This window comes from Nycticebus coucang, chromosome 16 (assembly GCF_027406575.1).
Source record: "Nycticebus coucang isolate mNycCou1 chromosome 16, mNycCou1.pri, whole genome shotgun sequence".
NCBI classification, from domain to species: domain Eukaryota; kingdom Metazoa; phylum Chordata; class Mammalia; order Primates; family Lorisidae; genus Nycticebus; species Nycticebus coucang.
In genome coordinates, this window is record NC_069795.1 from 40850081 (window position 1) to 41138438 (window position 288358).

Below are 288358 nucleotides of genomic sequence, written 5' to 3' on the forward strand. Positions count from 1 at the left end.
TCCCTGCTACTTGGGAGGCTGAGTCAAGAGGATGTCTTGAGCCCAAGAATTTGAGGTTGCTGTGAGCTATGACACCATTGCACTCTACCAAGGCAACAGAGTGAGAACTGTCGCAAAATATATATATATATAGAATTCCAACTAGATAAATAAACTATCAGATTCTGTCCTTCGTATCTCTTTTGTATTTTTCTACTTCTTTGTGTCTCTGAAATTTAATTATAGACAATTTTATGTAAAATTATTCATTGAGTTTCAAATTTCTATTACATTTTTCACTTCTAGAACTGTTGGCTTTTACATATCTATTTACTCTTTACTCATGATTCTATGCATTTTTATTTTTTTAAAACACTTTAAATATATATATATATTTTTTTAGCCCTTTCAATTCCTGTATCTGAAAATCTTTTTTTTTTTTTAGAGACAGAGTCTCGCTTTGTCACCCTTGGTAGAGTGCCATGGCGTCACAGCTCACAACAACCTCCAGCTCTTGGGGCTTAAGCAATTCTCTTGCCTCAGCCTCCCAAGCAGCTAGGACTACAGGCTCCCGCCACAACTCCCGGCTATTATTTGTTGCAGTTTGGCCGGGGCTGGGTTTGAACCCACCACCCTCGGTATCTACTCACTGAACCACAGGCGCCGCCCTTATCTGAAAATCTTTGAGCCTTAACAATGTTTATATTTGTTGTCATTCTGGGTGCCTTTTCCCTATGTGTTTACTCTTCACTTTGAGCTTCTCATTTTCTTTCTTTCTTTTTTTTTTTAACATTGGGCTAATGAATATGAGCTTTTCATTTTCATTTGAACTTTATCTGTGGAAATTCTTTGAGGCCTGGAATGCAGGTGAATTCCTTCATGGAAGGAGTATCTATGGGCATTAGCAATGCTGTATCAATTTAAGGTAGATCACCGACTGAAGGTTTTTTGCTTTTGTGTGCATTTCATCCACTACATGGTGTGAATTCTGGACACAAACTTGAATGGAAGCCAGGTTGTAGTTATGAATCTTCAGGAGAAATTCTTTCCACTTTCAATCAGAATCGAGGTTAAATAATCAAGTTTCAAGACAGGAAATTTTCTTTTTTACAGTTCTAGGTTAGTGTCAGGGTTTATTCTTAACTAAGAGTCTAACTCTTGGGAGTTCCAATTTTATTTAGAAGGTATCTCCTAATATAGTCTTGAACTTGAATGGGTCATGGGCTTTGTCTCCTATCCATGAAACCTGAAAAACTAATCATATGGGCTCAGCAAATATCATCAAGGCAAAAATTAAATGTCAGCGCTTTATGATCTCTCAGTGTTCCTGCCTTTAACTTTTTTTTGGCTTGGGTAATATTTACTTATTTTTGCTAACGTTTGCACGTGCTGAGGATTTTTTTTTTTTTTTTTGAGACAGAGCCTCAAGCTGTCACCCTGGGTAGAGTGCTGTGACATCACAGCTCACAGCAACCTCCAACTCCTGGGCTCAAGAGATTCTCCTGCCTCCGCCTCCCAAGTAGCTGGGACTACAGGCGCCTGCCACAATGCCCGGCTATTTTTTGGTTGCAGCTGTTATTGTTGTTTGGCGGCCCAGGCTGGATTCAAACCTGCCAGCTCAGGTGTATGTGGCTGGTGCCTTAGCCACTTGAGCCACAGGTGCCGAGCCTTTACTGAGGATTTTAAAAATATTTTATTCAATCATTTTGGTTGTTTTCTGCAATTGGATCTTTTGAGGTATTTAGTTAACCATGTTACCAATATGAAAATAAAATCACTTAAATTTGTTTTGTCTTTTGCACTAATTTCAATTATCTCAAACCTTTACTCCATTTTTTTATAATTTATTTTATCACTTGCTATTACATTTATTTATTAGATTTAAAAATATGGGTTGGATCTCAGATTATTTCTTCTTTCTAAAATTTCCTTTTAAACTCTTAATTCTAAACATCTTGTTTTTTTAGCTCTTTTATTGAACTATTTATTTTGTTACGTTATTTCATAGCATAAAACATTCATGGGGGATCTGCCTCTGCAATTTGCTTTATGCTGATTTCCAGACTTTCCCGTGTTATGAACCTTAACTCTCTTCTTTATTCTTCCTTCCTTTCTTCTTTCCGTTCTTCTTTTCTATCTTGATTCTTTCTTTTCATCCCTCTTTCTTTTCTTCTTTCATTCCTCCTTTTCCTCCTCTGTTTTCCCTTTTCTACTTTATTATAATTTCATAATTGCCATGTTATTCACTTATACAGTGATTACATTTATTAGGTATTACTGACCAGTTCAAAACAGCATAGGTAAATTTTCCTTGAATAACTTCCCATCCTACCTGTAACCAGTTGGTTTTTCCTTCACCAGTGCTGCAGCGTTCAGGGGCGGCAGGGCTGGAGCACTGTTGTGGAAGAGTGGTCCCATTGCTGGAGACCATGCATCTGGGTTCTTTGCAGAGATCCAGTCATAAGTGGATTCATGGATTAGTTGTTCTTCCAACATTAAAGGGTTCCATGGTCTTTCTTATCTCTTATGAATCTTCAAGGTTACCATTATTTTTGTGGGCATCTTTTTCATTTTCCTCAGGACTACCTACTTAACACCTCAGCAAACATATTTCCAAGTTAGATGACATTAGTGAGAATTTTCAGGGTACTCTAGACTCGTTTTTCCCCCCCCATTTATTCTTCTAGGAGGTAAACACTATTTTCTCTTCTTGCTTTACCCCATTTCCTTTCATTTATGGTATTAGTTTCTGACCTCTTATTTGTTTTGTTTCTGCTGCTAAGTTTTACCCTCCTCCCTACTTTTTAATGTTTTTGTAATTATTTATTTGATCATTTACTAAGGTTTTTGTAGATTCCTGCTTCAAGCTCCTGTCTTTACTCAAAGAAAACTTACTTTTAAAATAGCATCCTTTTATTTATTTATTTATTTATTTATTTATTTTGAGAAAGAGCCTCAAGCTGTCGCCCTGGGTAGAGTGCCATGGCATCACAGCTCCTAGTGACCTCCAACTCCTGGGCTTAAGCGAGTCTCCTGCCTCTGCCTCTCAAGTAGCTGGGACTATAGGCGCCTGCCACACCACCTGGCTATTTTTTGGTTGCAGCCGTCATTGTTGTTTGGCGGGCCCAGGCTGGATTCCAACCTGCCAGCTCAGGTTTATGTGGCTGGCACCTTAGCCACTTGAGCCACAGGTGCTGAGCCTAAAAATAGCATCTTATTGGGTGGCACCTTTGGCTCAAAAGACTAGGGCACCACACCTTATACCAGAGGTGGGGGTTCAAACCTGGCCCTGGCCAAAAAACTGCAAAAAAAAAAAAATAGCATCTTGTAGGGAACCAACCTAAGTGCTCTTCACCTGATTAGCAGATAAAGAAAATGTCACACACAAACACACACAGAGGAATAGTACTGAGCCACTAAAAAGAATGAAATAATGTCTTTTGCAGCAACTTGGATGGAGCTGAAAGTCATTATCTTAAGCGAAGTAACCTGGGAACAAAAAAACAAATACCACGTATTTTCACTTAAAAGTGGAAATTAAGCCATGGGTATGCCTGCTCATTCAGAGGGACATAATGGACATTAGAGACTCAGAAGCAAGAGGGTAAGAAGGGGATGAAAAATTACCTAATAGGTGCAAAGGGCACATTCAGGATTTGAATACCCTAAAAAGCCTAGACTTCTCCACTATACAACTCATCCATGTAACAGAAAATCATTTATACCCCCTAAATCTATTAAAATAAACATGTTAAAAGGAAATGCATTAAGTAAAAAATCATATCATCTTGCAACAATTATTCTTTTATGGATAGTTTAATTTTAGATAGGTAGGTTTCAAAAATATATATCTATGGAAGATAATGTGCCTATAACAAAAATTATTACTGTTTACCTTAACAGTATGGAGAAAAGAACACACAAATAGAAATGAAAGACAAGATAATTATTTTTGTCAAAGGGGATGTTTCTGGGAATTGGACTAATGTTATACACCACAGGGAGAGCCAGAGTGCCCAGTGTCCAGAGATAGTGAGCTGATCCTCATTACCTAGAAGAATGTTCTTAAATACCAGAGGAATAAAGAGCCACCGAAAATAAATTTCACTACTTGTTCACTAACAGGCTAGCACTTATTTTCATTTTAAAAGGTCACAGAAATCTTTCTTATGTCAGACAGACTTTCAGTGTTGATTTTAAATAATGTGAGCAAGCATTCATGCTTTATTCATAATCAATTGTGGCTGGCAAATCTGAACTCAAATAGTTAAAGGACAGGAAACGGCGCTAGTACTTGCTGCCCTCTGCAGGTGAATCTGAAATTCACACACAATATTGGAATTGTGGAAAAAACAAAAGCTATGGTATTCATTCCAACTCAGCTGTACCTTAGCGAACTTGAAACAAGAATGCTTATGAAATAGGAGAGTGTTTCTATTTCTACTGTATAAATGCTATATGACTTGGAACTATTGCATGTTGGATCACTGAAAAATGAAGACTTCTGAGTTTAGCAGTAAAAGAAAAAAAATAAATGTGCTTAACATAGAAGTTATTTGTTGATTTGGGTTTGACTCTTCTTTCTTTTCTTTTCTTTTTTTTTTTTTCTTGAGACAGTGTCTCACTTTGTTTCCCTGGGTAGAGTGCTGTGGTGTCATAGCTCGCAGCAACCTCAAACTCTTGGGCTCAAGCAATTCTCTTGCCTCAGACTCCCAAGCAGTTGAGACTACAGGCACCTGCCGCAATGTCCAGCTATTTTTTTTAGAGATGGGGTCTTGCTCTTGCTCAGGCTGGTATTGAACCTATGAGCTCAAGCAATCCACCCACCATGGCATCCCAGAGTGCTAGGATTATAGGCCTGAGCCACCACACCCAGTTGGTTTTGACTCTTAACAGCATAGATGAATGTATAGATTACTATATGAAGCATTACTTGATACATTTTTCCCCTAAATTTCCTTTTCATCAGTTGACCCTTCCTCATTCAAAAATTCATTTCTGGAATAAATGCAGATATTGGGTTTGCAGCAACTACAACATACAAAGATTTAAAAAATTATTTGTTATGCTCAATCCCTCCAAAGATTAAGTTGCAAAGTATGGGATAGATGATAGAAAATCCAGGAATGTATTAAGGACTGTGAAAGTGAAGGGTTTCTGAACTTGTTTTCCTTCTGAGACAACGGAGATTTTTTATTCCACATATTTTTTCCCACAGAATTTTCTATTTTGGAAAAGTGCAGTAGCAATCTCTTAAATATAGCTGCACATGGCTCAGTACCTGTAGCTCAAGCAGCTAAGGCGCCAGCCACATATACCAGAGCTGGTGGGTTCGAATCTAGCCCAGGCCCACCAAACAGTAATGACAACTACAACCAAAAATGGTGGGTGGCACATATAGCTCAAGCGGCTAAGGCTCCAGCCACATATACCAGAGCTGATGGATTCGAATCCAGCCTAGGGCTGCCAAACAATGACAACTACAACCAAAAAATAGCAAAGTGTTGTGGTGGGTGCCTGTAGTCCCACTACTTGGGAGGCAGAGGCAAGAGAATTGCTTAAGCCCAGGAATTTGAGGTTGCTGTGAGTTGTGACGCCACAGCACTCTACCCAGGGCTATAGCTTGAGGCTCTGTCTCAGAAAAAAGAAAAAGAAATCCTCTATCTCAGGATATAGGGGCAGAACAATATCTGATGCAGCTCCAGAGAGCATCCTACGGCCTATAGTGAAAGGGAGCTTTCCCAAAAGATCCCAGAGAGGATGTAAAACTCACACAGAGAGAGAATTCACACCAGCTGCTTTGCAGGGACCTTTTGGGGTACAAGAAAAAACCACAACCACAGATTACGTCTTGGTTGCAATCACTGATATCATCATGGAAAGAGAACCCATGAGCACCATATACACTGAGTTATGTTTCAAAGATTACAATGGTGTGACAAATCAAACAACAACTTGTTTCCCAAACCTAGGATGAAGGAGTGTTTTGAGAGCAGACCCTGAATTTGACTGAAGCATGAAATACTTTAGAAACTCCTGGAGTGATCAAGATTACTTGAAAGTAATTAAGCTTTATCCTTCACACAGAAAAGGAACTTGAGATAGAGATTCATCCAGATAAAAGAAACATTTTCACACCAGTATTTGTGATTGGGAAAAACTGGTGAAAGGTTCAAAAGACATTTCTAAAGAAATCTTGCTAGTGCTAGAACTTTGCCTTTGTCTATCCCTTCACTAGATCTTTCTCTCTTGTTCATACTTAATGTTCATAATGTCTTCTGTTCTATTCTGCCCCTCCCTTAGTTTGGATTACTTTGCCCTCCTAAAAGGAAAGCACCATGAGGACAGGTATTGTATTTTGTTTATATTTGTCTATTTTAGATAAACAATATCTATTTTGTTTATCATTTGTCTCCAGTACCTAGAATGGCCCCTGGCTTATGGTACATGTTTGATCAATATTCATTAAAATGAAATAATGTTTTAAAACGGGTGGCTAAAGCTCAAGTAAGAAACCAGTCTTCTGAGAGAAATGTGGGATTAAGGCAAGATAGTACTTCTATCCTCTCCTTCTCATTAATGGATTGTAAATAACTATTGTGGATACTTGATAGATGGCAGCTAGTAGAACTCAACTTGGAAATTTTAAGAATTTCACCACTTGTCAGCACAAAGGACTGGCAGATTTTACCTTTTCTTAGTATTGCATTTTCAATGTTAGAATTTACTCTTTTCCTCAGTGTATCCTGGCTTATTGTACCCTCAATGAATCCCCAACAATAAAAAAAAAAAAAAAAGAAGAAGTTCAAAACCACAGTAAGTACAAAAAAAAAAAAAAGAATTTACTCTTTTCCTTTTAGAATGTCCCTCTCTTATCCTTCATCTCTCTGGCTTTAGCATTGCTAGAAGTGTGAGAAAGGATCAGAGATATATGCATTAAATAAAAGAAAAGAAGGGAATAAGCTTAGAATTTTTTTTTTTTATAAGCTTAGAATTTTAAACAAACATTGTTATTTGCTGCCCCTTACTGGTAAGAGAATAAAATTGCTGTTCATTTTAAAACGTGTTCTTGGTGCTAAAATCCTATTTTACAGGAAATAGCTCTTTTACCACAACAAGAATTACACAAGTTGATTGAGTCAAATAACTGAAAAATGAAAAGAAAATTCATTTAATAAAGGCAGCTTTTTGGCTTACAACTAGGATAATTGTAGAGAAATTTTTAATTAAAAAAAAAATTAAAATAAGCCCCATAGGTAAGACATTCTCCTTTGCTTGAAAACCTGATATTTATCAGTGACAACAAATACTGTCAGTTGCTCTCCTTGAAGTGACAAGTTTATTTCATTCACTTTGAGAAATTTTTTTCCAAATGCCCCTATCTGAATAACTATGCTTTCTTGGCCAGTCACTCTTTCAGATAAAAATGGCATTCCACAGAAGGAAGCAGCTAATACAGTTGCAATTCAAACTAAAGCCTGAGTGATTTTCTCAAGATAATGACCATAATACCTTAGCAGATGCCTTAGAGTAAACCAAGTGTTGTCAGGGTTTCCAGAACTTTGGGGATTGGGCCTTGGACAGAAGTTCTGCCCTAGTCTCTGCTACTGTTTCATGAGCCTGGGGATCCAGGTTATAAACGCTAAGTATTTCTACCTGTCATGCCAGGTTAGCTAGCAATGGAAAAATAATTGGGACATGAAATGGCCACGGCTTTATAAAGAAGGCAATCGAGAACTATAGCATAACAACTTAAATCCAAGAGCACAAACCAATAATATAAGAGAAAAATTATAGAGAGAAATCAATGAAACCAAAAATTGGTTCTTTCAGAAGATCAATAAACTTGATAAACCTCTAGCCAGTCTAATCAGGAAAGAGAGGTGACAACAACAGAGGTAACCTCACAACAAAATCTACAGTTATTAAAGAATAATAGGAAATATGAATAACATTACGTCTATAAATTTACAACTCAGATGAAAGGAAAACAAAAACATTAAAAGACAGAAACTCCCAAGGTTCACTGAAGAAGCAATAGACAACGTGATAACGCTTTATCTATTAATAAATTTGAATCTGTAGTTAAACTTTCCATAGGGGAAACTCCAGGGCACTCTGCTTCACCGGTCAATTCTATCAAACCCTAAAGGGAGAAATAATATCAATGCCTGACAGGCTTTTCTGGAGCATTGAAATGGAGCAATGCTTTGGTCCTTTCCTGTTCACCCTGTTGGTGAAGGGCTCCCCATCCTACATGGTACACGATGGCCAAACACATAACACTGATCACTGTACAGAAGATGGTAAGAGCAAAACTGCACACACACAATACTCACAGCGCCAGGGACAATGAGACTCCAAATCACAGAGGGCGACCTGGATCCTGCCCAGCAGAATATTGCCTGCAGAAGGGACTGTGGGAGACAGGGTTTTTTTGCAGTTTTTTTGTTTGTTTGCTTGTTTTTGCTGGGACTGGGTTTGAACCCGCCACCTCCGGTATATGGGGCTGGCGCCCAACTCCTTGGAGCCACAGGCACAACCCAGGAGTCAGGTTTTGTAGTGGAAACAGGATTCCTATGGGATGATGTGACCGGCTTGTTTTTGCAGGCCGATGAGGAGATGAAACCTGTTAGGTTAAGGACTAGGCAGCATGCTATTGTTCCAGCTAATAGGGAAACTAGCTGAGCAGAGAACTTTTCACCTTGGTGGGCATACTTGGTAAGAGCAGGGGAACTCACAGCTAGACTTTGAGACCTTTTGAAACTCAAAAGATGTCACAGCAGCACATACATCAGTGGCTTTGCAGACCTTTCCACAAGCTCCCATTTAGCCTCTGGTAAATAAACTGAAAGCTTCTCAAATTCATCTCAAATTCTTATTTGTTTGTTTATTTATTTATTTATTGAGACACAGAGTCTCACTTTGTTGTCCTTGGTAGAATGCCGTGGGCATGCTATCACAGCTCACAGCAACCTCAAACTCTTGAACTCAAGTGATTCTCTTGCCTCAGCCTCCTGTGTAGCTAGGACTACAGGCACCTGCCACAACGCCTGACTACTTTGAGAAATGGGGTATCACTCGTGCTCAGGCTGGTCTTAAACTCCTGAGCTAAAGTGATCCACCCGCCTTGGTCTCAAAGTGCTAGAATTACAGGGGTGAGCCACCATAACTGGCTCAAAGTCTTGCCTTGCAAATCACTTCAAGCTTCAGGCTGAGGACATTAGTGATGTGATCCTGACTTCTTTCCCAGGTTTTCCACATTCTTGTAATTCAAATCCTCATAAGAAACCCCTTTATTCCCATAGTAGTTATCATGGTGCTACTCCATCTGAATGCAGGCTGATATTTTCCTCAAATCGGCTCCTGAGTTCTTTTGATACACACAACATTATAGTCTTTGCTAATTCACTTGCTTTCTGGGATAAGAGTATCTGGGATACTCTAAGGTTATCTTGTACTATTCTTGTTCCAGATCTAGAAGCAGCTGTTTCTTCAGGGACCTCCTATTTTTTAAGTCTGTCCTTCGGAATAGTTCATCTTTATCTGGCTACATGATTTATTAATAATACTCGTATTCCTATCTGACATCAAGTTATATATTTATTTTTTCATTGTCTGTCTCTTCCATTAGAATACAGGCCCAATGACAGCGAGCACCTTGCTTTGCTCACCATTGTACCCCTCGTCCCTAGAGAAGTACCTGGCACATCATAGGCACTCGAAACTATTAAAGAATAAATCTTTGTTCTCAATTCATATCTTTTTCTACAATTTTAGAACAATAACATGGACACCACTTACAGTTGTACTGTTGCAGGAAGACGAGGCCCAATGGAGAGAAAGAGCACCCAAACACCATGTTTATAAGAGGAAGGGCTTTATTTCACCCAGTGAGGCAAACCGCATAGAGAAATTTAAAATGGCCACAATACCTTAATGGCTTGGTCTTTCCCTTTTTATCTCTAGTCAAAAATTTCCAACCCACAAGTACCTTTCTCATTGGTCAGTTTGAATCAAGCCGGAGTTGTTCCAGCGCCCACAGAACTACAGGATTTCACAGAAGTGAAAATTTCCAGGAGTGGAAATTTCCAAGAAGTTAAGTCTATAAATTCCTAAGAGCTGAGTCACCATGGAGAGGACCCTGTAGGGGTCTTCTTGAGAAGACTGCTGTTTTCCTAGACCTCACCCTTCCCAGGTATCCTCTCTCAGTACAAGTTGTACTCTGTTCAAACTAGGGGACAACATTCACATTGCAGTGAATGAAAATAGCACCCTAGAATGTGCACAATCTCAGTGACAATTCATAGCAGCCCTGTAGCCCATTCAATGGATATCTCTGACTGAAAGCCCCATAAGCATTTCAAACTCAACATATAAAAATCTGATTTCATGGCCAGGCCTGGTGGCTCACATCTGTAATCCCAGCACTTTGGGAGGTCGAGGCAGGTGGATTGCTTGAGCTAAGGAGGAGACCAGCTCGAGCAAGAATGAGATCCCATCTCTAAGTACAGCTGAGCATTGTGGCTGGAGCCAGTAGTCCCAGCTACTCAGGAGGCTGAGGCAAGAGAATCACTTGAGCTCAAGAGTTTGAGGTTGCTGCAAATTGAGAGCCACAGCACTCTACCCAGGGTGACAAAGTGAGACTCTATCTCAAACAAACAAACAAACAAAAAAAAATCTGATCTGATTGCTATTGCTCTATTCCCTTCTTCTGAGGTTCCCTATTGCAGTTTTAGTAGCTTCAGTATACTCCCCAAAAAACAACTAAACCAGAAAATTGAGAGGATTTTTCAATCTCTCCTTTCCCTTCATGAGCACATCAAGTTGGTGTTTATTCTGATAGGTCTCTTTGCCATCCCTTTGTCTCCATTTCCTTTTTTCTTTTTATTTTTTTGGCTGGGGCTGGGTTTGAACCCACCACCTCTGGTATATGGGGCCGGCACCCTACTCCTTGAGCCACAGGTGCCACGCTTTGTCTCCATTTCTTATTACTGTATCTCAAGTTTAAGACCCTATCACCTCTCACTGTCTCTCTACATCCAGTTTTTTTGTTTTTGTTTTTTTTTTGGTTTTTGTTTCTTGTTTTTGAAACAGGGTCTTACTCTGTCACCCTGGGTAGAGTGCCCTGGCATCATTGGAGCTCACAGCAACCTCATACTCTTGGGCTCAAGAGATTGTAGGGATCATGGCAAAATGCACCTTTTTTTCCTCGAAAGTTCACTGAAAGATCAACTCATAGCTAAAGTAGATTAATAAGAGAAATGTTTATTTCCAAATACTGTGCACACAGTGGGAACTACAACAATGATTTCCTTATGTTTCAATGATGGTCAGATACTTTTACAAATGCCTTTTTGAAGGGAGGAGGGAGAATGTGAAATACAGGTGACCAAGTGCTTGTTAGAGAGGATAAATAGGCGGGGAAACTGATTGTAAATTAACCTGAGAGACAGGTATTGTGTTTTAAATGATGCCCCCCTTTAATCCCCTGCTCAAGTCATTCTGGTTTTATGCAGATAGAGGGAACACCCCTTCCAATGTTTTCACAATGGATTGTGAATGTCCATTTTTCTTTCTTTTTTTTGAGACAGTCTCACTATATCGCCCTCAGTAGAGTGCTTTGACATCACAGCTCACAGCAACTTCTTACTCCTGGGCTCAAGCAATTTTCTTGCCTCAGCCTCCCAAGTAGCTGGGACTACAGGCACCTGCCACAACACCTGGCAATTTTTTGTTGTAGTTGTCCTTGTTTAGCAGGCCTGGGCTGGGTTTGAGCCTGCCAGCCCCAGTGTATGTGGCCAGTGCCATAACAACTGAGCTATGGGCACTGAGCCCTTCATTATCCCCTTACCTCAGCGTCCCAACTAGCTAGGACTTCAAGCATGCACCACCACACCCGGCTACTTTTTTCTATTTTTGGTAGAGACAAGGTCTCACTCTTGTTCAGGCTGGTCTCAAACTTCTGAGCTCAAGCACTCCATCCACCTTGGCCTCCTAGAATACTAGTGTTACCAGATGAAGAGGGTCTGGCTGGCTGGCTGTCACTGTCAGCCAATATGCAGAGATGGGCATAGATAGGTCCACCAAGCCTTACTTGTCAGAAGACCGGAGATTCTGGAGAATAGAAGAGCAGCCTCTTCAAAACTGTTTTGTTCTTCCATTTCCAAAATTACAGCTTTTTTTTTTTTTTTTATGAGACAGCACCTCAAGCTGTCACCCCAGGTAGAGTGCTGTGGCATCACAGCTCACAGCAACCTCCAACTCCTGGGCTTAAGCGATTCTCCTGTCTCAGCCTCACAAATAGCTGGGACTATAGGTGCCCGCCACAACGCCCGGCTAGTTTTTGGTTGCAGACGTCATTGTTGTTTGGTGGGCCTGGGCTGGATTCAAAACCACCAGCTCATTTGTATGTGTCTGGCACCTTAGTGCTTGAGCCACAGGCGCTGAGCCAAAATTATAGCTTTTTAAATCAAAATTCAAAGCAAAGACCACATCAACCCCTATTTTAAATAATAATCAGCATAACTCAGTGACCTACTACAACATTCCAATTCAAAAGTTAATCTCCTGGGTGGCACCTCTGGCTCAGTGGGTAGGGTACCAGCCCCACATATGGAGGGTGGCGGGTTCAAACCTGACCCTAGCCAAATCATAACAAAAAAATAGCCCGGTATTGGGGTGGGTGCCTGTAGTCCCAGCTACTCAAGAGGCTGAAGCAAGAGAATCGCCCCAGCCCAGAAGTTGGAGGTTGCTGTGAGCTGTGTGACGCCACGGCACTCTACCAAGGGTGACAAAGTGAGACTGTCACTACAAAAAAAAAAAACAAATGTTAATGTCCTAAATCAATCTAGCTAAACTACTCAAGATAGGCTTCTTTAGGGTGGGTGCTAAATTTACAAAACAATAAGAATGGGAGACAGGAGGTAAAGGTCACTTAGAACCTAAACCCACAGGACCAGCTGTGTCATGATGGCCCTCACCTTCCTGACTCCATCTTATTCTCATTTTCTGTGCTGTCACTAAAGTTACAGGCCTGTGCCACCACCCCAGCCCACATCCAGTTTCATCCAAGTATACTCTAATTTTATAAACACTGCTGAAGTCACCTCTTAAAACTCAAAGCTGAGGCCAGGTGTGGTGGCTCACACCTGTAATTCTAGCACTTGGGAAGGCCGAGACAGATAGATTGCCTGAGCTCACTAGTTCGAGACCAACCTGAGCCAGAGCAAGATCCCCCCCTTAAAATAGCCAGGTGTTGTGGTGGGCACCTGTAGTCCCAGCTACTTGGGAAGCTGAGGCAAGAGAATTGCATAAGCCAAACAGTTTGAGGTTGCTGTGAGCTGTGACACCACAGCACTGTATCACTCTGACAAAGTGAGACTGTCTCAAAAAAAAAATAAAATAAAAATAAAATAAAATAAAACAAAACTCAAAGCTGGTCCAGATTTTCTCTTGTTTATATCCTGTAGTGGTTCCCTGTTTGAATTGACTAACACACTAAAGTTTCTGATCTTATTTTATTTTATTTTATTTTGTATTTTATGTATTTATTTATTTATTTATTGAGACAGTTTCACTATGTCACCCTTGGTAGAGTGCTGTGGTGTCACAGCTCACAGCAACCTCAAACTCTTGGGCTTAAGCAATTCTCTTGCCTCAGCCTCCCCAGTAGCTGGGACTACAGGCGCCCACCACAACACCCGGCTATTTTTGTTGTTGTTGGTTCAGTTGTCATTGTGTTTAGCAGGCCCAGGCTGGGTTTGGAACTGCCAGCCTTGGTGTATGTGGCCAGCGCTACAACCACTGTGCTACAGGCACCAAACCACCCTTATTCATTATTTTAAATGTGGCTTGGGTGACACCTCTTTCACAAAACCTTTTAGTTTCCACCTCAGATTAACCTTCAGTTTATTCTTCTTCTGTATCTGCGTTTACCTGGAATACAACACCTATTTTCTCTGTGGTTTATTTCCATCTTCTCCAAACCTCATAATTCTTTGAGATTAAAAACTATATCATATTTTCTTCTCTCTCCTTAGCTTATAGCCTACAAAAGTTCTGGAATACATCTGAAAACTTGCTCAGCGCCTGTAGCACAGTAGTAGAGTGCTATAGCCTCACAGCTCACAGCAACCTCCAACACCTGAGCTCAAGCGATTCTCCTGCCTCCACCTCCCAAGTAACTGGGACTACAGGCACCCGCCACAACACCCAGTTATGTTTTTTTGGTTGCAGCCGTCATTGTAGTTTGGTGGGCCCCAGCTGGATTTGAACCTGCAAGCTCAGGTCTATGTGGCTGGCACCTTAGCTGCTTGAACCGCAGGCACCGAGCTGCACACGTTTTTTTTTTTTTTTTTTTTTTTTTGAGACAGAGCCTCAAGCTGTCACCCTGGGTAGAGTGCTGTGGCATCACAGCTCACAGCAACCTCCAACTCCTGGGCTAAAGTGATTCTCCTGCCTCTGCCCAAGTAGCTGGGACTACAGGCGCCCACCACAAGACCTGGCTATTTTTTGGTTGCAGCCGTCATTGTTGTTTGGTGGGCCCAGGCTGGATTCGAACCACCAGGTCGAGTGTATGTGGCTGGTGCCTTAGTGGTTTGAGCCACAGGTGCCAAGCCATCAAGTCTTTATAAAAAAGCCCACGAACACTCTAACACCTCCTCCCAATGTCTTAATAATGAGCTTGAAAAAGACAGGTCATGTGCCAATATCTTTCCCCAGGATATACCTATATGGCTGATATGACCTTTGGATTTTCACTGTGTATTTGGTGGGGAAAGAGACTGAAGAAAGTTAGTGATATAGCATATGGATGGAAACAGAAGGGAAAGCCAAAGTTAGAGACACTTCTTCATACTGGAGTAAGATTACCAAGTTCAGACAAATTTCACTATGACTAAAAATGATCATTGTGGAAAGATTAGAAGATCTGGATTGAACATACTGATAACTCCTAGATAGAAAGGCACTTTTTTTTTTTTTTAGAAATATTGTCTCACTTTGTCGCCCTTGGTAGAGTGCCATGGTGTCACAGCTCACAGCAACCTCCAGCTCTTGGGCTTAGGCGGTTCTCTTGCCTCAGCCTCCTGAGTAGCTGGGACTACTAGGTGCCCGCCACAAGGCCCAGCTATTTTTTGTTGCAGTTTGGCTGGGGTCAGGTTCAAACTCGCTCCCTCAGTATATGTGACTGGTGCCCTACCCACTGAGCCACAGGCACCACCAAGAAAGGGATTTTTAATTAACACCTATATTTAGTGTATGAAAGTAAGATTAACAGCAAAAGTATTTCAAAGGAAGAAGAGGAAGGAGGATGAAGAGAAGAAGAAGAAAATTAGGCTGCAGGTATAGAGGGAAATAATTTACATAGCACCAAGAGATTAAATCATTAGTAAAAGCTAAAAAAATTGTTTTTTTACTGCTTAAAATGCATTCTTTTCAATTTCTATTTTCAACTTCTGGCAACTTTGCTTATAACCCGTGTCTTATTTAACCACAAAGCATTATGGAAAATTAAAGGCAAATTAAAAAACAAAGGTATCAGACATTGCATTCAAGGTACTTCCAAATGAATCTAAGAGGACTTGAAAGCCACACACATATACAACAGGAGGATAAGATAATACAAAATATTCTTCTTCAAGAAAAAGCCTTGAGGGAAGAGCTGCGCTGGGACCAGTGATTAGCACCCTCCTGGACCCCGGTAAGAGCTGTGCCAGGACTCTCCTGGATCTCCAGAAGAACTGCGCCCTCCCGGACCCTGGTAAGAGCTGCACAGAGACCCGCTACCCCACGTGCTGGGCCGCCCCACGCCCTGACCAGGAATTCCAGGAGCCACGTAACCCTATGTCCTCCCTCCTGTACACTCCCTGCCTCCACACTGCCTGCTCGTCTGGCCAGGGACTCTGGTAGCGCGTGCCCTCTGGAGCCTTCCCTGCCTCTGCGCAGAGCCCTTCTCCTGGCCAGAGACTGCTGGAGCCTTAGACCCTCTGTGCCAAACTCACTGGGTGCCACGCACTCCCAGAACAGTGTGCACCGCCCCCCCCCCCACCATGTTGCTGGATCCGGGAGTGTCACATTCTGGAGCTACTCCCACAACCAGAACTCCCTGGCTAGGGCAGCCCCAGAAAAGCTACACAGGGTCACTTGCTACAAAGATCAAGCAACAATAGAGTGATCCCCCCAGGTCTAATCTTGGAGAGAAACCACCCCAATGCTGAGGAGAGAAACCACCCCAATGCTGAGGATGGCCAGAGGCAACAGTGAAAAACAATCATGAGATGAAATCAAAGGAAATACTCTGGCAATATGAATAAACAGAGTAGATCAACTCCCCCAAGGATCAATGGGGCAGACACAGCACAAGATCCCATGTGCAAACAAATAGCTGAGATGTCAGAAATCAAATTCAGAATCTGGATAGCAAATAAGATCGAATTAGAATTCCAAGAAGTAACCCAAAAGATGGCTCAAGAATTCAATGAATTCAAAGACCAAATGACCAAACATTTTGGCACATTGAGACAAGAAGTTGCAGCCCTCAAAGATCTGAGAAACACAGTAGAATCCCTCAGTAACAGAATGGAGCAAGCAGAAGAAGGTTTCTGACATTGAAGACAAAGCTTTTGAACATTCCCAAACTCTCAGAGAAGAAGAGAAATGGAGGGCAAAAACAGATCACTCTCTCAGAGAGCTCTGGGATAATTTGAAGAAAACTAATATTCATCTTATAGGGATCCCCAAAAGCGAAGAAGTGGCTTCACAAGGCACAAAGTCTGTTCTCCATGAGATTATGAAGGAGAACTTTCCAGATATGCCAAGAGATTCTGAAATTCAGATAGCAGACAGTTTCAGAACTCCAGCACAACTCAACCCGAATAAGACATCTCCCAGACACAACATAATCAATTTCACTTAAGTTAATATGAAGGAGAAAATTCTGAAAACAGCCACACAAAAGAAAACCATCACCTACAAGGGCAAGAATATTAGAATAACTGCGGATCTCTCTGCTGAAACCTTTCAAGCTAGAAGATGATGGTCATTGACTTTTAATCTCCTAAAACAAAATAACTTTCAACCCAGGATCCTGTACCCAGCTAAACTGAGTTTCATTTATGACGAAGAAATTAAATACTTCAATAACATTCACATGTTGAAGAAATTTGCCACAACTAAACCAGCTCTCCAGGATATTCTCAGACCTATTCTCCATAAAGACCACCATAATCATCCACCACAAAAGTAAACCCACCCAGAAAATTTTGATCAAATTCCAACTTCCACAGTCGCAAAAGGATTAAAAATGTCCACTGGACTCCTGAAAGGCTTATCAATATTCTCAATTAATGCAAATGGTTTAAATTGTTCTCTAAAGAGGCAAAGGTTGGCTGACTGGATACAAAAAATCAAGCCAGATATCTGCTGCATACAAGAATCGCATCTTACATTAAAAGACAAATATAGACAATAATCCCATATATCCATGGGCAAGAGACATGAATATAACTTTCTCTAAAGATGACAGATGAATGACTAATAAACACATGAAAAAATGTTCATCATCTCTATATATTAGAGAAATGCAAATCAAAACAACCCTGAGATATCATCTAATCCCAGTGAGAATGGTCCACATCACAAAATCTCAAAACTGCAGATGCTGGCGTGAATGTGGAGAGAAGGGAACACTTTTACACTGCTGGTGGGACTGCAAACTAGTACAACCTTTCTGGAAGGAAGTATGGAGAAACCTCAAAGCACTCAAGCTAGACCTCCCATTTGATCCTGCAATCCCATTACTGGGCATCTACCCAGAAGGAAAGAAATCCTTTTATCATAAGGACACTTGTACTAGACTGTTTATTGCAGCTCAATTTACAATCGCCAAAATGTGGAAACAGCCTAAATGCCCACCAACCCAGGAATGGATTAACAAGCTGTGATATATGTATACCATGGAATACTATTCAGCCATTAAAAAAATGGAGACTTTACATCCTTCGTATTAACCTGGATGGAAGTGGAAGACATTATTCTTAGTAAAGCATCACAAGAGTGGAGAAGCATGAATCCTATGTACTCAATTTTGATATGAGGACAATTAATGACAATTAAGGTTATGGGGGGAAGCAGAAAGAGGGACGGAGAGAGGGGGTGGGGCCTTGGTGTGTGTCACACTTTATGGGGGCAAGACATGATTGCAAGAGGGACTTTACCTAACAATTGCAATCAGTGTAACCTGGCTTATTGTACCCTCAATGAATCCCCAACAATAAAAAAAAAAAAAAATGAAAAAAAAAAAAACGGAGACTTCACATCCCTCGTATTAACCTGGATGGAAGTGGCAGACATTATTCTTAGTAAAGCATCACAAGAATGGAGAAGCATGAATCCTATGTACTCAATTTTGATATGAGGACAATTAATGACAATTAAGGTTATGGGGGGGAGAAAAAGCAGAAAGAGGGATGGAGGGAGGGGGTGGGGCCTTGGTGCATGTCACACTTTATGGGAGCAAGACATGATTGAAAGAGGGACTTTGCCTAACAATTGCAATCAATGTAACCTGGCTTATTGTACCCTCAATGAATCCTCAACAATTAAAAAAAAAAAAAAAAAGACAAATATAGACTCAAGGTGAAGGGAGAGTCATCTATACTCCAGGCAAATGGAAAGCAGAAAAAAGCAGGTGTTGCAATCCTATTTGCAGATGCAATAAGCTTTAAACCAACCAAAATAAGGAAGGATATGGATGGACACTTCATATTTCTTAAAGGTAATACTCAATATGATGAGATTTCAATTATTAATATTTATGCACCCAACCAGAATGCACCTCAATTTATAAGAGAAGCTCTAACAGACATGAGCAACTTGATTTCCTCCAGTTCCATAGTAGTTGGAGATTTTAACACCCCTTTAGCAGTGCTGGATGGATCCTCCAAAAAGAAGCTAACCAAAGAAATTTTAGATTTAAACTTAACCATTCAACATCTGGATGTAACAGACATCTGCAGAACATTTCATCCCAACAAAACTGAATACACATTCTTCTCATCAGCCCACAGAACATACTCCAAAATCAACCACATCCTGGGCCACAAATCTAACCTTAGCAAATTTTAAAAAATAGAAATTATCCCTTGCATCTTCTTAGACCATCATGGAATAAAAGTTTAATTCAATAACAACAGGAATCTGTATACCCATACAAGAACATGGAAGCTAAATAACCTTATGCTGAATGATAGATGGGTTATAGACGAGATTAAGAACAAAATCACCAAATTTTTGGGACAAAACAACAATGAAGAAAAGAATTATCAGAATCTCTGGGATACTGCAAGGGCAGTCCTAAGAGGGAAATTTATAGCACTGCAAGCCTTCCTCAAGAAAACGGAAAGAGAGGAAGTTAACTTAATGGGACATCTCAAGCAAGGGGAGAAGGAAGAACATTCCAACCCCAAACCGAGCAGAAGAAAAGAAATAACCAAAATCAGAGCAGAAGTAAATGAAATTGAAAACAAAAGAATTATACAACAGATCAATAAAACCAACAGTTGGTTTTTTGAAAAGATCAATAAAATAGATAAACGTTTGGCCAAACTAACCAGGAAAATCTCTAATTTCATCAATCAGAAATGGTAAAGATGAAATAACAACAGACCCCTCAGAAATTAAAAAAATCTTTAACGAATATTGCAAGAAACTTTACTCTCAGAAATATGAAAATCTTAAAGAAATAGACCAATACTTGGAAGCAGGCCACCTACCAAGACTTAGCCAGAACGAACTGGAAATGTTGAACAGGCCTATACCAAGTTCTGAAATAGCATCAACTACACAAAATCTCCCTAAAAAGAAAAGCCCAGGACCAGATGGCTTTACGTCACAATTCTACCAAACCTTTAAAGAAGAACTAGTACCTATATTACTAAACCTCTTCCAAAATATAGAAAAAGAAGGAATACTACCCAACACATTCTATGAAGCAAATATCACCTTGATCCCTAAACCAGGGAAAGACCCAAAAAGAAAAGAAAATTATAGACCAATATCACTAATGAATATTGATGCAAAAATACTCAATAAGATCCTAACAAACAGAATCCAACAACACATCAAAATAAATATACACCATGACCAAGTGGGATTTATCTCAGGCTCTCAAGGCTGGTTCAATATACGTAAATCTATAAATGTAATTCAGCACATAAACACTAAAAAATAAAGACCATATTATTCTCTCAATTGATGCAGAAAAAGCTTTTGATAATATCCAGCATCCCTTCATGATCAGAACACTTAAGAAAATTGGTATAGAAGGGACATTTCTTAAACTAATAGAGGCCATCTACAGCAAACCCACAGCCAATATCGTATTGAATGGAGTTAAATTGAAATCATTTCCACTTAGATCAGGAACCAGACAAGGTTGCCCATTGGCTCCATTGCTCTTTAACATTGTAATAGAAGTTTTAGCCATTGCAATTAGGGAAGAAAAGGTGATCAAGGGTATCCACTTAGGGTCAGAAGAGATCAGACTTTCACTTTTCGCAGATGACATGATCGTATATCTGGAAAACACTAGGGATTCTACTACAAAATTTTTAGAAGTGATCAAGGAATACAGCAATGTCTCAGGCTACAAAATCAACACCCATAAATCTGTAGCCTTTATATATACCAACAATAGCCAAGCTAAATAAGCAGTCAAGGACTCTATTCCTTTCACAGTAGTGCCAAAGAAGATGAAATATTTGGGAGTTTATCTAACAAAGGACGTGAAAGATCTCTGTAAAGAGAACTACGAAACTTTAAGAAAAGAAATAGCTGAAGATGTTAACAAATGAAAAAACATACCATGCTCATGGCTGGGAAGAATCAACATTGTTAAAATGTCTATAGTACCCAAAGCAATATATAATTTTAATGCAATTCCTATAAAACTCCATTGTCATATTTTAAAGATCTTGAAAAAATACTTCATTTTATACAGAATCAGAAAATACCTTGAATAGCCAAAACATTACTCAGAAATAAAAACAAAGCAGGAGGAATCATGCTACCAGACCTGAGACTGTACTATAAATTGATAGTGATCAAAACAGCATGGTACTGGCACAAAAACAGAGAAGTAGATGTCTGGAACAGAATAGAGAACCAAGAGATGAATCCAGCTACTTACTGTTATTTGATCTTTGACAAACCAATTAAAAACATTCAGAGGGGAAAAGATTCCATATTTAACAAATGATGCTGGGTGAGCTGGCTGGCAACCTGTAGAAGACTGAAACTGGACCCACATCTTTCACCATTAACTAAGATAGACTCTCACTGGATTAAAGATTTAAACTTAAGACATGAAACTATAAAAATACTTGAAGAAAGTGCAGGGAAAACTCTTGAAGGAATAAGTCTGGGTGAATATTTTATGAGGAGGACTCCCCAGGCAATTGAAGCAGTATCAAAAATACATTACTGGGACCTGATCAAACTAAAAAGCTTCTGCACAGCCAACAACATAGTATGTAAAGCAAGCAGACAGCCCTCAGAATGGGAGAAAATATTTGCAGGTTATACCTCTGATAAAGGTTTAATAACCAGAATCCACAGAGAACTCAAACATATTAGCAAGAAAAGAACAAGTGATCCCATCTCAGGGTGGGCAAAGGACTTGAAGAGAAACTTCTCTAAAGAAGACAGACGCACAATCTACAGACACATGAAAAAAAGCTCATCATCCTTAATCATCAGAGAAACACAAATCAAAACTACTTTGAGATATCACCTAACCCCAGTAAGAGTAGCCCACATAACAAAATCCCAAAACCAGAGATGTTGGCATGGATGTGGAAAAAAGGGCACACTTCTACACTGCTGGTGGGAATGCACACTAATTCGTTCCTTCTGGAAGGATGTTTGGAGAATACTTAGAGACCTAAAAATAGACCTGCCATTCGATCCTATAATTCCTTTACTAGGTTTATACCCAGAAGACCAAAAATCACAATATAACAAAGACATCTATACCAGAATGTTTATTGCAGCCCAATTCATAATTGCTAAGTCATGGAAGAAGCCCAAGTGCCCATCGACCCACGAATGCACTAGCAAATTGTGGTACATGTGTACCATGGAATATTACGCAGCCTTAAAGAAAGATGGAGACTTTACCTCTTTCACGTTTACATGGATGGAGCTGGCACATATTCTTCTTAGCAAAGTATCTCAGGAATGGAAGAAAAAGTATCCAATGTACTCAGCCCTACCATGAAGCTAATTTGTAGCTTTCATATGAAGGCTTTAACTCAATTACAGCACAAGAATATGGGGAAAAGGCCAAGGGACGGGAAGGGAGGGGGGAAGTCAGGGTGAAGGAAGGGTAATGGGTGGGGCCACACCTATGGTGCATCTTAGAATGGGTACAGGTGAAACATAGTAAACGCAGAATACAAATGTCTTCATACAATAACTAAGAAAATGCCATGAAGGCTACATTGAACAGTTTGATGAGAATATTTCAGATTGTATGTGAAACCAGCACATTGTACCCCTTGATTGCACAAATGTACACAGCTATGATTTAACAATAAAAATAAATAAATAAATAAATAAATAAGTTAATTAATGCCCTAGTTAAAAAAAAAAAAGAAAGCAAGAAAAAGCCTTGAAAAACTTCAGCACACATATAGTAAAGATGCCTATGTTGGGGCAAAAGTAAGTGTGGTTTTGAGCAAAAGCGTTCAGCAACACAGCTGTTATTTGACATCTGGTAGTTCTGTGGTTTTGTGGACATAAAAAATAAACAGTGAACTCAGAAAAGTATTCCCACAGTAGTCTATTTTACATAAGTACACTAGTGGCAAACATTTAGTACTCACCACACAGTGAAAAAGTCATTATGTTTATAAATATATAATTAAAAATAAGATGTAAATCATCATAACCACACCACCACAAACCACATGTTTTTCATAAATGTCTCCAATTTTCGTATTGGCAGGTTGAGTTTTTGTAATTGGAGAAAGTCTTCAGACTAAAAAAATACAGTCTTTCCGCTATAAACTTCAATGATGTACATTGATTGTAATAGTGGAGTCCCTATAAATTATTTGATGTTTTATCAAATCCAAACTACCACAGTTAAACTTAAAGAGTTTCCCTGGGAAAGTCCTTTATGTTTGCTTAATCAATATACTTTTATATAAAATAAACATATTAGATGAAAGTGGAGGACACAATGCTAAGTGAAATAAGCCAAGAGCATAAAGACAGCTCACTTTTTTTTTTTTTTTTTTTTTTTTTTTTTCCAGCCGGGGCTGGGTTTGAACCCACCACCTCCGGCATATGGGACCGGCGCCCTACTCCTTGAGCCACAGGTGCCGCCCAAGACAGCTCACTTTTATGTGGACTCTAAGAAAGTTGATCTCATAGAAACAGAGTAGAAAGGTATTTGTTAGAGGCAAGAGGGAAGAAAGGGATGGGGAAATGGGAAAATATTGATCAAAGGATACAAAGTTTCAGTTAGACTACAGAAGTTTTAGAGAACCATTGCACTACATGGTAAACACAGTTAATAATACATTATATATTTCAAAATTGCTAAAAGAATAGATTTTTAACATAAAACATAAAATTATATTAAATTAGTTTGGTTGCATCTTTCTATAAAGTATAGATAGATCAAAATAGTACATTGTATTCCATAAATATATACACAATTATTTTCAATAAAAATAAGCTTAAAAAGTAGAAGTTAAAAAATTAAAAAATAAATATTGGGGAAAAAAGATAAAGAGTAAGCATTGAGATTATATTTGCAAAGAGTGCTTCCAAAATTATCAAGTTTTAAAACACAATCCTTTTTATGACAAAAATGCTCAACAAATTGTGTATAGAAGGAACTTACCTCAACATAGTTAAAGCTATATATGACATATTTATTCATACTTCATGTTAAATTCCCTCTGTCTAATCACTGTTCCTCATTGTAGTGGCTAGTCACAATTTAAAAATAAAATGGCCGGGCCCAATGGTTCACACGTGTAATTCTAGCACACTGGGAGGCCAAGGCTGGTAGATTGCTTGAGCTCGGGAATTGGAGACCGGCCTGAGCAAGAGCAAGACCCCGTCTCTAAAATTAGCCAGGTGTGTGTGCACCTGTAGTCCCAGCTACTCGGGAGTCTGAGGCAAGGGAATTACTTGAGCCCAAGAGTTTGCTGTGGGCCGTGACACCACTGCAATAGCACTCTACTGAGGAGGACAAGGTGAGACTCTGTCTCAAAAAAATAAAAAATAAATTATAAAAATAAAATGAAATTAAATGCAAGCATTCCCTTATTACAAACGTCACAGTTTCTGTAGGTTTGCTCTTAAGTTGAATGTGTATGTAACTTGGAATGGTTCACATTTACCTATTACCTGTAATAGATTCTGTTCGTAAGTGTGATCAGTCCCATTGTGCCGATCAGTCCGATGTTTGTAACTTGGGGACTGCCTGTGTTAACAATAGGAAGTGAATAGGAAAAACTGCAGTTGGTCCTAAGGCTTTGGCTACTATCCACCGTCTTACTTCCTTGGCAGCTGTTTTATGTTTCCTTCATATTCCGCCAGCAATTTTCATAGTCTGGATTGCTTCACCTAAGTGAAACTCAGATTCTCATCCCTGAGAGGTCTGATTCTTTTTTTAGTGTTGTCTAACAAGTCCGTGGTTGCTACAATTCTCTTTTACTGTTACAATTAAACACAGAAGCACCAAGAAGAATCCAGGGAATCCTCTAAATTCCATACCTTGGCTTTACTAAGTAATATTATAGTAACTTTATCTCTTCATGACAACAAAGGTCAATTACAATTTTCCGCGTATTAACTCTTTTCCTTGCTTGCAGGCCTGAAGAGCCAAAAATGACCAGTGGCAGCCACAGTTTCAGATTTAGTAGAACCATACTGATCCCCTACAGTTTACCATAACACAAGTTTTCCAGATGAAAGCAGTTCATGGTGCAATAAATAAAAATTTATCTTTTGATTCCTGAAGCAAAATATTCTAGCTGTCACAATTATAGTGCATACAATAACCATTGGTTCAAAGTGTATGTCACAAGGTGAAGAGCAGCACTTTAAACCTGTGGTGTGAGCCAGGTGCTGTAACCCAGTGGTTAGGACACTGGGCACACACTCAGTGGCTGGCGGGTTCGAATCTGACCCAGGCCTGCTAAACAACAATGACAACTACAAAAAAAAAAAAAAAAAATAGCCAGGCATTGTGATGGGCACCTGTAGTCCCAGCTACTTGGGAGGCTGAGGCAAGAGAATCACTTAAGCCCAAGAGTTTGAGGTTGCGGTGAGACGTGAAGCTACAGCACACTACCGAGGGAGACCAAAATAAAAAGAAGCTGTGGTGTCATCCACAAGCCTCATCTGTTGTTATTTTTTTTTTAGACTTTATTATTTATTTATTTATTTTTGCAGTTTCTGGCTGAGGCTGGGTTTGAACCCACCACTTCCAGCATATGGGGCCAGTGCCCTATTCCTTTGAGCCACAGGTGCCACCCACAAGTCTCATCTGTTATGAGGCGATGGCAACATTCCCCGACACTCACAGATTCGGGCAATGCAGTGCATGATGGAACCAGCAGATCCTGGTCGCCCACATGTTGTCATGCCTCCTTTCTGTAAGGCAGTCCATTGTAACCAATGCCAGAACCAACTTGGTTGATCTCCCTTTGAGGGCTTAGCATCAGTCTGTTGCTGGCAGATCTGATGATATTCAATAACACCAATAGTTAAATTATCGTGGGTAAGAGAAAGTTGTGTAGTTGAGGCCATGAATAGCCTCCGTCTCTATGTCCTGACAATTTACGAGTTTATTATGAGCACTGAGATGGCCATGGCCAAAGCCTAGCTAACCATCCTAGATGAGTTAGACTGTACACCTGCTTGTTCAGATCCTCCTCTTTATTTTATCCTCATTTCAAAGAATTATCTACATGCCTCTTCCTCAGTTTCCCCTGAATATGATCTTTAAATCTTTTTCTTTTCTTTTCTTTTTTTTTTTTTTTGTAGAGACAGAGTCTCACTGTACCGCCCTCGGGTAGAGTGCCGTGCAGCTCACAGCAACTTCTAACTCTTGGGCTTACGCGATTCTCTTGCCTCAGTCTCCCGAGTAGCTGGGACTACAGGCGCCCGCCACAACGCCGGACTATTTTTTTGTTGCAGTTTGGCCGGGGCTGGGTTTGAACCCGCCACCCTCCGCATATGGGGCCGGCGCCCTACTCACTGAGCCACAGGCGCCGCCCTGATCTTTAAATCTGAATAGTTCTAGTCTCCTGACCTAACAGCCAAGCTGCATGATATGTTTCAAGGTCTTATGTACAGTCTTCTTTCAGACCACTTCTCTATCTACACAGTGGTGGTAACTTAATGTACTTCTTGAAGCCTTGCCATCTGGGAGGATTTCCCCTCATTGTGTCTTCAGGATAAACCTGAGTAGGTCATACAGCAGCAGTTCATTTTTAGCTCACTACAACATATTGAGCTAACTCATCTACAGAATCAGGCATAAAAGAATGCCTTTAAAAATCTTGTTGGCTGGGGTCAGTGGCTCATGCCTGTAATCCTAGCACTCTGGGAGGCCAAGGTGGGTGGATAGCTTGAGTTCATGGGCAAAAAGCCTGAGCAAAAAGCGAGTCCCACCCACCCCACCCCACCCCCATCTCCACTAAAAATAGAAAAACTGAGGCAAGAGGGTTGCTCGAGCCCAAGAGTTGGAGGTTGCTGTGAGCTAGGACACCACAGCACTCTATCCAGGGTGACAGCTTGAGACTCTGTCTCAAATAAATAAATAAATAAATACAAATAAAAATCTTATGTTTGGAGATTTTAAATAGCATACTACTAAATGGTCCTTTGGTTAAACAAAAAAAAAAAAGAGAGAGAGAGAGAGAGAGAGGGCAATTAGTTAAATACTTAGTACTATATATCAAGTCTATGAATAATTTGTTTTTGTTTTCTTTTTTTCCTTTCTTTTTTTTTTTTGAGACTATGTTGTCCTTGCTAGAGTGCTGTGATGTCACAGCTCACAGCAACCTCAAACTCTTTGGGCTTAAGTGATGCTCTTGCCTCAGCCTCCAGAGTAGCTAGGACTACAGGCACCCGCCACAATGCCCGGCTATTTTTTGGTTGTAGTTGTTGTTTAGCAGGCCCAGGCGCGAGCCCTGGTGTATGTGGCAGGCACCCTAGCCACTGAGCTACAGGCGCCGAGCCTATGGATGATTTCTAAAGCAATGCTTTATGGAAATATCATAGTTTAGAATATATTCATGAGAAAACTGGAACAGTTAAAAATGAATGAGGGGGCTCAGCGCCTATGGCTCAAGCGCTAAGGCGCCAGCCACATGCACCTGAGCTGGAGGGTTTGAATCCAGCCTGGGGTTGCCAAACAATGATGGCTGCAACCAAAAAAATAGCCGGGCAATGTGGTGGGCGCCTGTAATCCCAACTACTTGGGAGGCGGAGGCAGGAGAATCGCTTGAGCCCAGGAGTTTGAGGTGGCTGTGAGCTGTGATGCCACAGTACTCTACCCAGGGCGACAGCTTGAGGCTCTGTCTCAAAAAAAAAAAAAAAAAAAAAGAATGAGCTTAGAGTTCAAGAAGCTAGAGAAGGGATAAATAGAGCAAACCTGGTGAAAAGAAAAAAAGAAGGAAAAAAATAATAAAGATAGAGGCTAAATAAATAAAATAGAGAACAACAACAACAAAACATAAATGAAAGTAAAGTAAAAAGGAGAGATTGATAAAACCAAAAGCTGGTTCTTTGGGAAGATAAATGAGCTAGACATGTAAGTATGCATGCTTCGGAACCAGATTTGCATTCTCATTCAGGTTTCCTTTGGTCTTTCTTGGGCTTTCTCTGTGAGCAAAATTTGGGCATGATATTCTCAATCTCTAAGGAGTTCAAGTATTTATCTAATTTAAAATTTCATAGAACAGTATTATTCCAAGTAGTTAATTAAATAATGAATAACATAAAATGAAAAAGTCCATAGAATGATTCATAAATAGAAGATATAGAAATTATCTTATATTTAAAGATAGATCAACAAAATGCATTTCTTATTCATGAATTCTCAGTATTTATTCATATAATCCAATAAGAAACTTTTTTTTTAAACAGAGCCTCACTTTAGTCGCCATTTATAGAGGTCTGAGGAATCATAGTTCACAGCAGCTTCAAATTCCTGGGCTCAAGCTATTCTCTTGCCTCAGCCTCCCAAGCAGCTGGGACTACAAGTGCCAGCCACAATGGGCTATTTTTAGAGGTGGGGTCTTGCTCTGGCTAAGGCTGCACTTGATCTCATGAGTTCTGGCATTTAACCCACCTCTGCCTCCCAGAGTGCTAGGATTACAGTCATAAGACACTGAGCCCAGCTTTGAATCATTTATTTATTAAATAGCAAAATAAAACCTAAAAATAGGCTGGACACGATGGCTGATACCTGGAATCCTAGCCTTTGGGGAGCCCAAGGGAGGTAGATCCAGAGTCCAGCCTGAGCAAGAGGAAAGCCTCATCTCTACTAAAAATAGGAAAAACAGCCAAGTATTGTGGCAGGCATCTGTAGTCCCATCTGCTTGGGAGACTGAGGCAAAAGGATCACTTGAGCCCAAAAGATTGAAGTTGCTGTGAGCTATGATGCCATAGTATTATACCTAGGGCTACAGAGTGAGACTCTGTCTCAGAATACATACATTCATAAATAAAATTAAAACCTAAAAATAGTTACTCTGAAGAATAAACATTCCTTAATTGTAGAAGAATCTATTTTATGATTATAAGTCATAAAAACTGAGGCAAGAGAATCGCTTAAGACCAAGAGTTTGAGGTTGTTGTGAGCTGTATCGCACTCTACTGAGGATGACATAGTGAAACTCTGTCTCAAGAAAAAAAAAGAAAGAAAGAAAGGAAAAGCTGTATTAAATTGGAATAGTCAATATATACCAATAACAAAAGATGAACATAGGTCATGTTTGACTTCTGTAATTACAAGGTGATGTGAACATCACACAGCACATTGCGATGGTAATTCAATTCAACTTCAAAATTTGTAATACTGGTAATAGCTTTATTCTAAGCCAAACATAGTTTTGCACTAAAACAGACATATATAAATTTGGTGATCAATTTTGGAGTGGAGATAGAAGAAAATATTATTTTAGGCAAAAATAATTGTCCCAGAGAAATCTTAGCTCCAGAAACACAAGTTATCAAGGCTATCAGATTTCTTTAGATAATTCATAGAAACAGTTTGCTGAAAGAAATCTTTGTATTCAGAAATATATTATAGTTCACATGATTTAGTATACTGGCAATATAGATGATACTCAATATTTTTGAATGAATGAAGAGCCAACATTATAGTATATCATTTTCTTTTAAATAGCCTTCATTGAACTCTTTGTCTGGAAAAGTAACAGTAAAGTTTAGGAGGCAGGAGGTTAGTACCTGGAAATGGTGCATATGGGTCTGAGTGGGAGTCTTACCTGTGCCTTTTTTTTGCAGTTTTTGGTCAGGGCTGGGTTTGAACCCACCACCTCCAGCATATGGGGCCGGCACCCTACTCCTCTGAGCCACAGGGGCCACCATTATCTGTGCTTTTTTAGTTTCATTTGTAATGTTCCTCAAGGTACCTGTAAAAGGCCTCTAGCTGAGAATGTGTTGAGAGGTGCTGTGTGTCTTTCCAGGAGACTAGCTGACTTTTGGAATTATTGTAGCTCAGATGTAAATATACATGTGTATGCATGCCTGTTGGTTGGTGGGCTACTGATATTTTATTCCAATTAGTTTCACTTTCAGTTTCTCACGGTATGATGGTCCAGTCTGGCAATATGTGCTGCAATGCTGGCACCAACTGCTCCATTCCACCTCCCTTTAAATCTCTTTAACAAAGGACTACACTAAGCCTTTGACAACATGCCTATCAAAGGCTAATGCTAATTCTGCATGTTTAATTCACTTGGGTTTTTGTTGCCCAGGTTTTATTTAACAATATTTTTCTTGTTCTCAACATCTCCTCTTACTGTGATTTTCAGAACATGATTTGTCTCCTGTCACCTTCTACGCTTGTGGGGAATCTCTCCTGCTGAGTTCCACATCGATCACTTTTGTATCTTAATAACCTCCCTGGATTTTCTGTTTGTTCTTATAGTTGCCACGATATGTAAATGAGCCCTTGCAATGACTCAGGTGCAGAGCTATATGGTTGTACATATCTGATTTAATTTCTAAATTTTTCTTTGATCTATAAGCTCCTCATGGGCAGAAGCTGTGACTAACCCCATCTTTATATCTTAAAAATCCAGATTAGAGATGAAACATGGCAGGCATTCAATAATTGTTGAAGTGAACAGAAAGAGAAGACTGGGACCTGAACCTGAGAAACATTAATTCTAATAGCCAAATTCTTTCTTTCTTTTTCTTTTTTTTTTTTTTTGAGACAGAGCCTCAAGCTGTTGCCCTGGCTAGAGTGCTGTAGTGTCACAGCTCACAGGAACCTCCAACTCCTGGGCTTCAGCGATTCTCTTGCCTCAGCCTCCCAAGTAGCTGAGACTACAGGTGCCTGCCACAATGCTTGGCTATTTTTTGACTATAGTTGTCATTGTTGTTTGGCAGGCCCGGGCTAGATTCGAACCCGCCAGCTCTGGTGTATGTGGCTGGCAACTTAGCCACTTGAGCTACAGGCGCCGAGTCAAATTCTTTCTTTATATCCTATTTGTTGCCAAGTATTTTGTGGTACATACCTCTTATGTACTTACTTGTGACCAAGCTCACTCAATAAAGTAGAAATTATTATCCTAATTTTATTAAAATCTAAATAACAGCAAATACAGCACTCAGTTGGAGTAACTGCCTGTGGTGAAATAAAAATTAGTTTAAATAGGGAGGTGGAGCAAGATGGCAGCCGAGTAACAGCTTCCTTACATCTGGGCACTGTGAGTCTGAGGAGATAGGAATCCAGGCATCTCTGGCTGGTGGGATCTGCCTATCATCAACCCTGAGAGGATATAGGGAGTCAGCGAGACACTTCTGGACCCCAAGAGGAGGACTAAAACAGTGGAAAACCAGCAAGTGGTCGCGTGTGTTCAATCCGTCTAAACCCGCTCGCAACTGTAAGTTCAGTAGCAGCGAGACTGCAAACCAGAAAGGCCTTCCCTGTGAACTGTTTTGGTGTCTTTGGACTTGGCACTCAGCTGAACTGCCTTGGGGAGAGCCTGAGCGGGAGTGTGGAGAACTTTGACCTTTGTCTGGGGCCGCAGTCTGAGCCGCTGAGCCAGACGGAGCTAATGTTGTTTGGCTCTGGATTACAGGCAGCCATTGGAGGCGATCTGCCCCAGCAAGCTCCGCCCTCAGGGTCGCAGAGCTGGAATTGGGTGGGAGCTGGTAACCCAGCACCAAGTAGCCTAAGGGCGGGATCTGAGCTGCCTTGCAGCCCTAACCCTCAGGGGCAGAGGGAGACCAGTTTTGGCACACAGGGTAAGTGGATAGCCACTTCAGCAGTGATTCCAGTGACAAGCACTTCCCTGGGAAAGCTTCTGCTCAGCAAGTGAAAAAGCGCAAAGTGCCTTTTAAGTGGGTTGAAGAGAGATTTAGGGTGTCTACCTGCTGGGGTTTGAGAAACTAGCAGCCGCCAGTCGTATCAGAACTGTGATTAACATCTCACACCCCAGAAGACCACGTGTTGCCCAGACAATATTCAATAACATATACATACTGCTTTGTTTTTGGTTGTGTTTTGTTTTTTTTGGGGGGGGGAGTTTGGTTGTTTTTTTTGTTTAATTTGATGTTGTTGATTGTTGTTTTGTTTTTTAAGTTCAACCTTTTCCATACAGATCCTTTTCCTTTCTCAATTTTTCTAGTTTAATTATAATTTCCCATTGCTGCCTATTTCAATAATTAGAACTGCATTTTTGTTAGTGTTTCTACGCTATTATTTGGTTTTTCCAGCCAATTTTATCCCATAAAGTTTTTCTGTTTGCTTGTTTTGGTTTGATTTATAGCATTTTTGTCTTTCCTCTCTACTTGGTGGAGGTGGGGTACTGTGTCTGATCAGGTTAGCGAAGAGCTGCTGACCTCAAGGGAACGACCCAACTGGGCACCTGGTGGGATCTGCCTATCATCAACCCTGAGAGGATATAGGGAGTCAGCGAGACACTTCTGGACCCCAAGAGGAGGACTAAAACAGTGGAAAACCAGCAAGTGGTCGCGTGTGTTCAATCCGTCTAAACCCGCTCGCAACTGTAAGTTCAGTAGCAGCGAGACTGCAAACCAGAAAGGTGGTTTTTTTTCTTTAAGGTTGTATCAAAGTACCCTACTGTACACCTATATTGCTCTGTCTCCCTCTTTCTGTGCCTCTCTTCTTTTTGTCAATATTCCTGTTACCCACCCCCTCTCCTTTCTCTATTTTTCTTTTCTTTTTTTTTTTTCTTATCACTCGGTCCTCCTTTCTTTCATCCCTTTTTTGCTCTTCAACCTTCTCACCCTTCTGGTCCTGTAACCCTTAGTCCACAGGCACGAGAACTTAAAGAGCAAGAGGAAGTGAAAGGAAAATTAGGGCAAGGAAACAGATAAAAGAAATCACCCATGAGGAAGAATCAGCAGAAAACTCCAGGCAACATGAAGAACCAGTCCAGAACAACCCCGCCAAGGGACGATGAGGTAGCTTCTGCAGAGGATTCCACCTATACAGAAATCTTATGAATGACAGAAAGGGAATTTAGAATACACATGTTGAAAACAATGAAAGAAATGATGGAAACAATGAAGGAAACTGCTAATAAAGTGGAAAATAACCAAAAGGAAATTCAAAAACAGAATTAAATAAGAGATGAACGATATGAAGAATATAAAAAGGATATAGCAGAGCTGAAGGAAATGAAACAGTCAATCAGAGAACTTAAAGATGCAATGGAAAGTATCAGCAACAGGTTAGACCATGCAGAAGAAAGAATTTCAGAGGTAGAAGACAAAGTTTTTGAGATAACTCAGATAGTAAAAGAGGCAGAAAAGAAGAGAGAGAAAGCAGAACGTTCGCTGTCAGAATTATGGGACTTTATGAAGCATTCCAACATACGAGTTATAGGAATTCCAGAAGGGGAAGAAGAATGCCCCAGAGGAATGGAAGCCATACTAGAGAATATTATAAAAGAAAATTTCCCAAATACCACCAAAGAGTCTGACACACTGCTTTCAGAGGGCTATCGGACCCCAGGTCGCCTCAACTCTAACCGAGCTTCTCCAAGACACATTGTGATGAACCTGTCCAAAGTCAAGACAAAAGAAAAGATTCTGCAAGCTGCCAGGAGTAAGCGCCAGTTGACCTACAGGGGCAAATCCATCAGAGTGACCGCAGACTTCTCTAATGAAACTTTCCAAGCAAGAAGACAATGGTCATCTACCTTTAATCTACTTAAACAGCACAATTTCCAGCCCAGAATTCTGTACCCTGCTAAGCTAAGCTTCAAAATTGACGGAGAAATCAAATCATTTACGGATATACAAACATTGAGGAAATTCACCACAACAAGACCAGCTCTACAGGAAATACTTCAACCTGTTCTGCACACTGACCACCACAATGGATCAGCAGCAAAGTAAGAACTCAGAAATTAAATGACATAACCTAACCTCCACACTGATGCAAAAGATGAAACTAAGCAATGGACTCTCACAAAATAAGATGAATAGAATACTACCACACTTATCAATTATCTCAATAAATATTAATGGCTTGAATTCCCCACTGAAGAGACATAGATTGGTTGACTGGACTAAAAAACACAAGCCATCCATTTGCTGTCTGCAAGAAACACACCTGGCTTCAAAAGACAAATTAAAGCTCCGAGTCAAGGGTTGGAAGACAATTTTTCAGGCAAATGCAATTCAGAAGAAAAGAGGAGTTGCAATCTGATTTTCAGATACATGTGGATTTAAAGCAACTAAAGTCAAAAAAGACAAAGATGGTCACTTTATATTGGTCAAGGGAAAAATACAACAAGAAGACATTTCAATTCTAAATATCTATGCACCCAATTTAAATGCTCCCAGATTCTTGAAACAGACCTTACTCAGTCTGAGCAATATGATATCTGATAATACCATAATAACAGGGGACCTTAACACTCCTCTTACAGAGCTGGACAGATCCTCTAAACAGAAATTAAACAAGGATGTAAGAGATTTAAATGAGACCCTAGAACAACTGTGCTTGATAGACGTATATAGAACACTCCATCCCAAAGATAAAGAATATACATTCTTCTCATCACCCCATGGAACATTCTCCAAAATTGATCATATCCTGGGACACAAAACAAATATCAACAGAATCAAAAGAATTGAAATTTTACCTTGTATCTTCTCAGACCATAAGGCACTAAAGGTGGAACTCAACTCTAACAAAAATGCTCAACCCCACACAAAGGCATGGAAATTAAACCATCTTCTGTTGAATAACAGATGGGTGCGGGAAGAAATAAAACAGGAAATCATTAACTTCCTTGAGCATAACAACAATGAAGACACAAGCTACCAAAACCTGTGGGATACTGCAAAAGCAGTTTTGAGAGGAAAATTCATCGCTTTAGATGCCTACATTCGAAAAACAGAAAGAGAGCACATCAACAATCTCACAAGAGATTTTATGGAACTGGAAAAAGAAGAAAAATCTAAGCCTAAACTCAGTAGAAGAAAAGAAATATCCAAAATCAAATCAGAGATCAATGAAATTGAAAACAAAAGAATCATTCAGAAAATGAATGAAACAAGGAGTTGGTTTTTTGAAAAAATAAATAAAATAGATAAACCATTGGCCAGACTAATGAGGAATAGAAAAGTAAAATCTCTAGTAACCTCAATCAGAAATGATAAAGGGGAAATAACAACTGATCCCACAGAGATACAAGAGATCATCTCTGAATACTACCAGAAACTCTATGCCCAGAAATTTGACAATGTGAAGGAAATGGATCAATATTTGGAATCACACCCTCTCCATAGACTCAGCCAGGAAGAAATAGAGCTCCTGAACAGACCAATTTCAAGCACTAGATCAAAGAAACAATAAAAAATCTTCCAACCAAAAAATGCCCTGGTCCAGATGGCTTCACTCCAGAATTCTATCAAACCTTCAAGGAAGAGCTTATTCCTGTACTGCAGAAATTATTCCAAAAAATTGAGGAAGAAGGAATCTTCCCCAACACATTCTATGAAGTAAACATCACCCTGATACCAAAACCAGGAAAAGACCCAAACAAAAAGGAGAATTTCAGACCAGTCTCACTCATGAATATAGATGCAAAAATTCTCAACAAAATCCTAGCCAATAGATTACAGCTTATCAACAAAAAAGTAATTCATCATGATCAAGTAGGCTTCATCCCAGGGATGCAAAGCTGGTTTAACATACGCAAGTCTATAAACGTTATCCACCATATTAACAGAGGCAAAAATAAAGATCACATGATCCTCTCAATAGATGCAGAAAAAGCATTTGATAAAATCCAGCATCCTTTTCTAACTAGAACACTGAAGAGTATAGGCATAGGTGGCACATTTCTAAAACTGATTGAAGCTATCTATGACAAACCCACAGCCAATATTTTACTGAATGGAGTAAAACTCAAAGCTTTTCCTCTTAGAACTGGAACCAGACAAGGTTGTCCTCTGTCACCTTTACTATTCAACATAGTGCTGGAAGTTCTAGCCAATAAAATTAGGCAAGACAAGGAAATCAAGGGAATCCAAATGGGAGCAGAGGAGGTCAAACTCTCCCTCTTTGCTGACGACATGATCTCATACTTAGAGAACCCCAAAGACTCAACCACAAGACTCCTAGAAGTCATCAAAAAATACAGTAATGTTTCAGAATATAAAATCAATGTCCACAAGTCAGTAGCCTTTGTGTACACCAATAACAGTCAAGATGAGAAGCTAATTAAGGACACAACTCCCTTCACCATAGTTTCAAAGAAAATTAAATACCTAGGAGTATACCTAACGAAGGAGGTGAAGGACCTCTATAAAGAAAACTATGAAATCCTCAGAAAGGAAATAGCAGAGGATATTAACAAATGGAAGAACATACCATGCTCATGGATGGGAAGAATCAACATTGTTAAAATGTCTATACTTCCCAAAGCAATCTACCTATTCAATGCCATTCCTATCAAAATGCCAACATCGTACTTTCAAGATTTGGAAAAAATGATTCTGGATTTTGTATGGAACCGGAAAAAACCCCATATAGCTAAGGGAGTTCTCTGTAACAAAAATAAAGCTGGGGGCATCAGCATACCAGATTGTAGTCTGTACTACAAAGCCATAGTGCTCAAGACAGCATGGTACTGGCACAAAAACAGAGACATAGACACTTGGAATCGAATTGAAAACCAAGAAATGAAACTAACATTTTACAACCACCTAATCTTTGATAAACCAAACAAGAACATACCTTGGGGGAAAGACTCCCTATTCAATAAATGGTGTTGGGAGAACTGGATGTGTACATGTAAAAGACTGAAACTGGACCCACGCCTTTCCCCACTCACAAAAATTGATTCAAGATGGATAAAGGACTTAAATTTAAGGCATTAAACAATAAAAATCCTCCAAGAAGGCATAGGAAAAACACTGGAAGATATTGGCCTGGGGAAAGACTTCATGAAGAAGACTGCCATGGCAATTGCAACATCAACAAAAATAAACAAATGGGACTTCATTAAACTGAAAAGCTTCTGTACAGCTAAGGAGACAATTACCAAAGCAAAGAGACAACCTACACAATGGGAAAGCATATTTGCATATTTTCAATCAGACAAAAGCTTGATAACTAGGATCTATAGAGAACTCAAATGAATCCACATGAAAAAAGCCAACAATCCCTTATATCAATGGGCAAGAGACATGAATAGAACTTTCTCTAAAGATGACAGACGAATGGCTAACAAACACATGAAAAAATGTTCATCATCTCTATATATTAGAGAAATGCAAATCAAAACAACCCTGAGATATCATCTAACCCCAGTGAGAATGGCCCACATCACAAAATCTCAAAACTGCAGATGCTGGCGTGGATGTGGAGAGAAGGGAACACTTTTACACTGCTGGTGGGACTGCAAACTAGTACAACCTTTCTGGAAGGACGTATGGAGAAACCTCAAAGCACTCAAGCTAGACCTCCCATTTGATCCTGCAATCCCATTACTGGGCATCTACCCAGAAGGAAAGAAATCCTTTTATCATAAGGACACTTGTACTAGACTGTTTATTGCAGCTCAATTTACAATCGCCAAAATGTGGAAAGAGCCTAAATGCCCACCAACCCAGGAATGGATTAACAAGCTGTGGTATATGTATACCATGGAATACTATTCAGCCATTAAAAAAAATGGAGACTTTACATCCTTCGTATTAACCTGGATGGACGTGGAAGACATTATTCTTAGTAAAGCATCACAAGAATGGAGAAGCATGAATCCTATGTACTCAATTTTGATATGAGGACAATTAATGACAATTATGTTTATGGGGGGGGGAAACAGAAAGAGGGAAGGAGGGAGGTGGGTGGGGCCTTGGTGTGTGTTACACTTTATGGGGGCAAGACATGATTGCAAGAGGGACTTTACCTAACAATTGCAATCAGTGTAACCTGGCTTATTGTACCCTCAATGAATCCCCCAACAATAAAAAAAAAAAAAAATTAGTTTATATAGTAAAAGTTAATTCTATTTCAAAAGTCTGAGCTCTTTTTTGTTTTTTTTTTTTTGAGACAGAGTCTCAAGCTGTCACCCTGGATAGAGTGCTGTGGCATCACAGCTCAGAGCAACCTTCAACTCCTGGGCTTAAGTGATTCTCTTGCCTCAGCCTCCCAAGTAGCTGGGACTACAGGTGCCCACCTCAATGCCCAGCTATTTTGGGGGGGGTTGTAGTTATCATCATTGTTGTTTGGTGGGCCCGGGCTAGATTCGATCCTGCCAGCTCCAGTGTATGTGGCTGGTGCCTTAGCTGCTTGAATTATAGGCACCAAGCCGGTCTGAGCTCTTTTATCTAAATCCAGCTGATAGAAAATAGATACGGAATTTCTCTCAGTCCCAATGTAAGAAGCAGGAACATTGGGGAGCAAATTTCCTGCTTAAAATGAAAGATTTGGGAGTATTCCTCATTGGGGCATAGATTACCATTTGCCAGACCTAAAGGAAATGTAGTCCTCAAACTGGCATCCAGTGACGTGAAAATAGAAAGGAGAAGGATCAAAAAGGAATATAGGAAAAATGCTATTCTGTCTTGATTCACAACCCAAGATTAAATAGTCTGATTTTATAAACTGTCTCCCCAGTACACCACAAACCAAGTAAAACTTTAAGGATAAAAGACCTACTACTTCTAAGAATCTTTTATCATTTTGTCTCGGTTGTCTATTGCTGCATAACAAATTATCCCAAGATTTACCATTGTCATACAACAATTTCATTATATTACATCTCATAATTTTGTGGGTATAAAAGTTGAACGAATCTGAACTAAGGACTCTACCGCTCCATGTGGTACTGAGTGAGATCCATGGATTGTGAAACTGGTGGGTGGAATAGTCTGGGTTCTGAAAGGTCCAAGACCTCCCACTCAAATCCTGGTACCTTCGTGGAAGAATTTTTTTTTTTTTTTTTTGAGACAGTCTCACTCTGTTGCTCCAGTCTAGAGTTTCCTGGCATCACAGCTCACAGCAACCTCAAACTCACGGGCTTGAGCAATATTTTTGCCTCAGCCTCCTGAGTAGCTGGGACTATAGGGACCCACCACAATGCCTGGCTAGTTTTTCTATTTTTAGTAGAAATGAATTTAGCTCAACTCCCATGCTCAAGGAATCCACCAGCCTTGGCCTCCCAGAGTGCTGGATTACAGGCATGAGCCATTGTGCCTGGTCCCTTCGTGGGGAATCTTAAAGGATGCCTTTAGCTGCAACTGTTGAACAGAACACCAACATGTGACCTTTGTAGCATGGCAATTGCAAGATATTTGAATTTTTTACCTGACAACCCTGGGTTCCCAGAAAGTTTTTCAAGAAAAAGAAAGTAGAAGTTGCCAGTTTCTTAAGGCTTGGTCCTAGAGATAGGCACAACATTGTTTCTGCTGTCATCTATTGGTCAAAACAGTCATTGAACCCACTACAATGTCAAGTGAGATGACAGAGATCGTCACCTTGGGATGGGAGAAATGTCAAGGAATTTGAGATCATTTTTAACCCACCGCAGTCCAATTAACTTTCAGCAGTTCTTGCCTATAGATGATATTTTTCAATATTTTTGTTCGAAGCCCCATAAGAAAAACTTTATTTTCCCCTCTAATCACAGATCAGTACCCTTACAGCTGTGTCACATTTGACCTCACATTATGGCTACCATATACATCTTTCACTGCTTCCAAGGTTCATATTAAGATATTTTTACATTTATGCCCAAGTTGTTTATACACCAATATGAATGAATATTTTAGGCAGAAATTTCATAATACCTATAGCTGACCTTGTTCTGTTCTTCTTGGTTTCTGACTTTAAATACTTACAGAATCCTCGCACTTCCATGGGCAGGTTGAATGGGCTGCCATTTGCAACATCTCAGCATGCAACAGCATTTTTCTCATTATTATTAAGCCACAAAGTTTGCCTATGCAGGGACTATATCAACCAAACTTGCCATTTCACAGAACCAAAACCTGAGATTCATGGAACTCATTGATATCATGCAAATAATTTATAAGCAAGAATTATTACAACATCGAGGCTCATGGAGCTTCTTCCATTGTACTGACAGCATTAGTATTTTGTGTTGGTATTTTTTTCAAAAGGACTTTTATGAAGAAACTAAGAAGAAACTATGAAAAAAATTCCAAATTAACCAAATTCAGGACACTAAACCATAGAAGCTATTGAATTTCCTATAAGCACACAGCATCCCTGTTGTTGACATCTCAAGCACCATTAAATCCACTGGATCATATGGCCCAAGTGCAGAGAAGCCTGCACAGCAGTTTGGACCTTTGGCAAAGCCTTCTCTTGTTCTAGGCATCACTGAAAGCTAGCGATTTTTCTAAATTACACAGTGCATTGGCTGGAGTAACTCTCCTAAATGGGGAATATGTTGCCTTCAGAATCCAAAGAAGTCCACTAATCATTATGACTATTTTTTATTTGTACAAGAGAACAGATGAAGCAAATTATCCTTTGTCTTAGAAGGAATATTTCTCAACATGCCCAAACCACTAGACCCTGAGAAATTTTAGTGGCAGGAGGCTTTTGAGTTTTTTTGTTTGTTTGTTTTGTCATTTGTTTTCTTTTTTTTAATAAGCCCTTGAATTTTTGTCATGCTTATTTACCATCTCCTGACATACAAATGTCTTACCAGTAATTCTAGGGTAGTGGCTACTTCTTGCTCACTAGATCCAATCAGTATAATATCAGTATAATGTAATGGACAACTACTATATCTTATGGAAGAGAAAGACAATCAAATCTCTGTGAACAAAATTATGACATATGGCTAAAGAGTCGACAGACCCCTGAGGTAGGACCATGAGGGTATATTGCTGGCCTTGCTAGCTGAAAGCAAACTGCTTCAAGTGGTCTTTATTGATAGTATGGAGAAAAAAAGCTTTTGCACATCAATACCTCCATACTAAGAATCAGAAGATGTTTTAATTTTCTCAAGCAATTAAACCATGTCTGGTATAGCACTTACAATTGGAGTCACCATCTAGTTAGCTTATAATAATCCATTGTCATTCTTAAAGATCCATCTGTCTTCCTCATAGGCCCAAAGATCCATCTGTCTTCTGCATAGGCCCAATAGATGTAAATCACCATCTCTGCATCTCTTAACTGTTTGAATGGGGATACTAATCTCTACAATCCCTTCAGCAATGTGGCATTGCTTTGGGTATACTATTTTCCTAGGTAGAAGTAATTCTACTGGGCCTTTGCCACCATAATAGCCCTCATTCCATAGGTCAGGGCATCAATGTGGGCATTTTGTCAGCTGCTGAGTATGTTTATGCCAATTTTGCATTCTGGAACAGGGAAAAAAATAAACAAACATAGGATGGACTCAGGGACCGATGAGATCCACTGCAAGATAGACCTGAACTCCACTGATAGATAGCCTGATCTCCATAGGTCTCAATTTTGAACTGCAACATTAAATGCAAAGGATCTGATTGGTGGGCCCACACTAATAAATTTTGCCTGATCTAACTTTATATTTCTTCCACTATTACTTCACACCCTTAGTATCCATTTCACATGTGTTCCCCACATCCCTGCTTATATAAATTAGACAACTCAAGTAGTTCTTTTGGAGTATAGCATACCAACTCATGAATTACACTTTGTACTTCACCTGTGGGAGTATGATTGGTTTTGAGTCTAGTTATATAGGTCTAAAAGCAAACAAGAATGGTGAGGGTGAGTCCTGAGGAGACTCATGATTATCTTTCATGGTAACTGCCTCAATGGAGGCCATCAAAATTTCTTCAAGAAATGCAGTTAAACTCCACATGTGGCAGTGCCTGCCTCTCAGGTGGAGAAGCTTCTACTCCCATCAACAAAGGAGATCAGTAGAAATTAGAGGTTCAATGCCCCTGGCTGTATCAGAGTCTTCCCACACATCAACTTTCAGGATCCCATTCCTTCCCAATCAACATCCTCGCTTTATTTATTTATTTATTTATTTATTTATTTATTTATTTATTTATTTTGAGACAGAGTCTCAAGCTGTCGCCCTGGGTAGAGTGCCGTAGCATCACAGCTCACAGCAAGCTCCAACTCCTGGGCTCAAGTGATTCTCCTGCCTCTACCACCCAAGTAGCTAGGATTATAGGCACCTGCCACAATGCCTGGCTGTTTCTCGGTTGCAGCTGTCAGTGTTGTTTAGCCGGGCCTGGGCTGGATTTGAACCTGCCAGCTCAGGTATATGCAGCTGGCACATTAGCTGCTTGAACCAACATCCTCACTTTAATAGTCCATATGTTACAAAGGCTGGGAGTTCAATTTGCATTGTAATTCAGTAACATCAACTGTTGATTCTTGGTTGGATTCTCAGCAATGTCAGCTCTGTGGCTGTAAGAGGGTCTTCATCAGGGCACACATTAAAGCTTTCTGGTCATTTATGCAGCACTTGAGCTAGAAATTCAAATGCCTGAATTCAGTCTTTTCTTTCCTCATTTTATCTAGTGACATTTGAAGCAATTATCCCATCTCATTATAAGTGTTATTTTGCTAAAAATTTTCAAAAGCATCTTCTACACAGTTTATTAAGTCCTTATTTCTTATAAGTGATTGAGTGTCTTTGTGTACCTCCATTGCTAGATCATGGCATGGACTATTAAGGAACATTAATATCTATAAACCTGATCAGCTTAGAGAGCTAATTTCAGAGTTATTAAAATTCTGTTCCTCTAGAACCACTCTCACTGCCAACATTTGTATTTGTTATAGTTTTCCGGAGAAACAGAACCCATATTGCGTATATGTGTGTGTGTATGTATATATATATATAGAGAGAGAGAGAGAGACATAGATTTATTATAAGGAATTGCCTCACGCAATTGCAGAGGATGACAAGTTCCAAGATCTATAATCAGCAAGCGAGAGACCCAGGAGGGTCAATGGAATAGTTTCAGTATGAGTCTGAAGGCCTGAAAATCAGCAGAGCCAATAGTGTGGTTTCATTTCAAATACTGGCAGGCTTGAGACCCAGGAAGAGCTGATGTTTTGGTTTGCTTTTGAAAGCAGGAAGAAATTAATGTCCCGGGTCAAGCTAATAAGGCAGGAGAAAACTCACCCTCACTCTCAGGTTTGTCAATTTTTTTTGTTCTATTCAGGCTTTCAGCTGAATGAATGCTCCCATCCACATTAGGAAGGGCAATCAGTTTTTTCTGTGTGTTTTTATTTTTATTTTTATTTTTTTTTGAGAGAGATTCACTTTGTCACCCTTGGCAGAGTGCTGTGGCGTCACAGCTCACAACAACCTCAAACTCATGGGCTTAAGCGATTCTCTTGCCTCAGCCTGTAAGTAGCTGTGTCTACAGGCACCCACCACAATGACCGGCTAACAATGTTGTTGTTGTCATTGTTATTTAGCAGGCCTGGGCTAGGTTTGAACCCACCCGCCCTGGTGCATGTGGCTGGTGCCCTAACCACTGAGCTACAGGCACCTACCCAGGGCAATCAGTTTAACTCAATCTACTGATTCAAATGTTAATATCATTCAAAACAGCCACATAGGCAAAAGCCAAATAATATTTGACCATCTCTCTGGACATCTAGGAAAGTTGGTACATAAAATTAACCATCACAGGTCGTAAAGCTGTTTGCTGCATTTAGGATCTGAGCAGATACACCACGTATTTGCCTCTTAATGACTGCATCTAGACTTATCATAGTTTCTTCCTTGGAATAATTTTAGGCCTTTTTACATTATAATAGAAGCCATACTACTAATAATAAACAGTTCATTTTATTACAGCAGAGTCTATTGGTTTTATGTTCAAATCAAAAAACAGTCAATAGTGCTATCTTCTGAGTACTATATGTAGGAGGTACATGGCAAGACGCTGGTTTGCCTGAATAGCCATTTACATTACTTGAAGGCACCATCTCCTGTTTTTCATATTTGCTCACTTTTGGCTTGTCATTTTTTTTTTTTTAGAAGCCACAGCAGGGCCTTTTTTTTGTTTTGTTTTTTGTAGAGACAGAGTCTCACTTTATGGCCCTCGGTAGAGTGCTGTGGCCTCACACAGCTCACAGCAACCTCCAACTCCTGGGCTTAAGCGATTCTCTTGCCTCAGCCTCCTGAGTAGCTGGGACTACAGGCGCCCGCCACAACGCCCGGCTATTTTTTGGTTGCAGTTTGGCCGGGGCCGGGCTTGAACCCGCCACCCTCGGTATATGGGGCCGGCGCCTTACCGACTGAGCCACAGGCGCCGCCCATGGCTTGTCATTTTTTATGAATCTTCTCTGAATTTGGAATTGGTTTCTTCAGGAAGTGGTTTTCTTCAAAGCATTTGCATTTTCTGTTCCCTTACTTCCCAATCTAATAAAATATTATTTTTAATGCTACTATGAATATCTTCTCATACTTCAAGGCCTTCCGGGTGCCTAGAGGCTGAGGCAGGAGGATCACTTGAGCCTAGGAGTTTAAGGTTGCAGTGAGCTATGATGGCAACATGTGGGGCAACACGATAAGACTCTGCCTAAAAAAAAAAAGACTTTTAGGGTTACTCAAAATTGTGTTTCCAAGCCCCGTGTATACAGGGATTCCACTCAGTTATTAGTTTATTAAATATGAAATGTCTGATTTCAAATCAAAAGATTAACTAATTTATTATAGAAGCAGTACAATGAATCATAGTAATGAGCCTTCACACCGTTTTGCCATCTTAGTGGTAGCTTGCGTATGCCAGCAGCAAAGAAGCCTGGAGAATGAGTGGTAATGGAATTGCAAAAGGCATTTTTTAGAGCTTGTTGAGAATTGAATATTTTTCCTTGCAAGAAGTCACAGAGAGATAAAATATTACAATCATAAACTTAAAACAAGACACTATTAGAAATAAATGTTCAGAAACAATCTTATAAATTTTTTTTTTTTTTTTTTTTTTGTAGAGACAGGGTTTCACTTTACTGCCCTGGGTAGAGTGCCGTGGCATCACACAGTTCACAGCAACCTCCAACTCCTGGGCTTAAGCGATTCTCCTGCCTCAACCTCCCGAGCAGCTGGGACTACAGGCGCCCGCCACAACGCCCGGCTATTTTTTGGTTGCAGTTTGGCCGGGGCCGGGTTTGAACCCGCCACTCTCGGTATGTGGGGCCGGCGCCCTGCTCACTGAGCCACAGGCGCCGCCCCACAATCTTATAAATTAAAAGCAATATAAAATTAGTGGAGAGTAGGTTATGAAAGCAGTAATATAAAATAATATATATTACATTTATTTTTCTAGAGGTCTCTCTTCCCAGTCCTCTTTCCTCTTCCTCTGATCTGAACTTATTTTTTTGTAAGTCCAATACAACAGTCACCCTAAGATGTCTCTTTGCTTTACTGCTTTTGAGGCAGTATTTATATATAAATACAATGAAAAATAATATACGATGGGATCTCACCTAATGTGCACAATGCAAGGGTACATTTCAAAATAACTAAGAGTATATTATAAACGTCTTAGCATAAAAAATATGCAAATGAGGTGGTTATATAAATCAGTTTGATTTAAGCATTCCACACTGTATATCAAGCATTCCACACTGTATTGTACCCCATAAATGTATACTTATGATTTAACAAAATTACATTAAGAAAAGAAAAATAATATAAAGCCACATTATATATTAAGGAACAAGAGTGAGAAAAAAACCACACTTCTTAATACAACTCTAGATTCTGAAAGACAAAATAGTGCAGTGTGATTTATATTTATGGAATAATGTCTTCAAAATTATCAGAAAAAATTATTTTCAACCTGTAAACCCAAACATTCAATTTATCATGAGAGAACAATGAAGTTATTTTCTTTTTTCTCTGCAGAGACGGAGTCTCACTTTATGGCCCTCAGTAGAGTGCCGTGGCCTCACACAGCTCACAGCACCTCCAACTCCTGGGCTTAAGCGATTCTCTTACCTCAGCCTCCCGAGCAGCTGGGACTACAGGCGCCTGCCACAACGCCCGGCTATTTTTTGGTTGCAGTTCGGCCAGGTCCGGGTTTGAACTCGCCACCCTCGGTATATGGGGCCGGCGCCTTACCGACTGAGCCACAGGCACCGCCCCAATGAAGTTATTTTCAATCATGCAAGATTTAAAAAATATCACTTCCATGCCTTCTTCCTTAGGAAGCTGTTGGAGGATGTGGTTAAGCCAAGCAATGGATTAGCAAGGCATTGGATATAGGGTGAAAGGAATCATCTAGTCAGAAAAGCAGCAAAACAAAGGATATCCCAGGATAACCACTGTATTGAACTAGAGAAAAACAAGTTCAGATTTTACCAGGAGAAAAGAAGGCTGGTAAAGGTCTCCTGGAAAATAAAAAAAATTGATAGCTTGAAATACATAAGCCCTAGGGAAGATTATTTGTAGGTATTTGCAAATCCCTTCATGCATTTGGAGAAAAGTACAACACAAAGCAGAGGAAAAAGAGATAAAAATTATTAACTTAGGAAAGACTGAAAAATTGCATAAGAGGGGAAGTAATCACAACACATTATTTGGTTCAATGATAACGTCATTTACGTGGCCATAAAAATAGAAACATTGTATACTAATGTTAACTACATAAAAATTTTATAGTGAGGAAGTATGGGATGATGATGAAAAGAACAAAATCTTCATTTTAAGCATCATGTATAAAACTGGTAAATAAAAAATGGCAAATAAGCTTATTGTTTATTAACATAAAGTAAGTTTCAGAAGAACAGCTCAGAGTTTAAAATAGTTGATTTTGATCAGGAGGTGGAATGGAACAGAGAAGGGTGAAAGTGAGGCAGGGATTATTGATTATAAATCATGTTGTATTACCTGATTTTTAAAACTACGTGCACATATTGTTTTGACAAAAATAACAAATTTAAAAATACAGAAGGAAATAAAATACCAAAATATGGTGAATATGATTTTAAAACATCAAATGTTATTTTCTAAAAGTAGCATGACATTGATACGCTGTATCAGTGGTTCTCAACCTGTGGGTCGTGACCCCTCTGGGGGGGTCTCCTGCACATCAGATATTTGCATTACGATTCATAACAGTAGCAAAATTATAGTTATGAAGTAGCAATGAAAATAATTTTGTGGTTGGGGGTCACCACAATATGCCGAACTGTATTAAAGGGTCACAGCCATTAGGAAGGTTGAGAACCACTGCTGTCTATATAGTTTTAAGAATACAATGAAGTCAATCTGGTACTTACAGCATTAGCCTCATTGTTATCACCAGTTAACATACACAAAAGTCAGTTAACAGACATTTAATATTCACCTAGTAAGTTTAATTGCCCAACAACAGTGCCAGAATATTTTATTTTAAAAGGTTATTTCTATAGAAACGTAGAACCCAGAGTCATGGGCATGTATGAAGTGGTGAAGATACTAGATGTAGCATTCTGGCAATATTTGAAGACTAAATTACACAAATCTGATTCATTTTGTGGGTACCCCTAAAAAAAATGATACAAAAGAGAGATACAACTAGTTGAAAAATAAAACTCAATTAGTAAAATTCTGTTGCATCTTTTGAAATTATTAATTTATCATTGACTCACAAAATAATAAAATGTGCTTCCAAAAACTTCTGAAACAATTGTTTTTTTGAAATTTATTTCTAAAAGTCACAGAGACAAAACTTTAGAAGCTACACATTTATACTAAGGATACATGCATGAGCAAAAAAAAAAAAGCGTGGGGATACAAAAATGAACATAGTAAAATTTTAATTAATACAGTATTCAGATACAAGTAGAAGACCACTAGATAAGAATTTTATCTCAGAAATCTATGATAGTATGGATTGAGATAAACCAAGGTTGAAGATAGCCACTTCACTATTCACATTTTAATCAGTGCTGATCAGAAGCTGTTTATTTTAGGCTAAGATTTCCAGTGACATTATAGAACGAATCTTCTATGTCATAAATCAAATTAACATGTTTTAAGGTGATCTGTCTTCATTTAATGGCAATTGGGGCAAGTCAAACCATGAAAAGCCCTTACAAAAACTAAGCACCAAATAATGAATTGTTTGTGGCTATTGTTTGGGCCACCTTAAATTTTATTTTGCTTACATATGCTTCCATTAACATTCATGCGCAAATTCTTTCAGGCAAGTTTTAACAAGGAATTTTCAGCCTGGAGATCTTGTCAACTGTACTTATAGTTTTCAAGCAATTAATACTTTCAGAACAATCACAAACTGATACTTAAGTGGTTAAAATTTTAAGATGCAGAAAATTTTCTCTGAAGTTTTCTGGTCCCTAAAAATTCAGCAGGACCAAATGTATTACTGGAAGTAGCTTTTTTTTTTGAAAAAAGTCTTAAAGGTGGTAATGGATAAAACAACTATATAGGCTCTCATACACAATCTTTCTAAATTTTCACCCTGTAAGAAATGATTACAATGTCCTTCAGGCTTGCTATATGCCCCATATTCAAAAAGAAAGCCAACAAAGAATTCAACATCTCAACAAGCTACGGACTATTTACTGAAAGCATATTGTGAAATTCTGGAAGACTTACTACCATACTGAGAAAATACTATAAACAGGTAAGTATGTGTTGAAGAAGGCAGTTTATAAATGAAACATTACAAACCTTATGATTATGATACAACTTATAAAACAGAAAGAAGTTGCTATTTTTCCAATAATATAGCATCACACTAACACTATATAGTTAAAATTGAAAGCTTCTGTACACATGTTCAATACACCTCCAAAGCAGCATATGCCTCTTAGACATTCTCATTTGCTATCTAACATATGCCAATCATGGTTTCAGGGATTTGTACCAACCAGTTTGAGCAAACTAAAACAATCATTCTGCCTTATTTAACTATGAGACAAAGTTAACCAGTTTAAGGGAACTAAAGTTTCATAATCAGTAAAGAAACATTAATATCAAATACCCACAACAGAATGGAAAATGCTTCTAAGGACATGATATAATTCTAACAGAATGGACTATGCCCCTAGATACAGTGAATGTGGGGATAATTGGGAGCCTGAAAAAAATACATCAAGATACATGTGACCTAAATGATTACCAAATCAGTAATAACTACTAGAAAATTAAATATGAATTACTGATGTTTTTTTAATGCAACATCATCCAGTTTACTGCTTAGGACTATTCAAAGCTGTTCTGCCACTATATTTTGCTACCAGTGCAAATTAATATCCAAATAGGGATCAATCTGAATCACATGGAATTTCAAAAACAGAATGATTGTATATTTAAATTACTGTATTCTGAAAATAGGGCTGTAAAACTCAATTATCTTCTTAGACTTTCTACCATCCTAGATAATTCAAATTCAACATGGTTGCCTGCAAATACTTTTGTAGAGGAAGTAAAAGCAAAACATTTTGGTTATGTTTTGCTGCTGGTCTCCTCATATGTGTATGTCATCAACAAGAGCACTGCTCTAGGCATTTATTGTTCTACTTTAATATAACTGAACATGAGAAAAATTGACGGTTCAAATTTTAACAAGTGATTTTTTTTTTTGGTGGCAGGCTTATTTTTCAATCAAAATAAAAAAATCAAAGGGTCAGTTTGACAACATGAATTAGGAACTTAAGTCTAAACAAAGTTAAGACACGTAAAGTTGTTTCTGAAAAATACAAAATCTAACTTTTTCTCATTCACTTTGGCTTTTTCTTTTAAATGAAAATTTGTAGTAAAATTCAAAGATAACTCTGTCTAAGTCACATATGGCATCACGTGTCAGTGCTCTATAATAGAAATATCTCTTATAAATATTTTTAACTTGAATTTCAAACAATTTAAAATTTTTTTAAATTAAAGCTCTAGTCCAAGTTTTCAGCTGTTATGTTTTTTAAAAAATATAATTTGGGGCTCTAATAGAGAGGACTTAGCTGAGTTAAACTACTTTGATCCCCGTAAAGGACAGCAAGGTTCAGGTAAGAAATCATTTCCTGAACTCCGCTGACCTTTAACAAAATTATTTCCTCACCCAGTTATGCAGGATACTGCCAGATATTCACTACAAAAATTCTGTCAGAATTTCTAGACAATTGTTTATCATCTATGTTTAAAAACTTTGTACTACCAGAGGCAAAGCAGATAAAAGTGAAAGTAAACTGGTTTCTAGTCTACTCTATTTACCTAAATAAACTCTTATAAAATCATAAGGAAAAATTAATGTATAGAAAGTAATTTGCCAAAAGTCATTACTAATTCTCTATGAAAAGAGAAAACTCAACCATAAATTTTCTACTTGTTTAAAAAGAAATGCCAATTTTCAAGTCTTTTAACAGTAACACATAAAAAAAGTTTGCAAACTCAAGATGATATTTAAATTCAACACTATGGTTCAAAAATCTGAGTTCCTAGTAAGAGACTAAAATCTTGTCACTGCAAAATTCTCTATGGCTCTTGGCACTGACATTAAATGAAAGATTTTAGTCTTTTGGTCACTTGAAACTGCTATAAATACAATAAGCCTTTAAAAAGGGGGACAAAGTGAAAACCTGAAGTATAGTTAAGGTTAACTGCATAATATACAAGTAAAACATAGTTTGAAATAAAGTCATTTCTGCTAGGAATCTGAATTTGAAGATATAAGAACAGTTTCCCACTGCCCCTTCCTTTTTGAAGAGAATCTTCTGATCAGGAATAATTTCTCTAAGTTACTGTGAGTGGTGTTGCCTGGCAGCAGCTTCAATTTCCTAGGCTAGTCTTCGAGAAATTAAGCAATCTCACAAGGAATAATCATACATGGCAACAGGGTAAAAAAGCAGGGCAGTTCTTCCATGCACAAACATTTCAGGAGAAAAACCATCAATTTTAAAGATAACCATCAGGTTTCAAGCATCCTAGCACAATCTAAACCTAACTTTTGCTTTATACCATTGGTGACTAAAATTAACAATAAGTTTTGCAGTGAAGATTTTTTTTTTTTGCCTGCAACTATATACACATTGCAAAACTATTCTGCATCACATGATTTTAAATGAAATAAATATAAAAATGAACCACACAATCAACACGTAACTTTAATACTCCACATTATTTATCTTGATCACAATGGTGGTAACCTCCTTGTCAACAATCTTGTGAGTTGAGGAGCTGATTTTCATTCTCATATCCATCAGGAAGATAGGCTCTCCGCAGCTGGTCTGATTTAGGTATGGAGCCTCCATTCTTCACATGGCGAGACAGGAAAGCACGGACTGCTGGGTGATCAGCCTTCTCAAGTGGGATGTTGGCTTCCAGACACATTTTCACAAAGTCCTGGATAACACTGACTTTCTCTGTTTGTGCAGTACTGTTGCACTGAAGAGAGGCAGTTAGGGGCCTCTGTTTCTTTCTCACATTCTGCTCTTCAAATTCTGCCTTCCTCTTGGTATGAGTCTTTGACTTGAGATGGTCACTAATGGCAGACTTGCGAACATGATTCAGAACCACATTGCAAGAAGTGCAGAAGAGTTTTCCTCCATCTTCATGAAGCTCACCTCCAAACTCAGAGACTCTATCCAGGGGAGTCACATACAATGCAGTCTTAGAACGGTTTCTAGCAGGTGGTGCTGTTACCACAAATCGTTCCATTCTGACTTTGAGTAAGATTCTTTTAAGAGGAAAAAAAGATACATGTTAAATCAACAGCTCATTCTGCAAGTAATTAACAATAAAAACAGGTTATAAGCACTCTAGGATATAAATACTTCAAAAAACTTAATTCAAATGTGTAGACCTGTGTCCAGTAAGTTTTAACTTATCCAAAATATATAAGGAAAAACAATACTAGGGCAAGTTACTAATTACGACTAGGTACATTCCTTGATTTTTATGAAAATTCAAATAAATTAAAGTTATGAAGAAAGAATTCAAACTATCCCAGATGTAATTATCTTTTAGGAAAACCTAGTAACGGGTTAACATTTATAGTGTTAATTACATTAATCTTATCCACTTCAAGTACATATTCAAGTTTAAAAGAGCTTTTTTCCTGTCACAATTTTGGGGCAACTGATTTTTAGGAACACAACTGTAGAGAGTTTATTCAAACAGGTGGGCCTGAACTGGCCTAATTCTATATGAAGATGGACATAACTTCCAAGATTGTTCTGAGGAGTAAAAGAATAAGTAAAAACTAAAGAAAGAACACAGACCAAATGCCATTAACAGCAACAATAACATTAAATTTTTAGACCAAAATATAGTTAAAGTATATTTCTCTTAAGTTTTCCGTAGGATGGTAAGCTATGCACAGTGCTGTTTCTCAATAAAGTGCCTTTTTCATTAAAGATTAATAATTACATTGTTAATATTTGTTTCACTTACAGTAATTTAGAACAGAATCAAGAACATAATGTCTAGTATATGACAGAAGCTCAATCAAAACTTGAGCAAGGGCCGGGTGTGGTGGCTCACGCCTGTAGTCCCAGCGCTGTGGGAGGCCGAGGGTGGATTGTCTGAGCTCAGAGGTTCAAGACCAGTATGAGCAGCAGTGAGCCAGAGGAAAACCCCATCTCTACTAACAACATCAAAAACAGCCAGCACCGCAGGAGAAAGAAGAAAATCAACAAAAAAGGAGTACTTCAAACAAAGAAGAATGAACAAGCACACTGAAATTAAAAAAAAAAAAAAAAAAAAAAACTTGAGCAAGGAGAAGGAAAAAAATAAGCATCTTTACTAAGTGTCCAAATATTTCAGAAGCAGCTTAATAATTTCTCAATTTATGTTAATAACAAGCTTTTAAGATGACTGGAACTTTACCAGCAGCCTTGAGATAATGAACATATTTCAGTAGGTGACAAAAGGTCTTTCAGTCTTAATTGTTCCCTGGGGCTGTGGCTTTGGGGTAAGCTCTTGTAATTAAAATGTGAGAAATGAAAAGTAATTCCATAGAATTCAAGCTGGAATTCTGTTCTATATATGTATGTTAGCAAAAGATTGGTAAGTGTACTCTGAAGGACTATGCTTCATGTAATCAGAAACAATGGAGTATTCCATTAATCCATAAGAGAGAATAACTACAGAGCATGAAATCTCCTTTGAAAGAATTTTTAAATTGTCAATGTGATTAAGACTCATGAATCCAACCCAGAAAATGTAACATTTCACAGAAATTCTGCAAAGTATAATGAAGCCTAGGTTTTATTTTATTTTTTTTTCATTAAAAAATTTTTTTTTTTTTTTTAGTGAATAGCTCTCATTTGCCAAATACAGTGTCAGGCTTTAGGTTTGCAATGGCAGAGAAAACAGATACTACTTAGTGAATTACTATTACACATATTTGTACTTTAAGTTAGTGGTATGTGTTCCACACTCTCATAACATAATCAGTCCCTATGATAAATGCTTCTAACCTACTTATAGAAAACATTAAATATTTGGACCTACTAATGCCTAATCTCACTTTCTAAAAGTCTTCTATCGTTGAATATTTGGATTTTAAATTTTAAAACAATAAGTACACAATTCTTTCTAGCATAAAATGCTCAATCTACTCGTGTTAATTTGAAAGGCGTGCTTTCCAATGTCTGGCAACTTTCAAAAACTGTTTGCGTTACTGCAGAGGCAAATATCTACCCAGTAGAGGATGCTCGAGTTTACATTCCTGAAGAACAAAAGTGTTTTCAATAAGAGATAGGGATATTTTAAACAAACGAGAAAGTTAACAAGAGTAGGAGTTAGCCAACAAAAGAGAAGCAGCAAGACATCTACCAGATTAAAATAAAACTCAGAAGTTTTCAAGTTTAAACGTTTACCGGATTAGTTTCCAGTTTTTTCGTCTTGATATTTAGTAGTGAAAGGTCTCCAGTGCAAAACCAGAGATGCATCAAATCCTGGCACTTTCTGTTTGTTCAAACCGGAGATGCCTTCGAATCAGTTTTTCAACAAGTGGTGGTGGGTAAATAGTTTCTGGGCTTGCACCCTATTTTCCCTGCCGTACTGGGAAGTCATGCCTTCACTGTAAAACGCGGAAAACAAATGGAAAGAAAAAATGGGGGAGGGGGAAAGAAAAAAGGGCGGATGAAAAGACGAACAAGCACGTCAACAACAGCCACCACGCAGGTGACTCTAAAATCGCTCTTGAAGTAACTCCACACCACAAACCCGATCTCAACGTTAACCCAATACTTCCCTTCCAGTTCCTTCTTGGTTGTCGGCCCCGCTTTGCACCTCCTCGCGCTCCCCAGGCCCCGGGGTTCGGCGAGGGTGGGAGAGAGGCCCAGCGCGGGACGTTCCTGGCGTCTAGACTCCCTCCTCCCGCGCTAAACCTAGCACGGCGGCCGCCCACCGCTCTAACCCCGCTAGCCGAGCAGGGCCGAAACCCAGCTGCCAGCAGTGGGCCCAGGAACTCAACAGCCGAGTTGGCGGCAGTCTCAGGGGAGGAGGCGGCAGAAGCCTGGTGAAGGCGGCCGCTGTCAGGCTTCCCGTCTCCTCCCTCTTCCTCCCCCAGACAACAGCACCCCAGCCCCGCCCCCGAGTCCCGCTTCGGGACGGAAGGCCCCGGGCCCAGAGTCCTCAGCAACGGCCGGGCCCACCCTTGGCCTCCCTAGCTCCTCGGTACCGTAGGATCGAGGCTGCCGTTAAGGGAAGCAGATGAGAACCGGTCGGAAAGGAAAAGAGGAAGAAAAGGAAAAGCAAGAGGACGAGTGAGGAGGAGAACTCGTCGCTGCCGCCGCCGCCGCCGTTACCCGATCGAGCCCCGCGGCGGCCGCTGTGTCCCCCGCCGCGCCCCGTCCTCCTGCACCGCCTGTGGTAGATTCCGTAGGCGGTCCCCAGCAACCGCCGAGCAGCATTGACCAACAGACCGCTGATCTATCAAACAGACGGCTGAGTTGACCAATAACAATGGAAGGGCGGGCATAATAATAATAGGCGGCCAGAGTTATCCAATCAAAATTGTGGGCGTGGGTGGGCGGAGCCGGAAATAGAGGCCAGCAGAGAGGCCCCTGTCCGGCTAGGGCGGAGGGAAGGGGGAGGGAACTAAAGGAGGAGGAGGTTAGCCGAGGCAGCTACAGCGGCGGCGGCGCAGGGGCTGGTACGCGCTGGGCGGCGAGAGCCTCATGGCGGAGGAAGAGAGCGACCAAGAGGCCGAACGCCTCGGAGAAGAGCTCGTGGCCATTGTGGAGTCCCCGCTAAGCCCTGTGGGGCTTAGATCCGCGGGCGACACCAGCGGCTGCAGTGGCGGTGGCGGCGGCGGCGGCGGCGGTAGTGGTGGCGGCGGCGGCGTTGGGATCAGCAGTCGGGATTACTGCCGACGTTTCTGTCAGGTGGGGCGACCAACGGGCGCCGACTTGTCACCCGGGTCCTGGGCCTCTCTGCGTCTTCTGGCCTTCTTGTACACACACTAATTTGGGCCGTGTCCAGTACTTGCTTCCACAACCCAACAAGGAGGGTGAGAGTGAAGCTCCCCCCTCCACGGCTTGGGGTTGGGGGCGGGGAGCAGGACTGGGGTGACCCGCAGGTTTAGGGTTGTTAAGAAAGTGAGAGTTGGTCGTGGGTGGAGGGGCTGGAGAGAAGGAGGTTCAACTGGCTAGAAAGCTCTGTCCTGACATGTCTCTCCTACCCCAAACAGACCCTTTCCTGCTTGAGAGTCCCTCCTTTTTTACGTTTCCTACCTTGGTCCTTCTCACCTCGTTTGGAACCTCTGGTAACAATTTCTGCTTCTTCTCCTGTGTCCCTTGCCCCCTGCAATTTTGTCTTTTTGCGGATAGGAGGTATGCCATCTCTCTACAACCTCATCTCCTGTCATCGTCACCCTTCCCCCTCTGCTAGGGTCTCCTGTCATCCCTTCACAAGATCCCGCTGGGGCAGTTCTCCAGTTGGCTTAAGCGCTGACCCACGGTGATTCAGTTACTTTTTTGGGTGGGGGGAGTTGGTGTTAAGGCAGAGTAATTGTCATATTTTCTTTCTTTCTTTTTTTTTTTTTTTTACTTTCTTCCCTTGACACACTCTTTTCTAATTAACTGCTTCGCGGAGAAAGTCATTTTCCTGAAAGTCTTGTTTTGGTTACATCATCTAATCTCCCTTATCCTTTAAATTACAATGTATTTTATTTAGTCTGTAAAATACAGTGTCTGAGCAATGACAGTAGATTATTTACTCAGTTCACTGACACCAGAATTTGATGGTGTTTAAAGTGTTTGTAATTAGATATTATAGATCTAAAGTACTTGTTTGAGGGTAAAGTTTGTGTAGTCCGCGTTCTCATCTCTGTACATTTATAATTTACACGTTTTGTTGTCATACATAACACTCTTTGTTTATCATTTTGAAAAAAATATTTACACCTTTTTCCATTGCATTCCTTTTAGAATTTATTATCTTGGCTGTATTAGGGTTCAAATCCTGGTTCCACCACTTTCTCGCTGTGTTACCTGGGACAGGTTACTGAACCGCTCTGTGCCTCAGTTTCCTCTTCTGCCATATAGGGATAATAGTTAAATGAGTAAATTTCTAAAGAGTTTGGATCAGTTAGCTATTGATTTCATTATGGCAACAGGAAAGAAAGTTAATGAGAAGTGAGCATCATGTTTGTTAACATTTGATTTTATGCCATTCCAAGCATTGAAAGAAAAATAATGGACTTGACATTTTCAGGTTAAGTTTTCAGTGTTTTAGTTCAAATTGTGTTTTGGCTTCATTTTTCTCCCAGTGTCCTATAGGTTGGTTTGAAGGTTGAAATTGTCTTGCTATTATAAAAGGTGTGTCAGTTTCTTTGGCATTATGTTCTATTTAGTGACTTTCTTGAAAATATGTTTTTATTTTGATAACGGGCATTCACTGTATTTAAAAGTCAAGTGTCTTATTTTCAGAGCAATTGTTTTCTATATCTGTTACATTTATTATGCTATTGGTAGATTTTGTGTCTACAGGAATTTTGAAGTTCTGAAAATTAAGATACAGTTGATACATTTAATAAAGTTCAGAAAAATCTCTTTCTGTTTTGCTTTTTATATCATTAAATAGCAACTTCTTCTGGTTACATTTAGCTTCCTTAATTTACTTGCTCAAATAACCCTTAATTGCTGTAGAATTTGAAATTTTGAGAGCCAGAACATTTCTGAAGAACTTTTAACTATTATTGTTTCTTGAACTCATTTTTTAAAATAAATTTAGCCTATGAAATACAGTGAACAGTGACAGTAAAAGATGTTAAAAACAAAACAAATGAAATTGTTAAAATTTCACTACCTTCTGAATATCCAAGGAAATAAAAGTAAACAGTAAAAACTTAATGAACATGTATTTTACATTCCTAAATTATGAGTGTTAATGCTGTCATACTGTTATGTTAGTTTTACCTGAAATCTCATTACCTATTATATAATTCTCTAGATTGCCAACATATCTGTTGTTAGGGTTCCTGTCCATCTTGCAGGTGATCTTTGTGAAATATATTTTTCACATTAAAACTTTCAGATGTAATAAAAATTACTTTTATCAAATTGAAATTTATCTACCTATTAATAAAATTCTACTATACATATTCTGTTTTATTTGCCAGTAAGGTAAGCAGTGGATTGTATAATCTAATTCTTAACATTGTTTATTTTTAAATATTTGATTTTCTAATATTTATTGAGGGTACTAGTAAGCATTAATATTAAGTATTAAAATCAATTTCAATTTATTAGTAAATAACTTAATCACAAGCAATCCATTAAAATGGATGGTATGCACTTGGGTTGGTGACAGTTAACTAAATATAGGCATTATACACACTGTCTGATGGTGTTGAGAAGAAAGGCTCTAATTTATCTTCCTTCTTTTAGAGGGAAGTATGAATCAAAATTTCTTGTCAGTTCTTTTACCACTAGGAGAAGTAAAACAGAAGATAAATGGGATAATGTTAGACTAACTCACCTTATTACAATCTCCCTTGGCTCTTGTTAGTACACTCTCAATAAATACTACAGAACTGGCCCTTAACTGATACTTAATTTGCTTTGAACATGCAAGGTAGAGGAAATTAACTTTTATTGAGAGCCTTCAGATGGCTAAAAGTTATACAGTTGAAAATGAGACTTGAAGGTATTAATTTGTCTTGATTTCAGATAGGTAGAGAATCTGGGATTTGAACCCAGCCTTCAGTTTCTACTGAAAGGCAGACTGAAATTACAAATAAATTTTCAAATATTGTAGAGGGTCTTTCTTTCTCTCTCTCTCTCTGTCTTTCTTTCACAAGTGCTGCAAAGAGAAAAAAATTACTCAGAGAATCATGGATGTAAAGTTCAAAAAATACTTTCTCATCATGCCATGGTAGTCAAAAATATTTCAAGTAACAGATCTTTATTTCTCCAATTCCTTAAGGTTTAATAAGTCAACTTACTTTGCCACCAAATATATTGAGACTTTTTTTGCCATTAATTGATTATAAACTAAGCAAGTAGGTACTTTATTCTCATTCAGTGACAGAGTGAATATAGTGAGTAATATTTCTGGAAATACTTTGTTATGTTAATTAAAATATACTTTAAATTACTTCATACTGCAATGGGGTTAATCGTTATCCATGAGGATGTCATGAGTATAAAATGAAAGAGTGAACATGAAATGCTTAGTACAGTACCTACCATATAGATAGGCTTAAAGAGACAGAACCTATTAATATTTCTTTTTTGTGAAATCTTCCGAGAAGTTAAGAGGGATGTTAGAGACAATATGTATGTAGTTGATAGTCTGTGTCCAACAATAAACTTCAGAGAAAATTTTAAATGTTACAATTTTGTGTGTGTGTGTGTGTGTTTTTTTCTTGGCCACGGTTGGGTTTGAACCCGCCACCTCCGGCATATGGGACCGGCGCCCTACTCCTTGAGCCACAGGCGCCAGTCTTACTATGTTGCCCTCAATAGAGTGCTATGGCGTCAAAGCTCACAGCAACCTCAAATTTTTGGGCTCAAGCAATTCTCTTGCCTCAGCCTCCCAAGTAGCTGGGACCATAGTGTCCCACCACAACGCCTGGCTATTTTTAGAGATGAGGTCTCGCTCTGGCTCAGGCTGGTCTCAAACTGTGAGCTCAGTCAATCCACCCACTCCTGCCTTTCTGAGTGCTAGGATTACAGGCATGAGCTACAGTGCCCAGTCCTATAATTCTCAAATTCTGTAATTTAACTAGAAAAGCTGAATGCCCTTGGTGAAGTGCAGTGGTTTGCAAAAGAACTACCATTTTCTCTGTGGCAGGGGTTCATAGTTTGTTTCATACATTTGGCGATGTCAGGAGTTTACTTTTTTGTGTTTATTTATTTTTAAAATATTTTTTAAATTTTACTTGAGACAAGAGTCTTGCTCTGTTGCCCTAGGTAGAGTGCTATGGCTTTATACCTCACAACAACCTCAAACTCTTGGGCTTGAGCAGTCCTCTTGCCTTTGCCTTTTGAGTAGCTGGGACTACAGGTGCCCACCACAAGGCCTGGCTAGGGTTTTTTTTTCTATTTTAGTAGAGACGAGATCTTGCTCTTGCTCTTGCTCAGGCTGGTCTTAAACTCCTGAGCCCAAGCAATCCACCCACTGTGGCCTCCCTGAGTGCTAGGATTACAGGTGTCAGCCGACGTGCCTGGCCAGGAGATATTTTTGATTGTCTTGACTGGAGTATGCTGCTGGCATAAAGACCAGAGATATTGCTAAACATACTACGGTGCACAGGATATGCCTGCTACACCCTGTATGACCCTTAATGGATACTTCATGTCTGTAATGCTGATACAAATGGCAAAAAAGTATTTAATGATGCTCAAATAATTTTTAAGTAACTACTCTGGGTTAGGCTTATAATAGGGTCTGAAGAGGCAATTTTAATAGAAGAAAAGGTTCACCATATTGTTTCATAAAATACGTGCTAATCGGGCGGCACCTGTGGCTCAGTGAGCAGGGCGCCGGCTCCATATACCGGGGGTGGCGGGTTCAAACCTGGCCCCGGCCAAACTGCAACCAAAAAATAGCCGGGCGTTGTGGCGGGCGTCTGTAGTCCCAGCTGCTCGGGAGGCTGAGGCAGGAGAATCGCCTAAGCCCAGGAGTTGGAGGTTGCTGTGAGCTGTGTGAGGCCACGGCACTCTACCGAGGGCAATAAAGTGAAACTCTGTCTCTAAAAAAAAAAAAAAAATACGTGCTAATCTTTCTTACTTTAGAGAAATGAAAATGTAACTGTTCTAAGGAAAACAACTTTTCTTTCTTTTTTTTTTTTTGTAGAGACAGAGTTTTACTTTATTGCCCTCAGTAGAGTGCCGTGGCGTCACACAGCTCACAGCAACCTCTTACTCCTCAGCTTAGGTGATTCTTCTGCCTCAGTCTTCAGAGTAGCCAGGACCACAGGCGCCCGCCACAACGCCTGGCTATTTTTTTGTTGCAGTTTGGCTGGGGCTGGGCTAGAACCTGCCACCCTCGGTAGATGGGGCTAGTGCCCTACCCACTGAGTCACAGGCATTGCCCACAACTTTTATTTCTTGGTCTTGATATAGAATTTAATGAATACTTACAGGTATATGAATAATTTTTTCAAAGTTTATCTGTGGTATATTTTTACCAACTCTTGCTATTAATTGGAATTATGTTTTAAATTTACCTTTAATTTTTGTCAATGTACATAGTTTTTAAAAAAGTTAGACAAGGCCTAAAATCAGGAATTGCATTTTGCTGCTATAGAGACCTGACCTAAGTGGCTTAAACATGGTAGACATTTATTTCTCATGTAAAGAGTCTTGGTAGAAGACTCTTTAGTGTAGCGATAGTATGGTGCTCTTATCACCATTGTACAATCGTTTGCTTTTTTTTTGAGACAGTCTCACTTTATCACCCTTGGTAGAGTGCCGTGGAGTCACAGCTTACAGCAAGCTCCAACAACTGGGGTTAGGCAATTCTCTTGCCTCAGCCTCCAAGGAGCTGGGATTTACAGGCGCCTACCACAACACTGGCTATTTTTTGTTGCAGTTTGGCTGGGGCCAGATTTGAACCTGCCACCCTCAGTATGTGGGGCTGGCGCCCTACCCACTGAGCCACAGGCGCCGCCCCATTTGCTCTTTCTTTCTTATCAGTCATCCTTGTCATCCCATCCTGAGTTGTCTCATGATCTGGGGTAGTTGCTGAAGTTTCAGGCATCATATCTGACTTCCAGGTGGCAAGAACTGGATATCTCTATGGGGCGAGCCCAAAACAACTTGCCCTAAATTTTACTCAGTGAAAAATTTTTACTTGTTAGCTATTCCCATCTGAAAAAAATGTTAGGAGAATTTTTTTAACTTTTTTTTTCCCTTGGTTGACACATGCCTATGATTCCTTTTTTTTTTGGCTGGGGCCGAGTTTGAACCCACCACCTCTGGTATATGGGACCAGCACCCTACTCCTTGAGCCACAGGCGCTGCCCCATGTCTATGATTCTTTTAGTAAGGAAGGAAATAAATAAAAATGGACACTAGAGAAGCTACCAACTAGTTTTTTTTTTTTTTGGGGGGGGGGTGAAGGCACAGCTTATAGTAAAAAATAGCAGTCATGTTCTATCCCTTTCCTTCCCTACTTCATCTCCAGAGACATGCAATTCTTTGAGATATCTACCTCTATGTTTATAAAATAATTTTTTTCACAGTTGTAGATGTGATCATTTGTCCTAGTTGAAGGAGAAGATAGGAACTGTGTCACTATCTCACTATCTGGCCTGTTCAGTGTGTATACTTGATTTTATCCTGTTTTCTCTATGCCCTCTTCCTTCTATCTCTCCTCCTCTCTTTGTGGCTGAGTATCTTATAGTTCAGTCTTTCCATAGAATTAGGAGTTAGTTTCCATTCTTTGCTAGGAGAGGAGATCTGAGGGAGATTTTCAACTGATGTTTCTGTTTTTGAGTCTTTTTTACTTCTACTTTTAGAGGTATATCGTGGTGCTTCAAGTTGCTGAGATTTTCTAGGGTTCTGGGGTTGATTCAAGCACGCATCAGTGTGTTCCTGAACTCCCTTCACCGATGAATTTGATTTAAGTTTCTCAGGTCTGTTAAATCAGTTACCACTCATTCATCTAATTTCAAACTACCAAATATAGACATCTCTCTTTTCTCATGGCTGTTTTTCTTGTGGGTTTAGGCTTTTTAAAACAAATTTATTTTTACTGTTATTTTAGTAAAGTTTTCAAGTGGGATTAGAAGTAAATGTGTGTTCAGTCAGCCACATTTAACTAGAAGTCTCAAATTAGTTTTCTAGATCAATGAGGAATAGATATGGAAGGTTATGAGAAAGAAGAAATAATTAGAGCGATTTATTTACTTTGGAAAAAGAGTATGCTGCTTTCTAATTTATTCTGTAGTGAATAGTTAGAGCTAGAAATAATTCCATTGTTGGCGGCGCCTGTAGCTCAAAGGAATACAGCGCCCGCCGGCCCCATATGGTGGAGGTGGTGGGTTCAAACCCTGGCCAAAAACTGCAAAAGAAAGAAAGAAAAAAAAAATCCTTTGAGCCTAGAAATAATTCCATTGTATTGATTTACTTTATGTGCTCTTTTTGGAAAAATTGATTTTATTTACAAATTGCAGATTAAAATTTTTTAGCTTTTTAAAAAATGGTTTACAATATTTGGGACACTAATTTGGACACATTTGGGCACATTTGGGACATTTCCAGTATCCGTAAAAGGTAAAAAAGTCATTAACTTATTGTAATTAGGAAAAATAAAACAAAGTGAACCTTAGATCTTGAGGGATATATTTGGGGAAGTAAATGCTTTTTTTGTTTAGTTTTTTTTTAGGTGGACTTTCAGAGTTGAATAACACTAATTGTTCATAATGACATTTTAATAAATCATTGAAAACAATCTCAATGACCAGAGTTAGGGGACATACAATAGAATCCTATGTCCCTTACCCCCAAATAATTATATTTTTAAAGAATATTTCTATGGGAAATTGGTTTGTAGATTATAATAACTGAAAAGACAATAGGAACAGTTGATTTCACTTTTGTAAATAAAAAGGATTGAAAAGAAATATACCAATTTGTTAGTAATGAATGACTTCTTAGTAGTATGCTTAAGGCTGAATTTTTTTCTTTGTATTTGTTTATTTTTAGGTTTTAAAAAATCAAACCTACTACCTTTATATTCAAAGCAAAAATAAAAATAAAAGTATACATTTTGTTTTTCTTTCCCTCCCTCACAGATCGTTTATCTTCTACAAATAAATGCAAGATTATCTTTGAGTATGATTTTTATTGTTTTCCAAAAATATGTGAGATGATTTTTTTTAAATGAATTGGTTAAGTGACCTTATTAAGGTCATTTTAGGTTGACCAATGAGGTCCTAAGCTTGATTGACTTTATTATCATTATTATTTTTTTATTAAATCATAATTTTGTACATTGATGCATTTATGGGGTTCAGTGTACTGCTTTGATATACAACGTGAAATACTTACATCGAACTAAGTAACGCATCCATCACAATTACATTCATTTCTTTTCTTTTTGTAGCGTTTTGGCCGGGGCCGGTTTGAACCCGGCACCTCTGGTACATGGGGCTGGCGCCCTACACCTTGACCCACAGGTGCCATCCTATACTCATTTCTTAATAGTTTTGAAATGTACCATTGCATCATGCACATTAGGTGAGGTCCCCCCAAATATCCTCCCTCCTCTTATATCCCCTCTCCCCTACCCTCTCTCTCCTCTTCCCTTACACTTTCTGGCCTATAGTTAAGTTTTACCATTCATATGAATGTGAAGGTGATTATGATTTCATAGTAGTATTGAGTACATTGGATACTTCATTTTCCATTCTTGAGATACTTTACTAAGAAAAATACATTCTAGCTTCATCCAGGTAAACATAAATTGAGTGACTTTTTATATGCAGTCTTTCATTAGATGCATGAGTATTTCTACTTTCTAAATAACCACTTACTGGATTGCTCTAAAAAATATATATATCAATTTTAGCTTTGTAGCTAAATAGTAGGAGAAAATATTTTTAAGCAGAGTTCATTGCTTCTAAGTTTTTTTTTTTTTTTAGAGACAGAGTGTCACTTTGTTGCCTGGTAGAGTGCGGTGGAGTCACAGCTCACAGCAACCTCCAGCTCTTGGGCTTAGGCGATTTTCTTGCCTCAGCCTCCCAAGTAGCTGGGACTACAGGCGCCCACCACAACATCCAGCTATTTTTTTTTTTTTTTTTGTTATTGTTGTTGCAATTTGGCCGGGGCCAGGTTTGAACCTGCCAACCTCTGTATGTGGAGCTGGTGCCCTACTTAGCCATAGGTGCTGCCTGGTTCTAAGTTTTTTAATGGTACCCATTTTACAGTTCTGCCAAACAGAAGTAAGGCACCAGTTGTACTGTTATTATTGGCACTGAATTTTTTTAATTTTCCTGCCAAAATGTGCTAAACTACACTTTGACAATTGCAACCAAAACAAAAAAGAAAATTTTAAATTTAACTTGAGAAATCAGTTGTAAAATGTGTCTGATTAGGTATTTGAAAAAATATCAATAAAGTCTAGACCAGTGGTTCTCAACCTTCGTAATGCCTCGACCCTTTAATATAGCTCCTCATGTTGTGGTGACCCCCAATCATAAAATTATTTTTGCTGGGTGAGGGTCACCACAACAAGAGGAACGGTATTAAAGGGTCGCGGCATTAGAAAGACTGAGAACCACTGGTCTAGACAATTGAATGACATTTTAAATGTATAGTAATATGTAACATTAAAGGTATTAGAGGATAGTGCGACACTCGTGGCAAAAACTGTGAGAGAAGGTTGATTTATAAAGTACTGTAAGATTCTAAAGTTCAGCATGTGAATACTGCATTGTCAACTCTTCCAAGCAGTGGGGAAAACGAAAATAACTAAAAGACTCTGCATCTAATAAGTAAATTTTTGTCGAAGCTTGTCGGTTATATAATGCACTGGAGATGTAGTGGTAAGCAAAAAGGCATTGTCCCTGTTTTTGTTTTCAGTTATAACTTTGATAAATGCTATGAAGAAAAGGTATATAACAATACATGGAGGCTAATTAGAGGCTTGATTATTTTTTGATTCTTGGGCAAGTTCAGCTCTGTTGAGATTCTTTGGTTTAGTTTGAACTTGTTGAATTTAAGTGCCTTCCCCTCGTCTAAGGAGAGATCTTAAAGATAGTTGGATTTACAGACACCAGAGTTTGGTTATCATCTGTCAATGGTATTTGAAACATTATGTGTAAATGAGCTCATATAAGGAAAGAGTGAAGATGAAGACAAAAAGAGGACTTAAGACTGAAGCTTGTTAAATGGCTCAGTAGGAAAAGATGCATCTTCGAATGAAAACAGAGGATTAAAGAGGTTGGAGAAAATCAGAGAATTCTGGTGTCACAGAAGGAAGGTTAGAGAGAATGTTTCAGGATGAGATGAATGTTATTTGGCATCCCAAACTATTGAGATTTAAGTATTGAATTAACATGAGTGACTCTAAGCAAAGCAGTTTTGATGTAGTGATGAGATCAGGAATCAGGCTGGAGCATTTCAAATGGATCACTCTTTCAAATGGATCACTAAGGAATGGGAGGTAAAGCAGTAGACAGTAAGCATAAATAGCCTATAAAGGAGAAGGAAAGATATGGGTGATAATTGGAGGGATTGTGAATTGAAGGAAGAATTTTGTATTGTAAGGAAATTGATGAGAATGGGTATGTTTAAAATCTGAAGAGGGTTGCCTATGCGGTGGCTCACACCTGTAATCCTAACACTCTGGGAGGCCAAGGTGGGTGGATTGCCTGAGTTCACAGGCTAGAGACCAGCCTGAGGCAGAGTGAGACCCCGTCTAAAAATAGCTGGACATTGTGCTGGGCACCAGTAGTCACAGCTACTTGGGAGGCTGAGGCAACAGAATCGTTTGAGCCCAAGAGTTTGAGGTTGCTGTGAGCTATGATACCATAGCACTCTACCAAGGGTGACTAAGTGAGACTCTGTCTCCAAAAAAAAAAAAAAATCTGAAGAGAGTGATCCATTTGAAAATGAAAAGAAGATATAAATCTACAAAAGAAAGGATAATCCATGGTATAATATTCCTGAAAGGAAGGGCAAGATGGGAAGCACAATTGGAGAGATGGTTTACTTTATATAGGAGCTTTTTGGTAGTGGGAAAGTTTATCTGTTGAGAGTACATGAAGGTTTAAGGAGAATAGAGGTCTAAAATGGTAGTTGATTAGAGAGATAGATTGAATTGACCTACAGAATAATTTGCATTTTCTGATTATGAATGTAGAGTGATCACTAGTTTGTACCTTTATCTTATCTAAGTGAAGTCTTCTAAAACATGAATGAGTTACATGCATTTGGAATTGACTATGATTGATCAGTTAATTGACTTTGGGAAAGAAGGAGACAGGTTTGTTGGCTCCATTTGTGGCGAAACAGTGAAGAGAAGTGAAGGGAGAAAATACAGAAGGAAGAGAAGTGGTTATGTCAGTAGATTTAATAGGTGCACGGCGTTGACGTGTATACTATAAACATATCTATGCATATAAATGTGTATGGATAATGTCCTAAAAACATGTACACAGTTTATTTATTATTTTGTAGAGACAGAGTCTCACTTTGTTGCCCTTGGTAGAGCGCTGTGGCGTCACACAGCTCAGAGCAACCTCCAGCTCCTGGGCTTAGGTGATTCTCTTGCCTCAGCCTCCTGAGTAGCTGGGACCCACCACAACGCCTGGCTATTTTTTTGTTGCAGTTTGGTTGGGGCTGGGTTTGAACTCGCCACCCTCAGGATATGGGGCTGGAGACCTACCCACTGAGCCACAGGCACTGCCCGAGGAAAGTGTTTTAAAGAAAAATCAAATGAACTATTTGACTAGAAGCAGGATTTCTTGATGGTAATTCATAAGAGCCATTGGTATATTTCAGAAAGTCTGAAAATCCTCTGAAGTTATTTACAAAAAACTGTGTTTCCACTTTCTTGATAAGCAGATTCAAAGTTTTTTTTTTAAATCAAATTTTCTTATTAATTTCAAAACTTACCAAAGAAGACATCCCAACAATAACCCAAACACAATGAAAAGTTATGAACCTTTACAATAAGCCATTGTGGCATAAGGCGTACTGCCTGTTGTTTTATAAATAAATTTTATTTTATTTCCCCCATTTATTTCTGTATCTTCTATGGCCACTTTCTTGATCCAACAGCGGAGTTGAGTAGTTTGGCTAGAGAATGTATGGTCCGTAAGCTATTTTCTGGTCCTTTAACAAAAAGTATGTCAGTCCCTGTCCTAGATTCTCATTTATTCTTTGCAACAACCCTATTAGGGTACTATTTTTACCTTTATTTTATGAATGATAAAGCTGAGACTCAGAGAGATTAAGCAACTACCCCCAAAACACACAGCTAAAAAAGGAAAATATATCAAAATATTAATACTGGTTATATGTGGGCAGTGCAATGATGGGCAATTTTTTTCTCATCTATTATTTATCTTTACTGTAATGAATATAATATTATAATTAGGCATGTGAGGAAGGTATAAAAATCTACATAGAACAGAGTTATAAGAATATTAAAATCCATTTCATCTTTTTAAGTTTATTACTTTGATTTCCTACATTTCATCATGTGTTTATAAACTTAGAATGGATATGCAATTTTGCTCTTCTTCTTGGTATTTGACTCTATTATGCAGCCCCTTCTTAACTCTTGATTTTTATGAGAAAAAAGTTCTATTATCTTTAGCTTCGTAATAACTTCCATATTAACTGAAGCCATTTTCTCCTTTAACTTTTGAGATTGTCTTCTCTTTTATATTTCGAAGTTAACTTTAACAGCTATTAAGTACTCATAACTTAATAAGTGCTCATAAAATGCTGTGTGTGTCTGTTAGAGACAGTTCATAAATTATTCTTAATATCAGTTGAATTATCCTTAAGTATCCTAGGTATAGATCTTGATACATAAAGTGTATCTACAATAAAAGTGTTGTAGATGATATTCCTTCCAACAAAATTATTTACTATGTGGAAAGTATCATTTAATAATTATATGGGATTAAAAGAGGAAAAAGACACAATCGCTGACCTCAAGGAACTGAATCATCTACTAAGGGGAAAAAGGTATATCTGACTACTATTTCCATTGTTATGCCCTATCCAGTCCATAATTTTCTTTCCCTTGGATCATCTTATTTCCTTGTTTCCAATTTATTCTTATATAGCAGCCAAAGTGAAACTTTTAAAGATATGCGTGAGATCCCTCTCAATCTTTCCATACTTTTGTATCAAAATAGGTAGGGAGATCTGGTAGAGGTTTTTAAATAAGTTCAAATCGCTCAGGTAAATGACATCCCAGTACTATGGGGTACAGGGAACACTTTGCATAGAACCACAGTAATGTTTGAAGAAACAGAGAACTGAAGAGATGCTATCAGTCTGGATATGGGCAAATATTTTTTTTTTTTTTAAACGGGTTATGGGACTAGAAGACCACTAAAGTAGTATAATTTTGAATGAAATTATTGAATAGTTTATTACGGTGGTTCATAGTTAGAAAAGGGCATCTTCATCTCTCGTCATCACTATGGGTTCAATAAATCAGATCATCCCACATTTTTATTTCTACTTTAATTTTTTTTTTTTTTTTTTTGTAGAGACAGAGTCTCACTGTACCGCCCTCGGGTAGAGTGCCGTGGCATCACACGGCTCACAGCAACCTCTAACTCTTGGGCTTACGCCATTCTCTTGCCTCAGCCTCCCGAGCAGCTGGGACTACAGGCGCACGCCACAACGCCCGGCTATTTTTTTGTTGCAGTTTGGCCGGGGCTGGGCCTGAACCCGCCACCCTCGGCATATGGGGCCGGCGCCCTACTCACTGAGCCACAGGCGCCGCCCTCTACTTTAATTTTTTAATAATGAGATTACTGGTAATAGATGAGATGTTATAGACTCAGTATATATGAACTTCAGCATTTTATTTTCTTTTTATAAAATTTCTTGTGCTATTCTTACAGATACATGGAGAAATGGGGAGTTCATTAGTATTAGTAACTAATTGAACACTATTGCCAAAGGATACTGGTTAATGGTCCTAAATATGTAGCCAAAGGATCTCAACGTGGCCCTATTATTATGTGTTGTGTCTGTATATTTTTTGAATACAACTTTGATGATAAAATGAAAAAACTCTTCAGATTTATAGGTGATCCAAACTGAGAGGAAAGGCTAATGCATTTTAGAAATGCAGTACTGAAGGTTTGAGCTGAAACTAAAAATGGGAAAATAAGGATTAATGTATAGTTATTGTACAAAAAACAGCTATAAAATTATGGGATGTAGGAAAACTAGTTTAATAGCAATCTGTGTGAAAAATATACAGCATTTTTGCTAATTGAAAATCAATAAAACCAGGTGGCACCTGTGGCTCAAAGGGGTAGGGCGCTGGCTCCATATGCCGGAGGTGGTGGGTTCAAACCCAGCCCTGGCCAAAAACTGGAAAAAAAAAAAAAAAGAAAGAAAATCAATAAAACCTACTGTAAATTCAAGCTGTATTAATAAAATCATACAGTCAAAAACAGGGAGGTGATATTCCCACTGCTTCTGACTGGGAGTTGCCTGAAGTCCATTCTGGAAACTAAGAGGAAATGTGGACAGTTTGGAGTGTGAACAGGATAAGCTAATGAGCTCTCTTAGGTTGGTTCCCTGTTCTTAAATCCCTCCCATCTTTTTTAGCATTTTGTTATTTTCTGGCACCACAAGATAATTCTAGGCTCATCTTGTATTTTTCCTGTCCCAGCCCTGGAATCAAGTAGTTGCTCAAGTTCCTTTTATTGGAGAGTAGTGTTTAAAGACCAAGATTTGGGCACTAAGCACATTTATTGCTAGTGTAGAGTCATTACTTTTAAGCCCTTTCAGTGAACAAAGCTAGAAAATATTTTTATATGAAGTATCTGCATAATAAATGAATAACATAATACTGAAGAGATAAGAGAAAAGGCTAACCTTATGCTTCTTAAAAAACTTATTTTAGGCCAGGTACTGTGGATCAGGCCTATAATCCTAGCATTCTGGGAGGCCTCGGTAGGTGGATTGCCTGAGCTTAGGAGCTGGAGATCAGCCTGAGCAAGAGTGAGACCTGTCTCTTATAAAAAGAGAAAAATTAGGCAGGTGTGGGTGACGCACACCTGCAGTCCCAGCTACTCAGGAGGCTGAAACAAGAGAATAACTTGAGCCCAAGATTTTTTTTTTTTTTTTTTGTGGAGACAGAGTCTCGCTTTATGGCCCTTGGTAGAGTGCAGTGGCATCACACAGCTCACAGTAACCTCCAACTCCTGGGCTTAAATGATTCTCTTGCCTCAGCCTCCCGAGTAACCCAAGAGTTTGAAGTTGCTGTGAGCTGTGACCCCAGGGTACCCTGACCTTGGGCAATAAAGAGAGACTCTGTCTCAAAAAACAAAAACAAGAAAAAGGAAAGAAAAAAAATCACTGAAAACCTTAAGTGTTTAGAAATATGTATTAGGTGAGCCTAATACGTAGATTATCTGTGTTCAACAGATTCATACGGGTATGTATTATAGACCTTCTTTGAAGCTCCTAGAATGAGGGGTAATATATCATCTGGTTTTTAGGTAGATTTAGAAAGTGGCTGGATTGACTACAAACAAGTGAGGGAATTTATATTATTGAACAGCTTGATTGACACCTATGAACTGTGAGGTATTAAAACCTGTGAACTGGGCAGCGCCTGTGGCTCAGTGGGTAGGGCGCAGGCCCCACATACTGAGGGTGGTGGGTTCGAATTTGGCCTTGGCCAAACTGCAACAAAAAATAGCCGGGCATTGTGGTGGGCACCTGTAGTCTTAGCTGCTCGGGAGGCTCAGGCAAGAGAATTGTATAAGCCCAGGAGTTCGAGGTTGCCGTGAGCTGTGACGCTATGCACTCTACTGAGGGCGACAAGGTGAAACTCTGTCTCTAAATAAATAAATAAATAAATAAATAAAATAAAACCTACCGCCCTGGGTAAAACCTGCCACTAGGGGTCTGGGGACGAGGATACTCCAAACTTCAGAATAAAAAATGCTCAAGTTACAAAACAAAACACCCCTGTGAACTGTGAGGTGTTTGAAGTAATGAAAGTTGATGGGAGATGTAGAGAAGATAGTGGCAGGGATTTGAATAGCCAGCTAATAGAAATAAAGTCATGCTTGATACTATGTAAATTATTTAGTCTATTAACGATTAACTGGATTTAGATATAAAGATTATTTGTTTGGTAACAAACTACTATTTGGTAGTCTGCATTGTTACATTACAAAAAAGCAAAGAAAGCTCAGTTAAGAAACAGTAAACCACATTTAGTTAAGCACTTTTGGTAGTATTTTTTGAGTCCCTAAACACTACAGACTGGCTGTTTTAAACAACAGAAATTTATTTTCTCACAGTTCTGGAGGCTGGAAGTGTTAGATCTGGGTGCCAATGTGGTCAGGTTCTGATGAATACCCTCTTCCTGACTTGCCCATTGCTGCCTTTTTGCTGTGTGCTCACATGGTCTGTGTTTGGGGTGTGTGTTGGTGGAGTGGAGGCGGGAGGGAGAAAGAGAAAGAGACAGCTAGAGAAAGATCTCCCCCTCTTTTTTTATAAGGCTACCATCCAAGTGGAATATGATTGTACTTTATGACCTCATTTAACCTTAATTACTTTCTAAAAGCCCTATCTCCAAATACAGTCACATTGAATTTTGGGAGAACATGATCCAGTCAGTCCTTAACAATTTAGATGATGTATCTTAATGTTTCTAAATGATTAATATAATTTTAACTTAATAGGTTTACATTAAGTCTACATTTTGACAGTTTTGACAGAAAATGAGTCTGTGCTCACTTTCACATTAATTTTCCTTAGTAGATTAAGATATGACATTATATAGATAAGCCATATTCCATTTAGAGCACGGAATATGCTCCTGTAAATAGGAGTGCTGAGAAAGTGCTGCAGGAGCATTAGAATAGTCCAGCATCTTTCTTGGGCAGTAGCTTGCTCATCTTTTTAATTCCCCTTATATTATGGTATGGATTTCTGGACTTGGCTATAGCTTCTTTCAGCGGAATTCACAGTGTCTTTAAATACTCATTACGGTAATGTTTATTCCCTTCAAAATGAGGAAAGAGTTTCTTTTTACTAATCCCTAAAAGATTGCTGGCTTTGATCCTCTGTTTCTTAGACCATTTTCTTTAGGTATTTATTTACTTATTTATTTTTGAGACAAAGCCTCAAGCTGTTGCCCTGGGTAGAGTGCTGTGACATCACAGCTCACAGCATCCTCTAACTCCTGTGCTTAAGCGATTCTCTTGCCTCAGCCTCCCAAGTAGCTGGGACTACAGATGCCTGCTACAATGCCCAGCTATTTTTTTGGTTATAGTTGTCATTGTTGTTGGGCAGGCCGAGCAGGATTTGAACCTGCCAACTCTGGTGTATGTGGCTGGCGCCTTAGCCGCTTGAGCTGTAGGCGCCAAGCCATTTCTTTAGGTATTTAGAACTGTTGGAAGGGTGAATTTTTAAGATCCAGGTAAATACTATTACTGTTATTTGTGGCACCTTCATTGTTATTCCGGTCACTACTATGTTAATGGTGACCTATCAGAATACAAGCAAAGCAAATGAAAGAAAGGTGAAGCTGTGTTGCTTACTGCATTATAGTCTGGTAGAACACAGTCTCATTATATCATAGTATCAATTCTTATTGGCTGAGTGCTTATGAATAGCACTCCTGAGAAAAATTTCTAGGAACAGGGCAGTGTAATATTAATTGTTTTATATATTTTAAGGAAAGTATTTTAAAGAGAAATAGTGGTTTAATGAATTAGCAATGCCTGCCATGACATTTAGCAATATAAGAAGATAGGTAAATTCAAGTTAATTTTGTTTATGTCCCAAGGGCATTGTGGCAAATCTATTGGAGGTATTGCCCACAAAGATTTTTTTTTTGCATTAGGCTTACAGTTTTCTAGACCAGGCAATGCAGTGGTAGCTGAATCTGAGTGAATGCAAGAAGCTATGAGAACAGAATCTGAGAAAGTAAAAAGCTTCTCTTGCAAGGAGAGAACCAACCTGTAAATAGGAAATACAAAAAGTGGCAAGTAAACATGCATTATAGCAAATTATTAACACTGGGGACAAGAAAAATAGGAAGCTGGTCAGATATTTATTTTTTCTTTGGCACCTGAATAGTGGTATAGTGACCAGAAAAATGCAATAAAACTGGTCAAAGACTGGTGAAGAGAAAATTTAGAGCCAGGGAACCACTGTTTGTTTAACATTCCTTCTTTTTTGGCCTGCAGTGGTTTGTATAGATTTGTTCTATTCCTTAGTAGTAATTTTTACTTTCCACCTAGAGAGAACTGCAAAATATAAAAGGGATAGAAGTTCACAGAGATAATCTCCTGTAGCTTTCTTTTTTATCTGTGTGTGTCCCCCCCAAACATTGGTAAGACGTGGTAGGTACTTGGTATTACCATTTGGAATTGTTACCAACTGTGAAGAGCCTGACATTTTATCCAGGTTAGGTTACTCTACCACAATTTCATGGATGCTTCCAGAAGACATGAAACTCCTGGATCTGAGTGAAGGTCTTTATTAATCATGTAGAGCAAGCAACATGAGTTTTGTGTTCATCATGGTTCTCTTATCCCTCAAGTCTCATAGGGTTGATGTGACTAGTCCTGGTGGATGTTATACTCAGTTATTTTTCAGCACAGTTGAGACACCCAAGTTTAAGGAGCTCTGATCTTTTGTAATAATATATAAGCATATCTACCTGAGCTTTGCCTTGGAGGGAGACAGTTTCTTATTATCCAGGATAGTAAACAGGTTCACTGCTCGGGGGGTAGATATCATCTCTGTCTTTTGAAGGCTGTTTTCCTGTAATTATCTTTGAAAAGATGAAGTCACTTTTATTTTTTTTGAAAAAGTTATAGTAATATGAAAGACTTATGGAAAATTGTTTCCTAAAAGGAAATGAATAATATGAAAAATCCTTTGGGTTCTAAGTGTTCTTGGCTTTTGTATTCTATTTTTCTCAGCTTTTATATCAGGAGTCAGCAAACTTTTTCTATAAAGGGGCAGGCATTAAATATTTTAGGCTTTGTGAGCCATATGCTTTCTTTCTTTCTTTTTGCAGTTTTTGGCCAGGGCTGGGTTTGAACCCACCACCTCCAGCATATGGGGCTGGGGCTGTACTCCTCTGAGCCATAGGTGCTGCCCAGAGCCATGTGCTTTCTGTTATAACTACTGAACTTGGTTGTTGTAGCAGGAAAGCATCCATACACAGTACATAAATGGATGAACCTGGCCATGTTCCAGTAAAACTTTATTTATAGATATTGAAATTTAAATTTCATACAATTTTCACATATCCAAATGATTTTTTTTCCAACCATTTAAAACTGTAAAATCTATTCTTCTCTTATGGTTGTCCAGAAATAGGTGGCAGGCCAAATTTGGCCTACAGGATTTTGTTACATTGTTTCAATACATTATTTTAATACAATGTTCTTTCATATAAAAGATCATAATGAACATTTGTTAACAAAGGTTTGGCAAAGATTTGACAGTTGAGCAGTACAGTCATTCATATATTTCTTTTCCATATTTTTGAAGATAATATTTGATTTTATTTTCAGAAGTATACAGTTTAGAACTTTTCCTCCTTAGTCACCTCTGTTCATGTTGAACTAACATTTTAATTGATCTAGTAAGTTTTATCCAAATTTTAAAACTTGAGATGTGAGAACATTTTCTATAGTAATATTTGGATTGCTTCCCTACCAGGTGGTTGAAGATTATGCTGGACGATGGCAGGTCCCTTTGCCACAGCTTCAGGTTCTTCAAACTGCACTTTGTTGTTTTACATCAGCCAGTGCATCATTCCCGGATGAATGTGAGCACGTACAATATGTTTTGAGTAGCCTTGCTGTGTAAGTATTCTTTTACTTCTTATAAATGCATTATTTTTCTTGATGTTGTGTTTGAGAATTGTTTTTGATTATTTCTTCTGAGGAATAAACCTTTCCTAAAGTCCTTCTTCAAAAAGAAATGTTTATTTCTTTGCTTAAATATTTAGGTTTAATTTTAAACATTTAACCACAATTTTAGTTTTAGAGTTAAATGGAATTGTGTTATACAGACTCTTCTGGTCACTATAAGCACTTTTTAGTTCTCCAGATTGCATTGGTAAGGTCTAATGGTAAGTCTCAGGATATAGCAGTTTAGATGATCATAGTGAGCAGAAGGATCTAAAATCTGGCCAGAAGGAGGTTAGTTAACTGGCTTTTTTTTTTTTTTTAATTTATTCTTATTGTTAAATCATTGCTGTGTACATTAGTGCAATCAAGGAGTAAACTGGCTTTTAAAAATGCTTGTAGAGAACTTTGAATTAAAGGTTAGGAACTGAGCACTTGGATTTATTCTTTTTAGCCTTCCTAGGAACCCACTAAAATTATAATAAAACAGTTATTTATTTTTTTTGCTTCAAATTGCACTGACACCATATCAATGGGTTATAAAATTATTACCATTACAAAGTGCATTAAAAAATATCAGAATATATCAGGATAAGTATTATTTTATGAAACTCTTGTTTTATTTTAATGTATGTATACGAAGGCTGACAGGTTTGTGAACTTATCCTAGAAAAAGTGCTACATACTTCATTGCTGAATATCACTACAGTGATGCCTAGGATACTGCAATGTATTAGGTCTTTTTTATTGTAAGTGACAAACCTTACTTAAGCTAGATTAAGAAAATAATTTTAAAAAGTAAGCAGAGAATGATTTATTAGATAATTGAACCACAGAAAACCAAGGAATGCAGAGAATAAAATAGCATTTAGAACTGTTCTCTCTTTTTCCAATGTCCCTTTTTTGGCTTCATTCTCTCAGGGATGCCAACAGTTCCAGGATTAAGCTTAGTTTATTAAGGGGAAGAAACCCCTTCCCCTCATTTCCAATCCCAAAAATATCTTGGGAAGAACTATTCACCCAGCCTAGGTATATGTGCCCGCTGCTTGGAGTGTTGAGGAGAACGTGGTAAGACTTTGCCCAGTCTGCTGAAAGCCCCCCTCATGGCTAGGAGAAAGGTGAATACAGTCATGCACTGCATAAAGATGTTTTGGAGAGTGATGGACCACATTATGACAGAGTGGTCACATAAGATGATAATGGAGCTGAAAAATTTGTATCACCTATTGATGTAGCTGTCATAACATAATGCAACACATTACTTATGTGTTTGTGGTGATACTGGTATAAATAAACGTACTCCCCCTCCTAGTTTTCTAAAACTACAGCACATAGAATTGTGAATAGTGCATAATACTTGATAATAAATGACTGTTGCTGATACACACACACATACACTATATATACATATATGTATCATTATTTTAGAGTACTTCTTTTTATAAAAAAAAGTTAGGCAGGTCTTTCAAAAAGTATTTGAGAAGAAGGCATTGTTAGAATGAGGGTTGACAGCACCATGCCTGTTATTGCATCTGAGGACCTTCCACTAAGATAAGGCATGGAGGTGGAAGACAGTGACATTGATGATCCTGATCTTGTGTAGGTGATGCTAATGTGTATGTTTGTGTATTAGTCTTTTTTTTGTTTTGTTTTTTTTTGTTGTTGATACAGAGTCTCACTTTGTCACCTTGGATAGAGTGCATGGCGTCACAGTTCACAGCAACTTCAAACTCCTGGGTTCAAGTGATTCTCTTGCCTCAGCATCCCAGAATGCTAGGATTACAGGCATGAGCCACGGCACCTAGCTGTGTATTAATTTTTAATAAAACAGTTTAAAAAGTATAAAAAATTTAAAAAGTTCAAAAATACAAAGTAACTTACAGAATAAGGGTGTGTTGGGGAAACTGAGCCCTGATCTTTAGCATAAGACTCACTTCCTGCTTGAGAGCCCTGGAGAATCATGAGAATGGCATGTGAGTTGTGTGCATGCAGGAGATCAGAGCACCCATCTGGAGTCCCCATCTCTTTCATGGCAAATTTCTGGATCTCTTTGAGTGCCTGAGGGGCACGCTTCTTGAAGCCCACTCATGGATGCGCTTGTGAATGTTGATGGTGTATTCTTGAGTCTCCACTTCATTGATGGCAGACCGGCCCTACTTCTTTTCACCACCCTTCTTTGCTGGAGCCATTCTGCCGGGCCCAAGTTGGAAAGAAAGAGCGCCAGGAATTTTGAGTGGAGGAAAGGGGTGGTTGCCAAGTACAACTTCTGGGTTGTCCCAAGGTCTACAGTTTTGCAGAAACAAAGGTAGAGACATTCTGACCTTCACCATTGCCTCCCTAATCAGACTAATGTCAGACAAGCAGCTTTTGTCTACTTTTTCCTGTTTTATTATAATAAATATGGACCTGAGATTTACCCTGGAGGGCTCCTCCCAGAGTTCCTCAGTTCCCCAGCACAGACTTTCTGTATTGTGCCTCTTCATTTCCTGCACAAGACTCCCTCTTCTGGTGACCCCCAATGCCTTCAAGAAAGAAAATGTTTTCATAACAGATGTACAATATGTTTTAAGCTAAGCGTTATTATAAGAGTCAAAAAGCTGCAAAAAATTTTAACTAAAGGAAAAAAGTTGCAATAACCTAAGGCTAATTTATTATTGAAGAAAAAATTTAAATAAATTTATTGTAGCCCAAGTGTACAGTGTTTATTTTTATTTACTTTAATAGAAAAGTTCACTATATTTTCTGTACAGGGAAAAAACGTGAAATAGCAACATGCTGGCTCTATTAAAAGAGCAGAAGATCTGTAACAGTATTTTATTTTACTTAAATTAAGTATTTAATCAGAAAATTCTTCAAACATTTATCTCATAATAATCTGTTTATTTTGTAAAGGTTTATGCTTGGTTCTGGGGATAAAATAGAAAATAAGAGAGTGAGGTAAGTTCTTGTTCTCAAAGACCTTACAGAGCTAAGGGATATTAAGTAAGGAGTTATATATAATTGTAATTATGAAAGAATTTTAGTGTTTAATGAGAGAGAGCATAACAAGGGACTTGACCTCATCTTGGAGGTCAGGGAAAATTTGTCAGGTGAGCTAACACTTGCTTTGCTGAACTCTGTAGGAATGATAGAAGTAACTTAGATGAAGGAGCAGATGAGCCTCCTAGGGATAGCAAACAGAATATTCAAGGCACCTGGACAGGAAGAGAGAACATTAATAGATTTTGTTTTATACATATGTTTTATATATATATATGCGTATGTAAACGCATATAAAGTTTCTGCTTGTAGATTTTTTATGACTGATTTTAAATTTTTTATTCACTTGACATACTAATTTAGTAATATCTTGTTTAATAATCTAAGATTCCATCTTATATAAGTATATATAATCTCTATAGATATATTACATATAAAACATGTAAGTTCCTATATTCTCTGGCACTGTTTGTTGTCTGGCATATATGTCTACCTTCATAAAAGCTTATAACTACTTTGTAATTATACATACATGTATGTGAAGTTCTGCCTACTATACATACATGTATGTGAAGTTCTGCCTTCTGTAGGCTGGGAGACTATAAAAACAAAACTATGGTTTTACAAAGGTGCTCTTTACAGGAGAGGAAAGTGTATCTGTTTTTATTCATACTTGAGTGTTTTTTAAAATGTTAAAGGAAATGAAGAGTCATGAAGAAAATTGTCTAAACTGGCTAATTATAATTTTGTCTTAACTTCATCTGGATTGACTCTCTTTCTATGCTACAATTTCTAAGGAAATTAAGATTTTTGTACTGTGTGTCTTGTGCGCACACCTGTGTGCACCAATATGGACCACAAATTCATTTTTCTTTATAGATTAAAAAAAAGGCCTCAGAAATTGGGGGGTGTGTGTGTGCAAATATGACTAGTCCTTTTTTTTCCCGCTAGTTATCTTTATATTGGTTAAATATAGACAAGTTTCTGAATTTCATAGGTAGAACAAAGCCAAACACCCTAAAACCAAGTGGACCTTTGGCAGTTTTATGTAAATTCAAAGCACATTTTAATGCAGCATTCCAGCCTTCCTTTCAGCCAATAGATGGAAAATGTTCATAGATGTCAGCATTCTAGGCAGAACTGAATGATGGTATAGTAGATATTTGTCTTGTAGGCATTAGGTCCACAAGGATCACTTGGAAGAAGGAACTCTTAGCATTTAGTGTATGTGCAGTGGCAAAGTCTAAAAAGTGTATGCCAAATTGCCTAAGAGAGAAGACGAAAAGGGTCTTCTCTTTCATGGAGCTAAGTGGGTATAATGAGATTCTTTAGAGTGGCTAGATATTTTTGGGCTGGAATAGTAAATGGCTGATCTCTCTTGATTATTTTGCTGAGCTGCTCTGTATTTAAAATATAGCATTTGTGAAAACCTAACTTTAATCTTTGTTATATAATAACCAAGTTTTGGCTCGCTGCCTGTAACTCAGCAGCTAGGGTGCCAGTCACATACACTGGAGCTAGTGGGTTCAAACCCAGCCTGGGCTTGCCCAACAACAACAACAACTATAACACAAAAATAGCTAGGCCTTATGGTGGGCACCTGTAGTCCCAACTACTTGGGAGGTTGAGACAAGAGAATCACTTGAGCCCAAGAGTTGGAGCTTGCTGTGAGCTGTGATGCCATGGCACTCTACCCAGGGCAACATAGTGAGATTCTGTCTCAAAACAAAACAAAACAAAAAAAAACTTAAGTGTTATTTGATTGCATTTTATAATTTAGATGTAGACTTTAACAATTTCAGAAATGGCCTAGTAACCTGGGTTTCTTGTACCCTCAATGAATTCCCAACAATTAAAAAAAGAAAAAAAAAGTGATTTTGAAAAGGAAATAAAAGCTATCAATTAATTGTCACATGGATGTAATCAGAAAATCTTTCAATTATAAATCTTTAATACATGAAAATGAAAACAATAATGGAAAAATAAATCTAAAACAGATGTAAAAAAAAAAAAAAAAAGAAATGGCCTGGAAATCAAAGGAAGAAAGGCTGTAATTATAAAGGTACATTTTTTGGGGTGGGGTCAGGACCCACAAAAGGTCTTATAAGGCCTAGTCTTTATCTTTTTGTGTGTGACATGGAGCATTCTTATTGCTTCTTGATTCTTTAGTTATATCAACCAATACTTATTCAACACCTTATTCAATTTTTCATCTATTATCTTTACTAATCACTTGTGCAGGTGATTCTTTTATTTTAGAGAAAAATCTAGGCTGTCTAGCTTTTCTTTTCTGTGTCTTCTTTCTCTAAAGAAAAGATGTTCTTCCTTTTTGAAGCAGATGGTGTTCTTAATTCTGTTTCCTTACTAAATTCTATCAACATTATTTTGTTCTTTACCAATAATTAGGTATTTTGTTTGTAGGATTTGTTGTACTTAAAGTCAATGTTGGATATCTGAGTGCATTTGTTAATATTGACCATGGAAGGCAATGGAAAAAGAAGATCTAATACCAAACCTAGAAGAAGAAAAGAAATAACCAAAAGTAAATCAGAGATTAATGGAATTAAAAACAATAGAATCATTCAAAAAAGTAACAAAACAAAAAGCTGGTTCTTTGAAAAGACAAATAAAATTGATAAACCTTTAGCCAGGTTACTACAGACAGAAAAATAAAATCTCTAATAACCTCAGTCAGAAATGATAAAGGAGAAATAACAGATATCATAGAGATACAAGAGATTATCTCTGACTACTACAAGAAACTCTATGCCCAGAAAATTGATAATGTGGAGGAAATGGATCAATACCTGGAATCACACCCTCTTTCTAGACTTAACCAAGTAGAAATCTCTTGAACAGACTAATTTCAAGCACTGAGATTGAAGAAACAATAAAAAAATCTCCTAACAAAAAAATGCCCTGGTCCAGATGGCTTCACACCAGAATTCTATCAAACCATTAAGGAGAGCTTATTCCCATACTGCAGAAATTATTCCAAAAAATTGAGGAGGAAGGACTCTTCCATAACATGTTCTATGAAGAAACCATCACCATGATACCAAAACCAGGAAAAGATCCAATTAAGAAGGAGAACTTCAGACCAATTTCACTAATGAATATAGATGCAAAAATTCTCAATAAAATCCTAGCCAATAGATTATAGCTACACATAAAAAAAAATTATACATCATGATCAAGTAGATTTCATCCCAAGGATGCAAGGTTGGTTTAATGTACACAAATCCATACATGTAATTTCACCATATCAACGGAAGGAAAACAAAGACCATATGATCCTCTCAATAGATGTAGAAAACGCATTTGATAAAATGCAGCATCCTTTTCTAATTAGAACACTTAAGAATAGAGGCATAGTTGGCACATTTCTTAAACTGACTGAAGCCTTCTACAACAAACCCACAGCTAATATATGAATGGAGTAAAACTCAAAGCTGTTCCACTTAGAACTGGTTGTCCTCTGTCACCACTACTATTTAATGTAGTGCTGGAAGTTCTAGCCAAAGCAATCAAGTGAAGAAGGGAATAAAGGGCATCCAAATAGAGGCAGAGGAGGTCAAACTCTTGCTCTTTGTTGACGATATAATCTTATACTTAGAGAACCCCAAAGACTCAACCACAAGACTCCTGTAAGTGATCAAAAAATATGGTAACATGTCAGGATATAAAATCATTGTCCAGTAATCAGTAGCCTTTGTATATACCAGTAACAGCCAAGATGAGAGGCTAATCAAAGATACAATTCCCTTCACAATAGCTGCAAAAAAAAAAAAATACTTAGGAGTATTCCTAATAAAAGAGGTGAATATCCTCTACAAAGAAACTTATGAAACCGGAAGAAAAGAAATAGAAGATTATTTTTTTTTATTTATTTATTTTTTTGTACTGACAGAGTCTCACTTTATGGCCCTCGGTAGAGTGCCGTGGCCTCACCCAGCTCACAGCAACCTCCAACTCCTGGGATTAAGCGATTCTCTTGCCTCAGCCTCCCAAGTAGCTGGGACTACAGGCGCCTGCCACAACGCCTGGCTATTTTTTGGTTGCAGTTTGGCTGGGGCCGGATTTGAACCCACCACCCTCGGTATATGGGGCCGGTGCCCTACCGACTGAGCCACAGGCGCCACCCAGAAATAGAAGATTATTAACAAATGGAAGAATATACCATGCTCATGGCTGGGAAGAATCAACATTGTGAAAATGTTTATGCTACCCAAAGCAATCTGCAGATTCAATGTAATCCCCATTAAAATACCATCATCATACTTTCAAGATTTGGAAAAAATAATTCTTCATTTTGTATGGAAACCCCCCCCCCCATAACCAAGGAAATTGTTAGTAATAAAAACAAAGGTAGAGGTCATCACCCTACCAGACTTTAGGCTATATTACAAGTCCATATTGATCAAAACAACATGGTATTGGGATAAAAATAGAGACACTGACATTTGAAATAAAATAGAAAACCATGAGATGAAAGTAACATCTTATAGCCATCTGATCTTTGATAAACTAAACAAGAGCACACACTGGGGAAAAGAATCCCTATTCAATAAATGGTGCTGGGACAGTTGGATAACCACATGTAAAAGACTAAATCTGGACCCCCAACTTTCATCACTTACAAAAACTGATTCAAGATGGAGAAAAGATTTAAATCTAAGGCATGAAAACAATAAAAATACTAGAAGTGAGTGTGGGAAAAACTCTTGAATATAGTGGCCTGGGGAAAGATTTTATGAAGAAGACTTCTATGGCAATTGAAACAACAACAAAAATAAATAAATGGGACTTAAATTGAAAAGCTTCTGTATAGCTAAGGGGACAACAACCAAAGCAAATAGATAGCCTGCAGAATGGGAAAAGATCCTTACAAATTGGACAAAGGCTTTATAACTAGGATCTACAGAGAACTCAAATTAATCAACAACAATGAAAAAGAGCCAACAATCTCATCTATCACTGGGCAAAAGAAATGAATAGAACCTTCTCTAAGGAAAATAGACTAATGGATAACAAATATATGAAAAAATGCTCATCATCCCTAATCATCAGAGAAATGCAAATGAAAACCAACCTTGAGATATCACCTAAAGCCAATAAGATTAGCCCACATCACAAATTCCCAAAGCTACAGATGTTGGTGTGAATGTGGAGAGAGGGCAACATTTTTATACTGTTGGTTGGACTGCAAACTAATATAGCTTCTATGGAAAGAAGTACGGAGAATCCTTAATGAACACAAATTATATATATCTCCCATTTGACCCCACAATCCTACTACTAGGAATCTACCCAGAAGAAACAAAATCATTTTATCATAAGGACATTTGCACTAGATTGTTTATCATAGCTCAATTTACAATCACCAAAATGTGGAAACAACCTAAATGCCCATCAACTCAGGAATGGATTAATAAATTGTGATATAGGTATACCATGGAATACTTCAGCCATATAAAAAGATGGTGACTTCACATCCTTTGTAGATGATCTAATGCATGCCCACATAGGAGAAAAACTCATTTCTATTCAAGTTGGGGGGAGGGGTGTTTGGCACACCTTTTGTGAGTCATAAGCACAAGAGGGGCTCTACCCAACAAAATCAAATATTTTGATCTGGTTGTTTGTACCCTCACATTAACCTAAAATAAATTTACTTTTCAATTAAAATATATATATGTGTTTGTGTGTGTATATATACACTATGGTTAGAAACTCAGCATTTCATTTGATGCTAGTTGTGACTAGCATCTTTTTTTCCTGTAATTTTGTTCTCTATTGCTCTGTTTATAGATTGAGAAGAAAAGTGTTTCAGACTGGAGTCACTTTGTGGGCAAACACACATAGGGATTATTAACTGGTATATTTGTGTTGATTGCAATGGAAGGTGATAAAGTAAGAGATAGACTGTTCTTAACCTGTATTCGTATATATAAGAATCTAGAAGGATGTGTAGTTATAAAAAATGTTATTTATTTTCCTAATATGTGTATCATTATAAAAATTTTGAGATATACAAAAATCAAGAAATGTAAAATCCGGGCGGCGCCTGTGGCTCAGTCGGTGGTGCGCCGGCCCCATATACCAAGGGTGGCGGGTTCAAACCCGGCCCCGGCCAAACTGCAACCAAAAAAAAAAATAGCCGGGCGTTGTGGCGGGCGCCTGTAGTCCCAGCTACTCAGGAGGCTGAGGCAAGAGAATCGCTTAAGCCCAGGAGTTGGAGGTTGCTGTGAGCTGTGTGAGGCCACGGCACTCTACCGAAGGCCATAAAGTGAGACTCTGTCTCTACAAAAAAAAAAAAAAAAAGGAAATGTAAAATCCATGCAGATGGAAACAAACGTAGCCCTCCCAGCAGCACCAATAAGCCAAGAAAGTTGCAACTTGCATAAGATGAATCAGTATGTGTTGACTGTGTTTCTGGAAAGCAAAATAATAAACCATAAAACTTTCTGTCTCAAAACTTTCACAGTGACCTACTTATAATAGAAAGAAAGAAAGCTTGACAATTCTCTGGTCAGTATGATACACAAACGTGTGTACAATAGCAATAGATTTAAAGCAACTGCAATTAGGAAGATCAATTATTCTTTAGAAGATGTATACATCCAGTTATTATGAAGGGTATAAATACATGTTTAAATTGTTCTTATATTTAAATGGCTTAATGTATGTATTGAATCAGATTACTGAAAAACTACAGATCTGAACCTTTCAACTCTTAATTCCTTCCCACTGTTAATTTTGGTTTATAGAACTAATCTATAACATTGTCCTGTGAGCTTTCACTGTGGAATGAAAATTAAAGAAAAAAACTATGAAATGCTTCTGTAACTGTTGTAAAGTTGACAAAATTTTCCTCATTGTTTCTTGCACATAGATCTTATCTCCCAGGATCAAGGCAGTGAATGTTTATTTTTTAATATTTAATTTATTGATTGTATCTTATTGGCTATAGTTTTCTTTTTTGAATTTTTTAAAATTTCAAAATATTAAGGGAGTACAACTGTTTTTGTTACATGGATAGCTATAGGAATGCTTTAGTCAGGGCTGTAGGTGTGCCCATCACCTGAATAGTGCTCATTCTACCTTTTAAATATATTTTTTCCTTCTTTCATTCTTGATTTCCAATGATTTTTACTTCTTTCTGTGTCCATATGTGCCCATTATTTCATTAGAGAATACATGTGGTGTTTTTTCATTTTGAGATACTTCACTTATGATAATAGTCTATAGTTCCATCCAAATCACTGGAAAAGACATTAATTCATTCCTTTTCATGGCTGAGTAGTACTGCATGGCATACCTATACCATATTTTGTTAATCCACTCATCAATTAATGGTACTTAGTTTAATTCCACATCTTTGTAGTTGTGAATTGTGCTACAATAAACAGTGCGGGTGTCTTTTTGATAAAATGACTTATTTTCTTTTGGGTAGATACGCAATAGAGGCATTGCTAGATGGAATAGTGGGTGTTCTTTCAGTTCTTTGAGAAATCTCCATGCTGTTTTTTATAGAGATTGTGCTCATTTGCTTTCCACCAACACTATAGAAGCATCCCTTTCTCTCGGCATCCACTCCAGCATCTATTTTTTCTTTTTTGGACATTTTAAATAAGCCATTCTGATAAAGGTAAGGTGGGATCTCACTGTGGTTTTCATTTGCGTTTCCCTGATGATTAGTGACAGTGACCATCCATATGATTGCTGGTCATTTGTCTATCTTCTTGAGAAAGCTACTGTTTATATATTTTGCCCACTTTTTTTTTTTTTTTTTTTTTGAGACAGAGTCTCACTATATTGCCCTGGGTAGAGTTACATGGTGTCACAGCTCACAGCAAGGTCCAACTCTTGGGCTTAAGTGATTCTCTTGCCTCAGCCTCCCAAGGACCTAGGACCACAGGCGCCGGCCACAATGCCCTGCTATTTTTTGTTTCATTTGTTGTGGTTGAGCTGGCCCAGGCTGGGTTCAAACCTGCCAGCCTCAGTGTATGTGGCTGGTGCTGTAACCACTGTGCTATGGGCGCTGAGCCTATTTTGTCCACTTTTTAATGGAGTTGTTTTTTCTGCTGACTTATTTGAGTTCTTTGTAGATTCTAGGTATTAGCCCTTTATTGGATCAATAGTTTGCGAATATTTTCTCCCATTCTGTAGGTTGTCCATTTGCTCTGTTGACTATTTCCTTTGCTGGGCAGAAGCTTTTTAATTTAATCAAGTCCTGTTTATTTATTTTTGTTGTTGCTGTAATTGTCTTTGGGAATTACAAAGACAGGGAAACGCAAATGAAAACCACAGTGAGATCCCACTACATAAATTCTTTGTATTGGCTATAGTTTTCTTTTTCTTTTTTTGAGACAGAGCCCCATTTTGTCACCCTCGGTAGAGTGCTGTGATGTCATAGCTCACAGCAACCTTAAACTCTTGGGCTCAAGTGATTCTCTTGCTTCAGCTTCTCAAGTAGCTGGCACTAGAAGTGCCTGCCACAGTGCCCACTGTTTTTAGAGCTGGGGTCTTGCTCTGGCTCAGGCTTGTCTCCAACTCCTTAGCTCAAGCAATCCACCTGTCTCAGCCTCCCAGAGTGCTAAGATTGTAACCCTGGTGAGCCACGGGGCCTGGCCTTGGCTGTAGTTTTCTTAAGCCATGATACCTTGAAAAGGTTCTTCCTTTCAATTTTGAAGTAATAATAAGAAATAATTTCCCCTTTGTCCTAAAGAAATCATCTTCAATACATTTGTTTTTGTTTCCTTTTTGATAGAGATAAATTTCAGTTAAGATTCAATTAGGGAAATGTAAACAATACTAGATAATTTAGTAGAAGGATTTAATTTAATTCATAGAACTACCTTTAAAGGTGTTACATGATCTAGGAGAACGAGGGGGTATAGTGGGATAGGGAATCCAGACATTAGCAATCATACCAAATTGCTGTTCTATGTATGGAAGGTCTAAGGAAGAAGGAGATATTACTAGAGTCCAGGGGCAAGAGATGGTTGATGAGGGGAAGAAGCACAAAGTGTACAAGAGAGGACTTCTGAAGAGATACATGATAACTACAGCTGTGGAGGATCCTGAAACAGAGGGGCAAGAGAGAAAGATCTGTGTTTCTTCCTTCGTGACTTCCAATTTCCCACCATTTAGCCAAACTAAACCAGAAGCCAGAAACCTTTGTTTTTGAAACATATTGCCATTGGTTGGAGCTTTAGGTTGACACATTTTTTCTTCTTTTTTTTTTCTTTTTTTAATACTTTAAAGAAGTTCATCCACTGTCTCTGGCTTGCATTTTTTCTGATGAAAAGTTTGCTGTCATTCTCATCCCTGTGTACATAATGCATTCTTTAAGGGCATTACTTTTTAAAGATTTTCTCTTTAAATTTTTATTTAAATTTTGAGTGGGTGATACACATTCATAGTTCAGAATTCAAAAAGGATGATCAGTATACAATAAGATATCCCCACCGTTTTTTGTCTGCCTGCCTAATTTCAATTCATATAGCCATCTGTGCTGTTATTTTTTGTAGTTGCCTTTCAGATGTATTTTATACATATGTAAGAAAAAAATGCCATACTTTTTCATTATTGTGGACAGATGCTAATGTACTGTATACATTGTTTTGTACATCCTTTTTCTCACATGGATCTTTCCCCATCAGCATAGAAAGAGCTTCATTAATCATTAAATTGACTGTAGGATATTTTGCTCTTATGGATATGTCAAAATTTAATTAACTAGTCTCCTATCAATGATTATTTAATTTTTGTTCTAGTCTTTTGGTGTTATCAACAACTCTTTAATAAATTGGCATGTACAAGTGGCTTTTAGAATGTGTACAAGGTGGGCGGCGCCTGTGGCTCAGTGAGTAGGGCGCCGGCCCCATATGCTGAGGGTGGTGGGTTCAAGACCAGCCCCGGCCAAACTGCAACAAAAAAATAGCCGGGCACTGTGGCGGGTGCCTGTAGTCCCAGCTGCTCGGGAGGCTGAGGCAAGAGAATCGCGTAAGCCCAAGAGTTAGAGGTTGCTGTGAGCCGTGTGACACCACGGCACTCTACCCGAGGGCGGTACAGTGAGACTCTGTCTTTACAAAAAAAAAAAAAAGAATGTGTACAAGGTTATTAGTATATCCTATACATATCTAAGTGTAGTATTACTAAAGAGTATGAGACTTGTCATTTTGGTAGATATTGCTCAATTTGCTCTGTAGAGACTGAACCAATTTACATTCTTGTCAACATTGTAAGAATACCTCACACCTTTGTCCAGGGATTTAGGCTCAGTTCTTAAGAGAAGTTGTATAAGTACGTCTTAAGGAAGCAACATACTGAAAGATCTGAAAGGACAGGAGTTTTAGTAGTTTCCTTTGATCACAAAGCATGGAAATTATGGTGAAAGATATATAAGTTTAGATTTGGATCAGACATAAAGGTTCTTATGTCATGATAAGAAATTTAAGTTTTTTTTACTATAAATCAGTTATCTTCAATACCTGAATATCACCTTACCTAAATAAAATAGGAAGAGAATGTAAGTAAAGGAACACTATAACACTTGCCTACGTCAAGCAGGCAGTGTGTTGGAGAGGTAAGAGAGAGGGATAGATACTCACAAATCAGAAGGAAGCTTTTTTTGCCATGGAGAAATACAAGTATTGTGTCACAGGGGGTCCTGTTTTTCAAAAGTACAGAGAAATCTAGATTTAATCTGAAATATCTGCATTAGATGATACGGTCCAAACAGCAGTTTGTAAAGTCTGTAAATATGAGATAATTTCTGTGTTTTAAAAAGATAATAATGGGGCCAGATGTGGTGGCTCACACCTGTAATCCCAGCACTCTGGGAGGCCAACGTGGGTGGATTGCTTGAGCTCATGATTTCAAAACCAGCCTGAGCAAGAGTGAGACCCCATCTCCACTAAAAATGAAAAACTGAGGCAAGAAGATTGCTTGAGCCCAAGGATTTAAGGTTGTTGTGAACTGTGATGCTAGAGCACAAGAAAGTGAGACTCTGTCTCAACAAATAAATAAACAAACAAGTAAATAATAGCAGCTATGTTGAACATGGATTTTGAGTATAGCATGGATTCTGCAGAATGGCAAGAGTTGTGACAGGTCCAACAGAAGTTTAAAGATAAGACAAATGTGAATTAGTGCTTTGTTAATAGGGATAAAGAAGATTCCAGAGGTACTTTTGACGTTTTTTTTTTCATAATTTTTGATAGTAAAGTAATTGCAAAAGGGTTAATAAAAAATAATTCTCCTGTTCATCCTTGACTCCTAGTTCTTCTTTACCCTATACACAGGAATAGTTTGTCAGCTATCCCTTTATAGTCTGACAATGTATAAACTTCACATATAGTGTATATGTGCCCTCTACCTTCTTACCTATTTTTATACAAAGATAATGTAATGAATATAATTGTATATCTTTGCTTAACAGTATATCTTGAATTTTTTCCATGTCCATTTATATACATGTAACTGTATTCTCACTAATCTTCTTACAAATATTTGCATTATATTTTATTGTATGTATATATATTAATTTACCCAATCCCCTATGGTGGACATGTAGGATATTTCTAGTCCACTGCTACTACAAATGATTTGTGATATACATCCTTGTATATATGTTTTTGAAATTATGTATGTATATTTGGAGGATGAAATTTCTGTAGGTGGAACGACTAAGTCAGATGGTATGTGCATTTTAAGTTTTGATGATTATTACTGCCTTGCTTTTAAAAGAGGTTATATTATTCACAGTACCCTCCAATAAGATATAAGGACCTATTTCTGTATTCCAAAGTTGTCATAGAATACATCAATTCTTTATATTTTTATAAATACAATGAAATGGCATTTCATCTTTATACTTTTTGATTAATTATGAGTAAAGCAAAACATCTTTTCCTATTTGAAAAAAATTCACACGCTTCTTTTTTGTGAAACAGTCTTATGTCCCAGTTTTCTGTTGGGTTGTAGATCCTTTCCCCCACCTAAATTACTTGTAGAAGTTTTTCTTTTTTTTTGGCCAGGGCTGGGTTTGAACCCACCACCTCTGGTATATGGGGCCAGTGCCCTACTCCTTTGAGCTACAGGCGCCGCCCCTGTAAAGTTTTTTAATTAAGGAAATCAGCAAAGATTTTTTTCTTAGCATACCACTTTGCTTTTGACTGGCTTAAATTTTTGGTCTGTTGACATTTTAAAATTTAAATTTGTCCAATTGATAAAAATGTCAATTTGGGCATATAGTAATTGTGCTGTATTTAGAAAAGTGTAATTGTATAATATTTAGATCTTTAATATTATGTATAATTTTCAAAACTATATATTCTGATAGTTACATTTGAATTTTAAAATTTTAGTCTTTATTAGTGATTTATTTTGATTATAGGCAAAAAAATTATTTAAAAAATGCAATTTTATTCATAGTTGAGTATCTGCTAGATTAAAATTTGTAATTTTGCAGGATTTATTATTTGTACTACTTTAGGATTGCTAAAAAAATTAAATAATTTTATAATAGTTCCTATTCCTTCTCTTATAAACTTGTAAATTATTGAAAGTACATAAAAGTTGGCCCTGTGTGGTGGCTCATGCTTGTAAACCTGGCACTCTGGGAGGCTGACATGGGCGGACTGCTTGAGCTCAAGAGTTGGAGACCAGCCTGAGCAAGGGTGAGACCCCATCTCTAAAAAAATAGCGGGCATTGTGGCAGGCGCCTGTAGTCCCAGCTATCTGGGAGGTTGAAGCAAGAGGATTATTTGAGCCAAGAGACTGCTGTGAGCTAGAGATGCCATGACACTATACCAAGGGTGACAAAGTGAGACTGTCTCAAAAAAAAAAAAAAAAGAAGAAGAAGAAAATACATAAAGAGTTTAGGACAGTATTTTCCAAACAATTTATTTAAAAAGAGTAATCACAGAATTTGATCAGTCCTCTTAGGAATGGGATACTCAAGATAAACCTAGAATTTAGGAAAGCATTACCATTTATTAGATATATTTTTTGGTATATCCTATAATCTAAATGTTTATTAAGAGTTTTATGGTGATTCTGTAACTTTATGTTTTTGTGTCAATTTTATATATCCCCCTGAAAAAATATTAGATTTTGGATTTTCTGTGGGATCCTATTGTACAGAGATAAGGCTGGACTTTGTCCCCATTTCAGATTAGCCTTACAAGTATAGTCACCATTTTTGTGAACTTGTATGCCATTAAAATTTGTTGCACTGGTGTCATCAGTAGGCCTGAATAATGTAGTTGTTTTATTTTATAGTTTTAGATACTATTTAGTTTTAATAGTATTTAGATAATATTTAGTTTTAATTTTTATAGTTAAAGATAATTCTTTTAAAATTTTACTGAAAACATAATATTCTAAATGATCAGTATAGTTATTTTATTTTATTTTGAGTCAGAGCCTCAAGCTGTTGTCCTGGGTAGAGTGCCATGGCATCACAGCTCACAGCAACCTCCAACTCCTGGGCTTAAGTGATTTTCTTGCCTCAGCCTCCCAAGTATCTGGGTCTACAGGCACCCACCACAACACCCGGCTATTTTTTGTTTGTAGTTGTCATTGTTGTTTGGCAGGCCCGGGCTGGATTCGAACCCGCCAGCTCTGGAGTATGTGGCTCGCACCTTAGCCGCTTGAGCTACAGGGGCCGAGCCAATTATTTGATTTTTAGATAGCTTTTATTGCTTGATAACTTTTAAATTGTAGCAAAACTCACAGAAGTAATGAAAATTATCATTTACTTATTCTTTTAGGAGTTTCTTTGAGTTGCTGCTGTTCTTTGGAAGAGATGAGTTTTATGAAGAGCCCTTGAAAGATATTCTTGGATCATTCCAGGTAAAACAGTTTACTACTTCACATTTTGTCTATATTTAAAATGGGCCTTTATTCTTCCCCTAAATATAGTTTGTTGGTTATTTATTGCTTATACGTTTTTATAGTTGCTAAGATGACATTGTGTAAGTTCCCATGATAAAGAATATTCTTCATCTGCCAATATACTGACAGGTAAAGAATACACTTAAAATTTTCAGCTGTATTCCTAAGCAGTTCATAGCCACGATTCCAATTCCACATTTGCTAGACAATAGCCTGCTTTCACCACCCTTGTAAATTTCTAAATACATCTGTGGTGAATACACAATTTTTGATGCTATAATATAGAATTTAACACTGGTAAAAAAGTATTCTTCTTTCCTAGGCTGTCCCATGTTACTTTTTTGCTTGGCTATACTCTGATTTTCTCATCTCATAATACTGCTTTCCAAAACTAGCCCAGTTAGGAGGAAAAAGACTTTTTTTCCTTCCACCTGGTATAGAAGAGAAGAGAGTAAATCCACAGAGGAAAGGAGAAATGACAAGTGTCATGATCTCTCTGGTAGATGAGGGAACCTTTGATCTTTATACCACTTAACTTAGGAAGCAGCATCTAGTTTCCTGACTCACTCATGTCCTTGGCATTATCTCATCAACACTTGCCTGGGTTCAGCTAAACTAAGATGTAGTTGGAGCTCCACCTTAGGGGTTAAGTGTCTCTGGCTACTGCATTTAAAACTGAAATATTCAGACAATGTATCTTACATTTATTAGTAATATGTTAAAAAAAATGTTTCATGGTCAGTCAGCATTGCTGTGTCAGGTACATTATACTGACCATTCTTTTTTATCCATTCTTACATTTCATCAAAAGAAATAAAAGTGCGTGTTCTCATGAAGCTTATGTTATAATTAGAGTATATATTCAAGTATTTAAAACTTCTTAATATTTCCTTTCATGTTTCCCTTGATACTTGTGTACCTGCAACCTATTCTTGAACTTTTACTCAGCAAATATTTATTTAGTCCACGTGATGAGCTAAGCACTAAGCTCTGGGAAAAACAGTAGTAAACAAAATAGAAAAAGACTTTGCTATAGTTTAATTCTAGTAGGAACAAAAAGATAATAAATCAAATCTTTATAAATGAAGAATACTTTAGAAAGTGGCAAATGCCTGAGAGAGAAATAAAACAGGACAGGAGGCTAGCGAGTGCTGGTATGTTGGCATTAGGAAGGATATTTCAGTTTTATTTATTATTTATTTATTTATTATTTTTTTGAGACAGAGTCTCACTATGTCATCCTCAGAAGAGTGCCATGGTGTCATAGTGCACACCAACCTCAAACTTTGGGCTTAAGCAATTCTCTTGCCTCAGCCTCCCAAGTAGCTGGGAGTACAGGTTTCCACCACAATGCCAGGCTATTTTTTGGTTGTAGTTGTTGTTTGGCAGGCCCAGGCTGGGCTCAAACCTGCCAGCCTCGGTGTATGTGGCTGACACTGAGCCTGTATTTCAGTTTTAAATGGGGTGGTAAGGAAGAGCTCATAGAGATGTCAACTGAACACTGATAATGGGAACCAACAATGTATTTGGAGTAGTTGAGAAACAATATTTAACTTATTTAACTTCTACTTTGAATATATGAAAACATAACAATGTGAAAGGATTATCTCCTTTATTTTTTTCTCTGCAAGCAGCATGTCCATTTAGTTACCAAAATAATCAGAAAGTTCATGGTTTTGCATTCTTTTCTATTTCCTGCTTTAATCCTTTGAGTATCTCTAATCCTGGCTGAATTCTAAACTCCATCCCTAACCACCCCCTCGCAAAACAATCTCTCTGCCATTTCTGCCACTTTGGTTCCTATGTCTTCTTCCCACTCTGAATTTCCTTGAGCCTCTAACTCCTATCTGCTAGGAGAGGGTTTACCTTTTGTTCCCATTTTATATTTACTTGGAGAATCTGCAATAGGTGCTTTCCAGGTCTGTACCCTTAGGGACCTCGGAAGGGCCAAGATGTAGTTCATCATGTACGCCTTGTATTTTCTAAGCTTGTGAATTCCCCAGGCTTTTGACTGATTTTTGATAATCCAATTATCAATTTGACAACCACAATGTCACCTTTTGCAATATTTAAAAAATTTTTTTTTGTGAGACAGTCTTACTATATCACCCTCAGTATAGTACTGTGGCATCACAGCTCACAGCAACCTCAAACTCTTGGGCTTAAGCGATTCTCTTGCCTCAGCCTCCCAAGTAGCTGGGACTACAGGTGCCTGCCACAACCCCTGGCTATTTTTTTGTTGTAGTTGTCATTGTTGTTTAGCTGGCCCAGGCTGGGCTTGAACCCGTGAGCCTCTTTGTATGTGGCCGGCGCCATAACTACTGTGCTATGGGCACAGAGCTAATTTTTGAAGTATTTTTAATAGGGTTTGCATTAGTAGAGTACATTAACTCTATCTCTCCAAATGTTTCATATCTATCCATCCTTCATACACATTCGCACCAGCATAAGATAGTGTTCTCTCTCTTCTTCTGTATATAGGACAGACAGCATGTCATTCATAATTTAATGTTTATAAAGACCATCTGGGGATCTTGGAGCTTGTTAAAATTCAGATTATGATTCAGCAGTTGTGGGGTGGAGCCTGATAATCTACATTTCTAATAAGTTCCACGGTGATACTGATAGTGTTAGTCCCTAAAATTGTGCTTTGAGTAGCAAGAGACCAACATTCTTTACTGGATTTGAGTTAACTTCCTTTACTTTTCCACTGCAAGTTTCCCAGCTTTGTCACTCACACTGTTATCATTTTGGAGAAGTTACATACTTCTTGTATCAGTTTCTTTATTTGTAAAATGAGAGCAATATTTGGATTTGTTGGATGAAGTCGTTTTATGGGTTAAATCAGTAAAGTACTTGGCATTATTCCTGGCAAAATGCTTGTGGCACTGTTTTTAAGGCAGGCAGTACCCTTTCTGGTGAACAGTTGGGGTTCTGAAGTTCTGTTATCTGGATTTATGTTTTTACAATAAGACCAAAACTGGGCTCTTAAGCTTATTCTCTCCTATGAATTTCTGATGTTGTAAAATCTGGGTTCGTTAAGTAGAAATTTTTATCTAAAACCATCTTAAAAAAAACCTGGACCATGGCCCTTCCCTAAAGTACTTACCCTTGACTATAATTTTAAAAGGAAACATTGCTGTTAGAGGTATATGTTCCATTTACTGGCTTCTAAAATTTTCTTCCTTTGCTTTGACTTCAATACTTTTTCTTTATTCGACATAAAAAAAGATGGCACATTTCTCATATGATGTGTCTGCTGCCACCTCCTCTGTCTCCTCATTATCATTTTTGCTATTATTATATATCTAGAAGTTTTCTACATTACCAATGAAATGACAAAAATATGTAAAATGAGGAAAAAATTGTTGGAAACTAGGATGAGGTCTTATGCCAAGCACTCAAGGATGAAACCAGATTGAGGCACAGGCCAGACAATACTTGATAGACTATTACAAAATAAGAAAACGTGTGTGTGTGTGAGAGAGAGAGAGAGTGAGAAAGAGAGAGAAAAGACATACCTTCCAGTGGTATCTAATAATGCACATATCCCCCACCTTGCTAGTTTGTAACAACAGGGGCTGGAGTGAAATAGCAGGTGGTGGAGATTTGCTCCTGTGGTCAATCTCATTCTTGTTACTGATAGTCAGATGTGCACCAGGCATCCAACAGAGCCTAAAGAACAGGAATTCCAAGTGATTTTTATACACACATTAAAATGGGATGTATTGATTTGCATGAGAACATTCTTACTATTCAAAAAATGGAGGCATGACCCAAACTAAATGTAGCCTGACTCAGTACCCAGAGGTAAGAAAGTCTTGCAAGTGAGGTGTAGTTGTCTTCTACTAAAGCTTCCTTTTTACTCCCTCACAGGCCATTCTTCTAACCAATTAATCTATAGTACATACAAATTCTCTCTTTGGGCATGAAGGATTTGATAGGGATCTATTCACTTACTAGTAAAACTGGTCTTTGTTCTAAATATTCTAGGTATAAAGGTTACCAGAGAATAAATACTAGTTATCATCAGCTACATGGAAAGATAATTAAAGAACAACAACAAAAAAAGGATCTGTTCTTGCTGAGGTTGAATTCAAGGTATCTTCCATGGGATTAAGTGAAATTGTAAGGAATGGACAACCCTAAAGAACATACATGGAGGTAAAAAACTATATAGAGACAGTAAATTAATTGTAACATTTTTTAATTTGGAGGATAAAAGCAAATCCTACAAATGTAGAAATGTCTACAAATGTGGGATCCATGTAGAACAAACAGCATTCCCTCCCACAAAGGGAAAAATAAAATTAAGCCAGCAATAAATTCTCCATAGTAACAAATGCCAGAATAAATAATGTCCATAGGAAAAAAAATATGACTTAATAACATAGCTGCCAAGCCTATATGAGAAAAGACAACAAATAAATAGTCTAAATACTTGGAAAGCAACCCAGGAACATGTGTTTTACCAGGAAAACAAAGTATGCCCCCTGACCAAAACAAAGAACTTACAAATAGGGTCATTACAGAACAAAGAAATATTATTGACCCAAGTAAATAGGTAAAAATTAGTAAGCCATTGATATTATGGCGATTATTAAGATTCTATTAATGTCACATAATTCTGGAAGAGGAAAATACAAGTTGTAAATACAAGTTCCACAATAATCTGGAACTAAATAAAATCTCAAATATGGTATTGATTGGATATGGGTAAAGAAGATAGGGAAGAACCAAGTATATTCTTGAGTATCTATGCTGAAACAACATATCAAGTGGTGCAATTTGCTAAGTGTGTCACGATTATAAGGGGAGGAGCAAGATACTGAATTTTACATGTCATTGGAATACATAAGTACTACCGTCCAACAGATGGTTAGATTCATGGGTCTCTATCTCTATTTTCCTAGTTTATTTTTATATTTATTTATTTATTTTTGTAGAGACAGAATTTCACTTTATCGCCCTCGGTAGAGCACCGTGGTGTCACACAGCTCACAGCAACCTACAGCTTCTGGGCTGAGGCGATTCTCTTGCCTCAGCCTCCCGAGTAGCTGGGACTACAGGCACCTGCCACAAGGCCTTGCTATTTTTTTGTTGCAGTTTGGCTGGGGCTGGGTTTGAACCTGCCACCCTCGGTATATGGGGCCAGTGCTCTACCCACTGAGCCACAGGTGGCACCCTGTGTATTTTTTTTGAGACAGAGTCTCCAGCTGTCGCCCTGGATAGAGTGCAGTGGCATCACAGCTCACAGCAACCTCAAACTCTTGGGCTTAAGCGATTCTCTTGCCTCAGCCTCCAGAGTAGCTGGAACTACAAGCACCTGCTACAACACCCAGCTATTTTTTGGTTGCAGTTGTTATTTTTGTTTGGTGGGCCAGGGCTGGATTCAAACCCGTCATCTCTGGTGTATGTAGCTGGCACCCTAGCCGCTTAAGCTATAGGCGCCAAGCCCCTAGTTTTTATTTTTTTTAAATCATGTACATTATATTGCTTTAACAATCAAGAGAAAAAGAGATGTTTTTAAGGTCATTTAAATTAATTATTATTATTATTATTTTTTTTTGCAGTTATTTTTTTGGCCGGGGCTGGGTTTGAAGCCACCACCTCCAGCATATGGGGCTGGTGTCCTACTCCTTGAGCCACACAGGTGCCGCCATATTTAAATTAATTTTGTTTTTAGGTCCAGTGTGGTGGCTCATGCCTGTAATTGTAGCCCATTGGGAGGCAGAAGCAGGTAGATTGCCTGAGCTTAGGACCAGCCTGAGCAAAAGCAAGACCCCATCTGTACTAAAAATAGAAAAACTAGCTGGGCATGGTGGCAGGCACCTGTAGTCTCAGCGCTGTAGTCTCAGCACGAGGCAAGAGGATCTCTTGAGCCTAAGGGTTTGAGGTTGTTGTCAGCTGTGATGCTATGGCACTGTACCCAGGGTGGCAGAGGGAAACTCTGTATCCAAAAAACCCCCCAAAATTAGGCTCGGTGCCTGTAGCTCAAGCTGCTAAGGCGCCAGCTACATATACCAGAGCTGGCGGGTTGTAATCCAGCCCAGGCCTGCCAAACAACAATGACAACTACAACCAAAAAATAGCCAGGCGTTGTGGTGGGTGCCTGTAATCCCAGCTACTTAGAAGGCGAAGGCAAGAGAATCATTTAAGCCCAGGAACTGAAGGTTGCTGTGAGCTGTGATGCCATAGCACTCTACCCAGGGTGACCGCTTGAGGCTCTGTCTCAAAAAAAAAGAAAAATAATAATAATATTTTTATTTAAAAAATAAAAGCAATGTGGGGTAGAGACTGAAATGCTAACCAAACCAGTAAATGTCTTACTACTAGAATTCTGCAAGTGTTTTAATGAGCCTACCCTTACCTTAATCCTTTGGAGTCAATGTAAAAGTCACAGACATCTGTTTTGTTCAGACTAGGAGTAGGCCTTAGTTAATCTTTCTTTTCCTGAGATTCAACCTATTTTTTAATCTGGTTGTCCTTTAGGAGAGTTGGAGAAGGGAGAAGGAAGAGGTAAGGGATATTGCCTCTCAACAAGGTGGCGCAAGGCTATCTTACTGTAATAACATCATAAGAGAAGAGTGAAAAATAATCAAAGGTGAAAGAGCCTGCCACAAGAGAGGAGTTTAAATAAAAGTGTTAAGTCTACCCTGCTTCACTGGGGCAAGTGTTGACTTAAGAAGTTAAGAATATATAGTCCTCAAAACCCAGTAAACCTCAGATTTTATTATTTTCAGCTATGAGGTTTAGAATTATTGACTTTCCACTAAAGCCATCTTAAAAAAACCTGGACCATGCCCATTCCCTAAAGCACTTAAAGTAAGTTTCCCAAAGATTTAATTTGGCAAAGTCCTAATTTTGGGTTTTCAAAATCCTTGTAGTGTTGGTTAAGAGACAAAAAGAATACGACCATATCATAAAATGAGCTGGGTGTTTTGTGAGGAATAGTTTAAAAATTGTTACTGTATTTTCTACTTAGGTAGAAGCTGTCTCCAGGTTCTCCTCATCTCCATCTTGAATGTATATGACTACTCCACCAAGATTTTCCACCACTACCAAAGCTCTTAATCCCCCTACATTCTATCTGTGGTTGGATCCAGAATGTGGAATCTGACTTTCATCCCCATTCCCAACACTCAGTAGTCTTAATCTCTAGTACTGATATGTGCCAAAACAAATAAAAGATAAATAAGTCCACAGATTTGGATCTGGTGTCTAGCCATTCCTATCCTCCTTGCTGAACTTCAAAAAATAAAAAATAATTAGGTGTATTGACTGAAACTTTTTACTCATAGTCTGTTGGTCTCCCTCTATATACAGTAAGATGGGGAGAAAAGATTTCACTGTCTACGAAAAAAACAGATTTGATAGGTATTTAGGACTAGGAGTGAAAATGACTGATGGTAAAATTTAAGTTTCAAATTCTTGGTTGCAGCCGTCGTCGTTGTTTGGCGGGCCCCGGCTGGATTTGAACCCACCAGCTTAGGTGTATGTGGCTGGTGCCTTAGCCACTTGAGCCACAGGCGCCAAGCCTAAGTTTCCAATTCTTAATTCAATTTTGAAGATTGTATTTCTTAAATAAATTTTGTGTTGAAATGGGTAAAACTTTGATATTTTCCATCAGCATATATTTATTTAAAATATTTAACCCTACTTCATATTCTTGTATATCATGACCTAAGAAATGTTTTCACTTTTTGTGTTTTAAAAATAATCTTTTGTTTCAGAAACATCTTATTTCAGTTAAGCTTTTGAGCTTGCATAATTTGAAGAATTACAAGAGCCAGACTTCTTTCAAACATAGAATTTACAATAAATAGGCCAGTTGCAGTGGCTCACGCCTATAATCCCATCACTTTAGGAGGCCAAGACCAGAGGATGGCTTGAGCCCAGTAGTTCAGAGCTGCAGTGAGCTATGATTGCATCATTGCACTCCAGCCTGAGTGACAGATTGAGACCTCATCTCTAAAAAAGAAGAAAAATACAAAACAAAACTACAACAAATAAGCTTGAGAGTTAAATTCAAGGGGCCAAGAGCAAGCCATCAAAAGACAGCACTGTCAGTGTCAGTAAGTTTTATTTATCTCAGTAAAGGCCAGTATACCCTGACACAAAGAACAACAGTCATTTCAAAAGAGGATACTAATCATTGTACCTTGATAGTTATTTACACATAATATCAACCATAAACAAAGATTTTATATCCTGAACCTCCTACAGTCTAGTTTTGTCAAGAGAAGGCATGTAAGTACCTTCAGAATGAGTGATAGTACGGTATTAATATGTTGAAACTAGCTCTGAGGACACATTAATGAGGGATTCATTGTTCATTCACAACAGATTCTGTAGAGGGCCTTAATGGATAGTAACTAGAACACTCAGCATATTAGTGCATGAAGCAGTTTGTATTTTCCCATGTAAAAATGTATCAAAGAAAATTAAGCCTTGGCCAGGCTTGGTGGGTTACACCTGTATTCCTAGCACTTTGGGAAGCTGAGGCAGGAGGATTACTTGGGGCCAGTAAACAAGACCAGCCTGAGTAAGAGAGATACTGTATCTCTACAAAAAACAAAAAAATTAGTCAGGTGTGGGGTGGCATGCACCTGTAGTTCTAACTACTTAGGAAGCTGAGGAAGGAGAGCCATTTAAGGCCAAGAGTTTGAAGTTGCAGTGAGCTATGATGATGACCCTGCACTCTAGCCCTGGTAATAGCGCAAGACTCTGTCTCTTAATAAAAAAAGGAAAAAAGAAAATTTAAGCTTTAAACTATTGCAAAAGGCTTTACGTCCAACTTCATTTACAAATAAATGACAAAACTAAGGACCAGAGAGATTCAATCACTCCCCCATCAAAAATTATTTATTGGATTTGCCTTTCTGGGCCAGAGGGTACAGATATCCCTTCTAATCATAAAAAATGTTCTGTTTCCAATAGACACAGAAGCTTCCTGAGTATGACTGCTCTCACTTGTGGGGTTTATCCAAAAGGAGATATAACAAGAAATTTATCAGCTACCTTACAGTTAATTACTAAAGAGACTAAAACATTATGATACAACAAAAGTCTCTAAATCCCTTAGCTTAAATAGTTAACAATGCTTATGTTTGCTATAAGCTTGCATCTAAACCTAAAAATATAGTAGCTCAACACTTATAAATTAGTTTTGTAGCCTTGCCTTTGTCATTTTGGTTTTTACTCTTATGTTGACTAGAAGGCTTTAAAGCAGCAGTTCTCAACCTGTGGGTTGCGACCCACAGGAACCGTATTAAAGGGCCGCAGCATTAGGAATGTTGAGAACCACTGCTTTAAAGGGTTGATGCCTGTTCACTTCTAGTCCCATCAAGCCTAAAATGTTTAATTGGCTGCAACCCCTTTCAGGCTATTTAGTCCTCTTGGCCACAGGGGGCCCACTTATGGCCTGGACCTTGTTTACTGGGCAGGTAGCCACACCACCTTGGCAACCCACTGGACAAAATAAGAGTTTGGTGATAGATATGCTGCTTCTGGCAGATCTTGGCCAAAAAGGGAGTATTGTGAACTAAAATAAAATCTTAAGTCCCTCCTCAGCGACTGACTGGACTTCCTCTTGGCCAAGGGGATGCCTAAAACTGCATTGTTAGCTATGAGAAAGGAGATCAGATATGTCGCCCTCCCTTTCCTAGAAATGTGTTACGTGAGTGACTCAAGAACAGGCATAGGGCTATGCAAGTACTAACTGCAAGTCCTCTGTATACATTACAAACCATTTGAGTTTGTCCATCTTAACAGGCCCTTTCTCTTCAGCATTCCTTTTCTCTAACTCCTGGTCTGTTAGATAAAGCCTAACTCTTTCAGCCAATTGTCAGTTAAAGATCTTTAAACCCATCTATAACCTGTGACCTCCCCCCAGTTCCAGATGTCCCACCTTCTGGGGCCAGACCAACATATGCCTTCCACATTTTGATTTATGACCTCATCTATAATTCCTGTCTCCCTAAAATTTATAAAACCAAACTATAATCCCACCACTGAGAGTACACTTGTTCAAGGTGTTTGGGTGTGGCTCTGGACCCTCAAATTTGTGTCAGAATAAACCTCTTTTGATTATATGTATATATATATATGTATATGTGTATATAAATTATATATATATATAAATGTTGACTAGATTATTATTAATGTTGACTATATATTATATATAAATTATATATATATATTTATTGGAGAATAAGTAACTTGCCCAGTTTTAGCATAGACAGCACTGTGACTTATTCTCTTAACTGCAGTGCTCTTTTTGGCTTAATCAGATTATATTTATTTCTTTGTATGGGAACCTGAGCTCAAATAAATCTTGTATACACCTTAATTCTGCTTCAGGGCCTGTATTATTATAGATTAGAACTTCTCTAGTAGCCAAGTTAACTCATTACTTTATTATTTATTTTATTTTCTCTTAAATTTTTTATTAAATCATAACTGTGTACATTAATGCATTTATGGGGTGCTGATTTTATATACAATTTGGAATGCTTACATCAAACTGGTTAACATAGCCTTCACCTCACTTACTTATTATGTTAAAACATTTATACTGGGTGGTGCCTGTGGCTCAGTGAGTAGGGCGCCGGTCCCATATACTGCGGGTGGCAGGTTCAAACCCGGCCCTGGCCAAACTGCAACAAAAAATAGCTGGGCATTGTGGCAGGCATCTGTAGTCCCAGCTACTTGGGAGGCTGAGGCAAGAGAATGGCCTAAGCCCAAGAGCTAGAGGTTGCTGTGAGCTGTGATGTCACAGCACTCTACCAAGGGCAACAAAGTGAGACTCTGTCTCATTAAAAAAAAAAAAAAAAAAAAAAGACATTTGTACTATTAATAGATTTGACATGCACCCTTGCAATATTCAGCATAGGTGATGTCCCAACGATTAACCTTCCTCCGTGCAGCCTCCCCCACTTCACTGTCCTCCTCCTCTCTCCTTCATCCTGGACTGTAGTTGTGCTTTATCTTTCATATGACAGTGTGGGGGATTATATATTTGGTTTCATAATAGTACTGAGTACACTGGATACTTTTTCTTACATTCTTGAGATACTTTACCAAGAAGAATATGTTCCAGCTCCATCCATGTAAACATAAAAGAGTTAAAATATCTTTCTTTAAGGCTACATAATATTCCATGGTATACATATACCACAATTTGTTAATCCATTCATGGGTCAATGGGCACTTGGGCTGCTCCATGACTTGGCAATTATGAATTGGGCTGCAATAAACATTCTGGTGCAAATATCTTTGTTGTAAAGTGATTTTTAGTCTTCTGGATATATACCTAGTAGAGGAATTGTAGGATCGAATGGCAGGTCTACTTTTAGTTCTCTAAGTGTTCTCCAAACTTCTTTCCAAAGGGAACGTATTAGTTTGCATTCCCACCACCAGTGCAGCAGTGTTCCCTTTTCTCCACGTCCACACCAACATCTGTAATTTTGGGATTTTGTTATGTGGGCTACTCTTACTGGAGTTAGATGATATCTCAAAGTGGTTTTGATTTGCATTTCTCTGACGATTAAAGATGATGAGCATTTTTTCATGTGTCTGTAGGCCATGCATCTGTCTTCTTCAGATATGCTTCTGTTCAAATCTCTTGCCCACAATGAAATGGGATCACTTATTCTTTTCTTACTAATTAGAGTTCTCTGTGGATTCTTGTTATCAAACCTTTGTCAGAAAGATAACTTGCAAATATCTTCTCCCATTCTGAGGGCTATCTGCTTGTTTTACTTACTGTGTTCTTGGCTGTGCAGAAGCTTTGAAGTTTGATCAGATCCTAGTAGTATATATATATATATATATATATATATATATATGCTTCAACTGCCCAGGGGGCCTCCTGATAAAATAGTCTCCCAGGCCAATTTCTTTAAGTGTTTCTCCAGCACTCTCTCCAAGTATCTTTATAGTTGCATATCTTAAGTGAGATATCAATTTTTGTTAATGGTGAAAGGTATGGATCCAGTTTCAGTCTTCTACAAATTGCCAGCCAATTCACCCACCACCATATGTTAAATAGGGAATCTTCCCCCCAATTTATGTTTTTGATGGGCTTATCGAAGATCAAATAACGATAAATGTCTGGGTTCATCTCTTGATTCTCTATGCTGTTCCATACATCTACCTATTTTTGTTCCAGTACCATGCTGTTTAGATCACTATACATTTATGGTGTATCCTGAAGTCTGGTAGCATGATTCCTCCTGATTTGTTTTTATTTCTGAGTAATGTCGTGACTATTCGAGGTTTTTTTCTGATACCATATAAAATGAAGTACTATTTTTTTTTTTTTTCTTTTTGAAGTTTTTGGCCAGGGCCAGGTTTGAACCTGCCACTTCCAGCATATGGGGCCGGCACCTTACTCCTTTGAGCCACAGGCGCTACCTTTTTTTCAGATCTTTAAAGTATGACAGTGGTGCTTTTACAGGGCTTGCGGTAAATCTGTAGATGCTTTGATTAGTATGGACATTTTAACAATGTTGATTCTTCCCAGCCGTGAGCATGGTGTGTTTTTCCATTTGTTAACATTTTCAGCTATTTCTTTTCTCAGAGTTTCACATTTCTCTTTATAGAGATCTTTCACGTCCTTTGTTAGGTAAATTTCCAAATATTTCGTCTTCTTTGGCACTCCTGTAAAAGGAATAGAGTCTTTGACTATTTTTTCAGCTTGACTATTGTTGGTATATATAAAAGCTACTGATTTGTGAGTATTGATTTTGTATCCTGAGATGCTGCTGTATTCCTTGAGCACTTCTAAGAGTTTTGTACTTGAGTCTCTGGGATTTTCTAGGTATAGTATCGTATCATCAGTGAAGAGTGAGTGATCTGATTCTATTTGGATACACTTAATCCCTTCTCTTGCCTGATTGCGATGGCTAAGACTTCCATTACTATGTTGAATAGCATCCTTGCCTAGTTCCATCTGAGTGGAAAAAAAAAATTTTTTTTTTTTTTTAAGACAGAGCCTCAAGCTGTTGCCCTAGGTAGAGTGCCATGGCATCACAGCTCACAGCAACTTCTAACACCTGGGCTCAAGCGATTCTCCTACCTTCACCTCTCAAGTGGCTGTGACTAGAGGCACTAGCCATGACATCCGGCTATTTTTTTTGGTTGCAGCTATCATTGTTGTTTGGCAGGCCCAGGCTGGATTTAAACCCACCAGCTCAGGTATATGTGGCTGGCGCCTTAGCTGCTTGAGCCACAGGTGCTGAGCTGGAAATGTTTTTATTTTATTTACTTATTTATTTTATTTTATTTTTTGCAGTTTTTGGCCAGGGCTGGGTTTGAACCCACCAATTCTGGCATATGGGGCCGGCACCCTACACCTTGAACCACAGGGGCTGTCCCAGAAATGTTTTTAATATTATTCCATTCAGTATGATATTGGCTGAGGGTTTGCCATAGATGGGCTCTATCAGTTCAAGAAATGACCCGTCTAAAGCCTATTTTCTTAAGTGTTCTGATCATGAAAGGATGCTGGATATTATCAAAAGCTTTTTCTGTATCAATTGAGAGAATCATATAGACTTTGTTTTTTATTTTGTTTATGTGATGTATTAATATATTTATAGATTTACATTTGTTGAACCAACCTTGAAACCCTGTGATAAAACCATCTTGGTCATGGTGTATAATTTGTTTGATGTGTTGCTGGACTCTGTTTGCTAGCATTTTATTGAATATTTTTGCATCTATATTCATTAATGAAATTGGTCTATAATTTTTTTTCCTTGTTGGGTTTTTTCCTGGTTTGGGCATCAGGGTGATCTTTGCTTTGTAGAATGCATTGAGAAATATTCTTTCTTTTTTTTATGTTTTGTAAAAGGTTATGTAATATAGATACTAGTTCCTCTTTAAAGGTTTGATAGAATTCAAATGTGAAGCCATCTGGTCCTGGACTTTTCTTTTTTGGGAGATTTTGTATTGTTGATGCTATTTCAGTGATTGATATAGGTCTATTAAAGATTTCAAATTCTTTTTGGTTGAGTCTAGGAAGGTGGTGTACTTCCAGGTATTGGTCCAATTTGTTCAGATTTTCATATTTCTGGGAATAGAGTTTTTTGTAACAATTATTGAGGATTTTTTGAATTTCTGAGGTGTCTGTTATTTCGCCTTTATTGTTTCTGATTGATGATATTAGGGATTTTACTTTTGTGTTTCTGATTAGGTTAGCCAAAGGCATATCAATTTTGTTAATCTTGTCAAAAAACCAACTTTTTGATTTGTTGATCTTTTGAATGATTCTTTTGTTTTCAAGTTCATTTAATTCTGCTCTAATTTGGGTTATTTCTTTCCTTCTGCTCTGTTTGGGGTTGGAATGTTCTTCCTTTAACAATTGCTTGAGATGTCCCATTAAGTTGTTGACTTTTTTCTTTCCGTTCTCTTGAGGAAGGCTTACAATGCTTATAAATTTCCCTCTTAGAACTGCCTTTGCAGTATCCCACGGGTTCTGATAATTCATGTCTTCATTGTTGTTTTGTTCCAGAAATTTGGTCATTTCCTTCTTAATCTCATCTGTTACCCCACTATCATTGAGCATAAGGTTATGGTTATTTAGTGTCCAAGACTTTCTCTGAGCATGAAGATTCTTGTTGTTGAGTTCAACTTTCATTCCGTGATGGTCCAAGAAAATACAAGGAACAATTTCTATTGTTTTAAATTTGCTGAGGTTAGACGTGTGACCTAAGATGTGATCAATTTTGGAGGATGTTCCATGGGCTGATGAGAAGAATGTGTACTCAATTTTATTAGGATGAAATGTTCTATAGATGTCTGTTAAGTTTATTTTTGGAGGATCTATCCAACACTGCCAAAGGGTGTTAAAATATCTACCTGTTATGGTGCAGGAAGATATCAAATTGTTCATGTCTGTTAGGGTTTCCTTTAGAAATTGAGGAGATTCTGGTTGGGTGCATAAATGTTAATAACTGTAATCTCTTCATGTTGAGTATTTCCCTTGACAAATATGAAGTGACCATCCTTATCTTTCTTTACCTTTGTTGGTTTAAAGCTTATTGTATCTGTGAATAAAATTGCAACCCCTGCTTTTTTCTGATTTCCATTTGTCTGAATTATAGATGTCCATTCCTTCACCCTGAGTCTATTTTTATCCTTTAAGGTAAGGTGAGATTCTTGTATGCAGCAGATATCTGGTCTGAGTTTTATGTATTCAGTCAGCCAACCTGTGCCTTTTTAGAGGACAATTTAAAACATTCGCATTAATTGAAAGAATTGATAAGCTCGGTATTATTTTGGGTGTCATGGCTTGTTTTTAGAATGTCCAGTGGACATTTTTTTTTTTTTTTGGCTGGGGCTGGGTTTGTGCGGCCGGTGCTCTACTCCTTTGAGCCACAGGCACTGTCCCTCCAGTGGATATTTTTAATCCTTTTACCACTTGGAAGTTGGGTTTTGGTCAAAAATTTCTGAGTGAGTTCATTTTTATTGAGTGATAGAGGATTGTGCTGTCATTGTGGAGGATGGGTCAGAGAATATCCTGAAGAGCTAGTTTAGTTATGGCAGATTTCTTCAACATGTGTATGTCATTAAGGTATTTGATTTCTCCATCACAAATGAAACTCGGTTTAGCTGGATACAGGATGCTGGGCTGAAAGTTGTTTTGTTTTAGGAGATTGAAGGTCAGTGACCATCCTCTTCTGTCATGAAAAGTTTCAGTGGAGAAATCTGCAGTCATTCTAATATTTTCCCCCCTTGTAGCTTATGATTTTCTTATGTCTGGGGCTTGCAGAATTTTCTCTTTCATATTAACTTTGTAAAAGTTAATTATAATGTGTTCAGGTGACGCTTTATTTGGATTAAGTCATGCTGGGGTTCTGAAACTGCCTGTTATCTGAATTTCAGTATCTCTTACCATGCATGGGAAATTCTCCATTATATCATGGAGTAGAGCATCTGTGCCTTTAGGACCATCCTTTTCTTCAGGAATTCCTATAAGATAAATGTTTGCTTTTTTTGAATGGTCTCACAACTCTCTCAGCTAATGATCCATTTTTACTATCTACTTCTCTGCCTCTTTGAGCATTTGGTAGCATTCAGAAGCTTTTTCTTCAATGTCAAATCCTTTCTTCTACCTGCTCCATTCTGTTACTGAGGGATTCTACTGTATTTTTCAGTTCTGTGAGGACTGCAATTTCTTGCCTCATTGTGTATAAATCCTTGAAGATTTTGTTTTTGAATTCATTGATTTCTTGAGACAACTTTTGAACTACTACTTGAATTTCTAATTTCATCTTTACTTCTATTAGTCTTATTTGCCATCCATATTCTGATGTTATAGAATTCTGAACTCTATTTCTGACATTTCAGCCATTTATTTATGAATGGCATCTTCTGTTTTGTCGCCTTTGTCATCCCTTGGGGAATTTGATCTACTCTGATCATGTATGTTGCCAGAGTTTTTCCGCTGATTTTGCCCCATGATTATTTTTCACAGTTTGGCTAGAGAAGCTGGTAAGGTGAAATTGAATTGATGAGGGCTCCTGGAGTTGTAGTTAACCGCTCTTTATCAAAGAGCTGGGACTGTTGACTGTGGTTTTCCTCTACAGCTTTACAAAAGTCCCATTCAGTACTGCAGCCTGAGACTCTGGGGACCTGCCTGGTGTAATGGGGCAAGGTGGCTCTGTCTTATAGTCAGCTACTCTCTATCCAATCCTAGTGAATCAGTGGCTTTGGGTTGAAATCTCAGCTGAGAGAAATAACAAGCAACTAAGACACCCTGTCCTCCACAGGCAACAACTGGAAGAGGAGAATCAGACCCTCCCTTATAACACAACCAGGGCTCAACCTTGGAGGGTCCCCAGGTGATCGGCCCAGGCCAAGAGTTCCAAACCAGTAGTCCTGGTCAGCACAATCGCTGATCAAGTAGGAGAGTTCAGAAGGTCTCCAGCAGCTAGACAGCAGGGGTCCACTGGCACCTCAAATGTGACTCGCTTTGGTGCTCCATGGACTCAGAAAAGCCTGCTCAGCAATAGTTAGTCCAGGGGGGCTGGCGCCTCCTTCCCCACCTTGCACCTCCACCATGCCCAGTCACTGGTAATCCCACAGGGCTGTGGCCCAGTTCCTTCCAATGAGCAAATGAGCCTGAGATTTGCACCTGCCAGAGTCAAAGAGTCAGTGCCTCCTTGGCTGGGCTGCCCCACTCTGCCACGAGCTGGCAGGGGGAGTTGAAGTCTGACTCCCTCCAGTGCTCAATGGAAACTGGGGAGTGTTCCACCTGAGTTGTTCCAAGCCAGGGTTTCTCCCTCTGAGACTGTGCCTCTGCCTGAGCCACAGTGCTCCTCTGGTAACCTTGCAAGGTGAGGTCTGGTTCCCTCTGGCAGTCCTTAGAATTGGGGAAGCGTCTCTCCAAAATTTTACCCTGGCGGGATTGCTCTTCTATTGCTGCTGCTGCATGGCAGATACCTCTGCATGGGTTCCTGAGCCTCCGCCTGCTGCTGATACACACTTTCGCAGTGCCAGGCAAGTCACCCTCCCCCCTACACCTCTCTCTACTCTATTCCAGACACAGTTTCAGTGCAGCTGCACTGCTGCGGCTCATGCAATGCACAGCCTTAGCAAGGAACCTCTCTGCAGGGAGTGGGCTTCCATACCTTCAGGTGAGGGGAGTTGGATAGACTGGAAGTTCAGAATGGCAGGGAAAATATTTGTTCAACTTTTATGCCAGGCAAGAGAATGCCCAGGCTCACAGTGGGGACTCTCTGGAAAAGGGGTCTCAGCCTTCAGTAACTCTCTCATGGGGTAAGACAAGAGGTCTTTTGTTCACTACTTGTTTGTAAAGATCACATAGCAAATGACTCCCTTGGGGGAGGGGATGGAGTCTCGTCCTCTTTGGGATGGGTTTTGTACCTGAAATTTGCTTCCTTGGAGTTGCAGTTTGCCTCAGCAGGGATGTTGTGCAGTTATCAGTCTTCTCTCAGCTCAGCTCCTGACCTTCAGCTTTATTGGGTTCTTTCTGGCCATTATCTCTTCCTCTGGACAGGAGCTTCTGTTGAAAGCTGGCTCCAGTAGGTCATCTTCTGCCAAACTCTCATTACTTTTTCAAAAATGCTAATGAACAGCATTTACTTCAGTTAGCATGGAAACTACCAACTAATTTTGAGATCTGATTGGCTTCCCTTCAGGTAAAATTCTGGTAATTTAAGTAATATTTAAATTTGTAATGGGAAGGCCAGGAGCATGCCTGTAATCCTAGCACTCTGGGAGGCCAAGGTGGGTTGATTGCCTAAGCTCATGAGTTCCAGACCAGTGTGAGCCAGAGCGAGATCTTGCCTCTACAAATAGCTGGACCTTGTGGCAGGTGCCTGTAGTCCCAGCTACTGAAGAAGCTGAGGCAAGAAAATCACTTGAGCCCAAGAGTTTGAGGTTGCTGTGAGCTATGATGCCACATCATTCTACTGAGGTTGACAAAAAAAAAAAAAAATTTGTAATGGGAAAATTTTTTAAAAATATATAAAAAATGTGGGGGTGTATGGAACAAGATAGCAGACCAGAAGGATCATTCAGTTGAGCACTCCTAGAAGGACTGGGGAAAAAGAAAGAACCAAGCCATACCTGGTGTGGGGACCTTATCCAGAGTTATAGCCCAGGGAGCACAGTGAGGAGGTGGTGGTGAACTGGATACACAGCTGCTCCCTCCCACCCCTCACCCCCTGGGAAGTCTGGGTCAGGAGGGAAGCTGTGCAGTGAGTTGAAAACTTGGAAGAGTGGGAGGACTTGAACAGTATACAGGAACCAGATGTGAACACTGGTTGGAGTGGACTTGGCCATAGGTTTGGTGGCTGGCGTGGCAACCATACTAGGAAGGTCTTGGTGGCCAGAGGGCTGCCAGTTGTGGGAAGGTCATGGGAAGGTGTTAGCAGAGGATTAAAGCATGGGCATCTTAATTCTGCCTGCTGGGATCAGAACTGCACTTGGGACAGGCTGAGGGACTCCCACTACCCACGGGAACAGGAGTCAGGGGGCACTGTGAAACCTGTTCTTGAAGGATTCTGGAGAGCTTTAAGACCCCAACCTAGCAGGATCTGAATGCTGAGAAAACAATCAGGCAATCACTGAAGGCAACTAAGTTTGAAATAAGGACCATAGAGGTTGCTGACTGTGCTGTCTCCTAAAAATGCCACAGCGCCACCTGGTTTCCAGGCAACATATTGCAACAACTTTCATTAAGAGCAAGGACTTCTGTTTGAAGCAAAGGACTTCTGTTTACAGTGATAAGTAAAAAGGAGGACAAAGAGGTAAACAAGAAGAAAGAACACATAAGGAGGAACCAATAGAAAAATTTGGGCAACATGAAAAATCAAAACATAGGAACTCCCCCAAGAAACCATAAGGTAGCTACTACAGAAGACTCCACCTATAAAGAGTTAACCGACTTGACCAAAAGGGAATTTAAAATATGGATGATAAAGACAATAACAGGAATGGATGAGAAAAGGGAAAGATAGCACCAAAAATCAGATGAGAAATATGTAGAATATAGAAAGGATATAGTGGAGCTTAAGGAAATGAAGGAGACAGGGAATGTAAAGATGCAGTAGAAAGTATCAAAAATAGGTTAGACCATTGAGAAGAAAGAACCTCAGAGCAGAGGATAAAGTTTTTGAATTAACCCAGGTAGTCTACGAGGCAGAAAAGAAAAGAGAAAGCAGAACAGGTACTTAGAGAACTACGAGACTCCATGAAGTATTCAAACATACAAAAATATGGATTCCTGAAGGGGAAGAAGATTGTCAGATTGTCCCAAAGGAATGGAAGCCCTACTGGAGACTACCATAAATGAAAACTTCCCAAGTTTTACTAAAGTCACCGACACACTCCTTTCAGATGGATATTGAACCTCTGGCCATCTCAACTCAAGCACACCCTCTCTAAGACACATTGTAATGAACCTGTCCAAAGTCAAGGTGAAAGAAAAAATTTTACAAGGAGCCAGGAGTAAGCATCAACTGACCTACAGAGGCAGAGCCCTTAGGATGAAAGCAGATTTTTCAACTGAAACTTTCTAAGCCAGAAGAGCATGGTCATCCACCTTCCACATTCTTAAACAAAACAATTTACAGACCAGAATTCTGTATTCTGCTAAACTAAGCTTCAAAATTGATGGAGAAATGAATCTTTTGCATATATATGAGAAATGAGGAAATTCACCACAGCAAGATTAGCTCTACAGTAAATACTTAGACCTGTTCTCAACACTGACCACCACAATGGACCACCAGCAAAGTAAACACCCAGAAACTAAAGGTCAAAACTTAGCTTCCACAATGGCGCAATGGATACAACTGCACAATGGACTTTCACAAAATAAGATGAATAGAACTCTACCATATTTATGAATTCTCTCAATAAATGTCAATGGACTGAATTCACCCCTGAAGAGCCCCGGGCTGGCTAATTGGATAAAAAAGCATAAGCCATCCATATTCTCCAGGGGACACACCTAGCCTTGAAGGGCAAATCAGGACTTAGGGTTAAAGGATGGAAAACAGTATTTCAAGCAAATGGAAATCAGAAGAAAGGAGGGGTTGCAATTTTATTTTCAGATACAAGAGATTTAAAGCCACTAAAGTTAAGAAAGATAAAGATGGACACTTTATACTGCTCAAAGGAACAATACAACAAGAAGACATTTCAATTTTAAATATTTATGCACCCAACTGAAATGCTCCCAGATTGATTAAACAGACCTTTATGGGTCTGAGCAATATGACATCTCACAACATCATAATAGTCAGGGACTTTAACACCCCTCTGACAGAACTGGACAGATCCTCTAAACAGAAACTAAACAAAGATACAAAGGACTTAATGTGACCGTAGAACAAATAGGATTAATAGACATCTACAGAAAACACCATCCCCCAAATAAGGAATATATATTTTTCTCATCAGCCCATGATATGTACTCTAAAGTCAACCACATCCTAAGATACACATTGAACCTCAGCAAAATTAAAAGAATAGAAATTATACCTTGTATCTTCTCAGCCCACAAGGAAATAAAGGTGGAACTCAATTCCAACAAAAATGTTCATCTCCATACAAAGGCAATTTCTTCATTTTTTGGAACCAGAAGAAACCCCATATAGTCAAGCCAATTCTTAGTAATAAAAACAATGCTGGTGGGGTGTAAGGTATCACCCTACCAGACTTTTGGCTATGCTACAAGGCCTTAGTGATCAAAAAAGCATGGTATTGGCACAAAAATAGAGACAGTGACATTTGGAACCAAATAGAAAATCATGAGATGAAACTAACCTCTTAACAGCCACCTGATCTTTGATAAACTAAACAAGAACATGCACTGGGGAAAGAATCTCTATTCAATAAATGGTGCTGAGAGAACTGGATAAGCAGATGTAAAAGACTAAAACTGGTCCAGGCATGGTGGCTCACACCTATAATCCTAGCACTCTGGGAGGCTGAGGTGGAGGTGCGGGGGTTGTCAGAGCTCACAGGTTTCAGACAAATGTGAGCCAGAGCAAGACCTTGTCTCTAAAATAGCTGTGCGTTGAGCAGGCGCCTGTAGTCCCAGGTACTTGGGAGGCTGGGGCAAGAGAATTGCCTGAGTCCAAGAGTTTGAGGTTGCTGTGAGCTATGACACTATGGCACTCTACTGGGGGCAGCAAAGTAAGACTCTTTTTTTGGGGGGGGGGACAAAGACTGAAACTGGACCTGCGCCTCTCACCACTAACAAAGATTGATTCAAGATGGATAAAAGATTTGAATCTAAGGCAGTGGTTCTCAACCTGTGGGTCACAACCCCTTTGGGGGTCAAACGACCCTTTCATAGGGGTCGCCTAAGACCATCCTGCATATAAGATATTTACATTATGATTCATAACAGTAGCAAAATTACAGTTATGAAGTAGCAATGAAAGTAATTTTATGGTCGGGGGTCACCACAACATGAGGAACCGTATTAAAGGTTTGTGGCATTAGGAGGGTTGAGAACCACTGATCTAAGGCATGAAACAATAAAAATCTTGGAAGAAAATGTGTGGAAAATGCTTGAAGATACCAGCCTGGGGAAGAATTTTATGACTGTTGTATGACTCACACTTACGAATGGAGGCCATTACAGGTAAATTTACCTGTTCCAACTTACATACAAATTCAACTTCAGGAAAAAACTAATAGCTGGTGCATAACCTGGGAGCTGCCTGTATAAGAGTGTAACCATGTGTCTGCAATAATGTATATGGGAAAATAACATGCTTAAATAAGTGTTTTTGTTTATTCTGGTATCTTAAGAGCTGCATGGTTTAACATTTAAAAATCTTTTGAAGACTGCCTTCTTTGGGAGGGATTAAGAAACTAGTTTGGTGATCTTAGTGACAGCAGACAAAGGAGTATGCTAATAGAATGATAACTGTAGAAATGGCAAGGAAGAAGCAGATCAAGAGATAGTGAAGAAAAATGACATGATGCTAGAATCATTAGAAGGCAATGGCAAGTTTTATATTCAGCCCCAAACACAAATGTAAAAACGAATACCTAAGACCATAAGTGTCTACGTTCTGCTATATATAAAAATAATTTGGGGCAGCGCCTGTGGCTCAGTGAGTAGGGCGCCGGTCCTATATGCCAAGGGTGGCGGGTTCAAACCCAGCCCTGGCCAAACTGCAACAACAAAAAAAAAAAAAATTTGAGCACATATCCCCATTGTGTGTATTTATATATTACATGTATATTATGTACTCATATTACATGTTTTGTCAAACATAAAAATACCTTTAAAAAGGATAAATGTAACATAATGTTTTTAATACAGCCGTATAAAAATGCAAAACACTTTTCAGTTGAAAAGTATAAAAACTCAGTGTCAGCAATATGGGTACATATGCTTTATTTTTTTAAAGAACTTAACATTTTGGGCGGCACCTGTGGCTCAAGGAGTAGGGCGCCGGTCCCATATGCTGGAGGTGACGGGTTCAAACCCACCCCCAGCCAAAAACCACAAAAAAAAAAAAAAAGAAAAAGAAAAAAAAACTTAACATTTTGTGATACAGTGATTCAGAGTCTGTAGGTTCAGTTTACTTTGATGCTTGTTTTAACTGCTGTTAGAGTTTGTAAAAAGGATATCTTTGGTAGATCCAAGTGGAAAATTTTTCTTTTTAAATCATGATACTCACTTTAAAATTCCTTTCATAAATTATACAAAGGATACTGAAATTTGACTAAATGTCTATTCTTCCTAAAGTCAATCAGTGCTTTCTTGAATAGCAACCATTTTTAAGAAATGAATTAAAAATCGGGCAGTGCCTGTGGCTCAAAGGAATAGTGTGCCAGCCCCATATGCCGGAGGTGGTGGGTTCAAACCCAGCCCTGGGTCCCCCCCCCAAAAAAAAAAAAAAAACTGTCAAGAAATGAATTAAAAAATCATTAAAATGCTTCATTCAAAAGATTTTTTTAAATAGAAAATTCTGGTCTGAGTTTTTTTTTTTTTTTTTTTGAGACAGAGTGTCACTATGTCGCCCTCAGTAGAGTGTCATGGCATCACAGCTTACAGCAACCTCAAACTCTTGAGCCTAAGCAATTCTCTTGCCTTAGCCTCCCGAGTAACTGGGACTACAGGCGCCCACCACAACACCCGGGTATTTTGGGTTGCAGTTGTCATCATTACTTAGCAGGTCTGGGCCAGGCTCAAACACTCCAGCCTTGGTGTATGTGGCTGGTGCCCTACTCACTGAGCTATGGGCACCAAGGCCTAGTTTGAGTTTTCAATGGTATAAATACAAGCATTATATACATGACATCCTGATTTTGGGTAGCAACAGTCATGTAATAATACAAACACTTCCAAACATTTGTTTTAAATGATTTTCCCACTAAGAGCTTTCTATTGAAAATAGTAACTTTTTCATTGTTATAACTATCCCCTTTATTTTGTATGAGTAAACTTACAATGCTTATTTTTTTCAAAAACATCAGGTAAATACTCTTCAAAAACTTACCACAGAAAAAAAGAATGGCAAATTAGAGATAAGTGTCCTTTTATAAAGGAAAAGTGCGTACCCTCTTTAAAATTTACTACCTTTTGAAGTGCTTTGACATGAGATAATCAACGAAAGTGTAGTAAGAGTTACAATTATCCTCATATCATTTCAAAGTATTGATTTTTAATATATTTTAAAGATTATATTTTTATAAAATTTGCCATAATGAACACCTTTTACATTTTTCTCTCAATTTGCTGCAGTAGCTTGCATATGAATGAATCTGACAGGTAGTATTCTACAAATGTTTTACAAAATGTTCACAAAATATTTTCTACATATTGGCACCTCTTTGTAAAATTTTGTAATGAATATTTTGTACACAAAGGTACATTTAGCTACAATTTCCCATTTTCTCTATGTATGGTAACTTTATGGGTGACCTCTGGGACACCCTTTATAACTATGGAACCTATATTTCATTCAAAGTAACACAGATGCTCCAGTGTATTTCCATTTATATAGATTTCCATAAAATCCTATTTTAATTAAAAAGTTACTTATTATTGAGCTATCTTAACAAAGTTATTTATTAAAAAATATCTTCTTTGGTATTCTTTTCCTTTCCTGTCTCTGTTTGAAAAGCTTTTTACCTACCTAAGAAGTAAGATGTTAACACTTAAGATAGTAATGCAAGGCTTTTCTTTTTAATACTGCAGTAGAAGGAATTCAATTTACTATGGATTGAGGTAGCTAGTGGAGGCTTCTCAGAGAAAGTGGGACTATGGATTTAGATAGTTTTATGGAATTTGTAAGAGTAGAAAAAGAGTGACATAGAAAGAGCATCGGTAAGAAAAAGCATAGGTATAGAAAGAGCATAGGTAAGAAAAAACAAGGTGAATGGAGATAAGGAAGAGACCAGGCTGAAGAAAAGGATTCATGATGTGCAAGGGGTGAATGAATAGGTAGGAAGTCCTTAAATGTGAAGGCATTAAGACTTTTATCCTATGATAAACTGTTGATGGGTTCAGATGAATTACATAGAATAGCCAGAACACTGATCCGCCACTTCACAGACACATGTTGTAGTGGCCTTTTCTAACATGGCAACTCGTTCAGGGAAGAGAAATCTTGGAGTAAACATTGAGCCCACTCTGTAACAGATTTTGAAAGAATAGTAAGGGAAAAGAGTTGTATTTTCTCTCTACCTTAGGCAAAGATGCAATACTGAATGGAAGTACCAGAGAAGACTGAATTCAGCACAGAGCAGTGGATGTCAATAACAGTAGGCAGGTGACTTAATAAAGGATTATGTTAATATACAGGTCCAATTTGATAGTGATTTAAGTGCTTCCTTACTCATTTTGGAGGGGTTAAATAAAATATTATCCCCCCAAAAGCTCTATGTGATTTAAGGAAGGAGGAGCCAAAAAATACTTTGAAAACTTATTTGTTCTCTTTTCATCCTGTGTCTTTTTAAATTGACCGTATGAAATCTTTGAGTTCTATTTCCAATCAGGAGCCATTTCCCATAGGAGTGGTTCCAAAATATAGTGGACTTGACCCAAAGTTGTTGGGAGTTGTTAAATATACAGATTATCAGGACTTTCCCCTTGAAATTCTGATTTAAGCAGATTTGGTTGGGGTCTAGAGATCTGTTTTTTAATAAGATCTCCAGGTATTTTTTTATTTTTATCTAAGTTTAGGAAACTAGCAATACATCTTGACTTGGGCATAAGTCCAGTTTTAAGTCTTGTAGTGGCTGTAGGATTGTTGCCTCATGTACCCTTAGATAGCTAGGAAGATGAATTATTCAAAGGCTCTGCAGCAGAGCTAACATTCAGCTCACCTTATTTTTTGTGCTTTGATTGGACCAAAAGTTACCTTGTAGTTGTTGAATTTTAGGGGCAATAATCTGTATGTCTAGAGCAGCAGTTCTCAGCCTGTGCGTCTCAACCCCTTTGGTGGTCTAACGACCCTTTCCCCTTTCACAGGGGTCACCTAAGACCATCGGAAAACACATATTTCCAATGCTCTTAGGAAATGAGGGTTCCTATGGTCTGATGGTCTTAGGCGACCCCTGTGAAAGGGGAAAGGGTGTGGGGGTCACCACAACATGAGGAACTGTATTAGGAAGGTTGAGAACCACTCTAGAGCAATTTGGAAATTTTTTTTTAACTTTGTTTATCTTGGGAAGTTTGAAATTGGTGATTGTTTTAAATCATGATGTTATTGTCACAGATCATTACTATTCTGTATATATGTTATATTATAAAAAAAAATCATGGCTGATAAAAAACTTTAGTATATTTCTTATGACTGCTCTAACATGCTGACATATGGAAATAGAGAAATTAATTTTATGCTAAGGCAATTAGTTTCCCTAAAATGCTATTCAAACTGTTACAAAATAGTAGAAAAAATAATGGCTAACATTTTTTGAGTGCTTACTATGTGCCAGGCACTGTCTCAAGCACTTTTTAATACTGCTTATTATTTCTTAATCCTCACAACAATCTTATGAAGTAGGTGTTTTAGTAGCCATTTTGCAGAGAAATTGGCTGTTGAAGCACAGAGAGGTTAAGTAACTTGCCCATTGTAGGATTTTTGTTTGTTTGCTTATTTTAATTTGGACCGACCCTTAAATAACTTTTAGAAAATACTTTTGCGATCATTTGGATTTAATGATCCTTGGACGTATTTGACTGAATGATTCTTTATCTTGAAACTTACATTTCTTCTACTACCTTGTTCTTTTATAAAACAAATAAAACCTCCTTTTTTGTGTATTTTAACAAGGAATGCAAAGTGGCATATGGAAATAACTTAGATTATGGACTGTTTGTATGATGGAAGAATGTGACAGTGTAATAAAAGCAAAGTCTTTATAACCTACTTTGAATATGTGGACTTGATTCATCCATGTAAAATATGTAAAAATATATTTTTTTCATCCTGGAGCTTTAGAACTGCTATTAAAATTTTAATATCTGGGGGATTTTTGTGAGTCCAGAATGAAATTCTGGCAATTGTTTGTATTTTAATTGATGTACAATATTCAAATTCTTCAAATTTTTAACACTGCCAATTTCAATGTCTAGTTTCTCTTGAGGCTTTAAGCTCAACTTATGCATTTTTAAAAATAATACTTTCATTAGACTTTCAGTTAATCTTTTTAAATTGTCAAATTAAATTTCCTGATATATTTTTAAAAACACCATCTAACAAAGTATGTAATGAATCTAAAAGCACAAACAAGGCTGGGTGCAGTGGTTCATGCTTGTAATCCTAGCAGTCTGGGAGGCCTAGGCAGGTGGATTGCCTGAGCTCAGGAGTTTGAGACCAGCCTGACCAAGGAGTGAGACCCCATCTATACTAAAAATAGAAAAACTAGCTGACCATTATGGCAGGTGCCCCAGCTACTGGGGATATTGAGGTCAGAGGATTGCCTGAATCCAAGAGATTGAGGTTGCTGTGAACTATAACAACATCATGGCATTCAGTCCAGGGGACAAAAAGAGACTCTTGTTACAAAAAAAAAAAAAAAAAAAAAAAACCTGCACACAAAAACAAAAAGCACAAACTACTCTTCAAATTTTGTATATCTAATAAATCAGATTTATGAAACTCAATAAACCAAATTCTCCTAAATATTACATCATTTATAAACAATTTGTTATAAAAACATTATAATCACAAGTCTAAGATAGCAGATTCTCTAGAAATATTTCAAATATCTTTAAAAAACCCCAGAAAATGTACAAATTAATAGTTATTGGCCAATTCACCAAAATATCTTTGTCATACCTTAAAGCAACAAAGCATTTTTATGATAGGTTAGAGTTAACACTTTAACTGCCATGAGTTGTACTTAACTCACACTAGTTTTGAACCCCAAGGCCCCCATAAAACCGTGAAACTTCTACCCATTGTTTCTGCTGTCTCCTCATCTCCTGTCACCCTACTCCAGCTACCAGCCCAAGTGCACCACACCTGCTGGACTGTGTTCTCTGATTACCCAATGATATAGTTTGTCTTTAATGTTTGCCTGGCAGCTCTTTGAATGAAATCCGTATGATGAGCCAGGCATGGCGGCTCATGCCTGTAATCCTAGCACTTGGGAGGCTTAGGTGGGTGGATCACTTGAGCTCACAGGTTTGAAACCAGCCTGAGCTAGAGTGAGACTCCATCTCTAAAAAGTAGCCAGGCATTGTGGCGGGCACCTGTAGTCCCAGGTACTTGGGAGGCTGGGGCAATAGAATTGCTTAAGCCCAAGAGATTGAGGTTGCTCTGAGTTGTAATGCCATAGCACTCTACCAAGGGCAACAAGAAAAAAGAAAAGAAATCAATATGGTGAATGTGGCAATGTGACATTCTTGCATATACTCAGGGTGCATATAACTTAGGGGATATGATTCAGAAGTTGTTATCCAGGACCACCCAAGGTCCATTCCAAACACAACTAAATACTCGTGGAATGACAAAAGAATCAACTCAGAAATGAATACGATAAGTATGTTGTGAGTCACAAATAACTCATGGTAGTGTATAGTGTAAAAATTGATTCTGGTACTTCATGAGTTGTGTATAACTCATGCACAGAAAACAAAAGTTTTCATTTAATTAGAAAAGATCATTTTGTTTCCAAAGCTTTCATTCTATTTTCGTAATAAAAACACTGTGTCCCCACCAAAAAAATGACTTTTTTCTAGCATGGCAGTCAATGTGTTAACCTATCCATCCTTCATCCCAAAACTGTAAATTTAATTATCCAACAAAGAGAACTAGATTTTCTGTCCTCCAGTCTTATACTACAACTTACATTATATATTTGGGATCAGGGCAGGAGATCTTTGTCTATGTGCCAACCATGGTCTGCATATTAAGCAGGAGTCCCAGCCCCACCCCCCTTTATTATCAGGGTCTTACCACTGTTACTAGGAATTTGAGTCTTTATGTAAATTTAACTAAACACTTATGTTTCAATTTTTTTCAACCTGGTTCTTTTCCTAGAAATGCTGCATCCCCTAAGTTTTTCCCTCTGGTTACACTTCATCCCTGTTTTAATGGGATTTTCTCTATCCAAATATGTATAGACTGTGTAACCTTTGGCATTAAAGCCTATTTATGTTAATGAGATTTTGACACCTTACTATGTTACAATAGTAACCCTTTCTTTTATAATTTCATAGCTGCCTAATTGACCATCAGTCATTTTATTGACAATGATGATCAAGTTTAGTTTTTAACCCCTTTAAATTCACAAAGCCAAAATGATTTTTCTCTCCTAGGAATGCCAGAATCACCTCCGCAGATATGGAAATGTGAATCTGGAACTGGTGACTCGAATCATTAGAGATGGTGGCCCATGGGAAGATCCAGTATTGCAAGCTGTTCTTAAAGCCCAGCCAGCATCTCAGGAGATAGGTACTGCAGGAGATTCAAAATCAAAACAACATTTGTGAGAAGCAAAAATAATTTTGTTTCCTAAATAGCGCAGTAATAGTGATTTATCTTTATTTTATAATACTGAATAATGGAGTGATGTATTTTCAAATGAACTGTGTTTGTTATTCTAACCTGGCCCCAAGTGATTTTTGACATTAGTCTAGGTATATTTATTTCTACTAATGAAACTTTAGAGTGTTAACACATTTGCTGAATGTTACTTATTGACAGGGAGTTAGTTTTGTCCTTTAGTTATATTTTTAAAATCTTTTTAAATAGGAACACACTTTAAAAAAAAAAATAACTCTGCTTTTTTGTGTAAGCACATGGAATTTCCCTTATACAGGAGACTCCATAAAGACTGGAACTCTGAATTTTATCACCACTATTGCAGATGCTGTAGCTATGTCCTATAGCCCAGTAGAGTATGTACTTACTATAAATATCTGTTGACTGAATGAGTGCATGAGTGAATGCGTGACTAATGAATGAATAAATTTCAATTTCAAATATGCCATAGTGGTATTCCCCAAACTTAATCCATTAACAGAAGTCAAGTTTTATCTCACTCCCTAACTACCTGCATACTTATTTTATATCAAAGCTATATCCACACTGGTCCTGTGGGTCAGAATTTCCTATAGAGGCAGGAGCCTCTATCAACTGCTTCTAGTCAATCCTTTTAAAAAAGGTTCTCATATTTCTGACCCCAGGATATTTTGGATCATCAAAACTTAGAATGTAGGCTCAGCAGTAAGGGAATAAACACAAAGTGTGGAAAACTTTAGAAAGTATGGAGTGAGCCTGCAAAGTGCATTTATAAGATAGCTAAAGGGAAAAAACAAGACCTCCCAACCCCAGAAACAGATCTTGGTTTGGTAAAAAAAGACACTTCATACCTTGGATTTCCCATTAGTTATAGGGGAAAGGGGTAAAGATGGGTTATGAGTACAGTTGAGTGGAGGAGCTGTTATTCTCAGGCTTAGAAGCAAAGCAATTCTAGACATAAGTATGAAGGATAAAGATAGAAATGTGAGTGAAGATGAAGACACAGCTAGGAGAAGCAGTGCAGAATCGTGGTATAGGATGGGAAGTCTGGACTAGCAGGATAGGGAGTTCTGAGGTATACTGAATAGGTAAGGGGAATCCAAGGTATCGAAAGGAAACTTGAATGTGTGGATCTTGGAAAGGGATTAAAAAAAAAACAAAACTCGAAGAGGGACCAAGTGCAGTGGCTCAGACGTATAATCGTAACATCTTGGGAGGCTGAGGTAGAGAGAGCACTTGAGGCTGGGAGTTCAAGACCAGCCTGTGCAACAGTGAGACCCTGTCTCTACAAAAACATAACAAAAAAAATAAGTCCTATAGTCCTAGCTAGTCAGGAGGTTGTGGTAGGAGAATGGCATGAGCCCAGGAATTTGAGGTTGCAGTGAGCTACAATTGTTCCACCACACTCTAGCCTGGGCAACAGAGCAAATGTTCTGTCTCAAAACAAAACAAAATAAAACAAAAATTGAAGAGAGAAACAAAGCTGAGGAGGAAAGTTAGAGTTGGATTAATGAGGATAAGTATGAAGAGTCAAATATAGGAAAGGCAAGGGTGACAGACTAGAGGAAACTATGAGGGGGCAGGTGCTAGATAAAGAGAGAGCTTCCAAAGGAGTAAAGACAGGGGAGAAGAAAATTTAAACTTTTAGGGAAGCTTTTATGCTTCCCAGAGAACACACCTGTTGTTTCTTGGTCTGAAGGCTGATGGCCTTTTTCAGCTGGGAAGTACATTAGAATAATAACTACTACATTTATACCTCTCCTAGCATACCTTACTTTGGGAAAAGCCCATTAATAAGGATGCTTCTTCTCTGGTTAGTGATTACTAGGGTAAAGACTAGACTGAAGTTTATCTTTGTATTAACTGTATACATCAGTGTTTTCTAATCATAATACTGTGAATAGAATTGCAAAGCAAATGTGTAAGGCAAAATAAAACATTATTCATAAGCACTCTGGAAGCTACTGATTAAACATGTGTAAGCAATTAAAACACTTTGTTTTCAAATATAAAATAAGGGTGCCACTTCCTGCTCTGCTACTCAATCCTTTGTCCTTGGGCAAGTCATTTGACCTCTCTGAGACTCATTTTTGTGATCTGTGAAGCAAGAATCAAAATACCAGTCATAAAGTTGTTGTTAGGTCTGAATAAATTTATATAACTTAAATTGTTTATATATTTTTAAATTGTGTAAAAGTATTAATTAGTAATATCCTTAGTGATACATGGACATATGTTAATAAGCAGTCCTATTTGTTATTACTTAGGGATTAATTTTATTTTTAAAAGTAATAAAATGTGTTTTACATATGTTTCAACTTTTTCATTAATTCAGATTTCATCTCTTTGATATGAATTAGTGTGGTTTTAAATATGACACATTAGGATTCAGCCTTTCAATCTGAATGAAATTATAGAGCAGTAAGAAGATGAAGTATGTAATCTTAGACTAAAAAGACAGACCCATATTACTTGGAACATATTTTAGCATGTTAATGAACTAAAGAAAATTTCATTTTTTTTCCTTTTTGCAATGTTGTTTCATTTGTTAATTACTGAGAATAAACAAATATTTATTTCTTGAACACTGTTTTGGTGTTACTATTCATTTTTTTTTAACCATACAACTGAATATTCTTTTCACAAATAAAGTACTAAGGAAAATGTATTTAATAACTAGTTAATCTAATTAGATACCATACTTTAAAGTTTCAAAGTTTGAGGAAATCTTTTCTTGAGAGTGTCTGTTTTTCTTTTTAATATAGTGAACAAATATTTGAGTTCTGAAAATCCACTGTTCTTTGAACTACGTGCCAGATACCTAATTGCCTGTGAACGCATACCCGAAGCAATGGCTCTTATTAAATCTTGTATAAATCACCCAGAAATCAGTAAAGATTTGTACTTCCATCAAGCACTCTTCACATGTCTCTTTATGTCACCTGTGGAAGATCAGCTATTCCGGGAGGTATTGTTTCAAACTATTTTTCCCTATTATGATTTTAACTGTAGCAAAAAAAAAAAAAGTACCTGAGTATTGTTGGTCTTTTTACAGTAACACCAAAGATTTAAGGATTACATTATCTAGCTATGTTCTCTTTTGGCATCTTTGACCTTAAGGCAGCGGTTCTCAACCTGTGGGTTGTGACCCCTTTGGGGGTCTAACGATCCTTTCACAGGGGTCACCTATGACCATCCTGCATATCAGATTTATATTACGATTCATAACAGTAGCAAAATTACAGTTATGAAGTAGCAAGGAAAATAATTTTATGGTTGAGGGTCACCACAACATGAGGAACTGTATTAAAGGGTCACGGCATTAGGAAGGTTGAGAACCACTGCTTTTTAAGGTCACATTGATTTGGTCAGAATTTGTTATTAACAAATGATGAAATTAATAAAACGGTAAGTGTTATTCATGTTGAGCTTTTGTTGTGAGAAGAGGTCAAATAAATATAAACTGAGTATTATGATTTTGTCTTTTAAATCAAGTGATAAGAAATTAAATGGTTTTGCATTTGTTTTAAAAAGGAAAGAATTAATCTTTGCCTAATGGAATCCTACTTATATACAGTCATGGATAGTAATGAAATTAAAAGGAGTCATTGTAAAATGTAGGTGCTATACAGTAAAACTGTGAAACCATGAACCATTATTATTGTCTTTGTAGAAGAAAACTAGAAATCTAAATTGCTTCTGACTGTTCAAATGTTTATTGCAACTTTTTTCAGATATTTTTAATGATATGAAATGATTTTTCTTTTCTTCTGACAGCATTTACTGAAAACTGATTGTAAGAGTGGAATTGATATCATCTGTAATACTGAAAAAGAAGGAAAGACTATATTAGCTTTGCAACTCTGTGAATCTTTTCTTATTCCACAGCTCCAGAGTGGGGATATGTATTGTATCTGGTAAGTGTTTGTAATATAGAAATTGAAATAGTAAGATGGGCACATCAAAAGGAGAATTGGCTAGCAGAATCTGGAATTTTTAAAAATTTTATGATAATTAATCTGCTTTTCAAACAAAATTTATTGTGCAAGGAATAATAGTAGATTCTAAGAACTAGAGATTTAAAAAATTATCATGTACCACTAATTGACATGTAAATGTTTAAGATCTGTATTACAGTGAAACAATTATGTTTGAAATTAAATTTTAAATTTGAATTTTGAGTTTGTAAAATCATTTTTAAAATGATTTAAAAGTTCCCAGTAGGATATATGAAACCAGCAAGTTTACCTAGTAAGCATGTAATTTAAAATGTGATACTAAGAATACTCCTCATGTGCTGTTAAGAACTTCTGCTGTCTCTCCTCCAGTGCACAAATAACCATTTCATTAATTCTTGAGGGAAAAATAGGTTACTTTGCTGAACACAACAATCTGAGGTGATCCGTGGGGTATAACCATTTTTTAAACAATGTTTTCAAATTTTAAATTCTTAAATACTTACAATAGTTTGAAGGCATGTAGCTCCAAATCGTATTTTTTTTCTTTTTCTTTTTTTTTTTGGTAGAGACAGAGTCTCACTGTACTGCCCTTGGTAGAGTGCCGTGGTGTCACACAGCTCACAGCAACCTCTAACTCTTGGGCTTACGCGATTCTCTTGCCTCAGCCTCCCGAGCAGCTGGGACTACAGGCGCCTGCCACGACGCCCGGCTATTTTTTTTTTGTTGTTGTTGTTGCAGTTTGGCCGGGGCTCGGTTTGAACCCGCCACCCTCGGCATATGGGGCCCATGCCCTACTCACTGAGCCACAGGCACTGCCCCCCAAATCGTATTTTAATATTCTCGTTCTATACATTGAAATCTCCAGACTCAAGAGATTGAGTGAAATAGCTAATTAGTAGAACAACTGAGTCTAGAAACAAGCAAACTCTTCTAGGGAAGTACAGTATACTTTTAATTAGGTTATGTTAATTTTTACTCAAAGGTGTACCACATAAATTGGAATTTCAAATAGAAAAAGGGGTTAGGAAGCAGTAGTGAGATAATTTACTTTTAGTACAGTCATGCATCACTGTACAGGACAGGGATATGTGGTTGTTAGGCAATCATCATTGTGCAAAAATCAGAGTGTGCTTATACATACCTAGATGGTGTAGCCTACTACATACCTAGGCTATATAATGTAGCCTTTTGCTGCTAGGCTTCAAATACAGTATAACATGTTGCTGTACTGAATACTGCAGTTATAACATAGGGGTTAAGTAGTTGTGTATCAAAAGGTAGAAAAGGTACAGTAAATATATGGTATTATATAATCTTATGGACCATTATAATATATGCAGACACCATTGACTAAAATATTATTATAGCACATGACTATAGTTTTCAAAGTATTATAATTTTTTTTTGTAGAGACAGAGTTTCACTTTATTGCCCTCGGTAGAGTGCTGTGGCGTCACACAGCTCACAGCAACTTCCAACTCCCGGGCTTAGGCGATTCTCCTGCCTCAGCCTCCCGAGTAGCTGGGACTACAGGCGCCTGCCACAACGCCCGGCTATTTTTTTGTTGCAGTTTGGCCGGGGCTGGGTTTGAACCCGCCACCCTCGGTATATGGGGCCGGCGCCCTGCTCACTGAGCCACAGGCGCCGCCCAAAGTATAATTTTTTAATGTGTGGTTATTCTAAGCTTGAATATAGTCATGAATGTTATAGGTGATCCTTTCTGTGGGGATAGGAATGTTCTTTGACCTTAGTTATATCAATCTATTTAAACATGGCATCTTTAGTTTTTTTTTCATTTTAATATACTCATAAATAACTGAAATCAAATGTAAACAAACAGAAAACTCACAAAACTCAATTTTATTTTATGGCTTGGCGTTTGTAGCTCAAGCGGCTAAGGTGCCAGTCACATACACCAGGGCTGGCGGGTTCGAATCCAGCCTGGGCCTGTCAAACAACAATGATAACTACAACCAAAAAATAGCCGGGCGTTGTGGCGGGTGCCTGTAGTCCCAGTTACTTAGGAGGCTGAGGCAAGAGAATCTCTTAAGCCCAGGAGTTGCAGGTTGCTGTGAGGTGTGATGCCAGAGCACTCTACCCAAGGCAACAGCTTGAGGCTCTGTCTCAAAAAAAAAAAAAAAAAAAAAAAAAAAAAGATATATATATTTCATATTTCATTTTCTTCTTGGCTTGGCTAACCTTTTTGTACTCAATAAGGACCTTAAAAATATCATCGAACCTATCTTCTGGGTCCTGGCTAAAGATGCCCTCTAAGAATAGAAGCTGAGTTTAACCTCCTTTTCAGCCCTTCCTTCTGAGTAGTCAGGGTTCTTTCTGTTAGCTTGCCCTCCTATTTCTTCGGTTTCTCCTCTGCATTTCTGAATACTAGGGTCTTTTTTCTTGCTTCTAAAAGTTGATTTTTAATGTAATTTGAAGAGTAGGATTCTTTTCAGGCTGCGAGGTCTGTGTTGTCTGTTTCATCACAGATGTCTATGAGCCAGCTTGCCATTCACCTCCCCGTTCTGTGGTCAGAACCAGACTGACAGTCCAGTTTTGCTTTATTTCAAGCCAGTGGGGCAAGCTACAAACCCCATTGCTAATAATAATGGCAGCTGCTAAGATTTGCTGAGTTACCTTTTTATGGTTTATATGTGCATTATTTCATTTAATCTAACAATTTTATGATGCATATAATATTGTGCTCAAGCCATTCAGCTAATAAATTGTGAAGCCAGGATTCAACCTAAGTAGCCTGACTCACAGCCCCTGGTATTAAACATTACTTATTAGGTGTCAAGTTTGGAAAAATATATGTATTGTAAAATCATCATTGACCTTGGTATAGCCCCCTTTCTCAGAAACTAGACAAATTTATGGTTGTTTTACTAGTTAATAGAATCCTGCATTAGCTAGCTACCCGGGAAATTTGTTTGTACTCTAGTGGGTACTATGTTTTCTAAAGGACCCTCTAATTAAAAGAAAGTGTATATGCTTCATTAAACCTGACCTTTTGGTTTTCTAAAAGAAGACTTATCAGGTTTTCAGGGCTTTTTGTTTATTTATTTATTTTTTTCATTAAAATTCCAATGTACATCTTCTTCATGATCTAATTTTTGTAACTTAGTGGTAATGGTTAGAAGCAACGTGTGTATTCATTCTGGTTTTTATTTGGTAATGTCTATGGATAGCCATTTGCATGGGAAGAATACAGTGGGTTACTCTGTTTTCTCTTTTGTTTGGTGCACACAAGTATGTTTCTTCTCAGTTTTTTCCTTTTCCTGCTTAATCTCATAGATGATAGTCTACTTGTGACTTCATCTCTTTAACTATTATCATTATTGAATTTATATTGGTAAGTTTAGGTGTAGGTTTAACTTTTCAGGTTTAGAAGTTTCATTGACAGGGTTGGGCTACTATGCCCTTTAGGCCTTTTCCTCCCCTGGCAGAGACTCTCAGCTTCTTCTCAGAAAATGATTTTCCACTAGCGAATATCTATGACTCTGTATACACAGATGGTCTCCTCTGCTGATGATGGATCAACTTTTCAACTTTACCACGGTGCAAAAGCAATGTTCATTTGGTAGAAACCATAGTTCAAGTACCACTACAACCATTCCGTTCAGCACTTTCAGTACAATATTCAGTAAGCTACATGGGACATTCTATACTTTATTATAAAATGGGCTTTGTGTTAGAAGATTTTGCCTAAGTGTAGGCTATGTACAAATAAAACCTGTGATCCATGTTCTAAGTCCAGTCAAACAAAGCTTCATAGCCATATCCTAAGATTTTGCTTTGCTTTCTCAAAAGCTAAAATCTTTACTAGTAGCCCTCTCCAACAAACTTATTAGGACCTAGGATATACATTTTGTCAATTTTTTCTCTGACTTAACAAAAACAAAAAGAAATAAGAACTCTGTTAAAAAAAAAAAGAACTCTGTTAAAAAAAAAAATCATTGTATGCCATAAGAATGTTTGTAAGGAGTCTCAGATTATTTTTTGGAACAAGTTGGAAAATAAATATATACATTTCTAATGTTTATTCACTTGTATGATATTAAACGGATTTCCAGCTATTATTTTGTTTTAAAATCATAGTTAATCTGTTTGCCTTGTTTAATCCACATTTCATTTTTTCATAAAATACCCCTTATTTTGAATGCCTGCTGTTATCTTTTATTTCATTCCATGTCTATAGTTTCCCTTAAATTTCTCTAAAGAGGCTTGCTCTAAATGCTTTCAGCATTAGGAATACAATTTTTGACAGATTATCAACTAAGATATTTGTTTAAAAGTAAGGATTACAAAGGCAAGGAATGAATATAGGAAACTTTTGATTTATTAAACATCAGTATATACCAGACATTCACCTAGGTTTTTCACTTATTTCTCTTATGTTTTTTAAAGATGTTGAATAGGAATAATTACAACTTTTATGTATTAAAAAAGAAAACAATACATAAAAGATAAAAGTCGCACACCTAGTACAAAAAAAAGACTTGGAATTTATATGAATCAGTCTCCAGGTCACAGTATCTGGTCCTAACTAGTGTAGAGAAAAAATAGTATTTATTGAAAGGATACTGAGGTGTAACAGAGCCACAGGAAGGGCAGGGATACAGGTGGTCTTCAAAGGTAACTACTACCTGGGACACTGAGATTGCTAATGTTTTTCAAAAATCTATTTCTCTTTTTGGTCAGTTGGCTTCAGTTTTGCCAGCTATAGACCAGCAGGAACTCAAATAGTCCCCAAGTTTCATAGTTTAGAGTTGAGAACATCCCAGGGACTCTGGCCTGACTGTGGTCAGTTTCCCTCCTCTGAATTAATATCCTCAGGTAGGAAGGGAATAATAGACATGATCTTTGGGATTTTATTCTGTATATTAGGGTAATTCTCAGAAAAGGTTGTTCACTGTGAAGTGGGTAGTGCCACTCCAATTGGTGTCTAATGCTATACTGAGATTTAGGTCTCTCTTATTCCCAATCCCATGTTCTTGCCACTGGCTCCACTATACAATGTGCCATTGAGGAGCTTTATAAAGTATTAATATTTGAGGAAATAGAACCTATAAAATATAAACAAGGAAGCATATAAAAAGGCACAAAATCAGTGGGTAAGAACTATTCTGAAGTAGTTATCACTTTGGGGTACTCATGCAGGATATGGCCTTTGAAAGGTAAGTTCCTCTTAGAAATGAAGAAATACTTTGAAAGCAGAGCAACCAGTATAAATAAAAATGAAAGTAAATGAAACAGTTTAACTGACAGCAAGGAAACCAACCTAGAAGAGAATATAAGATTCAAATCCTAAATCTTCCCACTTCACAACCCATATTTATATTGCTATTAACATTATAGAGCATATTGAATACACACTAAATAAAATGATCAGCAAGGCTGGAAACAGATCAGGTTAGCACCTGCTGTAGAAATACATGTGTAAAGTCAAGGGGCCTAAGATGGTAACATTGAGAAAGAATGCCATAGCTGAGAGTAAAAATGTAATTGAAACATAAAGATACTGGAAAATGTGGCTCAGTGCTTATAGCTCAGCAGCGAGGGCGCCGGCCACATACACCAGGGCTGGTGGGTTCAAACCTGGCTCGGGTCTGCTAAACGACGACAATTAAAAAAAAAAAAAAATAGCTGGGTGTTGTGGTGGGCGCCTGTTGTCCTAGCTACTTGGGAGGCTGAGGCAAGACAATCACTTAACCCCAAGTGTTTGAGGTTGCTGAGAGCTGTGACATCACAGCACTCTACAGAGGGTGACTTAGTGAGACTCTGTCTCAGAAAAAGAGATACTGGAAAATAAACATGTCAGAACCACAAAGGACAGAGGAATATTCACTGACTGATCTAGGAAATGATCATCCATTTTGTAGGAATAGTATTAGTTCTAAGTGGATTAACTGGAAAGAAGTCAGAGCTAGCTTCTTCAAGGAAGATAGGAAACCTGGTGAATGTTCTAAAGGAGCATGTGTGCAAAAAAAAAAGTGGGTGGTGGACTGAAACTTAAGGAACACCCACACAATTAGTATGAAATAGATGTGAAATTCTGGTTTTATTTCTCATGTTATAACATTGAGAATATTATAACATATGAGAAATATGTTACAACAGAATTTTGTGTTTTGTGTTTTCTGTGTTATCTCTTCTGAGTAGACTACGCATACCTTTGTGATGGTAATCAAGCTGCCTTTTTAATACCTGTATGTGCTGGGCTCCAAGTACATGCTCAGTAAATCACTTTTTATAAAAAACATTTTCATCACTTATTTTAATACTTTTAGATTACAATGCTTTGTGTATTTTTATGGCATATTTGAAAGAATTCTAATTTGCTAAAATATAATATCCAGATATATCAACTATATCTTATGATTTATTTGCTTTTGCTTCTAAACCCACTGCTTCTATCTTTGTTCATCTAATAACCTTGATCATATTTTTGACCATCTTATCTATGAAATACTTTAAATGGTGCATAGCGTTTCCGTTTATTTATTTATTTATTTGTTTATTATTGTTGGGGATTCATTGAGGGTACAATAAGCCAGGTTACACTGATTGCATTTGTTAGGTAAAGTCCCTCTTGCAATCATGTCTTGCCCCCAAAAGGTGTGGCATGCACCAAGGCCCCATCTCCTCCCTCCTTCTTTCTCTCTCTGTTCTCCCCTTCCCCTACCCCACTGTGACCTTAATTGTCATTAATTGTCCTCATATCAAAATTGAGTACATAGGATTCATGCTTCTCCATTCTTGTGATGCTTTACTAAGAAAGTCTTCCACTTCCATCCAGGTTAATATGAAGGATGTAAAGTCTCCCATTTTTTTTAATGGCTTAATAGTATTCCATGGTATACATATACCACAGCTTGTTAATCCATTCCTGGGTTGGTTTCCACATTTTGGCGATTGTAAATTGAGCTGCAATACATAGCTTTGCCTTTTAAAAGTGCTACTTCTTGCTGGTGTGGTGGTTCATGCCTATAATCCTAGCACTCTGGAAGACTGAGGCAGGTGGATTGCTTGAGCTAGGGAGTTCAAGACCAGCCTGTGCAAGAGCGAGACCCCCACCTGTACTAAAAGTAGAAAAACCAGCCAGGTGTTGTGGTGGGTGCCTGTAGTCCCAGCTACTTGGGAGGCTGATGCAATAGGATCGTTTGAGCCCAAGAGTTTGAGGTTGCTGTGAAGTATGATGCCATGATACTCTACTCAGGGAGACAGAATGAGACACTGTCTTAAAAAAAAAAAAAAAAAAAGGTGCTACATCTTAACCACAAAGCAGTTGACCTAAAACATACAATTTCCTAACCAAAACTGTAATGTACTTAACACTTTTAATCTTTTGGGTTTTTTTTTAGAGACACAGTCTCACTTTGTTGCCCTCAGTAGAGTGCCGTAGTGTCACAGCTCACAGCAACCTCCAGCTGTTGGGGTTAGGCGATTCTCTTGCTTCAGCCTCCCAAGTAGCTGGGACTACAGGAACACTTTTAATCTTTTGATGTCTTTTAATACTTAAATACTTTTGTTATCTTACTAGAAAATGAAAAATATGAACCATTTCTTCTAAAGTTTGCAACTAGGTATTTAATTAAAGGCTAAAGTTTATTATGTTTTAAAATAACATCAATATCGGTACATTGGGATTAGAATTTCTGTTTTAATCCAATACTAGTAGTGTCTTAGGTAAGCCAGCATATGGATGGAATTCATTCCTTATTACTATAAATTTATAATTTTTGGTCTCTCTCTTTCTCCCAATTTAAATAGGTTGGGGCGTAAACATAGTACACATTTATGTCCATTTTGTATACATTCTACCCAGGACACTAGAGAATCAGGATAAAAGAACTTTAATATTTGTATTTGAGTAAACTGTATTTTTGATATTTCTCTTCTCTTCTCATTTACAGGGAGTTGATTTTCATATGGAGTAAACTACAGCTTAAATGTAATCCTTCAAAACAAGTTTTTGTAGATCAATGCTACCAGCTTTTAAGAACAGCAACTAATGTGAGAGTCATATTTCCTTTCATGAAAATCATTAAAGATGAGGTAACTAGGATATATTTATCCCTTGAATTTTAAATTAAATTTAAATAACAGCTCAATGAACTTTGAATCTCTTATGATAAATTTTATTCAGTCATCAAATTGAAGGGAGGGAGGATTTTAAGGCCATATTCTGCATATATATTGCATCCTCTTCTCCCCGAACTCCAGACTCCCAACATGGACAAAAGGTGTATGTAAGAGAAAAAAAAAACTGAAGAAAGAGAACAAAAGCCATTTTTAGTGTGTTTTAAAATTTAATGTGGGAACAGTTGCTTCTATTAGAAGCTATCATTTCTTTTCTTATAATTAAATTTGTTACTTTTAACATAATCCTAAATCCCATTTGTAGAATCTTAACTAATCTGCAAATGAACTTTATATATCTATAGATATACTTATTCACTGTCACATAGAAATTTAGTTCCATTTCTAAGTTTGGTATTTATGTGAAAAGGAATAATGAAGTCTGAGTTTTTTTGTTTTGTTTTTTTTTTAATTCAAGGACAGGTTTTTGAATTTTTTTTTTTTTGATGTATTTGTAAAAACCCATTAAAAATAGTCCTGAATCAAGTTTTTCTTGGGCCATTTGCAAGTAAGTACAGTTCTACATATCAGTCTTACCTAGACATGAAAATAGACCCTGCTGGCCTGGAGCAGTGGCTCAAGCCTATAATTCTAGCACTGAGAGGCTAAGGATCTCTTGGGGCCAGAAATTTGAGACCAGCCTGAGCAAGTGACACCTGGTCCCTACCAAAAAAAAAAAAAAAATTAGAAAAATTAGCTAGGTATGGTAGAGCCTAGGAGTTCAAGGCTGCATTAAGCTGTGATGAGGCTCCTGTATTCCAGCCTGGTGACAGAACAAGACCCTGTCTAGAAACAAAAAAAAAAAAAAAAGAAAGAAAGGAAAATGAATCCTGCAGATCTTTTAACTTTTCCCCTAAAATATTAGTAAGACTTTGAATACAAAGACAGAAAAGATAAGGGCAGTTTACATTTTATGTAGTTTCATTTAACTGAATCTTTATGTAGGTTACTTTAACGTGTATAAGGAGGCATCCATTAATACTATATTTTATTTTTTCTTATGTATTTTACATTTATTACATTCATTATCACATCACTCATTAGATGTATGACCATGTAGTAATCATATTTCCATGATACAAGTTAGAAGCTTTGTATTGGAAGTTTTTTTCTTTTTTCTCTTTAATTTACTTTCGTAACTGGATTCACAGCATTCTTATTAAATAGTGAAATGTCACTCAAATACACTGTCAAATTTAACCTCTCCCTCTGCCAAAAAAAGGGAAACAAACTATGCTGCAAAACACTCCTTAACATTTGATGTTCATTAGAATCACCAATAGAACTTTATTTTTAAAAAGGAAGATGTACTTTTTTTAACATATTTCATTTCCACCAAAAGTTGAGACATACTGTTAAGTTTACAGTGTAAGTGAGGTTTTGCCAATTATCACAGGGCTTTCTATTTTTACATGTACAACCTAAGAAATATAAGAGAAAAATTTGAAGATGAAATAAATATTAAAATGATGTGTAATAATTTACACTCTAATAAAATACACCTTTATTTGATAGATCATTCACTTGCCTTGGTGCTATGAAAAAGAGGCAAAGTTAACAATTTTGTATGACATTAAGAGACATTACAGGGCGGCGCCTGTGGCTCAAGGAGTAGGGCGCCGGTCCCATATGCCGAAGGTGGCGGGTTCAAACCTAGCCCCGGCCAAAAAAAAAAGAGACATTACAGATGGCATCTGAAAAGTCTGGGTTCTGAATGATAGATGAGAGTAATACTAACATTTTTAGAGAATTTTATACTTTATAGAGCTCTTTTTTCTTATTTTACTATTTTTTTTTACAACCATCTGGTGGCATTAATAGGGTAATGGAGAAACATGAGGAAGTGGGTGGGAGATGAGACTAACAGGAGGAGACTGTGTATCTGGGGGAATGGTTGTTGGATATTTAAAGGGACTAAATATTAATACTTCACTAAAAGTTGGAACTTAAGTTCATAAATATCCTGGGACTGTTAAAGGATTTTTTGATCCTTCTTATGACCCTAAAAATTTTGAATTTGAGTATCTGCATACATTACAATTTTATGAGACAAAATAGAGGATGTAGATAGAACTTCAGAGAAAAAAAAGCAATTCAGTTTTGAATGAATGGATTTTGAATTTGCTGTATCTGGAAAATCTAAGTGGGAAAATCTAATTATGTAGTAGACATTTAGAAATAAGAAATATGAATTTAAGAAGGATTCCAAGCTGGAGATGATGGATTTATAGGGGCAAACTAAAGTCAATGAGATAGATCTGATTCCCATTCATTCTGCAAACTTTTATTCAGAGGTCACTCTGTGCAAACTTCTATGCTAAGTAACTACAGGGGGATATAAAAAAAATGAGACACCATCCCCTGTAATTTAGGAATTCAAACTCCCTGTAATTTAGGAATTCAAACTTGGGGGAGAGGGTGTGAGGACATATATAGACAGTTATGAAAACAATATATAAATACATTTTAGACAGAAGTTACTCTTAGTGGAAAGAATAGGGAATTTTAATTATACCTCAGGGCAGAGACCAGAATGACTGGAGAGAAAAATATACAGATTCTGTATAGAACTTATTCTATACAGAGAATGAATAGGAGATCAGTAGGAGTTTATCAGCTAGATAAAGTGGTAGTAGAATGTACAAAGTTAAGGTCTGTCTGTGGGGCTATACAACTATAGAACTGTAAATAGTTCAGCAAGATTACATAGCACATAGGGGCTATGAAGCCATGAGGCTGGCAAGGTAGTATTCTTCTCTGTAATCTATAATATACCATATGCAAGCAATATGACATATATACATAATTTTAAAGACATATCATGGTATCTCTTCCTATTCAAACAAGCATTTAGATTATCATTCCAAACCACTACAGGCATTATTCACACTTGAACTAAGATGGATTGACAACATATTCCCAAGTAAAAGCTGATGCAGCTATCTTGGAGTCATCAGTAAAAGTTTAAAAGCTTGAGTAATATTCAGATAACTTATAGTAAGCTTATTATTCTAACACCTTATTAGGTTTGAAAGATGATAATTGCCTTCTTTGTGTGGGCCACATTTCCCTCTTATTAGGATAAGTAATAAGCAAAATAAGTATAGGCTTGGTGCCATGGCCTATACTTACTTTATAATTCTAGCACTTTGGAAGGCTTAGGTGGGAGGATCACTTGAGACAAGAGTTTGAGACCAGCCTGAGCAATATAGTGAAACTCTGTCCCTACAAAAAATGGAAAAATTGCAGCAATGCCACCTGTAGTCTCAGCTACTCAGAAGGCCAAGGCAGAAAGATACTTTGCAGTCAGGAATTTGAGGTTGCAGAGAGCTATGATGATGCCACTGCACTCTACCCTGAGCAATAAATAAAGCAATACCCTATCTAAAAAATAAATAAATAAAAATTAAAAACAGTGTATGCATGTATATATATATATGTTTTTTTGAAAATTTCCAAAGAAGTTTTTAAAAACATCTAGTTCTTAACGTGGAAATATTGATAGACTTGTTAATATACATAACCCTCTTGCCAAAGAATGTGAAATTGGTACCTAAAATTAAAAATGATGGTCCAGATTTGTAAAAAATTTTAAAGATCATAAGTTTATGAAGCATTTCATATTATGATTATTAGGGCTTGTCAAACTTGAAAATTAAATAAACTGGAAGTTAAAATACTAACTCTTCCAGATTATTCTCACGTTTAAAAAAAGAAAGATATATATTTATAAAGTTAAACAAGGCTATCAGTTGAGGAAAACTGCACATTGGAATACTGTTTACTCATCTTTTGATTCAGAGACAGACCAGTTGGTATAATCATTTAAAAAAAAAATTTAGTAGTAATATTTTTCTTTTTACAGGTTGAAGAAGAAGGCTTGCAAATTTGTGTTGAAATTTGTGGTTGTGCTCTGCAACTCGACCTTCATGATGATCCCAAAACTAAATGTCTGATTTATAAAACAATTGCACATTTTTTGCCAAATGATTTGGAGATCCTCAGGATTTGTGCACTCTCAATATTTTTTCTTGAGCGCTCCTTAGAAGCTTATCATACTGTTGAAGAGCTTTACAAACGTCCAGATGAAGAATATAATGAAGGCACAAGTAGTGTTCAAAATCGTGTTCGTTTTGAGTTACTTCCAATTTTGAAAAAAGGATTGTTTTTTGATCCTGAATTTTGGAACTTTGTAATGATTAAGAAAAACTGTGTAGCATTACTGAGCGATAAATCAGCAGTGAGATTTCTAAATGAAAGTACACTGGAAAATTCTGCAGGTAATCTAAAAAAGACAATGGAACAACAAAGTTTCAATGAACAGCTTGATTCTCTTACAGATCAGAGCCCTGGAGAGACTGATTTTTATGATACATCTGCAGTACAATCTAAAGGTTATATTAATACAAAGAAAAACCTTACAGCTCTTAATACTTCCAAAGTAGATCACAGTGTCCCAAGACATCGATGTATGTTATGTAACAAGGAATTCCTAGGTGGTCACATTGTAAGGCATGCCCAAGCTCATCAGAAAAAAGGCAGTTTTTCATGTGTAATATGTGGTAGGAAATTTAGAAATAGAGGACTTATGCAGAAGCATTTAAAGAATCATGTTAAGAAAATGCAGAGGCAGCAAATTGCTGCATCTCAACCAGATGATCAGGAAATTACTATTTTGGAAGAAATAAATTGTTCTAATTCTTCCATTTCATTCGAAAATGGAAATTCTGATAGTAAGGATTTGGAAGAAGGAACTCTTACTGCTTCTGGCAATGGAAATAAAGAAGTCCTTCCTGAGCATGTAGCTGAATTCATTGAAATTCCTATAAATGTACCAGAGAATGTTACTGAAAACATTGTTGAAAATGGGAGTCCTGATACTTCTTTAAATAATGTCTCAAAGCCTCTACCAGAATGTGAGGATGATTATGAGGAGGAAGAAGATGAAGAAGGTGATTATGAAGAAGATGATTATGATCTGAATCAAGAAACTTCAATACTTCATAAAATCAATGGAACTGTGTGCCATCCAAAAGATATTTATGCCACAGATCAAGAAGGAAACTTCAAGTGTCCCGCTCTTGGCTGTGTGAGGATTTTTAAAAGAATTGGATTTCTAAATAAACATGCAATGACTGTACATCCAACTGATTTAAATGTGCGACAAACAGTAATGAAATGGAGCAAAGGAAAATGCAAATTTTGTCAAAGGCAATTTGAAGATTCTCAACATTTTATAGATCACCTTAATAGACACAGCTATCCAAATGTGTACTTTTGTTTGCATTTTAATTGCAATGAGTCATTTAAGCTGCCATTCCAACTTGCCCAGCATACACAAAGTCATAGCATATTTCAAGCTCAGTGTAGTTTTCCAGAGTGCCATGAGCTTTTCGAAGATCTTCCTCTGCTATATGAACACGAAGCTCAGCACTATTTAAGTAAAACACCAGAATCATTGGCACAACCAAGTGAAACCATTCTTTGGGATGTTCATACAGACTCAAATCCTAATCATCAGGAAAAAGACTCATCTAGTAATGAGAAACAAACTGTTAATTTGCCAGTTGCTACTAATAAATCAAGGAAAGATTCTACAGAACCAAAGACACGTATAGAAAGTATGGGAAAGAAAACAGACAGTTTAGTTCAGAATGGGAATGAACATTCTGATGACACTGTTTCAAATATAAGCTTCATAGACCAAAAGATGCCTGACATAGAGCCAAATTCTGAAAATAATTGTACCAGTAGTGATTTAGTTAATGGACACAGTGAAACAGAGCAAACGCCTTTAGTTTCATCAGATCCTGCTTTAAAAATTGATACAAGTAGAATCAGGACAGAAAATGGTTCCATTTTATCCAGTGCTGTAACACAAGAACATAATACTTTGCCAGTATCTCAGGCACCTTCCAAACCAAATCTGACAAGTGAACATACTACATATGGCTTAATTTTAACAAAACCATATGTCAGACCATTGCCTCCCAGTTACCTTGATGAACGGTATCTCAGTATGCCAAAACGCAGAAAATTTGTGACTGATAGAGTAGATGCTTGTTCTGATCAAGATAACATTTATAAAAAATCAGTGAAAAGATTTAGATGTGGCAAATGCTTGACCACCTACTGTAATGCAGAAGCACTTGAGGCTCACCTTGCACAAAAGAAATGTCAGACACTCTTTGGATTTGATTCAGATGATGAAAGTAAGTCTTCTGTCTTCTTGATAGATATATCTCTAGAAATAGAAAATGCCATAAGTATAACTATCGTAGATCTTTGAAGTTAAAAAAATTGACATTTGCATAGCACAGCACTAGTATAGTACTACCCCCAAACCAATCATTATGAGGTGATATTACTTTTCCTATTTTATAGATCAAGCAACTGAAATTCACAAATGAATTTGCATAGATAGAGCTTTGACCTTGTGCAAGCCAGAACTTAAACAATTTTTTAATATTCTTTAATTATACTAATTTCACCAGACCAGAGACTTTTCTTCCATTTTTTATTTGAGACAAGAGTTTCACTATGTTGCCCTCAGTAGAGTGCCTTGAAGTCGCAGCTCACAGCAACCTCAAACTCTTGGGCTTAAGCAATTATCTTCCTCAGCCTCCCAAAGTAGCTGGGATTATAGGCACCTGCCGCAATGCCCGGCTATTTTTTTGTTGTAGTTGTCATTGTTACTTAGCAGGCCTGGGCCGGGTTTGAACCCTCCAGCCCCAGTGTATGTGGCTGGTGCCCTGACCACTGAGTTATGGGCGCTGAGCCCAGAGACTTTTCTTCATTCTAAGTTTCATGTAATAAAAGTTCTAGAAACAAAGTAATTTTGATGGAAATGTTTTTTCATTTGCATGCCAGAATATAAATCAAATGAAGTTGAGTGTCTGTTACAAAAACGGATGTAAAAAAAGAACCAGAAAGTAACTGAAAAACAAAATGAGCAAAAGAAAAGCTTGCCATTCTGTTAATATTATTAATATTAACAAATTAAATAGGAATCTGACATAGAATTCCACTTGAACATTTATAAAATTTGAATTAACAGATGTGTTCTGTTTTACAGGTGCCTGATAAAAATATTTCAGAAAGATCTGTCGATCAAGCAGTAGTGTGAAAAAAGCACTATAAGAAAATGCATCATCAGTTTGCTATTTCTCTGATGGCCTTAATTTTAGAGTGGTCTCGGATTACTAAAGACAAAGCACATTTTCTAGAATGAACTCACAGAGGAGATGTGCTGGCTTAGACTCCAAAAGGGTTATTATAAAACTCCCAAAGTACCAGTTTTCCAGAAAACCACATTAAAAAAAAAAAAAATTATGATGATTAATAGCAGCATGTTCAGTTTCGCTTATGTGAGAAACATGTTCAGGCAACTAGTCAGAAAAACCAGCTATGGCCTTACAAAGGGAAAAGTTAATCCATTATTAAAGGGGGGGGGTTTACAATAATAACTTATTTTATTCTACAAATGAGATTTGTTTTCTTATAATACATAATCAGATTATGTCTTCCCTTCTGGTCAAACATAGTTTAAGGAACCATTGGTATTTGGTTTGGGTTTTCATTTGAAACTGATACATGAAAATAAAACTTACAATCATGTTATCTATTAAAGATTGTAACTTATTTCCAGATAATTTAACTAGGTTAAAGATCGATGAATTAATGGCATGCCAGCTTTGAAAATGGAAAAAACAAAGAAATAGTGCTTTGCTAATGAGCTCTTGATGGAACCTTCCTCCAACAACTTTTGTATTACACATCTTTCAGTTGATGTGTAATACACAGCAGTGTTGATTAAGTAGAAAAGGTACCATCTGTAACTGGGGAGAGATGGGAGCTAATACGATGACATGCTATATAGTTGAAGGAAAACAATGAATTAGAAATTCTTCAATGTGAATAATGGTAAAAGCACACTGGGATATTTCTGTTTGTATATAGTACTAGGACATTGCTTGATGATTCATAGTAAGGTCCTTTAGGCATTAATGTGATATATCTAAGAACAGTCCCATAAATATAACTGGCTTAAAAACTCTGTCAGCTAAGAATCAGGTTGAGAATTCATTGATTTTACTCAATTAGGAGAGTTAATTCTAAAATAAGCCATACTACTGTTTTTTTTATTCATTAGTGATAAATTTGGTCTGAATAGTGATTTTTATATATAAAAGGAAGTATTTACAAAAAAATTTGCACAGCAAGAATACAGTAAGAGACACACTGATATATTGTTTTCCTCAGTGACTAGTAAGACTTTAACTTTAGTCAGTAACTTGTTAAAATAATGTTTTTTAAAATACCCTCTCAGATGATTTCCATTTGTCCATTATTGAAGAGGATTCTTAAAGACCTCTTTTTACTTAATGATGTGTTCATATCAACAGAGATAAAAAGAACAAAAATAAAAGGCGAATTCTTTAAAAACAGACCTACTAATGCATACCCATGTCAAACAAATATTCCAGTTATTCCAAATGAGAGAGGTTTTTGATTAAAGCAGATAATCCTCATCAGATCCTATTATCAATATGACAGTATTAGAGCTTCTTTAATGAGGTTACTAGAAGTGGGACATTTCTTCCAGGGCAGCACCCAGATTTTATTACATTAAAATTTCCAGGTTATGATAGAGCAAATGATCTAAAAATATTTCCCAATTTTATTAGTTTATTTATTTTTAGCATTCACTACTATGCAATGATGGTCATATGCCCATTCCAAATTTAAGTTTGTTTTTGTTATGTAGCCTATATTAGGCTGTGGAACTTACATTTAGATAACAGATAACTAAATACAACTCATAATCAAATGTTTAAATCCTTTCTTTAAGGTCAACTAAAAAAAAAGTTTTCCATTTTTTTCCTGATATTAAAAATGTAATGATTAAGTTTATTTCAGTGCATTCTAAAAGTACATCTTATAATAAAAAGTCTGTTTGGAAACTAATTTATTTGGACAATGAATTTTTTTTTGAAATGTAATTTCTGCTTTGTACATTTTCCAGAAGTTTGACAACTTAACATTTTATATCTTTAATTTTTATTTTTTACAAGTTGTGACCATTGACATAATGCCCATAAAGTGTTAAATTTTCACTAATTTGAGAAGTTCATGCAAAGATGTTTTAAACATACTCTACTTGTTATTTTTTTTTGTCTTTAATTTGAGGTTTCTTTCTACTTCTGTGTTACGAAGAGAAAACTATTTCTAAAAGATTGAGATCAAATTGGTTTATATATAACTAAACCGAAGAATGTTTTATAAAATTCTGTTTGGCCACACTGTTCTAACCTCCTTATTTGTATTTTTCTCAAATAATGGCTAATGAAAGAAAGTGTACATTTTGTTATGTCTGTCATCTAAAATGTAAATCATCTTGCTTTCTTAGGGTGCATAAACTTCCAACAGTTCTAATTTCAGATTCAGAAGAAAAGGAAGCTTTCTTTTTATTCCTCTGAATTTTCTCTTTCTCTTCTTTTCTATTCCTGTTTTCAGGATGTATCTTACATGGACCAAGTTTCAAATCCTTGTTTTTAAATAAAATGTCTTTCAAAAAATTAAATATTAACTTTCTGCATGTATCAGTAAGGTCAAGAAAAAATAGCAAATCTGAATTTTTGCTGCTCATATATTATGGAGGAAGTTGAAAAGGGGAATTTCCGTGGACAAGGACACTGGTACTTTGGGCTTTAGCCATATTCATTTTTTTAAAACCACAAATTATATAATGCGTCGATAACTTATATCACTGAACTTGTGATTCTTTTCAAATCACACTGAAGGTTCAGCCGTACTCCTTTCATGTTTGGTTTAATACTATTGTATGGATGAAAAATCTAAAAGGGATGATAGTGTTTATTTTTTAATTTATTTGGTACTGTAAAACACCTTTTCAGAATGAGTAAATGCTGCATATGCATTTTGGAATTGTTAATATGTGAAAGATATTACAGATTCAGCAAGAAAGGAAATTTGTGCTTCCTTGTTGAACATTAAATTATTTTACTTTGCATTTTATAAGAGTACAAATTAAAACTGAGCCATTGAACTGCAATAAATCAACAATAGTGTCTCATTTCAAGAAATTTTTTGTACTGTACATAGATTTGTTCAATAAAACATTGTCCTTGTTGGTAATCAAGTGTTCAATTTGTATATAGTTTAGCACATGGCCTTCAAAAGGAATTAGATTTATTTAAGGCATATAATAAATGGGAAATTTCTATTATGTCTTATTATACAGGAATGGGGTATTTCAGTTATTATCATTACCATATTCAGATTATTGAGTGACTTTTTTTAAACATAGAAAAATCTAAAATTTTACACAAAAGAGACTTTTGGAAATTTTAAGTAATATCCATATGCAAGAATAATAGTTGATAGAATTCTGGTTACCAAAGTCATTTCAGGTAAGTGGTTTCAGTGTCTCTGCAAATCTAATAGGTATAAAAGAATTAAATACCAGAACTCTCCAAAGGGAAGACAGTAGAAGTAGATGGATTTATCTGTACTGGTAATTCTTCAAAGATAAAGAGCTTCTGATGAAAATTACTTCCTCAAAAGTATTTCAATAGGGAAATGTTTATGTCAATTAATAATCTGTAACCAAAAGTGTTATCTGTGGGTATGAGGGCTCCTACTTTTTTTTGTTCATTAACAAAGGGAAATCCTATGCTGCTTGGTATAATTTGCAACTGGAAAAAGTGAGGCTGATAAATAGAAAAAGTACCTCTTTGTGATGCAATGAAGATAGCATTGCAAATAAAAGGACAGACGGTGACTTAAAGTGATTTGTACTATTACAAACATATACTTTGAAATGCTATAAGAAAGTTATCGAAATATTCTAGGGCTGAGATTTAAACTTTTCAGTCTGGTTTATGGTCATTTAATCTTAGACTGAATACATTCCATCTTGAGAATAAGGAAATGTATTGGTGTATTTAGACAAAGTTGCTGGAGATTAGATAATCATTTTCCTTTTCTGAAACTTGAATTATGGTTAGCAAATATTATTACTAAGTAAGCTTTCAAGAAACCAAATGAAGTTGCTTTTCATAGCTTAATATAAAATTTGTACTGATTTCTGGAATCATCTGATTTGTAATAGCGACAAAACAGTATTACATGGCATAAAAATTTAAAAGTGGGAGAGAAGTTCAGACTTTACTGATGGGTGCTGGACACCAGGGAAGAAATGGTGTCTGTGTTAATAAATTACTTTGTACAGTTACTTTATCTATGTATGCTACCTCTAATTGTTAAACAACTCTCTTTAGACAGTAAGGTTCTGAAAGGTTAATTTGATGAAAATCACATAGCTAATAGAGAGGTGCAACTTAAAAATCAGATGTGTCCTAACACCACTTTTCCATTCTGTTAAGCTGTTTTCCCTAAAAATGTACAGTATGAGTGGATATAATATGTCCAAATAGAGTCAGACTTGCCTGAAGATCAGTGGTTTCAGAAACAAAGAATGAAGCCTGGTACAGACATAACTGATTGATGTTTCATAACCTTTTAGCAGTGATTTTTATTTATTTTTTTTGAGACCAGAGTCTCACACTGGCACCCTGAGTGCCGTGGCATTATAGCTCACAGCAACGTCAAGCTCTTGGGCTCGGGCCACCCTCTTGCCTCGGTTTTAATATTTTTATTTATTTATTTTTTTTTTATTATTTTTGGCTGGGGCTGGGTTTGAACCCACAACCTCCGGCATATGGGACCGGCGCCCTACTCCTTGAGCCACAGGCGCCGCCCGGTTTTTCTATTTTTAATAGAGACAGGGATCTCGCTATTATTGCTCATGCTGTTTTCAAACTCCTGCGCTCAAGCATTCCACCTGCCTGTGCCTCTCAGAGTGCTAGGATTATAGGTGTGAGCCACTGCACCTGGCCCTTTTAGCAGTGATTCTTAAAGTGTGGTTTCTGGAGCAGCAGAATCAGTATCACCTGGGAACTTGATAGAAATGCTAAATTGTGGTCAGGTGGGTGAGGAGGCTATCGGTCAACAAATCCTCCAGGTGATTATAATAAAAGCTAAGGTTTGGAAATTACATATCTAAAGCAACAAGGTTCTTCATATTTCCCAAGAAGGTAAACTATTTCCCCTTAAATTCATAGAACCTTCTTAGAAACTGTTTACAGGACATTTAAAGAAGCCTCTTGTTAATAGTGCTTAAGTAATTACTATTGGGTGAATGATACCCCCAACTGCTCTAAATGTAGGGATTTTTTGTTGTTGTTGTTCCAAAAGTATTTAGCTTAAGTGAAACTCTACCAGAAAATGATTTAATGGAAATGGAACAAAGAGGTGTGGAGATCAGGTGTACTTGAATTCCAACATGGCAGTTTTATAGTTATGGAGAGCTAAGCAGCTAGATACTATTTATCCTACTGAGCTCAGACTCCTAATCTGTTAAAAGGGGACACTTGTTATTGCAAGGTTGTAAGAATTGTCTGTGAAGGGCCGGTGCTGAGCTCTTCCTGTTATAATTTTGCTAAATTTCTTTACATGTTATAGCTCCTGTTTTATCTTTGGCTCCAGCCATATTTAAAACCCTACCTACTCTCATTATGCTGTTTTATTCCATGCATTTTTTCCTACTGCTTTCTTTACTCCTAATTCTTCACTCTCTTTCCACAGTGTCTCTTTCTTTGCTTTAATCCTTCTTAAGCATCACTACTTTTTCCAGAAAGTCTGATCTCTTGATAATTCCTATTTCTGCATTGAAACTTATTTCTCCCAGAGTTCCTTCTCTAATAAATGGCAATTCTAGTTGTCCATATCAAAACTTTGCAGTCATCCCTGACTCTTTATCAAGTTCCCCACCTTAATTCAAGCCATCATCTTCTTTAACCTGGACTATTGTAATAGTCTCTTAATTGGGCTTCCTGTCTATACCTTACCCTCCTTGAATCTGAACTTCATATCAGCATCCAAAGTGATCCTGTTTGAAATAAGTCACTTCATGCCATTCCTATTTAAAACCTGCCCGTGGCTTCACAGCCTATTCATTCATTCAACAAATATTCATTGTATACCTACTATATACCAGGCTCTGTAGCTGGTAATGAAAACAAAAACAAAAATTCTTGCCTTACAGAGCTCACATTCTCTTAGTGAGCTAAGAGAAACAAACATACACTATATTATAAATGCTATAGAGAAAAATAGTGGGTAGGAAATATATAAGTAAGCATGGTGATGGTGATAAAGGAAAGCCTCCCTGACAGGATGACTTTTGAGGAAGACCTGAATAAAGTAAGGGAAACAGCCATTCAGATACTGAGGGAAGAATATACCAAGCAAAATAACAAGAGCAAAGACTCTGAGGCAAAGACTTGCATGCACCTTGAAGGAACAGATGGCAAGGAAATGAAGGCAGAAGTAAAAGATAAAACCCAAAGTCTATATGACAGCCTACAAGGTTCTAAATCTATACTAACTTATACAGTAGTCGCTAGCCACTTGTTGGCTATTAAAATTTAATTTAAATTCAAGTAAAATTTGAAATCCAGTTCGTCAGTTACACTAACCATGTTACAAGAAACGCAGTAGCCACCTGTAGCTGATGGTTACTGTATAAGACAGCACAGATAAAGAACATTTTCATTATCTCAGAAGGTACTTTGACAGAAGAAGTGGTTCTTTATTAATGGTTCTCAAGTAGGAGTGATTTTGCCCTCCAGGGGACATGTGACAATGACTGGGGGTATTTTTGGTTGCCACAACTGAGGGGAGGAGGTGCTACTGGCACCCAGTAGGTAGAGGCTAGGGAAACAAGTAACCTATAATGGGCTGGGTGTGGTGGCCCATGCCTGTAATCCTTGCACTCTGGGAGGTCAAGGCAGGTGGATTGCTTGAGTTCACGGGTACCAGACCAGCCTGAGCAAAAAGCGAGACCCCGCCTCTACTAAAAATAATAATAATAAAAAAAAAAAAAACTGAGGGAAGAGGATGGCTTGAGCCCAAGAGTTAGAGGTTGCTGTGAGCTGTGACACCACAGCACTCTCACCCAGGGTGACAGCTTGAGACTCTGTCTCCAAAAAAAAACAAACCTACAATGCACCCCACAACAAAAAATTATCCTGCCTAAAATGTCCATAGTGCATGATAAGAAATGAAGCTTTGGATCAGTACTGACGGCAATTCTAACCACATTGCTCACTGACTCCTCAAGGTGCTCTGATATCCTGGCCTCCTTCCTCAAAACTGTTACTTCTTTCTAGAACACACTTCTCATGTGGTTTGCTCACTTTCTTTTGAACTTTTCTGCAAAGTCACTTAAAGAAGGCTTTCCTTCCAACTACTGTTATAAACCGTTCATCCACTCTATCTCCCTCTTCTTAATTTATTTTTCTCCATAGCAGATCCTAGCAAAGTACATGGTTTCTTTTATGTTTACTGTCTGATTCCTCTCACCAGAATGCAAGCCCCAAAGGACTTGCATTTGTCCCTAGTACAAAGAACGGTAACTGGCAAGTAGTTTAGGTGCTCAATAAATAAATTTTCAAAAATAAAGTAATAAATGAATGAAAGACAAGGTCAGGCTTACCCTTCCATGTAGTCCTACTGCAGCATATATGAGCACTTATCTTTTCATCTCTTTACTGGCAACATTCGGAAAAGCTCCTTGAAGAAAGGTCCAGAACTCATTAATACTTAATGAAAATGAAGACTGGTATCTTAATTGGTATCTATTGTATTTTAATAGTATCTGTAGAGCAAATGGTACCCAAAAGAAGATCCACTGGCAAATTAACCATGATTTGAATGCCCTTGCTTTAAAAACTATATTTATTGTATATTTTATGATGGATATTTAACTATGAGATTTAAAAAATGTTAAATTTGCTCACAGGGAGGATCTGCAGGTGCATACATTTCAGCTAGCAATACAAAATGGCAATACCTTAGACGTTAACTAATCTAAAAATATTAATTAAAAACAGGAGATAAAAGCAAGTGAAAATGTGTTTAAGTCCAATTCCTCTGGTCAGCATAGCATGACTGTTTCTGTTTTATAAATGTGAGCTGCTGTCATATGAATAGTAATAACGCTAATAGATTATTAAGTAAGAAATGTCCAGTTTTCTTAAGTACGGTTTGACAGTATATCTGACGTTTCACTTTGGCACCTTTTTTTAAATTGTGAAGGTACCTCCTCATTCTTTCAAACACACGTTTGACTTTTGATTATCTTTCAAAAAAAAAATTTAGGGCAATTTTTGTGAAACTAAGGCTAAGTCAAAGTTCCTATTTTTGAATGAGTTCTGTCATGAAAACAATGCATCAAAGCTTGAAATATCAAAGTGGGACAAATGTGAATAAATGCTCAGTACGTCTATATTTTGAGAAGTTCCGTTCTGGTGATTTTATATTGAAAATGAGCCACATGGGCAACCTGAGACTAAGGTGGATAATGATGAGCTGAAAGCTGTAATGGAAGCAAATCCTTATTAGACTACGCGTGCATTAGCAAGGTTTGATGTTACTATTCCAATAACACTGGACCATTTAAAGCAAATCAGCAAGGTAAAGAAGCTGGATAGATGGGTTCTGTGTGAATTAAGTGAGCTACAAAAGAGAACTTGCCTTTCTTTGCTGTCAAGACACAAATGCAAACCATTTCTACACCATATTGTTATGTGTGATAAAAAATGGATTCTTTCTGACAATCACAAGCATGCACCACAAAGGATAGATAAAGATGAAGTGCCCAAACCATCCCAAACCAAATATTTATCAAAAAAAGCTAACAGTATCTGTTTGGTGGTCCAGCCCTGGTATTAGCCACTGAAGATTCATGAAATCTGGTCAGGAGATTACATTTAATGTCTGTAATGGGGAAATAATGAGGATGCTTGTGATTAAGAAGCAGAGCTCAGTCATTATAGACAGGTTAATACTCTTGCAAGACAATTCTGTCATACAAACAATGCTGCCCCAACTACAGAAGTTGCATTTGGAAACTCCCAGTCATCCACTGTGTTGAGACCTTGCACCAATTGACTACCATGTCTTTTAAGCTTTGGGCCATTTCTTGCAAGAAAAATATTCACTTCTCCAGCTGTAGAATATGCCTACACCTTTTCCAATTTTTCACAGTGTTCTCCGTGCACTTTGCTCTCCAGGTTTCTTCCTTCCTGGCATACATAAGCTACTCGAAAGGTAGCAAAACTCTGTCAGTAGTTCGGCGCAAACTTTGATTAACTGCATTGCTTTTTGTTTCAGATATTATAAATTAACTTGATTCAAAATCAGACATTTCATAATTTAATGACCTAAACACTCTGAACTCTTACTAGGCGCCAGGCACTGTTCTGCACCCTGTCCCTGCAACCCTAGGAACTAAAAGACAAAAAGGTTAAGGAGCGTGCTCACAGTCACAGTTATTAAATGTTAGTAAAACCCTGGCAATCCGGCTTCCAAAACCGCCCAAACTTAATGGCCCCCGACCGCCTCTCCTAAGATCTAACTGGCTACCAGGGGAATGGAGGCAATGTAAGACCCCAGCCTGTTGTGAGAGGAAAGTCGCCGGAAGGAGTACAAGTGTGGGATAGGTGTTACCTTTCTTTTGGTTTTTAACTTTTTATAGTACAATGTCAAGCAATACCGAACTGTTTTAACTTAGGTAACTCAACAGTATCAGCCTATCGGTTCACCCGACCCAGAAGGAGCCGCAGAGGATATTCAAGCGCTCCCAGGGCCGGCCCGCGGGCGGGGAGGAGCCGCCTCCATTGGACGGCCCCGTGGCATCACGGGAGCCAGCGGGTCGCCAGGCCTCCATCCGCTTTTCACGCACCTGCACCTGCGCAGCCCTTCCAGGCGCTCTTTTGGAGGAGGGACTTCTGAGCCGTTCGGGAATTCTCTTACTGTAACCAGCTCCCCGGTGGAAGGCCGATGTTCTCCGTGTAAACAGCGATCTTACAGGGGACAGCCCGGAACCACAAGCGGGAGCACCGCGTTTCCCGGCTGACGTCTTCGGCGATCACTTCCGCTCAGGGGTTGGAATACTCGAGGCCCTTTGACGACCGACAACAAGAAAGGCACTTCCGGTGTCTGTTGCCAAGGAGCGGGCCGAGTGGGCCGTAGGGGCGGCATAATTGGCGCCGTCCTCTACCCCCCCTTCCCGGGGTTGAAATGTCGGGACTGAGCTCCACAGAGATAGAGGGCTGTCGTTACCTGCTCGGCCTACTGGACAACAACGAGATCATGGCCCTGTGTGACACCGTCACCAACCGCCTGGTGCACCCTCAGGACTGCCAAGGTAAGGGCACATCTTTCAACCAGAGGGCGGCCGACCTCAGGTTGCGGGCGCGTAGGGGTGGGGAAGGTTCGAGGCCTGATGTCGGCGCGGTCCCACCCGAGCTCGGTCGGAATCCCGGCCACCGAGCCGGCTCCGCGCCTCTGGAACCACGGCGTGAGGATGGAGAGGGAGGGGATAGCGCTGACAGTGGTGTGGTTTCTAGGTTTTTTCCGTTGACTGTTACGGGTAAACGCTTGTTGGTTTGAGGATTCAGAGTATGTGGATCAGTAGTCGTCAGGTTAAGTTTGGGGAAGCCAGAGTGTTTTCCATTTTCACTTTCTGTCAGCTGGTGCTCAAGCTTGAGGGGAGGAGGCGATCATAAACACTTTGTATCAGTCTCTGGTTAAAAACAACCACTGTAATGAAAAGCAGAGTTTGAATCCATGTCTTTTTAGAGCCAGATTTTTTCTGAGATAGTTTTGTGTATTAGGAATAAATTACTTTAATAGTCAAACGTACATTCTGGTATATTTCAGGCGCTATTAGTAGTAAGCCTGGTTGTGACTAGTCTGTATAACGGTGTAAAAACGATTGTCACAAGCGTTTGTGTTTCTCGTAGCTAGCTTTATTTTAAATTGTTGAGTTTTGTCTTTAAAATGTGGAAATTTCAGGTTCCCATATTAGTATATAATTTAAGTATCTTCAAAAGTTTCTGCTTTGTAGTCGGATTTATATTTTTTCCATTGATGAAAATGGTCGTTTGTAACTTTGAATCATGAACATTAAAAGATGAAATTCTTAAGAACTTAGACTGAAAATAGTTTTGTATTTGTGTAGTTCTTAAGCATTTATGTATTTTACATGACAGTCACCTTAGAATTATGATTAGTGTGAATCTAAAATCATAGACAAAATACTGAGTTTGATAGTGAATCTAAAAGCAAATAAGGGAAACATTTTTCTCCGTGAAAAATTGTTTAAATGATTTGGACAGTATTGCCCAGGGGGGAAAAAATAACCAATAAGCATATGAAAAAGATATTCAACTTCCTTAAAAAGCAGTGAAATGAAAACCAAAAATACCAATTTTCTTTTCTATTTACCAGACTGAGAACCAGGTGAAACTACTCTTTGACAACTAAAGGACTGTTAAGTAGAGAACTGCCACTTTGGAAAACAAGTTTGACATCTCCTGAAATGGAAGATTAGATTTATGCCCTAGATCTGGACTTCTCAAACTTGAATGTGCTTTTTAATCTCTTGGCAATCTTGTTAAAATGTAGATTTTAATACATTCATTCCACCTGGATCTACCTCTAAACTAATGTTAAAACTAAAGTTTATAAACATTATTTGATAGAATTTCTCCTGACCTTGGACAAATTTATAGGCTCATGCTTGTCTATGTTGCTTGCTCCTTTGTGCGCTTGGAAGACATGTATTAGTGTTTCTCATAGGTGTGCACAATAAAAGTATGAGAATAGGCAAGATACCTGTAATGTAGTCATGTAATTATGATACTGTATTAGTCTCAAAAATAATAAACGAAAGGCTGATTACAAAGAGTATATAATGTATATTGATGGAGTGGATTTGTAGAACATCCAAAATTATACCAAACTAAGTATTTTGTTTAGGGATACATACTTGTACTATGCTACTGTAAAGAAAAGGGAATCCTTAAGTGACATTGAGGATATTAATTACCCTGTGAAGTGAATAAAAAGCTGGAGGAGGAGTAGCACTGGAGTCTGAAATGGGCTTTCAACAATACTTACTAAGAATTTTCTATGTCTTAAGCCAGGAGGTTACTATATGTGCATTCATTTTTTTGCCATTCCGTGTACTTTATACAAATCAAAAATCTTTGTTTCACATTTAATATGAAATTTTAAAAAATTAAACAAATACAAGTCCTGGTTGTATCACTTTCTAGAAACATGATTATTAATACCTCATGTATCCTAGACTTTCATTATCTGTAGAGTGAGGAGATGGGACTAAAATTCCCTGACATCCAAAGTATTGTAACTTATTTTTAGAGGTTATGAATTTAGGTCTGTTTGCTTTATTGGAAAATATTTTTCTGGCTCAATTTTTTTCTTAAAACAATTTTTAAAGAGAAAGTGCTGGTAAAGGAACTTTAAAGCATAAAAAAGTTATTTAAAAAATAACTTGACAACATCCTATTTCCTGTTTTTTAAAAAATGACAACTGTCTCATACAAAGCCAATGTGACAAGAGTTTATAAACTTTGAGAGGATTTCTCCTGACCTTGGACAAATTTATAGGTTACTCATGGTTGTTTATTAATCTTTGCAATTTCCTTCTAGATGCCATTCATGCAATATTAGTGTACAGTCAAAGTGCAGAAGAACTTCTGAGGCGTAGAAAAGTCCACCGAGAAATCATATTTAAGTATTTGGCAACACAGGGGATCATTATACCTCCAACTACTGAAAAACACTGTCTTATTCAGCATGCAAAAGATTACTGGCAAACGCAGTCACACCTGAAATTGAAGGCAACACCAGAGCCAGTACCAAAGACAGAAGACCTCCAAGTCTATCAACAGGTAAAGTATATTTTATATTCTGAACTTTTTTTTTTTTTTTTTTTCAAGAGATGAGGTCTCACTTTGTTACCCAGGCTGGAGTGCAGTGATATGATGATAGCTTACTGCAGCTTGGAACTTCTGAGTTCAAGCTATCCTCCTGCCTCAGCCTCCTGAGTGGCTAGCCAGTTGTGCATCACTGTTATACCCTGAACCTTTGTCTGATCTGAAACTCTGTAAATAATCCTAGATCTGGGTGAACATGCTTAATAATAATCTATTTGCATTTTGTAATTTTAACTTCATACCGTTTGCATCCTAAGGGAAGAAAGACCAGTGAAGCAACTAAAAACAAAACCTTTCTGACATTTAGTGATGCATATATGATATTCTATTGATTTGCAAGGATAAAAGTTTTTTTCCATATCAATAATACTGCTACTGATGATTTCCAATATCATCAAATAAGGATTACTGGATTTTTTGAGTGTAAATTGCAAGATTAATTTTAATTTGGATTCCGTTTTTTTTTTGTTTTTCACTTAAATTCTATTGTAAATCTTTTCTCATTTTCAGACTCTTAGTATCATTTCAAAAATTTCATGACAGGGACTTAAGTATTTTTTCCCTTTTTTTTCTTTTTTAATTTTAAATTAGAAAATATTCTGTTGTGATTTTCTCCAGATGACATTGGCTGTTTCTGTTTCTTTGTGTCTCCACTCTACATTTTAGATAACAAATGAGTTAAATATTTGATGAAACTGTGTACATGCTACACTCTGAATTAATGAGGTTTTTGTGGTGAAAAAGTTTTTCTTTCATAGTAGGAAAGGATCTTCTAAGGGCTTTCTTCACATACTGCAAAGAGCATTGACTTTGAAGTCATACAGATTCAACTTCAAATTAGGGTCTACCATATATTAGGTGTGAACACTTAGGTCTCTTGACCTTTCTGAGCCTTTCTTCATCTATAAAATGGCTATATCAGGCTTGGTGCCCATAGCACAGTGGTTACGGCACCAGCCACATGCACCAAGGTTGACAGGTTCAAACCTGGCCCAGGCCAGCTACGCAACAGTGACACCTGCGACAACAGAATAGCCAGGCATTGGGACGGACACTTGTAGTCCCAGCTACTTGGGAGGCTGAGGCAAGAGAATCGCTTAAGCCAAGAGTTTGAGGTTGCTGTGAACTGTGATGCCATGCCACTCTACCCAGGGCAATATAGTGAGATTCTGTCTCAAAAAAAAGGGGGGTGGGGTTATAACAGTAATATCTATGTCATAGAATTTGTTATGCAAATAGGAGAAAATAGGCATTAAGGGCCACACACCTGGTGCCTAATGTATTTACTAATAAATGCTCAGTAAATGTAGGTTCTCTTATCATTTAAGTGAGACACTGTGCCCTGGAATATATAGACAAATATATATCTAGCCCATCAGGTATGTTTTTGCACTAACATTTTATTCAAAAAAAAGAGAAATAATGATATAAAATCTCAATCACAGAAAATAATCTATTTCAGTTACTCTAGAAGTATCTGTTTAAAGACAATGAAAATGCCTACTTATTAGCTTTATCATGATACAACTTATATGCAAAGTGTATCCATTTAAAACATACATTTTTCAGGTTAAAACCACACTCCCAAGAGAAAATGTTTAATCTGGGTACAGTGACTCATGTCTGTAACTCTGGGAGGCTGAAGTGAGTGGATTGCCTGAGCTCAGGAGTTTCAGACCAGCCTGAGCAAGAGTGAGACCCTGTCTCTAAAGATAGCCTGGCGTTGTGGCAGACACCTGTAGTCCCAGATACTTGGGAGACTGAGGCAAGAGAATCACTTAAACCCAAGAGTTTGAGGTTGCTGTGAACTATGATGCCATAGCACTGTATCCAGAGTGGCAAAGTGAGAATCTGTCTAAATAAGAGAAAATGCTTATATAAATTATTATTGACAGTTGATACTGATATTTTAAGAGACTTTTTTAACCCTTTGCTAGCTAAATTTTTAGCTTTCTGAACTGAAAAATTCTAAAATGATTTTTCTCAGTTTTGAAAATAGATTTTACTATAAATCATAGGTTCAGTGAGTTCAGCTGTGGTTCAGTTCCTGCTGCTGTAATTAGCAGTACATTCAACCTTAGCTCTGAAACAGGCTAGATAGAAAAGTAGATATGAGAGTTAAACTTGGTTTTATTTTATATTTATTGTATTGTATAATATATTTATAATATATTTATATTTATTGTATTTATTTTAATCAGCAGGCAAAAGAAGATAAAACTGAAAAAGTTGATTTCCGTCGCCTAGGAGAAGAATTCTGTCACTGGTTCTTTGGTCTTCTTAATTCTCAGAATCCTTTTTTGGGACCACCTAAAGATGAATGGGGGCCACAGCACTTCTGGCATGATGTCAAGCTTAAGTTTTATTACAGTACATCAGAACAAAATGTGATAGACTACTATGGAGCAGAAATCGTGAGTCTTCGTTTGCTGTCATTAGTAAAAGAGGAATTTCTTTTTCTCACCCCGAACTTAGATTCCCATGGACTGAAATGTGCTTCTTCTCCCCATGGGTTGGTTATGGTTGGAGTTGCTGGGACTGTACACCGAGGGAACACTTGTTTGGGCATTTTTGAACAAGTTTTTGGACTCATCCGCTGCCCTTTTCTGCCGAATACTTGGAAAATCAAATTTATCAATCTGAGAATTATTGGAGAGAGTTCTCCTACTCCTAGAGCATTACTGAAACCAGCTGTTACATTTGAACAAAGTGATCTAGAAGCCTTTTATAACGTAATAGCTTTGTGTGGTACCAACGAAGTACAAAACAGGCAGGCATTAGATAGTGGAACTGGAGACCAGGCTTTATGTAGTGGAAATGAAGCATTGCTGAACAAAAAAGAAACGAGTTTACCTAATTCTCTAAAGCACTGAGAACTGTATGTCAACCTTAAAAAATCTTCTATACAGAAACTTAAAAATATGACATCAGTAATGTCTAAGAGTTAGGCATTACTTAGACTCTCCTAAGTGATTTCAGACATGAGGATTGACATGTTTTAGTTGAAATACTTTTCTGGACTACAGACTGACATATTATGTGAAAATTTACCTATTTCTACCTGAGTTGCAGCAAATGTTCTGAGAGCGTAATGCAGTTCATCAAATAAATCCCACTTTAGATATTATAGCTAACCGTGTGCCTTAGAAACCAGGTAATATGTTTATTTTACCTAGTGAATATTCTGCTAATATCTGTACTTTTCGTGTAAAAAAAGGATTTATAGTATTTAAGGCTTCTGCTCTTTCAAGTTTCTCATTTACTTTTACCTAAATCTGGATAATTGGTTGTTTCACAAATGCATCTTACTATGGCATTATTTTTAAAACTATTGAATATTTTAGAGATGTTTACTATAAACTGAAATTTGTCATTTTGGAAAATTTGACATTCTTATGTGAAAAGTCCAGTAATTTAGCAGGTTAAGAAAAATTTACTGCCTCTTTTAATATTTGAGGAACATTTTTTCAAAGTTATCTGCTATAGTCTAAGATAAATAACTTTTATAATCTGCATTTTCCAAAGTATTTTGAGCAATAATAAATGCTGTTTTTGAAACAGACCTTATTGTTACCTATGCTTCCACTAACAGTCTCAAAGAGCATTTGTTGTAATAGCATTTGAAGGAAATATAGTGTTGAAATTTTAAAGGCATGCTCAGTTCCTAACTTTTAAATGAATTTCTATTCTTCCTCTTGATTGATCTTTGCAAAGGTGACTGAACAAAAAACCCCACAAATTTATGTAGGTATACATATACCTCCGTATCTTAAATTTTTCACCTATAATTTGTGTCACCATGTTTGACTTAACAGGTTCAGTTACCAGATTACTTACATACTTTAAATTTCTGATTCCTCATTACCCAACAATTATTTACTAATGCTGGATTTAGTTAGTAATTTTAACTTATAAAAGTACCATTTGGAGAAGAATTCAACTGTGATATTGGTGTTACTTTTTACATTTAAGTCTCTTCATAGTCCTCTACGGAGACTGATAGGAATTTTGGAAGCATGAAGAAAACTTTCGTCTTTCTTGTTTTTTTTTTTTAATGCCATGCCTCTTATGAGGAGTACAAATTGATATGTCCTAAAATAATAAAGGAAGGAAATGCCTTTTGTCTGCTTAAAGAATAGCATATTGTTTAGATTTAATTTATAGTTGTCTTACTTTTAGACGAAATTTTAGACATTAACCAAAATAAAGCAGATTTTACTACTGCTAGTTAGACTATCAGTGTAGAAAGATATAAAGAAGGGCGGCGCCTGTGGCTCAGTGAGTAGGGCGCCGGCCCCATATGCCGAGGGTGGCGGGTTCGGACCCAGCCCTGGCCAAACTGCAACAGAAAAATAGCCGGGTGTTGTGGCGGGCACCTGTAGTCCCAGCTGCTCAGGAGGCTGAGGCAAGAGAATCGCGTAAGCCCAAGAGTTAGAGGTTGCTGTGAGCCGTGTGATGCCATGGCACTGTACCCGAGGGCGGTACCGTGAGACTCTGTCTCTACAAAAAAAAAAAAAAAAAAAAAAAAGAAAAGAAAAGAAAGATATAAAGAAAACGGCAGTTTCCAAAATAATTATCTCTTACAGTTTTGTAAAGTACACTATCAGGTCACAAGTCCATCTTTACCCATCTTGTAGTTCTACTTGGGTTTTGAAAGCCAAGTTATCTTTTTTTCCTTAAGCTTAAAGTAGCATTTTAAAGTCTACTAGATAACTATTTTAAGTAAAGGATAAAATTAAAAGACATTCTTATCTTTTTCTTTGCTATTGATGTAAAGTACAGCAGAAATACTATAGATGCCTAGGATGAGCAGGGATTGCCTCATTGTTGGATTTTTGAATTTGTATAAAGCTCAAGTGAGGCTGCAATTTCTGCATGTAGTTTTTTTTTTTTTTTTCATTTCACACTATTTTATTTAGTGACAATAAAATGAGATTTCATGAAAGTAGAAAAACTTTCTACAGAAAGTTTTGCTTCAGCTGAGAAGGGCTCTCCAGCACATGGAGTTCTCATACTTATCGTTGGGTTTCTGCCTCATCCATGCTCATCTGTGCCATGAATACTTACTCAGGAATCTCTAGAGACCCCTAGAGCTCAGGCCAAAGAGTCATCCACGTCTAGCTCCCAGTAGTACTTTCCAGAGGTGAAGGCCTGGTTTCCTTGAGCAGCAAAATAATTAGATCTGTCATTATTCAAAGATGGATCTTGATTGTAAAATCTAAACCTGAAGTTTCTCATGTCATCAAACAGTTTGATGTCATGATTGCTTACTTCATTATTGAAAGAAATCTCTACCCGGTAGTGGCTATATCTGTCCCTCAGTCCAGTGATGGCTCTGACACTGAGCTCTAGATGCACAGGCTAGGGCATATGCAGCTGCACAGAACAGCGTCTCTTCTCGTTTATGGCACATGTCCATCAGTTCCTCATGTATTTCTTTTACTTGTTTCCTCTTTTGAACCATTTTGGCCTCACTTCTCTTGAATTGCTGTAAGATGTCCTGGCCCTCCTTTTTTTCAGTTTGTCCAAATATTGTTCTTATAGAGAACAGGACACAGCTCCCCATATTCGGTTTTAGTGGTATTCTTTACTAGAAACACATAGTTCATCCAACGGTTCATTATTGTTCTGTTCTCATTTAGGTTTCTTTTATTTTCTTGGATCTTGTCCCATACTGATCTCATCTGCTTTACTAGCTTCTTCCTCTGGTCCTCAGCTGCCCCTTCAATGGGACAGTGTCTGTGAGCCCCATGCTCCTGGGAGTTAGAGCACAGCAGACTCCTGTCCATTTCACAGAACATCATCTTTCTCTCCTTGTAGGTCTCACATATTTGTTCTTTAGAGCTCAGGAATTGCTGGAGACTTTTTCTGGCCAGGGAAACCATCGTCTTCACACGGATATCAGTTTTGAAGTCTTTCTGCTGTAATGGTTCCCTGCAGACATGGCATTGGGCAGGAGTTTGGACTCCGTCCCAGGAAAGACAAAGGCAAGGCCTACAAAAGCTGTGTCCACAACCTATGGTAACTGGGTCTGCAGGGTAGTTCAGGCAGATGAGGCACGCGAGTTCTCTCTGGAAGTCTTGTGGAATGTCTGAGTGGACTACATGGACTACATCTATGATCCCACAAAAGTTTGCTGGAGAAGTAATATGAAGTTAGTTGAGGATCAGGACCTCACGGTGTTAGAAGTCTCCGAGGCCAAATGAGCTCCAAACTTCATGCTGCCTGTTACAGAGGAGAATCTCTGCATGTAGTTTTAATCAACCTTTAAAATTTGAAATCTTGATAGACAAAACTTAAAGATTAGGGCTGTGTTTTATTTCATATGAATTTTTACATCTGGGCACACTATATAGAGCCTAATGTTGGAGTAAATGGGTGAATGAAAGAGCAAAAAGAAGTTTATCTACTATGAAAAAGACTCTTCTGCATCTACATTTTATCTTTGATTCTTTTCATCAGTAGTGATTTTTTGGTCACATAATTTGAATTTCATACTTGAATACACAGAAACGTTTAGATTCCCAAAATGACAGTAACTCAGATTTGGGAGAACTATACTGACCTTAAAAACCTTGGGTCAGTGGAATATACCTGAGTGACCTAGAAAATATTACAGGGGAAGTGTATGAAGAAACAGTATTTGGAAGAAGATAATGTGGAGGATTTTAAATCTGTTCATGAAGCTCGATTAAGCTTTGAGAATAGCCAAAGCTCATTGCAAGAATTGAACTCTATTACCAACCCACTGGTTTGTTCATGTTAGGGAAGGGCAGAAAGAGAACTCAGCTTTAGATCTCCTATCTCCTTTGTTTTTTTTTTAATACCCAATTGTATTTGAAAAATCTGGAGTCAAGTAGTAAGGAAGAATATAACACTTTACACGTTATTTGTACTCATTGGTCAAAGGAAGAGACCCTTTGGACTTTTATTTCCTGTAGACTGATTTGCCATCGCCTAATAACAAGACATTCATATTAGGTATCCCTTTTGTTAAATCTTAAAAGTAATAGTTACATTAGGATATTTTATTAGTATCTAGAAGGCCAAATAACATATTTTTATGAGTCTTATTAACTAGAAAACCAGCTGTAGAAAAACATGTAATTTATTAAAACAAATGGCAAAACAAGATAGCAGGTCAGGAAAGGTCTCTGGGTTTTAAGAAAGGTAACATTTTTATGCTAAAGGAGAACTTTCCTAGTGCCAGTAAGAAACTATAATATTACCAGAAAAGAAGAATTTAAGGAACAGTGGTTTACTTTTATTTTTTTAAAGATTATCAGAAACATTGTGTTTTAACAAATGTTTTAACTCTTTAAGGCTAAGTAGATAATTAAAATGAAAAACCACACTGAATTATTTTCTTAGGATTTCTGTTTTTACAAATTTAGATGCTCTTTTCTTCACTGGTTCTTAATTTGAGTTGTGGAATGTGACTCCATGTTGAAAAATCCTGCCATAGTAGTTAACATTTTCCTCAGACCGTTCCTCTACTGTATTAAAAAAAAAAATAAAATTATTTTATAAAATGTGGCATTGCATCCCTGAGCTAGAGGAGAAATCTGTTCACAATGGTTACTTGTGAATTTTGTTTTTCAAAAGATGTTAGATATTAAGACAAAACCTACCAAAATACCATCAAATGGAACATAAAAATATTTAGAGTTTTATTTTGACAAGATAAATTTAGTGGAGAATAATGAACATACATTGGAGAACATGATAAAAACGTGAAAAGGTGGAGGACGTTTGGCAGAAGGGGAAAGGGCATGAGGCGGATCACACCTAAGTGCACATTGTGAGGGTGTATAACATGCCCCCTGGGTGAGGGGCTCTGCTACAAATGGAACTTCACCCTGGAAGTGAGAACGATGTAACCTAAAAATTGTACCCTCATATTAATTTGAGAAAAAAAAAAAACCCAAATGTCAAAAGAAAAAATTCAAAAATAATCTTGTTCTCGGGCAGTGCCTGTGGCTCAAAGGAGTTGGGCGCTGGCCCCATATGCTGGAGGTGGTGGGTTCAAACCCAGCCCCAGCCAAAAACTGCAAAAAAAAAAAATCTCCTTCTCTCTCACCTCTGTTCCTTCATGAAAGGAATCAACTTCCAACTCTGTAGAAGTGCTCTAAACTTTCTTTGTTCTTCCTAAATAAAATTTGTCTTTGTTACATTCAAAATCTTTACAAAAGCCTTATCCTAAGATGTTTTTTATTAATTGTATATTGCTAATTCTGGTTTAATATTTTAAAAATATGAACATCTGTAGGACTTTATGTATGTGATCTTCTCACCTTATACCATTTCCTCCTCCTTCTCTTCCACATCCCAAACCCTATTTATAACCTTTGTTATATACCCAATTTTGATGTAGCACAAGTGTAGTGTTAGGAAACAAGACTTTCTGGATCTGGGTTCTTTTCAATTTTATTTGGCATATATATTGAGGATCTACTGCTTATATGTCACTAAATCAAGTGTAAGACAAAATAAAAATAGGTTATTTACCTAAATAAACAAATTGAATTTAAATCTAATTTTTGCTTATAGATATTACTTTGACCCTTTCAGGAAGGATTAAGATCTTTTTATATGGTTAGAAAAAAAAAATTTAATCGAAGTTTTATATAGCCAGATGCCTCTAAGCCACATAGATTTTATCAATACAAAACATAGGATATTTTGACAGGCCATTGTATTTAGAATTGTAAGGAAAAGTGTCAAAACTTTGTCAGAGTGTGCTAAATGCTTTTATTTTTTATTTCTTAAAGGGTTAATAACTGAATTGAATTAATGTTTACTATGACACATAAAACCAGACTGCATAACTACCTGTGTTAGTCATTAAAATCACTGGTGTAGAATTTGGTACATCCTAAATTCTGTTTGTAAAATCTCCTTATTGTTTTTGATTTGTTTTTCAGAGAGGAAGTCTCCGTAACTCAGGGCTTGTTTTTTCTCAGGGAGTAATTGAGTATGGCTCTTTGGTTAGTGGTTTTGTTCTTAATAGTTTCCATCTTCAGTTTCTAGATATCCTAAATCTCAAGTATGAAGTTAATTACATTTGAACTGCCTTAATAACTGAAGGAAAAATTCCCACTGCCAACCGTGTTCCTTGTCTGATTGAATGTTTTCAGAACAAAAAGTAACTACTTAGCGTGACCTTTTTCTTGAAACATTCAGTTTATAAGTTTCCATTTCTCATTTTTTACTGTACTAATCATTAGTGTTATACTTAATTGTTCTCAAATGGTTACATGTAACTTACTTTTGCTTCCCTAAAATGTAAATTTCTAGAACTGACAAAATTGTCAGTGACTTGACAATTTTTGCAATTTTCTTTTTCCCGTTTAGTTACATTTGGGGTGCTTATTATATGCCAGTAACTTTTCTGTATTTGTTGAATGTGTTCACTCATTCAGTTCTGCAGACAGCTAAATGAAGTAGATACTGTTATCCTTCTTTTACCTGAAAATAATAGGGTTGAGTAACTTCCCAAGCTATCAGAGCTGATAGTAGATCCTAGATTTAGACCAACACATTCGAACTCAAGTGCATTGTCGTAACTTCTAATTACTTTATATTTGCCTCACATATACAATAGTTTTTGATAAATACTTTTTGATTATCTTCAGTATGAAGTTTGTCATATGCGCCATTTATTTCTGAAACAAAGATGCCTTGTGTCTGTACTGTTTATCTAAATTCAGAATTTAGTGGAATTCATACTGCATTCCACTTGTAATCATACTTTGAGCTACTCATTTAGTGTTTTAAAACATCTTGGAGAAAAAATATAGGAAGTTTAGGTAAAACAATAGTACTTATAAAGAATCGGGTAACAAAATTTCTTGAACTTAACCACCTCACCACAATCTCTAGTGAAACTGTTTCCTTTCCTGTTTATGACACCGTTGTGCTAGTGTTAGATACACCCTTATTGCTTAAGTTCAATTTCTTGCCACATCCAGATAGAACATATTTGTAGTACTATTTTCTGTTTATTCTGCTGCTATAATTTGCCCTCTTTATTAAACCTTGACTAATTTTAATAATCTTATTTCTCAGCTTTAATATTTCTTAACATATGTGACATTAAAATTTCTTGGAAGTGCGGTTTTCATCCTAATTTTTATGCTCGAAACTTACAGTAGTGTTGCATTACTTCCAAAATAAAGTCCGGGTTTCACACTGATTTTCATCATCCCCTGGGTTTGACCCCACTCATTTTCATAGTTTTTTTTGGGACAGCCAACATCTAGTACTAAGTAGTCTTTGTGTGTATCCTGTGCTTTCTTAGCCTCTGCTTTTATACCCAAGTAACCAAATTGTAGAATGTAATTTTATTGTCACAAGCAGTCTGACGATGTAGGAAGGGCTATATGATTCCAACAGTTTAATAATGAAATTTCTTCAATAAGTCAAGCATTTTTCCTCTTTACAGGCTTTGTTAACATTATCTATCTAGAATAATCTTTCTCACGTTTTTTACATATCTGCTTCATTTTTATCTTTGAGTCCACTTTCTTAAATGTTTTTAAGTTAAACCCTGTTTGTATTTATCAGAATATCTTGTTTCAGTCTTAGCACTTCAGAGATTATTATTTATTAATATACCAATTTATTTTTCCCGCTAAATTTTAAGCAGAGAGCAAGGACTATAACTTCTTACATTATGTTTTTAATGTTTTGCAAGGAGACTATTCAATAGATATTAATTTATTAAAGATAGAAATAAGGAAATGAATGCTAATTTTTATTCCTAGACCTCTGCCTATCTGTTACAGACAGTGCTTAGCATATTATACATACTATATTAGGTGCTCAGTAAGTATGTGTTCAATACACCTGTAATCCTAGCACTCTAAGAGGCTGAGACTGGTGGATTTCTTGAGCTCAGAAGTTTAAGACCAACCTGAGCAAGAGTGAGACCCATCTCTAAAAATAGCCTGGTGTTTTGTTAGGCGCCTATAATCCAGCTACCAGAGAGGCTGAAGTAAGAGGATCGCTTGAGCCCAAAAATTTGAGATTGCTGTGAGGTATGATGCCACAACACTCTACCAAGGGTGATAAAGTGAGACTGTCTCAAAAAAAAAAAAAGTATGTGTTTAATGAACAAAGCCAAAGTTACCTTCCAAAATGATAATATATGACTTCTAATATGATCAGTAACACTCTGGTAGATAGAATTTTATAGGTTTTATTATGCTTTCGTAAAAGATGAAGAATCTGAGACTCAAAGGTTAGTAACACACTGAAGTTTAGTTTTATTGTTGTGGAGATCTTATCTCTGACCTTTTTGGTTTTTATTTTTTTAAACTACAAAACCTATGTGGGATTTTTTTTGTACTTTTTTTACAGTCTGACGACTGCTAGTTATCTTATTCTGAATCAATTTAAGTTCTGATCCTCAATTTCTTCACGTGTAAAAATGAACCGGCTCTAGACTAGGTAATTTTTGTTTTGTTTTGTTTTTAATTGAAAAAGAGCCTCTTGATGTTGCCCAGGTTCGTCTCAAAGTCCTGGGCTCAAGGGATCCTCCCACTTCAGCCTCCCAAATTTCTGAGATTATAGGCATGATTATGGGTGATTTCTAAAGTCAGTTGTGATTTTTAAAGTCACATGGTATTACTATTGAATGCCTTCTTAGCAATTTAAGAATATTACTTTTAAAATAATTTGTAGTACATTGTTGGTTAAATTAATTTTCTGTTGTTTTACTTCATTAGCAGTGCTTGTTAAAAAATATACTTTTCATTCTTAATTTTTTCAACCACATGTATGTGTAATATGAGGTCTGATGATTAAGTTCATGAACTCATCCTAAAAAAAATGCTGTGTCTCTTATTGCTGAATATCTACAGTCACCTTTGAAGTACTCCCTTTGGGAAGTTATGCACTGACACCAGTGCCTATTCTACCCTTCAAAGCAATTTTGGAGCTCTTTCTGGAACGGCCATCAAAGCTGTCATTATATTACCCTTGATGTCCTGAATGTCATCAAAAGGCCTTTTTTTGAATATTTCTTTTATCTTTGGGTAAAGAAAAAATTCATTGGGGGCCAGATAAGGTGAGTAGGAGCATGTTCCAATACAGTTATTTGTTTACTGGCTAAAAACTCCCTCACAGTCACTGCTGTATGAGCTGGTGCATTGATTGTTGTGATGCAAGAGAGATGAGTTGGCCAAGATTTTGAGTTAAGATTTTCTTGTTTATCAATGTTCACTTGGTCTGCTATGCTCCTTACAGTCAGCCAGCAATTTTTGAAATTGTGATGCACAGTTTGACAAATTTTTGCAATGTTTTTGTCAGTTCTGTTCATTACTGGCTGCCCTGACCTCTCTTCATCGGTGACACTTTGTTTCTTCAGACAGATGTTAAATTCATTTGTATACCGCTGTTTTCTTCATGGCATTATCCCCATAAACTTGGACTAACATGTCCCTGATTTCATTTCTACTCTTGCCAAATTTTACAAAAAAAAAAAAAAAAATACACATTTTCATTTGTTGCTATAATTCAATCTCTGACATTCTTGGGACAGCATGCAGAAATGCACAACCATGATGAGCTCGCAGGAAGACATTGGCACATGTCAACATGCACACAACTCGGAAACACTGATAAACAAGGTCATGAAAACTTAACTGAGTTGTTTGTGCAGTGCTGTCAATGTAAATAAGCACACAGTGGTAAGTTCACAAACTTAGTTGTCAGAACTCTGACATTTTACATATACACGTGGGTGATATGTGTATTTCAGTCTACAAAAGGAAAAAACAAAATGATGAAAATATAAGGTGTCCCAAGAGTTACCCATAAAGTTGCCCTTTATAGGGACAATAGAAAGGTGCAGCTAAATATACCTTTATTTTACAAAATATTCATTACAAAATTTTACAAAGAGGTAGCCAACACATAGAGAATATTTTGTAAAATTTTATAAAATTATATTGACTTTAGGGGAGACTTTTGGGACATTTTGTATTTTATGTCCTGTCTAGAAATAGGTATGAGAAATAGAAAAGGGAAAAAGTATGAAGTCTTTAAAATATTTTTCTATTTTCTAATGACTAGAAGACCTAAAGATGTTTGAAACTACTGTTGTACTAAGTTTTTTTGCCTTGTTAATACTTACGTTCAAAATATATTTCCATGTTTTAGTCAAAAAAGGTACAAAGTGGTTTGAGAGAAAGATACTGCCAGTAATCCCTAGTAAAAATAAAGATGTTGATAAAATAATCAATTATAGATGATTCTTCCAAGGAGAATGAGTCATAGGAGGGGGTAAATATTTAAGAGTGACTCTATAGATAATAGGAGAATTCAGGATAGCCTTTTTCTGTAGGAGGGTTGGCCCCAGATGGGTGCTCATAAAGTCATTAAGTTATTCCAAGAAATTGAGTGGAAACATTTGTTCAGCAAAGACAGATTTTGCTGTAATGACAGCACAATTGTAGTAGTTCAAATTTATGATCGAAAGAGCCTGGAATACAAAAACATGATAACAGAAAAATTAAGCATGTGGAGAACTTTAATGTGGAAATTGTCAGAACAATTATAAAATTGCTGGACATCAGTAGACTGGGACTAAGTAATTGCAAGATAGGCCATAATTTTAATTTTATGAGCACCTTTATGCTAGAGCAAGAGTTTGGTGAAAAAGTTGATTTTAAAAAATGCATGAACGTAGCCGGGCATTGTGGCGGGTGCCTGTAGTCCCAGGTACTCGGGAGGCTGAGGCAAGAGAATCGCTTAAGCCCAGGAGTTGGAGGTTGCTGTGAGCTGTGTGAGGCCACGGCACTCTACCGAGGGCCATAAAGTGAGACTCTGTCTCTACAAAAAAAAAAAAAAAAAAATGCATGAACGTTTTAAACATTCTTCAATTTGGCAATACTTCATTGAGCACAACTATGTGTCAGGCATTTTAACAGAAGGCAGTTCTACGTAAAGTAGCTTATTCTTATTCCTTATGCTATTCTCACTTTAACTTGTAGAAAGTAATTTTACTTTTAATAAAAGTTTATTTTATTAGAAAATGCCTTTATTAGAAAAGGTCAATGAGAGATCATTGATGCCTTTCTTGCTACTTTAACTGTTATAATCTTTTGACATTTTTCTGAATTGTGTGTAAAATTCTAACCCTTGGAGTAGAACTAGAGCAATGCTGCTGAAAGAACAGTGATCCTTCATAGTCTTAAATAGTTTGGCAATTTCAAAGAGGAAAAAAGGCAATGAAATTTTTTTCTACTTATGTCAAATAGATTTTGCAAATCTTAGGTACATTTGTTTGTAATTCATATGTTATATTTTTTAATATTTTGTAAATTTTAAATAACATGATTTTAATAATCCCATTCAGTTTTTTTTTTTTTCCTGAGACAGAGTCTCACTTTGTCACTCTCAGAATGCAGTGGTGTCATAGCTCACAGCAACCTGAACTCCCGAGCTCAAGCGATTCTCTTGCCTCAGCCTCCCTAGTAGCTGGGATTACAGGCACCTACTGCAAAGCTTTGCTATTTTTAGAGGTGAGGTTTCACTCTAGCTCAGGCCATCTGCTTGCCTGGGCTTCCCAGAGTGCTGGGATTACAGGTGTGAACCACCACTCCTGGCCTCCTGTTCAGTTTTTAACAGTGTTATTTATTGTAGGTACATATGTTGACAATGAAGGTTGTCGGTCTGTTTAATCTCAGACAACATGAAGTTAACAGGGTGTTAAGATGACTAATGTTCTTTCTGAGTAATTTTAATACTTGTTAACTTCCATTTTATGGTGGTTACTCTTATATTCTCCAATTCACAAAATTGGCTTAGTAAAAAATGATGACAATAACATAATTCATAAAAATACCATAATGTAAGTAAAGAACTTCATTGTGAATATAAAATTAGAATACGCATGTAGATTGTGGTTTTTTTTTTTTCAGTTAGCTGTATGTAGATTCTGTGATTTTTTTTTTTTTTTTTTTTTTCAGTCATCTGAAATAGATAAGGAAGGATAATGATGACTTTTGTTGGGCCTGTACTTCATTCATTGCTGGTCAGGAGCACATTACCTTTCAAATATTTACATGGCACCATCAAAATTGTGATCATTTTTAAAGCATGTTTCTCTTGTGATTTTAGTTAGGTAATACTTTATGAAGAAGTGTAAAATAATATGTCACAGTTTAAAATTTTTAGGTAATATTACAGTCCAAATTTATAGAAGAGTCCAAAATTATTGAAGCATCATCCAGAGTTATATTTCTTAAACCAATATGGTATATGATAATGGTTCCAAGAAGTTTGTAAAATGTCTCAACGTTGTAACAAATATAATTGTGAGAGGGAGAGTTCAGTTCTGAGTTATTCAGTGGACCTGGTTTGATTCACCCAACAGAAGTAGCAAGTTCAGCTGAGTCAAAGGGAGAGCAAGAAAATGAGATCAAAAAATGAGGCAGCTGAGACTCCATTGTAGCTGAATGGAAGCAAAGTTTTTATTGAAAGTGAAGAACAAGAGTAAAGGAAAGCATAAACAGATTTTTTTCAGAGAGTGGAAAAGGATCCCCCTCACAAGTGAGCGGAGACCCCACACAAAAGCCGTATACTAATATGAGTACTTTTATCCCAATTCCTCCTTCATTTATAAGAATTCCCATTAGTTCCCCTTAGGCTTCAGTTGTCACACAAATCCAGTTTTCTTTACTCTGTATCCATAATTATAACTGTTACTTTACTAGTGATGGTATGGCATTCATACATGCCATACACATTCATATATGCCATACATGTTCAATTAGAATAGAAAAGATTCCTATTAGAATAGCAGAGGAATCACAACCTTTGTTAGTCTCCTGATGTTTGTGACAACCATACCATTCATTGTTCTATGACTGGGGGATCCTTGTCTTTGTGTTGTGGGGCCCTTTTCACAGGCTAAAGGTCATGGGTCACCAGCTAGAAGTTACACTTTATAGGAACAGCATACACTTGATTATGTTACACCACCCCAAATTTCTTATTTTGCTTCAGGCTCCTTTCCAAATTTCTTTGGCCTCTTTCTAGAGGCCATAATTCTCTCCCACCTCCCTGTAGCTCCTTTAACCTCCTTTCATCCCTAATCCATAAAAAGAAAGAAAACAACTATTGGAAAACTTCTATTGCACAATTCAGTGACAAGGTGGAAGAGCGATTCCTTTCATGTGCATTCTAGAAGATATTCAAACAAAACCACTGATCTGCAGTATATGAATCATTTTGACGTGTGTGTTGTATGTATGAAAAGTTCAAAGCAACTTCTTATTCATTTTATTCCTGAAAATCCATGAACATTGAAAATGAAGGCTACAGTGGAAAGTAAGTTTTGAAAGGATGTGTCATGACCTTTAATGATGGATCACCATTTAGGCAGCAATGAAGATGATTGTTGAGTAAATGAAAAGACTTATATGCAAAAAAGCTAATCACATTTCTTTCTTAAGAGAGAGGAGGTAATAACCATAAACCATCAGGATGGTGATTCAGTGTTTAAGGGAGTAGAAAAAATAATCTAATTTTGTTCCCTTAAGTATATTATTATTATAATCCTGTATGAAAAACTGGGCAGGAAATTACAAAACTTTTTTTTTTCCCTTTGGTACTTCTTGTATAGAGGAAAAGTGTTCACATGAGGTTTTAAGATAAGGGTAGAGATAAAAAACATTTCTTTGAGACATCATTAATATTTGTAAAGGGCTTTTACTTAATTTTAGGTACCTTACACAAGTGGCATATCAACCAAGCCACTGTCTTCTGTCATTACTCCAAGTCCATAATGTGATTTCTTTTTTTTTTTTTTTTTTTGTAGAGACAGAGTCTCACTTTATGGCCCTTGGTAGAGTGCTGTGGCATCACAGCTCACAGCAACCTCCAACACCTGGACTTAGGTGATTCTCTTGCCTTAGCCTCCCGAATAGCTGGGACTACAGGCGCCCACCACAACGCCCAGCTATTTTTTTGTTGCAGTTTGCTGGGGCTAGGTTTGAACCTGCCACCCTTGGTATATGGGGCCAGCGCCCTACTCACTGAGCCACAGGCACTGCCCCATAATGTGAATTTTAATGGGAAGGACATCAGATTATCTTAAGATTACATAACTCTAATGCAAATGGCAGTTCTACAGAGTTTCATTCTGCTCCCCCATCTCATTCTTTTGGTTCATCATAGAAACATACTTTAGGACTAATATAAACCACATTCAGATATTGTAGCATAACATGAAAGAATATTTTCCTTAGCCAATCGCAAAGGACAGACTGTAAACCTTTTTAACATTGTCAACAGCTACATTTTTCTTTTGGTGACCCTAGGTAAAAAAAATTACTATGAGATAAAGTATATGATGAAAACATAATTTTACATGAGGTTCAGTTAAAATAGAAAAGATTCCTATTAGAATAGCAGAGGAATTACAACCTTTTTATTTTATATAAATATTATACTATAATATAGAGCAGAATTGGAGGAAAAATAAGGCTGCTTAATGATTCTTATAAAGGTTCAACAAGTTGTACATTAAAAGCCTATGCTGAGCTGACTTTGTATACTGTTAAAAAAAAAAAAAAGCAGTTATCACCTTTTCACACAAGCAATTGGACTGGAATCATCACCTGCATTTTAACAACCACAAATCTTTTCATACCCCTGTGATCTGGCAATGTATTCAGTGATGGCTTCACTATCTCCTTTTACTTTCCACCTAAAGATTTAGTTTGAAACCTTTTCAGCACTAGAGTGAGAAAACTTAAAAAGTTTGTTTACTTTCTATGAATGATAATTACTAACATTTATAAAATAACATTAGTGGACAATCTAGAAGCGTGTAGAGTAAGGACATGTTTTTATACAATTTCTGTTTGGGGAAGATTTTTATCAGATTATTTCAATCTTTGCATTATCATTAGTAAATGTATAAATGTCGTATTTTTATATCTAAATTCAAATGGCTTGCTGTCATGTCTTCCTTCATTTTATAGGTTAGTTTGTATAAGGCTGGCATTTTTGAAGATCTTGCACTTGCGCATCAGGGAAAGTTGTAAGAGTTGTTTGGAAATATATTTAAAATAACCTTTTGGGGCCCGGTGCAGTGGCTCATGCCCATAATACCAGCACTTGGGAGGCTGAGGCCAGTAGATTGCCTGATCTCACAGGTTCGAGACCAGCCTGAGCCAGAGTGAAAGCTCATCTCTAAAAATAGCCAGGTGTTGTGGCGGGCACCTGTAGTCCCTGCTACTTGGGAGGGTGAGCCAAGACAGTCGCTTAAGCTCAGGAATTTGAGGTTGCTGTGAGCTATGACAACACAGCACTCTACCAAGGGTGACAAAGTAAGACTTTCTAAATACATACATACATACACTAATTTTTGATCTTATTGCTACAAAGAGATTAGAATGTTTTTCTGTTAATTTTTTTTAATCCATTTTCTTAGGTTGAATATTTTATAAGTTCATCTTTAAGAACGTGTTTTCAGAAAATTCTATATGGTACAAAATTTAACAATAAATATGACTTTTTTAGTAAATAAAAATAAATACTATTTGTGTATATCAGAAAGAATGGATATATGTAAATACACATAAACATATGTATATATACCTTTTATTTTATGCTGTATACATGTATTATCTAGTCAAAACAGATATAAAGACAAATGTTAGTGAAGAATCAACCTAACCCAAGGAAATAGCTCACCTATGCCATTATGCCTTTAGCAACTAGGAAGATATCTCTAGGCTCCTATAAAGGTCTGCCAGATACTAATGTTACTACTGGGTGCTTTGGCCATGAAACAATCTTAACAATTTGATTTATGATGGCGGTTTTGGGCCACACCATATCAGTTTCTACTTCTAGAGGAACTGGAGATCAAAGATATTAACCCATCTGTAAACTAGAGGTCAGCCACACAAACAATAGGTGATCCTTCCCTGATAAAAACTGGACATCAAGGACCAGGTGAGTATTGTCCATGACTCCATGAGAGAGCAACTGAAAGCTCCGTATTTGGATCCTTCTTACACTCGGCCCTACATGTCTCTGATGCTTAATTTTAAAGGTAAACTTGACTGGATTGAGGGATGTCCACATAGCTGGTAAAGCGTTAATGGTGGGTATGTTTGTGAGAGTGTTTCCAGAAGAGGTTGGCATTTGAATAAATGGACCAAGAATGGAAGATCTACCCTCACCCAATATGTTGGGCACTGTCCAGTTGGCTGATGGCCAAACAAAAATGTGGATGAAAAGCAAATTTGTTCACTTTCTCTCTTCATCTTCTGGAGCTGGGACTCCTATCTTCTGCTCTTGGACACCAAAACTCCAGGTCCTCCAACTCTTAGACTCTGGGATTTGCACCAGTGGCCCCCTGATTCTCAGGCCTTTGGCCTTGAACTGAGAATTACACCATGAACTCCCTCGGTTCTCAGGCTTTTAGACTTGGACTGAGCCATGCTCCCAGCCTCCCTGATTTCTCCAGCTTGCAGATAGTATATCACGGACTTCTCAGCCTCTGTAATCATGTGAGTCAAGTCCCCTAATAACTCCCTTCTCATTTTTCTATATAAATCTGTTTCTATATTGTGTTGGTTTTGTTTTTCTGGAGAACCCTAACAGATTGGTATCAGGAGTCTTGAAGAACACAATATTAAGGATGAGTTGCCTGATTCGGTTTGGGGGCTTCTCGAATTGGCTAATTTTATCAGACTTAAAAATGGCTAAAGGCTTTATTTTCAGTAGTACAGAGAATACTGATAGTCCATGGCATTAACTGTTTATAGAGATAAGCAAAATATCTACATTGTATACTCCTAATGAACCACTTAGATGAGGCAGGAAATTAATGACTGTATATAATACTCTCAAACTAAGTGTCTGAATCTATTTAGTGTTGCTATAAAGGAATATCCAAGGCTGGGTAATTTTTAACAAAGAAAGATTTATTTGGCTCATCATTCTGCATGACTAAGAAGTTCAAGATTGGGCACCTGTATCTGGGGTGGGCCTCAAGCTGCTTTCACTCACAGCGGAAGGCAAAGGAGAGTCTGTGTGTGCAGAGATCATATAGCAAGAAAAGAGGAAAAAGAGAAAGGAAGTGCCAAGCTCTCTTAACCACCAGCTCTTTCAGGAACTAAAGGAGTGAGAAGTCACCTCCCCCACTCCCAGGAAGCATTAATCTATTCATGAGAGATCTGTCTCTATGACTCAAATACCTCCCATTAGGTACCAGCTCCAATATTGGCAATCAAATTTCAACATGAGGTTTGTAGGGGGACAAATATTCATGGCACTAGGGAATATAATGAATTTAGCTGTTTGCTCCCAATGTTGCTGGACAAACTGATGAAAGAAAAGGATGAGCTCAGGGATTCAGATTCCTAGCTCAAGCAATACACACATGACCTGGGAGCTTCTGGGTGTTCCCTGAGGGAAAATCTTAAGCTCTGTAGCTACAAGACTAAAACAGCTAAAAATCAAGCACACGTCCTCATGGTAATGGCTGAATTAAATGAATTTGAACTTTTAGCTTAGCAATGTCTACTATTAAGAGTAGCAGTATCTATTTTTAAAGCAAAGACATTGGTTGAGAAAGAATGAGATTGTGTATGTTGAAATGGGTGTGTATGGGAAGACCCTCATGAAGCTGGGATCATTGCGCTTCTAAATTCTGATGGGTCTTTTTTTGCCAGTAGAAGTGGCTTTTCCATTCCCAAATGGCTTTTTCCATTCCATTTCCATTCCCAGTAGCAGCCTCCCCAACCATAGTGGTACTGGCTGCTCTACCTTCATCTGAGGGTAGTGCTTCTGCATTGCCTAAGGAAGCATTACAGGGCTCTCCTAAGACAGTTGCCAAGATTGACAATGCTGATTCTCCTTAGAACCCACCCCCTAAACCCCTCCTTGTTCTACATCTAAGTATAGCCTCAGGTCCCAGTAGGCCCCTAAAGGTAAGAAGCAAAGCATGCTCTATGAAGAGGTACACTAAATGACAAAAGAACTACTTGATTTGTCTAATGAATATAAGCAGAAATCTGAAGAATGTGTGGGAATGGATGTTAAAGATGTGGGATAATGGTTAAAGGAACATAAAGTTGGATCAGGCCGAATTTATTAATGTGGGCACATTCAATAGTAATTCTGCATTTAATGTTGTAGCTCAGAGAGAAAGGGCTCTAACAATTTGGTTGTTTGGCTGAAACAGATTAAAATGATCAGTTGAAGATTTCCAATCTCCCTTTTTCATGTTCAGGGGGGAATTCAAAGGCTTAGGGAGATTGAAATAGTACCGTGGGTTTGTTATTTAAGAATTACTCACCCACACTTTTACTAATACTTTGAGAAGTAGATTTGTGAGGGGAGCACCTGCATCCTTAAAGACCTCCATAGTTGCTTTTCTCAGTAATACAGATCTTAAAGTGAGAGTCATGGCCACTGAATGGAAAACCTAAATGCAGTGGTTGTAATTGGATCCCAGATGGCTGGGATCCACAGGGAGGCACTCAACTGCCAAAGGCAGAGAGGGCATAGTTACTGTAATTGACAATCTGGTCAAAGCAGCAATTAGAATAGCCTGATTCATGCAGACCCTTGCATTGGGTATTTGATTATGGTGTTCCTAAAAGTGAAACAGATAAGAAATCTGTATTTTTACTTCTGATGTTTGATGAGAAAAATTCTATGTCAATTGAACAAACATTTAACCAGAATCATAATATCTTCTGACACTTGAGCCAATTTGCAGACCCAGTACTTCTTAAATGAGGGGAAGCCAGGTCCCCCTCGATGGACAGTACTACAATATTAAAAATTGATAATTTTAATTGTCTCCCAGCCTCCCCCAAAGGGACCTATACAGGGTAATTGTGCCCTGGAAAAAGGAAAATAATCCAACTTTTTGGGAACTATTGGACGCTGGCTCTGGACTAACATCAAAGAGGAGACTCAAAACATCACTGTGGCCCTCCCATCAGAGTAGGGCTTACGAAGGTTAGGTGATCAATGAAGTTTAAGCGCAGGTTCAACTCAAGAGTTGGTCTAGTGGGTTCCTTAAATCATCCTGTGGTTACTTCCCCAGTTCCAGAATGCATAATTGGAAAACATACTTAGCAGCTGGCAAAGGCCCATGTTGGCTCCTTAACCTATGGAGTGAGTGCTATTATGGTAGGAAAGGCCAAATGGAAGCTATTAGACCTTCCTCAACCTAGAAAAATAGTAAATCGCAAGAAACGCTGCATTCCCAGAGGGACTGCAGAGATTAAGGTCAGTATTGAGGACTTGAAGGTGGCAGGTTGGGGGTGATTTCCACAACATCCACGTTTAGTTCTCTTATTTGTTCTGTGCGGGAGACAGAATAACAGTGGAGGGAGGGCCAGGTGCGGTGGCTCGTACCTATAATTCCAGCACTCTAAGAGGCCGAGGCTGGTAGATCGCTTAGCTCAGGAGTTCTAGACTAGCATGAAGCAAAAGTGAGAACCCATCTCTACCAAAAAAATATAAATTAGCTGAGCATTGTGGCAGGCGCCTTATTGTAGCCCCAGCTACTTGGGAGGCTGAGGCAAGAGGATTTCTTGAGCCCGGGAATTTGAGGTTACTGTGAGCTATGATGTTATTGGCACTCTAGATTGGGGCAACAGAGTGAGACACTGTCTCAAAAAAAAAAAAAAGAAAAAGAATGAGAGTGGATTATCATAAGCTTAACCCAAGTGGTGACTCCAGTTGCAGCTGCCAAACCAGATGTAGTTTTTTTTTTGTTTGTTTGTTTGTTTTGCAGTTTTTGGCTGGGCTGGGTTTGAATCCGCCACCTCCAGCATATGGGGCCTGCGCCCTACTCCTTTGAGCCACAGGCGCCACCCCCGGATGTTGTTTTATTGCTTGAGCAAATTAACACATCTTCTGGTTCCTAGCGTATAGCTATTGATATTTCAAATGCCTTTTCTGGCTCGTCAGTAGGCCCACCACAAGCAGTTTGCTCTCATTTGGCAAGGCCAGCAGTGCACTTTCACTGTCCTATCTATCAGGGACACAGCAACTCTGCAGCTCTGTGCCATAATTTATTTAATAGTTCTCAAGGATTATAATTACCTTTCCCTTTCACAAGATATCACACTGAAGTGGGTATGGTGGCTCATGCCTTTAATTCCAGTGATCCAAGAGACCGAGGTGGGATGATTGAGCCCAGGAATTGAATGCTTCAGTGAGCTATGATCATGCCACTGGATTTCAGCCTGGATGATAGATTGAGACCCCTTCTCTAAAAAGAAAATGAGATAAAAAGACACCACTTTGGTCCATTCCATTGATGACTATGCTGAATGGAGCTAGAAAACAAGAAGTAGCAACTATTCGAGATTTATTGGTAAGATATTTGCATGTCAGAGGATGGGAAATAACTAATAAGACTTCAGAGGCCCATAAAGAAAAGACAAAACAGAAAAATTCAGGGGCCTTCTAGCTCAGTGAAATTTCTAGGGGTCCATTGGCATGGGGCACATCAAGATATTTCTAAGATGAAGGATAAAATCTTGCATTTAGTTTCTTCTACAAACAAAAATGAACCTGCTTGCTTTTCATCATGAGCAATTCCAGGCTACCAGACAAAGCTTCAAGAAAGTGTCAAAATTATTTCAATCCTGTTGCATATGGTGTGGAGCAACAACTATCAGTGATGATCTTTACTGTAAATCAATGCAGCACACATCTTACATGAATGTCTAAGACGGAGCCCTGTCAATACATACCCAAATCAAAACCTAAACCTACAGCATATTCCACCATACATGTTGATAAAACTCATTAAAAGACTTAAAAATCTGATGTTGAGACATATAGGTTTTGAAATGTGGCTCAATTATTGTGTAAAATCTGACATACCTGGACATACTACTAAATAAAGGATAATACCTAAGATTGATATATGAGACTTAGTATATACAAGGCATTGGCTTAAGTACTTTGCAGGTACTAACTCATTTACTCTTATAACAATAGTATGGGGCAGGTACTATTATAACTATTTTAGAGATGAAGGAACCTCGGCATAGAGGTATTAAATGACACACTCAAAGCCACACAGTAGGTAAGTGCCATAGTTTTGATTTAAAACCAGGTGGCTTAGCTCTGGAATATGTACCCTGGTATGGTTGTCTAGGGCTTCCATAATAAAGTACCACAAACTGAGTGGCTTAAACAACAAAAATTTATTTCTCACAGTTCTGCAAATTATAAATTCAAGATTAAGGTAACACAGGGTTGATTTAATTCTGAAATCTATCTCCTTGGCTTGCCAAAGGCTACCATCTTGCTATGCCCCCACATGGTTTTCCCTTCCTGCACTCACATCTGTGCCTTAAGCTCCTCTGTGACTGTGCTCCTGGGGCATCAGTCAGAGTGGATTGGGGCCCACCCCAATGACTTCATTTAACTTTAATTACCACTTAAAGGCCTTATTCCAAACTAGGTCATATTCTGAGGTACTGGTAATATGTGAAATTTGGGAAGGCTAATAAAGCCCCTAACCGCTAAAATATTTTACCTATTGTGTTTGTACTTGTACACATATACACACACACACGTCTTTGTGATTAAGATAATAGAAAATTGCTTAATGGAAAAAGTAGAGATTTTCTCGCTGGCATAAATTTTTATTAAAAATAGAGTCTCTTCATGGATCTAGCTATTATGCCATGTGATTGAACTAGATTTAATGCTATCCTACAAATCTATTCAAGTCAAAATAGTCTGTACCATAATAATAATTGTTAATGCCTAGGAATCAATACAAAACACATGTCTATAAATAAAAACAAATACTTTGTTGTTGACATTTTGGAAAACTTTCCCTTTTGCTTAGGTAGACTTCTGCAGTAATATCAGTTAAGAGTCAAGTTGGATGACTGCTATAAATTAGGACCCAGAGGCAAATAAGGGTTTTATAGACAAAAGGAACAACGTACCAGCTTGAAAATAAAACCAAACCATCTTGCAAGAAGACTTAAAGCAAATGGAACAATAAAGAAAAAGGAATTTGGCTGGAAGCATGAAGCTAAAATCTGTGAGTAAAGGATTTTGATCTTCACTTAAACTGCCAGGCTTTATTTTCATTTAAATAAGGTACAAAGGCAAATAGATATGACTAGAAAGTGGAAAGCCTAAGCCAACATTACAATGTTTGTCCTAAAATAAAACTATACAATTTAAGTATATTCTGTGTGTTTTATAAAAACAAATTTGGTATGAATTCTTACATTTTCAAATTTCTAAAAGTGAAAATTACAGGGATTATTTAGGAAATTCTCTGCTTAATTTCAAGGTTTTTTAATTTCAAGTTTTTTTTTTTGTTGTTGTTTTTAAAGAAAAACCAAAAGTTTCCTTTTCTCTGCATCCCAGATTAGGATTCTTTGAAACTTTTAAATTCTTCAAAAGCAAAATGATTAGTTTTTATTTTGCATGAGGCTTACATAGTATTAAAATATACACCTATTTCAATAACTATTACCTGAAAAGTATATAAATAAAAAGCAAAGTTGCAGGCAAGAGTAACCATCAGATCTAGACAGTGTGGAACTACCATAGGATCCACAGGTGGATGGAACAAAATACTCAGAAATAAACTTGCACTTAGGTAGACATTTGATTTTCTTTCTTTTTTTTTAATTAATTAATTAATTTATTTTTTATTGTTGGGGATTCATTGAGGGTACAATAAGCCAGGTTACAATGATTGCATTTTTTAGGTAAAGTCCCTCTTGCAATCCTGTCTTGCCCTCAGAAGGTGTGGCACACACCAAGGCCCCACCCCCTCCTTCCTTCCCTCTCTCTGCTCTTCTTTTCCCCACCCCTCCCTCCTTCCTTCTGTCTCTGCTCTCCCCTTTCCCCACTCCCACCATGACCTTAATTGTCATTAATTGTCCTCATATCAAAATTGAGTACATAGGATTCATGATTCTCCATTCTTATGATGCTTTACTAAGAATAATGTCTTCCACGTCCATCCAGGTTAATACAAAGAATGTAAAGTCTCCATTTTTCTAAATAGCTGAATAGTATTCCATGGTATACATATACCACAGCATGTTAATCCATTCCTGGGTTGGTGGGCATTTAGGCTGTTTCCACATTTTGGCGATTGTAAATTGAGCTGCAATAAACAGTCTAGTACAAGTGTCCTTATGATAAAAGGAGTTTTTCCCTTCTGGGTAGATGCCCAGTAGTGGGATTGCAGAATCAAATGGGAGGTCTAGCTTGAGTGCTTTGAGGTTTCTCCATATTTCCTTCCAGAAAGGTTGTACTAGTTTGCAGTCCCACCAGCAGTGTAAAAGTGTTCCCTTCTCTCCACATCCACGCCAGCATCTGCAGTTTTGAGATTTTGTGATGTGGGCCATTCTCACTGGGGTTAGATGATATCTCAGAGTTGTTTTGATTTGCATTTCTCTAATAGATAGGGATGATGAACATTTTTTCATATGTTTATTAGCCATTCGTCTGTCTTCTTTAGAGAAGGTTCTATTCATGTCTCTTTCCCATTGATATATGGGATTGTTGGCTTTTTTCATGTGGATTAATTTCAGTTCTCTATCCATCCTAGTTATCAAGCTTTTGTCTGATTCAAAATATGCCAATATCCTTTCTCATTGTGTGGGTAGTCTGTTTGCTTTAGTTGTTGTCTCCTTAGCTGTACAGAAGCTTTTCAGTTTAATGAAGTCCCATTTGTTTATTTTTGTTGTTGTTGCAATTGCCATGGCAGTCTTCTTCATGAAGTCTTTCCCCAGGCCAATATCTTCCAGTGTTTTTCCTATGCTTTCTTTGAGGATTTTTATTGTTTCATGCCTTAAATTTAAGTCCTTTATCCATCTTGAATGAATTTTTGTGAGCGGGGAAAGGTGTGGGTCCAGTTTCAGTCTTTTACATGCAGATATCCAGTTCTCCCAACACCATTTATTGAATAGAGAGTCTTTCCCCCAACGTATATTCTTGTTTGCTTTACCAGAGATTAGGTAGTTGTAAGATGTTAGTTTCATTTCCTGGTTTTCTATTTGATTCCAAGTGTCTATGTCTCTATTTTTGTGCCAGTACCATGCTGTCTTGACCACTATGGCTTTGTAGTACAGCATAAAATCTGGTATGCTGATGTCCCGGCTTTATTTTCATTACTAAGAACTGCCTTAGCTATACGGGGTTTTTTTCTGGTTCCATACAAAATGCAGAATCATTTTCTCCAAATCTTGAAAGTATGATGTTGGTATTTATTTTAATAGAAATGGCATTGAATAGGTAGATTGCTTTGGGAAGTACAGACATTTTAACAATGCTGATTCTTCCAATCCATGAGCATGGTATGTTCTTCCATTGGTTAATATCCTCTGCTATTTCCTTTCTGAGGATTTCATAATTTTCCTTGTAGAGGTCCTTCACTTCCTTCGTTAGGTATATTCCTAGGTATTTCATTTTCTTTGAAAGCATGGTGAAGGAAATTGTGTCCTTAATGAGCTTCTCATCTTGACTGTTATTGGCATATACAAAGGATACTGACTTCTGGACATTGATTTTATATCCTGAAACATACTGTATTTTTTGATGACTTCTAGGAGTCTTGTGGTTGAGTCTTTGGGATTCCCCAAGTATAAGATCATGTCATCAGCAAAGAGGGAGAGTTTGACCTCTGCTCCCATTTGAATTCCCTTTATTCCTTGTCTTGCCTAATTGTATTGGCTAGAACTTCTAGCACTATTTTGAATAGTAAAGATGACAGAGGGCAACCTTGTCTGGTTCTAGTTCTAAGAGGAAAAGCTTTCAGTTTTACTCCATTCAGTAAAATATTGGCTGTGGGTTTGTCATAGATAGCTTCAATCAGTTTTAAAAATGTGCCACCTATGCTTATACTCTTCAGTGTTCTTATTTTTCTTTTTTTTTATTAAATCATAACTGTATACATTGATATGATCATGGGGCATCATACACTCGCTTCATAGACCATTTGACACATTTTTATCACAGTGGTTAACATAGCCTTTCCGGCGTTATCTCAGTTACTGTGCCAAAGCCTTTACATTCTACATCTACCAAGTTTCGCAAATACCCCTGTAAGATGCACCACAGGTGTGATCCCACCGATCCCCCTCCCTCTACCCACCCCCGCCTTTCCCACTTCCCCCTATTGTTAAGTTGTAACTGGGTTATAGCTTTCATGTGAGAGCCCCAAATTAGTTTCATAGTAGGGCTGAGTACATTGGGTACTCTTTTTCTTCCATTCTTGAGATACTTTACTAAGAAGAATATGTTCCAGCTCCATCCATGTAAACATGAAAGAGGTAAAGTCTCCATCTTTCTTTAAGGCTGTATAGTATTCCATGGTATACATATACCACAATTTATTAATCCATTCGTGGATCGATGGGCACTTGGGCTTTTTCCATGACTTAGCTATTATGAATTGGGCTGCAATAAACATTCTGGTACAAATATCTTTGTTATGTTGTGATTTTTGGTCTTCTGGGTATATGCCCAGCAGAGGAATTACAGGATTGAATGGCAGATCTATTTTTAGATCTCTGAGTGTTCTCCATATATCTTTCCAAAAGGAATGTATTAATTTGCATTCCCACCAGCAGTGCAGAAGTGTTCCCTTTTCTCCGCATCCACGCCAACATCTCTGGTCTTGAGATTTTGTGATATAGGCTAGTCTCATTGGAGTTAGATGATATCTCAAAGTAGTTTTGATTTGCATTTCTCTGATGATTAAAGATGATGAGCATTTTTTCGTATGTCTGAAGGCCGTGCACCTGTCTTCTTCAGAGAAGTTTCTCTTCAAATCCCTTGCCCAGCCTGCGATGGGATCCCTTGTTTTTTTCTTGCTGATGCATTTGAGTTCTCTGTGGATTCTGGTTATTAAACCTTTGTCAGAGATATACCCTGCAAATATCTTCTCCCATTCTGAGGGCCGTCTGCTTGCTTTGCTTACTGTGTTCTTAGCTGTGCAGAAGCTTTTTAGTTTGATCAAGTCCCAGTAGTGTATTTTTGAAGCTGCTTCAATTGCCCGGGGGGTTCTCCTCATGAAATACTCACCCAGACCAATTTCTTCAAGGGTTTTCCCTGCATTCTCCTCTAGTATTTTTATAGTTTCATGTTTTAAGTTTAAATCTTTAATCCAGAGAGAGTCTATCTTAGTTAATGGTGAAAGGTGTGGGTCCAATTTCAGTCTTCTGCAGGTTGCCAGCCAGTTCACCCAGCACCATTTGTTAAATAGGGAATCTTTTCCCCACTGAATGTTTTTAATTGGCTTGTCAAAAATCAAATAGCGGTAAGTAGCTGGATTCATCTCTTGGTTCTCTATTCTGTTCCAGATATCTACTTCCCTGTTTTTGTGCCAATACCATGCTGTTTTGATCACTATCGATTTGTAGTAAAGTCTGAGGTCTGGTAGTGTGATTCCTCCTGTTTTGTTTTTATTTCTGAGTAATGTCTTGGCTATTCGAGTTTTTTTCTGATTCCATATAAAACGAAGTAATGTTTTTTCAAGATCTTTAAAATATGACAGTGGAGCTTTAATAGGGAGTGCATTGAAATTATATATTGCTTTGGGTAGTATGGACATTTTGATAATGTTGATTCTTCCTAGCCATGAGCATGGTATGTTTTTCCATTTGTTAACATTTTCAGCTATTTATTTTCTTAGAGTTTCATAGTTCTCTTTATAGAGATCTTTCACGTCTTTTGTTAGGTAAATTCCCAAATATTTCATCTTCTTTGGTACTACTGTGAATGGGATAGAGTCCTTAACTGCTTTTTCAACTTGACTGTTGTTGGTGCATATAAAGGCTACCGATTTATGGATGTTGATTTTGTAACCTGAGACGCTGCTATATTCCTTGATCACTTCTAGGAGTTTTGTAGTAGAGTCCCTAGCGTTTTCCAGATACACAATCATATCATCTGCGAAGAGCGAAAGTTTGATCTCTTCTGACCCTATATGGATACCCTTGATCGCCTTTTCTTCCCTAATTGCGGTGGCTAAAACTTCCATTACAATGTTGAAAAGCAATGGAGACAATGGGCAGCCTTGTCTGGTTCCTGATCTGAGTGGAATTGATTCCAATTTAACTCCATTCAATATGATATTGGCTGTGGGTTTGCTGTAGATGGCCTCTATCAGTTTAAGGAAAGTCCCTTCTAGACCAATTTTCTTGAGTGTTCTGATCATGAAGGGATGCTGCATATTATCAAAAGCTTTTTCTGCATCAATTGAGAGAATCATATGGTCTTTGTTTTTTAATTTGTTTATCTGCTGAATTACATTTATAGATTTACGTATATTGAACCAGCCTTGACACCCTGGGATAAAACCAACTTGGTCATGATGTGTAATTTGTTTGATGTGTTGCTGGATTCTGTTTGTTAGGATCTTGTTGAATATTTTTGCATCTATATTCATTAGTGATATTGGTCTATAATTTTCTTTTCTTGTTGGGTCTTTTCCTGGTTTGGGGATCAGGGTGATGTTTGCTTCATAGAACGTGTTGGGTAGTCTTCCTTCTTTTTCTACATTTTGGAACAGGTTGAGTAATATAGGTACTAATTCCTCTTTAAAGGTTTGGTAGAATTCTGACGTAAAACCATCTGGTCCCGGGCTTTTCTTTTTAGGGAGGTTTTGTATAGTTGATGCTATTTCCGAACTTGATATGGGTCTGTTCAACATTTCCACTTGATTCTGGTTAAGTCTTGGAAGGTGGCGTGCTTCCAAGTATCGGTCAATTTCCTTCAGATTTTCATATTTCTGAGAATAAAGTTTCTTGTAATATTCATTAAGGATTTTTTGGATTTCTGATGAGTCTGTTGTTATTTCGTCTTTGTTGTTTCTGATTGATGATATTAGATATTTTACTCTTTTTTTTCCTGATTAGGTTGGCCAGAGGTTTATCTATTTTATTGACCTTTTCAAAAAACCAACTTTTTGATTTATTGATCTGTTGTATTATTCTTTTGTTTTCAATTTCATTTAATTCTGCTCTAATTTTGGTTATTTCTTTTCTTCTACTGGGTTTGGGGTTGGAATGTTCTTCCTTTTCCAGTTGCTTGAGATGTCCCATTAAGTTGTTAACTTCCTCTCTTTCCGTTCTCTTGAGGAAGGCTTGCAGTGCTACAAATTTCCCTCTTAGAACTGCCTTTGTGGTGTCCCAGAAGTTCTGATAGTTTGTGTCTTCATTGTCGTTTTGTTCCAAAAAATTGGCGATTTCTTTCTTAATCTCATCTCTGACCCAGCTATCATTCAGCATAAGGTTATTTAACTTCCATGTTTTTGTATGAGTATGCAGATTCCTGTTGTTTCTCAATTCAAGTTTTATTCCATGATGGTCTGAGAAGATGCATGGAATAATTTCTATTCCTTTAAATTTACTGAGGTTAGACTTGTGACCTAAAATGTGGTCAATTTTGGAGTAAGTTCCCTGGGCTGGTGAGAAGTATGTGTATTCAGTTTTGTTGGGATGAAATGTTCTGTAGATGTCTGCTAAATCTAAATATTGGATGGTTAGTTTTAAATCTAAGATTTCTTTGCTCAGCTTCTTGCTGAAGGATCGATCCAACACTGCCAAAGGAGTGTTGAAATCTCCGACGATTATGGAGCTGGAGGAAATCAAGTTACTCATGTCTGTTAGAGTTTCTCTTATAAATTGAGGTGCATTCTGGTTGGGTACATAGATATTAATAATTGAGATCTCATCATATTGAGTATTACCCTTAACAAATATGAAGTGACCATTCTTGTCCTTCCTTACTTTTGATGGTTTAAAGCCTACTGTATCTGCAAATAAAATTGCAACACCTGCTTTTTTCTGATTACCATTTGCCTGAAATATGGATGACCATCCTTTCACCCTGAGTCTGTATTTGTCTTTTAAGTTGAGATGTGACTCTTGTATGCAACAAATATCTGGCTTGAGTTTTTGTATCCAGTCAGCTAACCTATGCCTCTTTAGAGGACAGTTTAAGCCATTCACATTGATGGAGAGTATTGATAAGTCTGGTGGAATTTTGGGTATCGAGTTTTTCAAAGGTCCAGTGGACATTTTTAATCCTTTCGCCAGTGTGGAAGTTGGAGTATGATCCGAAGTTTCTGAGCGAGTTTACTTTTGTCGTATAGGATTGGGGTGGTCATTGTGGAGGATAGGTCTGAGAATATCCTGAAGAGCTGGTTTACTTATGGCAAATTTTTTCAACATATGAATGTCATTGAAGTATTTAATTTCTCCATCATAGATGAAACTCAGTTTGGCTGGATACAAGATCCTGGGTTGAAAGTTATTTTGCTTTAGGAGATTAAAAGTTGATGACCACCCTCTTATGGCTTGAAAAGTTTCAGCAGAGAGATCTGCAGTTATTCTAATATTCTTACCTTTGTACGTTATAGTTTTCTTTCGCCGGGCTGCTTTTTGAATCTTCTCTTTCATGTTAACTTTAGTGAAGCTAATTATGATATGTCTGGGGGATGACTTATTGGGGTTGAATCGTGCTGGGGTTCTGAAGCTGTCTGCTATCTGAATTTCAGATTCTCTAGGCATGTCTGGAAAATTTTCTTTCATAATTTCATGCAGAAGGGCCTCTGTGCCCTCGGAGGCGATTTCATCGTTCTCAGAAATTCCTATAATCCTTATGTTGCTTTTTTTTGAATTATCTGAGAGTTCTCTGAGTGAGTGTTCCGTTTTTGCTCTCCATTTCTCTTCCTCTTTGAGAGATTGGGAACGTTCGAGGACTTTATCTTCAATGTCAGAAATCCTTTCTTCTGCTTGCTCCATTCTGTTACTGAGGGATTCTACTGTATTTTTCATATCTTTGAGGGCTGTAAGTTCTTGCTTCAGTGTGTCTAAGTCTTTGGTGGTTTTGTCTTTAAATTCGTTAAATTCTTGAGACAATTTTTGAATTTCTCCTCAAATTCCTAATTCCATTTTATTAATCTTGTCTGCAATCCAAATTCTGAATTCAATTTCTGACATCTCAGCCAGTTGTTTATGAATGGGATCTTCAATCACATCTGCCGTATCTTTTCTTGGGGGGGGGGGTTGATCTATTCTGGTTATTCATGTTACCAGAGTTTTTCCACTGATTCCGCCCCATGGTTATTTTACTCCCTTTGGTTTTTCCCCTGGGGCTTTATCGAGGGCCCGTACAGTGTTGTGGCCTGAGAAACTGGGGCCCTGTCTGGTGTGGTGGAGCAAAGTGGTTCTGTCTTGTTTTCAGCTGGTTTCTGTTCAATCCTATTGCAACTTCTACTCTGGCTTGAAGTCTCAGCTGTGTGGAAAAATCAGTAATTAAGTCACCCCGCACGCCCACCTCTGGCCCCAGTTGGAAAAGGAGAATCAAACCTTCCTACAACCGCACACCCAGGGCACCGCCTGAAAAGTCCTCAGTCTATTAGCCCAGTTCAAAAGGTCCAAATCAACTGTCTCAATCGGCACCTGTCTCGGGTGGGAGAGTTCAAGAGGTCTCTGGGAACTGGATCACAGGAGCCTGGTGACTCCTCTGACACGGCTCACCCCAGTGCAGCGTGGAGTCAGGAGGAGCCACCCAGCAAACAGAGCAGTCTGGGAAGGTTGACGTCTCCTTCCCCACTTTGCCCCTCCATCGGACCCAGTCACTGGTATCTCTGCAGATGGCTAACCCAGTTGCCTGCAGTGAACAGACACTCTAGGGGTTTGCACCTGCCTGAATCGCAAGGAAGTCTGCCAGGCCCCCGCAGACTGCCGCTATCTAGCAGGAGGAGATGGGGCCTGACATCTTTGAGTGCTTGATGCAGGTGATGGGAAGGAGGTGTTCACTCAGGCTTAGCCCCGTCCCTGATGGATGCTGCTAACAGAACAGAACAGAACAGAACAGAACAGACAACTTTGTGAGGTTCTGTCTCTGTTCCTGTCGTCGCCTACAGAAAACGGGCTGTTCTGAGTTCAAACGTCTTTGCTGCTGGAGGTTTGTGTCCCTTTGCTACTGGAGGTTTGCTTCCGATCACCTCTCTGGGTCGGCCCCGCCCTGGAAGCTTCCCGGGTTTGGGAGCAGTGTCAGGAAATCCCCCGCTCACCGGTGGCCTCCTCTAGTTGCCCAGGGAGACAGGGGGTGTGGCCTCAGAATATCCAGAAGTGAGCGTTCTTCCGTTAAAGAAAAAACGGCTGTTGATCTACCTCCAGGGAACTGCTGCTCTGGTGTGGGCACTCAGCCGACCCTTTTCTCCTCTGTCTCGCACCCCAGAGTCAGCACTGAGCAGCGGCAGTTTATGCTGGGTCCACACCCCTCGAGAGATTCCCCAAGAATCCGAACTCTTGGGGGATATGCCCCCAGACCCCGATTGGGAGTGGGGGGGAAAGCTAGAGTTTCATTCAGTTTTACGCCCGCCCGGGGAGGGCTGTTGCACCGCACCACAGGGAAGTGCCGCCAAGGCTTGATTTCCCCTCAGCAGAGTGCCCTCTCCTTGCTCACGTGTCTCATAGTCAGTGCTGACCTGATGCAGCTCGGGCACTGTGCACTCCCCTCGAGAAATCACCCAGCGATCTGAACTCCTGGGGGATAGGCCCTCAGACCCCGAGTGAGAGTAGGGGCTCTCAGCTCTCAGCGGGGAAGCTAGAGTTTTATTCAGTTTTGTGCCCGGCCCCGTAATGTTGCCCGGGGAGGGCTGCTGCACCTAATCCGCAGGGAAGTGCCGCCGAGGCGTGACTCCCCCTCAGTAGAGTGCTTTCTCCTCGCCCGCATGTCTCAGAGTTAGCACTGACCAGTCGTGGCTCGGGCACTGTGCACTCCCCTCGAGAAATCACCCAAGGATCCGAACTCCTGGGGGACAGGTCCCCAGACCCCGAGTGAGAGTGGGGGGGAAGCTAGAGTTTCATTCAGTTTTATGTCTGGCTGTATTGATGCACGGGGAGGGCTGTTGCACCGCACCACAGGGAAGTGCCGCCGAGGCGTGACTCCCCCTCAGCCCAGTGCCCTCTCCTCACTCGCGTGCCTCAGAGTCAATGCTGACCAGTCGCAACTTGGGGACTGTCCACTCCCCTTGAGAAATCACTCAAGGATCCGAACTCCTGGGGGACAGGCCTCCAGACCTCAGTGGGCGGGAGGGGAGTGTTGGGGATTCAGGGTTGCCGGCAAAGGATTTTTAAAGTTTTATTCAGTTTTATGCCCGGCAGGAGAACGCTACGGCACCCCAGTAGGGGAGGTAGGTCCAGTTTTTAGAAGGTCTCTCCCATGGAGTGTAGTGGGAAGGCCTTTAATTTCTGCCTGCTTGTTTAATTGTGGGGCTCTTGAGCCGGTCCCATGGGGGAGGGGGACTCCCGTCCGCTTGGTGGTGGATTTTGTACCTTTTGTTTGCGTCCTTGTGATCACAGCTTGCCTCAGCGGTGTTGATGTGCGTTCTTCAAACTTCTCTCTTGGTGAGGCTCAAATCCACCAGGATACTTACTAAATTCCTGTCCCTTAACTCTCCTTCTGGACGGGAGCCTCTGTTGAAAGCTGGGTTCAGTCCGCCATCTTGTCTCCATCCTCTTCAGTGTTCTAATTAGAAAAGGATGCTGGATTTTATCGAATGCTTTTTCTGCATCTATTGAGAAGATCATGTGATCTTTATTTTTGCCTCTGTTAATATGGTGGATAACGTTTATGGACTTGCGTATGTTAAACCAGCCTTGCATCCCTGGGATGAAACCTACTTGATCATGATGTATGACTTTTTTGATGATAAGCTGTAAACTATTGGCTGGGATTTTGTTGAGAATTTTTGCATCTATATTCATGAGTGAAATTGGTCTGCAATTCTCCTTTTTGTTTGGGTCTTTTCCTGGTTTTGGTATCAGGGTGATGTTTGCTTCATAGAACGTGTTGGGGGAAGATTCCTTCTTCCTCAATTTTTTTGGAATAATTTCTGCAGTACAGGAATAAGCTCTTCCTTGAAGGTTTGATTGAATTCTAGTGTGAAGCTATCTGGAGCAGGGCATTTTTTTTGGTTGGAAGCTTTTTTATTGTTTCTTTATTCTCAGTGCTTGAAATTGGTCTGTTCAGGATCTCTATTTCTTCCTGGCTAAGTCTAGGGAGAGGGTGTGATTCCAAATATTGATCCATTTCCTTCACATTGTCAAATTTCTGGGCATAGAGTTTCTGGTAGTATTCAGAGATGATCTCTTGTATCTCTGTGGGATCAGTTGTTATTTCCCCTTTATCATTTCTGATTGAGGTTACTAGAGATTTTACTTTTCTATTTCTCATTAGTCTGGCCAATGGTTTATCTATTTTATTTATTTTTTCAAAAAACCAACTCCTTGTTTTATTTATTTTCTGAATGATTCTTTTGTTTTCAATTTCATTGATCCCTGATTTCATTTTTGGATATTTCTTTTCTTCTACTGGGTTTAGGCTTAGATTTTTCTTCTTTTTCCAATTCCATGAGATGGCTTGTGAGTTTGTTGATGCGCTCTCTTTCTGTTTTTCGAATGTAGGCATCTAAAGCTATAAATTTTCCTCTCAAAACTGCTTTTGCAGTATCCCACAGGTTTTGGTAGCTTGTGTCTTCATTGTTGTTATGCTCAAGGAAGTTAATGATTTCCTGTTTTATTTCTTCCAGCACCCATCTGTTATTCAACAGAAGGTTGTTTAATTTCCATGCCTTTGTGTGGGGTCGAACATTGTTGTTAGAGTTGAGTTCCACCTTTAGTGCCTTATGGTCTGAGAAGATACAAGGTAAAATTTCAATTCTTTTGATTCTGTTGATATTTGTTTTGTGTCCCAGGATATGATCAATTTTGGAGAATGTTCCATGGGGTGATGAGAAGAATGTATATTCTTTATCTTTGGGATGGAGTGCTCTATATGCGTCTATCAAGCATAGTTGTTCTAGGGTCTCATTTAAATCTCTTATATCTTTGTTTAATGTCTGTTTAGAGGATCTGTCCAGCCCTGTAAGAGGAGTGTTAAAGTCCCCTGTTACTATGGTACTATCAGATATCATATTGCTTGGACTGAGTAAGGTCTGTTTTAATAATCTGGGAGCATTTAAATTGGGTGCATAAATATTTAGAATTGAAATGTCTTCTTGTTGTATTTTTCCCTTGACCAATATAAAGTGACCATCTTTGTCTCTTTTAACTTTAGTTGCTTTAAATTCACATGTATCGGAAAATAAGATTGAAACTCTTTTCTTCTGAATTCCATTTGCCTGAAAAATTGTCTTCCAACCCTTGACTGGGAGTTTTAATTTGTCTTTTGATGCCAGGTGTGTTTCTAGCAGACAGCGAATGGATGGCTTTTGTTTTTTAATCCAGTCAGCCTATCTATGTCTCTTCAGTGGGGAATTCAAGCCATTAACATTTATTGAGATAATTGATAAGTGTGGTAGTATTCTATTCATCTTATTTTGTGAGAGTCCATTGCTTAGTTTTATCTTTTGCATCAGTGTGGAGGTTAGGTTCTGTTCTTTAATTTCTGAGTTCTTACTTTGCTGCTGATCCATTGTGGTGGTCAGTGTGTAGAATGGGTTGAAGTATGTCCTGTAGCGCTGGTCTTGTGGTGAATTTCCTCAATGTTTGTATATCTGTAAATGATTTGATTTCTCTGTCAATTTTAAAGCTTAGCTTAGCAGGATACAGAATTCTGGGCTGGAAATTGTTCTGTTTAAGTAGATTAAAAGTAGACGACCATTGTCTTCTTGCTTGATAAGTTTCATTAGAGAAGTCTGCAGTCATTCTATGGATTTGTCCCTGTAGGCCAACTGGCGCTTACTCCTGGCAGCTTGCAGGATCTTTTCTTTGGTCTTGACTTTGGACAGCTTCATCACAATGTGTCTTGGAGAAGCTCGGTTAGAGTTGAGGCGACCTGGGGTCCGATATCCCTCTAAAAGTGGTGTGTCAGAATCTTTGGTGATATTTGGGAAATTTTCATTTATAATATTCTCTAGTATGGCTTCCATTCCTCTGGAACATTCTTCTTCCCCTTCTGGGATTCCTATAACTTGTATGGTGGAATGCTTCATAAAGTCCCATAATTCTGACAGTGAATGTTCTGCTTTCTCTCTCTTCTTTTCTGCCTCTTTAACTATCGGCGTTATCTCAAGAACTTTGTCCTCTACCTCCAAAATTCTTTCTTCTGCATGGTCTAACCTGTTGCTGATACTTTCCATTGCATCTTTAAGTTCCCTAATTGACTGCTTCAGGGCCTTCAGCTCCACTATATCCTTTCTATATTCCTCATATCTTATTTGATTCTATTTTTGGATTTCCGTTTGGTTATTTTCCACTTTATTAGCAGTTTCCTTCATTGTTTCCATCATTTCCTTCATTGTGTTCATCATGTGTATTCTAAATTCTCTTTCTGTCATTTCTAACATTTCTTTATAGGTAGAATCCTCTGCAGTAGCTAGCTGCCTCATTGTCCCTTGGAGGGGTTGCTCTGGACTGGTTCTTCATGTTGCCTGGAATTTTCTGCTGATTCTTCCTCATGAGTGATTTCTTTTGTCTGTTTCCTTGCCCTAATTTTCCTTTCACTTCCTGTTGCTCTTTAAGTTCCCATGCCTGTTGAGTCCTTTGTGTACAGGACCAGAAGGATGAGAAGGTTGAGTGCCTGATGAGTCCTTTGGGTACAGGACCAGAAGGATGAGAAGGTTGAGTGCCTGATGAGTCCTTTGGGTACAGGAAAGAAGGATGAGAAGGTTGAAAAGCAAGAAGGGATAAAAGAAAGGAAAAGAAAGAAAGAACGAATGAAAAGAAAATAGAGAAAGGAGAGGGGGTGGGTAAAAGGGAATATTGACAAAAAGAAGAGAGACACAGAAAGAGGGAGACAGAGCAATATAGGTGTACAGTAGGGTACTTTGACACAATCTTAAAAAAACCCCAACCTGTGGGGGTGCCTGGTTGGGTAGTTCCCTTGAGGTCAGCAGCTCTTTGCTAACCTGATCGGACACAGTATCCAACCTCCACCAAGTGGAGAGGAAAGACAAAAATGCTATAAATCAAACCAAAACAAGCAAACAGAAAACTTTATGTGATAAAATTGGGTGAAAAAAACAAATAATAGGGGTAGAAACACTAGCAAAAATGAAGTCGTAATTATTGAAAAAGGCAGCAATGGGAAATTGTATTTAAACTAGAAAAATGGAGAAAGAAAAGAAAGAAAAAGAAAAAATCTGTATGGAAAAGGTTGAAATTAAAAAACAAAACAACAAGAAAATAAACAAAAAACAAGCAAACAACAACAACAAAAAACAACCAAAACCAAAGCAGTATATATGTCTTGTTGAATATTGTCTGGGCAACAGGTGGTCTTCTGGGGTATGAGATGTTAATCACAATGCTAATATGACTGGAGCCCTCCACTGATTTCTTAAACCCCACAGCGTGGACACCCTAAACCTTTCTTCAGCCCTCTTAAAAGGCACTTTAAACTTCTAAACTTGGCTAAGCAGAAGCTTTCCCAGGAAAGTACTTGTCACTGGGATCACTGCTGAAGCAGCTATCCACTTACCCAGTGTGCCAAAACCCGTCTCGCTCTTAACCCCCGGAGGGTTAAGGCTGTAAGGCGGCTCAGTCCCTGCCTTTAGGCTGCTTAGTCATTAGGTTACCAGCTCCCACCCTATCCTTGCTGTGCAACCCTGAGGGCGGAGCTTGCCGGGGAAGTTCTCTCACAATGGCTCCCTGTGGCCCACAGCCAAACACCATCAGCTCCGTCCGGCTCAGCGGGTCAGTCTGGGGCCCTAGACAATGCCAAAAGTTCTCTGCACTCCTGCTCAAGCTCTCCCCAAGGCAGTTCAACTGAGTGCCAAGTCCAAAAACACCAACATAGTTCACAGGTAAGGCCTTTCCAGTTTGCAGTCTTGCTGCTGCTGTACTTACAGTGCCGGTGGTATTAGACTGATTGCACACATGCCACAACTTGCCAGTTTTCCGCTGTTTTTGTCCTCCTCTTGGGGTCCAGAAGTCTCTCGCTGACTCCCTGTATCCTCAAAGGCAGATCCCACCAGCCAGAGATGCCTAGAGTCTTATCTCCCCAGACTCACGGTGTCCAGTTGCAGGGAAGCTGTTACTTGGCCGCCATCTTGCTCTCACCTCCTAGACATTTGATTTTAAATAAAGTAACAGATCAATGCAATAAGGAAAGAGAAATCCCTCAGAATACTACATATCTGTATTAAAACAAAGAACTTGGACTAGCACTTCATACTGTACAGAAAAATTATTTCAACTTTTGGTCATAGACCTAACCATAAAAGCTTAAACTATAAACCTTTTAAAGGAAAATAGGGGAATATTTTCATGATTCTGGGCTAAGCAAAGGTTTCATAGAATACAGAAAGCAAAACCAGGAAAGAAAAGTAATCAATACATTAGATTTGGTCAAAATTAAAAGCTTCTTCTAATTGTAACGTACATTAAGAAAACAGTTAAGCTAAGACTGAACGATGTATGTCAAAGCATTCATCTGACAAAGGACTAGTAAGCAGAGTACACAGAGAACTAGAACTCAGCAGCAGAAAGGCAAATAACCTAATTAAAAATGGTCAAAGTGAATATAAGGAAATGAAAAGTATACGACATCATTAGGCATTATGGAAATACTGTTAAAACCATGAGATGCAACCACCACAATGGCTTTAATTTAAAAAAAATGAACACCACCAAATGCCAGTCCGATTGTGGAACAACTGGCATACATTTTCTTACAATTGTATAATTCTACAAGTAGATGCTAAATGCTAAAACTAATGATAAACCTACCTTAAGGCCCAGGATTTTAACTATAGGCATCTACTACAGAGAAATAAAAGCGTGTGTTCACAAAGCGATGTGTACAACAATGTGCATAGCAGCTTTATTCAGAATAGCCCCAAACTAGAAACAGCTCAGATGCCCTTCAATCAGAGATTGAATAAACGAACTATAGCATGTTTATATAGTGGAATACTCCTTAGCAATAAAAATAAATGAATTATATACACATTCAGTATGGATGTTGAGTGAAAGAAGATTCACACAAAAGTGTACATACTTTATGATTCCACTTATAAGAAAATCTAGAACAAGCAAAACTATTATGGGAGAAAAAAATCAAAACATTAGTTGCCTCTGGAGGACTGTTGAGGGTAGGGATTCCTGGAAGAGTGTGAGAACGCCCTTAGGTGGTGATTATGCTCTATGTCTTGACAAGGGTTTGACTATATACAGATACACGTATTTGCCAAAATTCAGTGAATATCCCTTGGTGGTTTGGCTCAATAAGAAAAAGGAAAAAAATTCAGTGAATATACACTTGTACATTGTAGTACATAAACATGCGCACAAATATGGAACTCCAGTTAATGATTGTTAAAAAATAACTTAGGGCCATTAAAATTTTACTGTTTATTTGATCAAACAGTGATTCACAAATCATGCAGTGCCAAACCATAGGTTCTATCACAGGAAATCCAGGGGAGAAGTTATATGTGTTCACAAAAGCAAGACAGAAAATAGTTTATTGGTTAAAGTGGATTAGTAGCTCTGAAGTTCCTAGTTTATGGGTTAGTTGGAGGTTTCTGATTGATAAATTCCTAGTTAGAGGTTAGTTGGAAGTTTTTCATTGGTTAAGCTTAAGTTTTCTTTACCTACAATATGACCAATCTCACTGAATTGGGTTTTATTTCCCTGCATGTTAATTAATCCATATTAATCTGCATGAGTTTAACTTTCACTTACTTTCAGCATGCCAATAAACAGTTGCTCAAGACACAGTATAATGAATGGTATATCATATGGCACTCTTGAATGACTAAGCAGTAGGTAAATATTTAAGACTAAAGTTGAATAATAAAAAGTTTAAAAAAAAAGTTTTAAGAGTTGCATAGAACTCTGTAGGTGAATTGATAAATGCCTTTCATTTGCTAAGGTAAATTTTCTCTAATGGATAAATTTGTTCTTATTGATAAGTTACTGATTTTCTGAGGAGTTTAATATAATGTTTATTTTATAATTGTTTCTCCATTTTAGAGTACCTAGTTTAAATAATTAAATTTAATTTCTATTAAAACATGTTTATTGGATTACATTTTACTAGAAACGAATTTGTTAAGGCCCAGGTAGCATGAGATAATGTTGCAAAACTACTTTGTCTTTCTTCATCATCTCTTCTTCCTCATCAATTTTTTTCTTTTTAAATTGAAAAGGAATCAAAGCACTTTAATTATCCTCCTCTTGTTCAGAACCCAAGTGCTGCTGCTTTATTCCAAGGAAAGAAGCTTTATTAGCATTTTAAAGTAGAATGTGGAAATTTAGTGACATCTTGTGGCCAAGACTTTTCTCTGAGTGTTTTATGTCTATCATAGAATTGGCTTTATGTAATAGTAGTGGATTCCAACTGGGAAACATGTACCTCTGAGGGTACCTGGCTGGAGACTTTCTGGAGGATTAAGCTGACCTAAAGGGTTTTAAAGCAGTTAATTTCCTGATTCTCAGTGTCTTTTGCACTTTCTTTAGCTGACTTGACTGCACACGTGGTCCCAGGTATGAAACCATTTTTTTCCCAAACTTTTATTTATTTATTTTTTAACCATTAATGTTCTCCCATTTTACAAAAGAATGATCTACTTTTCACCCCTTCCGAGTATCACTACAGTGCATTGTCCTGTGGCATAAAAACCTCTGGGTGCTAGATAAAGAGAATTTTGAATTATTGCTGTTTGTATAGAGAAAAAGAATCACTATAATGAATGTTTGACAAAAATTTTGCATGTCAGATAGTTGCTAAACTTTCTTAAAATTATTTGATTTCCACAAAATTAAAGAAAAACTGAATTAAGTTTTTATCTGATAGACTAATCATTATAAAGAAATTTTATTTATTTATTTATTATTATTTTTTTTTTTTATTTTTTTATTTTTTTGTAGAGACAGAGTTTCACTTTATGGCCCTCGGTAGAGTGCCATGGCATCACACAGCTCACAGCAGCCTCCAACTCCTGGGCTTAAGCGATTCTCTTACCTCAGCCTCCCGAGTAGCTGGGACTACAGGCGCCCACCACAACGCCCGGCTATATAATGAAATTTTAGCAATAAATTGCTATCTGATGTTTTTCCTTCTCTTCTAAAATTTGCATATCAAAACATACAAGTCTGAATTAGGAATGTATTCAAATATTGGGTGATATTATAATTTTATCCTCTCCAGTTATTAATGTAAGCATGACTTCTCATGCTTATATCAAGAAAAAAAAACAAGAAAAAATAGAAATAGAATTGATAACAAATCCTGACTTATTTAAGCAATAAAAATGTTAATCCAGCTCAGTAAATTATGGATTTCCAGTTAAATGTGTGAATTACTTGTGTTACTTTGATCAATTATATAATATTAATAATTATAATAACTCAGTCCAGAAGAAAAAAAATTTATTTGAGACAGGGTCTTGCTCTGTTACTTAGGCTAGAGTACAGTGGGTCATAGTAGCTCACAGCAACCTCAAACTCCTGGGGTCTAGTGATTTTCCTGGCACTGCCACCATGCCCAGCTAATTTCTCTATCTTTTGCCCAGGCTAAACTTAAACTTCTAGTTTCAAGTAATCATGCCTGGGCTTCCCAAAGTGCTAGGATAAGATGGATGAGCCTTCGCACCTAGCCCAGAAGAAATTTTTTGCCACTTAAAATATTGTGGGGAAGTTTTGAAAAATTATGATTATATTTTGTTGCATATATCTTTATATATAGATAGATAGATATAGATATAGATATGGTTTGTTTTTTTTCTTTTTTCTAGAGAGACAGAGCCTTGCTCTGTTGCCCAGGCTGTAGTGCAGTGGTCACTGTAACCTCATATTCCTGGTGTCAAAGAATCTTTCCACCTCAGCATCTCCAGTCAGTTGCCATGCCCAGCTAATTAAAAAAATTTCTCTGTAGAGATGAAAATCTTCTATGTTGCCAAAACTGGTCTTGAAATAGTGGCTTCAAACAACTCCCCTGCTTTGGCTTCACAAAATACTATGATACATGAAGGAGCCACACCGCCCTGCCAACACAGAAATATTGTACAATGATCGATAAGTCTTTTAAGCACAAAATATACCAAATTAGGATAAAATTCTATTAGGTGCTTGGAATAAAAGTACAAATCAAAAGTGTATAAGTAAAATTTGTAGTTGTAAAGAGGAGCTGGTTTGTTAAAGATAGATAAATAAGGGTGGCGCCTGTGGCTCAGTCGGTAAGGCGCTGGCCCCATATACCGAGGGTGGCGGGTTCAAACCCGGCCCCGGCCAAATTGCAACCAAAAAATAGCCGGGTGTTGTGGCGGGCACCTGTGGTCCCAGCTACTCGGGAGGCTGAGGCAAGAGAATCGCTTAAGCCCAGGAATTGGAGGTTGCTGTGAGCTGTGTGAGGCCACGGCACTCTACTGAGGGCCATAAAGTGAGACTCTGTCTCTAAAAACAAACAAAAAAAAAGATAGATAAATAGATACTGGTAGGTATAGATTAAATAACATTGGATATAATTAATTTATGTACTTACTGTACATATTTTAAGATGTACAACATGGTGTTTTGTATACATACATATATATAGTGAAATGATTACTACAATCTAGCAAACTAACTAGGAATTGTATATATTTAGAATTTGGTAAATAAAATAATATGCTGAGTTCAGTAGAGAAGTCTATTATTTAAAGAAGTGCAATGGTAACATCTTTCTGTGAAGTTCTTGATCTTCTGCTCATGTTCTCTTTGGATCACAAGGTCCCCTTCAAGGGACCACTGTGATTGCAATGAGGGGCATCATCTATGTCAGGAAGTGCGGACTATGGAAAGAGTAGAAGGCCAGTCCTGAGGCAGATGGCAGCAGTGGGAGTTAACAGCTGTGTGTAAGGCTGTAGCAAGGAGAATTTTAATCATTTCTCAGTAGTAGTCATAAGGCACTTTTCAGTCCAAACAGGGGTTAGGGGGAGATTTAATCAGCAATATATTTTTTTTTGTCCTGTCATCCACATCAAACACATCATCCTCCTACATCATCCAAATTGATGTTCTCTGGATTCTCCTTGCTCGCTCTCTCCATTAATGTTATATTGATGATGGATGATGGCTACCTATTGAAATGAAGTTCTGGAATATCACTCTGCCTTTTGCGAATCTAAAAAATAAAAATGATTTTGTCCATCAAAAATAACTATTACTTTGTTGGGTGAGGAATTATTTTGAGGAACTGCTAACAATTTAAATGTGAATAAAAAAAGATTTTATGCCTAGACATGGTGGTAGAAGTGTTCAGGGAAAGGTTTGTAGGATGCAGTCGTGTAGTGGTCCACAATATGATTCTGTACTTGTTTCCAAAACTACTACTGCCTCCTTCACCCCCTACCAATAGAAGACACCAGTAATCAATCTTCTCATTCCTTCCCATTGACCTCAAAGGAGGTCGGACATTCTTTTTTTTTTTTTTTTAGAGGTCAGACATTCTTGAACACATATTTGCAGTCACCATTCCTAATCAATAGACACCAGGAGCAGAGTGTTTGCAGAGGACTGAGAATGGCCCAGACACAGAACAGGTGGAATGATAATTTAGGACTCTTGAGAAAAGCCTTCAATACTGTTGAAAAATGACTTAAGATTTGGTTTTTGTGCTTTAGGAATACTGAAATGGTACAGAATAAATCAAGCCTTGGCAGGTAACAATGCTGAGTCTGATATATGAAGCGTATCTAGGATATTACTACAATATTCTGGACAAACAGTGGAGATGTACCTGTTGGCTATAAGGGTGGTGGCTTGTGGGGGGGAAAGAAAAGATGGGGATGATCTCCATCTCCTTGGCTCAAGCGGCTAAGGCGCCAGCCACGTACATCTGAGCTAGCGGGTTCAAATCCAGCCCGGGCCCACCAAACAACGACAGCTGCAACCCCCCAAAATAGCAGGCATTGTGGCAGGCGCCGGTAGTCCCAGCTACTTGAGAAGGGGAGGCAGGAGAATCGCTTGAGCCCAGGAGTTGGAGGTTGCTTGAGGCTTTGTCTCAAAAAAAAAAAAAAAAAAAGATGCGGATGAGAAACAGTATTGAGGTAAGAACATGTAGGATCAGGGTTTGATTGAGCATGGGGTATGGTAAGACATGTTAAGACTCATAGATAACGCTAAGCTTTTGAGGTTAGATTGCAGAATGGTTATGGCAATAATAGAAACAAATATTTGGATACACTGGTTTTAAAAAGAAAGCTAGTGAACTTAGTTTTAAACATTGAATTTGACACAGTTACTATAAAGATATTGAGAAAGCAGGTGAGAACTATATATGTGCTCAATAGTGGTAGTAGAAACCATATAGTTATGATTCTGTTCCCCCAAAAAAGAAAGAAAACAAGTGAAGAAAATATTGGTGGGAGTAGAATGTTTTGGAATAACTTTTTTTAGGGTGCTGGAGAGAAATAGGAAAAGTTATATAACCAGTGCTAAGAACGAGTCTAAGTAGTTTATCACACAGCATTATGCTGAAGTGATATGAGGGAAGCAGAATTGAATTTAATGATTCATGAGTCACTGGTGCCTACTGAGAGAGTGGTTTTCATAAAATGGCTAAAAATGTAATGCATTGTTAAAAAACTGATGAAATTCTAGTTATAACTTAGTTTTTAAGCAAAATTTCTAATGCTATTTTAATTGTGACATGGGTTCCCAGTTTTTACTAATCATGTCTTTTTTCCTTTTCTATTTATCACTCTTCCAGACATTTTTCTTCCCTCCTAGGCATTTACCAAAGAATAGTTTCAAATCGTTGCAGGACAAATGAAGTGTAGTGAAATGGTATAGTTTCATTTTTTCCATTGATAGAAGCATCTTCCAAAGCCCCAAGGTTCTGGAAATGACTTTGATCCAGTGATTTTAGTGATAATGCCTATTTTAGCTATATCCACAAAATTAATGAAAAGAATTTTTTTTTTATGTTTTACTGGAGTCATCAATCAAGCCCAGGTCATAGCTAGTCCCTCAGATACAACAATATCTTTCTGGTATTTCAAGGCTCTCAAGTCCTTTTTCTGGAACATGTGTCTGGTCGAGTTCATGTCTTGCCAGAGTCACTGTTGCTCCGTCCTTAGAGTATTTCTCTGAAAGAGTCATAATCCTAAATATTGTCATTTGATTTAAAAATTTCTATTTGTTCAATTATTATTTTCACATGCAGAATCATCGTAACATCTCAAATCTAGAAGAGGTTTTGGAGAATATTAACCTTCATCATTTGTCAAATGAAGAGTAAGAATCTCAGAAAAACTAGGGGACTAAGGTAAAAGTCATATGGTATGTTAAGACATCATACATGATTCCATGTTATGAAATATCAAGGACAAAACATAATAATGATTAAAAAATTACTTGTCTATTTCGGTCGTCCTAAATGTCCTGGATTTCCATTATGGATAGCAAACCATATTAGAAACTGATGAGGAAACATCATCAAGTAATAGCATTGTTCTTGCCCTCTAGGAGGTAAATATGTGGGGAAAATATTTGCTGTACCATCTATAGAATGTAATATAAAAAGTTGTCAGTAATGGATGAAGGAAGGATTAAATAATTTTAGTCAACAAAATTTCTTTTCTTTATTACATGGTAAAATTAGTAACAGAAAAGCTAATCAAGGGATTGTATAGATTAATAGTTTTAAACAAAGCAGTCGAAGCTATTATTATGTGCTAGGTGGCATAAGACTTCACTTTAACCAAAATAATTTTGTTGTCAAAAAGGCTTGAGAGGAGGATTGGGAAATTTAGCGAGATTTTCCCCATTTTTCTTCATTTAAGAAATCTTTTATTTCTCACTCCATACTAGAAAGAGATAAATATCCACAAAGCCACTTTGAAACGAATGCATATGAAAACAGTAGTTCTTAGATACTTAATCTAATGGCACAAAGTTAAAAAAGAAACTATATACAGTGTGCATATAACTCATCTCAGGTTATTGACATGAGATAAATTTGGGGTGGGGTGGGGTAATAGTTAATAAAGGAATTTATTGAGAATAGAGAAAGAGGAATATAACATAGTTTCCCTTTAAGTAATATATTTGAATTTAAAAAAAATGCTTCTGGTTGTACGTGGGATAAAAGGCAGATATGGAAAACCATGTTATGTTAGAAAAGAAACCAAGTAAACTGCAAACTTTATATTAAGTCACCATGATTAAGGAATGCTAGTACAATTTTGAACTATGATTAACTGTCAGGAGACAATTTATATTTGTTCCATTCAGTATTGAATAATTGTTAGGTGCGTTACCCATAGGACCTGAAAAGCATGTTCCCACAGAGTAGTAAATGATTCTGAATCTGGCCACAGTGTGGAGATGTTGCCACACAGATTTACCTTGCCATCCTGCAGGAATGCTGAGTTCTTATACTGGAACATGGATTTCCACTGCCTGCCCAGTTTTTCCTTTCCATTTTATACTATCTTATCATAAACTAGAGCTTGCATTTTCTAGTAAAATTTCACAAATTTGCATGATAAAGTTTTTCTTTGGCACACTTTTTCTTGGTAGGGAACATTTGAATTTGTGTGCATCTGATACTCCTACTTGCTCACAGGTAGCATGATGCTTTTAAGCGTTGATATTCCATATTACAATTAGAAGGAATTGTAATAGGAATATCATGTAATGCTAGATAAACCATTTCAATGTATAGTGCTCTTGAAAGAGCCATCAGAGCAGTGATTTTCAACCAGTGTGCCAGGGCAAGTGTGCCGTGAGAGGATCTTAGGTGTGCTGCAAAAAGTTGTGAAGACCATTAATTAAATTATCTTTGAAAGAAGTTCAAAGCACATAAGTATATTTTTTTATTATTTTTTTTTTGTTTTGATTAACATAAGTGTGCCACAGAAGTTTAACTATAAGTTAAAGTGTGCTGTGAGCTACAAAAGGTTGAAAAGCACTGAATTAGAGCATATCAAAAATTGCAAGTACCACCACCACTCATGAGTTTCATCCATGAAATGACACTCATTATGAATAACATTCATGAATTCATGTTCAAATCTAATTGTTCGTTCGTTCTACAAATGTGAAATGCTTACTCTCGTGCCAGGTACTCTCTCTGGATGTGCAGAGAGGCAGAATAGACTTGATATTTGCCTAGTGGAACAGAGCAAAATATAGGTGAGATGAACATAATGAAGATATTATACAATGAAGTAGTATAAGCTGATTCACATGAGAAGAGAGGAGGGAGGTGTTAAGAAGATAGTCAGGTAAAGAGTGTTTCCAGGCAGGTGAAACAGCATTTGAGAAGGTCCTAAGTGAAATGGAGTTTGGCAAAGTGGAAAAGCTGAAGCAATGTTACCAGGTTCAAAGAGCTTAAGGAGGGTGGGGTGAGGCCAACAGAAGGTGACTTGCCAGGTTAGCAGGGACCAGAGGTTTCAGGCCCCTGGAGAATATGACACAGATTATAAATTTTATTCCAAGTTGTGTGGGAAGCCAGAATTGAATTGGAGAGCAAGATTAGATTTTTGCTTCCTGCTATATGCTATATAAATTTCAACCCTAACCACTAAAAACTGTAAGGATTTTTTTATTAGCTTTATTTTTTCCTTGTTTTCACATATATTTTCCTCCCAGGAAAACTCTTGGACATAGGATGCTTGAAGTTTAAGGAAAAAAGCTTTTTGGTTAAAACACACACGTACATACACACACACACACATACACAAATCCCTTTAAAAATATGTTTGATTCTGGTTATAATATTCTAATTTTATATTGCATCATCACTAAATATTCAGCAATAGGTTTGTATAATTTGATAGTTGAAAGGAGTTTATTTTCCTTTATTTGAAAAATAATGGATTATTAAATTATCAAACTATATTTTACCAGCATTCATCATATTTATTATTTAAGAGGAAAAAGCAAAAAACAAACAAACAAAACAAAACAAAAAAAAAACAACCCCCCCAAAAAACATAGTGTTCAATAAAGTAATTGGAAGGAACGTAGTCCTTGTGCTAAAGATATTCAGCAGAACTGAGTATCTTTTGGCACAGTGAGGAAGACTAGGTCTTTCCCTCTCAAATGAGTTTGCTCTGCTGCTCTGTGCAGACTATTTGCCATCCTTGTACACTCTCTGCTAATTCTAGCACTTTTCTTACCACAGTGTGTCCTGTAGAGTGATTGTTATGTGCTGAAGTGGCTAGAGTGCATCAAAATTGGCTACATGTTTTTTTTTCTTTTTAATTAAATCATAGCTGTGGGCATTAATGCAATCATGGGGTACAATGTACTGGTTTTATATACAATTTGAAATATTTTCATCAAACTGGTTAACATAGCCTTCCTGGCATTTTCTTAGTTATTGTGTTAAGACATTTATATTCTACATTTAGTAAGTTTCACATGTACCCATGTAAGATGCACCGTAGGTGTGGTCCCACTGATTAGCCTCCCTCCGCCCATCCTTCCCCCTCCCCTCCCCTTCATTCCCTCTCCCCTCCCCTCCCTCTTCCCCTCATCCCTTCCCTCTCCCCTCCCTTCTCTCTCCCCTTTCTTCATATTCTTGGGCTATAATTGGCTACGTGTATTTTAATGAGTCAAATACCATCCACATTTATCAGCTGTAGGAAAAAGAATAGGAATGATCCAGAGTGGATATTAATTACAGGGATGAAATGAAGATAGGGAATTCTATCAAACTGACTCCATTTGCTGTCTACTTTCTGAAAAGCAGAAAATTTATGGAAATAGATGTATGAGAAATTTCTTTACAGCATAAACAGGTTTGGGGCGGCACCTGTGCCTCAGTGAGTAGGGTGCTGGCCCCATATACCAAAGGTGGCAGGTCCAAATCCGGCCCAGCCAAACTGCAACAAAAAAATAGCCAGGTGTGGTGGTGGGCGCCTGTAGTCCCAGCTACTCAGAAGGCTGAGGCAAAAGTATCGCCTAGGCCCAGGAGTTGGAGGTTGCTGTGAGACGCTATGGCACTCTACCAAGGGTGACAAAGTAAGACTCTGTCTCTAAAAATAAATAAACAGGTTTGTAGGGATTGATTTGCTTAATATTTTGAAAAAATTACATTGTAAAGAAGTTAAATTTGAGTTAAAGTTTTTTGTATTTACCACATATTTAACATTTTTAATGCAATTCTTTCCTTGGTGTAGATTCAAGTTTTCATTTGACACTATTTTTCTCCCACCTGTAAAATTTTCTCTATCAATTTTTCCTACTCTTATGTCCGCTGACGATGAATTTTTCTCTGCTTTTGTTTGAAATGTTCTTCATTTTAATCACTGCTTGGCCTTTTGGCTATGATCAAGTGAAATGTCTTTCATTTTACTTTGTTTTCAAAGCTATTTGCTGGTACAAAATTTCGTTTTTTTTTCCTTTCTTTCAGTACTTTAAAGATGTGTCTTCCTTCTCTTACTTCTGACAATGAGAAGTCTGAAGTCATTCTTATCTTTGCCCTCTAACATAATATCTTTTCCCCACCTCCGGCTGCTTTTAGAATTTTCTCTTTATCTCTTGTTTACAACAATTTAATTGTGATGTTCTTGCTGTAATTTTCTTTCTTTCTTTGTAAAAAATGTTCTTCATATTTGATAAGCTTCTTGAATCTCTAGGTTCATAATTTTTATAAAATTTTTATTTCTTAAATAATATTTCCATTCCACACCTCCTCTTCAGTCTTTATTTTTTTCTGAGACTACAATAACCCAAAGGTTAAGTTGCTTGGTATTGTTCCGCAGGACTCTGTTTAGTTTTTCCTCCTGTTTCATCTGCTGATGCCCTCCCCACTGAAATTTTCATTACAGATGATATATATTTCACTTCCTCAAGTCCCATTTGATTTTTTTTGTATCTTTGATTCCTTTCTTTGTTAGAGTCATGTTTTCCATATGTCCTATGATATTCATTATTGTAGAATTGTGGTATTTATTATAGCTATTTTAAAGTTTTCCACTGTAAAACCTTCTTTGCCATCTATATTGTCTCTTCTGAACAACATGTTACTTGTAACTGTGCCTCCTAAACAATATTTAAGCAAGTGAATGACCTATTCCATGAGTTGGCAAACTGGTTTATAGGCAAATTTCATCAGCTGTTAGTTTTTGTAAATAAAGTTTTATGAGAACACATCAAGACTCATTTGTTTACTTATTATCTGTGATTGCTTCCGCATTTCAACAGTGGAGTTGAGTAGACAGAGAGCATATGGTCTGCAAAAAGAGTAAAATATTCACTATATAACTCTTCACAGAGGAAGTTTTCCAACTCTTGAATTGGGTAAAGATGTGTCATTGAAGAGAATAGGCAATTATGCATCATGTTTTAAATTGTTTTTGAATCTTTGAATTCTTCATCCTTCATCCAGGAAATAATGCCTGGTTCTCAACCTCAACACTATTGATGGGTAAAAATTTCTTTGTTGTAGAATACATAAATTCTGGATTCACTTTCAAATTAATTCAAACTTTTGAAACTACAATAATTTGAGGCAGAATTATGAATAATATCCACCGTGATTGTTTCAGACTGAGCTGAAAATATTTATTAAATATATCTACCTTATTGGACTTCCTGTTATTTTTGGGTCATTTATGAGAAGTGAACATGACTTCACTAGAAAGTTAACGTAAAATCTTTGTCAGTAAGACACATTAGTCATTAGGAGGTTGTTTTTCAAGACAGATGAGTCACACAGTATTCTTTACTACATTTTCTTGTTGGAAGGGGATGTGTAATGTATGTTACCACTTCTATCATTAAGGGTATGGATCTTGCTTAGCATGACATTTTGTGGGATCCTAGTTGTGTGGTATTTATAGGCATCTGACCAGATGAATAACATCTGATGAGTTCAAAGCACACACGCTAATGGTAGTATGGACATCTTTCTGAATAAACTACAAAAACAAATCCAAATTCTGTGGTAAAGCTTCCATATGTCCTATGATATTCATTATTGTAGAATTTCATACAGTGGTGGTGTCACAAATGTTATGTCTCTGGAGCATCATGTAACCTTGGGAGCAGAAGTGTCTGAAGAACTAAAGGAGAATAAAGGCTATAATTAAAAATAAGCCCCAAGAAATAGTTTCCATGTGGCTGTGAGAAGCCCTTAAGCACAGCTGGAAAATTTCAGGCTGAAGTATGTTGGAACAATAGTTTACAGAGGAAAGTAGCTGGGTTTGTGGTTATACTTGGAAGTGAAATTTCCTTGCTTTGTCATTATAGCAAACTAGCTATAAAGTTTAGAAGAATATTCCCCAAAGAAGATTTTTACTCCCTGAATTACAAAGATAAACATAACAGATAATTTCTTAGAGTATGGGCTTATACTCACATTACAAATACTCATATGCAAATAAAAATGTTTCAAGGTATAATGATAAATATATACTTATTTAATAATAAACATTGAAGAATCCAAAATGCAGAAGAGATTAGGATGCAGTATAAAGTTGCTAAAATAAGGCTTCTTTTTAAATCTGGTATAAATCTTTCCTTTTAGTATTTGAATAAACACAATATATCCATGATTAGCTCATCATTACCTTCCAGATTTGACTTTTCTTCTTCTCTATTTTTATTTTTCTGCTTGTTGTTATAGGCATCTTCTTCCTTGAAGTTACCTTATCTTAAAATTTAGGAGTTCTTTTAAAATTTCTCTTTCTATTCATTTTTTATATTACATTAATTGTTAATTACTTTCAATTTCATTGCTAAGTCATTCACATCCATGTTTATGTAATAAATTGTTTTAATGTATTGGATTTATTGAAAATAGTCTTAAAAGAAATGCCAGGCAGAGAAACAATGTGAAGTTGTTAAGTCTTCAGTTGTAGATAATCCCTTGGAAATGGGAGGGGTAAGGTTGTAGGGTGGTTAATTTGTGGTTGATAAAATTTTAAGAAATCAATGCCTTGAAAAGTTAGAATGGAATCCATAGGTAAGAGAGAAAAGCTAAAAACAGATGTGTGGCAGGCATATGTGGGTAATCATGAATAATATTTTAGATGATAGGGGTGTATTTTAGAACAAGAATGTATACTACTGCTGACAAGCAGTATTATCAGACTGTAAAAAGTGATTCCAAATATGCGTCTGGGGTGGAAATGAATCTCACTTTTAGGAAAGTAGTTTTTTTTTTTTTTTTTTTTTTATTGTTGGGGATTCATTGAGGGTACAATAAGCCAGGTTACACTGATTGCAATTGTTAGGTAAAATGCTTTTTTTTTTTTTTTTGGTTTTTGGCCAGGGCTGGGTTTGAACCCACCACCTCCGGCATATGGGACCAGCACCCTACCCCTTGAGCCACAGGCACCACCCTAGGAAAGTAGTTTTAATCAATGCTTCTTCAACCTTCAGACATATTTTTAGTATATTGTTTAGTTGCTAGAAAATAATGTTGGAATTTTGTTAAAGGTTTTTTTCAAATAATGATAATTGTGTTTATTATCAAAAAGGAAGTTTAATCGCTTCATGGCCTTTTGGCTAAGATCAAGTGTATCAAAAAGGAAGTTTTAAAGACTAATGTAATCTATAGTTTTATTAGTATGCATTTGGGTCAGTGTTTCTTTTTCTTTTCTTTTCTTTTCTTTTTTTTTTTGAGACAGAATCTTACTTGTTGCCCCTTGGTAGAATGCCATGGTGTCATAGCTCTCAGCAACCTCAAACTCTTGGGCTCAAGCAATTCTGTTGCCTCAGCCTCCCAAGTAGGTGGGACTACAGGCACCTGCCACAAGGCCCAGCTACTTTTTCTTTAGAGAGACGGGAGTCTTACTTTTGCTCAGGGTGGTCTTGAAATCATGAGCTCAGGTAGTCTACCTGCCTCAGCCTCCTAGAGTGCTAGGATTACAGACAGCCACCATACCCAGCCTTGTGACAGTGGTTTGGATATTAACACATAATAAATTTAAATACTTTGTTGAAGCCATGGTCAAATGACCAGTGAATAATGTAGGAATTAATAATAGTAAGTTTCATATGTACCCTTGTAAGATGCACCATAGGTGTGGTCCCACCAATCACCCTCCCTCCGCCCATCCTCCCCCTAGAATTAATAATTTTCAAAGAATTGAAGTAAAATTCACTTCAGATGATATTTTGAAAAATGATGATCAATCTTTTTTGGTAAATTTGAAGTCAGTGAAGTTACTAACATTTTGTACAACTATCTTCATGACGCCAATAAATGGTATACATTTTGGACAAAGGGATGATGAGATAAAATAATTTATCATTCTCAGATATTTTTAAGGAGATGCATAAGAATGAAATTTTGGATTGTATGAACTTTTATGGTTTTAAAAAACCCAGTAAATTAGAAAATATTGCTTTCTTTAGAAAACATTCCCCCCCCTCCAAATTACTGGATCTTTTCTGAGATTTCCTTAGCAAGATTTATATACAACTACGGCCATCACCTGAAGAGTAAAAAAATTAAAAAATAAAGATTTATATATCCTACCATTGTATCCCCTTCTACCCTAAAGTGACATCATGTTTTTAGGAATGCTATTTAAAAAATTAGGAAGAAATTTTTGCCAAAAAAGTTTGAGCAAATTATGGTTCATTATGTAGTACATTGTAATTTAACAAAATCCCATATAAGACACATTCATATATACACACATAGACTTTATTCCAGGAACATGTTCTTTAGGAATATCAGTGGATATTCTATTCTGAGAGAGAATGTGAAATTGAATTTACTAAAAGAAAATCAATAAATCTGTTTCTAGATTTAACTGTAAATGTTATTTTTTTCCTGCTCAGCAATGGATAAATAATTGATTTAAAAAATTTAAAGATACTGGCCAGCTGCCATGGCTCACTCCTATAATCCTAGCACTCTGGAAGGTCAAGGTGGTTGGAATGCTTAAGCTCAGAAGTTCAAGACCAGTTTGAGCAAGAAGAAGACCCTGTCTCTATTAAAAATAGAAAAACTAGCTGTGCGTTGTGGTGGGTGCCAATAGTCTCAGCTACATGGGATGCTGAGACAAGAGGATTCCTTGAGCTCAAGAGTTTGAGGTTGCTATGAGCTGTGACTCTATGGCACTCTACTTAGGGTAACAGAGTAAGAGTCTGTCTCAGAAAAAAAAAAAAAGATATTTAGCTGAAACTAAGTAAATTCCCATTTCTGTTTTCTTTTCTTTTCTTTCTTTCCTTTTTTTTTTTGAGACAGAGTCTTACTCTGTTGCCCTCTGTAGAGTGCTGTGGTGTCACAGCTCACGGCAACCTCAATCTCTTTGGCTTAAGTGATTCTCTTGCCTCCGCCTCCCAAGTAGCTGGGAGTACAGACATCAGCCACAACACCTGGCTATTTTTTTTGTTGCAGTTGTCATTGTTTAGCTGGCCTGGGCCAGGTTTAAACTCACCAACTTGGGTGTATGTGGCTGGCACTGTAACCACTGTACTGTGGGTGCCGAGCCCCCATTTCTGTTTTCTTGTAAGAAATTTGTTAGTAAGAGAAAAAGACTAAAGTTATTAAAAAGAAAACTGAGAAATTACGAATTATTGAATGAGCCAGGTAACCTGTGTCCATGTCATTGTAATGTAAAACAAACAAATTTTAATTAGATTCAGTTTATTGTTTTAAGGACTATTATATAAGAACTGGTACTTTGGCTCGGTGCCCATAGCTCAGTGATTAGGGCGCCGGCCACATGCACCAGGGCTGGTGGATTAGAATCCGGCCAGGGCCTGCTAAACAACCATAACAACAACAAAAAATAGCCAGGCATCGTGGCAGGGGCCTGTTGTCCCAGCGATTTGGGAGGCTTAGGCAAGAGGATCTCTTACGCCCAAGAGTTTGAGGTTGCTGTGGATTGTGATGTCATGGTACTCTACCAAGGGCAACATAGTGAGACTGTCTTAAAAAAAAAAAAAAGTACTGGTACTTTTTGTTTTTTGATATTTACTATTATAATTATACTAGTTCATATCAATTTAGTCTGATTATCACTTATGATTCTTTTTCTATAATATTAAAAACAAAGCCAAACTATATTGTAAATTGGTGACATTTATTATGCCAGCAGGAACAGAACTCTTTTTATTCTTTAAAAGTTTTCTCTTTAAATTCAAGGGTCAAATATTATACCATAAATACATTCTTATTCATGAGAAGTTTTATTCAATTATCTAATTTAAAAATACTTATATAAGTCAAATTTAATGATTTGTCAGCAAATTTACTTCTGATTTAGAATAAACTGTAAGTATAGAAAAACTCACGACATTAATCAGAATGTTGTGAATTCAAATTGTGTAAATATTCATCTTGGACTAATTAAAGTTAATTTTTATATGACTTGTAAAGAAATAATTGACATTTTTTAAATTATGTAATATGAATTGAGGCAAATGAAATGTTTAGTCTGATATAAAAAAAATAATTTTCCTCAGTCAACATAACCTGGTTCTGTGTACCCTCAATAAATCCCCAACAATAAAAAAACAAGAAAACAAAAGGATAATTTTCCCTTGTTCTTTCATATGCTCCTATCTTATCTTTTAAATTAAAAATGTTCTACAAGACATAGACCATCACATAGAAATACATTTCTGCAATGTTAAACTTTCATAATTCATTAATCAATTAAATCAATAAATAGTTAAACTTCTATAATTCATTGATCAATTAAATCAATAAAAACTTATTGAGCACCTCAGATGTTTCAGGTACTGTGCAGGGAGTAATAACAATTTAATAGAAATATCAGAGGAAACTATTTTGTGATTAGGGCATAAGATATTAAATAACTTGCTAAGGTCACAGCTAGTTAAAGATCCAGAATATATATCAGGTTGTCTGACTCCAGAAGCAAAAATTATCATTATTTTACTAACAATTGTGAAAGAAAATTAGTGTCCTTGCCCTCATTAAACTTACATTCTACTCAATGGAGACAACATTGGAGAAGTAAACAATATAAATTATTACAACTAGTAATATATTTTAAGAAGAAAAAAGATAATTTTTTATGAAAAATAATTATGGGAACACATCATTTAGGCAGATAGGTAAGTGAAAATTTCTCTGAAACTATGATATTTAAGCTGAGAATTTAGGGTGAGATTAAGCCAGCACAAAAATGAGAGGAAGTGAGGTCGATTTTCCATCTGGACACATCAATGTGGAGGAAAATCCTAAGGTAGAAAGATGATGGCAGGTTGAGAAGCTCTAAGGAAGCCAACAAATGGGAGAACAGCATGGAATTCGGTGAGACAAGACTTTGTAAGTTTATTTTAAGATCATTGCAAAATAATCCAACTGTTTTCAGTCTTTAAATCATAGTTCAGTGTGTAATTTTAAGAACAGATTAGAAGGGAAATGGGCATGGGGGAGGAAAATTTAGGGTGCTGCTGCAGGAGATCAGATATGAGAAAGTTTTGGCTTTGACTAGATTAGTAGCAGTACAACTAAAATCCAAGGATTGAATTTGTTAAAACAGAAGTAACAATGAATGTGGGGGTGATGGTGTGGTGGTGCTGATGAGGAAGAAGGACATGAGTAGAAGAAAGAGAGGAAATAAAAAAGACCAAGAAAAAATAGCCAGAGAGGCAGGAGGAGAACCAGAGTGTATGCTATCAAAAAGCCTAAAGAGGAGAGTTTAAAAAAATGTTCAACAGTGTCAAATGCTCATTAACATACTGAACATTTTCCCTTTTACTTGCTAATATACAGGTCATTAATGGCGTCTGCAAGAAGAGTTTTAAGAGAATGATGAGAGCCAAAGCTAGATTTTTCAAAGCAGTTAAGGCAAGTAGAGACAGCTTGGGTAAGGAATTCTTTTGAGAAGGTTGACTATCAAGGGCAGTAGCTAGGAAAGACCCATATGGTTAAGGACTTGATGGGTTACGAAGTAGATTGAAGAACCCAAATTATTTCTTTGCTGCTTCTCTCATCGAGAAGTGGTTTTTAGTTATTCTCCTCTTGATTTGAAATGGTCTTAGTGACTGGCTCACCAATAGAATGATGTTCTTGGGCTTCTGTTAAAGTAAGTCATGAAAAACCTTACAGCTTCTGTCTGGGCTTCTTTCACTTGAAGCCATGAACCACCAGGTAAAAAAATCTGAGTATTAAGATCATGCTCTGGGGGAAATCAAGCTAACCCTGTGGAGAGGCTACCTAATGAAAGAGATACCTGGACAGTCCCATCTGTTCCAGCCATCCCAATGTAGGCAACAGGCCTTCAGTGAAGAAGCCATCTTGCGTGCTGCAGCCTCAGCAGATGGGATGTGAAGAATGGAGAAACCCAGCTGACCACTCAACATGAGGCTTCAGACAGATGGCCCCAACCATCTTGACTGCTGAAGCCTCAGTGATCCTGGAGCAGTGAAAAACCATTACCACTGTGGTCTGCTTGAATTCCTGATCTATACTATAATAGACATAATACAATAGTGTTTTTTTTTAATCTCTAAATGTTGAAACAGTTTTTTCTCTGCAATAATAGAAAATTGGAACAACCATCTGTAGCTATTCAATAAATACTTAATTTAACAGTCTGCTTCATAAAAATTCAATTTGTCTGATTTATTTAAAATTTTCCAGAAATTGGCCATATATTATGTACAAAATAAATACTTCTTAGCATTCCAGTCATATAACTGGTTGTCTACCCCACTATTCAAAATTAGTGAAAACTTTTGTATCTATAAATTATTTACACTCAAATTATTTAAATTTTGTATGTTTTTGAAGCAACTTTTTTGGACTTCCCCTCAATTTGAAAAACATTCTGTCTTGACTTGATGATATACACGTACTTTGTCCCAGGCATTATTTCAAAGGCTTCTTGTATATCAAATCATGTAACCCAAGAACAACCATGCCAGGTAGGTACAATTTTTACCTGCATTCTGCAGAAGAATAAACTGAAGCACTAAGAAGCTAAATAATATTGTCAAGGTTGTGCAGCTAATATGTGATCAAACAGGGATCTGAATTCAGGTGCTTGGGCTCCAGATCTTCCTGTCCTATTAGGTGAAAGTCCTGGCACCCTGAACCCCCAGTGGAAATACATGTTATCCTAAGCAGAGGAAGGGACTTACAGAGGTGGATTGAGTAAGGTGGGATGGGGAAAATTATGTTTTTATTTTTATTTATTTATTTTTTAGACAGAGTCTTACTTTTTTTTTGGACCCCCCCATAATGGTCTCATTTTAATTTAATCATCTCTTGAAAAGGCTTATCTCCAAATACAGTCACATTCTGAAATACTGGGGGTGAGGTCTTCAACATAGAATTTTGGCAGGGTGGGGGGGTGACAATTCAGCCCATAAGAGAAGGATTGGCCAATCTCTGCCGAGTGACCTGACCATATTCATCATGCTTTAGACCTGCACGGTCTGATGTAATAGCTGCTGACCACATGTCTTTATTGGTACTGGTACTATTATAGGTGTGAAACACCAGATTTAAAGATTTAGTACAAAAGAAGAACATAAATCGCATTAATAATTTGTGTGCACATATGTATATATGTACGAGACAGAGTCTCACTCTGTTGCCCAGACTAGAGTGCCATGGTAGACAGAGTCTTACTTTGTCACCCTCGGTAGAGTGTGATGGTGTCATAGCTCATGGCAACCTCAAACTCTTGGGCTCAAGCAATTCTCTTGCCACAGACTCCCGAGTAGCTGAGACTACAGATGCTCACCACAACGCCCAACTAGTTTTAGAGGCAGGGTCTCGTTCTTGCTCAGGCTGGTCTGAAACCTGTGAGCTCAGGCAATCCACCAGACTCTGCCTCCCAGAGTGCTAGGATTACAGGCGTGAGTTACCATGCCAGGCCAGGGGACAAATTATTATTATTATTATTTATTTATTTTTATTTTTTGCAGTTCTTGGCCGGGGCTGGGTTTGAACCGGCCACCTTCGGCATATGTGACCGGCGCCCTACCCCTTTGAGCCACAAGTGCTGCCCCGGGGCAAATTATTTTAACACTCTGTTTTATCCACAGAAAGAATTGCAATTGCCAGCTCCAGTAGGGAGGGGTTAGTGAAACTTAACAGTGCTAGAAATGTTTCTTGAGAAAGTCTCAGGGAAGTCACAGTAAACAAAAGAAACTATAGTAATCACACATTGCAAATAGCAATCAAAGTGGCCATGAGATGACAAACTGATGAGCGGATCACACCTGCAATAGCCAGGCCACAGGTTTCTTCTCTGGATGACTCCACTGTGGAAAGATTTCCTTTTAATCAAAGATGAAAATTAAAAGTACCTGTAATTGTTATGGAACACAGGTGGCATGAGACAATGGACTTTGCAGCACTGTATTTCTCTTTTGTTTTCTTGTATGTGTATACTTTTAATTGTAAATACAGACTGATATAGAAGCTTTACACTCAATTGAGTGGAAGTAGAGAAGGTAAAAATTGGCTGAAGTGACTGCTCTACAGGAGAAAGACCACTTTAGATTTCTGAGGAAGAACTGACATTTAAGAGGTGTTTTATCCTCCAGAAAAGTAGTTCACGGGGTTTTCATGTTAATGGCCCCCCCCCCACAATTAATGACTTTCTTGGCCATTAAAAACTAGTAGAAATTCAAACATACTTAGAAAGGAAAAGTAAACTGAAAAAATTTTAAAAAGCCAATGTAACTTGATATGGGGCACATAAATCTGTGTGACAGGGAAAGAAAACTAAGGATAGTGTGGGTTATAACAGTGAATTTACTAAGCAAGATGGTAATATAACCTATAATGACTCAAAAGAGTAACAATTCACATCATCACCTAATCTTGCCAAGATACAATGTAACTGCTTCAAAACCAATTAGAATGACTATGACTTTAACAAGGGGATAATTTTGTAGGGTGCTTTGTGCTGCAAGTAAGTCAAACCCCCCAAAGTAACTTAAATACAGATATATTACCTCCCCCACCACCACCTAATATCAGAAGTCTGCAGGTAGGGCAATATCATCATAGGCTAAATAAACGTGATGATGTCATCAGAAATCCAGGTTCTTTCCATGTCTTTTACCACTGACCAGTGTGATGATGTGCCAGGGGGTCACATGTACTGCATTAACATTTAGGGGCAGAAGAGAGCAGCATTGACTCATTCATTGCTTTTTACTACTAATGAGATGGTTTGCCAGAAACCCCCTGTAGCAGACGGGATCTACTTAGGAGCATTTAAAATGAAATTGCACACAGTGATACAAATACACAATTTATCCGTACTCATAGAGGAACTCCTATATTTTTACATCAGGTTTTTCAGAAAGCATTCCTTTAACTTCAAGATTTATACATTTCTAGGCCAAGTTATTTGCAAAGGTGAAAGTCTATAAAATGAAACAATTTGGTAATTTGGAGAAGAAATGTCCCTAAAAATGGTTCTAGGGCCTAAAGTTTATTCATACTCAATTAATGTGGTTTAATGTTCACTGAAGTTTATTTACTTACTTTAGTTTAGAAATAGAAGTGAATGCAGTATTTTCTTCATACACTGTTGATTACCCTGATTTATTTCAGTGCCTGGAGATCCAAGATTTCTCTACCTGCCCTTACAACATTGTTCTATTCATTTGGCTCCAATTAGCTTCAGCTAACGAAAATACATTACAGCAAACCTCAGGTTAGCCATAGCTGTTTCTAGTGACATTATTTGTGAGCTTTTTAGCCCTTCAAAGTGAAGGCACTGGGAATTAAGTTCTAGTATCTTTTGTGGGTCTGAGAAATATTAATTGCAGGCATCTGGGCCTACTTCCTTGAAGAAGATTTGTGATTTCTTTTTAACTAGTAAATGTTGACATAACTGAAGAGCTATAAACTCCATATGTTGAATTTCCTGAAAAATTTCGGATCATATTTTTGTTCAGTTGAATAAGAAAATGCTTTGGCATTAATATCATATCATGGTTTATTTGCACCTAATATTTTGTAATTATACTGAATGGTTAAAGCACTCATCCCAACAGTTTATTTATGAATTTGTTAAAAGATGCATATTTATCCCTAAACTGTAAAAAATTATCATTACTTTAATGAACAGCTATACATTTTTAGCTTCAATTTTTCTTCTCAATGAACTGATTTTTTTTTTTTGATTGTTCTGTTTTAGCTCTAGAGTATGGGATCAGAGTCTAGTTTACACACACTTTAAAAGTAATGTCTTTGCAATGATGTTTTTGAATAATGATGATAACTTCAAAAGATCTTTTTAGATGTAATCTAAACACTTGAAAAAAATTAATAATGGACCATAATAGATTCTATAACAAATTAAATTACCTTACTTCTTATTAATAACAAAGTTATAACCAGGAAGGTTAGCAATTTCCCTGAATTTTAGATTAGGTGTTTGCGTATTGTACAACTGCTCTTCATGGCATACAATCTGGATTTTGATCTGTTTTTAAATATAATCAATTATCATAGATTAGTCTGAGGAAGTTTCATTGCTAAATTATAACCCCAAGCAAAAAATCTTTCTACTTATCACTCCTTTGAAAGTTTTAGTTTTTAAATGCTCTTCTCATTGCATTTTATGTTTTTCCCCCTTCCATCCCAAACTTAAAAAGGCCAATCACAGTCAAATACCGTAAAAGCTGTGCTCCCATGGTTTTTATGTAAAGTTAATAAAATAAATAAGAGGCAGCTGTGCATTTAAGGCACTCACTCCATTGAGGGGTTCTGGGAATACCTTAACCACAAGTGTGAAGCTTGAGCCACCAGAAACCTTCAATGGAATTACAGCTCAATAAATCAAAATTTACTCCTTTTTTACCTTCACAATGTGACTCTGAACTCTATGTCATGCCTATGCTTTACAACATTCCCACTGCTATCTTTTTAATTATTGTGGAACTTCTTGCTTCCTGTTCCAGCAGGTTGGGATTTGCGGGGAAGAACTTTTGTTATATGCTTAGTTGCTGTGTGTCTCAAATATTTTAGGCCTAGGGACCACAGCATGGTAATAAATCCCTTTCACTTGCTACCACCAAATAAAAAAGAAAGAATGAATAAATATGAAAAACTATGAAGCATTTTGATGGCATTTCATGGAGCTATATAATAAATAAATCCATTGCAGTATCATACATAATAATAGTTCTATGAACTGACAGGTGGACCACCTAGAAGCCTCTGCAGACCACTGAGGCTTGTAACTAACTGAAGGGCTGAAAGTTAATGTTTTGACAGTTACTGCTTGTTGTCATTTTTCTCTGTAACTTATATATTTGTTGGTAACAAACCTGGTGAGTTACTTTTTCTCTGGGATTTCTTATTCCTATATGTCTTCCCTACCCTCATTTTCTTTTAAAGGAATATCAAAGTATTTGTTTCTTCAATTAAGAAAACACTACACAATTTGTTTTTTTCTGGCCAAGTAGCCCAAACTTCAAATAACTATATATTAATTTAGAGACTAGTTTTATTATTATTTTTAATTGATTTTTTTTTTTGGAGACAGAGTTTCACTTTGTCGCCCTGGGTAGTGCCGTGGTGTCATAGTTAGCAGCAACCTCAAACTCTTGGGCTCAAGTGATTCTCTTGCATCAGCCTCCTTAGTAGCTGGGACTACAGGTGACTGCCACAATACCTGGCTATTTTTAGAAATGAGGTCTCGCTCTGGCTCAGGCTGGTCTTGAGCCTGTGAGCTCATGCAATCTACCTGACTTGGCTTCCCAGAGTGCTAGGATCACAGGCATGAGCCACCATGCCCAGCCTTATAGCCCAATTTTAAAACCTGCTCTTCATCATTTGTTAGCTTAATAACTGTGGGCAAGTCACTTAACCTTTACATATTTCAACTATTCCCTAAAATAACATTTATGCTATGTATTAATACCCATATCCTAAAATTCCAGGGAAGTTGATTAGTAAGCTTCTGCTGTATAACTACCCCGAACCTAGTATTGTTATATAATAAACATTTACTATTTCTCATAACTATAGATTGACTAGGAGGTTCTTCTAATCTAGAAAGGTATGGCTGGGATAGATGATTTAGGATGATTTTATTTACATGTCTGGTAGTTGGCAGGCAATGGTCTAGGGCCCTCACTCTCCTGTCTGCCAAATGGCCAGATACCACCTGTAGTGATGGCACTGTGCTTGTTACCATCCAAGAGGCTAGCTCAGGCTTCTTCACATGGTGATCTCAGGGCAGCTAAAGAGATCATGTCTATATGTTTGCTATGTCTTTGACTAAAGCAAATTCCATGGTTGAGCCAGATTGAAGTTACGGAGAAACAGACTCTATTTCTGTTAGGAGGAATGCAAATTCCCATTGCAAAGGATCAGACATTGAAGTGTGGGTGGAATTTGGGGCCTTTTTAGAATGTGCCCCATGAGGGTGAGATGAGTTAGTAGTGCTGATGGTAAAGTAGTAAGTAATTCTAACTGCTGCTTAGAATTAATGACTGGCATATGTTAATAGAGTTCAAATAAATGTTTGTTATCATCTTCACCATCTTCTTTATTGGCAGCATCCTCACACCTAGCTCATGCCATGTTCAGATATACAGTTACCTTTTGATGTGTAAATGAGAAATTATGTCGATTTGTATGCTGTTGCAATTGTGGTCTGTCCATTGCAAGATCCTCCTCCTAGGTGGACTCTCTTTAAGGAGGTACGTAACATAGTCATTGTAAAAACAAATTTGTTTTTCTCCAGTTCATTGTCCACATGTTTGCCAAAGTGATAATTTTTAAAAGTCTGCATTTTCTCCTTTTTAATTTTTAAGTTTCCAGACCTGTTTCCTACTGTACTCTTAGCCTGCACAGCACAGTCCCTGAGAATAAGGCATTGTCCAGCCCCAAATGTCAACAGCACTACTGTTGAGAAATTCTGCTTTAGGGTGTATCTAAGGTCAGTCTGGCTCAGATCTTTGGGTTTCCATTCCTTTATAGAATTATACCTAAAGAATGAAATACAATTATTTAATAATATATTTTAGAATGACAATAATTTTTATTTAGTGTACCATTGAACATTTTCATTTGAAAGTAAAAGCTTTGAAGATTTAAAGTAAAATAGTTTTGAAGTTATTTTATTTTAAATGAATCAGAAACAGTCCAGGTGAACTTAAAATGGCTTTAGATAGATTGACTTCTCTCAACTGGAATCTATTTGGTCTCAGCTAAAAGCAGCATTCACAACGCACACCTTCAAATATGAAATGGAGCTCTTGAGGCTGATACAGCAGATGAACTTGGATTGGTTTGGATTTCATTATGCTTAATAACTATGGTAAATGACAGTCATGGATTCTTGCAGATTTGATCCTGGGAAAGTTTTCATAAAGATGTGACTCAGGTAAAACAAATGTGTTTTAAGTATCAGATCTACAGTGAACAATTTGTTCTATCCCTGAGGAACAAAATGACAATTTAAAGCACATGTTTTGGTAACTGGACAGTGAAGATGAAATGAAGACTGCACTGTAGCTTGTGAAGAAGCTCACCAGCAAGATTTTACTCAGATACTTACAATGATATTGTCCAGCGAAGTGAAGCAATCAGTGGGCAGCAAGACTGCCTTCTCCACCTCCCACCCCAGACACAGTCTCTGACAAACTGGGAAGCAGCATGTCCTGACCCACCTGTCAGGCCCAGGGAACCACTTGAACCTTCCTGATTCACTAGAGAATGTGGTGCCTCCAGTCAACCCTTTTGTTCTATGCTCATCCAGGAATAGGGCATCGTCTCTTTTCCCCTAAAGTGTTTACAGGGAGAGCCTAGTGGCTCTGACATTCCCAGTACACAACTGTTTTGCTTGCTTGTTGAAAACTGGTAGAAGGAAAAACAGCACAGCCAGACACAGGAAGACTAAAGAAGAATTGGCATCTAGGCCAGGGGACATGGAATCCTTTTCCCTTCCAAATATCTCTATAATTTAGAATCAGAATCTTTATTTTCAGAATTGGAATAACACCAGCTGAAAAATTCTCTTTCCCTTGGATGCATAGGCTTCCTTGTTTGGGGCACAGGACAGGGAGGGAACTTCATGAGGGAACTTCATTTTCTTCATGTGAGAAAATGTGGATCATGAGGGTGAGAGCCCCACTCTTGACAAGAAAACTCAGTGCACCTCCTTGGGGCAGAGCTGATGGTGCCATTACTGGGACCTTAGTATGAATGAATCCAGACAAGATGAAAGAAAAGGATTTTTTCCTTAAAGAGTAAAAAGCTCCTCCTGGGTATGTGTTTTGAGTGACCCCAGGTGATGGATACTATGAGTAAAAATGAATTAACTACCTAAATTCTCACAAGAAGATTGGAACCAAAGCAGGTGCTGGCAGGTATGAATCTCAGCCAGAAGGAATGAGTTGAAGATTGTGGCACAAAAGCTTTGTCCTTATAGGGACCAGGCAAACCTGATGAAATTCCCAATTCATATAGGTTGGGTTGGGAGGGCTGGCCATTAAGTTTACCCTTTCTCCTGCCCTTGCCCTGAGGTCCCTGTTTCACTCCTCTCCCTTCAGTTTGTCCTTCTCTTACCTGTTATTAACTTTGGTAGAACAGATGGTGAGGAAAGGAATTGCCTCCTCCTTTCTGTACAGGGGGCTGGCTGGAGGTGAGATCTCGGCTTGACCCAGATCTTGCTACTCAGGCCAAAAGTCAGGAAGCCTGGGGAAGCTTCCTCTCCAGAGTTTCTCTGAGATGCTGTGTTTCCATGTCTTCAGGGAACAGTTGACCATAGAAGTGAAAGAGGTATGGTGGGATCTCTTGTCCTGAGAGAGAGGAGGGCCCGGTTCTCTGGACTTACTCAGGCCATCTTTATAGTTGAGGTGTAACACAGTGATCCCACTTTCTTCTCACCCTCTAGTGGACCTTTTCTTAGGAGCCCAGTTCCACTTGTTTCTTACCTACCTTTTAGCAAAACAACAGAGGTAATTTGGATCATGGCAACAGCACTTGCCAGGTTAGATGGGGGGAAATATTTTTTTTTCTGAAAGAAAAAAATGTTATCTTAAAAATACTTTAAAAATGGTAGCTCATGCCTGTAATCCTAGCACTTTGGGAGACTGAGGTGGGAGGATCACTTGGGGCCAGGAGTTCAGTGTTGTTGCGAGCTATAAACAGACCACTGTACACTAGCCTAGGTGACAGAAAATTCCCTGTCTCTTACAAGAAAAAAAAAAAAACCCACAAAACTAAAAATTTTTAAAAAGAAATAGAGACATTTTCCAGTGACCCATTGGATTGTTTTTAATTTTCCAAACTTTAATCTTTTCCTCTTCCTAAAAATTTAATATTTGGGGGGATTTTCTTCACTTATTTAGGATAATGTTTTAGCTGTCCCAACAGGTACAGCCTTAGCAGTCTGCTCTCTGTCCTTTCTCACCCCTACCAAGAACAAAGGCTTTGTGTGTGTTAGGGGTGCTTAAATCTTGACTCACTAATTTCACAGGTGGGGATTCAGGGGCCTCTTGTAACATTTCCATGCAAATTTTATGTAACCCACTATTATATAAAGGTATTCCAAATGAATTTCAGTAGGTAATGATTTAGCATAATGAATAAACAACCTCTATTACCATTGGGAATTTCTCTTCCTTTAGAATCTTGATCCTGGCCCCAGAAACCAGAATAAATCAAAAGAGCTCCCTCCCCTGAAGCAAAGAGAATTCTTATCGAGTCCTGATACATGACTTACTCAGGAGAGGAAAAAAATTCTTCTTCTTTTTTTTTTTTTTATTGTTGGGGATTCATTGAGGGTACAATAAGCCAGGTTACAATGATTGCATTTGTTAGGTAAAGTCCCTCTTGCAATCATGTCTTGCTCCCAAAAGGTGTGGCACACACCAAGGTCCCACCCCTCTCCCTCCTTCCCTCTCTCTGCTCTTCCTTTCCCCACCCCTCCCTCCTTCTTTCTCTCTCTGCTCTCCCCTTCCCCCACTCCACACTGTGACCTTGTCATTAATTGTCCTCATATCAAAATGAAAAAAATTATTCTTATGAATACAAATTAGGGTAAGGACTGCAGGGGGGTATTCCCCACTTGTGATTGTTTTAAAAATTAAGTGCTACCCTATTCTGTAATTGCAGCAGCTGGCCCCAGTCGTCACCACCCCTATTTTAATTGTATTCTTCCTCCCACCACTTAATCTCTTTTTCCTTTGTCCAGGGCAGGTGAGGCAGCTGATTCAGACTTTGCATTTTGTTCTTTTGATAGATAAGCACTCTAGTTTTCTTCCCTAGGAAGGTGGTGTCAGCTATAAACCACTTTATTCCACTATTTCAATTTCAAAATAAAAGGAACTATCCTAAATGAGAGTTATTGTGTCAGTAAGTTTGTTAATAATAAAGAGAAGATAGTAATGAAACTGTCATAACAGAATGACACTAATTTATGATAAGAATTCATTCATCTGTCTAATGAGAGGTGGTGGCAGAATGAGAAGCGTGAATTACAGTGGGATCTAGTTACTTAGGAGACTGCAGTTAAGAAAAATAGGACTTCTTAAGCTCAGATATAAAAATTCATTTGTGTAGTTATTCATTCATTACTGGCAGTCATTCTGTGTATCTTTAAAATTTCCACTAACTGTTAAATATGACAGGGTTGTTACATTAATCTCTGTAATGCATAATTTACAAACTTAAGTGCCTACAGAATCAGGCAGTGAACAGGTTAATGAAATTGGTCAAGTATTATGCAGTAGAGTAGAGAATAGCAGAAAAAGGTTGAGAGCACCTGTTGCACTTAAATGGACAGTGACTACTCAGCCCCTGTTAAGACCAACATTTTTCAGGTCTTTTGGTTTTCCAAATGAACATATTTAGATTCTTTTGTGTCTGAAATGTCTTGATTTTAAGATACTATGTTACTCCAGTCAGCACTGTGTAGAGGTGCCAGCCAGGGCAATTAGCTAAGAAAAAGAGATAAAATGCAGCCAGATCGAAAACAAAGAAATAAACCTATTCCTATTTGTAGATGGCATGATATTTTATATAGAATATCCTAAGAAATCCACCAAAACTAAAACTATTAGGGCTAATAAATGAGTCCAGCAAAGTTGTAGAATACTAGATCAATATAAAAAGATCAATTGGATTTATATACACTTGTGCCAGACAACCTGAAGATGAAATTAAGAAAATAATTCATTTATAATAATATCAAAAAGAATAAAATACTTAGAAATTAAGTAAGGAGTACACAGCTTGTATGCCCAGAAAATAAATAAAGTAAAAAGAGTACAAAACTTGTATGCCAAAACTAAAACACATAATTGAAATAAATTAAAGAACAAAATAATAGATATCACATGTTAATATGTTTGAAGACTTCATATTCTAAGATGGTAACATTCCACAAATTGATTTACAAATTCAATACAGTCCTTTATCAAAATTCCATCTGCCGTCTTTGCAAAATTGACCAGTAGGAGACCCAGAATAGCACCAGCAATCTTGAAAAATAATAAGTTTCAGAGCTTATACTTCTGATTTCAAAAATCACTGCAAAGCTACAATACTCAAGATAGTGTGGTATTGCTATCAGGATAGACATATATATCAGCAGAATGGAACTAAGGGTGCAGAAATAAACCCACACATTTTTGTCAGTGGAGTTTTGACAGGGTGTCAAGACAATTCATTGTGGGAAAGAATAGTTTTAAATAAATGGTACTAGTACAACTGGGTATTTTCCTGCAAAAAAAATGACTTTAAACTTCTGTATCACATCAAACACAAACATTAAATCAAAAAGGATTATAGACTAATTATTATGTCTTTGGGTTAGACAATACCTTCTCATGTATGATACCAGCAGCATTAGTGACAAAATAAGACAAATATATTAGAATTCATCATTTTTTTAAAAAGTGTCACCAACAATAACAGCAATCAAGTGAACTGGCAGAATGTGAGACAAAGGATTTGAATAGACATTTTCCCAAATAAGATATATAAACAGCTAATAGACACATGAAAACACACTTAACATTATTAATCATTAGGGAAATGAAAACAAAAATTGCAATAGGTACTACTTAGCACAATCAGGATGGATAGAATAAAACAACTCATATAATGACAATATTGGTGAGGATTCAGAAATTGTAGCCCATATACGCTTCCAGTGGGTGTGTAAAATGGTACAGCCACTTTGTAAAATAGTTTAACAGTTTCTCGAAATGTTCCCATAGCATCACTGCATGACCCACGTGCTCTCCTCTTATACCCAAGAGAAATGAAAACATATGCCCACAAAAGAATTTGTTCATAGCAGCATTATTTATAATAACCCCAAAGTGGAAATAACTCAAATGTCCATTAAGTAAAGCAAGTAAAATGTGGTTTGTCAATAGAATATTATTTTGCCGTATAAAGAAATAGAGGGCTAGCTAATACATGATGCATTATGAATGGACAGTAGCAGATGAATAGATACGGTAGTATTCCATACATAAAATGGGCAGAATAGTCAAATCTACAGAAATAGGAAATGGATCAGTGGTTGCCTAGGTATGTGGGAAATGTCTATTCATGGGTATGGATTTTTTGGTGGGGTGATAAAACTGTTCTAAAATTAGATTGTGGTGATGGTAGCACAATTCTGTGAATATGCTTAAGAAACAACTGCAGGGGCCATACACACATATTCTATGCCAATCAAACCAAATGTATTGGCAGGCTGAATTTTGCTGTGCAGGTCTCCCGTTCGTGACTCCTGTAGGGAGCGAAAAAAGAGATAAAAACATATGTAGTTGGACGATTGAGTTCATTCTAGAAAAAGTCCTACAGGCTGGGCGTGATGGCTCACGCCTATAATCCCAGCACTCTGGGAGGCCTAGGTGGGTGGATAGCTTGAGCTCACAGCCTAAGCAAAAAGTGGAGACCCTATCTCTACTAAAAACAGAAAAACTGAGGCAAGAGAATCGCTTGAGCCCAAGAGTTGGAGTTTGCTGTGAGCTATGATGACAAGGCACCCTATGCTGGGTGACAGCTTGAGACTCTGTCTCAGAAAAAAAAAAAAAAAAAAATAGAAAAAGTGCTATGCACGCCACAGTTGAATATCACTACAGTCACCAAATGGCCAATGGGAGTACTTCAAAGGTTACTGTATGATATTCAGTGATGAGGTTTACAGCACTTTTTCTAGGATGAGTTCACGAACTTAATTGTCAGACTATCTACCTTGACAGCTTTGATGGCTATTTCAGAAATGGAGTTCTGAAATTACTTCGAAAGGTATATAGGGGCTGTTGTCAGTGCACAGCTTCCCAAGTATAGTACTTCAAAGGTGGCCATATTGATATTTAGCAATGAGGTATGTAACTTTTCCTAGGATGAGTTCGCAAACTTAATTGTTTGACTTTGTATATTCTTGCTATTAAATCACCTTCAAATTAGTAGGAGAGATGAGAAGACATATGCAAATAATTACAGCAAAAGAGAGAATTCTGAAAGTAGGCGGCTCTGGCTGTGTGATCACAAAGAAAGTGTTATGAGGTATTAGTCTTAAAGAATTATCCTGTGCTAAGAAAAAAAGAGAGCAGGGCATTTATATCCACATAATGCGTAAAAAAAATCTAGCTGTGTTGATATTATTTTAAAGATGTACCCTAATATGCAATTTTTTGCCAAATGCTAAATGATGGAATAATAGCAATACATTCTCAAAGTCAAGGCCAACTCCAGGTATTATAGTCCTGGTGGGAGAGTTTTTTTAACTTTTCTGAAAGCTGTGGATTCTTCATACCTGGTGCTTCATGCGAAACCCATTAGTTAACTATTTCCTGATCTCTTGATTTTGTCCTTTCAGAGTTTCACTCCACAGCTTCTACCACAGTCATGTAAACCCTTAATTCTTTTTTTTTTTTGCAGTTTTTGGCTGGGGCCAGGTTTCGACCCACTACCTCCGGTATATGGGGCTAGCGCCCTAGTCCTTTGAGCCACAGGTGCCACCCTAAACCCTTAATTCTTAATTTACATTTCTTGTTTTCATAATTTTACAGTAACTCTCTTTTTGTGATCAAATGCAGACTGATACAGCTTTATTCTTAACACTGTTAATAAACCTTGTATTATTTATAGTTTTATACTCATTTCTTCTCTCCAAAATAAGTTGATTTTCCTAAAGTTATCTAATTAATGTACGTTTTCCTAATATTAATTTAGCTGACAATTTATTTTCTATTTAACCATTGGAAATTTCTTAATATTTTTGCTCATTTTATTATCTTTTACTATCATTGATTATTTCTACAATTCATTCTGATGATAATAATTAATTGTACCTCCACTGAGTGACAGAATTTCAACATGTAAAGCAGGTAAGATTTTTCAGGTTATGTCTAGAATGCTTTTATCCATATTCGAATGTAAATTTTCAGAGCGTGACAATAACTCTGAGTGACACATCTTATTTATATTACCTTGTTATACTGATTAGGTACGTTGGTAACTTATCAAGGCTTGTCATTGATTATACACAACTTCAGAGATACTTCAGCTAATAGTCATTTAGCTGTATGATGGTCCAAATTACAAGACTAAAACTAAAGTCAAAGAGAAGACTTTGGTAGAGTTTTGGAAGAAGCTGAATGTCAGTGCATTGTGAGAGTGTCGTGCATGAAGGAGAAGTCAGGAAATACTCATTTTCTAACTACTTGAGGATATTAATTGTGATTTACAAAAACAAGTGCAGTTTCAAAGATACAGAACATTTATCAGTAAGCATAAATGTTAAAACAATAACTTGGTGGTGGCTCAGGGAGTAGGGGGCCGGCCCCATATACTAAGGATGGTGGGTTCAAACCCAGCCCCAGCCAAACTGCAACAGAAAATAGTTGGGTGTTGTGGTGGACGCCTGTAGTCCCAGCTACTCAGGAGGCTGAGGCAAGAGAATCGCGTAAGCCCAAGAACTGGAGGTTGCTGTGAGCTGTGACAGCACAGCACTCTACTTGTCTCTAAATAAAAACCAACCTGACCCCCTCCAAACCCCAATAACTTGGCTTCTTTAACTTTGGTCTTGCTTAGAGAATGCTGATTTTAGTTTCCCTCAGAAGTTCCCTGAAATGGGGCTCTTTGGAATCTTTCATTTATAAGATGCCAGACATAATTTGTTTTTATTTTCAATTTCTGAATCATCTCTCTATAATTGTCCTGCATGTATCCAGGGAAATGGATTACCTACGATCTTTTGGACATATGACTTTGGTCTAGGACACCCTTCTCGTATTGTTGTACATTTAGGAAATAAAAGTTGTCTGAGTTAGAGACATATAATCATGCTTGTAAGAATATATTGAAATTGTAGAGGTTTTTTACATTTCCTAAGAGAAAAATCAGTTAATTTGTGGCTTTTCAGGATGTACTCAAGATAATAAGAATAACATATTTTTTGACTAGGACACAACCGATGTGCTCTGTAATAGAACAGGAAGTCAAACATTTGTGGAAATGTTCACCCTCAGGCATTATGGGGCCAGCCAGGGCCCTCCTAACAAAATAGTTTTCCTCGAGGACCTAAGTGCTAATAGAACCTGGTGCAGACACATTAATCAAAAAGAAGTTTTAAAGAATGTATTTTTGAGGTTTATTGTCACTGTTCTTAGTGAATTGACAATCTTAATTGGATATATTTGGAATTGATCCAAAGTCTTATTTGGGAATTATTTTAGTGATTAAGCAAAGTAACTGAGGTCACCACCCTATTCAATAAGATATTTTTTTGGCATGTAATTAATTACAATTTCATTGTAAATCCTTTTGATTTAAAGATTAATGCTGATTCTTTAGTTTGATTATGCTATTCATTTTTTAAAATTAAAATTGAAGCAAGCCACATATCACTGTAGAACTTCAAGATGTTTATACTTATTCATATGAAAAGACTATTTTATTCTTTGGTTAAAAGCAATGGATTTGGTGTAACTATCAATACATTTAGTGCATTATTTTGTGTAGGAAGATGCATAGGGATTATGTATTTTGTCATGATTTTTTTATTCATAAATGTTGGTTGTATTATTTCGATTTTTAAAATAAGGTCAATTCTGCTAGGTTTTCCTCCAAGCCTTTGTGAACTTTTATTCACCCCTTTTTTGGTCATACTTCCTTTACTTTACACACATATATGCACAGAGAGAGATTAAAAAGAAATTGTTTTAACAAGGATAGTTGACTTTATTTTTCCTCAGGCTCAGAGCAAATAGTCATGGCAAGCATTTTTCATGTTTCAAGCCAATTGAATGAAATAATTTTACATATTTCCTCACAATTAGAGTTACTATTCTATTTAGTATCTTATGAGTCTTACTTTATATGTTTATTTCCTCTAAACATCAGGAAGGATAACATTGGAAATAAAGTTTTAAATTAAGAGAGTCTATTGTTTGATATATATGAGTATTACAGATTTTAATGCTTTGCATATTTGCTAAATAGAAATATGAGAAAGATGTGATACTAATTTAACATTTTCATGTATAGAATGAATAAAAAGTGATATATAAAAAAAGTATTCTTAGAGAGAGAAATCACACTGGTAAAATGCAAAAGAGATCTAGTTTTTTGAAGCTTGTGATAACTACACCAAGTCTGTTAATAATTTTGAGGTAATTTCAATATCAGGTACTCATAAGATTAGCCCCTTGGCCTGCCTTCTATGAAATGCATGGAGATCAAGTTGTGTTGAAAAACTTCAAAGGCATTGGTAGTTGGTGGATCATAAAAGTCACTTGCCCTCCTCCCCTTAGAATGGGCTGTTTGATTTCTACCAATAAGGAAAAGGGGGGATGACACTGAAGTGAATGCCAGAAACAAAGTTAGGTCAAAAAACTGAGGGAGAAGAGGTTCTAATTAAGCAACAGAGTCAATAGCGCCAGTATTGAATTCTAGGATGAAGCCAGGTAAGGCTGAATGGGCGTTGAAGCCCGAGATCGGGAGGAGCTCTGACGCTGACCTTTCTATTCTCAGCTAACGCTGCCCCGACTCTGGAGGTTGAAGCAAAAGTGTGAGAATTCCCCTGGTTTCCACTCCCAGATAGAACCCTACACTCTTTTCTTTTTCACACAGGGAGGCTGGGTCAAGCCTAAAAGTGTAAATTAAGTTAATGAAATGCAAACAGTTGTGTTAGTTGTTTCAAGAACCCTAAATGTGAATGGCTTGTCAATGAGGAAGATAAAAAATAATTTCAATAGTATTTTAAGTTATTTAGTCAGCTACCTATTTAAACCCTATTGGGATGAGGCCCAAGAAGTGTTTTCCCACCTGATGAAAATCTTTGGGATCTGTACACCTCTTTTGTAACCTCTTTGTCTACCTTAGAAGTCTGAGAGTCACACAATTTCTACCAATGTTGATTATGTGAAGTAAACTCATATTTCTAACACTAAGAGCTCCCAAATTCTAAATGTCTATATGCCGCCGTACAGTCTGTATTTAGAAAACATTTGAGTAACAGACATTATTTGATTGACTTTTTAGAATCTAATTATCTTTTTCTTTCTTTTTTTTCTCGTTTTGAGACAGAGTCTTACTCTGTTGCCCTGTAGAGTGCTATGGCATCATATTGCACAATAGCCTCAAACTCCTGAGCTCAAGTGATACTCTTGCCTCAGCCTCCCAAATAGCTGGGACTACAGGTGACTGGCACTATGTCTGGCTACTTTCTTTTCCTTTTTCTTAATAGTGATTTGGAAAACTATGATGTTAGGGGGAGCTGATGTTAAAGTATCTTCCACATTCCATCTCTCTAGATAAGTTGTAGCATGGGACCTAAGCTGTTTCAGCCAGAGTAAATATGTGGACTTTGTTTAGGATTTAATTAATGGTGCTATCTTGTCCTTGTAATCCCTTGTGAAAGAGGATTCACATTGTCAAAGGGTGGATAAAACCCAGGTGATTTGTAGTCGATAATGGACCAGAGTTCTTAGTGTAACTGGTCATAATACCCATGTGTCATGATATCATCCAGTAAAATGCACATTAGGTATTTTGGAAATTTATTAAAACACAAGGCCATGGAATTTGCCTTATTTATTGGATTTAAAAAGAACTACAAATTAAAAATGTAACATAACATTTCCACATGCATTCTTATTAAACTATTAATAAAATTTGGGGTAATCTTTTGACATAAAATGACTGATTAAAGCAGCACAGGAATTCATAACTTTAAGAATTACCAGAAATATTTAATTAAAAATAAAAATTCCCTTTAATCCAATTGAGAGGTTTAACTAAGTGGGAATAAGGCCAGAAATGAGACGAGTGAAGGCAAAAGTCTCCCAAAGTATGGGATATGTAGTTGATTGGGTAAGAACCATGATGAGAACTAGCAGTCCTTTAGAATTAAAAGACCTTTCACTGGGCCCAGCGTGGCGGCTCATGCTTGTAATCTTAGCACTCTGGGAGGCTGAGCCAGTAGGAGTTCGAGACCACTCTGAGCAAGAGTGGTCTCGAGCAATGCCTAAAAATAGCCAGGCATTGTGGCAGGCACCTGTAGTCCCAGCTACGTGGGAGGCTGAGGCAAGAAGATCACTTGAGCCCAAGACTTTGAGATTGCTGTGAGCTATGACACCATAGCACCCCACTGAGAGTGACAAAGTAAGACTCTGTCTCAAAAACAAAAAAAGACCTTTCACTGATATACATATACATTACATATGTATATATAGATATGTATATATACATATATATTTGTGTTCGTTTTAAGAATAGTTTCTCTTAATTTGATTATTTTTGATGATGCCTACTGCTTTTCAGGCCAAGAGTTACAACTTCATTTTATCAAATTGTCCCTATTGATAGAACATAAGACTTGGAATGAAATACCATTTTTCTTGGTGGAAACTGACAAAAATTTGTCTTGTTTCGTAAACCTTTCCATGGCAGTGGGGCCAGCCTGAGCAGCACTGATCACGCATTTAGAAGGAGGCTCTATGGGCAGACCAGGATTGGATTCTAATGATTCATAGTGCCTAATAAGACACTTGGAGTATATGTGATGAGCACTGGGCCACATGGGATTGCACTTAGCTATGGAAGGAATCATACTGGAGAAGTTTATCAGTAGACTGAAACAAATGCTAATGACAACCCAATAAACCAAAAGCCAGACTCTAGGTGTTTGGTGTGTTGGCAGAGTTAAAAATTGTACCAGAACTGAGCTTCAAAAGTTATCTATGATAAAGGTCCAGGTATTTCTTTCTCTTTTTTTGCAGTTTTTGGCCGGGGCTGGGTTTGAACCCGCCATCTCCAGCATATGGGGCTGGCTCCTTATTCCTTTGAGCCACAGGCACCGCCCAAGGTCCAGATATTTCTTTAAAAAAAGTTTTTGTCCATATATCTATTCAATCTTGGACTGATACTTTTGTAAAATACAATGCAAATAAATTCCTATGAAATTTCAAGACAGATTAACAAAGCCCCTTTTTTATTGGATTCAACAGATATAAAATACTCTTGTCAACTTGCTAAGAAGTTTCTAGATGTTAGCATTGATTGTGGGCTATTATATTTTGGGAAGAACTTTAATAGATCTCATCTTGTACTTCTTAAGTGTAAATTAAATGTTTCTATTAAGAAAATGAAGTAATCCTAAGAGGAGGCATTATCCTGAAAGAGCCTCAAAGAAATTCCTTTTTCACATTCTTATTTCTGGGGGCATATACCTACATAAGGGAACTGGAATATGACATGTAGAAAAGAAAATTAATTGAAGACATTTTGAGGGGCAATGCCCAGGAAAGAATTCTGTCTGTCTCTCTTTTTAAAATGATACCATAGGGGTAATAGCTTCAGTTTTTGACTTTTGAAATAATTTAAGGAAAGATTACTATATGCATATAAATAGCCTGAAAAAGGAGTAACATAAAACCTGAATACTACTTAAGGCTATCTTAGATGTAAATAAACATCTTTTCTTCTTGGGTCTGGAGCCTGCGAGCCTTTGGACTGGAACTACAACATTGGACCCCAGATTCTCAGATCTTTGGACTCCAGTTAGAATGTAACTATGAGTTCTCCTGGGGCTCCAGCTTGACAACTTCCCCAGCAGATCTTGAGACTTGCCACCCTTAAATAATCATGTGAGCCAACTCTTGCAAGCTCACTGTCTCTCCACACATACTACGTGTGTATGTACATCCTTAGGCTGTGTTCCTCAAGAGCACTTGGACTAATACAGAATCTTTAAACTAAAATGCTAAGCTGTGTTCTGGGGAAAAAAGTAAAGATCAGTTTGTAACTTAGACTTTGGAAACCGCAAGCCTAGAATAAACTGTGATTAATAATGGTTGAAATTTAACAAGATCTAATGATTTTGAAGAGAAGTAGTTCTATTTCATTTGAACAAATTTAATGGTTAATATTTAATTTTTTGTGCTATTATTAAGGTTTCACCATTAAACATAAATTGAGCAGTCATAGAAATGTGAATTGACAATATTTCTCTGGGAATATTGATGAGATAAAAACCTGATATTTGCACACTGACTTCACAGGGATTTGGCCTGCCTTTGGTGTCAATAAAAAGATTTAAAAATGGAGAGTGGGAAGAGGGAAGTAAACATCTTAACATCATTGTGCTCAGTTAACTAATTGGGTAATATAATTTGGATGAACGAAGCTCCATCTACTCTATTTTGGAACAAGGATTTATGATGGAAGAATTTTTATCTACTTTCAAAATAGCCCAAGAAAATATTTGTAATATCTTGGCAAAGATTTTAATCAGTGTAGGGATAGATTGAAATGATCTAAAGAGCTATTAAAATTATTGATTAAATAAACAATTTGGGGGATACTATATAGTTATTAAAATGATGCTATTGATCTCTAATCATGGCATCAGATAATGCTAAACCTGTCTACATGTGAAATTAACACTTAATAAATTGCTCCAGTTTTCCCGTTTTGAAAGGAACTGCCTTTGTGAAAATACAAACACAGGTAGAAAAAAAAAACTTGGTAGCAGGAAAGGAAAGAACTGAAGAATCAAGAGAACTATTTTATGTGCTCTGCATGACAACCTAGAAGCAGAGGGGAGTGAGAGGATATGTGGTCCAGTGAGAGTTGTTGTGTGAAAGGGATTGCTTACAATTCGGAGCCAGTGCAAATTCCCCAACAGGGGGCTTTCTCAAAAACCCTTTGGGAACTTGCATGTCTGATATTTAGTTTAAATGTTGGTGTTGCTACAGTGTAAACATTTTTGTCTCTTTATAAAAATCTTTAGTAAAGTCTATTCTATTCCCGGATGCTCTGTGTAAAGTAGGCCTTTTTGTGGAAATCAAATAAAGGGCTAAATTTGATATCAAATATAGAAGGAAATGTATAAAGGATGGAGCCTGGAAACATAGAAGTTCAGGGGAATAAGTAAGAACTTGTGGATTCATCCACAGGGTGTGGATTTAGGCTATCTGAGTGAGTGTTATTTAGATCTGAAGGGGCAAGGAGGCAGTAGCTGGCACTAGCAGGCATGTGGTGCGTATTGATTATGTGAAATTTTACTTTTTGTACAAGTTTGAGGCCACACTCAAACATGGACACACATTTACATGCACACACAAATATTAAAATATTATATACCAGTGTCTGAACAGTATTTGTTTTTGGGAAGTTGGATTTAATTTTCCTCTTTATATTTTCCTAGGTCTCTTGAATTTTTTTTTTTTTAAACAATAAGCATTTCTGGGTTTCCATATCAGAAAACAAAGGATATTTATGTTAAAAAATTTTTTTTACTTTGCTTCTAGAATAAAATTTAATTATGCTGGTGCTGAGCTTTGTATACTTTTCCAAAAATAGTTCCTTATAAATTCTATATGATATTTCTTGCATTTTAGAAATGGCATGTATACTTTATATATTTTTTCTTGTCTTAAACAGGTATATTATGACTTTGGAAGGTGAACTGTATCATTTAGTTTCCAGCTGTGCTCTTCCCTGTGATGTCTGTCTCTTTCCTAGGATGTCCTTCTGCTTCATTCTTCCAAGTACACTTGAACATCACTTCTTTTTGGTAAAGCTGTATCCAGCACCAGAACTTAGTTGCATTTTCTCTTCCCCCATGGTGCCCCAGACATGCATATACCTGATATAAGATCCTTAGCATATTACTGTGTGCTCATTCTTGTTTACAACTGGTTTTCTTTGTATTTTTCATTACACAACAAATTCCACAATTTCCATGTCAGAGTTTGTGAAAAAACTACTGGTGTGCCCAAGATATCTGTGAATTCGCAAGTTCACTTCTGGCTCCGACTTCCTGCTTATTCAAAATTTGATGAAAGGTCACTATGCCTCCTCATATGTGTTCTCCTGAATTACACAGGACACAGAGCTATGTCTTTGTCTCCCCTCTGCTTAACACAGTATGTGACATAGAGGAGTTTTGCATTTTGTATTGCGTGGATTAATACCGGAGCTGCTCTTTACTTAATTTAGTCATCCATATAAGACTGTTCCATTTTATCCATTGCATGAACCTACAAAACAGATTGAGTAAGCTTTTAAATGTAAATAGTATAATCACATCAACCATAAAATTTTAAGTATGCATAAATTATCATGGCTTGAAATTATTAAGAATGAATATATATATCACCTAATCCCAGTAAGATTAGCCTACCTCACAAAAATCTCAAAGTTGCAGATGCTGGCCTGGATGTGTAGAGAGTAGAACACTTTTACACTGCTGGTGGGACTGCAATCTAATACAACCTCTTTGGAAAGAAGTATGGAGAATCCTCAAAGAACTCAACTTAGACCTCCCATTTGACCCCACAATCCCACTACTAGGCAACTACCCAGAAGAAAAAAATCACTTTATCATAAAAACATATGCAATAGATTGCTTATTGCAGCTCCATTTACAATTGCCAAGATGTGGAAACAATCTAAATGCTCATCAATCCATGAATGGATTAATAAACTGTGGTATATGCATATCATGGAATACTATTCAGCCATTAAAAAAGATGGTGACTTTATATCTTTTGTACTAACCTGGATGGAGTTGAAAACACATTGTTCTCAGTAAGGTATCACAAGAATGGAAAAGCAAATATCCAATGTGCTCAAAACTGATATGAAGCCAGTATATGATCTAATGTACACACATAGGAGAAAAACTCATTTCAATTCAAGTTGGGAGGAGGGGAAATGAGGGAGGAGAGGGAAGGGAGAGGGTGTTTGGGGTACTCTCCCTGAATGGGTACAGGAGTGTAGTGCACATCTTTTGGGTGCAGGGCAGAGCTACAAGAGGAACTCTACCTAACACATTCAAATATTGTGATTTCATTGTTTGTACCCTCACATTAACCTGGAAGAAACACACACATACAAAAGGAATTAATATATGTGTTATACCATAGCTGCAACACTGATACTTGCAAAAAATTGGTACTTTCTCTTAACTTCCATGTGTGATGTTTACTATGCAACACATTTAGAATTGTTCCATCTGTATTAAGTTTAATTCAAAAATACTTGGGATCTGTTCTGTATCCAACTCCAAAAGAAAACTGTTCTATCCTTCTACTACTATCTATTATTATTATGTTTCCTGTAATTCATTACACCATATGTAACTAATATTTTGGAATTACAGAGGAGCATCTGCTTCTGTTTTAATGCCTTGATAAAAGTTATAAATATTGTAGTTGTATAAGATTCCTTTCCTTAAAGCAGTGGTTCTCAACCTTCCTAATGCTGCGGCCCTTTAATACACTTCTTATGGGTCACGACCCACAGGTTGAGACCCGCTGCCTTAAAGGATCTGTTTCATGTCACCTGGAATCTATCCTAATTCTTAAATCCCTCACCCAGATGTTGTAGATGAAGTGTATGACTTTTAATCAACTTTTTTGGTTAACTAGCAATGGAAAAGAAGCAGCTTTATGTTTTCAAAAAGTGGTGTTAAAATTCCAAGATAAACAAAGAGCCAATGATATAAAATTCATTCCAGTGCTCACTATTTAATCTTTTAGCACATAGTGTTAATATTCATTTAATTACTCAAGGATTAGAAAGTATACTAATAATGCAGAAATAATCTGCCTCGTGTTCACATGGCCATGTGACTTTATTCAAGCAGCCCCATCTTTCGGAGAGCCCTACCCATGTGATTGCCTCCGATGCCCTCTTCATTCGGGGATCATCACTTTAAACAAGTTTATGGGAGCAGCTGGGGAGTTGCCCTTTTTCCATTAAGACATATGTCCCAGTGGAACAGCGAGCAATTAAGGATGTGGCAATAAACGTAAACTGGGTTATGTTCAGTTTGTCATTTTTAGGTTGGAAATTAGGGGGCAGAGGTTAATTTCCTGTGTTGTTGTCGTTGTTTTCCCCTGGAAATCCTTCATTTCACAGAATGTTAGAACTGAACATGGACTTAGAAATCATTTAGTACAATAACCTTTATTTTCTGGGTTAACAGAATTCTATAAATGTTAAGCATGCAATTCCAGGGAAAAATAACGTCATCCTGGTGTTAAGAGCTACACAAAATTGAAGCTATCTATGACAAACCCACAGCCAATATTTTACTGAATGGAGTAAAACTGAAAGCTTTTCCTCTTAGAACTGGAACCAGACAAGGTTGTCCTCTGTCACCTTTACTATTCAACGTAGTGCTGGAAGTTCTAGCCAATACAATTAGGCAAGACAAGGAAATAAAGGGAATCCAAATGGGAGCAGAGGAGGTCAAACTCTCCCTCTTTGCTGATGACATGTTCTTATACTTAGAGAACCCCAAAGACTCAACCACAAGACTCCTAGAAGTCATCAAAAAATAGAGTAATGTTTCAGGATATAAAATCAATGTCCACAAGTCAGTAGCCTTTGTATACACCAATAACAGTCTAGATGAGAAGCTAATTAAGGACACAACTCCCTTCACCATAGTTTCAAAGAAAATGAAATACCTAGGAATATACCTAACGAAGGAGGTGAAGGACCTCTATAAAGAAAACTATGAACTCCTCAGAAAGGAAATAGCAGAGGATATTAACAAATGGAAGAACATACCATGCTCATGGATGGGAAGAATCAACATTGTTAAAATGTCTATACTTCCCAAAGCAATCTACCTATTCAATGCCATTCCTATCAAAGTACCTACATCGTACTTTCAAGATTTGGAAAAAATGATTCTGCATTTTGTATGGAACCGGAAAAAACCCCGTATAGCTAAGGCAGTTCTTAGTAACAAAAATAAAGCTGGGGGCATCAGCATACCAGATTTTAGTCTGTACTACAAAGCCATAGTGCTCAAGACAGCATGGTACTGGCACAAAAACAGAGACATAGACACTTGGAATCGAATTGAACACCAAGAAATGAAACTAACATCTTACAACCACCTAATCTTTGATAAACCAAACAAGAACTTACCTTGGGGGAAAGACTCCCTATTCAATAAATGGTGTTGGGAGAACTGGATGTCTACATGTAAAAGACTGAAACTGGACCCACACCTTTCCCCACTCACAAACATTGATTCAAGATGGATAAAGGACTTAAATTTAAGGCATGAAACAATAAAAATCCTCAAAGAAAGCATAGGAAAAACACTGGAAGATATTGGCCTGGGGGAAGACTTCATGAAGAAGACTGCCATGGCAATTGCAACAACAACAAAAATAAACAAATGGGACTTCATTAAACTGAAAAGCTTCTGTACAGCTAAGGACACAATAACCAAAGCAAAGAGACAACCTACACAATGGGAAAGGATATTTGCATATTTTCAATCAGACAAAAGCTTGATAACCAGGATCTATAGAGAACTCAAATTAATCCACATGAAAAAAGCCAACAATCCCATATATCAATGGGCAAGAGACATGAATAGAACTTTCTCTAAAGATGACAGATGAATGGCTAACAAACACATGAAAAATGTTCATTATCTCTATATATTAGAGAAATGCAAATCAAAACAACCCTGAGATATCTAACCCCAGTGAGAATGGCCCACATCACAAAATCTCAAAACTGGAGATGCTGGCGTGGATGTGGAGAGAAGGGAACACTTTGACACTGCTGGTGGGACTGCAAACTAGTACAACCTTTCTGGAAGGAAGTATGGAGAAACCTCAAAGCACTCAACCTAGACCTCCCATTCGATCCTGCAATCCCATTACTGGGCATCTACCCAGAAGGAAAAAAATCCTTTTATCATAAGGACACTTGTACTAGACTGTTTATTGCAGCTCAATTTACAATCGCCAAAATGTGGAAACAGCCTAAATGCCCACCAACCCAGGAATGGATTAACAAGCTGTGGTATATGTATACCATGGAATACTATTCAGCCATTAAAAAAAATGGAGACTTTACATCCTTCGTATTAACCTGGATGGACGTGGAAGACATTATTCTTAGTAAAGCATCACAAGAATGGAGAAGCATGAATCCTATGTACTCAATCTTGATATGAGGACAATTAATGACAATTAAGGTTATGGGGGGGAAGCAGAAAGAGGGATGGAGGGAGGAGGGTGGGGCCTTAGTGTGTGTCACACTTTATGGGGGCAAGACATGATTGCAAGAGGGACTTTACCTAACAATTGCAATCAGTGTAACTGGCTTATCGTACCCTCAATGAATCCCCAACAATAAAAAAAAAAAAAGAGCTACACAAGATTATCACAAACTGCTATTTCACTCTTTGTAGAAATATCATTGGTGTATTCAAGATTTTATACTAACTTATCATGTTCAAGACTTTTTTTTGTAAATTATCAAGTTCATTTTTGGCCTCAATTGCCTGCTAAGCTGAGTTAGATAAAAGATCACTTTGACATATCACTAAGGGCTTAATCATATTGCTTAATTTCTCCACAAAACAGAAACTCTGATTATTCAGTTCAGCCCTGCTCTTTTCTTCGTTCCGAAATTCCTATTTGATATAAAAGCAGAGTACTTTATTTCCTATACTTGTCTTCCTCAACAGGCTTTTTCTTTGTAGGGGATTATAAACAACGTTAGTTCTCTCATACTCTGGAAGGTGCCAACTCTGTCTATCCTTTACTTATACACATATAATATTTCTATCATCTACCTGTATAATCTATCATGTATCCATTGTTGTGAATTAATAGAAGCTGTGAAAATTGTCGAATTCAAAATGGAGTCAGTTGTGTCAAACCCTGACAAAACAGATCTGTGGAAGGGTTTGAAGTGAGGGCTCTCAAGCACGGTTTACCTGGTAACAGAAACTGTCGTAAGGAATTTCTCCCAACTGCAGCTTGCTACATGAATCACTCAAGGACAGCTGGCCGCACAAGGACAGATGGCTGCCTGATGCACTGTCTCCACTAACGAACTGCTGTCAGTTCCTGTGATAAACCCCTAGAATTACTGTTCTCTTTGTTTCAAAACAACTTACACATACTCTTCCTTTTGCCTTTAAAAAACTTCTCATTGTTTCAGCCTTCTTCAATTTGCCCTTGGTCTGCCATGGCACGCACGCCCCAGATTAGAATCCCTTGTTATTCCCAAATAAATGTCATTAGAGAGCCTCTCTCTGTTAACAAAACCAGTAAATAAACATACGTGAAATTATAAATAAGTTGATTTTAATCAATGTCTTTGAATGAATCTCCACATAATGTTTGAACTATCCATTTTCGTTTAAGGAACACTTCTGTTACACATGGACTGTTCACCCTTTTCTCCATCTGTGGTACTTGTCTGGTAAAATCCAAATTCTAGTTAAATCTGACTCTCTCGTCTTCTGTGACTGGAGAAAAGTATTCAGCCATGCTGACTGATTTCTCATTGATTCATGGTTACATGAGCCCTGGGCACTACCTGCAGTTAGACTTCATTTCCCATCATCTACACTCCCAGAGAAATGCTGTCTCACACCTTCTCTTCTCTCCTGAAGCCTCCAGTACTTTCTTCCCTCTTGTCCTCTCAACCTAATGATTCTGCTTCCTATTCGGTGAAAAAATAGAGGAAAACCAAAGAGAATTTCCTAATCTCTACACCACCCAATCTACTAACCTACGTTCATCTGCCCCATAAACTCTGCATCTCTCTTGTTAATACGGAAGAACGGACTGCTTGCACGAAGCCCAGCCCTTCGGCCTGTACTCAGGTGCAGCTCAGTACATAGTGCTATGCTTGGTGCGTGACAGACATTCATTACTGATACATGACTACTGATGTCATCTTAGCTGACATACGTTCAAAGGTTGTCTAATGAGTAAAATGCTGCTCCTTAAGAATATGGCTTTGGGACCTCTGTTTTACTGCACTGAAACTTTTATACTTTCTTCCCAGATTCAGATTAGATGTGGCTGCCGTATACTTAGATTCCCTTCGGTTATAACACAGGTTCCAGGGCTACTCTAGAGGATGAATTTAGAACAGGTAAAATGAGAGTATCCCTGTTGTAAAAAAGTTTGCTTTATAGTGAAAGGAAGCATTATTTTAATTTGAAATTTACTTAGGATTTGACATACTCGTAGTTGTTCGTTAATCACAATATCAAACAAGCAGGTGGATATTTTCCTTTTCTAGTTGTCTGACTTTTCTTATAATGTACTTATTTGGTTTGGATAGCATTCCCCACCCCCACCCCCCACATCTTCATTACCTACATCCCAAACACTGTAGCTGCTTTCTCACTGTACTTATCCCATGATGAGGAATTAAGTTGCCCGTTTTCCAGTAATTAAAAGGTTAAAGAATTGATTAGAATCATCACTCTCTGAAGAAAAGCAATAGGAATAAAATTACAGATGACAGTTTTTTAAAAATCCAAATGTGTTTAATATATATTTATTTTAAGCAGATTTCAGGACTTACAGAATAAGCCATCTTACTCATTTCCAGTCTTTTAGGTAGAAATTCAAAGTATCTGTTCAGATAGATAGTTATTCCCTTTAACTGACTTCCTTTCTTTAGCCTAAATGATTTTATTTCTCTGAAACTTTCTAAAAGAAAAGTTTTAGAAAGGGTTTTTTTCTTAAAACTTACTTTTTCTCATCATCTTTTCATAACCGTATCTATGAACTTGCAAAATATCACACTGTATATGTCTGAAGACAGAATTTTTGTTGGGGCAGAAGCAGCAAGTAAATGACCTGGGAGGAGGAGATTACAAAGCCCTTTATTAAAAATTTTAAAAGTATGTGATAAATAGGGATTTAAATATGTAAGTGTAATCAGGAGAATGGGCATTTCATTCAATAATCTCCTAAATTGTGAAGTGATGATTCCCCTCTTAAACTTTCAGCCTTGGGGAAAGATGACAGAAGCACAAGGGGTGGGTTAGAGGAATGAGGGATTGGGGATGAGGAGGAAGGGGCTGGTGGTCACAGTGTATGGCCCACCTCTTGGCGGGGCAGGACACAATTATAAGAGGAACTTTACCTAATAACTGCAATCAGTATAACCTAATTCTTTGTAGCCTCAATGAATCCCAAACAATAACAAAGAAACAATATAACTAACAAATGTAATTTCAAAACATCTCATCAAAAAAAAAAAAAAGAAGAAGAAGAAAAGAAAAAAAGACTAAAATTTGCCTGAGGAGAAGAGAGGAAAATTCTTAAGGGAAGACAAGGGGTTCTGGTTTAAATAAGCCGTATGAAGGTACAGAAAATTTTGGCTAATAACTTCTGAGAAGGGCAGGATTACTTTTGGAAAAAGAAATGTTTAGAATTTTGGATGGTTCCTCCCCAAAGAGTCCCTTTTCTGATTATGATAGGAAGAAAATTGGTATATTCTGAGAACAAAACACTTGACTAATTCTTCATGTTTACTTCATTCACTTATGGTTCCTTTCTATTCATGCTTTGCCTGGTCTTAAATAGATATTTTCTTCTAGATATGGTAATAAATATAATAATAATAAGATTAGTATCATTTAATCTCTTATTATACGCTAGGACTGTGGTCCCCAAATCCCTGGTCAGGCCGTATACCAGTATCAGCCTGTGGCCAGTTAGGAAGCCAGCCGCACAGCAGTAGGTGAGCAGCCAGGGAGGGAGTGAAGCTTTGTCCGTATTTACAGCCACTCCCCACTGCCTGACTTCTGCCTCCTGTCAGATCAGCAGCAGCTTTAGATTCTCACAGGAGTATGAATCTTACTGTAAACTGCATGAGAAGGATCACGGTCCTTAGGAGAATCTAATGCCTGATGATCTCAGGTGGAGCTGAGGTGGTGATGCTAATACCTCGGAGCAGCTGCAAATGCAGGTTATCATTGGCAGAGAGGTTTGACTGCACAGAGACCATAATAAATCAGTTGCTTGCAGGCTCATATCCAAACCCTATCAGTAAGTGGCAAGTGACAATTAAGCAGCATCTGGTGGCTGGCTTTATAGTGGCAAATGAGTAAAATTTCCCTCACCCTGCCCCCCAGTCCATGGAAAAATTGTCTTCCATGAAACCAGTTTCTGGTGCCAAAAAGGCTGGGGACTGTTGTGCTAGGAACTGTTCTAGCTGCATTTACACTGTTAACTCCATCTCTTACAACAACCGTACAAACATTGCTATTACCTCTGTTTCACACATGAAGCAAGCAATGCCCAGAGAGTATACTAAGAAGATACGTGTTTTAGAGTTCTAACTGGCAGAGCTGAGATCTAATCCAGAGCTCCTATTCTCATTCTTACTCAGCGCTGGCATCCTGGACTTTGGCCCTTAACCTCTTTTGTTGAATATCTACACATACTAAGTGCTTGATACTGGGGGTGGGGGCTATCCAAATTATATATGACTCTGCCCTTAAAGACTTACATTCTGTTGCTAATTTATGAGGGGTGGATTCATAGGCTCAGTGGGTGAGAGAGAGATGATTAATGAGAGATGAAAGAGTCAAAGAGGTCTGCATGGAGAGGAGGTGGAGGAATTCATGGAGGCAGAAGGCAACATTTAGGTAAACTGTGACGGATCTAGGTTGTGGGCTTCTTATGCCATCTAATGCCTACCAATCTGAGTTGGTGATGTAATGTGCTTAAACCATCCCCAAACCACCACCCTCACCCCATCCCCTTCCATGGAAAAATTGTCTTCCGTGAAACTGGTCCTGTTGCCAAAAAGGTTGGGGTCTGCTGCTGTAGACCACCAGGTGATTGTCATACATGAAATTAAGAAGGTTATTCCTCTGTCAAAATATATTTTATTCTTTTTCCTAAGTTGATAACCTGCCAGTGTTTTCTATGCTCTTCTGCATCTATCTCGTGGCTGTCATATTTAGTATTGTCATAAAACAGAAAACATTTGCGCACCTATTCCATACCTAGCTCTGGGCTGAATCTTTATAAGAACTTGACGAAAACTGTCCTATAACCTTTTTATAGGTGAGGTAAGTGAGACAATTTTTGTTTCAATGTTGCATTGTAATGAAAATGAAATATTCTTTTTTTTAGACAGAGTCTCACTTTATCACCCTCAGTAGAGTGCAATGGCATCACAGCTCACAGCAATCTCCAACTTCTGGGTTTAGGTAATTCTCTTGCCTCAGCCTCCGGAATAGCTGGGACCACAGGCACCCGCCACAGCGCCCGGCAACTTTTTTTGTTGTTGCTGCAGTTTGGCCGGGGCTGGGCCTGAACCCGCCACCCTCGGTATATGGGGCCGGTGCCCCACTCACTGAGCCACAGGTTCTAAGTATTGTTTACCTCATAATTAGTAATGCAAATTTTAATTAAAATGTAACATACCAAGATAATAATCGGATCACTACTTGCCTCTTAGATAAGTTCTCATATGCTTAGGAAATAACTCTTCCTGGAAGTGGAATGGTTTCTTTGACTGCAAGATATGACAAAATTCAATTTCATGAAATTCTAGAGTTCAGAACTATATACTATAGAATCAAGAATATCTGACAAATCTAATTTTTCAATTCAGGTATTTCTTTTGGTGACAAATTTGCTGGAAGCTTGAACTGCTGGCTGTTACATATATATTTAAAGAGTGTGACCTTTTGAACAGCTATTTAAAGCTTTTATTTCTCAAAATCTTATGTGAGGAATTCCAGAGGTGTGACTAAGAGCATGAATACTGGAATCAGTCACCTGACTTCCCACCTTCGCTTGTTACATAATATGGGAAAGGTGCTTAAACTTTCTGAGATTCAGTGTTTTCAGATATAAATGAAAATAAGGATAATTAGCATATGGCACTATTTTAAAAATTTTAATAAAATTATAGGCATTTTCCTGTAACAGAATAAGTGCTAAATTTATTTTCTTAGTTACTAAATTTAAATTTAGTAAATAATAAAAGAACACACATTTACTTTATTATTTGTGAAAATATTCTTAATGACTTTTTTCAAATGGCTTCAATTTTAGGAGTTGGGAATGTATTTTACTTTGTCTTCTTTTGAGTCACAAAATAAAGTATAAAACTCAAACCTCAAATGGAGACACTAGGGCAAGGAAAGATGAAAAATTTAATTTCAGTTATTGTTAAATTGCTTGTGATATACGAATAACTTTTTATGGGTTGCTAGTTAAGTTTTTAAAACAGTGCACATTATAATCTGATGCACTCAACTGATTTGGCATTTTTAAAATTCTTTGAAAAATGTTAATATTTCTAGATAGGAACAATCTCCATTTTAGGCAGTTTTTATACTCTTGCAGAGCTATTTTTAACAATTATTCTATGATCTCCTAAATCCCAAGATAATTTATTATCTTCTGGTGTGTGTAATGCTTATTTGTAATTTTTAAAAATAAGATTTAGCCGCTTTTATAAGGAGTAATTTTTATATGTAAATAGATCTTTGCAGAATATCAAATGTTTGATATGTTTATGTCCTGTTTCCTTTTCAACATATCCTTCTTATGATAAATATGGATATTCTAAAGAAAACAATTTATTCCTTCTATGCCTTTGTAGAAAGGTGACTCATTCACAATTGAATGTCTTAAGTACCCCCATCCTAAGATGCCTTATTTCCCAAGCAATTGATTTAGTTCTCAGAATCTTAGAAATCAGAGGAAGTGAAATTCTACGAGGGGGATTATTTTTATTTCTCTCATAAAGCACAATGAAGCCTGTGAACATGTTTTGGTTCAAAAAGCCCAAAGCATTTATAGATAGCAGCTAAGAATCAATAGGGATAAGTGTTCATTTAAATATTTCTCTGGCTAATGATTTTTTCATTTTATCAGGGTTCAGGCTTGTAGGGCTTGTTATAAAATGATCTACTTTTACACAATAAAATTAATAAACTCAATGTAGACTATGAAGATGTTATACATAGCTTAAATTTTGACGTGTCCAATAGATGTCCATCCTCATATTACCATTATTTCAATTTGACATCTTACTTATAGGAAAAAAGGCTAAGTTGTTTTTCAAGATTAATAGAGAAAAACTGGATGCTTTATTCTCATTTTATTTTTAAAAAGTTCTCAGATTATAGATATTAAAATTTATTTTTCATATTTGTTTAGATTTAAGTGATATAATTATTAACTTATATTTCAAACCAGCATATGCTTAAATGAACAAAACCCTAAACTACAAATTTTGGATTTTAAGTTGTTTAGTTAAACATTTGATCTGTTTATAATAGAAAAATTGATTAATTAAAAAATAAACCTGCCAACTTCTGCTTTCTAAGGCGGGGGGCTGTCAGTCATATCAGTGGGGTCCTAAAATCACTATTTATTTCCTTTATTCCTAAAAATAATGATAAGAAGTGAGCGAGTGAGCACAGCTTATTAATGTGACTTCAGATATAGAAAGGACATTGCTTTGCTCAATTGGGTCCAGGGACTGGCAATAATTGAATTATTCTGTGTAAGAAGATGGAAGAATTTTTTCTTTTTCTTCCAACAGTGTGGGCACAGAGAAAAGCAGATGAGGAAAGAGTAGGAGGGAGGGCCGAGTCGCATGATGGGGACACATCCAGGGCTCTTAGAAATAAGACTCTACCATCGAGTTTCACATTTTTTTGGTACTTTAAAGTATAATTTCTCCTTCTCCTCAAGCTTTTTTAAAAGTCTGCAGCACCAAATGTCTCGTGCATGTGTGTGTGTGTTAATTTATTTATTTTTTTGAAACAGTCTTGCTTTCTTGCTCCCAGTAGAGTGCCATGGTGTCGTAGCTTACAGCAACCTCAAACTCTTGGGCTCAAGCAATCCTCTTGCCTCAGCTTCCCAAGTCACTGGGACTATAGGTGCCCGCTGCAACACTGGATATTTTTTAAAGATGGGGTCTTGTTCTTCCTCAGGTTGATCTGTAACTTGTGAGCTCAAGCAATCCACCTGTCTTGGCCTCCCAGAGTGGGAGAAGGGCTAGAGGTGAAGTCATTGTTACTATTTAAATTTAACATTAGTTTCCTCAATCATTTTTAGTAACTAGAAATAAAATATCACGTATCTCTAAAATGTGGAAATAAGCACTACTTACATAGTACTCTCAGAACACTGTGATCTTATGTCATTTTCATGTAATGCAACGGTCATCTTAAGTCTAAGAGCGCACAGCAATGGTAATATTCCTATAGCAGGTGATCAGCGCCCTGCACGGGCGCTGGTGTTAACGGCTCTGAGTGCGCATTTACACAACACCAGGATGACAGGAAATCAGGAGCCATTGACAATTCACAGACTGCGTTTATGTCACAAAAATAGTGTGCACTATTATTACCCCATGAGTATAAAGTCAGCCATCATTTGTGTATAGTGGCTATGCAGCCATCTGACTTCCCACCAAGCATTTGAAAAGTAGTATTAATATATTAATAGCATTAGTGATAATACTAGGTTGCACAAACTTTTATTTGGTTTTCAAATGTATTAACCAGCAGTTGTAATCTCATGACACTGGGGCTTAGTCGAAGTGAGGTGAACATGTGTCCTTTGTATAATATGGTACAGAGTTCATCTCAATTGTTACAGTGTAGTGAAGTTATAATGGGATTATTCTTTCTCATGGGATTATTCTTTCTCATACAGAATCTCTGCATTTCTATTCCATTTCAAAATGCAAATCTCAAGACATTGCAGTTAAAGTTGGTGTTATTGACCCAATTTCTCTGATGCTTTGCATGCATTCATGTTTTCATTTGCAGAACTTTGTGCTTGTAATTCTAAGCTCATGTGATGTGCCCAATATTCTAATTCATGACAACTCAGCTCTACACAGTCTCATTAGTGGGCTCTCTGAAAAAGTAGAAAATTAGTTATGTAAATACTTGCATATACATGTATGTGCACATATTTAAATTTGAGTAAACATAAATGCCAGATTTAATTTACATTACATTGAGTATCTTCGTGATAAGTTAGTTTTTTGCCATTAAATAAAATGTATAATGGTATAGTATGGCTGAAGATACTTAAAAATATTTTTAGGCTTTTAGTGAGAAGAGAAAACACATAGAAATATTTTAGAATAAATCACCTAACATTTAGTATCTGTATAATCTTATATAGATAGGGATTCATACTATCTATAGTACAAATTATTGAATAATTTGTTTCCATTTTTAACTAATTTAACAGCTATGATTATGAATTAAAGATGTATAGTATTTGTTATTTCTGAAGCCAAAGACCTTTTTTTTTCCATTACGGTAACTATGAAAATTTTGTTGGTAATAGATTTGTATTAGTTTAGAGCTATTTATTTATTTATTTAGGCAGAGTCTTACTCTGTCACTCTGGGTAGAGTGCTGTGGAGTCATCATAGCTCACAGTAACCTTAAACTCCTAGGTCAGGCAACCCTCTAGCCACGGCCTCCTGAGTAGCTAGGATAACAGGTATCTGCCACAATGCCCAGCTAGTTTTTCCAGCTTTTTAAAGTAGTAGCAGAAACAGGGTCTCGCTCTTGCTCAGGCTGCTCACGAACTCCTGAGCGCAAGCAATCCACCTGCCATGGCCTCCTGGAGTGCTGGGATTACAGGTGTGAGCCATTGTGCTTGGCCTATTTATTGTTATAATTTAGTTTTAGATATAGATAATTGGCAAGAGAAGCATGTATTTATATCGTGATGTATTAAAATGAACACTGATACTAGCTCATTGAGAATTTTTACAGATACTGTTATATTTGGTGCTGAACATATGCACTTGTACACTCACAGAGGGCTCACCACAGAGAGACCCCTGGGGAAGTGAGGTTTGTATCCTTGTCTCCTGAGAATCCGTCTTTGCCCCAGTTACTCCATTCATGATGCTCCATTGCTGTCTCTTCTTTCAAATATGTGAGCTGGAAAATGGTGCAAGTGAGGTATTTGTGCTAGATAGGTATTACTTTGAAAGAAATAGGTATTTATAATTTAGTTAATATTGTGTAAATATATTACAAAATGAAATGGAACATATTTCCATAATTCTGAAATTTTTTTAGTAGTATTTTTTTGATCAATCTAGTCCTAGATGGTTGGCAAAGATGTTTCTATTTCCAACTCCCTTCTTTTTTTTTTAATAAATTATTTTTTTTATTGTTAAATCATATCTGTGTATATTAGTGCAATCAAGGGGTACAATGTGCTGGTTTCATATACAATCTGAAATATTTTCATCAAACTGTTCAACTTAGCCTTCATGGCATTTTCTTAGTTACTATATGTAGACATTTGTATTCTGTCTTTAGTAAGTTTCGCCTATACACATTCTAAGATGCCCCACCCATTACCATCCTTCCACCCCACTTCCCCCTCCCTTCCCCTTCCTTGGCCCTTTCCCCATAGTCTTGTGCTATAGTTGGGTTATAGTCTTCATGTGAAAGCTATAAATTAGCTTCATAGTAGGGCTGAGTACATTGGATACTTTTTCTTTCACTCCTGAGATACGTTGCTAAGAAGAATATGTTCCAGCTCCATCCATGTAAACATAAAAGAGGTAAAGTCTCCATCTTTCTTTAAGGATGCATAATATTCCAATATTCCATGGTGTACATGTACCACAATTTGCTAGTCCATTCGTGGGTCATTGGGCACTTGGGCTTCTTCCATGATTTAGCAATATGAATTGGGCTGCAATAAACATTCTGGTACAGATGTCTTTGTTATATTGTGATTTTTTTGTCTTCTGGGTATAAACCAAGTAAAGAAATTATAGGATCGAATGGCAGGTCTATTTTTAGGTCTCGAAGTATTCTCCAAACATCCTTCCAAAAGGAACGTATTAGTGTGCATTCCCACCAGCAGTGTCGAAGTGTGCCCTTTTCTCCACATCCACGCCAACATCTCTGGTTTGGGGATTTTGTTATGTGGGCTATTCTTACTGGGCTTAGGTGGTATCTCAAAGTAGTTTTGATTTGCATTTCTCTGATGATTAAGGATGATGAGCTTTTTTTCATGTGTTTGTAGATTGTGCATCTGTCTTCTTTAGAGAAGTTTCTCTTCAAGTCCCTTGCCCACCCTGAGATGGGATCACGTGTTCTTTGCTTGCTAATACGTTTGAGTTCTCTGTGGATTCTGGTTTATTAGACCTTTATCGGAGGTATAACCTGCAAATATGTTCTCCCATTCTGAGGGCTGTCTGCTTGCTTTACTTACTATGTTCTTGGCTGTGCAGAAGCTTTTTAATTTGATCAGGTCCCAGTAGTGTATTTTTAATACTGCTTCAATTGCCTAGGGGGGTCCTCCTCATAAAATACTCACCCAGGTCAATTTCTTCAAGGGTTTTCCCTGCACTCTCTTCTAGTATTTTTTTTTTTTTTTTTTTTTTTGTAGAGACAGAGTCTCACCCTATGGCCCTCGGTAGAGTGCCGTGGCCTCACACAGCTCACAGCAACCTCCAACTCCAGGGCTTAAGTGATTCTCTTGCCTCAGCCTCCCGAGTAGCTGGGACTACAGGCGCCCGCCAAACACCCGGCTATTTTTTGGTTGCATTTGGCCGGGGCTGGGTTTGAACCCGCCACCCTCGGTATATGGGGCCGGCGCCCTCTGAACTGAGCCACGGGCGCCGCCCAAATGGGGTTTTGTTCTTTTTTTTTGTAGAGACAGAGTCTCATTGTACTGCCCTCCAGTAGAGTGCTATGGCGTCACACAGCTCACAGAAACCTCTAACTCTTGGGCTTCCGCGATTCTTTTGCCTGAGCCTCCCGAGCAGCTGGGACTACAGGCACCCGCCACAACGCCCGGCTATTTTTTTGTTGCAGTTTGGCCGGGGCTGGGTTTGAACCCGCCACCCTTGGCATATGGGGCTGGTGCCCTACTCACTGAGCCACAGGCACCGCCCTCTTCTAGTATTTTTATAGTTTCATGTCTTAAGTTTAAATTTTTAATCCAGTGAGAGTCTATCTTAGTTAATGGTGAAAGGTGTGGATCCAGTTTCAGACTTCTGCAGGTTGCCAGCCAGTTCACCCAGCACCATTTGTTAAATAGGGAATCTTTTCTCCACTGAATGTTTTTAATTGGCTTGTCAAAGATTAAATAACGGTAAGTAGCTGGATTCATTTTTTGGTTCTCTATTCTGTTCCAGACATCTACTTCTCTGTTTTTGTGCCAGTACCATGTTGTTTTGATCACTATTGATTTGTAGTATAGTCTGAGTTCTGGTAGCATGATTCTTCCTGCTTTGTTTTTATTTCTGAGTAATGTCTTGGCTATTTGAGGTTTTTACTGATTCCATATAAAACAAAGTATTATTTTTTCAAGATTTTTAAAATATGACAATGGAGCTTTAATAGGAATTGCATTAAAATTATATATTGCTTTGGGTAGTATAGACATATGTTGATTCTTCCCAGCCATGAGCATGGTATGTTTTTCCATTTGTTAACATCTTCAGCTGTTTCTTTTCTTAAAGATTCATAGTTCTCTTTGTAGAGATCTTTCACGTCCTTTGTTAGGCATATTCCCAAATATTTCATCTTCTTTGGCACTGCTGTGAAAGGAATAGAGTCCTTGACTGTTTTTTTGGCTTGGTTATTGTTGGCATATATAAAGGCTACAGATTTATGGGTGTTGATTTTGTAGCCTGAGACATTGCTGTATTCCTTGATCACTTCTAAAAGTTTTGTAGTAGAATCCCTAGTGTTTTCAGATATACGATCATATCATCTGCGAAGAGTGAAAGTTTGATCTCTTCTAACCCTATATGGATACCCTTGATCGCCTTTTCTTCCCTAATTGCAATGGCTAAAACTTCCATTACAATGTTAAACAGCAATGGAGACAATGGGCAACCTTGCCTGGTTCCTGAGCTAAGTGGAAATGATTTCAATTTAACTCCGTTCAATACGATGTTGGCTGTGGGTTTGCTGTAGATGGCCTCTATTAGTTTAAGAAATGTCCCTTCTAGGCAGTGCCTGTGGCTCAAAGGAATAGGGCACCAGCCCCATATACCAGAGGTGGTGGGTTCAAACCTGGCCATGGCCAAAAACTGCAAAAAAAAAAACCCAAAAAACAAATGTTCCTTCTATACCAATTTTCTTAAGTGTTCTGGTCATGAAGGGATGCTGGATATTATCAAAAGCTTTTTCTGCATCAATTGGAAGAATCATATAGTCCTTATTTTTTAGTTTGTTTATGTACTGAGTTACATTTATAGATTTATGTATATTGAACCAGCCTTGAGAGCCTGGGATAAATCCCACTTGGTCGTGGTGTATAATTTTTTTGATGTGTTTTTGGATTCTGTTTGTTAGGATCTTATTGAGTTTTTTAGCATCAATATTCATTAGTGATATTGGTCTATAATTTTCATTTCTTGTTGGGTCTTTCCCTAATTGGGGGATCAAGGTGATGTTTGCTTCATAGAATGTGTTGGGTAATATTCCTTCTTTTTCTATATTTTGGAAGAGGTTTAGTAATATAGGTACTAGTTCCTCTTTAAAGGTTTGGTATAATTCTGATGTAAAGCCATCTGGTCCTGGGCTTTCCTTTTTAGGGAGGTTTTGTATAGTTGATGCTATTTCAGAACTTGATATAGGCCTGTTCAACATTTCCACTTCATTCTGGCTAAGTCTTTGTAGGTGGTGTACTTCCAGGTATTGGTCGATTTCTTTCAGATTTTCATATTTCTGAGAGTAGAGTTTCTTGTAGTATTCGTTAAGGATTTTTTGAATTTCTGAGGGGTCTGTTGTTATTTCATCATTACTATTTCTGGTTGATGAAATTAGAGATTTTACTCTTTTTTTCCTGGTTAGGTTGGCCAAAGGTTTATCTATTTTATTGATCTTTTAAAAAAACCAACTTTTGGATTTATTGATCTGTTGTATAATTCTTTTGTTTTCAATTTCATTTAATTCTGCTATGATTTTGATTATTTTTTTTCTTCTTCTGGGTTTGGGGTTGGAGTCTTCTTCCTTCTCCAGTTGCTTGAATTGTCCTGTTAAGTTATTAACTTCCTCTCTTTCCGTTTTCTTGAGGAAGGCTTGCAGTACTATAAATTTCCCTCTTAGGACTGCCTTTGCAGTATCCCAGAGGTTCTGGTAATTCGTGTCTTGATTGTTGTTCTGTTCCAAAAATTTGGTGATTTCCTTCTTAATCTCATCTATAACCCATTTATCCTTCAGCACAAGATTGTTTAGCTTCCATGTTTTTGTATTGATATGCAGGTTCCTGTTGTTATTGAGTTCAACTTTTATTCCATGATGGTTTGAGAAGATGCAAGGAATAATTTCTATTTTTTAAAATTTGCTAAGGTTAGATTTGTGGCTTAGGATGTGGTTGATTTTGGAGTATGTTCCATGGGCTGATGAGAAGAATGTGTATTCAGTTTTGTTGGGATGAAATGTTCTGTAGATGTCTGTTACGTCCAGGTATTGAATGTTTAAGTTTAAATCTAAAATTTCTTTGCTTAGCTTCTTTTTGGAGGATCTATCCAGGACTGCTAAAGGGGTGTTAAAATCTCCAAGTACTATGGAAATGGAGGAAATCGAGTTGCTCATGTGTGTTAGAGTTTCTCTTATAAATTGAGGTGCGTTATGGTTGGGTGCATAAATATTAATAATTGAGATCTCATCATATTACCTTTAACAAATATGAAGTGTCCATCCTTATCCTTCCTTATTTTGGTTGGTTTAAAGCCTATTGCATCTGCAAATAGGATTGCAAAGCCTGCTTTTTTCTGCTTTACATTTTCCTGGAGTATAGATGACCATCCCTTCACCTTGAGTCTATGTTTGTCTTTTAATATAAGATGTGATTCTTGTATGCAGCAGATATCTGGCTTGAGTTTTTGTATCCAGTCAGCCAACCTGTGCCTCTTTAGAGGATAGTTTAAATCATTCACATTAATTGAGAATATTGATAAACCTTTCGAGAGTCCAGTGAATATTTTTAATCCTTTTGCAACTGTGGAAGTTGGAATTTGATCAAAATTTTCTGGGTGGGTTTACTTTTGTGGTGGAGGATTACACTGGTCTTTGTGGAGGATAGGTCTGAGAATATCCTGGAGAGCTGGTTTAGTTATGGCAAATTTCTTCAACATGTGAATATCATTGAAGTGTTTAATTTCTCTGTCATAAGTGAAACTCAGTTTAGCTTGGTACAGGATCCTAGGTTGAAAGTTATTTTGTTTTAGGAGATTAAAAGTCAATGACCATCATCTTCTAGCTTGAAAGGTTTCAGCAGAGAGATCTGCAGTTATTCTAATATTCTTACCCTTGTAGGTGATGGTTTTCTTTAGTCTGGCTGCTTTCAGAATTTTCTCCTTCATATTAACCTTAGTGAAATTGATTATGATGTATCTGGCGGATGTCTTATTCGGGTTGAGTCGTGCTGGAGTTCTGAAACTGTCTGCTATCTGAATTTCAGAATCTCTTGGTATGTCTCGAAAGTTCTCCTTCACAATCTCATGGAGAAGAGACTCTGTGCCTTGTGAAGTCACTTCTTCACTTTTGGGGATCCCTATAAGACGAATATTGGTTTTATTCGAATTATCTCAGAGCTCTCTGAGAGAGTGATCTGTTTTTGCCTTCCATTTCTCTTCCTCTTTGAGAGTTTGGGAGCGTTCGAAAGCTTTGTCTTCAATGTCAGAAATCCTTTCTTCTGCTTGCTGCATTCTGTTACTGAGGGATTCTACTGTGTTTCTCAGATCTTTGAGAGCTGCAAATTCTTGTCTCAATGTGTCAAAATCTTTGGTCATTTAGTCTTTGAATTCGTTGAATTCTTGAGCTATCTTTTGGGTTACTGCTTGGAATTGTAATTCGATCTGATTTGGTATCCAGATTCTGAATTCAATTTCTGACATCTCAGCTTGTTCGTGCGTGGGATCTTGTGCTGTGTCTGCCCCATTGATCCTAGGGGGAGTTGATCTACTCTGATCATTCATATTGCCAGAGTTTTTCTGTTGATTTCACCTCATGATTGTTTTTCACCTTTGCCTCTGGCCATCCTCAGAGTTGGGGAGGTGTCTCTCCAAGATTAGACCCCAGCGGGATCACTCTATTGTTGCTGGATCTTTGTAGGGAGTGACCCTGTGTAGTTCCTCTGGGGCTGCCCCAGCCAGGGAGTTCTGGTTGTGGAAGCAGATACACCCAGATCCAGCAACAGGGCGGGAGGTGGTGCGCACAGTTCTGGGACTGCCTGGTACCCAGTGACTTTGGCACAGAGAGCCCAAGGCTCTAGGAGTCTCTGGCCAGGAGAAGGGTTCTGCGCAGAGGCAGGGAGTGCTCCGGAGGGCACGCGGCTACTAGAGTCCCTGGCCAGACGAGCGGGCCGGTGTGGAGATAGGGAGGGTACAGGAAGGAAGATGCAGGGTTGCGCGGCTCCCGCAGTTCCTGGTCACAGCATGCGGAGCCTCGGCGGGTGCAGGTCGTGGGTCTTGGGTCATGGCACAGCTTTCATGGAGGTCTGGGTGGTGCCACGCCCAGGAGTTTGGGGTTCCTATGAGCTGTGATGCCACGGCACTCTACCCAGGGCAACAGCCTGAGTCTCCAGTGTGCCAAAACTGGTCTCACTCTGTCCCTGAGGATTAAGGCTGTAAGGCAGCTCAGTCCATGCCTTTAGGCTGCTTGGTCACTAGGTTACTAGTTACTGCCCGATCCTTGCTCTGCCACCCTGAGGGTGGAATTTGCTGGGGCAGTTCTCTCCCAATGGCTCCCTGCGGCCCACAGCCAAACACTATTAGCTCCATCTGGCTCAGCAGGTCAGTCTGGGGCCCTAGACAATGCCCAAAGTTATCCGCTCTCCGGCTCAAGCTCTCCCCACGGCATTTCAAGTGAGTGCCAAGTTCAAAACCACTGAAACAGTTCACAGGTAAGGCCTTTCTAGTTTGCAGTCTCACTGCTGCTTGTACTTACGGCTGCCGGAGGGATTAGGTCGATCAAACACATGCAACCACTTGCCAGTTTTCCCCTGTTTTTGTCCTCCTCTTGGGGTCCAGAAGTCCCTTACTGACTCCCTGTATCCTCAAAGGGATGATTATAGGCAGATCCCACCAGCCAGAGATGCCTGGGGTCTTATCTCCCCAGACTCCCTGTGCCCTGTTGCAGGGAAGTTGTTACTCGGCCGCCATCTTGGACTGTTCCTTCCAACTCCCTTCTTATGTGTCTACTGAAAATCAGAAAAATCTAATTTCTCATGTTCCCATCTTCCTTTGTGATTAAAAGTCACCATGAGACACAGTTACAGATGTGACAAGAGGTGTTCTAGAAATGATTTTTACTGGTGATGATCCTTTTCTATTCTTATTTTTGATACTGATATAGTGTTTAAGAACCATTCTGTGAAACTGACTACAAGGCCCAGAGAACTGGGAATCCAGCCCCAGCAGCCACTCCCTTCCACCTGTTGGTCCAACATGGTAGTCACCAGCCACATCTGGCTAAGGATTACTTCAGGTGTAACTATTCTGGATTGAGATGTGCTATAGGTATAAAATACATACTGAAGTTTTAAAATGTAGTATGAAAAAAAGGAAGAAAATTATTTCATATTTTAAATATTGATGGCATGTTGAAATGATAATATGTTGAATATATGTGTATTGCATTAAAGAAAATACATTATTAAAATTAATTTTACTCGTTTACTTTTTTACTGTGGCTATAGAATTTTTTCTATATATGGCCTGTACTTGTTTTCACATTATATTTCTATGGGACAGCATGTCTTTGTGAAGGAGATAGGCCAAGAAAGTTCGGGTTGACAGTTACTTATGGCTGAAAGCTTTACTTACTGCTATCAAATGCCATTATTCAGTCACTGAGTAAGAGAATTGTAGAAGTCATTGACAGAGTCTTTCCTATACAGATATAGAAGTAGATTTGATAAACCCCATACAGGCTTTACTACTTTTGTGCTCATCCAATGCTACCTTCTGGTAATATATTGTAAACAAATATATATCTTAGATAGTGAAATGAGACAGACCTTAACCAAACTCAATTCCTTATTTGCCTTAGACATTAAGCAAGTTATGTAACCTTCCTCAGTTTCAGTTTTCTGAGTTTTAAAACAAACAAGGTGATGCCTGAATTGTAAGGTGGTGTAGGAATTAAAGGATACCATGGTATATAGCTATTGTCTAGTACATGGTTGTAGCTTAAAGTTTAGTAGCTCTTTTTATAAGAGGGTAAATTTCAGGGTCCCCAGCAGCTTTAAGTCAGTAAAGGAGTTGGGGGAGAGGAAGTTGCTAAGAAAATGTGTAGTTGGTAGTTTTATAAAGTGGTAAAGCCCAGATGTAAAGGCCAGAAGGGCTCTGGGTGGAGATGGGGCTTGAGCCTCTACTGGAGGCTCTGCCAGAAGCCCCTCTGCTTCCACCCTTTCCATTTTATACAGGCTAAATAAAATTTTGGAATAGTAGGGAAGCATCGGGTAGGAAAAGCAAAGCAATGTGATGATGAACTTACAGAAAATAAACTAGTTTGACTTAGAGAATCTGTATAATTTTTGTTTGTTTTTCTAAAGTCTGTGCTGGCCAAAGTGTTTAGGAAGATAGTTTTGTTATTATCTTATTTGTTTTTTTAAGAGAAAGAGAAGAGCAGGAAGACCACAGGAAGGGATAGTATTGAGGCTGATGTGAGAAGATGTGCACCTCTGAGATGGTCTCTTAGAAGGGAAGGAGAACCCACAGAAATGCACCTATAATCCTATCAATGCATTCTCTCCAGCTCACCACATATCCGACATGTGGCACCAGAAAACATCTGAATGGGTAGCGATAACACTGATGAAATACATGATTTAATAAGAGAGCCAGTGATACTGCAGTCAATATTTGAAAAGCGACATTCTAAGAAGAGTACAATTGGGAGAAGGAAGGGTTTAGAATGGATTAAAATTTAAACAATTCCCAATCAAATGGAAATGTTCTGGGCATAGTGCCAAGGAGCATTGTTGAATTGGTTTTAATATAACCATTCTAAATTTAACCTGCAGGAATTATTTGCCATTTTTTTTTTAAATTTATATTATATGGAAATACCGTATGTATAGTTAAAATGCAATATTTATTCTTTTTGAAAAATCAAACTCTGTTCTTGGTGACTAAGGTACCATAATAAATATATATTATATGTTCAGAATATGGAAATCACTGCATTTTAAGATGGGGTGGAATCTTAGAGGTCAATGAGTATAATTCTGTTTCTTGTTGGTGGGGAAATGAATCTGAGGAAACCGAAGCTTATAATCAGTAAGCAAGCAGCTGAGAAAGAGTGGAACTGAGCTTTGCTCATGCCTAAGTGAGAGCCTCTTTTTAGGGCACCCAGCTGCCTTCCCGATAAGGGTGGTATCAGGCTGCCATGGGCCTGCTCTCTCTTGACAGAAGCCCTTCTTTTTACCTAACTGAGTAACACATGTGCTTTTTAAAAGGACGTAAGACTAAATGCTTAATGTAAAGTAGTGACAAACATAGAAGACACCAAAACATTGTCATGTGAAGTCTGGAGAAACACTTGGCATTATTTCTAGCATAGGGGCTGCCTCTACAGAAATAGATTGAAGGCTGTCTAAGTGTTAAGTCCTCTGCCTATTGCTGTCCTGGTGGTAGTCTGATTGATGTTGAACAAAATAATTGTTTATTACCCAGGATCTTGAGAGTTGTCTCCCACGTTGGCTGAATAATAGTAATAATAATAACAATAACAATTAAAGATACTCCTCCTCCCTCCTTTTATATAAAGAAAAGTTGAATTGCAAAAAAAAAAAGGAAAGTATAAGAACCCAATGTATGTTAGCTCCAGGTAAAGCATTCCGCATGTCTGGCCGGCATTGCTGGCTTCTCAAACATTCCTTTGCAGCCTGCTTCACTGTTACCCCTAATTCTGACAAAGGCCTATCCTCTAGACTGCAGCCAGGAAAGGAAACCAGAGGCAGCTGCATGCTGATATCTCAGTCCACGCAGTGGCTGACTTTGCAGAAATATTGTGAAGTCCTACTTTGAAGTGCTGAGAAGGAGCTACATTGCCTGCACCTGCGGATGGCTCTGGGCATTGACTTGCCCTCATGGTGAAGAGTGGGATGGCGGAGCAGTGCCCCGAGAAGGAAGAATTGACTCTGGTTGCTGCTGAAAAGCTAGTAGTGGAAGCACTGGGGAAAAGTCACAAACTGCTAAAGGACATTAAAGAGGTAGAGTATGGAACAGAGGAACTGTGAACTTCTCTAAAGACCAAGTCAACTATTGAAAATCTAGCAAAATATAGGAGGATGCAGAAAACAGGAGTATAAATTACAGACCTCATTTCTAATCTCAAGAAACCAGATCCTCATCTACTCTGGAGAACTAAGAAAATAAGCTTTCTTCCCTGACCATCAGAATGGGCTTTTTACAAAGAATCAAGTCGTCTGCAGTATGTGAGAGAGAGAATGTATATGTAAATACATGAATGTGACAGTGTGTGTGGATATATGTGTGAAATGTGTGCATATGAGTGTGTGTGAGTGTATGTGTGTATCAGGGAAGAGGACTCAGGAGACACAAGGCCTTGCTATCCAGTGCCCATGCCGAATATATATGCTGAGACATTCCAAAGACTTTCTGCTTTTGTTTAAAAACAGAAAATGTGGAAAAGAAGCCATGATAAGAAAAAATGATAGTGAGGTCCTATGATCATAGTTATAGATAATGAAATTATCTTAGTTATATATAATGTTATAGATAATGTTATAGATATAGATAATGAAATTTCCATCTGCCTATTTGATTTAGGTTTTGTTTTTGTTTTTTTTTCTCCTTTGGGGATAGAGATGAACTTTAGTTTGTTTTTGTATGTCCAATGGTACCTAATATAATGCTTTGTGTTATAAATACATGATCAAATAGATAAGATATACTCTTCCTATTACTGTGCTCTCATATTTTTGAAGTTCATAGGTGTAGACCTGGTATTGGCCTTTTATTACATCCATTATTCTCATCAGTAAGTAGGACTTTTTTTTTTTTATTATTGGGGATTCATTGAGGGTACAAAGAACCAGTTTACATTGATTGCATTCGTTAAGTACAGTCCCTCTTACAATTGTGTCCTGTTCCCAAAAGGTATGTCATACACTGTGATCCTCCACTCCCTCTCTCCTTTCTTTTCTCTGCTCTCTTTCCCCCCACCCCCACCATGTACTAGATCATTAATTGTGTTCATATAAGAATTGAGTACATAGGATTCTTGCTTCTCCATTTTTCTGATGCTTTACTAAGAAGAATGTGTTCCACTTCCATCCAGATTAATACAAAAGATGTAAAATCTTCATCTTTTTTAATGGCCAAATAGTATTCCATGGTATACATATACCACAGCTTGTTAATTCATTCCTGGAATGGTGAGCATTTAGGCCATTTCCACATTTTAGCAATTGTAAATTGAGATGCAATAAAAAGTCTAGTGCAAGTGTTCTTACAGTAAAAGGAATTTTATCCTTTTACCATAGATAGGTAGATGCCCAGTAATGGGATTGCAGGATGAAATGGGTGGTCTAGTTTGAGTTCTTTGAGGATTCTCCATACTTCCTTCCAAAAAGTTTGCAGTCCCACCAGCAGTGTAAAAGTGTTCCCTTATCTCCACATCCATTCCAGCATCTGCAGTTTTCAGAGTTTTGTGATGTAGGCCATTCTCACTGGGGTTAGATGATATCTCAGGGTGGTTTTAATTTTCATTTCTTTATTAATTAGGGATAATGAACATTTTTCATATATTTGTTAGCCATTCTTTGGTCTTCTTTAGAGAAGGTTCTGTTCCTCTCTCTTGCCCCTTGACATAAGGGATTGTTGGCTCTTTTTATGTGGATTAATTTGAGTTCCCTGTAGATCCTAGCTATCAAGCTTTTGTCTGATTCAAAATATGAAAATATCCTTTCCCATTTTGTAGGTTATCTACTTGCTTTGGTTGTTGTCTCCTTAGCTGCACAGAAGCTTTTCAGTTTAATTAAGTCCCATTTGTTTATTTTTGTTGTTGCAATTGTCACAGAAGTCTTCTTCATAAAGTCTTTCCCCAGGCTGATACCTTTAAGGGTCTTCCCCATACTTTCATTGAGGATTTTTATCATTTCATGCCTTAAATTTAGGTCTTTTATACATTTTGAATCAATTTTTGTGATTGGAGAAAGGTGTGGGTCCAGTTTCAGTCTTTCACATGTGGATATCCAGTTCTCCCAGCACCATTTATTGAATAGGGATTCTTCCCCGCTGTGTAAGTTCTTGTTTGGTTTACTGAAGATTAGGTGGCTGTAAGATGTTAGTTTCATCTCCTGGTTTTCTATTCAGTTCCAGATATCTATGTCTCTATTTTTGTGACAATACCATGCTGTTTTGATAGTATGGCCTGGTAGTGGAGCCTAAAGTCTGGTAGACTGATGCCTTCACTTTCTTTTTCTTACTAAGAATTACCTTAGCTATGTGAGTTTTTTTCTGGTTCCATACAAAACGAAGAATTATTTTTTCCATGTCTTGAAAGTACGATCTTGGTATTTTTTAATAGGGATGGCACTGAATCTGTATATTGCTTAGGGAAGGATAGACATTTTAACAATGTTGATTCTTCCCAGCCATGAGCATGGTATGTTCTTCCATCATATCCTCAGTAAGAGGGAGAGTTTGACCTCCTCTGCTCCCACTTGGATGCCCTTTATTTCTTTCTCTTGACTGATTGTATTGGCTAGGACTTCTAGTACTATGTTAAAAAGTAGTGGCAATAGAAGACAACCTTGTCTGGTTCCAGTTCTAAGTGGAAAAGCTTTCAGTTTTACTCCATTCAGTAAAATATTAGCTGTGGGTTTGTTGTAGATGGCTTTGATCAGTTTATGCCTATACTCTTCAGTGTTTTAATTAGAAAACAATGCTGGATTTTATCAAATACTTTTTCTGCATCTAATTGAGAGGATCATACGGTCTTTTTTTTTTTTTTTGCTTCTGTTGATATGATGAATTACATTTATGGACCTGTGTATGTTAAAGCAGTCTTGCATCCCTGGAATGAAACCTACTTGATCATGATGTATGGCTTTTTTGATGATAAGCTGTAATCTATTGGATAGGATTTTGTTGAGAATTTTTGCATCTATATTCATTAGAGAAATTGGTCTGTAGTTCTCCTTTTTAGATGGATCTTTTCCTGGTTTTGGTATGGTGATGTTTGCTTCATAGAATGTGTTGGGGAAGATTCTTTCCTCCTCAATCTTTTGGAATAATTTTTGCAGTATGAGAATAAGCTCTTCTATGATAGTTTGTTAGAATTCTGGTGTGAAACCATCCAGACAAGGGCAATTTTTTTTGTTGGAAATTTTTTAAATTTTTATTTTCTTTGATCTCAGTGCTTGAAATTTGTCTGTTCAGGAGCTCTATTTCTTCTTGGCTAAGTCTAGGGCAAGGTATGATTCCAAATATTGACCCATTTCCTTCACATTGTCAAACTCTGGGCATAGAATTTCTTGTAGTATTCAGAGATAATCTCTTATATCTCTGTGACTTCTTGTTGTTTTTTTCCCTTTATCATTTATGATTGAGGTTACTAGAGATTTTACTTTTCTCTTTCTAGTTAGCCTGGCCAAAGGTTTATCTATTTTATTTATTTTTTCAAAAACCAACTCCTTGTTTCATTAATTTTTTGAATAATTCTTTTGTTTTCAATTTCATTAATCTCTGATTTAATTTTATGTATTTCTTTTCTTCTGCTGGGTTAGGTTTAGATTGTTCTTTTTCCAATTCCATAAGATGGCTTGTGAGTTTGTTGATGCGCTCTCTTTCTATTTTTTGGATGTAGGCATCTAAAGCAATAAATCTTTTCTCTCAGGACTGCTTTTGGTGTATCCCACAGATTTTGGTAGCTTGCATCTTCATTGTTGTTCTGCTCAAGGTACTTAATGATTTCCCCTTTTATCTCTTCCTGAACCCAATTATAATTCAGCATAAGGTTGTTTAATTTCCATGCCATCGTGTGGGGTTAAACATTTTTGTTGAAGTTGAGTTCCACCTTTATTGCCTTGTGGTCTGAGAAGATACAAGGTAAAATTTCAATTCTTTCCAACTCAATGCTTTTGATTTTGTTGAGGTTTGATTTGTGTCCTAGGATATGATCTATTCTGTAGAATGTTCCAAGGGCAAATGAGAAGAACATATATTCTTTAGCTTTGGAATGGAGTTTTTTGTATATGTCTATCAAGTACAGTTGTTCTAGAGTAACATTTAAGTCCCTTGTATCTTTGTTTAGTTTCTGTTTAGAGGATTTTTCCACCTTTCTAAGAGGAATGTTAAAGTCCCCTGTTATAATGGTGTTATGGGATATCATATTGCTCAGACTAATTAAGGTCTGTTTCAAGAATCTGGGAGCATTTAAGTTTGGTGCATAAATATTTAGAATTGAAATGTCTTCTTGTTGTATTATTCCCTTGACTAATATTAAGTGTCCATATTTGTCTTTTTTAACTTTAGTTGCTTTAAATCCACTTGTATCTGAGAATAAGTTTGCAACCCCTCTTTTCTTCAGAATTCCATTTGTTTGAAAAATTGAGCCCTGAGTTTTAATTTGTCCTTCAAGGCTAGGTGTTTCTTCTGCAGACAGCAAATAGATACCTTGTGTTTTTTTATCTAATCAATCAGCCTATGTCTCTTCAGTGGGGAATTCAAGCTATTAACATTTACTGGAGGTAATTTATAAGTGTGGTGGAGTTCTATTCATCTTATTTTGTGAAAGTCCATTGCTTAGTTTTATCTTTTGCATCACTGTGGAAACTAGGTTTTGTCCTTTAGTTTCTAGGTGTTTAACTTGCTGGTGGTCCATTGTGATTGTCAGTATGTAGACTAGGTCTAAGTATTTCCTGTAGAGCTAGTCTTTTTGTGACAAACTTCCTCAATGTTTGCATATCAGGAAAAGATTTGATTTCTCCATCAATTTTAAATCTTAGCTTAGGAGGATATAGAATTCTGGGCTGAAAATTGTTTCATTTAATTAGATTAAAGACAGATGGGCATTGTCTTCTGGCTTGAAAAGTTTCCTTTGAGAACACAGTCACCCTGATGGATTTGCCCCTGTAGGTCAATTGGCACGTACTCCCGGCAGCTGGCAGAATCTTCTCTTTTGTCTTGACTTTGGACAGGTTCATGACAATGTGTCTTGGAGAAGCTCTATTTGAGTTCAGATGAACTGGGGTCCGATATCCCTCTGAAAGGAGTGTGTCAGAAACTTTGGTGATATTCGGGATATTTGGGATATTTTGAATTATGATATCCTTTAGTAGGGATTCCATGCCTCCAGGGCATTCTTCTTCCCCTTCATATGAGTTCAAACATAACTTGTATGTTTGAACACTTCATGATGTCCCATAATTCTATCAGTGAACATTCTGCTTTTTTCCTCTTTTTTCTTCTCTCTCTTTAACTACCTGAGTTAGCTCAAGAGCTTTATATTTTACCTCTGAGATTCTTTCTTCTGCATGGCCTAGTCTGCTGTTGATAATTTCTACTGCATCTTTAAGTTCCTGGATTGACTGTTTCAATTCCTTCAGCACTGCTATATCCTTTCTATATTTTTCATATCATTTATCTCTTATTTGATTCTGTTTTTGGATTTCCTTTTGTTATTTTCCACTTTCTCAGCAATTTCCTTCATTGTTTTTACCATCCCCATTTTGAATTCCCCTTCTGTCACTTCTAACATTACTTTATAGATGGAATCTTCTGCAGTAGCTACCTCATGTGCTCCTGTCTGGTTTTTTCTGCTGTTTCTTCCTCATGAGTGTTTTCTTTTTGTCTGTTTCCTTGTCCTACTTTTTCCTTTCACCGCCTCTTGCTCTTTAAGTTACTGTTCCTCTGACGTAAGGTGTTGAATGTACTTTTGGTAAAGGGCTAAAAGGATGAGAAGGGTGCAAAGCAAAAAGGGGTAAAGGATAAAAGAAAAAAATGAGAGAGAGTAAAGAGAAAGGAAATGGGGAGAGTGAAAGGGAAGATCAACAAAAAGAAGATTGGAACAGAAAGAGAAAGGCAGGAGTAACAGTGGTTTACAGTAGGGTACTTTGACCTACACCCAAGGGTCAAAGGGGTGTGGGTCAAAGTACTGTAAACCACTATTACTAGGTTGGGTTGGTCCCTTGGGCCTGGGTTGGGTTGATCCCTTGATGTCTCCAGCTCTTGATAGCCTGAGCAGACACAGGACTTCAGCTCCACCAAAGAGAGAAGAAAAACAAAAATACTATAAGTCAAACCAAACCAAACAAACAAAAAACCTTAAGAGATAAAATTTGGGGGGAAAACACATATCAGGGGCAAAAATACTAGCAAAAATGAAGTCCTTATTATTAAAGAAGGCAAAAATGAAAAATATATTTACCCAGAAAACATGAAGAAAAAAAGAAAAGGAAAAAACTGGAGGGAAAAATTTTTTTTTGAGACAGAGCCTCAAGTTGTCGCCCTGGGTAGAGTGCTATGGCATCACAGCTCACAGCAACCTCAAACTTCTAGGCTCAAGCAATTCTCCTGCCTTGCCTCCCAAGTAGCTGGGACTACAGGCGCCCACCACAACACCTGGCTATTTATTGTTGCAGCCATCATTGTTGTTTGGTGGGCCCAGGCTGGATTCGAACCCTCCAGCTCGGGAGTTCTTGTTGTTGTTTGGTGGGCCCAGGATTCAAACCCTTAGCCACATGAGCTACAGGACCCTGGAGGGAAAATTTTGAAAAAGAGAAAAAAAACTATGTATATATATCTTGCTGAATGTTGCTTTGGCAAAAGGTGATCTTCTGTGATATGAGATGCTAATCACAATACAGCTGTATGCAATATAATGTATACAATATACCTAAAGCTGTATAAGATGGAGACTGGAAGCCTCTGCTGACTTCTTTGTCCTCAAACCCTGCAGGGTTGGGAGCCTGGATCTCTCCTCAGCCCACTTAATATATATCCATGACCTTTCCAAACCATGTCCCTTGGCTAAGCAGTGGTTATCCCAGGAAGGAGTGTATTGCTCCATCTCTCCAGAAGTGGCTGCCTATTTGTCAGGTACACAGGAACCAAACTTGCTCTTTTTGTGGAGCTCTTACTATTTATGGAATTCTGCATATTGATATTTGATTATCTGTACCTTCTTTTCTTTTTATTTCTATCATTTCTTTCCCTGAATTTTCTGAGACATTTCTTAAACTTTATGGGTACTTTTGAATATACTGTATCTGACATTCTATTTTTTTATGAGAGGTTTTTTAATTTAGTTTTTTTCTTTTATTTCATTAATTATCTCTTTGCTCTCTGATGATATTAAATAAGTTTAGTTGAGCTTTCTCTGTTTTCTGCTTTGTTCCCATTTTCTTCTTTTCTTTCATTTATTAGAGGCTTTCCTCTAAAATATGCTGATTTGGGGATATCTGCTAATAATTGAAGGTTAGATAGTACAAAGCTACTTGTAAACTGTCTACTTATGTGTGACTGTGTGTGTTTAAATGTGTGTATTTTTCCATGAGAATTTATTGAGTAAGTATGCTCAGCCTAGACTGTTTCACTGAACTATTTCATTATCAGAATGTTTTTATATTTTCTTTGAGGTCATCAGTTTTCTCATACAGGAATCCTCTGTCTGACGTGTAGTCATCTGGCATTCAGCATTCTCAGTGCAAAATGAAAGAAAGAGATTTGAGTCTGCCTTTATGTGTAGACTTTCACTTCATCTCCTGGCTTTAACTGTGGCATCCCACTCTCAGCCCTCCCAGGAGTCCTGGGTTCTCTGCTTCAGTTACTCCAGAGGATACGTCTTTTGGCTTTTAATTTCCTTTTTTAGAGACAGAGTCTCAGTTTGTTGCCTTCAGTAGAGTGCTGTAGCATCACAGCTCACAGCAACTTCCAGCTCTTGGGCTTAGGTGATTCTCTTACCTCAGCCTCCCGAGTAGCTGGGATTACAGGTGCCCGCCACAACACCCGGCTACTTTTTTTTGTTGTTGCAGTTTGGCTGGAGCCGGGTTTGAACCTGCCCCCCTCAGTATATGAGGCCGGCGCCCTACTCACTGAGCCACAGGCACTGCCCATCTTTTGGCTTTTATGGTGGAAGAAAGTCAGTCACCCAGCTGCTGGGGAAGGATGGGGAAGTCTGATGGGTATGGCACCCCTTCCACAGCTTCTTTTGAGAGCCACGCAGTGCTGCATTTCCTGGGGTTCCTGGGGTTCTGCATAGTCAGTCAGCAGGGATCCCAGATCTCCTTCATTGCAGTCTTTCATTTCTCTTTCTCCTTTTCTAGTGTGCTTATTCTATCAGCACTAACTTCAGATTTCAATTTTTTTCCATTTGTCTTTTCTTTAATTCTGTTTTCCTTGGGGTTATCACCTCTTTGCCATACCCATAAAATTTTATGATTGCCCTTTTTAGTGAAGTGTGGTTAGGACACAAATAAATTAGTGAAGTGTGGTTAGGACACAAATAAATGGGTCTTGAATCAGCCATGTATAATTGGAATAGATCCCCAAAATATGCCCTCTGGGTTCAGTGCATGAATATACCTAAAGCTGTTGATTCACACTGGCATTTCTGAAAATTATTACTTATTTTGTTAATAAAATTTGAAATTTATACCATTTAAAATTTTATATGTACCCTTTGAGTAAATTGTGTTTGAGGAGCAAGTAAATGTGCCTTCTTTCTGCCATGTGTCACTGGAATAGGTCCCCAGAATACAAAATCAAATGCATAAGTGTACTTAAAAATGTTGAAATATATTGGCATTTCTGAAAATTTTTATTTATTTTGTAACAGCCTGTTGAAATATAAATGGCATACAGTTAGCTGCACATATTTAAACTGTACAATTTCATAAGTTTTGACATACGCCTGTGAAACTGTTATTACAATAAGAAAAAACATACGCATCACCCCCAAAAGTTTTCTTGTACCCCTAGAACATTGTATGCATAGATAATATTGGAAAGAACCAACATCTTAATAATATTAAGTTATCTGACCTGTGAACATTATATTTTAGATCTTTAATTTCTCTTGGCAATATCTTAAAGTTTGTAATATGCAGAAATCACACTGTTTTGGAGAGAATTATTTCTAAGTATGCCATATTTGATTATGCTATTGTAAATGGTATTTTAAAAACATTATAATTTTTTATTGTTCGTTTCTAGTATATAGAAATATAGTTGATTTTACCATATCAACTATCCTGCATCGTTGCTACACTCATCTATTAGTTCTTGTGGATTCCATCAGATTTTCTATGTAATCATTTACGTTGTCTGTTAATAAAACAGTTTTATAGTTTGGATATCTGTTATTTCTTTATCTGGCCTAGTTATATTAGTCAGAGCTTCCAGCTCAGTATTGAATAGAAATAGGGATGGACATTCTTATCTTGTTCCTGATCTCAGAGGAAAGCATTCCATCTTTCCCTTTAAGTATGTTAGCTGCGGGGTTTCCACAGATGTGCTTTGTCATACTGAGGAGGTTCCCTTTCACTATGAGTCTGGTAAGAGGTTTTGTTTACACTGTTAGGAATGGATACTAGGTTTTGTCAAATGCTATTTTTGTTTCAAAGAGTTGATCATAAAGGTTTTTTTTTTCTTTTTAAGTTTGTTAATATGGTGAAGTATGATGATTGGTTTTTAAAATCCCCTTCAATTCCTGGGATGAACTTCATGTAGATATAATGTATTAAACTTTCTGTATATTGTTACAATTTATTTGCTAATATTTTGTTTAGAAATTTTGCATTTGTAGGCCAGGCGTGGTGGCTCATGCCTGTAATCCTAGGCACTCTGCACGGCTGAGGCAGAGAACTCATGGGTTCAAGACCAGCCTGAGCAAGAGCGAGACCCCATCTCTAAAAAATAGCCAGGCATTGTGGTGGGCACCTGTAGTTGCAGCTACTTGGGAGGCTGAGCCAAGAGAATCACTTCAGCCCAAGAGATGGAACAAGGGGAGAGCAGAGAGAGAGAAGGAGGGAGAGGGTGGAAGGTGACAGTGTGTGACACACCTTTTAGGGGCGGGACACAATTATAAGAGGGACTTTACCTAACAAATGCAATCAATGTAACTTGGTTCTTTATACCCTAATAAATTGCCAACAATAAAAATAAATAAATTAATAAAATAAAAATAAAAAGTAGCCGGGCATTGTGGTGGGCATCTGTAGTTTCAACTATTTGGGAGGTTGAGGCAAGAGAATCGCTTTGGCCTAAGAGTTGGAGGCTGCTGTGAGCTATGATACCATGGCACTCTACTGAGGGGAACAAAGTGAGACTCTGCCCCCTCCCCCCAAAAAGAAATTTTGCATTTGTTTTCATGTCTGATATTCATCTGTAGCTTTCTTTTCTTGTAATGTATTTGTCTAGTTTTGATATCAGAGTAATACTGGACTCACAGTATGAACTGGGAAGAATTCCGTTCTTTCCAATTGTCTGGAAGAATTTGTATAAAATTGGAATTATTTATTCCTTAATGTTTGGTAGGTATTAGCCATATAGCCACTGGGCCTGAAATTTTCTTTTGGGGAAGGTTTTTAACCATAAATCTAATTTCTTTAAAAGTAAAAGGGTTATTCAGGTTATCTATTTCTTTTTGAGTGAATTGGTAGTTTTTGTTAATTGAAGAATTTGTTCTTACCTTAGGATTTAAATCGCCAACTTTATAGTGTAAGGGTCACAGCAAAACTTGCCCTTTTCCCTTAGGTTGGTTTGCTGAAAAAATTAACTCACAGTTATGGTAGATTAATAAGAGAAAGGTTTATTTCCAAATACCACGCTCATGGGGGGAGCCACAAGAATGATTTCCCAAAATCTCAGTGATGGTCAGTGCCTTTTAAAGATGCTTTTTAGAAGGGAGGGGAAAGAGTGTGGAAAGTATATGCGCAGCATGTGGTTGCTAGGGGGACTGTGTGTTGATGGGTGGGAACAGACTGATTTGCAGATTAACCTGAGAGACAGGTCTGGACTCCAATGACCTTAGGGTCAGGTCTATTAGCATGTGCTAAGGAGTCCAGCAGCCCCTTAAGATTTTAGGTAGATAGAAGAACATTTTGTTCAGAGTTTCCTGATTATGAATAGCCTTTAATTCAAAATAATCTTTATACCAAGGAATCATGTTTTAGGGAGAAATTTTCTTAGCTCCTTCAATAGCTATAAATCGGTTTATAATGTTCCCTTGTGATCTTTTTGCTGCTCTAGAAACTGGAGTAATGTCATACTCTTATTGTTGACGTTGGTTTGTGCATTTTCTCTTTTTTCCCAACATGCCTAGCTAGCGTTTTATCAATTTTATTAATCATATCAAAGAATCAGCTTTTGATTTCATTAATGTTGTCTACTGATGTTATCCTTCTATTATTTTATTGGTTTCTTCTGTGATCTTCATTATTTCCTTTGGGTTGCATTTGTTCTTCTGTTTCTGGTCTTTAAGGTAGAAGCTCTGCCCATTAATTCAAGAGCACTCTTTTTTTTCTAATACAGCAGTTAGTGCTAAAAATTTTCCCCAACTCTGCTTTGATGACATCTCATAAATTTTATTTTCAACTTTCCACTTCACTATTTTTAAACATTTAAATTCCTTAAGCACTTGACAGCATAAAAATATCTTGAATATGTCTAAAACTTTAAGCTTTCCAGGATTTTAAAAAAATTACCTCATTTCATTCTTAGAATGAACTACAAGTGCCACTTATTTTCCCTGTTGACTTGTCCATCACCAAATATTTGTTGAATGCTGTACTTTGTGCTAGGTACTGGGGATATGATAGAAGCAAAACAATGTTCTCTCTGTCAGGAGTTGACTTTTTGTTTCCTAGGGAAATAAGGATTTTTAAAATGAAATGCAGAGACACCATGAAGTTAAGTGGCCTGCTGAGGATCATGCCCTGTCTTTACCCCAAACATCAGAGTCACTTTGCTATACTATGGTATTTCAGAATACTTTTAAGAATTAAATGCAAAAATATAAGAATGTTACTAAACATATACACATTATTAAAATAGAGTCATACAAAGATCCCTCAGTAAAACTATAGTCTACTGTTTGCTCAGCTGATATGAAGTTTGCTAATTCTCTGAGAAGAGACTGAAGGAAAAGACGAGACGCACAACACCTGCCAGCCTGGGAAGAGAACTATTCACCCTGGGCAGACAGCTTTATTTTCAGTTCTCAGTTTATACTTAAAAAAAAAAAAAAAAAAAAAAAAGGAGAGATTAGATCCAATGTTTTAATTTACATTCCTCTTCACCTTTAGATACTAAGAATTTAAATTTTAAATATTTATGAAGAATTTACTATGTTGCTTTACTGGTGTTTCAAAAATTACTTAAGACAGGGGTTCTAACCACCCCTTATCCAGACATAGCCAAGGCTCCTGTTTTCCTGCCATGTCTTCCACTGCCAAGTGCCTGTTGTTCCTGAGCCTCCTTCGGTTCGGTGGGGCCTGACCTGCTGCATGTGTGTATCACCTCCCAGACATTTGGGTTTTCCATCCATTTATCTCCTTCATTTGCATTGTCGTCCGCGTTCATGAATTAAAGCTTCAGATATTTCCTGGTTAAAAAAAAAATTACTTAAGACAAAAAACTTGTGCTAAAAGAATCTAGCTATGGAGGGAAGACACACATGAAATATTTTAAAATGCCAAGATGAACGATACGTACACCAATACTCTGGAACAACTGGGGATAATTTCGCATCCCAGGAGAAATTTGACAAAGTCTAGAGACACTTTTGGTCATCACTGCTGGGGGTGACTCCTATTGATATCTAGTGGGTAGAGGCCAAGAATGTTACTAACTATCCTGTACTGTACAGGACAGTCCCCTACTCAAAAAATTATGTGGACTTTCCCTGCTCTAAAAATTCAGAGGAAAAGTCATCGTGGGAAGGAAAGATTACGAAAGTTTCATTGAGCCTGGTTACATCTGGATATCAGGGCACAAAAAAGGCTGTGGAGAGCGAGGCAGCATTGTTTACATGGGGAACACTGAGAAGCCCAGTGCAGCAGGAGTGAAGGGCTCACGTGTCAGATGGGGATTTAGATGAGTTCTGTATAGTGGAGATATAGTCCTCCTCCTCAAATGCCAGGAGGAGGACTTCTTACTTTATTTATTAGACAATAGGGAGCTATTCAATGGGTGTACTTTAAAGTAAGCAGTGTTTTAGTTTGATTAGTTAAGCAGTGGTATAAAGACTATGGTAGCGGAAAGGCCGGAAGACAATCAGGAGGTTATTACAACAACTCAACTTTGAGGTATTGAGTATTAACTCAAGCAGAACTTCACTTAACCATGATACTTTACCACACATCCTTGTCTAAACGCAATTACGGATTAGAGTAAAGCCACCCAGCAGCGGTAGCACCAAATCATGTATCACACAAGTGCATAAACAATGAGTTCTAGTTTACAAGTGACGTGGATTAGTCAAGTCACGCATCTTTGCTCATGGGTTAACCTCAAGTGTGTTTGATATGTTTTTAAAAAATATGATTTTATTTTACAAACTGAAGCAATGAAAATTTCTCTTTTGATAACACATCAGTTTCTATCACTTTAATGTTGGGTCCTTTCTGTCCCTGGTTCCTATGACCTCTCTAGAGAACTGTTCCCTAAATGCTGGGTTTCATGAATCATAGTAACAAATGCATTGCTTTGTAGGTTTGCCTCCATGTGTGTTTCAATTGCCTCAGCAAAAATAAACAAGCACCAAAAAGCTTACTCCCCAGATTTTTAGTGGGAGGTGAGGTAAAAAGCATTGGGAAGTTTCTTCAATGCTTGTAAGCTTTACTATTAACTTCACATCAGTAAAGTCAGTGCAAGCAACAAATTTTCCTCCTTCATTCCCTTATTTTCCATGAGTCTGATTGAATCACTAACCTTAGTTATGTAGTTAGTTATTGTAATTGTGCAATTAATGGATTCAAGCTTATATTTGAACCAGAGAGTTTATCCTTTGAAGTCTAGAAAAAGTAGTGTTGTTACCATGACTGCAAAAATAAATTTTTCTACCCAGTTGTCATCATTATTTTGCTGTATCCTGTTTGTAGTAGAATCTCAATAGATATCAAAGGTGTGAATTGTCAACCTAAGTAAAATCAGAGAATCTCTAAGAGAAAAGGTATTTATTTGGAAATAAAGCATTGCAATGGAAATACACATGCCATAGTAAATTATGTGTAAATACAAAGAGGTAAAGAAAGACAAAGGTTTTTTTTTTTTTTTTATTTATTTTTTTATTGTTGGGGATTCATTGAGGGTACAATAAGCCAGTTACACTGATTACAAATGTTAGGTAAAGTCCCTCTTGCAATCATGTCTTGCCCCCATAAAGTGTGACACACACTAAGGCCCCACCCCCCTCCCTCCATCCCTCTTTCTGCTTCCCCCCCATGACCTTAATTGTCATTAATTGTCCTCATATCAAGATTGAGTACATAGGATTCATGCTTCTCCATTCTTGTGATGCTTTACTAAGAATAATGTTTTCCACTTCCATCCAGGTTAATACGAAGGATGTAAAGTCTCCATTTTTTTTAATGGCTGAATAGTATTCCATGGTATACATATACCACAGCTTGTTAATCCATTCCTGGGTTGGTGGGCATTTAGGCTGTTTCCACATTTTGGCGATTGTAAATTGAGCTGCAATAAACAGTCTAGTACAAGTGTCCTTATGATAAAAGGATTTCTTTCCTTCTGGGTAGATGCCCAGTAATGGGATTGCAGGATCGAATGGGAGGTCTAGGCTGAGTGCTTTGAGGTTTCTCCATACTTCCTTCCAGAAAGGTTGTACTAGTTTGCAGTCCCACCAGCAATGTAAAAGTGTTCCCTTCTCTCCACATCCACGCCAGCATCTGCAGTTTTGAGATTTTGTGATATGGGCCATTCTCACTGGGGTTAGATGATATCTCAGGGATGTTTTGATTTGCATTTCTCTAATATATAGAGATGATGAACATTTTTTCATGTGTTTGTTAGCCATTCGTCTGTCGTCTTTAGAGAAAGTTCTATTCATGTCTCTTGCCCATTGATATAAGGGATTGTTGGCTTTTTTCATGTGGATTAATTTGAGTTCTCTATAGATCCTGGTTATCAAGCTTTTGTCTGATTGAAAATATGCAAATATCCTTTCCCATTGTGTGGGTTGTCTCTTTGCTTTGGTTATTGTCTCCTTAGCTGTACAGAAGCTTTTCAGTTTAATGAAGTCCCATTTGTTTATTTTTGTTGTTGTTGCAATTGCCATGGCAGTCCTCTTCATGAAGTCTTCCCCCAGGCCAATATCTTCCAGTGTTTTTCCTATGCTTTCTTTGAGGATTTTTATTGTTTCATGCCTTAAATTTAAGTCCTTTATCCATCTTGAATCAATTTTTGTGAGTGGGGAAAGGTGTGGGTCCAGTTTCAGTCTTTTACATGTAGACATCCAGTTCTCCCAACACCATTTATTGAATAGGGAGTTTTTCCCCCAAGGTAAGTTCTTGTTTGGTTTATCAAAGATTAGGTGGTTGTAAGATGTTAGTTTCATTTCTTGGTGTTCAATTCGATTCCAAGTGTCTATGTCTCTGTTTTTGTGCCAGTACCATACTGTCTTGAGCACTATGGCTTTGTAGTACAGACTAAAATCTGGTATGCTGATGCCCCCAGCTTTATTTTTGTTACTAAGAACTGCCTTAGCTATACGGGGTTTTTTCTGGTTCCATACAAAACGCAGAATCATTTTTTCCAAATCTTGAAAGTACGATGTAGGTACTTTGATAGGAATGGCATTGAATAGGTAGATTGCTTTGGGAAGTATAGACATTTTAACAATGTTGATTTTTCCCATCCATGAGCATGGTATGTTCTTCCATTTGTTAATATCCTCTGCTATTTCCTTTCTGAGGAGTTCATAGTTTTCTTTATAGAGGTCCTTCACCTCCTTCGTTAGGTATATTCCTAGGTATTTCATTTTCTTTGAAACTATGGTGAAGGGAGTTGTGTCCTTAATTAGCTTCTCATCTTGACTGTTATTGGTGTATACAAAGGCTACTGACTTGTGGACATTGATTTTATATCCTGAAACATTACTCTATTTTTTGATGACTTCTAGGAGTCTTGTGGTTGAGTCTTTGGGGTTCTCTAAGTATAAGATCATGTCGTCAGCAAAGAGGGAGAGTTTGACCACCTCTGCTCCCATTTGGATTCCCTTTATTTCCTTGTCTTGCCTAATTGTATTGGCTAGAACTTCCAGCACTATGTTGAATAGTAAAGGTGACAGAGGACAACCTTGTCTGGTTCCAGTTCTAAGAGGAAAAGCTTTCAGTTTTACTCCATTCAGTAAAATATTGGCTGTGGGTTTGTCATAGATAGCTTCAATCAGTTTTAGAAATGTGCCACCTATGCCTATACTCTTCAGAGTTCTTATTAGAAAAAGATGCTGGATTTTATCAAATGCTTTTTCTGCATCTATTGAGAGGATCATGTGATCTTTATTTTTGCCTCTGTTAATATGGTGGATAACGTTTATAGACTTGCGTATATTAAACCAGCCTTGCATCCCTGGGATGAAGCCTACTTGGTCATGATGAATGACTTTTTTGATGATAAGCTGTAATCTATTGGCTAGGATTTTGTTGAGAATTTTCGCGTCTATGTTCATGAGTGAGACTGGTCTGAAATTCTCCTTTTTGTTTGGGTCTTTTCCTGGTTTTGGTATCAGGGTGATGTTTGCTTCATAGAATGTGTTGGGGAACATTCCTTCTTCCTCAATTTTTTGGAATAATTTCTGCAGTACAGGAATAAGCTCTTCCTTGAAGGTTTGATAGAATTCTGGAGTGAAGCCATCTGGACCAGGGCATTTTTTAGTTGGAAGCTTTTTTATTGTTTCTTTGATCTCAGTGCTTGAAATTGGTCTATTCAGGAGGTCTATTTCTTCCTGGATAAGTCCAGGGAGAGGGTGTGATTCCAAATATTGATCCATTTCCTTCACATTGTCAAATTTCTGGACATAGAGTTTCTGGTAGTATTCAGAGATGATCTCTTGTATCTCTGTGGGATCAGTTGTTATTTCTCCTTTATCGTTTCTGATTGAGGTTACTAGAGATTTTACTTTTCTATTTCTAGTAAGTCTGGCAATGGTTTATCTATTTTATTTATTTTTTCAAAAAACCAACTCCTTGTTTCATTCATTTTCTGAATGATTCTTTTGTTTTCAATTTCATTGATCTCTGATTTGATTTTGGATATTTCTTTTCTTCTACTGAGTTTAGGCTTAGATTGTTCTTCTTTTTCCAATTCCATAAGATCTCTTGTGAGACTATTGATGTGCTCTCTTTCTGTTTTTCGAATGTAGGCATCTAAAGTGATGAATTTTCCTCTCAAAACTGCTTTTGCAGTATCCCACAGGTTTTCGTAGCTTGTGTCTTCATTGTTGTTATGCTCAAGGAAGTTAATGATTTCCTGTTTTATTTCTTCCTGCACCCATCTGTTATTCAACAGAAGATTGTTTAATTTCCATGCCTTTGGGTGGGGTCGAGCATTTTTGTTAGAGTTGAGTTCCACCTTTAGTGCCTTATTGTCTGAAAAGATACAAGGTAAAATTTCAATTCTTTTGATTCTGTTGATATTTGTTTTGTGTCCCAGGATATGATCAATTTTGGAGAATGTTCCATGGGGTGATGAGAAGAATGTATATTCTTTATCTTTGGGATGGAGTGTTCTATATGCGTCTATCAAGCATAGTTGTTCTAGGGTCTCATTTAAATCTCTTATATCTTTGTTTAATTTCTGTTTAGAGGATCTGTCCAACTCTGTAAGAGGTGTGTTAAAGTCCCCTGTTATGATGGTATTATCAGATATCATATTGCTCAGACTGAGTAAGGTCTGCTTCAAGAATCTGGGAGCATTTAAATTGGGTGCATAAATATTTAGAATTGAAATGTCTTCTTGTTGTAGTTTTCCCTTGACCAATATAAAGTGACCATCTTTGTCTTTTTTGACTTTAGTTGCTTTAAATCCACATGTATCTGAAAATAAGATTGCAACTCCTCTTTTCTTCTGAATTCCATTTGCCTGAAAAATTGTCTTCCATCCCTTGACTCGGAGCTTTAATTTGTCTTTTGAAGCCAGGTGTGTTTCTTGCAGACAGCAAATGGATGGCTTGTGTTTTTTCATCCAGTCAGCCAATCTATGTCTCTTCAGTGGGGAATTCAAGCCATTAACATTTATGGAGATAATTGATAAGTGTGGTAGTATTCTATTCGTCTTATTTGGTGAGAGTCCATTGCTTAGTTTTATCTTTGGCATCAGTGTGGAGGTTAGGCTCTGTCCTTTGATTTCTGAGTTCTTACTTTGCTGCTGATCCATTGTGGTGGTCAGTGTGCAGAACAGGTTGAAGTATTTCCTGTAGAGCTCGTCTTGTTGTGGCGAATTTCCTCAATGTTTGTATATCCATAAATGATTTGATTTCTCCATCAATTTTGAAGCTTAGCTTAGCAGGGTACAGAATTCTGGGCTGGAAATTGTTCTGTTTAAGTAGATTAAAGGTAGATGACCATTGTCTTCTTGCTTGGAAAGTTTCATTAGAGAAGTCTGCGGTCACTCTGATGGATTTGCCCCTGTAGGTCAACTGGCGCTTACTCCTGGCAGCTTGCAGAATCTTTTCTTTTGTCTTGACTTTGGACAGGTTCATCACAATGTGTCTTGGAGAAGCTCGGTTAGAGTTGAGGCGACCTGGGGTCCGATAGCCCTCTGAAAGCAGTGTGTCAGAATCTTTGGTGATGTTTGGGAAATTTTCTTTTATAATATTCTCTAGTATGGCTTCCATTCCTCTGGGGCATTCTTCTTCCCCTTCTGGAATTCCTATAACTCGTATGTTGGAACGCTTCATAAAGTCCCATAATTCTGACAGTGAACGTTCTGCTTTCTCTCTCTTCTTTTCTGCCTCTTTTACTATCTGAGTTATCTCAAAAACTTTGTCTTCTACCTCTGAAATTCTTTCTTCTGCATGGTCTAACCTGTTGCTGATACTTTCCATTGCATCTTTAAGTTCCCTGATTGACTGTTTCATTTCCTTCAGCTCTGCTATATCCTTTTTCTATTCTTCATATCGTTCATCTCTGATTTGATTCTGTTTTTGGATTTCCTTTTGGTTATTTTCCACTTTATTAGCAGTTTCCTTCATTGTTTCCATCATTTCTTTCATTGTTTTCAACATGTGTATTCTAAATTCCCTTTCTGTCATTCCTAACATTTCTGTATAGGTGGAATCCTCTGCAGTAGCTACCTCATGGTCCCTTGGCGGGGTTGTTCTGGACTGGTTCTTCATGTTGCCTGGATTTTTCTGCTGATTCTTCCTCATGAGTGATTTCTTTTATCTGTTTCCTTGCCCTAATTTTCCTTTCACTTCCTCTTGCTCTTTAAGATCTTGTGCCTGTGGACTAAGGGTTACAGGACCAGAAGGGTGAGAAGATTGAAGAGCAAAAAAGGGATGAAAGCAAGGAGGACCGAGTGATAAGAAAAAAGAAAAAAGAAAGATAGAGAAAGGAGAGGGGGTGGGGATAAGGAATATTGACAAAAAGAAGAGAGGCACAGAAAGAGGGAGACAGGGCAATATAGGTGTACAGTAGGGTACTTTGACACAACCTTAAAAAACCCCACCTTCTGGGGGTGCCCCAGTTGGGTGGTTCCCTTGAGGTCAGCAGCTCTTTGCTAACCTGATCAGACACAGTACCCCACCTCCACCAAGTAGAGAGGAAAGACAAAAATGCTATAAATCAAACCAAAACAAGCAAACAGAAAACTTTACGGGGATATAATTGGGTGAGAAACCAAATGATAGCGGTAGAAACACTAGCAAAAATGAAGTTGTAGTTATTAAAAAAGGCAGCAATGGGAAATTATAATTAAACTAGAAAAATTGAGAAAGAAAAAGGGATCTGTATGGAAAAGATTGAAATTAAAAAACAAAAGAACATCAACAACGTCAAAATAAACAAACAAAAAAAAAAAAAGAAAAAAATACAGAACCAAAAACAAAGCAGTTTGTATATGTTATTGAATATTGTCTGGGCAACACGTGGTCTTATGGGGTATGAGATGTTAGTCACAGTTCTGATACGACTGGAGGCAGCTGATTTCTCAAACCCCAGCAGGTAGACACCCTAAATCTCTCTTCAGCCCACTTAAAAGGCACTTTGAACTTGTAAACTTGCTGAGAAGAAGCTTTCCCAGCTTTCTTGCTGGAATCACTGCTGAAGTGGCTATCCACTTACCCAGTGTGCCAAAACCGGTCTCACTCTGCCCCTGAGGGTTAGGGCTGCAAGGCGGCTCAGACCCCACCCTTAGGCTACTTGGTTGCTGGGTTACCAGCTCCCACCCGTTTCTAGCTCTGCGACCCTGAGGGCGGAGCTTGCCGGGGCAGATCACTGACAATGGATCCGTGTGACCCACCGCCAAACACTATTAGCTCCGTCTGGCTCAGCGGCTCAGACTGGGGCCCTAGACAACGGCCAAAGTTCTCCGCACTCCCGTTCAGGCCTTCCCCAAGGCAGTTCAACTCAGTGCCAAGTCCAAGGACATCAAAACAGTTCACAGGTAAGGCCTTTCTGGTTTGCAGTCTCGCTGCTACTGAACTTACAGTTGTGGGCGGGTTTAGACGGATTGAACACACGCAACCACTTGCCGGTTTTCCACTGTTTTAGTCCTCCTTTTGGGGTCCAGAAGTCTCTCGCTGACTCCCTGTAGCCTCATAGGAGTGATGATAGGCAGTTCCCACCAGCCAGAGATGCCTGGAGTCCTATCTCCCCCGACTCACGGTGCCCAGATGCAAGAAAGCTGTTACTCGGCTGCCATCTTGCTCCACCCGCCAGAAAGACAAAGGTTTTTAAAGAAAAAAATCAAGGAGATTACATAATTGTTGGAATAATTATCTTTGGTTTCAAAGATCAATAACAAGGGTGATGCCCTCTGAGTTTGGATGTATGGTTGCAGGGCAGATATTCTGGCAGAAATATTTTTTGTGTAAGGTTGAGATGGCCTCCATGCAAGGTTGTGATAGAGTGTTTTTTGTTAATCAGCTATATAAGCATGAAACCCTCTCTTCATGGCTTTCCCTGGCTCTATTTTTCAGAATTGTCTTAACTTTAGTGGCTTCATTTTGATTCTGACAATTTCCACAGAATAAACAATGAATTGATGAAAGGTACACAATATAGCATGGCAAAGATGGTGGAATTGATTTCTGACTTTGTCAATCATTAGCTTTTAGGAAAAGTATAATTTTTTAGAATGAAAAGAAAAAGTAAATGTTGTTTTTTTGGTATCAGAAAAGACTTTCTAGGAAATTTTTAATTTAAGAAACAGCTGCTTTCAAACACTAGCTATTTGGCAACATTCATGACTGGTTTAGATAAGTTGAAATCACAGAGAAGAAAATTGATAATACACATACCTGACTTAGTCATTTGAATTAAAACTTTCTTTCATAATGAATGTGCCTTTTGGGAAATTAAACTATGAATTATCTTTTCTATGAAGAAATTATAGTATTCTCCCTTACCCATGATTTCTCTTTCTGCAATTTCAATTACCTGTGGCCAACCAAGGTCTAAAAATATCAATTAAAAATTTCCAGGAATAAGGAATTCGTAAGTTTGAAGCTGCACTCCATTCTGAGGAGCTTGATGCCACCTGCTCCATCCTACCTAGGACCTGAATCCTCCATTTTTTTCAGAGCCTCTGTGTATGCTCTCTGCCCATTGCTACAAAACTGTTCTGGTTACAAAATTGACTATGGGGGTATCACATTGCTTATGTTCAAATCACTTTTTTTTTTTTTTTTATTAAATAATGGCCCCAATGTTTAAGAGTAAAGATGCTGGCAATTTGGATACGACAAAGAGAAGCCATAAAGTGCCTCCTTTAAGTAAAAAGGTGAAAGTTCTTGACTTAATAAAGAAAGACAAAAATAAGATGTGGAGATTTCTGAGACCTAAGGTAAGAAAAAATCTTCTGTCTATGAAATTGTGTAGAATGAAAAAGAAATTTATTCCAGTTTTTCTGTTGCATCTCAAGCTTTATTATAGGTTTGTATGTGTAGGAAAAACGTAGCATATATACTGTTTGCTCCTATCTGTGGTTTGAGGAATCTGCTGGGAGTCTTGGAATGTGTTCCCCAGGAATAAAGGGGGTCTGCTTTATTGAAATGATGTATATAACCAAACAACACTTACTTGACCTGTAAACTAGTTCAAATAAAACTGCCTTCCAATTATTGTTCTGTTGAAAAGAACAAAATCCAATCTATTCTGTTCTATCCAGAGCATTCTATTGATGTAAACACCTTTCTCTGTGGTAGGCAGTGTAGCCAGAAGTGAGAAGATGGTCTTCTACCAACAACCTAGGAAAGATGAGAGAAGACACAAGTGTCGGTGCATCACCTGGAAGCTCGCTCATGTAAGGATGCCTCACACATTTCCTTATTTGGTTTCTAGGTGGAATGCTCTAAATTACTTTGAAGCTTATTCACAAAAGAGATAACCTGAATGGGCAGCTAATTTCCTTGGTAACACGAAGTACTGGGTGAAAACACAGAATGCAGTTATCTGTGATCACTCACTACAGCATTAGAGTTGCTGAGGAGTCGGGTGCCTGTCACTCAGGCAAAGATTTCCCTAGACTACTGCTGAAGATGCACGCACGATCATTTTCTAGGGCCACTTCTTGGTAAAGATTGGTTGCCTCCCATCCATCAGTGGCATGAAGGCCATGCTTCCTAAGAGAAGTTGGCACTGCCTTCTGACATACCATCAGCCAGTCTTCTGTCCTGCTACCACAGGCTTGGGGTGAGGATATACCACCTTAAAGGCTATATTGTAGACTTCTGATAAGCTACCTCAAAACTTCTAAAATGGAGGCAAGTTTCAAATCAAAATATTGGCTTTTTAAATAATTTAAGGCATCTATTTTGTACTATGGTCCACCATGCAGGGTTGATTTGGGAGGCACAGTTGTAAATAGACCACAGTGGAGATTATTTATATTGGCTTGATCATTTCTGAGCTGGAATATAAATCTTTAATTGAAGGTGTTTTCACTTGGACATCTGCCTAGAATGATTTTGTTTCTCTTACACACCAAGAGACTCAAAATTTTCACATTAGAAGAAAAGTTACTATTATAAGAAATAAGTGCTGCTCCTATGTCACATAGGAGTTTCATAATTAATCTTGGGAATATGTGGCTTTTTAAAGAAATTTCATTAATAAGACTTTTGGTTATATAAAAGTAGTCTTTATAATTCAGGCTGTAGTGGGGAATAGCATAAATGTGAGCTAAGTTATGCAGTAGGATTACGTAAGAGAACCTGGGACACTAATACAGTATCTGGATGAGATAATAGCTTGAAGGGGCCTTGAGGTGGAAACAAGAGAATTGACTGTAGTGAGACAGAGGTGAGAGTGAGACCAGAAAATTTTACTAGAATAGGGTCCAAGAAGGCAAGTGACTGATGAGAAATTCCCTGTAGTGGTGATAACTAAGGAACATTGAGAGGAAAATGATATTCGCATGGTTCTTTTAAGGTTGTTTCTCATTTGTTTCTGTGCCATAATGTCCCCATATCTTTACTGAAAAAAGGGACAGCTGAGTCAATGATGCCCTGGGACATGCAGGAGGAAATGCTCTACCTTTTTCTGAGCTATGTAGAAAGGATCGTAGCTGCAGTGTGCAAAACAATGGGATTGGGACCTAAGTCAGGGCTCAGAATTTGGAACTGCAACCAATAGTCTAGCAGGGGTCCTCAAACTGCGGCCCATGGGCCACATGAGGCAGTGTGATTGTATTTGTTCCCATTTTGTTTTTTTACTTCAAAATAAGATATGTGTAGTGTGCATAGGAATTTGTTCATAGTTTTTTTTTTTTTTTTTTTTTTTTTTTATAGTCTGGCCCTCCAACGGTCTGAGGGACAATGAACTGGCCCCCTGTTTAAAAAGTTTGAGGATGCCTGGACGAATGTTGTAGATTTTCCACTGTATACAAAGGGGAACTCTTTTTATTTTCTAGGGGTGTAAAGGGAAGGAAGACTCTCACAATGAAGACTGGAAGATTTGGGGAAACTTGCTTACTTTAGGCATAAACCTAAGAGGAGAGGAGTCAAAGGAAAGGGAAAAGATGAGAAACAGAATCCCAGGTTCGTGACTTTTGGTCTTTTCTCTTACCACCTTAAATATTTCATGTAGGTTAGGTCATGTTGAAATGATGCCAGGTATAACCTTGAGGAGTAAAGAAAACATAAAAAAGCAGCAAGTAAGCGGGAAGCATTTTGAGCACAAAGCAATGCTAGTTAACAGCGAGATGGATCTGTTTATGTACTTGGTCCCCACCAAAGGGTTCTTTTAACAATTTAGGCTTTAATTGGCACCATCTGGCAAAGCTACAGCTTCTCAGTCAAGGCCTGGAACCTTTCTCAGTCTAGCATTCCACATCCCTGAGTGGAATAGCCTTGACAAAAATGGTATTCTTGACATTCTTCTGAGGACAGACATGAAGGCTTAGAGATGAAAGCACATATAGGAGATTATCAACCAGTAAGTCCAGAGAGAAGGGACATCCCTACAGGAGTAGAAAATGCAGAAGATCTTCTAGACCAATGTTCTTTACATTCCTAAAAAAGGTTTGTACACTAGGGTGAGATTTGGGAGGACAGTTTTAGATGTGCCTTATTCATTTAAACAGCTTTTTAATGTTTCAGTTCATGAGTCTCAGTCTTTAGAAATGCAGTATGAACATCAACCTATAGTAGACAAGTTATCCTGGAAGGAAAATAAACCTGAATCTTTATGTAGAAAATAAACCTGAATCTTTAACCCCCTGGGCTTTAGTTATCTTATAGTTTTCCTTATCTGTGAAATAAACAGATTAGAATTAGTGATTTCTTGATGCTTCCAGTTTAAAGATTGTATGATTTAATAATGTTAATCATACAAAAGTTATTACCATTTAGTGCTAATTAAATTCAAAGTGCTTTACAGATTCTAGTGATGCAAGGTGTTTGAGACTGATTTTTATCTTGAGGTATCATAAAACTAATTGAAAGACAGGGTTTAGGGGTAAACTGAAAATCCCATTCCACTAACTTATCTGTACAAAAAAATGAGGTGTATTTTTGCTTTCTAAAAAATAACTTAATGCAGTGTGAAAATTTTGATCTTGTTATTTAGGGCATTTCTTGCCCTTCTCCAGGGTGGTGCCACATGATCTTAGGGTTGGCATGATGCCAAGCCATGGAGGACTGTGGCATGTATTTTTCAGTTCACATCAATTAGTCTTAAGAAATTCAGGGTCCCAGTCTGCATGGCCTCCTTGGATCCTGTGACAGTCTGCTGCATCCTTGCCTTGTTTGGAACATGGGGAATGTCTTTAAGTCTGCCTTTGTCCATCTGTGACACCTACCACACAGGCAACACTCTAGGGGTTCCTGAGGTCTTGCAAAGTGGCTAAAGGGACCCATGTACTCTGAAGAATTGCAGAGTTTCCTCTTTTTCTTTTCCCAGGATATATCCTTAGTCTGAGTGAATCATTTTCCTTTCACATTTCTTCATAGCTACTGTGGTTTTGTTTGTGAACTCTCTAAGTTCTCCATTGGGTTTGGCTTTTGAAATAGCAAACTAAGAAAGACTTTCAAGCTACTTTTTGATCTGCCTGCCCTGAAGCACTAAACCACAGAGGCTGCTGCTTTCTTCAAATAAAGGGGAGAGGAAGGGAGAAACACATCAAGAACAAGTTAATAGCTCAAATAATTTGATTTGATTAAAGTGTAACAATAATAAAAAGCAGAGTGACCATTTTTACTGGATGTGTGTTATTTTTATTATAAGTGAATTTTGACACTGCATAATATAATGTGTAGAATTTTGTAAGGTCTCCATAGGAGGCCACTTTAGGAATCTGGGAAACCAGGAAGAATTATCAATCTCTTCTCAGAAGGAGTGGAGGATGTCAATCTTCTCTGCTCTATAAATTAAGAGAAAATTAAGAATGTTCTTTCTAGAGAGGACTTCAATGAGAGTTCCAAGTGAGGTTGGGTAGCTTATGGAATGGAAAAGGTAGAAATCTGACCCTATCGTTATCAGATGAAAAATAGGACGAAGAAAAGGAACAGGAGACAATCACATGCAGAAACAACCTCTGGACAGTGGTGTTTCATCTTAGGTAACATGACTATTGGCTTCTGAAATGTGGGTTCTGATATGGGCGGCTAGGGCTGACAAGGGCCTAGAGAGAGCTTGCATTTTCATGTGTTTGGTTTCCCTTATGATCTTCTAAATTAATATGTTTAAATTTTGGGAGGAAGGTTGGTGGGAATGACCAGAGGCATGGCAACTTGCCAAAGGGTACAAGAGCTTTTCTCAAGGCACAGGACGGCAGAACTCGGGTTTTATACTGAGGTAGCCGTCCAGATGAAAGATAGGGCAGGCGAAATCAGAGAAAGCATCAAGGTGGCCCAGTACCCAGAAGGATGACCAGCACAAAAGTTCCAGTGTGAATATTCTCCAAATTAGACTGACAGCATCCAGGACAGACAGGGTTGGTGAGGATAAGAACTGAGGGCCTGTATGCCCAGAAATTTTAAACCAGCCAAACCAGTCTGTGGTTAGACCAAATTTCGGTTCTGATTAAAAAATGTGCCCTGTAAATAAAACTGTGTCTATGATTCTGTTACTATGGTTTTTAAATTTTGTTTTCCTTTTAGCAGAGACCCTTTTGAAGATTCTAGTCTTTTTTAGGAGTGACTCCTTAGAAAATTCCAGATTATCTCAACGGAGCTGTGGGATAAAAATTTTCTCCCTCTTCTTTCTATTTCAACTTGGAGAACAAGAGGGAGCTGAGTGTTGTTAGGACCAGCAGACCAGTGGTAGGAAGACATGGCAGGGTGAAAGGTGCACTCAAGTGTTTCTGAACAAAATGAGCTAAATGTTGAATGTGCTGCTGTTAAGTGGAGCCTTGAAGAATGTCCTAGGAGAAAGAAATAACTGTGGCTGCGTTAGCTAGGAAAGATTTCATGATATAGTTTTGATTTGGGCTAGAACTTGGAATGTATAGGACTCAAACAAGTACTTTGGTATGTGTGTGTGTATATATATATATATGTATGTACATATATATGTGTGTGTGTGTATATATATATATATATATATATATATTAGTTTCAGCACTCAATTCGCTACACACAGCATGTTCCAGGGGCACCCTTTCAAAGTCATGTTTTTACTTTCTGTAGTCTCAGGCTTGACTGTATGTGAGTAAGGAAGGAGGAAAAGTTATTTTCAAAGTTACCACTGTAAAGTAAGTTGATAATGGATTAAATGAAGATACATGGAATATTCTACAGAAACTAATTTTTAGGAAATCTGAAAACCTGGATGAATCATGGTTTTCATATCTTCTTAGATGAGTTATGAGATGGAAGATGAAAATTAGCAGGCAGCAAATTACTGTGGTTTAGCCTATGGTTAAGAGAACTCTGACCTCCTCTTTCATAGCTTTATGAGTAGGGGAGCAAAGTAAGAAGATCATTTGATTAGTTTCTTTTGCATATGTATATTTAAGCAGGATTTTAACTGGGAGATTGTTCACTGAACTACAGATCTAATAACTTTTGATACTTGTTTGGGGAAAGAGGCTTTCACTTCAGAAAGACTGGCTTCTATATCTTATTATATTACTAATTAGCACTGTGACCTTGGGCAAAATACTTAAATCTTTCATAGTATTTCCTCATTTTGAGAGTTAGAGTATGCCGGAGTCCCTGATACTCTCTGAGTAGGAGATAGCCTCCCCCTTCACCTCCATCAAAGCTTGCTAAAAATTCTGTTATTTTGGTTCTAATGAAGACTGACAACGAACTGGTATTTAATTTCATAACTTTACCTAACTTGTAGTGTAAAACTCTCACCCTTCCATCTGTGTCAGAGTCTCTGGGGTTGGAAGAATTTGTGAATAATAAAATTGAGAAATTTGAGACAGTGTCAACGTGATTGTTATTAATAAAATTCTAAGCAGAGTTATGAAAGAGGCGCCACTGACTGGTCATTTATAGGGAATCCTAGAAAATGATAGGAAATGGGTATTTGTCAAAAAAATTCTCATGGGCACTTCAACCATTCACATTCCAACCATGCTCACATGGAGGTCCGGAGTCTATTTAGTCTGGACCAGGGACTTTAGCTAACTTCTTCTTAGAAAATTCTATAATTGCCTAGTATCTGGAGATGAAATAGCTATAGCTCTTAATATCTCCATTTCCTATTTTTCTGAAACTGAAACCCTTTTCATTTTAAGTTTTTAAAACAATTGCTTGGAGAAAAGACTAGGCTAAAAATCTCTTATGTTACAACAGACATGGTTTGTGTTGCCTGCATGTCCTGTCTCCTTGGCTAAATGTTCTGTAGCTCCTTTAGAAAGTTCTAGATTATAGACCTGGCCTACTCAGACTGGTGCCAGAACAGTTTTTCCTGTTCTCCCTCTCTCCAGTGTAGCTTTTACCTGCTGGATTTTGCTGGTCTAAGTTAGTCAATGTTCAAATGTTCAAGGTCTTCAAACATTAATTTATTAAGATCCTAGATGAAGACTAAAAAATATTAATGTCCCCTCCTTTTTCTTCCCTTTTAAAAAAATAAATGATTAACAATTTCTGAGCTATAATGGGAATACAAAATGCTATCATAGGGGAACAGGAAATAACTCCTCTCCTACAGAAAGTTGAAGCTCTCTTTGCTTACGGTGAAGCACTAATGACTTATGTTTCTATGTACGAGTTTCCCGATCAGCACGGACCTTTGTGTGAGTCCCAAGATTTGTGAATGGGACAGGGCTTGTCAACCTGCTTTTATCCCATCTTTCTCAAGTGTCCCTCTACAACATATTAATACTTGCATCCATGATAAGTCAGTGTTTGCATTATGTGTAAGAAATTTATATTTTTATTTACTTTTTAATTATTATAGGTACATAATAGTTGTATATGTTATGGGGTATTAAGTAACAAGGAAGTTTTGGGGTTTCATATGAAGTGGGATTTTGGAAGTTTTACTCTGTGTTTCTATTTCAGTGATACTTCTAGTCTACCGATTAAAAAAAATTGATGTAGACAGAAACATAGTCTAAAGTTTTAAAGAAAGTGACATTTGTCACATTCTTATATTTTTCTGCTCTGCCTTAAAAAAGCATGTGGGTTAGTTCTGGGAGAAGGGTGGTACCCATCTCACTACTTCTGTCCCATTTGACCTCCAAGCCTCAGATATTATTGATTCTTTAATGTAATGAGAATTCATACCCCAGCTATATTTATAACAATTGAAGTCACATGGGAATTCCAGAATTATTACATATTTATAGTGTACAGATTACATGATATTTATAGTCTTAATTTAATAGCAAACACACAGTTTCCATGCTGCAAATTGTTATTAAAATCACCGGAACCATGGAAATTTGATTTTTGGGGGCTTCTGTGGCTGCCTGAATTCCACAAGATAAATGCCAGATTATGTTTTATTGCCAGACCCCATACTTAGTGAAACCATGAAAAACCTGGAATTTCCTAAATAACTGTCACAAAGATACAGTTCAATTTTGACTCTAAAAATGCATTATTATGCAGTTTCCTCCTGCTGCCCAAATACTATGTCTTCCTTTCCCTACAACCTAGTACTTAGGCCATGCTACTGCTACTAATATCTTATTGGCTTCATGCTGGCATAAATTTCTGAAAATATAATGCCTATGGAGTACTAGTTTTATTTTTAAATCATGGCTGTATTTTATCAGCTTGTGAGTCTTTTATGGTTTTGCCTACATTCTTAAGGAGGCATTTTAAACTATACCTGTCAATAAGTATTTATGGGTCATCTGTTATGTTCAAAACTATCCTTTGACTAGTGGGCATACAGAAACTTTTCAGGCATATTTGTAATCTCAAAGGGCTTATATTTGGCAGGTATGATAAAGAGTTTAGATGAAAGTTTGAGATTAAAAACAGCTTTTAGAAAATTATTATGGATATACACACATATAAACTTTGTGTAATAATGCTTCCTATTAGTTAACACAAATTTATTACACACCAGTCATATCCTCAGAA

At 37.6% G+C, this 288358-nt stretch overlaps 3 protein-coding genes and 3 long non-coding RNA genes across 12 annotated transcripts; 3 read left to right on the top strand and 3 right to left on the bottom strand.

The window, feature by feature from the left end:
* Window positions 1–48240: 48240 nt before the first annotated feature.
* On the bottom strand, window positions 48241–51356 carry LOC128567307 (CGG triplet repeat-binding protein 1). Its single transcript, XM_053564474.1, has one exon. It carries the CDS (start codon window positions 51354–51356, stop codon window positions 50853–50855), a length of 504 nt encoding a protein of 167 aa, XP_053420449.1. The 3' UTR covers window positions 48241–50852.
* On the bottom strand, window positions 50779–54686 carry LOC128567308 (uncharacterized). Of its 2 annotated transcripts, none has more exons than XR_008374864.1 (3): window positions 54455–54686; window positions 53522–53724; window positions 50779–51375 (listed from the first exon to the last, which is right to left on the bottom strand). It is a non-coding gene; the product is annotated as an uncharacterized LOC128567308 (long non-coding RNA). The 2 variants fall into 2 exon arrangements; XR_008374865.1 differs by lacking the exon at window positions 54455–54686 and adding an exon at window positions 54328–54416.
* A 55-nt stretch (window positions 54687–54741) lies between these two features.
* Window positions 54742–143329, top strand: ZNF654 (zinc finger protein 654). 2 transcript variants are annotated; one of them, XM_053564470.1, is made up of 9 exons: window positions 54742–55033; window positions 74510–74655; window positions 91464–91545; window positions 120866–121001; window positions 123836–124038; window positions 124848–124987; window positions 132946–133087; window positions 137037–139383; window positions 140247–143329. In XM_053564470.1, exons 1-9 carry the CDS (start codon window positions 54827–54829, stop codon window positions 140252–140254), a joined length of 3411 nt encoding a protein of 1136 aa, XP_053420445.1. In that variant the 5' UTR covers window positions 54742–54826; the 3' UTR covers window positions 140255–143329. The 2 variants fall into 2 exon arrangements, with proteins under 2 accessions (XP_053420445.1, XP_053420444.1); XM_053564469.1 differs by lacking the exon at window positions 140247–143329 and having other exon boundaries at window positions 137037–140234.
* Window positions 68972–150136, bottom strand: LOC128567309 (uncharacterized). 3 transcript variants are annotated; one of them, XR_008374868.1, is made up of 4 exons: window positions 150003–150136; window positions 147753–147829; window positions 139332–139415; window positions 68972–69175 (listed from the first exon to the last, which is right to left on the bottom strand). It is a non-coding gene; the product is annotated as an uncharacterized LOC128567309 (long non-coding RNA). The 3 variants fall into 3 exon arrangements; XR_008374867.1 differs by lacking the exon at window positions 68972–69175 and adding an exon at window positions 95110–95262; XR_008374866.1 differs by lacking the exons at window positions 68972–69175; window positions 147753–147829 and adding an exon at window positions 95110–95262 and having other exon boundaries at window positions 150003–150133.
* Window positions 150032–166569, top strand: C16H3orf38 (chromosome 16 C3orf38 homolog). 2 transcript variants are annotated; one of them, XM_053564472.1, is made up of 3 exons: window positions 150032–150467; window positions 152780–153021; window positions 155268–166569. In XM_053564472.1, exons 1-3 carry the CDS (start codon window positions 150341–150343, stop codon window positions 155937–155939), a joined length of 1041 nt encoding a protein of 346 aa, XP_053420447.1. In that variant the 5' UTR covers window positions 150032–150340; the 3' UTR covers window positions 155940–166569. The 2 variants fall into 2 exon arrangements, with proteins under 2 accessions (XP_053420447.1, XP_053420448.1); XM_053564473.1 differs by having other exon boundaries at window positions 155271–166569.
* Window positions 166570–166893: 324 nt separating this feature from the next.
* LOC128568020 (uncharacterized) lies at window positions 166894–201596 on the top strand. Of its 2 annotated transcripts, none has more exons than XR_008374971.1 (5): window positions 166894–172601; window positions 176222–176434; window positions 177929–178129; window positions 192739–192880; window positions 200227–201596. It is a non-coding gene; the product is annotated as an uncharacterized LOC128568020 (long non-coding RNA). The 2 variants fall into 2 exon arrangements; XR_008374970.1 differs by having other exon boundaries at window positions 166895–172601; window positions 177933–178129.
* Window positions 201597–288358: the final 86762 nt, after the last annotated feature.

Bases quoted from the DNA above. Each gene is read 5' to 3' on its own strand.
- LOC128567307 (XM_053564474.1), bottom strand. From the start codon at position 51,356: ATGGAACGATTTGTGGTAACAGCACCACCTGCTAGAAACCGTTCTAAG.
- ZNF654 (XM_053564469.1), top strand. From the start codon at position 54,827: ATGGCGGAGGAAGAGAGCGACCAAGAGGCCGAACGCCTCGGAGAAGAG. The intron at 74,656-91,463 runs GTAAGTATTCTT...TTATTCTTTTAG, and splicing joins GTTTTGAGTAGCCTTGCTGT to GAGTTTCTTTGAGTTGCTGC. The intron at 124,039-124,847 runs GTATTGTTTCAA...TTCTTCTGACAG, and splicing joins AAGATCAGCTATTCCGGGAG to CATTTACTGAAAACTGATTG.
- C16H3orf38 (XM_053564472.1), top strand. From the start codon at position 150,341: ATGTCGGGACTGAGCTCCACAGAGATAGAGGGCTGTCGTTACCTGCTC. The intron at 150,468-152,779 runs GTAAGGGCACAT...ATTTCCTTCTAG, and splicing joins GCACCCTCAGGACTGCCAAG to ATGCCATTCATGCAATATTA. The intron at 153,022-155,267 runs GTAAAGTATATT...TATTTTAATCAG, and splicing joins ACCTCCAAGTCTATCAACAG to CAGGCAAAAGAAGATAAAAC.